The sequence below is a fragment of the Macaca mulatta genome, chromosome 1 (assembly GCF_049350105.2).
Source record: "Macaca mulatta isolate MMU2019108-1 chromosome 1, T2T-MMU8v2.0, whole genome shotgun sequence".
In the NCBI taxonomy this organism is placed as follows: domain Eukaryota; kingdom Metazoa; phylum Chordata; class Mammalia; order Primates; family Cercopithecidae; genus Macaca; species Macaca mulatta.
Genome location: NC_133406.1, coordinates 81819636 through 82047018, shown reverse-complemented (window position 1 = coordinate 82047018; position 227383 = coordinate 81819636). Strand labels below are relative to the sequence as shown.

At 43.3% G+C, this 227383-nt stretch overlaps 3 protein-coding genes, 8 long non-coding RNA genes and 3 other non-coding genes across 28 annotated transcripts; 5 read left to right on the top strand and 9 right to left on the bottom strand.

The window, feature by feature from the left end:
- Positions 1-4097: 4097 nt before the first annotated feature.
- CNIH4 (cornichon family AMPA receptor auxiliary protein 4) lies at positions 4098-61324 on the bottom strand. Of its 7 annotated transcripts, XM_077959211.1 has the most exons (6): positions 27729-27835; positions 24119-24187; positions 22244-22336; positions 17683-17795; positions 12240-12380; positions 4098-7754 (listed from the first exon to the last, which is right to left on the bottom strand). In XM_077959211.1, the coding sequence occupies exons 4-6, from the start codon at positions 17748-17750 to the stop codon at positions 7727-7729; spliced, it is 237 nt and encodes a 78-aa protein (XP_077815337.1). In that variant the 5' UTR covers positions 17751-17795; positions 22244-22336; positions 24119-24187; positions 27729-27835; the 3' UTR covers positions 4098-7726.
- LOC144329653 (uncharacterized) lies at positions 16685-22019 on the top strand. Its single transcript, XR_013395263.1, has 3 exons — positions 16685-17245; positions 19374-20527; positions 21768-22019. It is a non-coding gene; the product is annotated as an uncharacterized LOC144329653 (long non-coding RNA).
- Positions 55475-55573, bottom strand: LOC114675396 (small nucleolar RNA U13). Its single transcript, XR_003726430.1, has one exon. It is a non-coding gene; the product is annotated as a small nucleolar RNA U13 (small nucleolar RNA).
- A 260-nt stretch (positions 61325-61584) lies between the features above and the next one.
- On the top strand, positions 61585-166134 carry NVL (nuclear VCP like). 7 transcript variants are annotated; one of them, XM_015115467.3, is made up of 24 exons: positions 61585-61673; positions 65613-65686; positions 74532-74584; positions 74671-74770; positions 80799-80856; positions 84266-84538; positions 87325-87454; positions 87676-87752; positions 88700-88834; positions 90751-90831; positions 91874-91975; positions 95940-96057; positions 97871-98015; positions 102167-102416; positions 103886-104104; positions 106084-106188; positions 111398-111460; positions 117036-117155; positions 124048-124147; positions 142055-142161; positions 156729-156805; positions 160879-160967; positions 162832-162902; positions 165836-166134. In XM_015115467.3, the coding sequence occupies exons 1-24, from the start codon at positions 61617-61619 to the stop codon at positions 165878-165880; spliced, it is 2649 nt and encodes an 882-aa protein (XP_014970953.3). In that variant the 5' UTR covers positions 61585-61616; the 3' UTR covers positions 165881-166134. The 7 variants fall into 7 exon arrangements, 6 of the variants coding, with proteins under 6 accessions (XP_014970953.3, XP_077794543.1, XP_001096627.3 ...); XM_077938417.1 differs by lacking the exon at positions 65613-65686; XM_001096627.5 differs by lacking the exon at positions 90751-90831.
- On the bottom strand, positions 86158-91264 carry LOC144329665 (uncharacterized). Its single transcript, XR_013395278.1, has 4 exons — positions 91206-91264; positions 90215-90863; positions 88362-89229; positions 86158-86231 (listed from the first exon to the last, which is right to left on the bottom strand). It is a non-coding gene; the product is annotated as an uncharacterized LOC144329665 (long non-coding RNA).
- LOC114674907 (U6 spliceosomal RNA) lies at positions 87005-87111 on the bottom strand. The gene has a single exon (XR_003726002.1). It is a non-coding gene; the product is annotated as a U6 spliceosomal RNA (small nuclear RNA).
- On the bottom strand, positions 129680-134325 carry LOC144329646 (uncharacterized). Its single transcript, XR_013395256.1, has 2 exons — positions 132890-134325; positions 129680-129801 (listed from the first exon to the last, which is right to left on the bottom strand). It is a non-coding gene; the product is annotated as an uncharacterized LOC144329646 (long non-coding RNA).
- Positions 137007-137116, top strand: MIR320B (microRNA mir-320b). The gene is given in 1 exon segment (NR_128278.1): positions 137007-137116. It is a non-coding gene; the product is annotated as a microRNA mir-320b (primary transcript).
- Positions 145007-149348, bottom strand: LOC144329637 (uncharacterized). Its single transcript, XR_013395246.1, has 2 exons — positions 148843-149348; positions 145007-145156 (listed from the first exon to the last, which is right to left on the bottom strand). It is a non-coding gene; the product is annotated as an uncharacterized LOC144329637 (long non-coding RNA).
- On the bottom strand, positions 146190-147782 carry LOC144329660 (uncharacterized). Its single transcript, XR_013395273.1, has 2 exons — positions 147526-147782; positions 146190-146845 (listed from the first exon to the last, which is right to left on the bottom strand). It is a non-coding gene; the product is annotated as an uncharacterized LOC144329660 (long non-coding RNA).
- Positions 166135-168715: 2581 nt separating the features above from the next.
- LOC144329667 (uncharacterized) lies at positions 168716-173058 on the bottom strand. The gene is made up of 3 exons (XR_013395281.1): positions 171983-173058; positions 170951-171017; positions 168716-168748 (listed from the first exon to the last, which is right to left on the bottom strand). It is a non-coding gene; the product is annotated as an uncharacterized LOC144329667 (long non-coding RNA).
- LOC144329662 (uncharacterized) lies at positions 170271-184087 on the top strand. Its single transcript, XR_013395274.1, has 2 exons — positions 170271-170323; positions 181976-184087. It is a non-coding gene; the product is annotated as an uncharacterized LOC144329662 (long non-coding RNA).
- Positions 184088-200386: 16299 nt separating this feature from the next.
- LOC144329663 (uncharacterized) lies at positions 200387-211968 on the top strand. Its single transcript, XR_013395275.1, has 2 exons — positions 200387-200450; positions 210708-211968. It is a non-coding gene; the product is annotated as an uncharacterized LOC144329663 (long non-coding RNA).
- Positions 201811-211969, bottom strand: DEGS1 (delta 4-desaturase, sphingolipid 1). Of its 3 annotated transcripts, XM_077959910.1 has the most exons (4): positions 211786-211969; positions 204902-205644; positions 204094-204158; positions 201811-202932 (listed from the first exon to the last, which is right to left on the bottom strand). In XM_077959910.1, exons 1-3 carry the CDS (start codon positions 211865-211867, stop codon positions 204117-204119), a joined length of 867 nt encoding a protein of 288 aa, XP_077816036.1. In that variant the 5' UTR covers positions 211868-211969; the 3' UTR covers positions 201811-202932; positions 204094-204116.
- Between the last annotated feature and the right edge of the window lie 15414 nt (positions 211970-227383).

Sequence of the window (227383 nt, the reverse complement as noted above, 5' to 3'; positions counted from 1 at the left end):
AAGTTTTAACTTCCCTTTCTGATATAAGGAGTAGTGGCTTCCTTGGTCATGATATTAAAGTTGGTGCAATTTTATGTACATTAGTCCCTCCTATATGATTTAAGACTTTAGAATTCTTTCATACGCTCAGGAAAGACATTTAAAACAATTAGCCATGGTGATAGAACATATCTAGAATAAAAGTGATTCACTGCAACTTTAGCTTTTTTAAAAAAACAGAAGAAAATGAATATGCTAAATGTTCACAGAATATGCTAAATGTTCATTTAGCATATTCATTTATTTAGAAAAAAAGCCTGTGTGGCTTTTTTCCCTACTGTTTTTTGAATATAATTAAGAAGTAGAGCTACACATTGGATTGGAAATTGTATTCCAAATAGTTTCCAAATGTTGAATAATTTTCCCTCATCCCCCATAGCTGAAGAATATCAGTTTGTGTCCTAAGCATTCAGAAAAGGGATCCATGATTTTATTAACATCAACAAAACTTTCTAAAAATCATTTTTAAAGAACAGGCAGATGCACTTCTGATAGGAAACAAAATATATTTTGGATCTGTATGCTATATTCTGAAAAGGAACATAAACTTTAGATGAACATGCCTGAACCTTTCACAGGTATGTATGTTTTAAGTGGGCTTTTTTGTCCCATTAATGGATTTGCATGAAAAGACCTTTTCAGTAAGTTGCTGTTAACTTGTACACAAAAAAACTAAACTAACTTGGTTTTCCTTTTTCTTTCTATACTTCCTCTTAGCAAAAGTAAACAATTGGAGTGCCTGTTAGATGCCAGGCACTAAGCTAAGCATTTCACATACATTATTTAACTGTCTACTGTATACAAGTATTACTGCTCACTATTTTCCAGGTGATAAACTCAAGGTTGAAGATATAACCTGTTATTCCAAAGCCTGCAATTTAAATCCAAATGCATGTGAGACTCAGTTGGGGGCTTTTCTAAGTTTCAGATTTCTGAGGCACCTGTCAGATCTCAAATCAAAAGGGAGATCTGGAGTGTGTGTGTGTGTGTGTGTGTGTGTGTGTGTGTGTGTGTTAACACTCCAGGTAATTTCATTTTTAAATTTTTTTATATAGAGATGGAGGTCTCACTTTGTTGCCCAGGCTGGTCTCGAACTCCTGGCCTTAAGCAGTCCTACCACCTTGGCCTCCCAGAGTGCTGGGATTATAGGTGTGAGTCACTGCTCAAGACAAGGTAATTTTATGCTGTCAGCCTGGTACCAATTCAGTTGTTGGTGTTTGAAAACCACAAGACCATTATGCTACGTTACATCAGTGAAAAGAACAAAAAGCAGGAGCAAGAGGGGCATTCAGAGGAACTAACCACAACATTAATTATACACATACACCTATTTGGTTATTGAGCAGCAAGTATTCATTTGGGTGCTTACTGTAGGCCAGTCACTATGAGTGTGAGCCATTTATATGTATCCTCATTTAAATACCAAGGTAGCTTTGTGGGGCAGATATGCTAATTCTCATTTTACAAATGAGGGAAATAGGCTTTAAAAGGTATACGTATGAAGGAGCTGGGACTCAAACCTAGGTGCCTCTGAGTTCATGTTTTTAGTCACTACACCATATAATATTTATTTGGTGTCTATAGATGGCCACTTACCTTGGAAAAATTGACTGTTAAGACTTGTCAAAGATAAATGAAAAGTTTAAGGCCCCACTTTGATTCTAGTGAACTGCTTAACTGACAGAAGTAAATGACACTTGAAATTAGGAGACTCCTTCACATTGATTGCTTCGGGGTTTTTTTGTTTTTTTGTTTTTAAACAGTCTCGCTCTGTCACCCAGGCTGGAGTGCAGTGGCAGGTCTCAGCTCACTGCAACCTCTACCTCCCAGGTTCAAGCGATTATATCATGTCTCAGTCTCCAAGTAGCTGGGACTAGACACGCACCACCATGTCTGGCTAATTTTTATTTTTTATTTTTATTTTTATTTTTTTTGAGATGGAGTCTCGCTGTGTTGCCCAGGCTGGAGTGCAGTGGTGCAATCTTGGCTCACTGCAACCTCTGCCTGCCAGGTTCAAGCGATTCTCCTGCCTCAGCCTCCCGAGTAGCTGGGATTACAGGCACCTGCCATCACACCCAGCTAATTTTTATATTTTTAGTAGAGACGGGGTTTCACCATGTTGGTTAAGCTGGTCTGGAACTGCTGACCTTGCCGCCCGCCTTGGCCTTCCGAAGCCCTGGGATTACAGGCATGAGCCACCGTGCCCCATTTTTGTATTTTTAGTAGAGACAAAGTTTCACCATGTTGGCCAGGCTGGTCTTGAACTCCTGCCCTCAAGTGATATGCCCACCTCGGCCTCCTAAAGTGCTGGGATTACAGGCATGAGTCACTGCACCTGGCCTGATTGCTTTAATTGTAAAACAGACTCAAGTTTTGTAGAGGGAAATCTCAACAAATTTTAATTTTTTTTCAAGAGACAGGGTCTTGCTCTGTTGCCCAGGCTAGAGTACAGAGATGTGATCATAGCTCTCTGTAACCTTGAACTCCTGGGCTCAAGCCATCACTCCACCTCAGCCTCCCAAGTAGCTAGGACTGTATAGGTGCCTATATCGGCTGAATTTTTTTTTTTAAGAGATGGGGTCTCACTATGTTGCCCAGGGGTGTCTCGAACTCCTGGCCTCAAGTGATCCTTCCACCTTGGCTTTCCAAAGTGCTGGGATTACAGGCATGAGCCACTGTGCCTGGCCTAGATACTTAATACTAAGGAATTGACAGTTTATATGTGACACTGCTACTATAGTCACGTGTGTTTTAAGAACCCTTATCTTACAAAGAAACATACTAAAATATTACAGATGTAATGAGGTCTGGGGTTTGCTTCAAAACGGAGGGCGGTGGAGGGCAAGGTAGGTGGTAGTTAATGGATAAAATAAGAATGACTGTAAGTTTATTTTTTTCTCTGCTGTTTGAATCAGCAAGTATGGCCATAAGTTGATTATTGTACCTGGTAAAATAGAAAATTACCAGCTAACATGGGTAAATCCTATTACTCTCTCCCAGAAAATTGGCAAATTTATATAAAGCTACCCCAGAGGATTCACCCTGCCCCACAGGTCTCTTCAGTCCTGACAGATATCAGTGGCAGTCAAATGTGTCACTTTTAACTGAGCAACACAAGAGGTTCACCTCTCACCCAGTTTGCATCCAACCTGTGAAATAAGATCTAGAAAACAGGAATTAAAGTGTATGTTCAACTAACTCACATTCTGACTAGATGCTAACGTTTAATGGGAACTGATATAGATGAAACCAAGATTGCTCCATAACGGATGTAGCAAACCAAACATACAGCAGAGGAAGCCACAGGCAAACCACTGAGTTCTCTCTCAGCCTGCCGATTCCGACCACCCACCCACCCACTCTTCTCCACCCAGCTTCAGAGGGAAGCAATTAAAAATAAAAGCAGCCTTTACCCAAGAACTTAGTAAAGAGCACCTGAGCTCAAAACCAAGTTAGCTCAGTGAACAGTCCCTTTAACATGTCCAGACCATGATTACTGTGATTACTGTAGTGAAGAATGATAAGCCGGAAGCTTTGAATGACCTTTGGTCATTAGACTGTATTTAGCTGAAGCAAAAAAAAGTTACTACCTTTTCAAACATTCATGAAAAATATGGCTTACATCCAAAAGGCTTCATTTACCAAGAATATTTCAATCTTTGCTATACTACACAGTAAAATAGTATATTTGCTTTAAAGTACATAAACTCAGGTGACAAAGATCCAGATATTGTAGAATTTCAAACCTTCTCTATCTTGCTGCCTTTTTACATATATTAGAATGTTTATTTAGATTTTGAGGACAACTAATTATACCTAGTATATATTTTTCACAACTACTTGACAAAGTATTACCTGTTAGCAAAGCTGATTTCTCCAGTCTCAAGCAAACCAATTATAGCCATTTCCTAGCCTAGCATGTCAGAATATTTCATAACGTGACTGCCTTGAAAACAAAGATGGTGAACTTTGATTATGTTGCTCCATTGCTGCTTCTCTGACTTAAAGGCCATCAGTTTGACTTCTTGCTGAAAAAGCAATAGAACACCACAATCAGGTTTACTTATTCACTCAACAATCATTTATTGTTTCTGTGTGCAAGGCACTGTGTTAGGTGCCAAGAACAGAAGAAGATACAAATATGAATAGGCATACTCTGCCCTCCAGCAACGTACAATCTAAAGAGAGATTAATTGCATACAAATAACTATAATACCAGCTAGAATGTGGTAAGTGCCACGGGAAATACTACTATGGGAAGCTTTCTTAGCTCTTAGCTTCAAAGACCAGGTCAGGTTTTGTTCTACTGTAGTCTGTGTCGCAGGCATGAAAAGGCAGCTGAGGGGACCTGCTAGGCTTTGATGAACTGAGCTGCATCTTGGATTTCGCTTCCTCTGCTCTCTCAGCTGAGGTTACGGTGATTAGCAAGGGCGGTTGCTACCACTGACAGGATAGAAGGAAAAAGGCAAGGGAAAATGATACGTACTAAAAAGATGCACATAGGAGTACTCGATACTAGTCTATGGACTGGGCCCTGGGTACTGCCATGGGGAAGAGGAGTGGTAAGGGAGAAAGAACACTGGACTAAGCATCAGGATTCAGATGTTCATAGTCACAACACCTTGAGCAATCTCTAGACCTCAGTTTGTCTTTCGGAGGAGGGAGTTAGGCAAAATGATCTCTAAGGTCCTCCACAACTCTCCAATCAATGAAAAGGGGAGAAAATTGATAGCATCTTAACCATGGCTTTTTTAAGTCAGTGCTTTTATCCCCCTTTCATTATTTGTAGAAGCGCCCCTAAAAAAATTTTTTTTAGCTGGGCGTGGTGGCTCACACCAGTAATCCCAACACTTTGGGAGGCTGAGGCAGGAGAATCGCTTGAGGCCAGTAATTTGATAGCAGCCTAGGCAACATAGCAAGACCTCTGTCTCTACAAAAAATGTTTTAAATATTCGCTGGGCACGGTGGTGTGCACCTAGTCCCAGCTACTTGGGAGGCTGAGGCAGAAGGATTGCTTGAGTCCAGGAGTTCAAGGCTGCAGTGTGCCATGATTGCGCCAGTGCACTCTAGCCTGGGGGACAGGGCAAGACCCTGTCTCTAATTTAAGAAAAAAAAAAAAAATTTAACTACAGTAATCCCCCACTTTCCTGGCTTTGATAGACAAGCAATACAAGAAGGGTTTTTGGGCCGGGCGTGGTGGCTCAAGCCTGTAATCCCAGCACTTTGGGAGGCCGAGACGGGCAGATCACTAGGTCAGGAGATCGAGATCATCCTGGCTAACACGGTGAAACCCCATCTCTACTAAAAAAAACACAAAAAACTAGCCAGGCGAGGTGGCGGGCGCCTGTAGTCCCAGCTACTCAGGAGGCTGAGGCAGGAGAATGGCGTAAACCCGGGAGGTGGAGCTTGCAGTGAGCTGAGATCCGGCCACTCTGCACTCCAAGCCTGGGCGACAGAGCCAGACTCCGTCTCAAAAAAAAAAAAAAAAAAAAAAGGGTTTTTGTTTTTAACCACAGTTAATGTTTCAGAAGTAAGGAGCTTCTGACTTTTGTTATAAACATGGCACCTTTCTGATTTGCTTAGCCTCAGCAACCTATGCCTGACGTACTGTAAACTGACAGCCAAAGGCTCTCTCAACTGCATGGGTCACTATTTTGATAACTGAGAATATCTGAATGAGAAGGTGAAACATTTTGGTCAAAAGTCCTCTACATGGCCGGGTGCAGTGGCTCACGCCTGTAATCCCAGCACTTTGGGAGACCAAGGCAGGCAGATCATTTGAGGTTGGGAGTTTGAGACCAGCCTGGCCAACATGGTGAAACCCCGTCTCTACTAAAAATACAAAAATTAGCCAGGAGTAGCTAGCTGCAATTCCAGCTACTTGGGAGGCTGAGGCAGGAGAATCGCTTGAACCCAGAAAGCAGAGGTTGCAGTGAGCTGAGATCACACCACTGCACTCCAGCCTGGGCGACACAGCGGGACCCCATCTCAAAAAAAAAAAAAAAAGATCTCTACCACCTTTGAGTTTAAGTAGTTTGTCTCTCAGTTGCGAGGATTTAAGTTCTCCAGCAGCTTCGTTGCTTTAAAAAGCTTGAGCAGAACATGAAGAGGCACAGGAAGTTAGGAGGAAAGGCAGAGTGAAGGGACTATTTTCTAAGCAAAAGCTGCCTCAGAGGGAAAAGGTATGAAAAAGAGATGCAAGAAAAGTAATGTCTGTTACACACCTTCTTGGCCCTGTGCCTGACAGAGACAGAAATATAAGATTACCACAAGGAGCAATTTCTGTGACCCCCAAAGAGCCCAACAGAGCCAAGTTCACTTTGCCTACCATTTCACCGTTACTTTTGTGTATTGCCATGGCACTACTTCCAGCCTTGAAACATGGTCTGTCTGTACAGGGAGTTTGGCTTAGTGGCTCCTTTGCTTCTGCCAAGGCTAGACCTAGTCCAGGACTAAAGGGACATGCAACCTTTAATCTTTTGGGGACCACACGCCCTGTTTAGCTACCCAATTATATCTCAACTAGAGTGAATAATACCTTTGGATTCTCCCACTGAACAGTCATGTTTTGCCCAAATGCCAGTGCTTAAGATAGCAACATTAAAGCACAAACTAGGACTGAGGATAAATTGCCAGGTTTATTTTACCCTGTAAGAGCTGGCAAACAGCTGAGGAGGTGAACTCCTCTCCCAACTGCAAGAGTTTACAATATAGCTCCAAGGAACAGAGTTTTGTTGTGTATTGCTATGTCCATGAAATGGCTTGTATTTGGTCTCCCAACTCACAACGTGGTCAGTGCAGAAGGATAGAAGGGTTAATCTGGCACCACGTGGCGCACCAAAAGGCTCAATTTCACGAACAGTGAATGACTACTCCTGCTTCCAACCTGATTGGCATCTTCTATCCAAACACATTAAAATACATTATCAGGGAGATCAAATACAATTGGAAAAACTACAATACGAAAACCAGACTGGCAAGAGCCAGTGGGGATTTTCTAGGTTTGGGGGTGATTATGGAGGTAGTGGCTTTTAAATGAAAGCTCTTGACAAAATATTTCCTTTCTATCAGCAGGAACTACATTGTACCTGGAGAAAATGGCTTATAAGGTTTCACAAATTGTACAAAGAAATATATATATTTTGAAATGCCATTTTCTGTTGACATTCTTGTGAAAAGACTTTTAGCTGACAGTCTCATAAATCTTTAAACCATATTAAATGAAGTTGCCACAACACAGGCAAAAAGGGTAATTAAATTTTTCTTCTTCTGTCCAGACCAACAGTGTTCTTTGTACTCTAACTTTTCAGTAGACCTGAAGGGCACCTTTCTTTGCTCGCTCATCTCTTCAGTTTGCCCTTTAAAGTGTGTTCTTTATTTCTTTGGCATGCAAAGCTGGGATGGCAGTCCCATTCCTACATACAAATAACCACCTTCGACATACAGATGATGAAAAACACCTTCAAGTGTTGGCATTCAGGCTAAAGTTGAGAACTAGAAATCTACAGAAACTCAATTCATAGTTTTCAAATACTTTATATGGTAAAAATACAGCAAAAATAGTTTTTTGTTCAAAGAGGAAAATAGATACTGCTATGGTCACGGTTCTAAGGATGGTTTAAGAAGCCTCTGGCTCCTCAGCTGTGCACTGTAGTGTGGGCTGACTCCAACCACGGCTTCTCCAGCTTCAGTCGTTTATCAAAGCTAAGATCATACTGTGGAAAGAAGAAATTAATGTTACTAATGTTTGCACAGGAACGTTCCTCCAGAGCCTGGTTTGTCCAGACTTGCGTCCCTAAGGTCCATGAAGGAACAATCATTTGAGTAAAAGACAATCATTCATACCCAAAGGAAAGAATATATCAGGATCTTTCATGTCCAAACTTTTTCACTAAAAAAGAGTGACTGGGGGTGGGGAGTTGGGGGAAGTATAACTTAAAACCTATGTTAGGCTATAGTTTAAAAAAAAACAAAAAACAAACAAACAAAAACCTAGTTCAGTCAGTTAAAAAAAACAACAAAACAAAACAAAAAAAAACACCTATGTCCAGAAAAAAAATTCTAAATTCTCTAGCCAGATACATACTGTTCTATGCCAACGCCTGGAACCTCTTCTCCCCATCCCAACACTCCATCAAAGCAGTAACTTCTTACTCAGGTTTTGTGACTAGCTCTACGGCACCTCGCTAGGGAAGCTGGCCTCTCAGCCCAGGGCAGTTGCACAGCCTCCTTCCACAGCTCTTCTTCCTGCTGCTATGGCTTACATGTTGTCTCTACCACTGGACTGTGAGCAACTCTGAGATGAGAGCAGGGCCCAAGCATCACCACTTTCATGTTCTACTAGCACCTGAGCCTGCAATGACCAAGCTCCAAGCTTTTACTGTAGGGATTCTGTGCTGCTCCTTTGTGTCGCTTGCAATGCTGTACGCAATGTCTGACACACAGCAGCCACCTAATAAATGCTATGCCACTAACACTGACAGTTAACAATAACAAAACCATCCTTTCCTTTGAAATACTGGGATCAGCCTTGCTCTGCTGAAATCAAAATACACAGAAATATCCTTACATCACTAATGGTATAAACAATTGTCCAAACTCAACCATACTAAATGTACTCAATGCACGGTAAAAATTAATGATAGTAGCTAATATTTTTAAAAGATTTTTGAGAGTTTACTATGGGTCAGCATAAACCTAAGTGTCTCACATGTATTATCTCACTTAGTCCACGTTAAAATGTGACTTTTTTTTTTTTTTTTTTTGAGACGGAGTCTTGCTCCCAGCTAATTTTTGTATTTTTAGTAGAGACGGGGTTTCACCGTGTTAGCAGGATGGTTTTGATCTCCTGACCTTGTGATCCGCCCGCCTTGGCCTCTCAAAGTGCTGGGATTATAGGCATGAGCCACCGTACCCAGCTTTTTTTTTTTTTTTTTTTTGGAGACGGAGTCTCGCTCTGTCGCCCAGGCTGGAGTACAGTGGCGTGATCTTGGCTCACTGCAAGTTCCGCCTCCTGGGTTCATGCCATTCTCCTGCCTCAGCCTCCTGAGTAACTGGAGCTACAGGCACCTGCCACCACTTGCATCTAATTTTTTTATTTTTTGTAGAGATGGGATTTCACTGTGTTAGCCAGGATGGTCTCAATCTCCTGACCTCGTGATCCACCCTCCTCGGCCTCCCAAAGAGCTGGGATTACAGGCATGAGCCACCGCGCCCGGCCCTGTGATGAGGTAGGTACTATTAATATCATTAATATCCCCCTTTCAGATCAGAAACTGAGGCTCAGAGAGGTTAAGAAACTTGCCCCAGGCCAGGTGTGGTGGCCCAGGCCTGTAATCCTAGCATTTTGGGAGGCCAAGGCAGGTGGATCACCTGACCAACATGGTGAAACCCCAGATCTACTAAAGATACAAAAATTAGCTGGACATGGTGGAGTGCACCTATAACCCCAGTTATGCAGGAGGCTGAAGCAGGAGAATCCCTGGAATCCGGGAGGTGGAGGCTGCAGTGAGCTGAGATGTGCCACTGCACTCCAGCCTGGGGGACAGAGTGAGACTCCGCCCCAAAAGAAAAAAAAAAAGAAAGAAACGAAACTGGCCCCAGGCCACAATGTAAGTGATGGAGCCCACATTCCACTAGGCTAGCACCCAACCAAAAAACCAAAAGCATGGATTCCCCTATTCTCTAAAGAAGATGAGCATTTTTTCAAAACTTTAATTGTATTCAACAAGCCCTGAAATGTCTACTAGGCGTAAGGAATTAGGCAGAGTGTGGTAGGTGTTAGATACAAAGACAAGTAGAATAAAATCTCTGCAATCAAAAGCTAATGACTTGGTATTAACAGCAAAACCACTGTTTAAAAACAGCAACCAAAAACCAAGAGAAAAGTGCTACAAGGATACCTTCTGACCCTTTGAACTATATGTAACATCAAAGGGTAAGGTAATAGCAATGTGGCTGAAAATAACAGGCTAATAGGGAAAGGAAAGGAAGGGAAGAGAGAAAAGAAAACGGTACAGCCAGTGAAGTACACACCTGCCCAGGCAAAACAGTTACATGAGTTGCCTATCTTTTATTTAGTTATAAAGAACAGTATCTTAAACCTGCCCCAAAATTACATCTTAATTCCTCCAGTCCAACTCTCCACTACTTTAAATTCAATGACTAAGAGTTCAGAAACTCATATACATTTTTAAATCCTAAGACTTTTGAGTCTACAAAGCAAGATACTGCTCTCCAAGCCTAAATTTCCTCCCCAGAGTATGACTACATGGGCTGTACCTACAGCACCGCCCCCAGGGGATGCCTTTTCTAGTTTACTTTCCAACAGCATGAAACCGCAGAGGTGGGGAGGATGAAAAAAGGATAACCTTAGCTAAGCCAATACCAGCTTGCTTTTTGTCTCTTCAGAAACAAATATAAGAGAACATATATGACAGTAAAGATACAAAAGTATTAAAAACAAGAACAGGTGCCTCATTATGTTCTCATAAAACTTTTTTTGCTCCTTATTCATCATCTTTGATACTTGGATTAAAAACTAAGCATATTAGTAATGAGGTAGGGTATGAGAACCAGAAACTGATACCAGTGTGCTTTTTCTGATCTAGTTTTTAAAATACAGAAAAGCAAATAAGATGAATGGTGAAAAGAAAACTATCTAAACTCCAATTTTAATCTAATCCACTAATGGGTGGATTTAGCACAGTGAAGGGCTTTGTCAGGAAGAGGCTAAAATGGTTCTGACTTCTAAACTATTTCAAACAAAATAGCAATTTTTAAAAACTGCTATCTCAGCCAGGCACGGTGGCTCATGTCCTGAAACCCCGTCTCTACTAAAAATACAAAAAAAAAAATTAGCCAGGTATGGTGGCACATATCTGTAGTCCCAGCTACTTGGGAGGCTGAGGCAGGAGAATCGCTTGAACCTGGGGGGCAGAGGTTACAGTGAGCTGAGATTGTACCACTGCACTCCAGCCTGAGTGACACAGCGAGACTCTGCCTCGAAAAACAAAACAAAACAAAGAAAACAAATGAAAAAATTGCTATCTCTATGCAGTTTCTAATCAAGAATTTTCTGAGTGGTAGAAGTTTACTTCAACATTAAATTTTTCCTAATAGTCCTTATGCCTGTGTGAAAAATTAAACTCTACCAAGGGGGAAAAACAAAAATTATCTAATTAAAGCTTTCATACAAAGGTTAAGCCTGACTTCTAGCTTTTCAAAGGTTTAATCAAATCATATACACAGGAATTTTGTTTCTCCTTTGCTCTGTTCTAGGCATCTATGATGGATAAAGGAAAAGGTGGCATGTTCACCTCTAAAACATACAGAAATAATTTAAAACAGGACTATACAAGGTTTCCAGTGTCTGACAGCCAATCTTTCATATTAATTCTTACTTCCAGTGTGTTATAACTAGAAGACTATAAAACTTTACCGTAACAGACCATTTAGCATGCTGGAGAATGAGCATCACACCTAAATTACTTATTGCCAAGACAGATCAGCACAATTTGGATAAAAGTTGCTGAGAGCTGCTGCTAGTGGTATGATTCCCCAAAGACCACGAGTGGGATGGTCACTGAGGCACATATATTAATGCTTATAACAGGCAGTGGAACTTCACAGCTGTATTCTACTAGGGCAGGAAAAAAATATCAAAGACAGTTTTTTTTTTGAGATGGAGTTTCACTCTTGTTGCCTAGGTTTGAGTGCAATGGTGCATTCTCGGCTCACCACAACCTTTGCTTCCCAGGTTGAACTGAGTCTCCTGCCTCAGTCTCCCGAGTAGCTGGGATTACAGGCACCCGCCACAACGCTCAGCTAATTTTGTATTTTTAGTAGAGACAGGCTTCTCCATGTTGGTCAGGCTGGTCTCGAACTCCCGACTTCAGGTGATCTGCCCGCCTGGGCCTCCCAAAGTGCTGGGATTACAGGCGTGAGCCACCGTGCCCAGTTTTAAGCATACTGATAGCCTCAACAGCTAAGGCATAACTAAGATGCCACAGGGCAGATCTACTGTAGTTCAGACAGAAAGCTGATTCAATGACATACATAAATAATCTACACAGCCACAAGGAATTTACATAATCCCCAAAAGTTCCACAATGTCAATGCACAATCCTACAGTATAGTAATATCTCACCTTTCAAAAGCAAATGTTGCATCTAGGAAAAATACTAGGATTTTAAACTCACCTATAAAGATACATGAAGAAGCAGAGCAAGTGGAATCCAAGCTTGATCATGGCTTCCTTCATGTGTGACTTCAGCTGCCCTCGATTGTGTATTTCTGTTGGATCAAACACTCCCATGTTACCACTCGGCACCATAATGTATCTGATAAATTAAAGGACACACACATTAGAAGGAAAATCAAATCATAGGCATAAGTATTCAAATATAAGTAGCCAATAATAATCGACTTTTAAAAGTGAACCAGTCAGGCCCGGTACTGTGGCTCATGCCTGTAATCCCAGCAATTTGGGAGGCCGAGGCAGGTGGATCACTTGAGCTCAGGAGTTCAAGACCAGCCTGGCCAACATGGTGAAACCCTGTCTCTACTAAAAATACAAAAATTAGCTGGGCATGGTGGTGGGCACCTGAAATCCCAGCTATTGGAGAAGCTGAGGCAGGAGAATCACCTGAACCCGGAAGGCAGAGGTTGCAGTGAGCCAAGATTGCACCACTGAGCCCCAGCCTGGGTGACAGAGCAAAACTCCATCTAAAAAAAAAAAAAAAGTGAGCCAATCATAGCAACCTTACATTCATACCACATATGGACAGAGTAGTATGAAAATGTCATGGGCTGCCACTCAGCTTCCTTTTGAAAGTTACAATACTGCTAATTTTCTGCCCTCTAAAATAAAATACAGTAACATTCCAGATAAGGGTATTTTATGCACTGAAACCCTTTTACTCATCTGTAGAAAACTACCATACCAGTCATATCTACAGCCCTTTTCCATTAGACAAAGGTTAAAGGAGGCTCCAAACCCAAACCAATTTTATTAAGTTCTTAGAAACTTCATTATGGAAATAGGGAAATTAAGGAAGTTAGGTTACTTTGAGAGGATCAATCAGTTTAAGTGTCTGGGCTTCAACATCCAGACTGTGTCATCTGTGTAACATATATGTCCTAACCTAGCACTGTCCATGAATTCTTCCTGCTCTCACGTCTAAGCTTCTTCTAGTACAACCTTAGATATCTCACTTGTCACATAGCTTCTCAATTATCACTTCTTTGAAATGCAAAGGATTCTCTGAGTTCCACAAATCTGAAATTCTCCTTAAAACCCCAGTAGCCCAACTATAGCTGAATAGAAGGTACTTGCATTTGAATATCCAGATAACATCTCATCCTTGTCTAATTTCTAGGTTATCTAATAAGAGTGTCACCATTTTCTTGGTGGTCCTTAAAAACTTCCTCTTACCCAACTGGGACTTCTCTCTTCATCTTTCACAGCCAGTCCATCAAACCCTTGTCCAGTCTTTCTTCCTACCACCACTTACTTAGCTGTCTCCTTTTTTTTCCTTTTTAGATTTTTATTTTTAATTTTTGGGGGTACACAGTAGGTACATATATTTATGGGTTACATGAGATATTTTGATACAGACACGCAATGTGTAATAATACCATCAGGGTAAGGCCAGGCACAGTGGCTCATGACTGCAATCCCAGCACTTTGGGAGGCCAAGGTGGGAGGATCGCCTGAGGTTGAGAGTTCGAGACCAACCTGACCAACATGGAGAAATCCCATCTCTACTAAAAATACAAAATTAGCCAGGCGTGGTGGCGCATGCCTGTAATCCCACAACCTCTGCAACCCGGAAGGCAGAGGTTGCAATGAGCCAAGATTGCAGCATCGCACTCCAGCCTGGGCAACAAGAGTGAAACTCCGTCTCAAAAAAAAAAAAAAAAAAATCACATTAGGGTAAATGGGGTATCCATTACCTCAAGCATTTATCCTTGTGTTACAAACAATCCAATTATACTTTTTTCAGTTTACTATTATTATTATTTTTAGACATAATCTCACTCTATTGCCCAGGCTGGAGTGCAGTGGCACGATCTCGGCTCACCGCAACCTCCTCCTCCTGGATTCAAGCAATTCTCCTGCCTCAGCCTCCTGAGTAGCTGGGATTACAGGTGCCCAACACCACCACACCCGGCTAATTTTTGTATTTTTAGTAGAGATGGGGTCTCCCCATGTTGGCCAAGATGGTCCTGAACTCCTGACCTCAGGTGATCCTCCCACCTTGGCCTCCCAAAGTGCTGGGATTACAGGAGTGAGCCACTGTGCTCACCTCTAAAACACACAGGAATAATCTAAAATAGGACTATATAAGGTTTCCAGTGTCTGACAGCCAATCTTTCATATTAATTCTTACTTCCAGTGTGTTATAACTAGAAGACTGATAAAACTTTACCGTAACAGACCATTTAGCATGCTGGAGAATGAGCATCACACCTAAATTACTTATTGCCATGACAGATCAGCACAATTTGGATAAAAGTTGCTGAGAGCTGCTGCTAGTGGTATGATTCCCCAAAGACCACGAGTGGGATGGTCACTGAGGCACATATATTAATGCTTATAACAGGCAGTGGAACTTCACAGCTGTATTCTACTAGGGCAGGAAAAAAATATCAAAGACAGTTTTTGATTTTTTTTATATCCATCAAAAAAAAAAAAAAAGACACACACAATAAAAAGTGTTGGCAAGGATGTAGAGAAAATGGAACCCCCAATACACAGTTCGTGGGAATGTCAAATAGTGCAGCTATGGCTGGGCACAGTGGCTCATGCCTGTAATCCCAACACTTTGGGTGGCTGAGGTGGGAGGATCGCTTGAGCCCAGGAGGTTGAGGCTGTAGTAATCCAAGATCACGCCACTGCACTCCAGCCTGGGCAATAGAGTAAGACTTTGTCTCAAAAAAAAAAAAAAGAAAAAAAGTGCAGCTGCTTCTGAAAACACTCAGGCAGTTCTTCAAAAGGGTAAATATAGAGTTACTATATGACTCAAGTGATTCCACTTCCTAGGTATTTTGCCTCTTTGTCCTGTGGACTACTGTACTTTATCTCCAACAGCATAAAGTACAGTGGTCTGAAAATAGCAAATAATCAATCTGTTGATTTTTTAAATCTTTTTAAATAGAGGTAAACTTGTGACCAGCAGACAGCCAACCTGTCACTGCAGTTACCAGGGCAATAAATATACATGATCTTTGTCTTTACAATTATATCAAAAAAAGAATCTTCGGTGTTTTGTTTTTTTTTTTTTTTTTGAGACTGGATCTCGCTCTGTTGCCCAGGCTGGAGTGCAATGGTGCAATCTCGGCTCACTGCAACCTCCGCCTCCCAGGTTCAAGCAGTTCTCCTGCCTCGGCCCCCCAAGTAGCTGGGACTACAAGCACATGCCACCACACCCGGCTAATTTTTGTATTTTTAGTAGAGATGCGGTTTCACCATGTTAGCCAGGCTGGTCTTGAACTCCTGACCTCAGGTGATCCACCCACCTCAGGCTCTTAAAGTGCTGGGATTATAGGCGTAGGCCACCATGCCCGGCCTAAAAAAAGAATCTTTGGACTTGACTTCATAGAGCCTTTTACCACTATCTACAAAGAAGCCATGCCAAAGCTGGCTCTTCTAGCAGGTTTTCATTTCTAGTAGAGATGACTGACAGGATGGGCTGGTATAACATTAAGATCCACATTCTCAAAGGTTCGAGGTCCCATTCTCACTCCCAAAGTTGTGTTTCACTTAGTGAAACTACAGGGAGACTTAGCTGTGCTAAAAGTCTGCCTGGGACTAGCCCTCAGCAGAAGTGCAAGTAATCTGTGTTTCCAGCTCAGAGCTCACTTGAGGACACTGGTCTATGGAACTGATCATGGGAGAGTACTATTAAGCTTGAAAGAGGCCAGGCGCAGTGGTATGCACCTGTAGTCCCAACTACTCAGAAGGCTGACGTAGGAAGATCGCTTCAGCCCAGGAGTTCAAGGCTGTAGTGCACTATATCACGCCTGTGAACAGCCATTGCATTCCAGCCTGAGCAACATAGCAAGACTTCGTCTCTTAAAAAAAAAAAAAAAAAATTCAGAACCCATGTTCAGTATATTAAAAAAAGAAAAAGAAAACAAAAAATTCTACCCCAGGATACCCACCCTCTATAAAAGAGACACAGATACTTTAAAGCTTTTCCCTTACTCAGATTCTAGTTTAATGACCTTTATAAAATCATTCCCCCATATCCACTCCTTCCCTCATCTCTACTGCTGCCATTATCTTTTCATATGCATCCCATCTTCCTCCAAACCCTACTTTATTTTTTCCTATGTTCTTTTTATTCTAACTGCACTTTACAACATCATACTTAAAAATCAGCCAATGAATGATTCTGTCCCAAAAAACTAGACATAAATAAAAATAAATAAAACCTAAAAATGTAGTAAAGCAGCAACCCACTAATATAACAATTGCAGGCTTGTCAAGATTATCCCAGCGGTCTTCACAAGAAAGTATGCTATGTATAACAGCCCAACTATAAAATTATATACAGTCAGGGTTTCCATTGAGCTCACTTTGAACAAACTTCCTAAATTTATTAAGTCAAAAATGTTGATTAGTTACCTAATTTGCAGCTTTTTTTTTTTTTTTTTTTTTTTTTTTGAGACAGAGTCTTGCTCTGTCACCCAGGCTGGTTGCAGTGGCCTGATCTCAGCTCACTTCAAGCTCCACCTCCCGGGTTCATGCTATTCTCCTGCCTCAACATCCCAAGTAGCTGGGACTACAGGCGCACACCACCACACCCAGTTAATTTTTTTTGTTGTATTTTTAGTAGAGATGGGGTTTCACCGTGTTTGCCAGGATGGTCTCAATCTCCTGACCTCGTGATCTGCCCACCTCAGCCTCCCAAAGTAGTAGGATTACAGGCGTGAGCCACTGTGCCCAGCCCTAATTTGCAGCGTTTAAATGTACTTCCAGCCCAGCACTGTGACTCACGCCTGTAATCCCAGCACTTTGGGAGACAGAGGTGGGAGGATCACTTGAGGTCAGGCATTTGAGACCAGCCTGACCAACACAGTGAAACCCTGACTACTAAAAATACAAAAATTAGCCAGGCATTGTGGCAGGCACCTGAATCCTAGCTACTCAGGAGGCTGAGGCAGGAGAATGGCTTGAACCTGGGAGGCAGAGGTTGTAGTGAGCTGAAATCAAGCCACTGCACTCCAGCCTGGGTGACAGAGTGAGACGCCATCTCCAACAATAACAACAAGAAAGCTATTAAACACCTTTTTTTGGGACACGCCTATAAATAATCTCAGCACTTTGGGAAGCTGAGGCAGGAGGATCACTTAGGTCAGGAGTTCAAGACCAGCCTGGCCAACATGGTTAAACCCTGTCTCTAGTAAAAATACAAAAATTAGCCAGGCGTGGTGGTGCACGCCTGTAGTCCCAGCTATTCGGGAGGCTGAAGTAGGAGAATCGCTTGAACTGAGGAGGCAGAAATTGCAGTGAGCTGAGATTGCACCACTGCACTCCAGCCTGGATAATAGAGTAAGATCCTGTCTTGAAAAAAAAAAAACATCTTTTTAAAAATTTTTTTAACTGCCTTGACACCAAACTAAAATTGTACTCACCGATATATATTCCAAGTGGCAACAGGTAAGTTGAGAAGGAAAATGAACCAGTGCAATGAAATGAGCATTAATACAGTGACAATGGTATGGCCAATCAATTCTGGAATTACCCACTGCAATAGAAGAACACGGTATTACATCTCACTGCTATGTCCTTCCTGACTATACAATGTTATTTGAAACTAAATCAATGAACGTACAGAGAATTTACAAGCTACTGTTTCAAGATTATTTTTAGACTCACATGTCCCAGATTTGCATACTGCTATAACTTTGTATCCCATGCAAATACATCAGGGCACAGCTTAAAAATTAAGCACTTAAATTTCAATTACTTTTTATCCTAAGCAAAGGCTTAGGTTCATTCATTAAGCAGGTTTGAATGAGAACTAGAGAAAAAGTAGAGTATTGTTTACTTCCCATTCTAGTATCTATGCCAAAGCCCCTAGCTAATTTAGGATGGTTGATAGCCATACACATGTTGCCTTTCACGTCAGAATAGCAACATTAAACATTTTCCAATCTCCAGAATCCCAAGGAAACCATTTCATATTCAGAGAAAAAGAAAAAAAAAATGTAAAAGCTTACAATTAGAGCTCAAAGTTGACCAAATACAATAATGAACCAGCATGCCAGAATCCTGGCCTATTGGCTTTACAGAGCTCCATGCCCTTCCCTATACTCTTTGTTGACTTGTAATGTTCTAGTTCTCATGCATCAACAACTTTTGTGGCAGGGTTCTCAATTCACCAACAGCCTTCCTTTCCTATGAGTACAGATTTTTAATTAAAGTTAACTTCTTTCAGTGGAAGTTAACATTTAATGAAAGAAACTGGCATGCCTCACTTTCAGAAATGAGGAAAATAAAACTCAGAGTGGTTAGGTAAATTGCCTAAGGTTACACAGCTAAATAGTGGCAGAGCAATACAGTATAAGCCCAGGCATAATGACCTCAGACCTCTTGCATTTAGATTTTGGATAATTTTTTGGTAAATAAAGAATATTTGGTAAATAAAGGTAATATTTGGTTAAAAAAAATTGGTAAATAAAGAAGTAGAGATTTTTCTGGGCCATAAACCTAATTTGCAATCAACTTGGTTATATATATACACACACATATATATACACACACACACATATATACACACACATATATACATATATACATATATATATATATATTTTTTTTTTTTTTTTTTTGAGACGGAGTCTTGCTCTGTCACCAGGCTGGAGTGCAGTAGCACGATCTCGGCTCACTGAAACCTCTGCCTCCTGGGTTCAAGCGATTCTCCTGCCTCAGCCCCAGTAACTGGGACTACAGGCGCCCACCACTATGCCAGCTAATTTTTTTATTTTTTAGTAGAGACGGGATTTCACCATGTTGGCCAAGATGGTCTCGATCTCTCGACCTCATGATCCACCCGCCTCAGCCTCCCAAAGTGCTGGGATTACAGGCGTGAGCCACCGCATCCGGCTGGCTATACTTTTTAAAATGCTATTACATATTGGAAAGTTCTAGTTGATTGCATAATTCTCACAAGTATGAGCTACAAAGTCAAACAAATCTGGAATGGAACTCATGCTATCTCCTATTTATTAGCTGTGCAATCTTTGGAAAAGTTACCCTCTCTAAGTCACAATGTTTTCATCTGTAAAATACACATAACACCTACCTCACGAAGTTGTTGTAGAGAGTTAGATGAAATAACGTGTAAGCCACATGCAAAGTAGGCACTCAATAAAATGTCAGCTGATGTGATACTAATACTCTCTGATCCATATAAGATCCCTAAAGCTATAGCCTTCAGTCTCCGGATTTCTGACTGTAAACTGCAATCATCTTTGTTTTACACAGACACAGACCTGAAACACGTTTTTTTTTTTTTTTCTCTCTGGTTTCATTTTTGTAGAGAAGAAGTCTCCCTGTGTTACCAGAGCTGGTCTCGAACCCCTGGGGCTCAAGTGATTCTCCCTCCTTGGCCTCCCAAAGTACTGGGAACAGGTGTCAGCCACTGCACCTGGCGTGAAATATGTTTCAGGAAGCAAGACTTAACCTTACCATGCTTGGTTTACTTACTTTCAACCAAGTCCTCTGTTTTTTGTCTCTTCCCTCCTTAATGATATGCTCTTCCCTGAATTTGTTCTCAGCACACTGGCACTAGACTCATATCCTCCAAGGAGGAGCTTGGAGGATTTTTCTCTAAAGTAAATGACTCAAAAAACACCTATCAAAACACCGCCATTTCAGCTACCCCAACAAAAGTCCAGGTAGATAACAATTACCCAACAGGGAAGTCTACCGTCAACAAATCTAGACCATCCAAAGAGCTTTCAATGAGCATTTTAGTGCTTTACCCTTAAATATGAATAGGCAGTCCTATATCAGAAATTTGAAGAAAGTCTCCAAAATGAAAGACAGAGTAGGGGAAAAAAAGAAAGGAAAAGAACTTGATGGAAACAGATACAACATAAGAAGCAGAAGAAAATTTCAAAAATACTATAATCACCCAGGCACGGTAGTGCACATCTGCAGTCCCAGCTACTTGGAATGCTAAGGCGGGAGGATCGCTTGAGCCTAGAAATTCAAGGCTGCAATGAAATATGATTGTGCCACTGTACCTCAGCCTGGATGAGAGAAAAAGACCCTATCTTTAATAAAAAAAAAATAGAAAAATACTATAATCAGTATTCTCAGAGAGCTAGGAGTCAAACATGAACCAAGAGAATAAAAATCTCTTAAAAATCATCATTTTAGCATAAATGCTACATTTGTTAGAAAATTCAGAAGAAGGCTGGTTGCAGTGGCTCATGCCTGTAATCCCAGCACTTTGGGAGGCCAAGGAGAGTGGATCACCTGAGGTCGGGAGTTCGAGACCAGCCTGGCCAACACGGCGAGACTTCGTCTCTATTAAAAGTACAAAAATTAGCCGGCATGGTGGCACACCCCTATAATCCCAGCTACTTGGGAGGCTGATGCACGAGAATCATTTGAGCCCAGGAGGTAGAGGTGGCAGTGAGCCGAGATAGCGCCACTGCACTCCAGCCTAGACAACAAGAGTGAAACTCCATCTCAAAAAAAAAGAAAAGAAGAAAATTCAGAAGAAAAAGCAAGGGAAATAAAAACAGCAAAAAAAAAAAAAAATCAAAGGGAAAAAACTAAGAAAAAGGAAAAAATTGGCAGATCAATCCAGATCAATTGTCTAGTTAGTGGAAGTTGTAGGAAGAGAAGGAGGGAAAAAAGATGGGGAAGAAACATTAAAGAACGAATACAAGAAAATTTCCCATATTGAAAGAGCCTATCAGATGTCGAAAACAAACGAGAAAGGCCTTTTAAAAAGTACACAGAGGGCTGGGCGCAGTGGCTCATGCCTGTAATCCCAGCACATTGGGCAGATTACAAGGTCAGAAGATCGAGACCATCCTGGCTAACACGGTGAAACCCTGTCTCTACTAAAAATACAAAAACAAAATTAGCCAGGCATGGTGGTAGGCACCAGCTACTTGGGAAGTTGAGGCAGGAGAATGGTGTGAACCGGGGAGGCAGAGCTTGCAGTGAGATCATGCCACTGCAATCCTGCAATCCAGCCTGGGCGACAGAGCGAGACTCCGTCTCAAAAAAAAAAAGCTGGGCACGGGGGCTCATGCCTGTAATCCCAGCACTTTGGGAGGCTGAGGCAGGCAGATCACCAGGTCAGGAGATGGAGACCATCCTGGCTGACGCAGTTAAACCCCGTCTCTACTAAACATACAAGAAATTAGCTGGGTGTGGTGGTGGGTGTCTGTAGTCGCAGCTACTTGGGAGGCTGAGGCAGGAGAACAGCGTGAACCCGGGAGGCGGAGCTTGCAGTGAGCCGAGATCACGCCACTGCACTCCAGCCTGGGCAACAGAGCAAGACTCTGTCTCAAAAAAACATAAATAAAAGTATAGAGAGTTTTTACAGTACAGCACTGTAAAATTTCAAAACACCAGGGATAAAGATTCTAAAACTTCGCCAGAGGACAGGAAAAGAGAGAGACAGAGAGAGAGAGAGAGAGACAATGAATCATATTAAAAAGATAAGAAATTCTTTGGGAGGCCAAGGCAGGCGGATCATGAGATCAGGAGATCGAGACCATCCTAGCTAACACAGTGAAATGCCGTCTCCACTAAAAAATACAAAAAAATTAGCCGTGCATGGTGGCGGGTGCCTGTAGTCCCAGTTACTCAGGAGACTGAGGCAGGAGAATGGCGTGAACCTGGGAAGTGCAGCTTGCAGGGAGCCGAGATTGCGCCACTGCACTCCAGCCTGGGCAACAGAGCGAGACTCTGTCTCAAAAAAAAAAAAAAAAAAAAAAATGGCATGATACTTCCCAACTTGAACAACACTGGAAGTCGGAAGACCACCAAGGGGTGTCTTTAAATTTCTGAAAGAAAAATCTTTTCCAACCTAGAACCCTGTACTCTGACAACTATGAATCAATTGAAAAGATAAGACATTTTCAAACATGGAAGGCCTCAAAATTTAATTGCCATTTACCTTATCTCAAGAAGCTACATGAGGCTGGGTACAGTAGCTCATACCTGTAATCCTAACACTTTGGGAGGCCAAAGAGGGCAGATCGCTTGAGCCCAGGAACTTCAGACCAGCCTGGGCAACACAGTGAAACTCCATCTCTACAAAAAAATTTTAAAAATTAGCCAGGTATGATGGCACACACCTGTAGAACCCAGCTACATGGGATGCTAAGGTGGAAGGAGATTTCTTTTTTTTTTTTTTTTTTTTTTTTTTTTTTTTTTTTTTTTTTTTTTGAGACGGAGTCTCGCTCTGTCGCCCAGGCTGGAGTGCAGTGGCTGGATGGATCTCAGCTCACTGCAAGCTCCGCCTCCCGGGTTCACGCCATTCTCCTGCCTCAGCCTCCCGAGTAGCTGGGACTACAAGCGCCCACCACCTCGCCCGGCTAGTTTTTTGTATTTTTTTAGTAGAGACGGGGTTTCACCGTGTTAGCCAGGATGGTCTCGATCTCCTGACCTCGTGATCCGCCCGTCTCGGCCTCCCAAAGTGCTGGGATTACAGGCTTGAGCCACCGCGCCCGGCCTGGAAGGAGATTTCTTGAGCCTGGGAGGTCAAGGCTGCAGTGAGCCATGATCGCATCACTGCACTCCAGCCTGGGCAACAGAGTGAGACTCTGCCTCAAACAATCAAACAAAATTGATGAAAATTTTTAAAATATGGAGCTTAGGCCAGGCATGGTGGCTGACACCTGTAATCCTAGCACTTTGCCAAGACAGCAGGATTGCTTAAGGCCAGAAGTTCAAAACCAGTCTAGGTCACATAGCAAGACCGAGTCTACAAAAAAATTTAAAAATTAGCCAGGTGGCTGGGCACAGTGGCTCACGCCTATAATCCTAACACTTTGGGAAGCTGAGGCAGGCGAATCACTTGAGGTTAGGAGTTTGAAACCTGCCTGGCCAATATGGTAAAACCCTATCTGTACGAAAAATACAAAAAAAAAATAGCCAGGTGTGGTGGCAGGTGCCTGTAATCCCAGCTACTTGGGAAGGCTGAGGCAGGAGAAGCACTTGAACCTGGGAGGCAGAGGTTGCAGTAAGCCAAGATCACACCACTGTACTCCAGCCTGGGTGACACGGCAAGACTCCATCTCAAAAAAAAAAAAAAAAAAATTAGCCAGGCGTGGTGGCGTGTGCTATAGTCCCAGCTACTCAGGAGGCTGAGGCAGATCACTTGAGCCTAGGAATTCAAGAATAGCCTGATCATCACCGCAAGAAACCCTGTCTCTCAAAAAATAAATAGAGTCATATATTAAAATATATATATATTTTCTCAGTAAACTACACAAGAAAGGTCTTCTTTCATTCAACCAAAGACAGACCTGAGCTTTTTTCCATGAGTGGGAGGAGGGAGTTCCGACACAGAAGACAAAAACAATTACCCTCATAACCAACATTTCCCTACTCTGAGTAAAGATGTTATCCATGTAAACAAGAGACAAGTAACATGTAAAGAAACAAAATTTCCATCCTGGCGAACCCGGTGAAACCCCGTCTCTACTAAAAAATACAAAAAAACTAGCCGGGTGAGGTGGCGGGCGCCTGTAGTCCCAGCTACTCGGGAGGCTGAGGCAGGAGAATGGCGTAAACCCGGGAGGCGGAGCTTGCAGTGAGCTGAGATCCGGCCACTGCACTCCAGCCCGGGTGACAGAGCGAGACCCCGTCTCAAAAAAAAAAAAAAAAAAAAGAAACAAAATTTCAAGTCAGATCTTCTAGCATAATTTCATGATCTAAAATATTGTAAAACACAGCAATTCCATCAAGTTTCCAATGAATAAGAGACAACAAGTACTGTAAAATAAAAAATACATCTATTATCTATAATAATCTTAAATATGGAAAATGATCTGGCTTCAATGCCAAAAAATGAGCAAAGAAATGTCTTACCTTGTTTAATTTCGAGCAACATGATCTAGCATTAATGTAATCACATTCTAAATCAGACAATGTAATTATCTGATGATCAAGATAAGGAATTATTATATTTCTTTTATAATAACTAAGTATTTAAGTTTCAGAAAGCAATCCCAGTTACAAGGCAGAATTAAATTTGACTTGGAAAAAAATGAGTTGTTTCCTAAAGTTTGCTCATTAGACAACTCAATTTTCCCATTCATGTTCCTTCAACAAATTATTTTACAAAATAATCCCATTTTGCTCAAATCTAATCTGACCCAACCAGAACATTTAGTTTGAGTTCCTCAAAGGCAAAACAATGGCTACAAAAAAAAAAAGGAAAATATCCCAGCACTGTGGGAAGCTGAGGCATCGCCTGAAGCAGGAGTTCAAGATCAGCATAGGCAACATAGCAAGGCCTCCATCTCTGTCGCCCAGGCTGTAGTGCAGTAGCGTAATTCCAACACACTGCAACCTCCGCCTCCTGAGTTCAAGCAATTCTTGTGCCTCAGCCTCCCAAGTAGCTGGAATTATAGGTGCACGCCATCACACCCAGCTAATTTTTTGTATTTTGGGTAGACACAGGGTTTCACTATGTTAGCCAGGCTGGTCTCGAACTCCTGGCTTCAAGTGATTCACTGGCCTCACCCCCATTTCTACAAAAAAAAGTTTTTTTTTTTTTAATTAGCTGGGCAAGAGCACCTGTAATGCTAGCTATGAGTAGCAGTAGTGCTAGGGCGAGGCAGCAAAATGCTGAGAGCCCAGGATTCACGTTACACTGAACTATAATCACACCAGTGCGCTCCAGTCTGAGCAGCAGATTTGGTGGGCGCCTGTAGTCCCAGCTACTTGGGAGGCTGAGGCAGGAGAATCGCTTGAACCCAGGAGGTGGAGATAGCAGTGAGCCAAGACTGTGCCACTCCACTCCAGCCTGGGTGACACAGTGAGGCTCTGTCTCAAAAATAAACATATAAATAAAATAAAGTCAAACTCATCACTTTCTCCACAAATTGATTTTCCTCCAATTTGTTTTATTTCTGTTACTGACACAAGTATCATCTGCCCAGGATCAAAATATGGAAAGCTATCTCTGCCTTCTGTTTCATATATCATAATCAATCATTTGTAGGTCCCAGCAATCATTTCTTCCAAATACTACTCACATATTCCCCCCTTTCACCTGCCCACAACCAGCACTCTATTTGAAATCCAGACGACCCTATCCCCTGTTGGTTTATCTTCCAATCTTTCTTGTTTCCAACCCACTCTGCAAATTCATCTTCCTAATACAGAAAATAACAATTTTCAATGGCTGTCTATTGCCTGCAGGATAAAAGTGAAAGACTTCCCTCCCCCCCTTAACATTCAGGCTCTCCAAAATCTGATGTAATCCTGATGTAATCCTGCCTTTCCAATTTAGCCTTCTACTGCCACCAAAATCAACCATGTGCTCCAGATGGTCTATTTGTTAACCATCGCCCAGAAATCCACGAACTTACCTGTCTCTGCACCTTCGCTATTGCCAGTGTATGATTTGGAATACTCACCTCTATCCCTTTCTGTAGATTTTGTCCACAGTTCAAAGTCCAAGAAACCTCTTATATCCTATATGAAGTTTACCCTGACCATTTTCCACCTCCTATCCCTAATACTAAGTTAGTGCAACTATCCTAAAATACAGAATATGCTGAACTTCATCAAAACACCACCGAATGTACTTTAATGTAATGTCTAAGTCAAACATTCCACCTACCATTTGTCTACATGCATAAATTGGTGTAAACCAGGACTATTTCAAATTATCAAGCCTGGTTTTCCAAACTGCAAAAAGAAAAAACCCGGTTTCATTTCTGAGTGTAAGCTCTAGTTCAGGGGTGTCCAATCTTTTGGCTCCCCTGGGCCACACCTGAAGAAGAATTGCCTTGGGCCACATATAAAATACAGTAACACTAATGATAGCTGATAAGCTTAAAAAAAAAAAAAAGATCACCAAAAAAGAATCACAATGTTTTAAGAAAGTTTACAAATTTGTGTTGTGCCACATTCAAAGCTGTCCTGGGCCACATGCAGCCCATGCCGGGCCGTGGATTGGACAAGCTTGCTCTAGTTCCTTGTATCACAAAAGGGGCATAGAGGTCATCAAAACTTAGGCAAGTGATGCTGCCCTTTCAATCAGCTCCGCAAACGTAATAAAACTCAGAAATCTTGTCGTCAGAAATCATCAAGTAAAAACTGCTGCTCAATTGGGGAGGGTGGGGACACAAAGGCAGAGCAATATTTACTGAACATTAGCTATGGGGCAGGCACTGTGCTAGGGTGCTCAGCACCATTCTCATTGTGCATATCTAGGAAATAAACATTTCCTATTTTAAAGATCAGAAAACTGAGGCTTAGGGAAATAACGTGCACAGCAAAGAACTGGCTGAGCGGGAAACCTGATTTCCAAATTTTGTCCCCTTCCACTACAACAGGCTGCCAGTCCACAATGAAGTATGAAGCTGCACTGAACATATACTCTGTAGAACTACCCTAAAGCCCGCATGCTCTAGCAAATGGTTTAATCCGATCAGAAACGGGTACATGTGATTTTCAAGAATGCCAAGTTCCTCATACGTTTTTTCTATCTTATATTTAATTACTTAAAACTGGATTGTGCAATACAACATTGGGCAACAACTAAGCCTAGATGCTTCGTCAAGAGCTGGGAAGAGTTGTAGCCGACATGGCTACCGCAGTGCTAAATTCAACAACCATTTATTGCTCTGGAAAATACAGTTTGAATACTGCAACGTGAACAGCTACAGAAAATACTTGTTTTAACATGGATCGATAGAAAAATTTAAAAGCTGAGAAACGACTGGGAGCTGTTTCAGCAATAACAGCAGGTGTAATTATTGAATTTACAGATCTGCAACCACCGGGGACAACCAAAATAATCACTTTGTAGATAGTTGTTAAAATAACTCCTTTCCAACACTCACTACAAATCGGCACAGTGAAGGAAGCAACTTTGCTCATTTGGCGAATGAGTCAACTCCTGGATGTGAAAGGTCTCTGCAAGTACCAACACCCGCCAGAACAAAGGGGCGGGTACCGGGGGTGTTGCCCGGGGAACAGGAGGAGGCAAATCGCCCGCACTCGTCCCGGCACCCGACTGTCGCAAGCGACCCCCCTTAGGACCCTCAGTACCCGACCAAGAGCACGGCAAGGGGTCTCCCAGAGAAACGGCGACCCTTCTCTCCCGAGGGCGGCCGTGGCTCAGGCAGGGCTGGTCCCGGCGCCGCGGGGACGAGCTGAAAGCAGGCGCGCAGGCCGAACCGGGGTGCGCCCGGAGAGGCCCACGCGGACCCGGGTGAGGGGCGGCCGGCAGCCCAGGCAGGACAAGTGGGTGCAGGGCAGCAGGCGCCGTTGGGTAGGGCAGCCGGCCTTTCCTCCTCGCCCCGGGGCCCGCGCCACCGCCCCGGCCAGGCCAGCTCCCAAGGAGCGCACGCCAGTCGCCGAGCGCCTCCCTCGTCCCACACACTTGCCTGGGTGCCCAACTGGCCCACCACCCTCAGCCCTGTCCCCCGGCAAGGCTTCCGCCCGCCTCAGGCAAGGATACGAAGTAGACCGAAAGGAAGATGAGCGCGCAACAATCGAGGAGAGAGAAGACGAACACCACCGCCTCCATCCTCCTCCTCCGTCGCCGCCGCTCCTTCCGTCAAACCCGCTCGGATGCCCAGACTCGCCCCTGATAGGCCCTTGCCCCGGCTGGCTGAGGCGTGTGGTCCGCGAACCCGAGCGCAGCATGCCGGGAGTTGTAGGCCATTAAAAAAAAAAAAAATTCTACGGCGCTAATTCTGACGCATGCTGGGAATTGTAGTTCATTAGTACAAGTCCATATCAAAGAGGTGGGCAGGGCCTCTGTCATAAATCTGATCATTTCCGGAAATGGTGACAAGCAATTAGTCAACAAGTATTTACTCAACCCTTTTCTTTTAAAGAGCTGGGGTCTCGCTCTGTCGTCCAGGCTGGAGTGCAGCAGCATGATAGAGCTCACTACAACCTTGAATTCCTGGGCTCAAGCAATCCTCCCACCTCAGCCTCCCGACATGCCAGGCTAATTTTATTTTATTATTTCTTATTTTATTTTATTTTTTGAGACAGGGTCTCACTCTGTCGCCCAGGCTGGAGCACAGTGGCGTGGTCACAGTTCACTGCAGCCTCTACTTCCTGGCCTCAGGTGATCCTCCCACTTCAGCCTCCTGAGTACCTGGGATTACAGTAACATACCACCATGCCTGGCTAATTTTTTGTATTTTTAATAGAGATGGGGTTTTTGCCATGTTGGCCAGCTGGTCTCGAACTCCTGAGCTTAAGCAATCTGCCTGCCTCAGTCCACAGTGCTGGGATTACAGGCCTGAGCCACTGCACCAGTTTCTACTGAATGCTTTTAATCTGGATATCCAGTACGATGTATTTCCCATGTGTGAAATTGTATTTAGAGTTGGCTCTAGAACCACTGCATTCCCTGACTTGGGATTTGTAAGGGGTTTTCATCTCAAAGCACAGATCTAACTAACCTGATGCTCTTGGCTTGACATTTGTGATTTTCCTTTCCTTTCCTGATCTCAATTTCTCCAGAGATTTCACAGTCCTTTGTTTATTCTCTCCTACAGCAATGTTTCTCTCCTCTCTAGATTTTAAGATCTTTAAAAGTGAATACAATGTCTTACTCATCCATTCATTCATTTAACAAATACAGTAGTAAGGGAGGAGACCACCCCTCATATTGTCTTATGTCCAATTTCTTCCTCCAGAGAAAGAAGAAGTAAAAACTAAGAGGCAGAAATGAAACCCACAGGCAGACAGCCTGGTGCCATGTCCTGGGCCTAGTAGTTAAAGATCGACCCCTGACCTAACCGGTTATGTTATCTGTAGATTGCAGGCATTGTATGGAAAAGCATTGTAAAAATCCCTGACCTATTCTGTTCCGTTCTGATTACCGTTGCATGCAGCCCCCAGTCACGTACCCCCTGCTTGTTCAATCGATCACGACCCTCTCACGTGGACCCTCTTACAGTTGTGAGCCCTTAAGAGGGACAGGAATTGCTCACTTGGGGAGCTTGGCTCTTGAGACAGGAGTCTTGCCGATGCTCCCAGCTGAATAAACCCCTTCCTTCTTTAACTTGGTGTCTGAGGGGTTTTGTCTGCGGCCCGTCTTGCTACATTTCTTGGTTCCCTGACCAGGAAGCAAGGTGATTGGCAGATGGTCAAGGCAGCTCCTTAGGCAGCTTAAGTCTGCCCTGTGGAACATCTCTGCGGGGGACTCCGACCAGCACTAGCGACACGGATCCTGAGAGCGCTCCCAGATAGGCATTTGCCCCGGTGGGAGCAGTGTGTGGCAGGCCCCTGTGGAGGATCAACGCAGTGGCTGAACACCGGGAAGGAATGGGCAGTTGGAGTATGGACATCTAAAACTTGGTAAAACTGGTCTTTGGAACTTGCCTACTCCATTTGAGTGGAAGCGTGGCCTTATCACCCATGGTGTGCCTTTATTAGCACTTTGGTTTTGGTTTTGGTTTTGACTTGGTTTGAATTGCTTGATACGACTGGTCTTGGGAACTTGCCTACTCCATTTGAGTGGAAGCATGGCCTGATCACCCATGCTTCATCCACAGGCAGACAGCCCGGCACAAAGTGCCTGTACTGGCACTTTGGTTTTTGTTTTTGACTTGACTTGGATTGCTTGATACTTTGGTTTTGGTTTTGACCTGGCTTGGATTTCTTGATACTCTGATTTTGGTTTTTATTCTGGTGTGGCATAAACTAAAAGTGTGTGTGTGCCCTTCTTACCCATTCTTTGTTTTGTTGTGTGCATGTGGTGTGAGCGTGGTATTTTGTCTCAAGGAAACATGGGTGAGGCACAAAGTAAGCCCACCCCAGTGGGAACTATGTTGAAAAATTTCAAAAAGAGATTTAAGGAAGACTATGGAGTTACTATGACACCAGGAAACCTTAGAACTTTATGTAAAATAGACTGGCCAGCATTAGAGGTGGGTTGGCCATCAGAAGGAAGCCTGGACAGGTCCCTTGTTTCAAAGGTATGGCACAAGGTAACCTGTAAAGCCAGGGCACCTAGACCAGTTCTCATACACAGACACTTGGTTACAGCCTCTTTTAGATCCCTCCACAATGGTTGAGAGAACTGCAGCATAAGCGGCTGGCAGAGGCAGAGAGAGAGAGACAGAGACAGAGAGGAGAGAGAGAGAGGCAGAGAAGAGAGAGAGGGAGAGAGAGACAAAGAAGAAAGAGAGAGAGGTGGAGAGAAGAGAGAGAAAGGCAGGGAGAGAGAGAGGGGGGCAGAGAGGGGTGCAGAGGCAGAGAGGGGCTAAATGAGGCCACTGACAACCTGTAGCCTTCTATCAAAAATCCTTATTTCAGTAATCCACGGATGGCCCAAATATATTCAACCTGTAGCAGCAACTGCTTTGCTAACAGAAGAAAGTCGAAAAATAACTTTCAGAGGAAACCTCATTGTAAGCACACCTCACTAGTTCAGTTCAGAACTATCCGAAAGCAAAAAAGCAAAAAAGTAGCTTACTAACTCAAAAATCTTAAAGTAATCTTATGTTAGAAAGTAATCTTAATGTTAGAAAAAAAAAGGAGGGGAGAATTTATATAAAGAGGAATGTTATATGGTAAATTATTGTCCTAAAATAGGGGAGAATTTATATGAAAAGGAATATTATATGGTAAATTATTGTCCTAAAGTAAATTAACTGGTTGTAAAAAAAAAAAAAAAAAAAAAAAAAAAGGATGTTTGCGACAAGTCAAAAAGGTTAAGGCATGTCAAAGAATTATCTGTGAAAGTCATAAAAAAAAGGCTATAAAAGGAAATTCATGCAAGAAATGTTGTATAATTTAAAAGTAATTAGGCCTCCTAAATGTAAAACTATTAAAGAAACAGTTTATGTACAAGGTGTATAAGGAAAGTAAAATGTACTTTTGGTAGAAAAATTACAAGGAGGCATAAGAATGTAAAGTAGTACCTATATTAAAAGGTCAAAAATATGTATATTTTGTTTTAAAGGTTAAATCAAGTTTTAAAATGTTAATTAGAAAGAAAATTCTGTGTGTAAACATTGGCTAAAATTAGAGGTATCATCCAGTTTTTCTGTAAACTGGATATTAAAATAAAAGCATAACAGGTTTTTCTTAAAGCACCAGCCTGCTCTTTAGCAAAAATTATAAAAGGTTAAAAAGAGTCTATAAAATCTTACCTTATGGTCAAACATTAAAAATTGGATAAATATGTCTGTCTATAAGGTTTTATTAAAATTGGGTTTAACATTAATATCACACTAATATAAAGGTAAAATTTAGCTTATCTAGTATAAAAATCATACAGGAAGCATTGTTAAATGTAAAATGGCTTTTGGCTTTCTTTGGTTTAAAAATTAATAAAAATAGGTGCTAAAGGAAATTTCTTAGTAAAAAGGCACTAAGGACTGTAAAATCCACTGCCAAGGTCCCCACATTTAAAACAAAAGGTCAATTTCTTAAAAATTATACACTTGGTTTATCTTCCACTTTCCTTTCCCTCAAAAACTATAAGTCTTTTAGCACATGTACCACCCCTAGAACTTCTGATAAACCAGCACCAGCCTGAAGATCACATACTCATCAAAGGGTGGAAAGAAGAAAAACTCGAGCCAGCCTTAGGAGGACCCTACCTTGTGCTGCTAACCACCAAGACTGCTGTTCCTACAGCAAAAAAGGATGGACTCATCATACCCACTCAGAAAGCGCCACCCACTCCAGAGTCGTGGGCCATAGTACCAGGGGAAAACCCTACCAAACTAAAGCTAAGAAAAATTTAACTCTTTTCATCTATTCTATTACTCTCTTTTCTTTCCTCGTTCTATTGTTGACCATCTAGTTATTAACATAACCAAGTCAATTTTGCCCAAACTATTGCATTTAATGCTTGCCTTCTTATACCCTGTGGAGATTGCCAAGTCAAAGACAGCTTTCTACTTCAGAAAAGTACTTCTGTCCCTCCTGACTCTCCTCAGACTGGGCATTAGTAAACTAGGACCATTTAATCCGGGGAGATTTTGATAAAGACCCCAGTGCCAACCAGGAGTGTTGCCCCCCAATGTAGAGCTTTCATGCCATAGTTGGTCCAATGTTCTGTGGACCACTGAAGAGCAAGGATGGACTGCCCCGAACAGTTTTGGTACTTTCCTAAAACCATACATTCATTTTACTAGAGGATCATCAAAGTTAAAGACTTAAACAAAGTTAAAGACTTCAAACAAACTTTAAGTTAAAGACTTAAAACAAACAATTAAGACAGGACACCAAGATGCAAATGCCTGGTTAAAATGGATCAAATATTCCATCTGCACGTTAAACAAAAGCAATTGTTATGCTTGTATACATGGCAGGCCAGAGGCCCAGATTGTCCCCTTCCACTAAGGTGATCCTCCAGTCGACCAGACGTAGGCTGCATGGTAGCTCTTTTCCAGGATTCTACAGCCTGGAGTAATAAGTCATGCCAAGCTCTCTCCACTATTTCCCAAAGTCTGGCACCCTGTAGTTCAGCCCCCAAGGGCCATCCAGCTTCCATCTCCCAACACTAAGTTCACTTTGTCCCTCTCACGACAGGGAGGAAACTTAGCATTCCTTGGAGACCTGAAGGAATGTGATGAGCTTAAGAATTTTCAAGAGCTTATCAATCAGTCAGCCCTTGTTCATCCCCAAGCGGACATGTGGTGGTATTGTGGTGGACCTTTACTGGGCACTCTGCTGAATAACTGGCGTGGCACTTATGTTTCAGTTCATTTGGCTATCCCTTTCACCCTGGCATTTCATCAACCAAAGGGAATAAAAATAAGACATTGTAAAGCTAGAGAAGCCCCTTATGGGTCTTTTGACTCTCACATCTATTTAGATGCAATTGGAGCCCCGCAAGGAATACCAGATCAATTTAAAGCTTGAAATCAAATAGCTACAGGATTTAAGTCAATATTTTAGTGGGTGACAGTTAATAAAAATGCAGATTGGATAAACTACATCTATTACAACCAACAGCAATGAGTTTTTCATGAGTTTAAAGAAAAACTCAGGTTGGCCCCAGCCCTGGGGCTACCGGACCTGACAAATCTTTACATTCTCCTGTGTCAGAAAGAGAAAAAATGGCAGTTGGAGTTTTACCCCAGACTGTGGGGCCCTGGCCAAGGCCAGTGGCCTATCTCTCAAAACAACTAGACAGGGTTTCCAAAGCCTGGCCCCCATGTCTAAGGGCCCTGGCAGCAATGGCCCTGTTAGCACAAGAAGCAGATAAGTTAACTCTTGGGCAAAACCTAAACATAAAGTCCCCCCAGGCGGTGGTGACTTTAATAAATACCAAAGGACATTAGCTCATTAGCTAATGAGCTAACGAATGCTAGACTAACTAGATACCAAAGCTTGCTCTGTGAAAATCCCCTCATAACCATTAAAGTTTGCAACACCCTAAACCCCGCCACCTTGCTCCCGGTATTAGAGAGCCCAGTTGAACATAACTGTGTAGAGGTATTGGACTCAGTTTATTCTAGCAGGCCCAACCTCTGAGACCATCCTTAAACTTCAGTAGACTGAGAGCTGTACGTGGATAGGAGCAGCTTTGCCAACCTCTGCAAAGTGACTCTGAAGAAGACGATAAGCCCTGCTCCAGTCACACCTGGAAGCTGACTGGTCCGTGCACGGCCAAAGCATGAGGAAACTCATTGCGGGACTCATTTTCCTTAAAATTTGGACTTGTACAGTAAGGACTTCAACTGACCTTCCTCAGACTGATGACTGTTCCCAGTATATATACATCAAGTCACTGAGGTAGGATACAAGATTGCTACAGTCCTATTATTTTATGGTTATTATAAGTGTACCAGGACTCTAAAAGAAACTTGTTTGTATAATGCTATTCTATCTAAGGTATGTAGCCCAGGAAATAACCAAGCTGTGTGTTATGACCCATTTTAAGCCTCCCATGATCACAGTTTTTAAAATAAAATTAAGGACTGGTCCTTTTCTACGCAACACAAGTAAAGTAATGGCTAGGAAAGAGGAAAGAGGGGTCCCCAAGCATATAACCCTAAAATTTAATGCTTGTGCCACTATCAATAGCAATTGGCATGGAATTGGATATGGTTCTTTAATTGGAAAAAAAAAAAGTTACACAGCAGGAAATAAGTATATCTGCCATGAATTAGGCTCATGTGCAAATGTGTGTAATTACTGGTCTTGTGTCATGTTCTACACTACTTAGAAAAAAGACGAAAAAATCCTGTTTAGCTCCAGAAAGAAGGCAGCCCCTTCTGTACAAGTGGAAGCTGCAACCCCTTGAAATTAGTAATTACAAATCCCTTAAACCCAAGGTGGGAAAAAGGAGAACACGTATCTCTGGACATCGATGGAAAAGGACTAGATCCTAGAGTAAATATCTTAGTAATAGGGGAGGTTCGTAAACTCTCTCCGGAACCAGTATTTCAGACTTTCTATGATGAACTAAATGTGCCAGTACCAGAGACTCCAGGAAAAATCAGAAATTTGTTTTTGCAATTAGCCGAGCATGTAGCCCAGTCTCTAAATGTCACTTCATGTTACGTTTGTGGAGGAACTGTAATGGGAGATCAATGGCCATAGGAAGCCTGAGAATTAGTGCCTACAGACCCAGTTCCTGATGAATTCCCAGCCCAAAAGAATCACCCTGATAATTTCTGGGTTCTAAAAGTCTCAATTATTGGACAATATTGCATAGCTAGAGAAGGGAAAGAATTCACTCATCCTGCAGGACGACTTAGTTGCCTGGGACAAAAACTGTACAATGGTACCACAAAAACAGTTACATGGTGGAGTTCAAACCACACAGAGAAAAATTCATTCAGTAAATTTCCAAAGTTGCAGACCATTTGGGCCCACCCAGAATCCCACTGGGACTGGACAGCCCCCACTGGGCTATGCTGGATATATGGACATAGAACCTATGCTAAGCTGCCTGACCAGTGGACAGGTAGTTGTGTTATTGTCACTATTAAACCGTCTTTCTTCCTACGCCCATAAAAACAGGCAGACTCCTGGACTTCCCTGTCTATGCTTCCTGCGAAAAGCAAAACATAGCCATAGGTAATTGAAAAGATGATAAATGGCCTCCTGAAGAAATTAAACAATACTATGGGCCTGCCACTTAGGCACAAGATGGCTCATGGGGATACCAGACCCCTATTTACATGCTCAACTGAATCATATGGTTGCAAGCTGTCTTGGAGATCATCACTAATAAAACCAGTAAAGCCTTGACTGTTTTGGCCCGGCAAGAAACTCAGATGAGAAATGCTATCTCTCAGAATAGATTAACTCTCGACTACTTGCTAGCAGCTGAAAGAGAAGTCTGTGGAAAATTTAACCTTACCAATTGCTGCCTGCACGTAGATGATCAGGGGCAAGTAGTCGAAGATATAGTTAAAGACATGACGAAACTGAAACATGTGCCTGTACAAGTGTGGCATGGATTTGACCCTGAGGCCATGTCTGAAAATGGTTCCCAGTGGTAGGAGGATTTAAAACTCTTATAATAGAAATTATAGTAGTAACAGGAACCTGCTTACTGATCCCGTGTTTACTACCTGTACTCATTCAAATGGTAAAAGGTTTCATCACTACTCTAGTTCACCGGAATGCTTCAGTACAAGTGTACTACGTAAATCACTATCGATCTGTCATGCAGGAAGCCATAGGTAGTGAGGATGAAGGTGAGAACTCCCACTAATAAAATGAGTGAGAGTCTCAAATGGGGAGAATAAGGGAGGAGACCACCCCTCATATTGTCTTATGCCCAATTTCTGCCTCCAAAGAAAAAAGAAGTGAAAACTAAAAGGCAGAAATGAAATCCACAGGCAGACAGCCTGGTGCTGTGCCCTGGGCCTAGTAGTTAAAGATCAACCCCTGACCTAACCGGTTATGTTATCTATAGATTCCAGACATTGTATGGAAGAGCACTGTAAAAATCCCTGTCCTGTTCTGTTCCATTCTGTTACCGGTGCATACAGCCCCCAGTCACATACTCCCTGCTTGCTCAATCAATCATGACGCTCTCACATGGACCCCCTTAGAGTTGTGAGCCCTTAAAAGGAACAGGAATTGCTCACTCGGGGAACTCAGCTCTCAAGACAGGAGTCTTGCCAATGCTCCCAGCTGAATAAACCCCTTCCTTCTTTAACTTGGTGTCTGAGGGGTTTTGTCTGCGGCTCTTCCTGCTACAGTAGTACTCCTTATCTGCAGGGGCTACTTTCCAAGACCCCCAAGTGGATGCCTGACATGGTAGGTAGTACCAAACCCTACGTGTACTATGTTTTTTCCTATATATACATACCTATGATAAAGCTTAATTTATAAATCACGCATAGTAGGAGATTAACAAGTAATAATAAAATAGAACAATTATACCATAATAAAAAGTATGGAAATGTAGTCTTTCTCTCTCTGTCTCAAAATATCTTATTGTACTATACTTACCCTTATTCTTGAAATGATATATGATGATAAAATGTCTATGTGATAAGACAAAGAGACAGATGCAGCTCTCCAGTGATTTTTTATATTTTTCAGTCCAAATCTATTCTTACATTCATCTAACTATCCATTACTTGCAGTAAGTGGCTTGGTATCACTTGTTTTAGGGAGTCCCTCACTGAAGTCTTCGTATAAGCTCAATACATTCTGGCTCAACATGTTGCCATCAATTGAGACACATTTTCTGTTCATGTCTTCCACCCACATCTTTTTTGTGGTGGTTGTTTTTTGTTTTTGTTTTTCTCAGACGAAGTTTCATCCTGTCACCCAGGCTGGAGTGCAATTGGCGCCATCTCAGCTCTCTGCAACCTCCACCTCCCAAGTTCAAGCGATTCTCCTGCCTCAGCCTCTGGAGTAGCTGAGATTACAGGTGCAGGCCACTGTGCCCAGCTAATTTTTTGCATTTTTAGTAGAGATGGGGTTTCACCATGTTGGCCAGCTGGTCTCAAACCCTTGGCCTCAAGTGATCCGTCCACCTTGACCTCCCAAAGTGCCGGGATTACAGGCATGAGCCACTGTGCTCTGCCGCCTTTTCCATCTTAACTAAGCACTTATCAGGCACTGTGGCCACAACTTTTGTAGTTTGAGTTGCAACAGCAAAACTAGCACAAATTCCTTTTTCCTTTTTCAGAACTTCACGGACAAAAGATCAGTTCTTACCACAGATCTTAGCAGTCACATATGGTTTCTTTTCTTTCCTTAAGTCAAGAACTTTGACCATTTCACTTAAAGGAAGCACTTTATGGCTTCTCTTTGGCATATCTGAATTGCCAGTATCACTGCTCTTGAACTTTGGGCCATTGTTAAGTAAAATAATGGGTACTTGAACACAAGCACTGTGATACTGCTGCAGTCAATCTGACAACTGATAAGATGGCTACTACGTGACTAACAGGTAGGTGGCATAGACAGCATGGATATGCTGGACAAGGGGATAGATAATTCATGTCCCAAGCAGGATGAAGCGAGCAGCAGGAGATTTCATTACACTACTAAGAGTGGCACACAATTTAAAACTCATGAATTGTGTATTTCTGAAAGTTTCATTTAACATTTTAGGACTGTGATTGACCTCAGGTAAATGAAACCAGTGAAAGCAAAACTGTGGATGAGACTGCTGTATTTATTGACAACACCCCTGCTATAGGCCAAGAACTGCTCTAGACTCCAGAGATACAGAAATAAACAAGGCGAACAAGTTGCCGCTCTAGTAGGGTGAGTGGGAGGAACAGGCAATAAAGTATAACAAAGTACAGGAAAAAGATAACTTCAAGCAGTGATAAGCTCTATGAGCGGTTGTGTCAAAGTTATTTATTCATTCAACCAATATTTTCTGAGCAGCCAGAATATATGAGCTACTGTTCCAAACCTTGGAGATACACAGTGAACAGGAAGGGGAAAGTCCCCACAAGCCTGTGGTTTACATTACAGTGAGACAGACAACAAAATAAATATACTAATGACAGGCAGTCATAAGTACTTGGAAGGGGATGGGGAAAGACTTGGAGAGGGAGTGATCAGAGAAAGCCAAGCTGAGGAATGACACTTAAGTAGAAATTTGAACAATAGCTGTATGAAGGTCTGCGGGCAGAATGTTTCAGAAAGTAGGAACAATAATTGCAAAGGCCCAGTTGTACGTAGAGGCTTAATGTGTTAAAAGAATAGAAAAAAGACTACTGCGCTCTTGTGGCTAAAGCACAGGGGAAAAGGGCAAGAGAGTGCTGAGAGGAAGAGAAGGAGGCAAGGTAAGGTTATATGGGCCTTGTAGACCCTTGGCAAGGATTTTTGGGTTTTTTGTTTTGTTTTTTTTTTGAGATGGAGTCTCGCTTTGTCGCCCAGGCTGGAGTGCAGTGGCCGGATCTCAGCTCACTGCAAGCTCCGACTCCCGGGTTCACGCCATTCTCCTCCCTCAGCCTCCCGAGTAGCTGGGACTACAGGCGCCCGCCACCACGCCCGGCTAATATTTTGTATTTTTTAGTAAAGACGGGGTTTTACCATGTTAGCCAGGATGGTCTTGATCTCCTGACCTCGTGATCCGCCCATCTCAGCCTCCCAAAGTGCTGGGATTACAAGCTTGAGCCACCGCGCCCGGCCAAGGATTTTTATCCTAATATGACGAGAAACCACTGGAGAGTTCTAAGCAAGAAAGTAGCTTATCTGATCTACATTTTTAAAATCTCATTCTGGCTATTTAGTGCACTGAATGTGTGAAAGGGAAACAAGTTTGTCAGAAGGGAGATCACACAGAGAGTAAAACAGGAGAATTAGTATGAAGGCAAAACCAACAGGGCCGGGCGTAGTGACTCACGCCTGTAATCCTAGCACTTTGGGAGGCCGTGGAGGGCGGATCACCTGAGGTAGGGAGTTCGAGACCAGCCTGACCAACATGGAGAAACCCCATCTCTACTAAAAATACAAAATTAGCTGGGCGTGGTGGCGCATGCCTGTAATCCTAGCTACTCAGGAGGCTGAGGCAGGAGAAACACTTGAACCCGGGAGGCGGAGGCTGCAGTGAGCCGAGACTGCTCCATTGCACTCCATCCTGGGCAACAAAAGTGAAACTCCGTCTTAAACAAACAAACAAACAAAAACACAAAAACCCAACTGGATTTGCCTGATGCAGTATAGGTTCATAGATTCATAAAGGGTTCATAGGTTAAAGCTAGAGATACAATTAACAGATTATCTAATTAATTAAACCAGCTATTACCAAACTCCCAATGTACCTTGTATATATCTCTATCAGAATATTCATTACATACTCAGTCATCTTGAGGTGAGAAAAAAAATACTTATCACAGTCTTCCTTATGTGCTTAGCCAGTCACACCTTTGATCAAGCTTCTCTAGCCAGTGGCCCATAGGCCACAAGTGGTCCAGAAAGGCATTGAATGCAATCTAACACAAATTTATAAACTTTCTTAAGACATTATGAAATTGTTTTTGCAGTTTTTTTTTTTATTTCATCTCATCAGCTATCATTAGTCTTAGTGTGTTTTATATGTGGCCCAGGACAATTCTTCTTCCAATGTGGCCCAGTGAAGGCAAATGATTAGACATCCCTGCTTTAGATTATAATAAAAGTGACAGATTTTATTTATTTTTATATCCCAATACTTTCTATTCTATAAATATCTGGTGGTTAATAAATGGTTCCTGAATGAATGACCTACACTATCATGACAGATTTTATTTATATTATTCCAGATTTTACTAAAATCGTAAACCTCATCTCACACGCATTCCCCCTGAGATGGAATAGGAAATACAGGCTATTTCACACTCTTTTTCTTTTTTTTTTTTTTTGAGACAGAGTCCCACTCTGTCGCCCAGGATGGAGTGCAGTAATGCCATCTCAGCTTGCTGCAACCTCCGCCTCCCAAGTTCAAGTGGCTGGGACTACAGGCACATGCCACCATGCAACAATAGTAGCATTTTTTGTAGAAATCTTAATCATATTCCAAAATTTCTATGAAAAGACAAAGCTAATTTTTGTGTTTTCAGTAGAGATGGGGTTTTGCCATGTTGACCAGGCTGGTCTCAAACTCCTGGCCTCAAGTGATCTGCCCACCTTGGCCTGCCAAAGTGCTGGGATTACAGGTGTGAGCCATTGAGCTGGATGATATTTCACATTCTTTATCTGCTTTTTTATCCTGGGAAAATTTTAAAAGCTGGCACCATAATCAGTGGTAATGATTGAATTACCATAAAATTAAGATAGCCTCTGTCTCTTATCCTACTTAAAAACATGGTTGCAATGTCTAAACTAAAAGGAATACAGAACTTAGGAGAAAGAAATGATGAGGATAAAAAACAATAAGTGGTGTTTGTGTGTTAATATAATTCTTGTTTTAACATACATGTTCTATTAGCCAGGCATGGTGAAACATGTCTACAATCCAAGTGACTCAAGAGGCTGAGATCAGAAGATCACTTGAGACCAGGAGGTCAAAGGCTGCAGTCAGCCATGATCATACCACTGCACTTCATCCCGGGGAAGAGAGTGAGACCTTGCCTCAAAAAAATATAATATAATAAAATACATAAGTAAAATAAAATATGTGTTATATTTTAAAAGTATAAACTGAACTGTTTGGGTTTCTGGTTTAGCACGTACAGACCTAAACGTAGCAACTGTTCTTACAACAAGTAAAAACCCAAACAAACTGAAAAATCAAAAACTCTTCTTAGATCCATCAAAGAAGTGAAGTCATAGGGCAAACCCTTAATCTTCCTGTTTTCATTGTTGCACCTTGTTTTTCTTCTCTGTTATGTCTAGTCAGCACAATAAGGCAAGAAAAAAATATTTATGGACTGGAAATGAAGTAATCAATTTTGTCTACATAGACTGTATTATTAGCAAAGAGAGGACACAAGGTTAACACACAAAAATTAATTGCATTTCCATATACTAGCAATTGCCAGTTAAAAATCAAAACAGTGGGCTAGGCACGGTAGCTCATGCCTGTAATCTCAGCACTTTGGGAAGCCAAGGCAGGCAGATCACCTGAGGTCAGGAGTTTGAGACCAGCCTGGCCAACATGGTGAAAACTATCTCTACTAAAAATACAAAAATTAGCCAGGCACGGTGGGGGGCACCTGTCATCCCAACTACTAGGGAGGTTGAGGCAGGAGAATCACTTGAACCCAGGAGGTAAAGGTTGCAGTGAGACCAGATCGCACCACCACACTCCAGCCTGGGTGACAGAATGAGACCCTGTCTCAAAAAAAAAAAAAAAAAAAAAAAAAAATCCGAACAGTACCACTTAAAATATCATAAAAATCTTGAAATACTTAGGAATAAATCTAGTAAGATATCTCCAGGATCTGCATGTGATAAATACAAGATACTGATGAAATAAAAGAAAACCTAAATAGGTCAGATGCAGTGGCTCATGCCTGTAATCCCAGCACTTTGGGAGGCCAAAGTGGGTAGATCACCTGAGCCCAGAGGTTCGAGACCAGCCTGGGAAACATGGTGAAACCCCATCTCTACAAAAAATGCAAAAATTAGCCAGCGTGTGGTGTGTCTGTAGTCTCATCTACTTGGGAGGCTGAGTTGGGTGGATCACTTGAGCCTGGCAGATTGAGCTACAGTGAGCAATGACCACACTACTGCACTCCAGCCTGGGTGACAGAGCAAGACCCAGAAGAAAAAAAAAAGAAAGAAAGAAAGAAGAAGGAAGGAAGGAAGGAAGGAAGGAAGGAAGGAAGGAAGGAAGGAAGGAAGGAAGGAAGGAAGGAAAGAAGGAAGGAAGGAAAGAGAAAGAGAGAAAACCTAAATAAATAAAAAAATCATGTTCATGGATTAGAAGACTCAATATTGTTCTTTTTTTTTTTTTTTTTTTTTTTTGAGACAGAGTCTCACTCTGTCGCCCAGGCTGGAGTGCAGTGGCCGGATCTCAGCTCACTGCAAGCTCCGACTCCCGGGTTCACGCCATTCTCCTGCCTCAGCCTCCCGAGTAGCTGGGACTACAGGCGCCCGCCACCTCGCCCGGCTAGTTTTTTGTATTTTTTTTTTAGTAGATGCGGGGTTTCACCGTGTTAGCCAGGATGGTCTTGATCTTGTGACCTCGTGATCCGCCCGTCTCGGCCTCCCAAAGTGCTGGGATTACAGGCTTGAGCCACCGCGCCCGGCCAGAAGACTCAATATTGTTAAAATGTCGATTCTTCCAAACAGATCTGTAGGTTCAATGCAATCCAATTAAAACAATATTAGCATGTTTGTAGAAATCTTAACTATATTCTAAAATTTATATGGAAAGACAAAGGAATTTCAATAGCCAAGACAATTTTGAAAAAGAGCAAAGTTGAAGGGCTCACACTACCTGATTTCAAGATGTACTAAAAGCTACCACGATCAAAACACTGTGATATTCATGAAAGGAGAGACAGATGCATAGATAAATAGAACAGAATTAAGAATGTAGAAATAGACCCACAAATATATGGTTAATTAATTTTTTTGATAAATATGCAAAGACAATTTAATGGAGAAACGATATTCTTTTCCAGTACAAACTGTTCTGGAACCACTAAACAGCCACATACAACAACAACAAAAACTTTGGCTGATACCTCTCACGTTATTCGCAAATTTAAAAATAGAATCATAGTATAAAGGAAAAAAATGTTAGTTTGGCACAATCTTGGCAACCCTATGTGCAGTAAAGCAGGAAAGCAATATCTTCAATCTTCTTACATAGAAATTCAATCAATATTGATTGAATATCTGTGTCAATAAACCTAATGAACACAGAATTTACCTTCCTTCCATCTAGTGCCAAACACAAATAAATGCCACACAAAATGCAACATTAAAAAATAAACACTAGGCCAGCATGGTGGTTCACACATGTTATCCCAGTACTTTGGGAGGCCAAGGCAGAAGGATCTTGAACTCACTTGAAGCCAAGAGTTCAAAACCAGCCTAGGTAAAACCCTCTCTCTATGAAAATAAAATTTAAAAAAAACTTAGCTGAGGGTGGGGGTACTTGCCTGTATTCCCAGTAACTTGGGAGGCTGAGTCGGGAGGATCACTTGAGCCCAGGAGTTTGAGGTTATAGTGAGCTGTGATCCCACCAGTCTACACCAGCCTGAGTGATATGAGCAAGATCCCAACTCAAAAACAAAAATAAAAATAATTTTTAAAATAAACACTAAACTTATTCATTAAAAGGTGGGATTACCCTAGTTTCATAAACCCAAATTAGAGGGATCAGTGAAGCAAAGCTGAAAAGCCCTTGAGGGAATTGTAACTACTTATGGGTTAACAATTGCCAGCTGGGACTTTATTGTCCAACTAGGGAACGGAGTCAAAGACTGAAACCTCATAAGCAAGAAAAATAGGGCATTGATTACAGGAATCCTACGGATCAGTCCCATGTATAAGCAGGGTTTATGATTAATACATATAAAAAGCAAATGAACATTTCAAAAAAGCTTCACTTTGGGTAAAAAGACAAAATTCCCCAAAAGAGGCCAGGCACGGTGGCTCACACCTGTAATCCCAGCACTTTGGGAGGCGGAAGTGGGTAGATCACCTGAGGTCAAGAGTTTGAGATCGGCCTGGCCACAGGCTGAAACCCCATCTCTACTAAAAATACCAAAAAAAAAAAATTAGACAGGTGTGGTAGTGGGTGCCTGTAATCCCATCTACTCGAGAGGCTGAGGCAGGAGAATCGCTTGACCCTGGGAGGCGGGGGTTGCAGTGAGCTGAGATAATGCCACTGCACTCCAGCCTGGGTGACAAGATCAAGACTCCATCTCAAAAAAAAAAAAAAGAAAAAAGAAAAAAAGAGGCTGGGCACGCTGGCTCACACCTGTAATCCCAGAACTTTCGGAGGCTGAGGTGGGCGGATCACCTGAGGTTGAGAGTTCGAGACCAGCCTGAGCAACATGGAGAAACCCCGTCTCTACTAAAAATACAAAATTAGCTGGGCGTGGTGGTGCATACCTGTAATCCCAGCTAATCAGGAGGCTGAGGCAGGAGAATCAATTGAACCGGGGAGGCAGAGGTTGTGGTGAGCCGAGCTCACACCATTGCACTCTAGGCTGGGCAACAAGAGTAAAACTCCGTCTCAAAAAAAAAGAAATTTCCCAAAAGAAATCAGAGTTCCAGATCAGGACCATGGTTACATATATGATTTGAATTCACATTTACACTACACACATGGGATTGGTGTCTAAAGTATAAAATTAACAACAACAAAAATATTCTTGAACAAGAGAAACATCACTGAATGCAAATTACCAATTGTGCATACAGAAAAACAATTCAGATATATAAGCTAATATAATATGAATAAATATGCACTTAAAAATACTAGAGAGTTGGGCACAGTGGTGTGTATCTGTAGTCCCAGCTACCTGGGAAGCTGAGACAGGAGAATCACTTAAGCCCAGGAGTTCGAGGCTATAGTACACTATAATCGTGTTTGTGAATAGCCACTATACTCTAACCTGGGCAACATAGTGAAACTCCATCTCTAAAAAAAAAGAAAATGTAGGAAAAAAACCTGGAAATTACCCAACAATTATGAACAAGCAAATAGATAAACAAATTGTGGCATAATCATAAAATAGAATAATACCCACTAATAAAAACAATGAACTACTGATATACACAAAACATGGATATCTCAAAGACAATATATTGAGCAACAGAAGTCAAAAACAGATGAAGGGCCTGGGATCACGCCTGTAATTCCAGCACTTTGGGAGTCCAAGGCGGGAGGATCACTTGAGGCCAGCAGTTCGAGAGCAGCCTGGCCAACATGGTGACATCCCGTCTCTACTAAAAATACAATAATTAGCCAGACACAGTGACAGGCACCTGTAAACCCAGCTACTTGGGATGCTAATGCAAGAGAATCTCTTGAACCTGGGAGGCGGAGGTTGCAGAGAGCCGAGATTGCGTCACTGCATTCTGGCCTGGGCAACAGAGGGAGTCTCCATCCCCCTAACCACCCTCAAAAAAGAAACAGACCAAGGCAGTGGCTCAAGCCCATAATCCCAGCACTTTGGGAGGCTGAGGTGGCAGATCACATGAGCCAGGAGTTCGAAACCAGCCTGGGCAAGGCAAAATCCCATCTCTATAAAAAATACAGAAAAAAAAAAAAAGAAAAATTAGTCAGGCATGGTAGTGCACACCTGTAGTCCCAGTTACTTGGAAGGCTGAGGTGGGAGAATGCTGAGCCTGTCAGATCGAGGCTGCAGTGAGCTATGATCACGCCACTGCACTCCAGCCTGGGCAAAAGAGCAAGACTCCATCTCAAAAGCAAAACACAACCTTAAAATGTTCAGTTTTCAACAACAGAAAAATAGGCATGCAAAGAAACAAGAAAGTTTCTACACAACCAAGGACCTCAACAAATCCCAAGAAGGATAAGCTCAAAGAGATTCCTACTGAGACAAATCATGATCAAACTTTTTTTTGAGACAAGGTCTCATTCTGTCACCAAGCCTGGAGTGTGGTTGCATGAACATAGCTCATTGTAACCTCAAAATCCTAGGTTCAAGCAATCCTCCTGCCTTGGCCTCCCAAAGGGCTGAGAGTACAAGCATAAGCCATCACGCCAGGCCATTATCAAACTATTCAACGCTGAAGAAGGAATTCAGAAGGTAGCAAGAAAGAAGCAATTAATTATATACCAGTGATGCTCAATAAGATTAACAGCTGATTTTTCATCAGAAACCATGGAGGCCAGGTGGTACTGGAATAACATAAAGTGTAGAAAGAAGGGAAAACCTCTCTAAACCAAGAATTTTATGTCCAGCAAAATGATTCTTAAAAAGTGAAAGGAGGGCCAATCATGGTGGGTCATGCCTGTAATCCCAGAACTTTGGGACGCCAAGGCAGGCAGATCACTTGAGGTCAGGAGTTTGAGACCAGACTGGCCAACATGGTGAAACCCCATCTCTACTAAAAATACAAAAAATTAGTCGGGCATGGTGGTGGGCACTTGTAATCCCAGCTACTCAGGAGGCTGAGGCAGGAGAATCGCTTGAACCTGGGAGGCGAAGGTTGCAGTGAGCCAAGATCACGCCATTGCACTCCAGTCTGGGCAACAAGAGCGAAATCCCATCTCAAAAAAAAAAAAATTAAAAGAAAAAGTGAAAGGAAAACATAAGATCTAAAACTATAAAACTTCTAGATGAAAAACATAGGGAAAAATCTTTATGTCATTGGATTTGGCAATAATTTTTTACATATGACACCAAAAGCATATGCAACAAAAAGAAAAAATAGACAAATGGGACTACATCAGACTTAAAACTTTCTGTGCATCAAAGGACATAACCAATAATGTGAAAAGGCAAGCTACAGAATGGGAGAAAATATTTGCAAATCATATATCTGATGAGATTAATATTCAAAATATAGAGAGAACTTCTCAGCCTGGGCAACAAAGTGAGAATCCATATCTACAGAAAACAAAATAATTAGCTGGGCATACTGGCACACACCTGTAGCCCCAGATTCTCAGAAGGGTGAAGCAGGAAAATTGCTTGAGCCTAGGAGTTCAAGGCTGCAGTGAGCTATGATCATGCCACTACACTGAAGTCTAGGTGATAGAGCAGGACCCTAGCTCTTAAAAAAGAAAAAAAAAAAAAAAAAAAAACTATAATAAAACAAATCACCTGGCTGGGCACAGTGGCTCACACTTGTAACACTTTGGGAGGTGGAAGCGGGAGGATAACTTGAGGCCAGGAGTTTGAGACTAGCCTGAGTAACAAAGCAAGGCCTCATTTCCCACAACATATGCACGCACTCTTAACTTGATTTTAAAATGGTCAAAGACATGAAAACATTTTTCCCAAGAAGATACACAAATAGCCCACAAATATATGAAAAGATCCTCAATATCACTAATTATCAAAGAAAACAACAGAATGAGATATCACCTTGCACCCATTTGGTTGGCCATAATTTAAAACACACACACACTGCACACACACATAGAGATACACACAACCAAGAAATAACTTGTGTTGGTGAGGATGTGGAGAAATGGAAAGCCTTGTGCACTGTTGGTGGGAATGTAAAATGGTACAGGTGCTATGAAAAATAGTATGGTGGTTCCTCAAACAATTAAAAATAGAATTACCATAGGATCTAGCACCTATGGGAACTCACTTGTGAGTATATGTCCAAAAGAACTGAAAGCAGAATCTCAAAGAAATATTTGAACACACATGTTCATTGCACCATTATTCACAAGAGTAAAAAAAGGGAAACAGGCCAGGTGTGGTGGCTCACACCTGTAATCCCAGCACTTTGGGAGGCCAAGGCAGATGGATCAGGAGGTCAAAAGATTGAGACCATCCTGGCCAACATGGTGAAACCCCATCTCTACTAAAAATACAAAAAAATTAGCTGGGCATGGTGGTGTGCACCTGTAGTCCCAGCTACTCAAGAGGCTGAGGCAGGAGAATTCCTTGAACCCGGGAGGTGGAGGTTGCAGTGAGCCGAGATCAAGCCATTGCACTCCAGCCTGGTGACAGAGTAAGACTCTGTCTCAAAAAAAAGGAAAGAAAAGTGTCTATCCGTGGACAAATGTCCATAGATGGATGAATAGGTAAAGAAAATGTGCCACACACAAATGATGAAATATTATACAGCCTTTAAAAAGAAAACAACTCCTCTCTCATGCTATATCATAGATGAACCTTGAGGACATTATGCTAATTGAAATAAGCCAATCACAAAAGGACAAATGTTGTATGATTCCACTCATATGAATTATGTAAAGTACTCAAATTTATAGAAGCAGAAAGTAGAATGGTGGTTGCCAGAGTCTGGGGCAAGTGGGAAATAGGGAGTTATTGATCTATAGGTATAGAGTTTCAGTTTTGCAAGATAAAAAAAGTTCTGTAGATATGTTACTTACACAACAATGTGAATACAATTAACAGTACTGAACTGTACACTTAAAAATGGTTAACATAATAAATTTTATGTTATGTGTTTTTAACTATAATTTAAAATTTCTTTTTAAACAAAGGAAAAATACACATATTCCACAAACTGAGAGAGTTCTTTACTAGTAGTCCTGCTCTACACGAAAAGGTAGTACGTCAGGCTGAAATGAAAGGACACGGTCACTGCCACTGCACGAGCTGCAGGAGGAAGGTGCAAGCAGTACCAGCAGGAGCCGCTGCAGGAGCAGCAGTAGCGGCTATGGGTCCCCTGCGCCCTGCGTTCCAAAGGTAGCTAACTGTGCCACACCCAACCTTGCGCAGCCGGACAGGACCGCTCCCAGGCCTCGCGGGGAGGGAACCGGGAGGACGTGGAGCTGGGTCCAAGGCGGTGCCGCGCTCCACGGAGATGGCAGGAGCCAGGGACAAGCGGGAACCCCCAACCAAAGCCCACCGCCCTGGGGGTCTCTGCGATGGGGCAAGGCGGGGCTGACTGTCCATGGGGGAGAAGCCGTTCGGGTACAGAGGGTTGGGCAGAGAGGGGCCCAGCGAGGAGCTGGGGCCCGCCCTCTGGGCTGTGAGGAGGTGCAGCCAGGGCTGCCAGCATACTCCATGCAACGGGTGGGAGCCCCGCCCTTACAGGCACAGGACCTGGGCGTCTCTGCAGTCTGCACCATGGAGAACCAGGGAAGACCCCCTTCTCCCCACAGGTTCGGGAGTGTCTGCTCCCACTGCCTGGCTCTCCCCACCGCCTGGCTCTCCCCACTCCCGGCACTCGCTCCTATCTCAGAGTGAAATTGGAGCTGGGCCCGGGTGCTGTCACAGCCTGACCGGGTGTGCACATGCTCGGGCAGCCCTGACATGCCAGGCCCCTGTCACCTCAGCCCCCTCTGGACTGTGGGTGCCCATGAGCGTCAGGGGGAAGCCAAGAGGGAGCTGAGGGCAGTTCAGCACTGGCCTGCAGGTGTCCCTTGGTGCAAGCAGCCTGGGCGCCATGGACGGCAGCAGGAGGCAGACAGGCTCCTTGGGCAGAAAAGGGCAGGTAACTGGTGAGGCCCTACCTTCAGGCCAGGGAGGTCCTGAAGGCTGGGAGCCAAGCTGCCAATCCTGTGGACTGGAGTGGGAACTTGTGGTGCCCTTCCGGGGCCTTCCCATGGCTGCTTCTCCTCTGAGGCCGATAAAAGCCTTGGGATCAGCTAGAGTTGAACAGACCACGGGACTACCAGCTGTAGAGAGGAGCTACCTTCTCTGCTGAGAGCAGAACACTTGGGATGACCAACTGTAGAGAGGAGCTACCCTCTCTGCTGGGAGATGAACACTTGTTGGGACGATCTACCTGCAGAGAGGAGCTACCCTCTCTGCTGTGAACTGAACACTCAAATGGACACCCTGGCTATGGAAAGGAGCTGCCCCTGTGAGTCTCCTCTGACCTATTATATGGCTTAATAAAGCTTGCTCATCCTCCATTTGTCTGAGTACCTCATTCTTCCTGGTCACAGGACACGAACTTGGGGCCCACCAAATGGTGAGGCTAAAAGAGCTGTAACACAAACAGGGCTGAAACATGCTCCTTGCTCACCATGTTGTGGGTGAAGAGAAGATCTGTGCCTCTTTGGGGAGTCCCAACCTGGGAGCTCCCCAGGTCAGGGCTGTGACTCCCTCTTTGGGGCCCTGTGGTTCCTGGCATCTCCAAGCTTCCAGGCACCTGGGTTTCCCAATGCCAGCTGTGGAAGCTGCTTGCCATGCGCCTTATCCATCTGCAACCTCGCAGAGAGTTGGAGCCCATGCTGGCACCTGAAGCTGCCTGCCCCTCTGCAGCAGCCAGGATGTCTGACTGTGCAGTGGCCAGATCCCAGAGTCAGCTCCACGCCTGACTCATTCACACACACCTCACTGCCCCATGCCTGACTTGTCCTTGGCAAGCCTGGGATCCAGACCGGTAGCATGAGCCCAGCACAGCCTTCCAGGTCCAGTGGGCAGAACAAGCCCAGTGGGCACAAGCAAAACTCGGGCAAAGGCGCCACCAGCCACAGAGGTTACCAGCCAGAAAAGCAACAAAGATCCTGTAACAAAAACCATATGAGGAAATAAAGAATTCTAGTAAAGGTAACTACCTAAGTAAATATTAACGTCAGTATAGGCCGGTTGCAGTGGCTCATGCCTGTAATCCCAGCACTTTGGGAGACTGGGGCAGGCGGATCACTTAAGGTCAGGAGCTCGTGACCAGCCTGGTCAACATAGTGAAACCTCATCTGTACTAAAAATATAAAAATTAGCCGGGCGTAGTAGCGGGTGCCTGTAATTCCAACTACTCGGGAGGCTGAGGCAGGAGAATTGCTTGAGCCTGGGAGGTGGAGGTTGCAGTGAGCCGAGATCGTGCCATTGCACTCTAGCCTGGGTGACAAGAGTGAGACTTCGTCTCAAAAAAAAAAAAAAAAATTAATTAAAAATAAATAAATAAATAGGCCAGGTACAGTGGCTCACACCTGTAATCTCAGCACTTTGGGAGGCCGAGGCGGGCAGATCAGCTGAGGTCAGGAGTTCGAGATCAGCTTGGCTAACATGCTGAAAAACGTTTCTACTAAAAATACAAAAAATTAGCCGAGTATGGTGGCGTGTGCCTGTAATCCCAGCTACTTGGGAGGCTGAGGCAGGAGAAGTTCTTAAACCCGGGAGGCAGAGGTTGCAGTGAGCCGAGATTATGCCATTGCACTCCAGCTTGGGCGACAAGAGTGAAACGCCGTCTCAAAATAATAATAATAATAATAAATAAAGTCAGTATAAAATACATTTTTGGACTGGGTGGAGTGGCTCACACCTGTAACCCCAGCACTTTGGGAGGCTGAGTTGGGCGGATCACCTAAGGTCAGGAGTTAAGAGACCAGCCTGAGCAACATGGTGAAACCCCGGCTCTACTAAAAATCAAAATTAGCCAAGCATGGTGGCACATGCCTGAAATCCCAGCTACTCGGTAGGCTGAGGCAGAAGACTTGCTTGAACCTGGGAGGCAGAGGTTGTAATGAGCCGAGGTCATGCCATTGCATTCTAGCTGGGGAAACAAGAGCAAAACTCCATCTCAAAACAAAAACAAAAACATATATATATATATAAAATTTGGCTTATAACCTTCCCCTTTACATAGGCCGAGTTTGGTGGCTCATGCCTGTAATCCCAGGCATGAGCCTCCTTTGGGAGGCTGAGGCAGGTGGATCACAAGGTCAGGAATTCAAGATCAGCCTGGCCAATATGGTGAAACCCTGCCTCTACTAAAAAAATACAAAAATTAGCCGGGTGTTGTGGTGCACACCTGTAATCCTGGAACCCAGGAGGTGGAGGTTGCAGTGAGCTGAGATCGCGCCACAGCACTCCAGCCTAGGTCACAGAGCAAGACTGCATCTCAAATAAATAAATAAATAAATACAACTACATAAAACTGTAATTATAAATCTATGCTGATGGGCATAATGTATAAAGCTGAATATGTAACAATAACAATATGGGAGGGGAGATAAAGCTATATAACAGTAAGGTTTTTGTATACTATTGAAACTAAGTTGGTATTAATTCACCTAGATTGTTATAAATTAAGATGTTAATTTTACTTTCCAGGGCAATCATTAAGAAATTAACGGCCAGGCGCGGTGGCTCAAGCCTGTAATCCCAGCACTTTGGGAGGCCAAGACGGGCGGATCACGAGGTCAGGAGATCGAGACCATCCTGGCTAACACGGTGAAACCCCGTCTCTACTAAAAAATACAAAAAACTAGCTGGGCGAGGTGGCGGGCACCTGTAGTCCCAGCTACTTGGGAGGCTGAGGCAGGAGAATGGCATGAACCCGGGAGGCGGAGCTTGCAGTGAGCTGAGATCTGGCCACTGCACTCCAGCCTGGGCAACAGAGCGAGACTCCATCTCAAAAAAACAAAAAAAAAAAAAAAAGAAAGAAAGAAATTAACTTTACAAAAATGTCAATCAAAATGATAATCATTTGATTGTGGCTGAGCAAGGTGGCTCACACCTGTAATCCTAACACTTTGGGAGGCCAAGGCAGGCCTGAGCAACACAGCAAAATCCCGTGACTACAAAAAATACAAAAAATTAGCTGGGTGTGGTGGTATGCATCTGTTAGTTCCAGCTATGTGGCAGGCTGAGGTAGGAGGATCACTTGAGCCCAGGAGGTCAAGGCTGCAGTGAGCCGTGATTGGGCCACTGCACACCAGCCTGAGTGACACAGTGAGACCCTGTCTCAAAAAAAAAAAAAAAAAAAAGATATTACTTCACACCTACTAGAATGGCTGTAACTGAAAAACAAAAGAGAAATTAACTGTTGGGGAGGATATGGAGAAATCTGAACCTTGCTGGTACAAACGTACAATGTTGCAGCAGCTGGAGGGAACAGTTCAGTGATTCTTCAAAAAGTTAAAGACACTGAATTATATGACCCAGCAATTCTGTTAGCAGCATAATCAATTCAATCTGGTTCAACCTTTGTGTAACAAAGTTCTGAGTGGTTTCTCAGTGGACCCCCAGGTTGCAAGTTACATAACCTAAGCATGCCCAGATGAGCCAAATGTGCCCCATTGGACTTAGGAGCCAGGACGAATGAAAAAGTTCATCACGAGCAGAACCAAAGTGCTTGGATCAAGGAACGGGGACCAAATTCAGAAACAAGGAGTACCCTATTTTGTTGCAGTACAGACTTAAGAGCCAAGGACCCTCAGCATGACCCAATCAGATCATATCTCATTGCATTTTTCCTTTTTTTTTTTTTTTTTTGATGGAGTCTTACTTTGTCTCCCAGGCTGGAGGGCAGTGGCGCAATCTCAGCTCATTGCAACCTCCACCTCCCAAGTTCAAGTGATTCTCCTGCCTCAGCCTCCCAAGCAGCTGGGACCACAGGTGTGCACCACCATGCCTGGCTAATTTTTGTATTTTTAGTAGAGATGAGGTTTCACCATGTTTGTTAGGTTGGTCTTGAACTCCTGACCTCAAGTGATCCACCCACCTGGGCCTCCCAAAGTGTTGAGATTATAGGCGTGAGCCACCACACCTGGCCTACCTCATTGCATTTTCCTATCTTCCTCATTGTAACTATCTGCCTATAAAACCTGTCCCCATTCTCCAGCTCAGGCAGACAGATTTGAGCATGGCAAGTCAACTTTGCAATAAAGGTTTCTATTTTCTCAAAAGCAAGTGCCATGGTATTGTTACTGGTGAAGGGTCTTGACTAGGTTGTCCAGGTCTTGACGAGTTGTCCACGTTCTTGGTGTGTTGAACAAAGAATTGAACGAAACGCACAAACAAAGCAACAAAAGAATGAAGCACAGTAATAAAAAGAATGAAGCACAATAAATACTTTCGATTTATTGAAGCGAAAGTACACGCCACAGAGGGGAGCTGGCTTGAGCAAGCAGCTCAAGAGCTGGCTGCAAAACCTTCTGGAGTTTAAGTACCCTTTAGAAGTTTCCTATTGGTTACACCCTATGTAGATGAAGACTTGGCCCCTGACCAATTGGGAGCTGAAGTAAGTTACACTCTATGCAAATAAAGACTTGGCCTGCAACTAATCAGAGGCTGAAGTGAAGGCTCCCTGTCTCCACACCCTATTCTCCTGCCTCAGTATTGGCTTCTATGCCTATCAGGCAGTGAGCCCTTGCTCCATAACAATTCCACTTCTGGGTGTACTTTATACTCCACAGAACTGAAACTTAAAGTGGAAATAACCCAAATGTCTACCAGGTGATGAACTGATAACTAAAATGGGATATATCTATACCACAGAATATTACTCAGCAATGACAAGGTATGAAGTATTAATACATGCTATAACATGGAGAATCCTTGGAAACATTATGCTAAGTGAAAGAAATCAGACACAAAAGGTCACATATTGTATAATTCCATTTATATGAAATATCCAAAATAGGCAAATCCATAGAAACAAAAAGTAGATTTGTGGTTTCCAGGGGCTGGGAAGAGGGGAAAATTGAAGTGATTGCTTAATAGTTACAGGGTTCCTTTCTGGGCTAATGAAAATGTTCTGGAACTATATAGTGGTAATGTCTGTATAACCCTGTAAACATATTAAAAGCCACTGAATTGTATACTTTAAAATGAATAAAATGGTGAATTTTATGCTATGTAAATATACCTCAATTAGAAAAAAATTTGCCCAGCATGGTAGCTCAACACCTATAATCCCAGCCCTCTTGGAGGCTGAGGCAGAAGGATTGCTTGAGGCCAGGGGTTCGAAACCAGCCTGGGTAACATAGCAAGACCCAGTTAAAAAAAAAATAAGATAGCCAGCACAGTGACACATGCCTGTAATCTTAACTACTCAGGAGGCTGAGGCAGGAGGGTCACTTGAGTTCAGGAGGCTGAAGCTACAGTGAGCTATGATCAGAACTGCACTCCAGCCTGGGCCACAAGAGTGAGACTTTGGTTTTTGTTTTGTTTTTTTTGTTTTTGTTTTTGTTTTTTTTTTTGAGGTGGAGTTTCACTCTTGTGGCCCAGGATGGAGTGCAATGGTGCAATCTCAGCTCACCACAACCTCCGCCTCCCGGGTTCAAGTGATTCTCCTGCCTCAGCCTCCTGCGTAGCTGGGATTACAGGCATGCACCACCACGCCCGGCTAATTTTTGCATTTTTAGTAGAGATGGGTTTTCTCCATGTTGGTCAAGCTGGTCTCAAACTCCTGACCTCAGGTGATCCACCCGCCTAGGCCTCCCAAAGTGCTGGGATTACAGGCATGAGCCACCGCACCTGGCCTGAGACCATCTTTTTTTTTTTTTTTTTGAGACGGAGTCTCGCTTCGCACCCAGCCTGAGACCATCTTTTAAAAATAAATAAATAAATGAATAAAATAACTGAGTTACACACTTAAAATGGATCCTTTTTATTATAGGTAAATTATACCTCAATAGTGTTTTTTAAAAAATGTTAATGATACCAGGTTCTTATTCAGGAATGTTTTGGCTCTTTTCTGTCATTTTCTCTTCTGCATCAATCTTAGACTCAACTTTTAAAATTCCTCCAAATGCCTGTACTTGTTCAAATTAATGTTGGTTTTGAATGACAAAAAACCTGAAATAATGGTGGTTTAAACAACAAAGAAGCTTATTTTTCTCTGTTTCTGTTCCTGGAACAGGTCAACTTCTTTTCTGCTTAAAGTCTTGGCACACATGATTCTCTCTTTACCTGAAACTCTTCCCACTCTCCTTGTACAATTGGCTCCTCCTATACTTAAAGTCCTTACCTGTCACGTTCTTAGAAAGACCTCCCTTGACCAGGGACTGAGGTGGTCTCCCTTTTTTATTTTCTTCTTTTTTTTCCATGTCAGACAGGTCATGTGCATGGAACAATGTTTGAGGGTAGCACATCTCACCCCTGTGCATGAACACGCATTCTTCACACTTAGGAACTACAAAAGGATTTCTGTGTTATTTTCTTCCCTTTTTTTGAGACAGTTTTGCTCTCGTTGCCCAGGCTCAAGTGCAGTGGCACAATCTCGGCTCACTGCAATCTCCGCCTCCCGGGTTCAAGCAATTCTCCTGCCTCAAACTCCGGAGTAGCTGGGATTACAGGCATGCGCCAGCACCCTTGGCTAATATTGTATTTTTAGTAGAGATGGGGGTTTCTCCATGTTGGTCAGGCTGGTCTCAAACTCCCAACCTCAGGTGATTCGCCCGCCTCGGCCTCCCAAAGTGCTGGCATTACAGGTATGAGCCACCGCACCTGGCCTTGTTATTTTCTATCACAGTACTCTGATTATTTACTTCACAATTTTCATTCATTTACCTAACAATTATTTACTAAAAACATTCTGTATGAAAGATTCAGGCCGGGAGCAATGACTCATGCCTGTAATCCCAGCAATTTGGGAGGTGGAGGTGGGTGGATCACCCATCTCTACTAAAAACACAAAAAAATTAGCCAGGCATGGTGGTGCATGCCTGTAATTCCAGCTACTTGGGAGGCTGAGGTAGGAGAATTGCTTGAATTGCTTGAAACCTGGGAGAATATTATTTTCATCCTATTCAAGATTAGGGACATAAATGAGGCAATCACCTCAAAGAATGATAAACCTGATTAGAAAACGGAATTGTTAGCCATTACCAAATAAAATAAATCAAATATATTTTTTTAATCTCAAAAAGCTCAAGGCCGGGCACAGTGGTCCATGCCTGTAATCCCAGCAGTTTGGGAGGCTGAAGCGGGTGGATCACTTGAGGTCAGGAGTTTGAGACCAGCCTGGCCAAGGTGATGAAACTCCACCTCTACCAAAAAATACAAAAGTTAGTTGGGTGTGGTGGCATGCACCTGTAGTCCCAGCTACTCAGGAGGTTGGGGTGGGAGAATCACTTAAACCAGGGAAGCGGCCGGGCGCAGTGGCTCACGCCTGTAATCCCAGCACTTTGGGAGGCCAAGGAGGGTGGATCATGAGGTCAGGAGTTCAAGACCAGCCTGGCCAAGATGCTGAAACCCCATCTCTACTAAAAATACAAAAAAATTAGCTGGGTGTGATGGTGGGCACCTGCAATCCCAGCTACTTGGGAGGCTGAAGCAGAGAATTGCTTGAACGTGGGAGGTGGAGGTTGCAGTGAGCTGAGATCGTGCCACTGTACTCCAGCCTGGGCGACAGAGCAAGACTATGTCTCAAAAAAACAAAACAAAAACAAAAACAAAAATCAGGGAAGCAGAGGTTGCAGTGAGCTGAAATCATGCCACTGCACCCTAGTTTGGGCGACAGAGTGGGATGCTCTGTATTAGTCCATTTTCACACTGCTGATAAAGACACACCTGAGACTGGGTAATTTATAAAGAAAAAGAGGCTTAATGGACTCATAGTTCCTCGTGGCTGGGGAGGCCTCACAATCATGGTGGAAGATTAAAGGCACGTCTTACATGGTGGCAGATGAGACAGAATTAGAGCTAAGCGAAAGGAGAAACACCTTATAAAACCATCAGATCTCATGAGACTTATTCACTACCACGAGAACAGTATGGGGAAACCGCCCCTATGATTCATTTACCTGCCACTGGGTCCTTCCCACAATTCATAAGAATTACAGAAGCTACAATTTAAGATGAGATTTGAGTGGCGATACAGCCAAACCATATAACCCTGTCTCAAAAAAGAACAGAACAGAACAGAACAGAACTCAGTCTCCAGCTCCCAGCAAGCAGGCAGGCCTCATTTCTGCATCTCAGTAAGGATCCTCTGACATGCAAACTTCATATTTTTCTCCATGTTCCTACTACACATAGAGTGGTCCTACATTGTCCAAACTGGAACGTTTTAGAGAGATAACAGGAAGACACTGAACATGTGAATGAAAAATGGCCAGACCATATGCAAAAATAGAACTCTGACTCACAATCTGCAACAACCAGACCAGAAAACCAATCTATCATCTACAAATCAGACATGTAGGAAGTTAGATCACTGTCACTAGGAAACAATCCAGGAACCCAGCAACAACCCCTGTAACAAATGGCCCCAGATGGCAAGAACTTTATTAAAAAATGATAGCTTTTTAAATTTTTGGACCTGCTGTCAACATAGGACCAAAAGAAAACCAACTGTGCATCCCAACCAAACACATAGGATGCTCTGCTACTTCTAGTTACCCCACCTATAGCTTCCCTATGACAACAGTCTTCAGTTAGGGCACACCTGAAGCCTTCCCCTATTCCCCACTGTAAAGTTTTCCCACTTCTCTGTTTTTGAGGCTCTGACAAAACGCAAGTGATGGTGGCTGACTCCCTTGTTATAGCAAACTCTGAACAAATAGTCTTCACCTCTTCTCATGTAGTCTTCAAATAGTCTTCATGTATTTCCACAAAGGGGATACTAGTAATAATTTTGCTGAATCAACAGGCAAAAATCAGGACTGTCCTGAGCAAATCTGGACATAAATCACCCTAGTTATGAAGCACAATTAGACCAGAAGCTGTTTGCTAGTGAAATACTGTATGAGGTTTAGGAGAATGAAAGTGTGAAAGACAAAAGATAAAATATGCCACCACCACTAGGTGGGGTTACACCACCACTGAAGAATGGAGGATGTTTCAATTAAAAAGGGAAGTGCTTGAAGTGTATATGCTCTTAGGTTACTGTTCAGTAATCTTTTTGGTTTTGATGCATGATACTGTAAATCCAAACATTGGAATCAATGTAAAATGGTCTTCAGGGCAATAATTGATGAGCTAATTCCAACGGGAAATGTTTGAGCATATTATCATCTAGTATTAATTCACTTTCAATTATTGCCTTCTGCACCTGAAGCAGTAATGAGATGAACAACACATTCCCTGCCTTTAAGAAGGTGGCTGGGTGCCGTGGCTCACGCCTGTAATCCCAGCACTTTGAGAGGCCGAGGCAGGCGAATCACAAGGTCAGGAGTTCGAGACCAGCTTGGCCAATATGGTGAAACCCCGTCTTTACTAAAAATACAAAAATTAGCTGGGCATGGTGGCGTGCACCTGGAGTCCCAGCTACTTGGGAGGCTGAGGCAGAAGAACCGCTTGAACCTGGGAGGCCGAGGTTACAGTGAGGCAAGATTATACCACTGCACTCTAGTCTGGCGACAGAGTGAGACACCACCTCAAAAAAAAAAAAAAAAAAAAAAAAGGAATAAGAAGGCAGCATTCTAGAGTACTTCAAGTTTACATACGAAGGGCTGGTTACATAAGTTGTAAGACCCAGTACAAAATGAAAATAAGGGACAGCTTTTTCAGAAAGTATTTCAAGATGGCAACAGTAGAGCATTAAACCACCTGTGGGGCCCTTCTGAGGACAGGGCCATGTGACTGCACAGGTCACATACCCATGAAATCAACCCTAAGTGTAGGATAGTATTCTATGACAAATTATAGACGAATAAACTATGTTGCCTAGTACACGTTGTGATGCTACTAGGCCTTTCAATGTGGTTATTTGTTTGTTTATTTGAGATGGAGTTTTGCTCTTGTTGCCCAGGCTGGAGTGCAATGGCATGATCTCAGCTCGCTGCAGCCTCTGCCTCCCAGGTTCAAGTGATTCTCCTGCCTCAGCCTCACAAGTAGCTACAATTACAGGCATGTGCCACCACGCCCAGATAATTTTGTATTTTTAAGTAGAGACAGGGGTTCACCACATTGGTCAGGCTGGTCTTGAACTCCTGACCTCAGGTGATCCACCTGCCTCTGCCTCCCAAAATGCTCGGATTATAGGCATAAGCCACCATGCCCGGCCTCAGTGTGTTTTCATTCTATGTTGGACATTTGGCACGCAAAGAATTACATTTCATTTTAAAAATTACTAAGCATTGACTAAATTTGTACTATATGCTGTAGAGAATCTTTCCTAACATTTAATGTAATCAAGCATATAAATAACTAATCTAACTTTTAAAATGTTATAAAAAGTTACAGTTATAATTCTTCCACTTTTCCCCACAAGCCTAAAGCGCAGAGCAGAGACTGAAACTGGTAGGCACTCAATATACACTTGTCAAATGAATGCAAGGAGGCTGGAAAGTCCCATATCAAGGAGTTGTTATTTGGTGAGGGCCTTCTTGCTGTGTCATCCCATGGCAAAAGGCAGAATGGCAAAAGAGCCAAATTTTACTCACCTTAAAAGTGAAGGAAAGGCCAGGTGCAGTGGCTCATACCTGTAATTCCAGCACTTTAGGAGGCCAAGGCAGGTGGATCACCTGAGGTCAGGAGTTCGAGATCAGCCTGGCCAACATGGCAAAATGCCATTTCTACTAAAAATACAAAAAATTAGCCGGGCATGGTGGCACATACCTGTAGTCCCAACTACTCAGGAGGCTGAGGTGTTAGAATCTCTTGAATCCAGGAGGTGAAGGTTGCAGTGAGCCAAGATTGTGCCACTGCACTCCAGCCTGGGCAACAGAGCAAGACTCCTTCTAAAAAAAAAGAAGAAAAGAAGGAAATTCTAACACATGCTATATGAGGGCATTAAGCTAAGAAACAAGCCACTCACAAAAGTCAAATATGGGAAGATTCCACTTATATGAGGAAGTTAGTGTAGTCAAAATCATGAAGACAGTAAGTAGAATGGCAGTTGCCAGGGGCTGGGGGGAGGGAGGAATGGGAAGTTATTTTTTAATTAGTATAGAGTTTCAGTTTTACAAGATGAAAAGAGTTCTGGAGCTAGATGGCAGTGATGCTTGCATATTATGAATGTATTAATATCACTAAACTGCACACTTTAAAATGTTTAAGATTGTAAATGTTCTTATATTTTACCACAACTAAAAAAAATAAAAATAAAACAGTATATATAGTGAAGAAGAAATGAAGTTGCAACCAAAGGGACCAATATTTTGGGTGAGAAATCTAATACTTAATTCAGTGCTAATTTTTACATTTTTAGTAGAGACAAGGTTTCACCATCTTGGCCAGGCTGGTCGTGAACTCCTGACCTCAAGTGATCTGCCCGCCTTGGCCTCCCAAAGTGCTGTGATTACAGGTGAGAGCCACCTCGCCCGGCCTCACACCCTTGTGTGTGATTCTCTTAATTCCATTTTCTCTCTTCCCCTCTGCCCCTTAATATACTGCACTTCACCTTGTCATGAGCCAAGTAGGACCTGAAATAAGAATACTCAAAACACGGAAGAAATAAACAAGAAGACAGAAACTAAAGCCCGTTTTTTTTGTTTGTTTGTTTTTTGTTTTTGTTTTTTTTTTTTTTAGTGCTTGGTAACTATCCCTTTGTGTCTCCCTAAGTGCAGGATAAACTTCTTGGGGCAAATACAAATGTTTGATAAAATCTGGGCCAAGGAGTCTTGCACTGGATATATTCAACAAATTACCTGCCGATGATAACAGCGTAAGTAAAACGAGTTCTGAAAGTAACAAATGACTTAGTTATCCTCAGTTATAAGGATAAATCCGTCCTTTTCTTTTTCACCTAGCCCTTTTGTTGGGCCTCTAAAATGTAAGGTAACTACGTGGGAAAGCAAGCAACAGCTGGTAGTGTGTTTTTACCCTGATTTTATCACTCCAAGTATCTACCATCGCTGGCTTTGCGAAGACTAGCTTTGTATCAGAACGAGGTGCGGCCGGAACGCCTGAGGAAAGCAAACCAACTTTCCCAGCCGACGCGTTGACAGCGTGTCCCCACGCTGCGCCGGGGTAGGAACTTCCTCCAGCCTGGTTCGCCCGGCGGGGAACCAATAAAGTTGAGCGCGTTCAAAGGGGTCCTAATCTTCCAGGGCCCACTGGGCAGGCCTGCAAAATAAGGCCCCTAGAAACTCCCTGAGGTTTGCAAGTCTTCTCCCGCTCCTCGGAATTCCCCCCCGCCTCATTCGCATTACTTTTATTCTGACGGAAACGGCGCGGGCTAGGCCCCAGGAGGGGCGCTTTTCAGGTGCAACTGGCCCGGCGATCGCGGTGGGCAACCCCTACGAGGCCCCCGGTTGACTGGGAGCTGACGGTCCGAGCTGTGGCTTTGGAAGACCCAGACGATGAAGCCTAGACCCGCCCGGTTCGTGGATAATAAACTCAAGCAACGAGTCATCCAGGTGTGTATTCTGCACCGCTCGGTCTCGCCAAGGGCCCCGATCACTGCCCCAGGGTGCCACTCCCCTTTTTTTCGGGTGGCGTCCACGTGGAACTCAACTAGTCTTCTTTTCTCCAGTCTGGGTCTGGGCGTGCGTCTGTTCCTCCTTCGTTGGTGGTGCCGGGGCCTTCCCTACCCACGTTGGTGCGGAGTCTCAGCAGAAACCGGGGACAGTGGGAGGGTGCAGCTTGGTGGGGCTGCCGAGGATGTCTGGTCGTCTTCAGCGCAGATCATTCAGTAGAGTGGAGTTAGCCTTTGAATTTTAACCTCTTTGACTTGTGAAGTTAGTACAGGAATGGTCTTCAAACGCTCGCATTGTAAGAGGTCCTTGAAAAGGGGTGGCATAAATAATACGTTAATTTCCGCTGTCAAGGAACTTACACACTAAAACGAGATAACACGGTCTGGCAACAGTAACAGGCACTTTGCCTACGGTTTTCTCATTTTCATGACCATCAGTAAAAAGCAGTGTGTGGCAAATACCTTAGAATGTAAACAAGCAGTCTGAGTTAAAAGGCGGGAGAGAATTTTCTTCACTTAGGAATTGGTGAGCTACACATTCTCCTTGTTTTTCTTTCACTTCACCAGCCCCTAAACAATCTCCTTTTCGGACCCATCTTTTCCTACCAACTTGTAAATGTTGGAAGTGCTCTGAGCCACTGTTCTCTTCCCTTCCCTTCCTCCTCTTTCCTCATACACCTTTCTTATCTATCCATACTTCCTATGTGATCTCATTTAGTCTAATAACCTTTGAATAGTTCTATGTATTCTATTATCTATATATTTATTTCATTTTATTTTTATTTTTCTGAGACACAGTCTCGCTCTGTTGCCCAGGCTAGAGTTCAGTGGCTGTTCATGGGCACAATCGTAGCTCACTGCACCCCCGGCCTCCCTGGCTCAAGCAATCCTCCCTCCTCAGCCTCCCCAGTAGCTGGGACTACAGGTGTGCACCACCACATCTGGCCAATTTATTATTATTATTATTATTATTATTATTATTATTATTTGTAGAGACGGGGTTCCACTATGTTACTCTGGCTGGTCTCTAACTCCTGGGCTCAAACGATCAGTCCTCAGCCTCCGAAAGTGCTGGGATTACCGGTGCAAGCTGCTGTCCTGTCCTCTATATATTTATGACGGCTAAATTTGTATCTGCTGTCCAGATTTTATCTTGAAGTACAGATTGATATATCCAGCTGCCTAGTTAGCGTATCTCCAAATTAAAATGGCCAAGTGGAACTTGTGATTTTTTCTTCCTTCAAACCTGCCCTTTCTTAGTGTTCTGTATCTCGGTAAGTGATACCACCGTTTGTCCAGTTGTTAAGGCCAAAAGCCTTAAGGGTCATTCTGAGTCTTTCTTTCATTTCCTGTATACCATCCATCAACAGCGTGGTTTGCTTTACTTTCAAAATATATTCCAAGTACTTCTTACTGTCTTTCCCTATAACCATCTTAGTCCAAACCATCATCTCTACCTTATACTATTGCAATAGCCTCCTAACTGGTCTTTCTGAGTCTGCTTTTACCTAAAGCCTATTCCCCACAGAGCAGCCAGAGACATCTAATTTTTTTTTTTTTTTTCGTTCACTGCAACCTCTGTCTCCTGGGTTCAAGCGATTCTTCTGCCTCAGCCTCCCAAGTAGGTGGGATTACAAGTGCATGCCATCACGCCTGGCTAATTTTTCTATTTTTAGTAGAGACGAGGTTTCACCATGTTGGCCAGGCTGGTCTTGAATTCCTGACCTCAGTTGATCTGCCCGCCTCAGCCTTCCAAAGTGCTGGGATTACAGGCGTGGCCAAGACATCCTTTTAAAGGGAAAAATTAGGCTAGGGGAGGGATAGCATTAGGAGAAATACCTAATGTAAATGACGGGTTGATGGGTGCAGGAAACCACCATGGCCCTTGTATACCTGTGTAGCAACCTGCATGTTCTGCACATGTATCCCAGAACTTAAAGTATAATTTAAAAAAAAAAAAAAAAGGGAAAAATCAGAGCTTGCCATAGCCCTGCTCAAAACCTTTCAGTGGAGTCACAGACATCTAGAGTAAAACCCAGTCAGAAAAGCCCTGCATATTCTGGCCTCTGTTGTCCTAGTTTACTTTTCGTCTCCTGTTCCAACCACACAGACCTTCTCAAACATGCCAAGCACAGGACCTTTGTTCTCGTTGTTCACTCACTCTGAATTACTCTTCCTCTGGATGTTCCCGCATCCCACAACTTGCTCCTTCACTTTATTCAAGTTTCTGAGCATTGACTCCTAATTACTGCATCTAGTGGCCTCTTCTCTGTCCTCACACTTGACTGCTTTTCAACGTTTGACATTATCAGTCTTCCTCTGTAGCTTTCACTTCGGTTCATTATAAAAGTACAAATTGAATATCCCTTATTCTAAATGCTTAAGACCAAAAAATGTTTCAGATTGATTTTTTTCAGGGTTTGGAATGTTTGTGTATACATAATGAGATATTTGGGGATGGGACCCAAGTTAAACATGAAGTTTACTTATGTTTCATATACACCTTATACACATGGCCTGAAGATAGTCTTACACAAGATTTTAAATAAATTTTCACTTAGCTATATATTTAATTTAATTTAATTTTAATTTTTTATTTTTGAGACTGGGTCTCACTCTGTCACCCAGGCTGGAGTGCAGTGGTGTAAACAGTGCTCACTACCACCTCAAACTCATGGGGTCAAGTGATTCTCCCACCTCAGCCTCCCATGTAGCTGGGACCACAGGTATGCACTATCACGTCTGGCTAATTTTTAAATTTTTCATAGAGATGAGATCTTACCATCTTGGCCAGGCTGGTCTGGAACACCTGGACTCAAGCAATCCTCCCACCTTGGTCTCTCAAAGTGCTGGGATTACAGGTGCAAGCCACCACGCTCAGGCTATTTTATTTATTTATTTATTTTTGAGACAAAGTCTCGTTCTGTTATCCAGGCTGGAGTGCAGCGGCTCGATCATAGCTCACTGCAGTCTCTAAGTCTGGACTTAAGCGATCTCCCACCTTGGCCTCCCAAAATGCTGGGAGTATAAGCACAAGCCACCACACCCAACCAATTTTTAAATTTTTTTGTAGAGATGAGATCAAACTTTGTTGCCCAGGGTGGTCTCGAACTCCTGAGCTCCCAAAGTGTTGGGATTACAGGTATGAGCCACCATGCCCAGCCAAAAGGTGATTTAATATTGAAACTAGGGGCCGGGCGCGGTGGCTCAAGCCTGTAATCCCAGCACTTTGGGAGGCCGAGACGGGTGGATCACGAGGTCAGGAGATCGGGACCATCCTGGCTAACATGGTGAAACCCCGTCTCTACTAAAAAATACAAAAAACTAGCCGGGCGAGGTGGTGGGCGCCTGTAGTCCCAGCTACTTGGGAGGCTGAGGCCGGAGAATGGCGTGAACCCGGGAGGCGGAGCTTGCAGTGAGCTGAGATCCGGCCACTGCACTCCAGCCTGGGCAACAGAGCGAGACTCCGTCTCAAAAAAAAAAAAAAAAAAAATTGAAACTAAATTGCCTCAAGCTCGTAGTTCTGCAGTATCTGACAGATGTCAAATATCACTGTGTTCCTTGAAGTTTAAAATATCCCCTGCTGCCCTTATGAGTTTATTGCAGTGTTCTAGGGTGTTTGGAAACCTAGGATATTAGTAAGTAAGCCATCACTTACTGCCTTGTAACTATGCTCGTAATAATATTGTGTTATAGTGATTACTAATGTTAATTAAATTTTCTGATTTCAGACTTGACAATTATTGGTTACTTTTATTTATGTTTCTGGTATGCTTTATTAATGAAGAGTTTATCTTAAAGTATAAAGCTCAATCTGTTGATTAAAATCACTGAATTTGAAATATTGAGTGTTTTATATTTGTTATATTTTCTGTTTTAGTACCTTACCGGTAACAAATGTGGCAAATATGTAGACATTGGAGTCTTAGCATCTGATTTACAAAGAATGTACAGGTAAATAAATAGTTTCCAGATCCTTGAATTTTTATTTCCCCTTTACCATTTTGAAAGTTTATATCCTGCTTAAATTTCTAGTTGATATCAATAGCTGCTGGCATTAGTTCACCAATCCATAATCTTGGAACTCAATTTGGTTATGCATACATTTATCAAATACCTATTATGTGCAGTAAGATGTCTTTTGTACTGTGGGAAATGGTCGCTGCTTATCTTTTAGTACCTCACAGTCTGGTCAAGAGATAGAGATGTTATTATATCACTTCCTTTCCTGCTTCATTAGAAAATTAAAACCAGGCCAGGCATAATGGCTCATGCCTGTAATCTCAGCACTTTGGGAGGCTGAGGTGGGAAGATGGCTTAAGCCCAGGAGTTTGAGACCAGCCTGGGCAACATGGTGAAACTCCATCTGTACAAAAAATATACAAAAATTTGCCAGGCTTGGTGGCATGCACCTGTGGTCCCACCTACTTGGGAGACTGAGGTGGGAGAATCACTTGAGCCCAGGAGGTCAAGGCTGTAGTGAGTTGTGGTCATGCCACTGCACCCTAACCTCAGTGACAGAATGAGATCCTCTCCCAAAAAAGACAGAAAGAAAATTAAAACCATCACCAGCAGGTATGATCTCCCTGAGTTTTCTGACTCCTTTTTTTTTTTTTTTTTTTTTTTGAGACGGATTTTCGCTCTTGTTGCCCAGGCTGCTGGAGTGCAATGGTGCAACCTCAGCTAACCACAACCTCTGCTTCCCAGGTTCAAGCAATTCTCCTGCCTCAGCCTCCTAAGTAGCTGGGATTATAGGCATGTGCCATCACACCTGGGTAATTTTGTATTTTTAGTAGAGACAGGGTTTCACTATGTTGGCCAGGCTGGTCTCAAACTCCTGACCTCAGGTGACCTGCCCGCCTTGGCCTACCAAAGTGCTGGGATTGCAGGCGTGAGCCATGGCACCCGGCCTCTTTTTTTTTTAATACAATTTTTAGTTTTATTTTTTGTGGAGACAGGACCTTCTGTATTTGCCCAGGTTGGTCTTGAACACCTGACCTCAAGTGATCCTTTTACGTTGGCCTCTCTAAGTGCTAGGATGATAGGCTTGAACCAGCATGCCCAGCCAGCTTCCTGAGTTTTTTTTTTTTTCGTGACGGAGTCTTGCTCTGTTGTCCAGGCTGGAGTGCAGTGGATCTCGGCTCACTGCAAGCTCCGCCTCCTGGGTTCAAGTGATTCTCCTGCCTCAGCCTCCTGAATAGCTGGGATTACAGGCATGCACTAACCACACACACCTAATTTTTGTATTTTTAATAGAGATGGGGTTTCACCATGTTGGCCAGGCTGGTCTTGAACTCCTGACCTCAGGTGATCTTCCTGCCTCGTCCTCCCAAAGTGCTAGGGTTATAGGCGTGAGCCACCCCACCTGGCCAAGAATACCTTAATTATTTCTAAAGGCCCTATCCCCAAATATAGTCACATTCTGAGGTACTAGGGTTTAGGACATCAACATAAGAGTTTAAGGGAAACACAATTCAGCTTATTGGACTCTGTGCTGTGGGTCCCAAAATTCACGTCCTCGTATGCAGATACATTCATTCCATTCCACAAACCCCAAAAGTCTTAACTCATTTTAGCATCAACTCTTAAGTCCAAACTCTTATCTAAGTATCATCTAAATCAGGCCAGATGCAAGGACTCATACCAATAATCCCAGCATTTTGAGAGGCCAATGGCTTAAGGCCATAGAGTTCAAGACCAGCCTGGGGAACACAGTGAGACTCCGTCTTTACAAAATAAAAATAGAAATAATTAGCTGGGCATGGTGGCATGAACCTGTATTCCTTGCTATTCGAGAGGCTGAGATGAGAGGATCGCTTGGGCCCAGGAGTTCAAGGTTGCAGTGAGCTATGATTGCACCAGTGCACTCCAGCTGGGTAACAGAGCAAGACCCTGTCTCTAAATATAAAATAAATAAATAAAAATAATGTTATATAAATTAATTGGTAATGGCTGAGATTCAAGGTATGATTTATCCTGGGGCAAAATTCCTCTTCATCTATTCACCTGTGAAACCAGACAAGTTATCTGCTTCCAAAATACAGGCATGTCCTATATAACAATGTTTCAGTCAATGATGGACCTCATGTATGATGGTGATACCATAAGATTGTTACATCATATTTGTACTGTACCTTTTCTGTGTTTAGATGTGTTTAAATACACAATACCATTGTTTTACAGTTGCCTATAGTATTTAGTGCAATAATATGCTGTATAGGTTTGTAGGCAGAGTAGGCTATACCATGTAGTCTAGGTGTGTAATAGGCTAGCCCATCTAGGTTTGTGTAAGTACACTCTTACTTATTTTTGTTTTCATACAATGAGAATGCCTAATGATAAACTTCTCAGAATATGTCTCCATTGTTTAGTGATGCACGATTGTACAATGGCAGGACAGGCATAAGTGTAGGTTAGACATTCCTATTCTAAAAGAGAGCAATTGGAAAAAAGAAAGGGTCATGGGTCCCAAGCAAGTCCAAAACCAAGCAGGGCAAATGTCATTAGATTTTCAGGCTTTAGAGTAATCCTCTTTGGCTTGATGCCCTGCCCTGTGGGCTCAGTAGGGTGGTGATCCTGCCCTGTTACCTAGGAGGAGACAGCCCCACCTGCCACACCTGTGCCCTCTGGGCCTGTGTTAGCAGTGGCAGCCCTGCCTTCTTTTGAGCCTCCTTGAGGGTCATTCTTCCCTTTTCTTGAAGGATAACTTGTGTTCACAGCTGGATAGTTTTATTAGCCCTGTCCTATAGATTCCTGAAAGTCCAACAGCCTTCCTTAATTTTGTCCCCATCTCTGTCTCTTCAGTCCAAGCTGGCAGTGTTTCTGTTGCTTTAACCCCATCTCTATTCCTGGCTTCTGCTGAGATGGCTGACTGAATCCATAAGTCATATGCTGGTAATCGCTTTAGCAAATTGTTGTCCCCCTACACTCTTGATGTCCTCTTTAGATTATGCTTTTTCATTTTTTATAATGTGGATAAACTGAGAATTTTCTAATCTTCAGGTTCTGGTTTCCTTTTTGTTGAACAATTCCTTCTTTATCTCTCTTTATACTGTAAAATTTCACTATAAGCAGCAAGGAGAAATCAGGCCACACTTCAGCACTTTGCTTAGAAATCTGAGTGAAATATCCAGATTCATCACTTACAAGTTCTACTTTTAAAACAGTAAAACACAAGTCCTCTGCCACTTCATAACATGGACTGCCTTTCTTCCAATTTCCAATAACATGCTTCTCATTTCTGTCCGAGACCTCACCAGAAGCATCTTTAACATTCAAATTTCTACTAGCATTCTCTCTCTCTATATGTAACTATAGAACCTTCCTGTACAACTCTTCTCTTGTTTTTCTGAGCTCTTACCAGAGTTGCCTTCAGTGTCCTTTTTTTTTTTTTTTGAGATGAAGTCTCACTCTGTCACCCAGGCCGGAGTGCAGTGGTACAATCTCAGCTCACTGCAACCTCTGCCTCCCGGGTTCAAGCAATTTTCCTGCCTCAGCCTCCCAAGTAGCTGGGACTATGGGTGCACACCGCCATACCTGGCTAATTTTTTGTATTTTAGTAGAGACAGGGTTTCACCGTGTTGCCAAGGCTGGTCTTAAACTCCTGAGCTCAGGCAATTTGCCCACCTCAGCCTCCCGACATGCTAGGATTACAGGCGTGAGCCACCACGCCCTGCAGTGTTCATATTTCTAACAGCAGTCACTTCAGAGCCATCTAGGTTTCTTCTAACATGCACCTCAAAGCTCTCTGGCCTCTATTACCTACTTCCAAAACCATTTCTACATTTTAAGGTATTTGTCACAGTAGCACTATACTAACCAGTACCAAACTCTGTATTAGAAAGGAAGAAAAGAAGAGAAACTAAGACAGAAGGCTTTTAAAAACAGTAGTGTACCTCACTTTGGCTACCACCCAGTAGTAGTTTTCCTTCTCTTTATCAGAATTTATTTAACGAGTGGTCTAAGGCCAAGGCACAGTGGCTCACACCTATAATTTCAGTACTTAGAGAGGCTAACACAGGAGGATCGCTTGAGGCCAGGAGCCTGGGCAACATAGCAAGAATCTGTCTCTACAAAAAAAATTAAAAATTAGCCTGGCATGGTGGCATGCAGCTGTAGTCGGTGCTAGCTACTCGGGAAGTTGAGGCAGGAGATCCCTTGAGGCCAGGAATTCAAGGCTGCAGTGAGCTACGATCGCACCACTGCACTGAAGCGTGGGTGACAGAGCAATACCCTGTCTTTTAAAAAATAAAAATAAAGACTCAGCTAAGATTGTTTCTATCCCCACCACTCACTCCATTGAAATCTATGAACTGTGTTTTGTTGGTAACCTTTTTTCTTAGTTGATGGTATGACTGTTACTCAGCCAGTTACCCAGGTTAATCTATCTGTTATCTACTTCCTTCTACCTAGCCTTGAATCCCCCTGCCATGTCTATAATAAGTCACCAAGAAGCCTTGCTGTTGTCTCTTAAATAGTTCATGATGCCTGTTCTCTCTTTTCCTTACCATTACTAGCCTAATCCAGAGCCTCATTATTTCTTGTCTAGACTACAAGACTTGTTTTTTTTTGTTTGTTTGTTTTTTGAGATGGACTCTCACTCTGTCACCCAGGCTGGACTGCAGCGGCACAATCTCGGCTCACTGCAACCTCCACCTCCTGGGTTCAAGTGACTCTCCTGCCTCAGCCTCCCGAGTAGCCAGGACTACAGGTCCATGCCACCATACCCAGCTAATTTTTGTATTTTTAGTAGAGATAGGGTTTCGCCATGCTGGCCAGGCTGGTCTTGAATTCCTGACCTCAAGTGATCCTCCCGCCTTGACCTCCCAGTGTGTTGGGATTATAGGCATGAGCCACTGCACCTGGCCTGTTTCAGCTTTTAAACATTCTTCCTACATCTATCTGCCATCTTCTCTTATCCAGGTGTTGGCAAACTATGGCCCTCAAACCGGTTCCTGCCTGCCACCTTGTTTTGTATGGCCCATGAGCTAAGAATCATTTTTACATCTTTCTTTCTCTCTTTGTTTTAATTTTTAATTAATTATTATTATTATTATTTTTGGAGACACAGTCTCGCACTGTCACCCAGGTTGGAGTGCAGTGGCGCAATCTCGGCTCACTGCAGCTTCAGCCCTCTGGGCTCAAGTGATCCTCCCGCCTCAGCCCCCAGATAGCTGGCACGAAGCACATGCCACCATGCCCCGCTAATTTTTTGTATTTTTTGTAGAGACAGGGTTTTGCCATGTTGCCCAGGCTGGCCTTGAACTCTTGAGCTCAAGTGATCCTCCCGCCTCAGCCTCCCAAAGTGCTAGGATTCCAGGCATGAGCCACCGTGCCAGGCCCCAAGTTGCCTCTTTAAATGGTCATGATTTAGTACAATATTTGCCTCATCTAAAACTTTGTGTTTTGATGTAATTTCACATTTAAGAAAAGCTGACCCAGACCAGCTTAGACAACATAGTGAGACCCCCATCTCTACAAAAATAATCGAAAAATTAACTAGGTGTGCTGGCACATGTCTGTTGTCGTACCTACTCAGGAGGCTGGGGTGGGAGGATTGCTTGACACCAGGAGGTCGAGGTTGTGGCACGCTCTGGTTGCACAACTACACTTCAGCCTGACTGAGAGAATGAGACCCTGTCTCAAAAACAAAGAATTTTTTTTTTTTTTTGAGTTGGAGTCTCACTCTGTCACCCAGGCTGGAGTGTGGTGGTGTGATCTCGGCTCACTGCAACCTTCACCTCCTGGGCTCAAGCGATACTCCTGCCTCAGCTCCCAAGTAGCTGGGATTACAGGCACCCACCACCATGCCTGGCTAGTTTTTGTATTTTTAGTAGACATTGGGGTTTTACCATGTTGGCCAGGCTGGTTTTGAACTCCTGATCACAAATGATCCACCCACCTTGGCCTCCCAAAGTACTGGGATTACAGGTGTGAGCCACTGCGCCGGCAAGAATTTTTATAAAGAGGAAAATGGAAAGAATAGAACAAAGAACACCCATATACTCTACCTAGAATGTCCCTTTATCCATGCATACTATATATTCCCTAAGGACAAAGGCTTTTATTATATAACCACAGTTTATTTATTAAAACCAGAAAATGTAATCTTGATTCAATAATGTTATCGAATCCACCATTCATATTCAGAGTTTGCCTATCTCAGTAATGTTCTTTGTAGCTGTTATTTTATGGGAATTTTTTTTCCAGAACTGAAATCCAACCCCTAAATTATGCTTGTTTTGCCTTTTAGTTTCCTTTAATCTGCAACAGTTCCTCAACCTTTTTTTGTTTTTCATGATCTCTACATTTTTGAAGATTTCTGGTAGTCACTATATTAGAATATCCCTCAATTTGAATTTTTCTGCTGTTTCCACATGGTTGAAATCAGGTTATATGTTTTTGGAAGGAAAACCAAAGAAGCAATTTGACTTCAAAAGGCACAGAATATCTGTGTGGGGTGTTATTCGGTAATGTTAGTTTTGATCAATCCACTGTAAATTAATTTGAAATTAATAAATAATTTATAAGAAGATATTTTCAGATTATATAAATATCCTGTACTCATCATACTTTCACCCATATTTTTTTTTTTTTTTTTTTTTTTGAGATGGAGTCTCGCTCTGTCACCCAGGCTGGAGTGCAGTGGCCGGATCTCAGCTCACTGCAAGCTCCGCCTCCCGGGTTCACGCCATTCTCCTGCCTCAGCCTCCCGAGTAGCTGGGACTACAGGCGCGTGCCACCTCGCCCGGCTAAGTTTTTGTATTTTTAGTAGAGACGGGGTTTCACTGTGTTACCCAGGATGGTCTCGATCTCCTGACCTCGTGATCCGCCCGTCTCGGCCTCCCAAAGTGCTGGGATTACAGGCTTGAGCCACCGCGCCCGGCCTTTCACCCATATTTTTAGCAGATGGTCTTGCTAAAAATATTTAACTTGAATTTAATAATGAGGAGACATAAATTCAGATTGTGGGACATTTTATAAATTAGCTGGCCTGGATCCTTCAAAAATGTCAGTGTTATATGCACAAAGGTTACAAGTTAAAAGAGTTCAAAGAGACACAACGACCAAGTAAATGCATGAACCTTGACTAGACACTGGGTCAAAGAAAAACAACTATAAAGACCACTTTTTGGGAATAATTTGAGAAATTTTAATATGGACTGTATATTAGATAATTTACCAATATTAAATTTCTTATTTGTGCTAACTGTATTGTGGGTGTGCAGATATCTTTTTTTTTTTTTTTGAGATGGAGTCTCGCTCTGTTGCCCAGACTGGAGTGCAGTGGTGCAATCTCGGCTCACTGCAACCTCCGCCTCCCGGGTTCACGGGATTCTCCTGCCTCAGTCTCCCGAGTAGCTGGGACCACAGGTGTGCGCCACCACACCCAGCTGATTTTTTTTTGTTTTGAGACAGAGTCTCACTCTGTCACCCAGACTGGATTGCAGTGGCGTGATCTTGGCTCACTGCAAGCTCTGCCTCTCGGGTTCACGCATTCTCTTGCTTCAGGCTCCCAAGTAGCTGGGACTACAGGCGCTTGCCACCACACCTGGCTGATTTTTTTTTTTTTTTTTTTTTGTATTTTTAGAAGAGACAGGGTTTCACCATGTTAGCCAGGGTGGTCTCGATCTCCTGACCTTGTGATCCACCCACCTCGGCCTCCTGAAGTTTTGGAATTACAGGCGTGAACCACGGTGCCTGGCTGCAGATACTCTTTTTTACAGAGATACATGCTGAGAATTTTTGAGGTGAAGGGTCTGTAACTTAGTTTCTTCTTATTAGTTTTTTAATTTATTATTTTTTTTGAGATGAGATCTTGCTCTGTTGGCCAAGCCAAGTGCATTGGTGCAATCACGGCTCACGGCAGCCTTCACCTCCCAGACTCAAGCTGTCCTCCCACCTCAGCCTCCCAAGTAGCTGGGACTACAGCCATGTACTACCATACCTGGCTAATTTTTTTATATTTTGTAGGGACAGGGTTTCCCTATGTTGGCAGGGATGGTCTCAAACTCCTGGGCTCAAGTGATTCTCCCACCTCGGCCTCCCAAAGTGCTGGGATTACAGGCATGAGCCACTGTGCCTGGCCTAGAACTTATTTTCAAATGGTTCTGCCCTACCCCTCCAAAAGAAATCTCTGTATACAGACAGAAGTAAAGTAAATGTGGCAGCTTGAGAATACTATAGGTAAAGAATATATGAGTGTTGATTACATTATTTCTTTAATATTTTTAGTAAGTTTGAAATTTTCAAAATATTTGAAGCAAAGAAGGTTAGTTTAAAAAAGGGAAAAAGGCCGGGCGCGGTGGCTCAAGCCTGTAATCCCAGCACTTTGGGAGGCCGAGACGGGTGGATCACGAGGTCAGGAGATCGAGACCATTCTGGCTAACCCGGTGAAACCCCGTCTCTACTAAAAAATACAAAAAAAAAAAAAACTAGCTGGGCGAGGTAGTGGGCGCCTGTAGTCCCAGCTACTCGGGAGGCTGAGGCAGGAGAATGGCGTAAACCCGGGAGGCGGAGCTTGCAGTGAGCTGAGATCCGGCCACTGTACTCCAGCCTGGGCGACAGAGCGAGACTCCGTCTCAAAAAAAAAAAAAAACAAATAAAAAAGGGAAAAAATGGAGAAGGGTCACAATAGTAAATATATAAACTTAGAAGTTTGAAAATAGGTTTATGGCAAGTGTCTATACTGTAACATAATGAAATATTCATGCAAATTTATTTGATCCATGTAGATTGAACTTAATGGAAAAATACTGGTGGAAACTACTATGCTAAACTTCATGTTTTCTTTTTTCAGTATAGACTATGGTCGAAGAAAAAGAAATGCTTTTAGGATTCAGGTAGAAAAAGGTGAGTCTTTTATTTTTAGAGCTAAATTATCGATAAAGTTATATAAACAATTGTTTGAGCTCATAGCATTTTTCTTTTTGTTTCAGTATTTAGCATAATTAGTAGTGAGAAGGAACTTAAGAATTTAACAGAATTAGAAGATGAACATTTAGCAAAAAGAGCAAGACAAGGTGAAGAGGACAATGAGTAAGTATACAAAATGCAGCGTTTTTTTAAACCATGAACCTTTTCACGTTACATTCCTGCTTGTAAAACTTTCAATGGCTCTTCCTTGCCAACAAAGCCCTGCGTAGTATTTACCTAACCTCTTCAGCCATATTGAATGTTCTTTATTCCCCAAAGAGATCAAATTCTCTGTGGCTGTGGTTTTGTTGAGTTAGAGCATCATTTCCCTTTCACAAACTCCCACTCAGCCCTCAAGAATCAATTGAAATGTTGCTGCCTTTATTAGGCCTAAGACCCCTTTTTAAATGTTTCCTTAGCTTCTAGTTACAGATATTTGTTATAATCCTTATGATATCATATGGCATTGAAATTATTTGCTTACTTGTTTGCATTACCAACAGTACTATCTCATTACCTTCTTCTTCTGCCCTAACACAACATCAGATATATAAAAAGGTGCCAATTAATTTTGTTTAAGAAATAGTATTGAGAGTTTTAAAAATATCTTTAATGAGGTATAATTGACATCAGTAAGCTCTACTTTTTTTTTTTTTTTTTTTTTTTTTTTGAGATTAAGTCTCACTCTGTCACCCAGGCTGGAGTGCAGTGGCACGATCTCAGCTCACTGCAACCTCCGCCTCCTGGATTCAAGTGATTCTCCTGCCTTAACCGCCCAAGTAGCTAGGGTTACAGTCATGTGCCACCACACCCGGCTACTTTTTTATATTTTTGGTAGAGACGGGGTTTCACCATGTTGGCCAGGCTGGTCTCAAACTCCTAACATCTAGTGATCAACCCACCTAGGACTCCCAAAGTGCTGGGATTACAGGCATGAGCCATTGCGCCCACCCGGCCAAGCTCTACGTTTTTAAAGTGTACAATTTGTTAAGTTTTGACGTAGGTATATACTCATTGAACTATCACCATAAGCAAGATACTGAACCTTTCCATAAATATCAAAAGTCTTCTTGTTCCCCTTTGCAATTCATTTCTCCCTCCACCCCTGTTTCTAGGCAAACTTTTTTCTTTTTTTTTTTTTTTTTTTTTTTTTGAGATAGTGTTTTACTCTGTCACCCAGGCTGGAGTTCGATCACAGCTCATTGCAGCCTTGACTTCCCAGGTTACTTGATTCTTCTACTTCAGCCTCCGAAGTAGCTGTAGGCACATGCTACCACACCTAGCTAATTTTTTGTAGAAACAGGGTTTTGCCATGTTGCCCAGGTTGGTCTTGAACTTCTGGGCTCAAGCAGTCTGCCTGCTTCAGCCTCCCAAAGTGTCGGGATTATAGATGTGAGCCATAGCACCCAGCTTTAGGCAAGCATTGATTTGCTTTCTGTCACTGTGTGTTACGTTGCATTTTGTAGAATTTTATTTGGAATCATACTTTTAAAGTCTGGATTCTTTCATTCTTTCACTTAGCATAATGATTTTGAGGTTTATCAATGTTGTGTGTATCAATAGTTCATTGCTTTTTATTGATGAGTATGTGTGGACACGCCACAATTATTTTATCTGTTTATCTGTTTTTTTTGTTTTTGTTTTTTTTGAGACAGGGTCTCACTTTGTTGCCCAGGCTGGAATGTAGTGGAGTGGCATATCACAACTCACTGCAGCCTCTACCTCCTGGGCTTAAGCGATTCTCCCATACAGGTGCATGCTACCATGCCCAGTTAATTTTCTAATTTTTTGTAGAAACAGGGGTCTCACTATGTTTCCAGGCTGCTCTCATACCACTGGGCTCAAGCAGTTCTCTTGCCTCAGACACCCAGAGTGCTGGGATTACAGGTGTGAACCACCTTGCCTGACCTATCTGTTTATCTCTTGTTGGTCAGTTGGTTTGTTTCCAGTTTCTGGCTATTACAAATTAAGCTGCGATGAACATTTATGTCCAGGTCTTTATGTGGACAGTATTTTCATTTCCTTTATTAAATATGTAAGATTGGAATAGCTGGGTCATGTGATAGATGCATATTTAAGAAATTGCCAAACTATTTTCCAATGTATTTGTACCATTTTACTTTTACATTAGCAGTTTATGAGAATTCTACTCTTTCCACAAATTGCTAATATTTGGTATGGTCAGTGTTTAATTTTCAGTAGTATTTCACTGTAAATATGACATTAGCTTTAGGTTTTTTTGTAGATGTCCTTTGTCAGATTGAGGAAGTTTCCTAATATTCCTAGATTGCTGAGAATTTTTGTCATGAATAGATACTGCATTTGTCAAATGCTTTTCTGTATCTGTTGAAACATCATTATGGCCTTTCCCCTTTAGTCTATTAATTTGGTGAATTACATTGGTTCCCAGTATTAAGCCAATCTTGCATTCCGGGGATAAACACTACTTGGTCCTGATATGTTATCTTTTTAATGTATTGTTGGCAGCCTGAGCAACATAGCGAGACTCTGTCTACAGAAAATTTAAAAATTAGCCAGGCATGGCGGTGCATGATTCTATCCCAGCTTCTTTGGTAGCTGAGGTAGGAGGATTGCTTGAGACCCGGAGTTGAAGGTTACAATGAGCTATAATTATGCCACTGCACTCCAGCCTGGGTGACAGAATGAGATCTAGTCTCTGAAGAAAAAAAAAAAAAGAAAAAGAGTATTTGTTTGATGTTGTTTTCTTGAGATGGAGTCTCGCTCTTGTTGCCCAGGCTGGAGTGCAATAGCGTGATCTTGGCTCACTGCAACCACTGCCTCTCGGGTTTAAGCCATTCTCCTGCCTCAGCCTCCTGAGTAGCTGGGATTACAGGCACCTGCCACCATGCCCGGCTAATTTTCGGAAAAAAAGGGTATTAATTGGATTCAGTTTACTAATCTTTTTCTACAGATGTTTGCATTTGTATGTCATATTGGTCCGAATTTTCTTTTGCTCATTTTTGGAATGTCTGTCATGTTTTGGTGTTAGGGTTACACCGGCCTCATGATATTAGTGGGAAAATATTCTTTTGTTCTCTATTTTATGAAAACAAATTATGGAAATTCTTTTTTGAATATTTATTAGTGTTCACCCACAGTTTTTCTAGGCCTAGAATCAACTTCCCCAGAGTCTTCTTTTTCTGAAGGATTTTGATAAATTGTAATTTTGCTAGATATACGGCTCTTCTTTACATCTCTCCTTATGTCAATTGTGATAAATTGTATTTTTAAATCATTTGTTCATTTTCTCTCAGGTGTGGAATTTGTTGGCATAATGCTTCTGCAATATTCTCTTGTCATCCTTTTAATGTCTATAGGATTTGGGGTGATAGCCCCATTTTACTGTTTGTAGCTCAGCCTTTTTCATTTAGATTTAGCATAATTTTCTTCAGTTCCATATTCATGAGTATTTGTTTGTGTTACACTGTTGCATAATAAATAACTCTTTACTGCGTATCTCTTTGTACACATCACTTTTTGTTTTTTGTTTTTTTTTTTTTTGAGATGGAGTCTGGTTCTGTGGCCCAGGCTGGAGTGCAGTGGTGTGATCTCGGCTTACTGCAAGCTCCGCTTCCCGGGCTCACGCCATTCTCCTGACTCAGCCTCCCGAATAGCTGGGACTACAGGCGCCCGCCATCACTCCCTGCTAATTTTTCTATTTTTAGTAGAGTCGGGGTTTCACTGTGTTAGCCAGGATGATCTCGATCTCCTGACCTTGTGATCCGCCCGCCTCGGCCTCCCAAAGTGCTGGGATTACAGGCGTGAGCTGCCGCGCCCGGCCCACATCACTTTTTTATGTTGAATTTTTGAGGTGGAATTTCTCAAAGATTGATATTTTTGAGATTTCTCATGCATTTGGACTTACCTTCCTAAAAATGTTGCCTCAGTTTATGTTCCCAACAACTTTGTATAAAGGGCACATTTCTCTGCATCCCTGCAATCTTAATTATACTATAATTTATCTTTGCTGTTTTTATAGGCCAAATATTGATCTTTTTTTTTTTCTTTTTTTGAGACGGAGTCTAGCTCTGTCACCCAGGCTGGAGTCCAGTGGTGCGATCTCGGCTCACTGCATCCTCTGCCTCCCAAGTTCAAGCAATTCTCCTGCCTCAGCCTCCTGAGTAGTTGGGACTACAGGCGTCCACCACCACTCCTGGCCAATTTTTGTATTTTTAGTGGAGAGAGGGTTTCATCATGTTGGCCAGGCTGGTCTCGAACTCCTGACGTCAGGCAATCCGCCCACCTCGGCCTTCCAAAGTTCTGGGATCGCAGGCTTGAGCCACTGCTCCTGGCCTTGATCATATTTTTCTTTGTAATTTTATAATTACTGAGGTTAGGTTTTTTGTTATTTCATATTTGTTTTGTGAATGGCTTGCTTTATGGGTTTTTTTCTATTTCATTTGAGAGGTATTTGAATTTTCCTTATTAGTTGTTGGAGTGTTTTGCATAAAATATACTTCTTTTTATATGTATTACAACTGCTTTCCCCATGTTGCCACTTCCCTTTTAATTTTTGTTTGCACCGTCTTTTGATTAGAGAAGTTTTGCATTTTTACATAGTCAAATCTCTCAGTCTTTTTCGTTTTGGTTTATGCTGATATGCTTAGAAAGACCTCTCTCACAAGAGTGTGTAAAATAATTACTTACACTTTTTTCTTCTTTCTTTATGATGTTTAACTCTTTAATCCACTTGGAATTTTTTTTCTTTTTTTAGGGCATAAGTTGTAAGGCAAAACTTTTTTTTTTTTTCCCAAATAGTTGAATGATATACCTTATTTACATTGATTAGAATTGCTCCCAAGTAATACTGATTAATTTTAATGAACATAGAATTTGCTGGGTTGTTTTTTTTGTTTTTTTTTTTTTTGAGACAGGGTCTTGCTCTGTCACCCAGGCTTCAGTGCACTGGCACAATCATGGCTCACCGCAGTCTTGATGTCCCAGGCCCAAATGATCCTCCCACCTCAGCCTCGTAAGTAGCTGGGACTACAGGTGTGCACCAGCATGCCCAGCTAATTTTTTAATTTTTTTGTAGAGACACAGTCTCCCTTGGTTGCCCAGGCTATAATTTGTGTCTTAATGTCTTAATTATAACAGCATTTCATTGCATTCATATGAAGCTTTCTACAAAAAAAAAAAAAAAAGTCCTTTTCTTATTTAAATAATTTTTTTTTTTTTTTGAGACAGAGTATCATACTGTCAGGCAGGCTGGAGCACAGTGGCACGATCTTGGCTCACTGCAACCTCCATACCCTGGGCTCAAGCAATTCTCCTGCCTCAGCCTCCCAAGTAGCTGGGATGTGCCACCACACCTGGCTGAGTTTTGTATTTTTAGTAGAGACAGGGTTTCACCATGTTGACCAGACTGCTCTCTGTGAACTCCTGACCTCAGGTAATCCACCCGCCTCGGCCTCCCAAAGTGCTGGGATTACAGGCGTGAGCCACTGCACCGGGCCTATTTAAATAATTTCCGAAGAAGTTTTAAATACTAGTAGAGTCCTAAAGTTACTTGAAGCTATTAGATAACAACTTTCAGTTATAATTAATTAAGACTATATTCTCAGCTTGTAGTTTATTAGGATTTATACTTCTTTTTTGATACAGGAAATTTATTTGCTCCTTCATCCCTGATGAACAGTCTTGGAGAAGTTGTATTTGGTTACATGGTTTGGTTATGTTGACTTTGTGAATTTGTTACTCAGAGTGCTTAATTATAGGTTGCTGAAGTATTTCCTCTACCTGAATCTGATATCCCCAAATGAGACCCTTGGGCCTGATGGAATTTGTATCTTTTATTTATTGCTAGGATAAATATAACTAATTTATTTTGCATTTATTATATATTGTAAATGCATAAGGACTTTGCAAGCATTTATTTAATCCTTTGATAACTCTAGGAGATAGACATTACTTATTAAATCTCCGTTTTATAGATAAGGAAGCTGATGCTTAGAGAGGTTAAGTAATAACTGGTTAAGTTGGATTTTGAATCCTAGTTTCTCTGATTCCAGAGTTTGGACTCTTAACCACCATAATCGTTTGCCTGAATATATTTACTTGTTTTGGGTAATCATTTTTTTAGGATATGGGAGAGAAAGTCTTTAAAACATTTTTCCCTCTTTTTACTGAGGTATACTGAAAGCTATTCTGATGATGATTCAAGTATGGAAGACTACCCAGATCCACAGGTAAGCCAAACATTTAGTGGGTCCACTTTGATTTTTTCTTTTTTAGTCGTTATGATACCTCCTTTGAAAAACTCAGTAAGAGCTGGGCATGGTGACTCACACCTCTAATCCCAGCACTTTTGGAGGCTGAGGCATGCAGATCACTTGAACCCAGGAGTTTGATACCATCCTGGCCTACATGGCAAAACCCTGTCTGTATAAAAAGTACCAAAAAATAAGCCTGGCCAACATGGTGAAACCTTGTCTCCATAAAAAATACAAAAATTTGCCGGGCATGGTGGCATGCACCTGTGATCCCAGCTACCTGGAGGGGCTGAAATGGGAGAATCACTTGAGCCCAGGAGGTTGAGGCTGCAGTGAGCTGTGATTGTGCCACTTTACTCCAGCCTGGGTGACAGAGTGAGACCCTGTCTTTTAAAAGGTTAGCTGTCATGGCTCACACCTGTAATCCTAGCACTTTGAAAGGCCAAGGAGGGTGGATCACTTGAGCTGAGGAGTTCGAGACCAGCCATGGCAGAACCCCATCTCTCCCAAAAAAACCTCCCGAAATTAGCCAGGTGTAATGCCTTCAGTCCCAGCTCCTCAGGAAGCTGAGGTGGGAGGATCACTTAAGCCCAGGAGGCAGAGGTTGCAGTGAGCTGGGATTGCACCACTGCACTCCAGCCTGAGCAACAAAACCAGATCCTGTCTCAAAAAAAAAAAAAAAAATTGCCGGGCGCGGTGGCTCAAGCCTGTAATCCCAGCACTTTGGGAGGCCGAGACGGGTGGATCACGAGGTCAGGAGATCGAGACCATCCTGGCTAACACGGTGAAACCCCGTCTCTACTAAAAATACAAAAAAAAAACTAGCCGGGCGAGGTGGCGGGCGCCTGTAGTCCCAGCTACTCAGGAGGCTGAGCCAGGAGAATGGCGTGAACCCGGGAGGCGGAGCTTGCAGTGAGCTGAGATCCGGCCACTGCACTCCAGCCTGGGCGACAGAGCGAGACTCCGTCTCAAAAAAAAAAAAAAAAAAAAAAAAAAAAATTAGTAAGAAATAGAATAAAAGGCCAGGTGCTATGGCTCACATCTGTAATCCCAGCACTTTGGGAGGCTGAGGCAGGAAAATCACTTGAAACCAGGGGTTCAAGACCAGCTTGGGCAACACAGCAAGACTCTGTCTCTACAAAATACAAACAAAAATTAGCTGGGTCTGGTGGCATACACCCATAGTCCCAGCTACTCAGGAGGCTGATGCTGGAGGATCGCTTGAGCCCAGGAGTTTGAGGCTACAGTGAGCTATGATTGTGCCATTCTACTTCAGCCTGGGTGACAGACCTTATGGCAAAAGAGAGAGAGAGAAGAGAAGGGAAGAAAGAGGGAGAGAAAGAAAAGGATTAGGGCTAAAGGGAAGGAGAGAGGAAGGACAGGGAATAGAATAAGAGACTTTAGACATCTTCATCAATAAATAATTGAACACTTTCTGTGTTCAATATTGGTGATGGATTAACCATCCTTCCAGTATTTGTGTTATAAGTCAGTTATACAAGGAAAAAGAAGGGAAGAGGATAGCTAGAAATAAGGGCAGACAAGAATAGAGTAATTAATAGTAAAAATGGAAAAAGGGATATACTTTTTGTCAAGGAGATGGCATTACTAATGAAGAGGCTTGATTAAAGGAGAATATGGAGATAATATAGTCAGCCCTCACCCTCCATGGGGGATTGGCCCTAGGGCCCCACATGAATACCTGCAAATGTTCAGGTCCCTTATGTAAAATGGCATCATGTTTGCATATAACCTTATATACATCCTCTTGTATACTTTAAATTATCTCTGGATTACTTATAATGCCTAATACAATGTAAATAAGATGTAAGTAGTTTTTACACTATTTCTTTCTTTTTTTTTTTTTGAAAGGGAGTATCACTCTGTTGCCCAAGCTGGAGTGCAGTGGTGCAATCTCAGCTCACTGCAACCTCTGCCTCCCAGGCTCAAGCAATTCTCCTGACTCAGCCTCCTGAGTAGCTGGGATTACAGGCAGGGTCTCACTTTGTCGCCCAAACTGGAGTGGAGTGGCGTCATCTTGGCTCACTGCACTCTCTGCCTCCCAAGTTCAAGTGATTCTCATGCCTCAGCCTCCTGAGTAGCTGAGATTACAGGCATGCACCACCACACCTAGCTAATTTTTGGTGTTTTTAGTAGAGATGGGGTTTCACCATGTTGACCAGGCTGGTCTTGAACTCCTGGCCTTGAGTGATCCACCCACCTTGGCCTCCCAAAGTGCTGGGATTACAAACGTGAGCCACCATGCCCAGCCTAAACTGTATTTCTTAATATTTGTATTATTTTTACTGGTGTATTTTTTTATTGCTTTTTATTTCCCAAATATTTTCGATTGAGGTTCATTGAATCCCTGGATGCAGAACGCTTGGATATAGAGGGCCAACTGTTTGTCAAATTATTTATAATTTGCTTTTTATTTTTTCCCTTGGTATATCAGTTTTGAATTTATTATCAAAATATTTGATCCAATTTTTGTGGGGACAGGGTCTTGCTCTGTCACCCAGGCTGGAGTACAGTGGCATGGTCCTAGCTCACTGCAACCTCAAACTCTTGGACTCAAGTTGTCCTCCTACCTCAGCCTCCCAAGTAGCTAGGATAACAGACATGTGCCACCATGTCTGGGTAAATTTTAAATTTTTTGTAGAGACAGGGTCTCGCTATGTTGCCCAGGATAGTCTCGAACTCCAGGCCTCAAGCAGTTTTCCCAGTTTGGCCTCCCAAAGTGTTGGGATTACAGGGCATGAGCCACCACGCCCAGCCCCAATTTTGATTTAATATAATAATAGTGACTCTCATTGGCAACCAGCTCATTTTCATACTTCTCTAGTGTATTTTTTTAGAAGCAACCATGCTTACTTATTTTATTTAACCACCAATTATGAATTGGTTTTCCATTGGAATGAAGTCTTTTTGAATAGTAAATGCTTGTTTGCAAGTCATCTTATTGAGGTGGAGTCTCACTCTGTCACCCAGGCTGGAGTGCAGTGGCGCAATCTCGGCTCACCGCAACTTCTGCCTGCCAGGTTCAAGTGATTCTCCTGCCTTAGCCTCCCAAGTAGCTGGGATTACAGGTGCCTGCCACTGCGCCCAGCTAATTTTTGTATTTCTAGTAGAGACGGTGTTTCACCATGTTGGCTAGGCTGATCTTGAACTCCTGACCTCAAGTGATCTGCCCACCTCGGCCTCCCAAAGTGCTGGGATTACAGGCATGAGCCACTGTGCCCAGCCTAACACCTATATATTCTGATTATAAATGTTCTGAGAGAAGTTGTTAAAAAAATAAAGAAAACATTACTATAGGCAGTACAACTTTTATGAGTACCTGTTGAGTAATTTATGCTAAACTTTTGTTTTATGTTTCTGCCAGTCAGCAAATCACATGAACAGTTCCCTGTTGTCTTTGTATCGAAAAGGAAATCCTGATTCTGTTTCAAATACTCCTGAGATGGAGCAAAGAGAAACCACCTCTTCAACACCACAGATAAGTTCCAAAACAGGCTCCGTTCCCTTGAAGACCCCTGCCAAAGATTCTGAGGGAGGATGGTTTATTGACAAAACCCCAAGTGGAAAGAAGGACAGTTTTTTCTTGGACCTATCAGATGAGAAAAGTGATCCTAAGAAGTCAATAACTGAGATACAGGTATTTTTGTAATGAAATTTTAGCCCCATATCATCGAAGTACATTTTGACCTTTTAATAGAATACAGTATCGAGCAGATACTTGTGCTTTGTGGAAAACATAAGAACTTTGAAATATATGGAGAATTTGATCACATCGCACTACTTGCCATTCTTTCTATCCTAGTCTAAGCCTTTTCTTGTTCTTGACTTAATTATTGAAACAGCCTTCCAGCTGGAGTCTGTGTCCTTTCTTGTTCCCCTAGTTTATTCTTCACACTGAGATAGCTTTATTTTTTTTGAGACTGGATCTGGCTCTGTCACCAAGACTGGAGTGCAGTGATGTGATCTTGGCTTACTGTAACCTCTGCCTTCTGGGCTCAAGCCGTCCGCGACCTCAGCCTCCTATGTAACTAGGACTACCGGCGTGCGCCACCACACCTAGCTCACTTTTATATCTTTTCTAGAGATGGAGTTTTGCTGTGTTGCCCAGGCTGGTCTTGAACTCTTGGGGTCAAGTGATCTACCCACCTCAGACTCCCAAAGTTCTGGGATTATAGGCATGAGCCATCACATATTATCATTCTTTATTTAAAACCCTCCAGTGGCTTCATTCAGTCTCAAATCCAAAGGCCTGTGACAGCCACTAAAGTCTTTCATGATTTGGCTGCCTGGCTTTCTCTTCAGTTTCGTCTCCTACCACCCTGTTAGGTATGTGAATCTATTTCCTCAGCTGTAAATTTTACAAACTCTAAGTACAAATCAAGTGTTTCCCGTGAAAATTTAGTGTCCAAATTGAGATGTGCTATTAACTTAAAGTGTACATTAGACTTTGAAGACTTATTAAAAAATATAGAATGTAAAACATCTCATTAATAATTTTTTATATTGACTGTTGAGATGATAATATTTTGGATATACTGGGTTAAGTAAAATAGATTATTAAATGAATTTCATATGTGGCTCACATATTCCTCATGGACAATGATGCTTCAACTGGTTTCTAAGAACCAAGCCCTTTGATTTGGCAGAACCTTTCCCCTTTTGATTTATTAATAGGCCTGTCCAAATCTCTTTGCTTTAATTATCTGTGTCATCCATCTATAGAGAACATTGTTATGGTGGGCAAGAACTCGAGTCTTAATGCTGAATTACTTTTTTTGGTTTGAGACGTGGTCTGCCTTGTCACCCAGGCTGACATGGTACAGTGGCATGATCACAAATCACTGTAACCTCCACCTCCTGGGCATAAGCCATCCTCCCACCTCAGCCTTCCAAGTAGCTGGGACTACAGGTGCCCACCACCACACCTGGCTAAGTTTTGTATTTTTTGTAGAGATGGGGTTTGGCCATGTTGCTCAGGCTGGTCTTGAACTTCTGAGCTCAAGTGATCCACCCACCTCAGCCTGAATTATACTTTAAAAAAATTTTTTTGGCTGGGTGTGGTGGCTCACACCTGTAATCCCAGCACTTTGGAAAGCCAAGGCGGGCGGATCACAAGGTCTGGAGATTGAGACTATCCTGGCTAACATGGTGAAACCCCATCTCTACTAAAAATACAAAAAGTATTAGGAGGCTGAGGCAGGAGAATGGCGTAAACCCGAGAGGCGGAGCTTGCAGTGAGCTGAGTTCGTGCCACTGCACTCCAGCCTGGGCGACAGAACAAGACCCCGTCTCAAAAAAAAAAAAAATTTTTTTTAAGAGTTGGAATATTGCTGCATTGCCCAGGCTGGAGTGCAGTCACTTTTCGCAGGCATGATCACAGAACATTATAGCCTCGAAACCCTGAACTCAAGTGGTCCTTCTGCCTCTGAAGTAGCTGGGGCTACAGGTGTGTCCCAGTGTGCTTGGCTGAATTTGTTATGACTGTCAAAGCAGCTCTATAGTCATATTTAATTTAGTGAATCATCAGCTGTCAGATGAAGACAACTATGTAGAAGACTCAGTGAGAAATAAAAGGCAAATATCAGTGTCCTTAATCAAGGAGCTCACAATTCAGAGAGAGAGACCGAGATAAGTAAATCACTCATACAAGGCAGATTATGCTAACTGATAATAGTTGCAAATGCAGTGTCCTGGGAATGTGAGGACGAGGTTAAATGTAACTGAAAGAGGGCCTTGCAGTGTGTCTCACGCCTATAATCCCAGCACTTTGGGAGGCTGAGATGGGCAGATCACCTGAGGTCAGGAGTTGGATACCAGCCTGGCCAACATGGCAAAACCCCATCTCTACTAATAATATAAAAATTAACTGGGCGTGGTGGTGGGCATTTGTAGTCCCAGCTACTTTTGGGAGGCTGAGGCAGGAGAAACGTTTGAATCTAGGAGGCAGAGGTTACAGTGAGCTGAGATCACGCCGTTGCACTCCAGCCTGGGTGACAAGGGCGAAACTCTGTCTCAAAAAACAAAACAAAACAAAAACCTCTAACTGAAAAAATCTGGAAAAGAAGTGGCATTCAAATGTTAAGATTTCTTTTTTCTTTTTTTCCCCCATATGGAATGCTTCACAAATTTCCATGTCATCCTTGCACAGGGACCATGCTAATCTTCTTTGTGTCATTCCAATTTTAGTGTATGTTCTGCCAAGGCCAGCACCAAATGTTAAGATTTAAATTGAGCTTTAAGGGCATGAGGAGAAGGACATTACCAATAGACAGCATCTTTGAGCAAAGAGATTGGGAATAGTTAACAGAGGTGAAAGTGCTAGGGCAGGAATTAATTTTCTTTACAATGCCCCTCTTTAAAAAATAAAACAATTATTGGCATAGAATTTGAAGCATGGCATATTTAAATTTATTTTCTTTTCAGGGTTCAAAAGATTCTTCTCTTTTGGAGAGTGATATGAAACGGAAAGGCAGGCTAAAGAATAAAGGAAGCAAAAGGAAGAAAGATCTTCAGGAAGTAGATGGAGAAATTGAAGCTGTCCTGCAAAAGAAAGGTAAGGTGTGAGTCTTGTTGGTGGCAGTGGTCGTGTTTGCTGTGAGAGAAACATCATTCTGTTCCAAGCTGTTTTGCTTGAGGGACCTTCTATGTGCAGAAATGTTTATCAGAAAATGTTTCTATATTTAATGGACCTTTGTTTACTTAAAGACTATTCACTATAATTATGAGTTACTACTGAACCATTAATCTTTTCATCTCCTCATTTTTGTTTACCAGCTAAAGCCAGGGGGTTAGAATTCCAGATCTCCAATGTGAAGTTTGAAGATGTGGGAGGCAATGATATGACGTTAAAAGTTAGTGCAAATTTCTAAATTTTACCTCAAATGGATATATTACTAATCAGTTATGAAAAAAAAGCCTACCTCTTTGTTTCTAATATGATCTGAGTATAGAAAAGGAAACTGGGAAGATTGAGAAGGGCAAACCTGACCTGTACCCTTTAGGGCGTTGCAGGAAAAAAGATGCATACTATTTTGAACTTTTCTATTATTTTGATTATAGTATATATATATATATATATATATATAAAAAGATCCATGTTTTTTAAAGATCCATGCTTTATAAGTAATATTGTCTTAATAGTACTAATAGTAATGGTAACTGTATTTATTTTTTATTTTATTTTTTTTGTTTTTGTTTTTTTTTTTTGCTTTGTTTTGTTTTGTTTTGTTTTTGAGAAGGAGTGTAGCTCTGTCACCAGGCTGGAATGCAGTGGCGTGATCTCAGCTCACTGCAACCTCCGCCTTCCAGGTTCAAGCATTTCTCTTGCCTCAGCCTCCTGAGTAGCTGGGATTACAGGCACGTGCCGCCATGCCCAGCTAATTTTTGTATTTTTAGTAGAGACAGGGCTTCACCATGTTGGCCAGGATGGTGTCGATCTCCTGACTTCGTGATCTGCCCACCTTGGCCTCCCAAAGTGCTGGGATTACAGGCATGAGCCACCACGCCCGGCCGTAATGGTAACTTTATTTTTAATGCCTATTCTTTTTCATTGGCCATGCTCTTTAACTTTGCATTGCATCCTCAAGGTACATAATGTTACAGTTTAGGAAATAGCTCCTCAGAGAGGTTATTGCTGAAATCACACAGTAGGTACCAGAGCCAGGATTCAAACTCTGATCTAAATCTAAATTGTATATTCTACCTATCTGTTCCATTTTGCTGCTCCAAAAAATAGGACATTTCATTCTACTTTGATTCTTCTGTCTTGAAAGACGTCTTTGTGCTTATCCTCTGCTAGGAGGTCTGCAAGATGCTCATACACATGCGTCACCCGGAGGTGTACCACCACCTGGGCGTCGTGCCCCCTCGTGGAGTTCTCCTTCATGGGCCACCAGGCTGTGGGAAGACTTTACTTGCACATGCAATTGCTGGGGTGAGGCTTACTGACACTTATTTGCTTTTGCTGTTTTTGTTGTTATTATTTGTTTTTGTTTTTTCTCTTTGGTCAACGTAAACCAGACATGGCATTCTTCAGGAAGAGAACATAGTTATTGGAACTGATCCCTTTGTTATCATGCTGATATTATTTGTGGTATTTATTCATTTAGTTTATTGTTTCTCAGAGCAACTTGAGGGTTTTTTGTTGTTTTTTTTTAATGTATGTAATTGTTTATATGGCAAGAGTTAGGTAGAAAGTAAACTAATACAGTTCTTTTTTTTTTTTTGGAGACGGACTCTCACTCTGTTGCCCAGGCTGGAATGCAGTGGCATGATCTTGGCTCACTGCAACCTCCGCCTCCCAGGTTCAAGCAATTCTCCTGTCTCAGCCTCCCCAGTAGCTGGGATTACAGGCACACGCCGCCACGCCCGGCTAATTTATTACATTTTACTAGAGACAGGGTTTCACCCTGTTGCCCAGGCTGGTCTCAAACTCCTGAGCTCAGGCAATCCGCTCATCTCAGCCTCCCAAAGTGCTAGGGTTACAGGTGTGAGCCACCGCGCCCAGCCATAATAATACAGTTTTAAACAAACCTTTTTATTAACACATAGCTTACATTTTAGTTACTTTGCTTTCCCTTTAACCCAATACTTACTTTATTTTACTTATTTTTTTGAGACAGAGTTTCACTGTCGCCCAGGCTGGAGTGCAGTGGTGCAGTCGTGACTCACTACAGCCTCAACCTCCCAGGCTCAAGTTGTCCTCCCACCTCAGCCTCCCAAGTAACTGGAACCACAGACACACACCACCACGCCCAGCTAATGTTTTTGTTTTTTTTATAGAGACGGAATCCCACTATGTTGCCCAGGCTGGTCTTAAACTCCTGGCCTCAAGCAGTCCTCCTGACTCAGTCTTCCAAAGTGCTGGGATTACAGGCATGGGCCACAGCACCTGCCCTCCCAGTGGTTCTTAGGAGCAGTAAAATAAGAAAATTAGGGTTATATTATTTTTCATAGAGCTAAATTTATTCAAAATTTCTATTTAGAGTCATGTTCTTATACTTCTTAGTTTTAAAATAATTATTTCTAAAATGGTAATAATAGACACTTACTTTGTGAAATTAAAAGTTAGCAATCTTATTTTAACCCTCTCAGATTTTTCAGAAACTGTAGGGGGCAGTAATGTAAAATATCCGAGTAACTTCAATTAGAAAAATAGCATGCTTGCCAGGCGCAGTGGCGCATGCCTGTAATCCCAGCACTTTGGGAGGCTGAGGCGTGTGGATCATCTGAGGTCGGGAATTTGAGACCGGTCTGACCAACATGGAGAAACCCCATCTCTACTAAAAATACAAAATTAGCCTGTAATCCCAGCTACTCGGAGACTAAGGCAGGAGAATCACTTGAACCAGGGAGGCGGAGGTTGCGTTGAGCCAGCACTCCAGCCTGGGCAACAAGAGTGAGACTCCATCTCAAAAAAAAAAAGAAAAAGAAAAATAGCATGTTATACCAAGCACTAATACAATAATGTTCTGTAAAAGAAAATCATTTGTAAAGGGGGACTTGATTGGTTTGCTTCATTTTTGTTGAATAATTCCATTACATGACTACTGCATGCCAGACTTTGGAATATAGTGTTAAGTACCACAATCCTAGTTCTAATATGAGAGAGACATTAAACAGTCGTTCATATAAATAAATGCTGTACGTAATAACAACTATAATAAGTGGAAGACAAGAAGTGCAAAATGCTATGTGGTATGTTGGGATTCCCAAATTAGAGTTGGGTTCAAGGAAGGTGTGGTTGAGGAAGTGAAGTTTTAAGATAAGCACAAGAATGAGAGAACAGTAGTATCTCTTCTCTCTCTTTTTTTTTTTTCCCTTGAGACAGATTTTCACTCTGTTGCCCAGGCTGAGTGCAGTGGCACGATCACAGCTCATTGCAGCCTTGACTTCTCAGGCTCAAGTGATCCTCCTGCCTCAACCTCGCAGGTAACTGGGACTGCAGGTATGCATCAGCATGCCTGGCTAATTTATTATTTTTGTAGAGGTGGGGTCTCACTGTGTTGCCCAGGCTGGTCTCAAACTCCTCTCAATGTGCTGGGATTACAGGCATGGGCCCCCACACCTAGCTTCTTCTTAAAGAGTCTCACTCCTCTGACTAGCAACTGGCTACTCTCTGGGTTAGGATTTGGAGAAATACTGGCAGGATGTGTGGGAAACATCTGTGTCACAACCCTTGTATTATCTCCTCAGCAGATGGGTAGGAATTGTTTTGATAGGCCAGGAATGGTCACTCCTGTAACCCCAGCACTTTGGGAGGCTGAAGTGGGAGGATTGCTTGAGGCTAGGAGTTTGAGACCAGCCTGGGCAACATAGTGAGACACAGTCTCTCAAAAAAAAAAAAAAAAAAAAAAACCAAGAATTGCTTTGGGTCAGCCATAAGTGGGGGTAACATATCTCTTGAGAGTCAAGACCCTTTATTCAGAAAAGAGAACATAATTTTATAGTGACATGTATAAAATAAAAACAAGTTAAATGTGTTTGCATTAAACCATTGATTTTTTTTTTTTTTTTTTTTTTTTTTTTGAGACGGAGTTTCGCTCTTGTTGCACAGGCTGGAGTGCAATGGCGCGATCTTGGCTCACCGCAACCTCTGCCTCCCGGGTTCATGTAATTCTCCTGCCTCAGGCTTCCTGAGTAGCTGGGATTACAGGCATGCGCCACCATGCCTGGCTAATTTTTGTATTTTTAGTATTAAGATGTGGTTTCTCCATGTTGGTCAGGCTGGTCTCGAACTCCCAACCTCAGGTGATCCGCCTACCTTGCCTCCCAAAGTAGTGGGATTATAGGCCTGAGCCACCGTGCCCGGCCAGAACCATTGATTTTCAAATAGTGTTTTTCACTGAGCCAACGTAAAAAGATGAAGTTCCTCAGGAAACTAGCCATTTCAAAAATTTGAGGGGACTGGATAAAGAAAAAGTAGGGCCATTAAAATTGGAATATTTGGTTATTCTTTTATGTGTCTGCATAGGAACTTGACCTGCCAATTTTGAAAGTGGCTGCTCCAGAGATTGTGTCTGGAGTATCCGGAGAGTCTGAGCAGAAGCTGAGAGAACTATTTGAGCAAGCTGTGGTGAGTCAGTTAATGACTAATGCCAGGTGGTCAGACGCTACCAGCTTATATTAAAGATCCTGCGTTTTCTGATGCTAGTATTTGTTAAGCCACTCACTGGCCATTCTTTTATTAATATAAACATGGTAATTTGCTATGCATGATGGCTAAATATTTAAAGTAGATTTAGTGATACCCACTGTTGGATAAATAACCCTTTTCATTTGAAATCAAACATAAATATAATTGGTGAGAAATTCTGGGCTGTCATACTGTAGTTATATGTTGAAAATATATTATCCTTATGATATTTTCCACTCACTTTTACTTTCCTCAACTTAAGTTTGGCCAAAAACGAAAACTTGTAAGCAATGTAAAAATTGTTATTTAGGATATTATAAAAGCAACCATAAAAATGCCAGAGTAAATTCTGTCATTCCTGACTAGTAAACTAGGGCAATAGTAATATCCAAATCTCATGTGGCTATTGAGAGTATTAAATGAGAGAATTCTTATAAAACCTTCGATATGGTGCCTTGCACACAGCACAAGCCCTGTAAATATTAGCTGTAATATTATTCACACTTGAACAAATATCACTGTGTTTAAAATTTAAAAATGGGGAAAAGTTTAATTTTATGTCATTATTAGCACTGACAATATATAGTAGCTGATGAATATCCAATACAACTGCTGGAAGCCTGTGTGAAATTAGAAGAGAAATTATATTTAAGCAGGAATTGAGAAAAAAAAACATTTTAAATAGCAAGAATGGGTAGGCCATCTACTTAGTTATTGTGTGGGCTGACATTGAAAAAGCTGTGGGCAACACTAGGAGGATAAAGAGAAAAGGGTGGAAAGGGCAGGGTGCAGAACAAAGCTGAACTTTTTCAGGTGCTACCTGTTTCCCAAAACGCAGTGGATTCCATTGTTAAATTGGCATGCATAGCTAGAGACAAGTAGTAAATTTTGTGTGTATGGTAAACATGATAAATAAGGATAAGAGACAAATGGCATCTTTAGGTTGTTAGTTCTGTGTTTAAACCTCTCACTAAACCAGTACTGAGCCAGTACAGTACCTTACAGTAGATGCTCAGTAAATATGTGGCCTAGCACCCTGCTTTTCCTGGTCCCCTCTTCCCTAATGAGAATGAGTACAGTAAAGCATGTGGATCAGAGAACAAAAAGGTAAAATCTAATCAAGTGATACTTGCTTGAAAACTATGCTTTCTTTAGGCCACATTCTGATGACCATCATTTATTCTTTTTTTTTCCCCCATTCAGCTTTCCAGGTCACTGACAAGTACTGATGTGCTTGTTTTCTGATGCTTTTGGCCCCTGTAATTTTACTCCTTTGTAACTGGGTAATATATCTAGCAGTCATAGGCATCTTTTGCAAACATTGTCATAAGGATGATTAGGGAAGACAGCCAGCTAGTGATAGGCTAAATATCTTTCCCTTTAAGATGTGGTGGTTCCCATGGTTTTGAGATGCCTTAAGCGACGCTGACAGCCTTAATTAGCATAATCACTGTCACTCCTAACCATTGAGTAACTGAGTAAAATGATTTAGATTGTACATAATTTTCTTCAATTTTTTTCATTTTAACTGATCCTTATCTCTTTTTTGTGGTAAAATATATATAACAGAATTTACCATATTAAACATTTTTTTAAGTTTTTGTAAATTATTTTATTTCTTCCATGATGATTTAGAGGGACTATCTTCAAACCAGTACAGATACTTCATAAATCATACCTGGCTGTTTTCTAACCAGTTGAGTAATCTGTTGCACAATAAGCCACCTCACATCTTTCAGCAAGAAATACATTAAATTTTAATAGTAAAGCCATTACACAACGAATTAAGACAACAGTTTAAATTTGCTTTAAGTGTTTCTTTGTGGGAGAGGACACTACACTTCTACTCAATGAAGAGAAACATTTTTACAGTCCAGAGGTCTTTTATTTTTTTAACACCTATTATGCCATGAATTCACAGGGAAGAGGTTCCAGCAGCTCAGGCTCCTTCCTATTGATTCTCAGAGTGCACTTCTCTGGGTGGAGCACGCTGATCATTTCCCTTTTGTTTCTTTTTTCTGATCATTTTCCTCCACACGTTTCGGAAAGCTATCTCGGCTCTTAGAAAGAGTGCTTAATGTGCTCAGTACGCACATTGATTCTCATACATTGATTATTTTCTTGGCAAGAATCTTGCCCTTGACTTGCTTCTTTACAACAATGCCAGCAGCATGCTGGATAACGTTATAAACTCTTCCAGTTTTGCGTTGGTAACACTTGTGGGACATTCCTTTTTGAACAGTACCCATTCCCTTGATGTCTACAGTATCACATTTCTTCCTTTTCTTTTCCTTTTCCTTTTCTTTCTGACAGAGTCTTGTTCTGTCGCCCAGGCTGGAGTGCAGTGGCACAGTCTCGGCTCACTGCAATCTCCGCTTCCTGGGTTCAAGCAATTCTCTTGCCTCAGCCTCCCAAGTAGCTGGGATTGCAGGCATGCACTACCCACCAGCTAATTTTTTTTTTTTTTTTTTTTGAGATGGAGTCTCTCTCTGTTGCCCAGGCTGGAGTGCAGTGGCGTGATCTCAGCCCACTGTAACCTCCGCCTTCCGGGCTCAAATAATTCTCCTGCCTCCACCTCCCGAGTAGCTGGGATTACAGACATGCACCACCACGCCCGGCTAATTTTTGTATGTTTAGTAGAGATGGGGTTTCACCATGTTGGCCAGGCTGGTCTTGAACTCCTGACCTCTGGTAATCTATACACCTTGGCCTCCCAAAGTGCTGGGATTACAGGAGTGAGCCATGGCGCCCGGCCTACAATATCACATTTCTTATAGATTTGCATATATATAGCCAAAGGAACAGCTCCATGTTTTCTGAAAGGCTTAGAGAACAACTATCAGGTGCCTCTCCTCTTTCCCTTTGTGTTCATCATTTTGGTTAATGACTGGCAGATGGCAGTTCCAACTGAAAAGGCTATTTTAAACATTTTTAAGTGTACAGTTCTGTGGCATTAAGTACATTCATATTGTTGTGTAATCATTACCCACATCCATTTCCAGAACGTCTTCATGTTCCCACACAGTAACTCCCCATTCCTCTCTCCCACCAGTCCCTGGCCACCACCACCATTCTACTTTTTGTCTCAATGAATTTGACTACTCTCGGTAGCTGATCCTTACCTCTTAACTTATTCTTTCTGAACCGTATCTAGTTTATTTCTTAAAAACAAAACAAAAAACTGGAGGTGATCTTTACACTGATGTATTAGAACTTTACCATCCTTCCTTATTCAGTGTAGCCTTTAAAATAAGCGTCTGGTACTTTTCAGTGTGGATGCTGGGAAAGTTCTGGAGATGGATAGTGGTGACATTTACACAACAGTCTGGAAATATTTAATGCCACTAAACTATATACCCAAAGTGGTTAGAATGGTAAATTTTATGTGTATTTTTCACAGATTTTTTTAAAAGCTTCTGGTGCTTCTCCAATTTCCTCTTATAGCAAATTATAGAGAAAGGCTTGGAGATTCTTATGTTGGTAGAAACCCTCAAAAAGTTTCTAGTAAGCTTGGTTTTGCTAATTTAAAGTTTAGAAACTTCTTGTCTTAATTTTTTTTTCTGTGCATATACTTATCCAAAATCATTGTTTCTGTTTCATAGCGTAGCAAATGTATCTAATTTACAAAAGAATTTCAATAGATTTATCACAAAACATGCATTGATGGAGAGACTGTAAATGTGTAACCCTATCTGCGGTCCCTTACTGTGTACTTTTAATCATCTTGGTTCTCTTAAGTCAGATAAAAATCAGAAGTAATACATGTGAACTGCCTTTTTTAGGGTTATTCTTTTGGCAAATGATCCTTGACCTTTAAGATTTTTTTAAAACTGTTTATGCTTAACTGTGCTTCAGTATAGGGGATGTATTTATGGTTGTCTTTTTGTGATATTTTTATTTCTAGTCAAATGCACCATGTATCATTTTCATTGATGAAATTGATGCTATTACCCCCAAAAGAGAAGTTGCTTCAAAAGATATGGAACGAAGAATTGTAGCCCAACTCCTAACCTGCATGGATGGTTAGTTTAAAATAATAAATTCATTTTAAGAGAATAAATTTTTAAAAATAGTGTAATTAATACATGAAGATATAAAATAATATTCAAATAATAAATATCAAATAGTGTAAAAAAAAAAAGTCATACTGGGCACAGTGGCTCATGCCTGTAATCCTAACACTTTGGGAGGCTAAGGTAGGAGGACTGCTTGAGCCTAGTAGTTTGAGGCCAGCCTGGGCAACATAGCAAGATGCTACCTCTAAAAATAAATAAAAAGAAATAGCACTTGTTTTGTGTATACAAGAAAATTTGAAGTATATATTTTATGTTCCTTGCATTACCAAGTTGCAGGTTGCTGCTTCTTCTGATTAGTGGATTGATTGATTGATGAGATAGAGTATTGCTCTGTCACCCAGGTTGGAATGCAGTGGCACAATCACAGCTCACTGCAGCCTTGACCTCCTGGGCTGAAGTGATCCTCCCATTTAAGCCTCCCAAGTAGCTAGGACCACAGGTGTGCACCACCATGCCTGGCTTTTTTTTTTTTTTTTTTTTTTTGAGACAGAGTCTCTCTCTGTTGCCCAGGCTTGAGTGCAGTGGCACGATCTCAACTCGCTGCAACCTCTGCTTCCTGGGTTCAAGCTATTAGCCTGCCTCAGCCTCCTGAGTAACTGGGATTACAAGTGCGTGCCACCACACCTGGCTGATTTTTGAGACGGGGTGTTGCCATGTTGGCCAGGCTGGTCTTTTTGTGATATTTTTATTTCTAGTCAAATGAGGCAGGTTGATCACCGGCCTCAGCTTCCTAAAGTGCTGGGATTACAGGTGTGAGCCACTGTGCCTGGGATTTTTTTTTTTTTTAAAGACAGTCTCACTATGTTGCCCAGGCTGGTCTTGAACTCCTGAGCTTAGTCTTTCTGCTTCAGCCTCCCAAAGTGCCAGGATTCTGTTTCATTTTTATCTAAAATTTTCTTGTCATGTCTTTGAGGCCTGTATTCTGAGAAAAAGCTTTCATGGCTTCCTGCTGGCTAAAGAACACACTGTATAAATTTATACATGATTTCATGATTTCCTTATGATTTCATCTTATTACTTTCTTGTTACCTGTGAGGGAAAATAACCTCAGACCCCCTGCTATTCAATCCTGGTTCAGTTGAGAGAAATAATACTTAGGAAAGATAAGATTTAAGCCCTCAGTTTTGTCTGTTCCTAGAAATACATTCCTAGATTAAGCCCGAACAGCTGAAGACTATTTTATATTCCCCTGCTCGAATTAATTTTATCAGTCTATTCTGAGCCACACACTTCAGCATCCTCCCCAGCCTCCCTGTTGTCCTGCTCACCTTGCATGGATTTGCCATGCATGCTCAACCCTCTGTGCTTTCACTCATGCTCTTTCTTCTACATAGAATTCCATTAACCTATATATCTGCTTGTTAAAATTCTATTTACCCTTCAAGCCTTTTCTGAAATGTTACCGCCTCCATGAACCCTCCCTTATTCCTCAGTTGGAATTCATGATGTCTTTTCTTGTATTACCATGGTGCTTTGTTTATATCTGTTATTAAACTTCACAAAATTTGTCTGATGCCATTTTTTTATTTATACACTCGATGTTTCTCAATAGATTGTGAACTGCTGAGGACAGAGTTTGTATTGTATTTATCCTCCTCATACCTTTTACATATTTGACATTTAATAAATGTTGATTTTATATGTACGTCACTGTCAAAATCTGTAATACTTTCTCTTTAACCATGAAATGATTTCTGTAACTATTATTGCCCTCAATGTCAAGTGCTTTGTTCACCACTCTTTCTCTGTCTCTTACTAGATCTGAATAATGTGGCTGCTACAGCCCGGGTGCTAGTTATTGGAGCTACTAATCGACCAGACTCATTAGATCCTGCTTTGAGACGTGCAGGAAGGTTCGACCGAGAAATATGCCTAGGTATCCCAGGTGAAGCATCCAGAGAAAGGTATATTCTTATAGAATGAAGTTTGTATGCCACTAAGTCATCTTAACTGAATGGTTTGAAAGTAAGAGGTGAGAAATACCATGTAGCCTTTTCTTTCTCTCTCACTTTCTTTTTGTACCAATTAAGTTGATTTGGAAAAGGATAAGCCCACATTAAGAAAATGATTTATGCTTGGGTGCAGTGGCTCAGGCCTGTAATCCCAACACTTTGGGAGACTGAGGCAGGAGGATCACTTGAGACCAGGAGTTTGAGCCTGGGCAACATAGTGCGACACTGTCTGTACAAAAAATCAAATTAGCTGTGCACATACCTGTAGTCCTAGCTAGTCAGGAGGCTGAAGCACAGGAGGATTGCTTGAGCCCAGGAGTTCGAGGCTGCAGTAAGTCATGATTGTGCCTCTGCACTCCAACCTGGGTGACAAAGGGAGGACCCACCTCTGTAAAAAACGGGAAGAAAACAATTTACTCATTGGTAGGATAATTGTTTTTCAGAAGTAATAATGGACTTATGTGTCCCTACTCATTTGTCTGGTCTTACTAACAATGGCTTGCATTCTTTAGTTGGCTGACCAGATTAGTGGCAATGTCTGGAGCTATAGAATACAGCAGAGCCATTTGGTCCACATACAGGTTAAATCTGAGTACCATACTTTCACCTATTGCACTAACCTGTCTGAGACCACAGGTCCTGTTATCAGTAATGAGATGGCGGCCAGACAGTTGAAAGCTGTTTGCTGCAGCACCAGCCTTTCCTAGTAATTGAGCAAATGAATAATGTCCATAGAGCAAATAAACATCCACCAATAACCAGAAATATAACTTCATAAGCAAGACTATCTCAGGAAGCACTGTTGAGGTGGTAGAGTGGAAATCGAGGTAAGAAATGTTCTGAAATATTAGGCCAGGTGTGGTGGCTCACACCTATAATCCTAGCACTTTGGGAGGCTGAGGCGGATGGATCACCTGAGGTCAGGAGTTCGAGACCAGCCTGGCCGACATGGTGAAACCCCGTCTCTACTAAAAATACACAAAAATTAGCTGGGCGTGGTGGTGCACGCCCGTAATCCCAGCTACTCAGGAGACTGAGGCAGGGGAATTGCCTGGGAGGTGGAGGTTGCAGTGAGCTGATGTCACGCCACTGCACTCCATCCAGCCTGGGTGACACAGCAAAACCCTGTCTCAAAAAAAAAAAAAGAGTATTTAATGAGGAAGGGGTGAACTGAAGATGAAGATCTTGGTGAGGTCCAGGAACAGTGCGGGAGTAATAGCACATATAAGCTCAGACATGTGAGACTGGGCAGAATGCCGCGTGTGAGATTGTGATCTCAGACAGGGGCCAGATCCAGGTGATGATGAGGTCCAGGGTGTGAGTAAGTAAGTGAGGGAAAAAGGCCAGACCTGGGCGGGATTGGGGTGCAGAGGCAATGAATAGATGCCCAAACTTTGAGTCAGCGAAGGAAAATTATTCCACCTCTGCCTCCTGTTATCCTTGGTCCTTGTCCAATGTTTTTAACATTTCCAAGCTTTAGTTTATTTATCTATAATGCAGTAATATTTATCTATAATGCAGTAATAATAACAGTAATAACTTTATCTGTAAAGTGATTAAAGGCTTCCTGTGAGTATTGAATTAACATAACCTAGCACAATATCTGACACATAGAATTTTTTGCACAATATCTGACACACAGAATTTTTTAAAATAAGGTAGCTATTGATATCTGTCTCTTTCATTATTTTTATATATAGAGAGAGAGGGTCTCACTATGTTGCTCAGGTTCATCTTGAACTCCTGCCCTCAAATGATCCTCCCAATATCATCCTGTACTTCAAAAGCATAAAATTATGGAAAAGTTTCAGCATACATCAAAGGAGACCCATATAACTGTTCAGTTTCTATTGGTGTAAAACAGACCACACCAAAATTTAGTGTCTTACAACACTACTCATTTTATTGTGTCACAGTTTCTGAGGATCAAGAATTTGGAAAGGCCTCAGCTAGATGGTTCTGCCTCATGGTCTCACGTGGCTGCAGTAGCTGGAGCTAGTACAGTGGTAGCTTTCCCCTCTTTTGGAGTTTCTACAGTATAATGACTAGAAATATCCACTTATTTTTAGGGATAGAGTACAACTATGAAAAGGATGTTATTATTTTCTGTTAGCCATTTTCATAACATCCAAAATGTTCTTAGTACAGATAGTCCCCAACTGACAGTGGTTTGGCTTATAGTTTTTTCAACTTTACAAAGGGTTTATCATGATGTTTTTGACTTAGAATGGGTTTATCAGGATGTAAACTCATGGTAAGTCGAAGAGTATTTTGTATTCTTATGCATAGTAGCAAACTGGATCTGTGTCTTTTGGAAATAGTTCTTTAGTGGAAAGTTTTCTTGATTCCCATTATTCAGAGTATCCAAGTGAAATTTTAAAAAATTTGTCAGTAATGTTTATCTGCTTCTATTCTGCTCACTTACATGATCCCATATGATTTTTCTATAATCTTTATTAGCGTGACATTTGAAAATATTAGTCTTCTTTACACATTTATTAATTTTAAAATATATTTGCTTGTCCAAGTTAGTTTATAATATCAAAATATGTAAATAAGAATTAACATTAATTGGTGCATGCCTATAATCCCAGCTACTTCAAAGGCTGAGGCAGGAGAATCACTAGAACCTGGGAGGCAGAGGTTGCGGTGAGCCGAGATTGCGCCATTGCACTCCAGCCTGGGCAACAAGAGCAAAACTCCGTCTCAGAAAGAAAAAAAAAAAAAAGAATTAACATTCATTGGTCACTAACTATGGATCAGCCACTGTTTTATGTGCTTTGCGTGTATTCATTTGTAGCAACCGCCCTCTGAATAAGTGCTACTATAATATAGATTGAATAAATGAAGAAACTGAAGCACAAAGGTTAAGTAACTGGCCCAGATTACAAAGGGTAACAGAGCTGGGATTCAAACTCTTGCAGTTTGGCTTCAGACCTTTTATCCTGAATATCTTTTTTTATTATTATTCGAGACAGAGTCTTGCTCTGTCATTCAGGCTGGAGTGCAGAGACACAATCTTGGCTCACTGCAACTTCCACCTCCCGGTTCTGTCGCCCAGGCTGGAGTGCAATGGCGTGATCTCGGCTCACTGCAAGCTCCGCCTCCCAGGTTCACACCATTCTTCTGCCTCCGCCTCCCGAGTAGCTGGGACTACAGGCACCTGCCACCACGCCTGGCTAATTTTTTGTATTTTTAGTAGAGACGGGGTTTCACTGTGTTAGTCAGGATGGTCTCGATATCCTGACCTCGTGATCCGCCCACCTTGGCCTCCCAAAGTGCTGCGATTACAGGCGTGAGCCACTGCACCCGGCCACTCCCAGCTAATTTTTGTATGTTTAGTAGAGATGGGATTTTGCCATGTTGACCAGGCTAATCTCAAACTCTTGACCTCAAGTGATCTGCCTGCCTCAGCCTCCCAGAGTAATTGCAGGTGTGGGATTACGGGCGTGAGCCACTGCACCTGGTCTCATCTTGAATATCTTTACTGCTTTTAAGTTTTTATTTAGGTCTTATCAGAAATTGTTCAAGATATTCCTTTAACAACAATTATCTAGAAGTCCAGATTTTTATAGATACCATGTTGCCAGTTAGGTTGAACAAGATTTTTCACACGTGTAGTACAGGGGATGAACAATAAGTAAAGTTAAAGTTGGAGATTTAACTGTCCTCATATAAAATGGGAAGTATATGGCAAGATAATTTTCAATGATGAAGATAATTAATGGTTTGTGTGAATGTGGGGGCTTTTATTTCTGGTAGACATCCATTTAATCTACTGTAAAAGTACCCTCATAAGTTATTTATCTTATTTCCCCTGTAATGTTATAAATTCTTAAAGGCAAAATATTTTTTAAAAATTCTATGTATTCCTCACAGCATTTAGCATGGTTCCTAACAAAGCAGATATTTACCATAATCCTTTCTGGAATAAGATGGAACATGTAACTTAGCATTTGTTGAGTGAATGAACTATTTGATCTTATATAGTATCCATTTTGATACCTTTGGCAGATGTGAAGGACTTCGAATAAATATAGTTGATGACTTGTTTTTACTATTAAATTGGGAATCGGAAATTTTTTCCCCTGTCTTTTCTACAGAATACTTCAGACGTTGTGCAGAAAACTTAGGCTTCCTCAAGCTTTTGATTTCTGTCACTTAGCACACCTAACTCCAGGCTTTGTTGGTGCTGATCTGATGGCACTGTGCCGAGAGGCAGCAATGTGTGCAGTCAACAGAGTCTTAATGAAGCTACAGGAACAGGAGAAGAAAGATCCTGAAATGGAAGATTTGCCATCTAAAGGAGTCCAGGAGGAAAGTCTGGGAACTGAATCCACTTCTGAAACACAGGTGCTTTCTCTAAAGGCACTTTAAATTGTCCTTTTAATGTTCTTTGTGTTATTTTACATTGAAGCAAGGGTCAGTATAGTTGAGGTTTATTACTTTCTGTTTTATTGGCATTTAATCTATAGAATAATTATCATTTATACCCATAATGTGTATCATTTCAAAAATACGAGTTGTTTTATGTTTATTCTGAATAAATTCATTTTACAATAATGATCATGAGATTCTGGAATGGGGTTGGCAGACTGTGGCCTACCCACCCACCACCTGTTTTTGTAAATTAAAGTTATATTGGAACACAGCCATGTTCATTTGTATACATGTTGCCTCTTTCTGCTTTCGTACTTCACGGCAGAATTCACATAGGAGTCTGCAGCAGATACCATAGCCCACAAAGCCTACAGTGTTTACTGTCTAGACCTTTACAGAAAAAGGTTGTCAACCCCTATTTCAGCATTGGCATTTAATTATATCTCCTGATTAACTTTTGGTTAGGTAGATTACAGTGGTCTGTTGACACAACTGTATCCACGTCGGTAGCTGCAAACAGCTCTGGAGGACAGTCATATGAATAATAGGGGACATTTATCAATCTAAGATCAGTATTAAATTTTTTAGTTTTGTGAGTCATGAAAATTCAATATATATAGCATTTTATGTAGCATTTTATAGCTTGCACAGATGGCTTCTGTATGTTATATAATTTGATCCCTGTAACCTTATATAAATATCATTATTTTCCCCATTTTATAATCAAAGGCACTAAGCTTAAGAGGTTGTGATTTGCCCAAGCCCATACAGCCTCCACTTTATAGAGCAAGGGCTTAAATCCAGATCTTTTGTTCTCACATAATTTATTTTTTTCTTAGACATTTGAAACTTTACTTCTGTAAAAAATAACAAACTCATTTGTTTTATAATATTGCATATAAATTAATATTTTATAAATTGAATTAATCGGTTACCTATTTTTTAGACTTATCCTTTCATCTTCACAAAGCAAGAAATCTGCCTTTTAAGATTTGATAGTAATAGGAAAATTGCCTTCCCTCTACTTAGTTGATAAACCGTTAAGGAACCATATTAATGAATTATACTACCTCCAGTGTAACTTTTTTAAATTTCAGCAGGATTCAGCTGTTTCTTGAATATTCATAAATGAAATATGGGAAATATCATGGTTGCTGAAATGAATATTTGCCAACTGCTTATATTTGCTATACCTAGCCCTAGTATATAGAAATCATTCTTATATATTTAATTATAGTTGGTGTATCTTTACTTGACCAGAGCATATGATCCTTTAGAATAAAATGAGCTTGTCTCATGTCAGAAAGAAAATTATTAAACTACATAGAAGTTCAGGATAGCTTACGGAAATACTACAGTAATAATTTTTATAAGTAGAAAATGTAACTTTTCTATAGCTGTTGTGGTGTTTTTTTATCTTCCCCTCAATTGTTCCCTTCAAGGATGAATTACAAAGGCTGCTGGGGTTGCTAAGAGACCAAGATCCCCTCTCAGAGGAGCAGATGCAAGGCCTGTGCATTGAACTGAATGATTTCATTGTTGCTCTATCCTCAGTCCAACCCTCTGCCAAAAGGGAAGGCTTTGTCACTGTCCCTAACGTGACATGGGCAGATATTGGTGCCCTGGAAGACATTAGAGAGGAGCTCACCATGGCAATATTGGTAGGTATATCAGCTGCCAAATATTATTGGCATGTCATGGATTAAGGATCAGAGATAAAGCTCCATGCACGTGTACTAGGTTCTGTGGCTAAACTGACTTAATCACTGTGTCTAAATTGACTTGAATGTAGCACTTCTTTCAAGTGCTAAGCCCCCAACAATGGTTTTTCTTTTGTTTGAGATCTGATTTATTTGTTTATTTTTTTAATTGATATATCACAGTTGTAAATATTTTGGGGGTACATGTGATATTTTGATACATGTATTAAATGTGTAATGATGAAGTCAGAGTAATTGGGATATTCATCACCTCTAATGTTTATGTTTTGTGTTGGGAACATTATACTTTTTTTCTTCTAGCTATTTTGAAATATACTTTTTTTCTTCTAGCTATTTTGAAATGTAATTTCCCTACTGGGCTATCAAATACCAGAACTTATTACTCCTATCTATATTTTTTTACCCGTTAACCAACTTCTCTTCGTCATACTCCTCTCCGCTTTGCCTTTCCAGCCTCTGATAACCATCAGTTTGCTCTCCATTTCCATGAGATCCACTTTATTAGCTACCACTATGAGTGAGAATGTGCAATATTTGCCTTTCTGTGCCTGGTTTATTTTACTGACATAATGACCTCTAGTTCCATCTATGTTGCTGCAAATGACAGGATTTCCTTCATTTTTGTGGCTGAATAATACTCCACTGAGACCTATTTTGTGCTGATCCTTTTGGTTGTGCTTCATTTCTATAGCAGTGAGTTTAAACAAGCACAAAAACCTTCAGGTTTGATTCAGTCAAGACCAAATCGTTTGACAAAGACTTTCTGAACCTGATTTTATGGGTCAAGGCAATTTTAATGCACGTAAAACTTCGGATTAATTTTTATTTACTTTACTTTTCTACTTATCGTTCCGTGATTCATTAATTGAAATATGATCGATTTAGAGGTATGTACTACTGAAAGAGAAAATACACTGGAATTATAGTCAACAGGTATCTCTGACAAAATTTTAACTATGCAAAAGTTACTGCTGCGTCTGATTTCTTAGAGGAGACCATTGTCTAAACATTTTATAACCTAGATATTTAAATGGTTTTCTAAAAAATATTTGTCGAAATATTCTATTGTTATGTCTAAAATGTTCTTAGATGTTACGTTCAAGTATACATTCCTCAAGCGCGGGGACTTTTCTCTTTATCACCACAGGGCATGAACAGGTAAACAGGTACTGTTCATATCTTTAGGCCTCACAGTCATGTTGAAATTAAGCCTGAGAGGCCGGGCACAGTGGCTCCTGTCTGTAATCCCAGCACTTTGGAAGGCTGAGGCAGGTGGATCACCTGAGGTCAGGAGTTCGAGACCAGCCTGGCCAACGTGGTGAAACCCCAACTCTACTAAAAATGCAAAAATTGGCCAGGCGCGGTGGCTCAATCCTGTAATCCCAGCACTTTGGGAGGCCGAGATGGGTGGATCACGAGGTCAGGAGATCGAGACCATCCTGGCTACCACGGTGAAACCCCGTCTCTACTAAAAAAAATACAAAAAAAACTAGCCGGGCGAGGTGGCAGGCGCCTGTAGTTCCAGCTACTCGGGAGGCTGAGACAGGAGAATGGCGTGAACCCGGGAGGCGGAGCTTGCAGTGAGCTGAGATCCGGCCACTGCACTCCAGCTTGGGCGACAGAGCGAGACTCCGTCTCAAAAAAATAAAATAAAATAAAAAATACAAAAATTAGCCAGGCGTGGTGGCATGTGCCTGTAGTCCCAGCTACTCACAAGGCTAAGGTAGGAGGATCGCTTGAACCCAGGAGGCAGAAGTTGCAGTGAGCCAAAGTAATGCCACTGCACTCTATCCTGGGTGATAGAGGCACGCTCAAAAAATAAAAAAATAAAAAAACATAAAATATATATCTGAAGATAATTTGAACCTGCAGTATAAAATAGGTATGTAATGGATCACCGTTGGTATCATTCTTTCCAGGCACCAGTACGCAACCCAGACCAGTTCAAAGCTCTTGGATTGGTGACTCCAGCTGGGGTCCTCCTTGCTGGTCCGCCTGGCTGTGGGAAGACTCTGCTGGCAAAGGTATATATGTTCAATTGCATGTAATTGATTTCTTACTATCAGATATGAATTTAACTTTAAATATTACAGTTAGGTAAGTCTTATGCATAATTTTTATCAGAAGTTTATTTTAGCAAAACTGACAACTTTCTTCATGAAAATTTCCTACTTTTTTAAATTACAAAGGCACATGATTGAAAAATGTTTATATCAACCATAATCCTATCAATTTTAACATACAATTATATATTTTCTGTGTATTATAGTTTAGCTTTTTAGTGAGTATTATTCCATAGTTTAAGTTTTTACTTGACTTGGTTTCCTGCTTTGGTATTGTTATTGTTTATAACTTAAATATTTCTTGTAATTATTTTCTAAAATTGTTTTTTCATAATAGAAAATAAAAATAAGCAAAAAGGAAAAGCATTGTGTGTAATTCACTACTATGTACTACTATTATTTCATTTCATTGTCAATCCTTCAGATTTTTTCTATGCATACATATCAAAATAATATCTAACTTTTACATTTTTACATGCATGTTTACAAACATAAGCTTTTTTTTCCCCCCCTTTTTGAGACAGAGTCTCATTCTGTTGCCCAGGCTGGAGTGCAGTGGCATGATCTTGGCTCACTGCAACCTCCGCCTCCCGTGTTCAATCAATGATCTTGCCTCAGCCTCCCGAGTGGCTAGGATTACAGGCACACGCCACCACGCCTGGCTAATTTTTGTATTTTTAGTAGAGATGGGGTTTCACCATGTTGGTCAGGCTGGTCTCAAACTTCTGACCTCGTGACCTGCCTGCCTCAGCCTCCCAAAGTGCTGGGATTACAGGCATGAGCCACTACACCCAGCCACAGATATAAGCTTTTTTAAACATATTTTTCTCACTTAGTTATATTTCCTGAGCATCGTCACATGTCAGTATATATTGATAAACATCAATATTTTTAATGCCTGCATAATATTCTACCATAAAGATAGATGTTCTATAATTTATGGAAATGATCCCATATTGAAACAACACTACTTTAAATGGTCTTGCACTTATATGTTTGTAGCTTGACTAATAATTATATTAGAATGCATATCTAAGTAATTTTCCAGTCAAAGGAATGTATGTTTTTAAAGCTTTTGAGCCATATTATTAAAATGCCTTCCTAAAGGTTTTCAGCAGTTTTTACCTTTGTATCAATAGGATATGAGTATCAATTTTCCCACACCTTAAACTAGTGATGGCCATGAACGTTGCTTTTAATAGTGGACAATCTAATAGGTAAAAATGCTATCTTGCAGTTTAAGTCGCATTTTTAAAATTACTAGTGTTTTTTTGGCCAGGCGTGGTAGCTCATGCCTATAACCCCAGCACTTTGGGAGGCCGAGGCAGGTGGATCACTTGAGGGCAGGATTTCGAGACCAGCGTGGGCAACATGGTAAAACCCTGTCTCTACTAAAGTAAATTACAAAATTCGCCAGGTGCAGTGCTGCATGCCTGTAATCCCAGCTACTGGGGAGGCTGAGGCACAAGAATTGCCTGACGCAAGGAGGCAGAGGCTGCAGTGAGCCAAGATCATGCCACTGCATGCCAGCCTAGGCAACAGAGTGAGACTCTCAAAAAAGAAAAAAGAAAACAAAAACTAATGTTTTTTTAATTTAAATATGTTTATTGGCTATTTTTCTTTGTGAATTGTCTATTCATATCCTTTCCTGTTTTTCTAATGGCATACATGTGATTTTCTTTCTTATTTATAATCACTTCATATATTAAGATTTGTTATTTATAAATGTTGATCAGTTTATCTTGACTGTAATCATGTTTGACACCTTGAGCTTTTTTGGTTTTATTTTTATGTGGGCAAATTTCTGTCTTTTTGTGCTTTTTTTTTCCCTTTGGACTGATGCTTATTAGAACTGTCTTCCCTACTATGCAGCCATAAAAAAGGATGAGTTTGTGTCCTTTGTAGGGACATGGATGCAGCTGGAAACCATCATTCTTAGCAAACTATCACAAGAACAGAAAACCAAACACCGCGTGTTCTCACTCATAGGTGGGAACTGAACAATGAGATCACTTGGACTCAGGAAGGGGGACATCACACACTGGGGCCTATTATGGGGAGGGGGGAGGGGGGAGGGATTGCATTGGGAGTTATACCTGATGTAAATGACGAGTTGATGGGTGCAGCACAGCAACATGGCACAAGTATACATATGTAACAAACCTGCACATTATGCACATGTACCCTAGAACTTAAAGTATAATAATAATAATAAAAAAAAGTCAAAAAAAAAAAAAAAAGAACTGTCTTCCCTATGTGTAAAGTATGTTATCCATCATTTTCAGTGTCTGTATAATATTACATCCATAACTAACCCTTATCAACTTTTAAAAATATTTTGAATTACTTGTAAGAAATTGAAATAATAACATGTTTAATAAGTACCACAGCAACCAAATTATAACTCCTCAGTAAATATCAAATGTCCATAGTGCTGTGTGTAAAACTTACGTTTATTTATACTACTAATTTTCCTTGCTTAATGTGTTCAGTACTCTTACAAGGCATTGCTTTCAGGGAGCTGGATATGGAGTTAGAAGAGAACGACACAGTCATTGATCTACATTTTTTTCACAATAGTTTTGGAAAAATATAGCCAGAAAGAAGGTTCTGCATGCTGGTGTGTGAATTCTCCAGGTCAATGCGTTCCCTTTCGTGTGTGTCTTATAGTGTTTATTATTTAATTAGTTACATCTGCCTTTGAGTAGTCCTGTTCACAGCAGAGAGGAGGTAGCTTGGATAACTTGAAAAGCATATATGGTACTAAAACATCATAGATCCACATTTCTCCTCTTCTTCTCCCCCCTACTGAACTGCCAACAATTGAGGACCACTCTGTTTAGTCAGATTTATTTTTGTGTGTGTGTGTGTGTGTCTGTGACAGAGTCTTGCTCTGTCGCCCAGGCTGGAGTGCAGTGGCACAACCTTGGCTCACTGCAAGCTTCACCTCCCGGGTTCACGCCATTCTCCTGCCTCAGCCTCCCGAGTAGCTGGGACTACAGGTGCCCACCACCATGCCCGGGTAATTTTTTGTATTTTTAGTAGAGACAGGGTTTCACCGCGTTAGCCAGGCTGGTCTCGATCTCCTAACCTCGTGATCCGCCCATCTCGGCCTCCCAAAGTGCTGGGATTACAGGCGTGAGCCACTGTGCTGGCTTTAGATTTCTTATATCTGACCTTTGGGAGCGGGGACTCTTACCTAGGACTCCATGGATGGACTTCACAGCTTCACTGAATCTATGAGCCGAGGCCATGTATTGTGTGTATATGTATTGTTTCTGGGGAAGAGTGTTCACAACAACTTTCATCAGGTTCTCCGAAGGGTGCAAGACTACGTGCCCAAGAATCCAGAAATAGAAAATGTCCTTGAATGGCAGAGGCAAAGTGTGGCCTAGGATAAACTTATGGAACAAATTATAGGTCAGAACCTAGAAACCTAGAGATGCATATAAAATTAGGTATTTGGCTGATCTTGATTGTTTTATTTACTCAGGATAACCAAATAATACAATTTTTGTTGGCACCTGCACATACTAAGTATGTAACTAGCATAAAGTCAGGGCATGCAGTTGCTGGAGTTGGAGAGGTTTGGGAGAGTAAGAATTGGGAGTCTAGTTTTGGAAGTGATAGTTTTGAAATGCTTGTGTGATCCAAGTGGTGATGCTGAGGAGTAGTAAGTGGAACATTGATCGGGAGCTCAGATACCAGGTTCTAAGAATAGGAAAGGACTCTCTTCCATGATCATTTTGAAGTTCTGATTGATTTTATTCAGATTTCACCTCTGCGTTCAGATTGTAATTCTTAGACTCTTCTACACATACAACTATGTGTTTCTCAACATTGACCCTTCGTAAAGACTGATAACTGATGTTGTTAAATTTTCATTTGTAAATGAATGAATACTTTCACCCCATGAGGTATTTCTTGAGTACAGAGACTAGCATTTTCACTGGAATCCCAAATTAGGGCTATAAATGTATTTGTATTTACATAATAAGCATGTTTATGTAAACAAATGTTCACATAAATATTTTGTGTCATTTCCATTTGATTTATAGCCTTAGTAATTCTTAGAAAGTCCTAGGTTTCAGCCTGGGCATTGTGGCAAAACCCTGCCTCTACCAAAAAAATACAAAAATTAACTGAGTGTGGTGGCAGACTCCTGTAGTCCCAGCTCCTCGGAAGGCTGAGGTGAGAGGATTGCCTGAACCTGGGAAGTCAAGACTGCAGTGAGCTGTGATCTCATCACCGCACTCCAGCCTGGGCGACAGTAAGATTCTGTCTCAAAAAAACAAAAAAAAAATTAAAGTGAAATTAAAAAAAAAAAGAAAGTTGTAGGTTATCCTTTGATTTTACCTTTATGTATTCCCCTTTTCCCATTTGTCTTTTTTTCTTTTTCTTTTTCTTTTTTTTTTTGAGACAGAGTCTTGCTCTGTTACCCAGGCTAGAGTGCTATGGCGCAATCTTGACTCACTGCAACCTCTGCCTCCTGGGTACGAGCAGTTCTCCTGTCTCAGCCTCTCGAGTAGCTGAGACTATAGGCACATGCCACCACGTCCGGCTAATTTTTGTATTTTTAGTAGAGATGGGGGTTTCACCATATTGGTCAGGCTGGTCTTGAACTCCTGACCTCAGGTGATCCACCCGCCTCAGCCTCCCAAAGTACTAGGATTACAGGCGTGAGCCACCGCACCCAGCCCTTTTTTCCTTTTAATAAGAAACAAGTCACTATTAATATAGGAAGGGAGACACAGACTTAAGACTACAAAAAGGGCTGGGCGCCACTCATGCCTGTAATCCTACCATTTGGGAGGCCGAGGTGTGCAGATCACGAGGTCAGGAGATTGAGACCATCCTGGCTAACATGGTGAAACCCCATCTCTACTAAAAATACAAAAAATTAGCCGGGCTTGGTGGCGAGCACCTGTAGTCCCAGCTACTCAGGAGGCTGAGGCAGGAGAATGGCATGAACCTGGGAGGCAGAGCTTACAGTGAGCCGAGATTGCACCACTGCCCTCCAGCCTAGGCGACCGAGCGAGACTCCGTCTCAAAAAAAAAAAAAGAAAAGAAAAAAAACACAAGAAGTCCTTTGTCACACATCATCATTATTATTGTTGTTATTATTACTGTGTATTGGCCTTACTTGTGTCTTTTTGTTTCCTCTTGCTAGGCTGTTGCAAATGAGTCTGGACTAAATTTTATATCTGTCAAGGGCCCTGAATTACTAAACATGGTAAGTTATTGAGCATGAGTCATTATTTTAGATTAGAAAAAGTAATGGTCATGCAAGCTATGGGGTAAAATGTTCTCAAATCTTTCAGCAGTTGTGGTATTTTGGTATTTAAAATCAGTGCCATAGGAGTGAGGAGGTTGAGCTTTGCTCTCCTCTGCTACTTTGGGTGTATAAATGCTTTCTCAATTAAGTCTGTTAACCTCTGAGCCTGAATTTTCCCACAGCTAGAAGCAGTAGAGCAAAGATTTCAGTCTGAGTTGTCTGACTCCTGATCTACTTTTTATCCTGTTGTCGTGTGGCTTAGATGAGTTCTGTATTAATAAATAAAAATACTTCTGGAGATAGAAGTCACTCAAGTGCTGTATCTTCCTTCTGCATTTAAGCAATTTATTATCTAAATTTAAGACACTTTGAATTTCTTATTTTTTGTCCTTCTCTATGAAAAGTAAAAATGCCATTCTATGATATATTCCAACAAAGAAGAAATGAGGGTAACATTTGTTTTAAAAGGTTTTTAAAATTTATCTCTACCCCAACTTTTAAATCTTTCCTATTGTGTATTACTTTCTCCCTAAAATAAGGGAGTTATACTTAAGTATTTCCTATGGACTTTTTACATACCTCGTAACTTTTCTTGTACTTCGTTTTCCAGCAGAGGTGGTATTAGATGTGAACCTTGAAGCAGAGGGCGTTGGTGGGAACTGGGATTGGAAAAGAAGGTTATAGCCAGACGCTGAAGGGCCTTTATACCAAGCTAGAATTTGGATGTTAACTTCAGACTATCAGAGAGCTAATAGAGGCTTTAAATAAAGCAAGAGTGTAACATATTTTTAAAGATTGTAATTAGTAAAAATTTTATTATAAAAGTTTCCACATATAAGGAATTCCAAAGAGTAATATAATGTACCCCTATGTATCTATCACCCAGCAAAAAAAAAAAAAAAAAAATGCACTTAAAGCTTTTGCAAACCCTTCCTCGTGATGTTCCCTGTTCTGTCTCCCATGGAACTTACCACAAGGCTGAATTTGGTGCTTATTAGTTCCATGCACTTCTTTCTATATTTACTATGTATGTATGTATCCCTAAACAATATATAGTATTATTTTATATGTTTCAGAAGTATGAGGCCAGGCACAGTGGCTGACACCTGTGATCCCCAGCACTTTGGGAGACTGAGGCAAGAGGATCACTTGAGGCCAGGCATTTAAGACAGACCAACGTACCAAAACCCTGTCTCTACCAAAAAAAATTTTTAATGTAATTTTGTTTTTAAGTATGAGGTTTATGAGATAATTGGAAATGTTAGTGCTTACTGAATATTTGATATTAAGGAAATACTAATTTTTAAGTGTAATAATGACATGTTAAAATCATTATATTTTGGAGATACTGAAATATTTATAAATAAAATAGGACATCTAGGATTTTCTTCAATAAAACAAGGAAAGTGGACAGGAGTATAGATGAAGCAAGATTGGTCATACATTGAGTTGATAATAATTGAAGGTCAGTGATGGATACATTTGAAGTTTATAACTGTTATATCTACTTTAGTTATACTTTTGGACTCTCCTTATACACTCTCCATGGTATAAAGCAAAACAAACAAAAAAGCCCTTTAAATAGTGTGTATTCTTTTGCAACTTGGTTTGGTTGGGTTTTTTGGTTTTTGTTTTGTTTTGTTTTGTTTTTTGAGAGAGAGACAGGATCTCTGAAAGCAGAGGTTTTGCTGTGTTGCCTGGGCTGGTCTCAAACTCCTGGCCTCAGGTGATCCTCCTATCTCAGCCTCCCAAAATGCTAGGATTACAGGCGTGAGTGACTACACCTATTCTTGGTTGTTATTTTTGTTCAATATTTACTTATAATACTTATCTCTGTTGATGTATTTTTAGTTTATTAACTTTTTGTGTGGCATTTCATTGAATGAATATAACCATACTTTAAAAATTAGGGTTTTTTTCCTGATGAATTTTTAGGTTGAATATTATATATGTATATCTTTGCATATATTTGTGAGATTTTTTTCTGCCTAGGGTATATACCCAGAAGGAGAATTGCTGAATCTTAGAGTATGTGCACTTTCAAAAATATTAGGTATTGGCTGGGCATAGTGCCTCACATCTGTAATCCCAGCACTTTGAGAGGTCAAGGCAGGAGGATTGCTTGAGGCCAGTTTGAGACCAGCATGGGCAACATAGTGAGACCCTGTCTCTACAAAAAAAAAAACCATAAAATTAGCCAGATGCACACCTGTAGTCCCATCTCCTTGGGAGGCTGAGGTAGGAGGATTGCTTGAGCCTAAAAGGTCGAGGCTGCAGTGAGCTATGATCGCGCCACTGCTCTCCAGCCTAGACAACACAGCAACATCCTGTCTCTCAAAAAAAAAAAAAAAAAAATTGGATATTGCTAACTGTTTTAATAAAGTAATTGTATCAGATTGTCCCACATTCGCAACAGCAGTGTTGGTATCAGATATTTTCATTTTTGCCAGTCTGGTGAACATGACATTTTGCCTCATTGTGGTCTGATTTGTTTTTTATGGGTGGGTAGGGGGAAGAGGTCTATGGAAGAGTGCAGAATGTCTCTGAAAGATTAGATGATCTGGGCTGGGCACAGTGGCTCACGCCTATAATCCCTGCACTTTGGGAGGCCAAGGTGGGTGGATCACTTGAGGTCAGGAATCCAAGACCAGTGTGGCCAATGTGGTGAAACCCCATTGTAAAAATACAAAAAAATTAGCCAAGCATAGTGGTGGGTGTCTGTAATCTCATCTACTCAGGAGACTGAGGCAGAAGAATCGTTTGAACTCGGGAGGTGGAGGTTACGGTGAGTAGAGATCACACCACTGCACTCCAGCCTGGGCAACAGAGTGAGACTGTCTCAAAAAGAAAGATTAGATGATCTAGTGAGGAAGATGGGCATCCTGGGATTGGAAAATGAGTTCACTCTAGGACATTTTAGATTAAACAGCCATCTGGAGATGTCTAGCAGGCGGTAGGAAATGTGAATCTGAAGCTCTGAAGAGATTTGAAAGTCACTATCATCCAAGTGGTACCTAAAACCATGGGAATGGGTTCAGTCTGGTAGGACAAGTTTATTAAGTAAAAGAACAATTACATTAAGGGTCTCTGACTGAACCCTGAAAGATTCAAGCAATTAAGGGATAAAGAAGCAAGATCTGGCAAAGGAGACTGAAAGTACTTGGTCATAAGATGCAGGACACCCCAGACCAGCTAAGCCTGAAAACCAAGGGAAGATGAGTTTTTCAGCCTTGTCAGTGTGACCAAACAGTATAAAAGATATTGAGAGTGGGACTTGGGATTTAGTTATTAGAAGGTCATTGGTGGCTTTAGGGAAAATATGTTTAATAATGATGTTTGCAAAAGCCAGACTAAAATGGTTGAAAATTTGATGGCCAATAAAGATTTTGAGATAATAAATGTAGGATCTTTACTTGAAATGTGGCATGTTTCAAATAAAGGATAAAATGGGCTTTTCTTTCATTTACTTATTTTTAATCACTGTTGCCTTGTTAAGATTAAATAGGTTTTAATATGTCCTTGTTGAAACTTTAGGTTTACTTTTCCCTAAATTAAATTTCCTTTTACCTAGCTACCTTGGTTTGCCATTTCCAAAGTCACTTTGCCAACAGTATTGATTGTTCTCTTCTATTCCTGTCTGAAACTTTATGTCTCCCAGCCCCCTGAGATGCCTTCTTTTACAACAGTTCTGAATATTTTGCTTCAGCATTACAAGTGTAGTTTTTGCTGAATTAGATTTTCCAGGAAAGTCTACTATATTTGTACACTATTGTATTTGCACACTGTGTGTTATATTTGTACACTGTGCACTATATTTGTATACTGTGCAGGATATTAGGACAGAAAAATTTGAATGGGACTCCTGCTTTCCAAGGGCTATGTAATATAATATAGTGAGGGTAGGAGAGCTCAAATGTTATAATAAGGATAAAATCTGAATATCTGAATAGGACTCCTGCTTTCTAAGGGCTTTGTAATATAATATAGTGAAGGCAGAAGAGCTCAAATGTTGTAATAATACAAAGTACTCGAAGAGCAAAGAAATACTTTGGGTTTGGTTTGGGTCAAATGATAGTAAAACAGTTTTATATATCAAATTCCAGAAAGTATCAGGATGAGCCATATACATTTGCTGATATTTAACCATTTTTGACCTGTAATAGCCAACTGCATATAGTTCAACTTAATCAAATTTGCTATTATGGGAAGAATGATTAATGAGGATCTTTTAGAATGTAAGAAGAAATGTTCGGAGGTAGGTTAGAAAGCAGTTCAAGTAAGGGAAGCAGAATGAGCAAAAGTTTAACGAAAAATACCAAAAGGATGTGAGGGAAAGAAATTTCTAGTCAAAGGAAAAAATAGCACTTGAATCGCTGTCATCTGCGGTGTATTCTTTGCCTTGATTATTTATTCTGGCCATAGAGTCATTATAGCAGAGGTGATATGAAATAGTTGGCACTGTAGGCCGGGGGCAGTGGCTCATGCCTGTAATCCCAGCATTTTAGGAGGCTGAGGCGGATGGATCATTTGAGGTTGGGAGTTTGAGACTAGCCTGGCCAACATGGTGAAACCTCGTCTCTACTAAAAAGACAAAAATTAGCCAGGTGGTAGTGGCAGCATGCCTGTAATCCCAGCTCCTCGGGAGGCTGAGGCAGGATAATTGCTTGAACCTGCAGGGCAGAGGTTGCAGCGACCGAGATCGCTCCACTGCACTCCGGTCTGGGTGACAGAGAGACCCTGTCTTAAAAATAATAATAATGATTGGCACTGTAAAGATGTTTTTTGGATTCCATCTTATTTAGCAGTTTCATTAAGAAAAAACTCTTTCTTAGTCATCTGGTTTGACATTTTACGAGAAAAATTTCTTATGCCTAAGCTAAAAGCGAAATCATCCTTACATGTGGCTTTTCATATTACTTAGTCCTAATGTTATAGTTGCTTGTGAATTGCTATATTTCTTGACTTATCTTAATGTTTTATGTTTTGATTTAGATTTCAACATAGAGTAAGCCATTATGAAACCTGTTAAATGCCTAGTTGGCTCACTTTGCCTCCTCTGATGCTGTATGACAAAATAGTTATTCCTTTATTTAGTAAGATGACTTTTGTAGAAATAACAATAAAATAGTAATTTGACTTATGTGCACGTAAAATACTGTTGAATTAATGAAAATTACTGCTGGATATTTTATATGCACAAGGCTTACAAGATTAGTTCTAAAATACAATTGAATTTTGGTGATTTTTTTGAGCTAGAGAAGACCTTACGTTTCACTTAAGTCTTCATTTTATAAATAAGGAAATTTATAGAAGGCTTAAATAGTTGCTACTTTTATTAAGTTGAACTATATGCAGTTGACTATTACAGGTCAAAAATGGTTAAATATCAGCAATTGTATATGGTTCATCCTGATACTTTCTGGACTTTGGCACATAAACTAGTTTTATGTCACATAAAACTGTTTTACTGTCATTTGACCCAAACCACAAAGTTGAACCGTTGGTATTTTATTTCCTTTCTGTGTATGTTTAGTATGTTGGTGAGAGTGAACGTGCTGTGCGACAAGTTTTTCAACGAGCCAAGAACTCAGCACCCTGTGTGATATTCTTTGATGAAGTGGATGCTTTATGTCCTCGAAGATCAGACCGAGAGGTAATTATCATGGACTAGTGGTTTACAGATTCTTTTAGCACAATAAACCTTTTCTATGTTCTAAGCCAGGTATTTCTTATGAAGTCATACCTTAGGAGCATTGAGACTCTTAGTGAAGACACCTAGTAATTTGAAATCAAATCTTAGAGATAGCAGTTGTATTCTGTATCTGCCTCTGCATCCATTTTTTTTCCTGTTTATTATTTTGGTTGCACAATCTGTAGGTCATCCTAATTCACACAAATGAGTAGGTGAGTATGGAAATGATATTAGTTTGAAATAGCTTGCCTTATAATCTTGTTATCCTACAACATTCTTGAGCTAAAAGAGTTCTTGAGACAGGAAAAAAAACAATTTAAGATATCATGCACTCAAAATAGGGTCAGGTTATTAACTTTAAGACCCCAAACATTTTCTCTTAAGTAAGACATTAAAATGAAGAAGATAAAAAAAGACCCAACACCCATTTATATCTGGAGAAGATATAAAATTGATCTGCATTGAATACCACTTGCATCAGCCACACTGAGTCACAGTCCTTAGAGATTTCAGTACAGAGTACCAGAAACAGTTGTTATTAGGAGTGCTATTATATAACAATTTGAAGCTTAGTGAAGCATAACATAAACCATAAATATATAACCTTTTTGAAGCAGACAGCAGCTACTTTATTTATTTATTTATTTATTTATTTATTTACTTATTTATTTATTTATTTTTGAGACAGAGTTTCACTCTTGTCTCCCAGGTGGGAGTGCAATGGTGCGAACTCGGTTCACTGCAACTTCCGCCTCCTGGGTTCAAGCGATTCTCCTCCCTCAGCCTCCTGAGTAGCTGGAATTACAGGCACCCGCCACCATGCCTGGCTCATTTTTGTATTTTTAGTAGAGACAGGGTTTCCCCATGTTGGTCAGGCTGGCCTTGAACTCCTGACCTCAGGTGATCCATCCGCCTCGGCCTCCCAAAGTACTGGGATTACAGGGTTGAGCCACCACGCCCGGCCACAGGTACATTTCTTGTAAGATGACTGAGGAAATGGTTACATTTCTTTTGTTGTTGTTGTTGTTGTTTTGTTGTTGAAACGGAGACTCACTCTGTCACCCAGGCTGGAGTGCAATGGTGCGATCTCGGCTTACTGCAACCTCTGGCACCCAGGTTCAAGCGATTCTCCTGCCTCAGCCTCCAGAGTAGCTGGGATTACAAGCGCCCGCCACTACTTGGCTAATTTTTGTAGTTTTTAGTAGAGATGGGGTTTTACATCATTTCTGAAACCTAGGAAATCTTTTGTGATTTATTTTAAATAAGTGTGTGTGTGTGTGTCTTGGGTCATAAAACATTACATGCCTCATTTTGCTAAAAATCTCCAAAAACATTCAAAAGTCACAAAAAAAAGCTGACTGATACAAATAAATAAATAAATGTGACTCACATTTTAGTGGTTTTGTTTCTTCATCCAGTAGTCATTGATACCATCATAGAAAATTCTTATTACAGGCTTGTCTTTGATAGTGATGTCAGTGACTGAGGCAGAGATCCTTCCCAGGTTCCCCAGTCATATTCCAAAGTCTACTGTGGGCTATGGAGCAAAACACAGTACTTTGATACCTCCAGTTGGTTAGGGCACGGCATGCTCTGGATTTTATTCTTTTCCTTTTTATTCCCATCTCTTCTGCCATGAATAAACCCTTCATTTGTCCACAGCCCCTTCAATTGGTTTGCAGCTCTCTACTGTTAGCTGGTAAATCTAAATTTGGAGAGGTTCATTGTCAACTGTTGCCCTCAAAGAAGTCTGTAGCCGTATGAAGTACATGTCTGACTTCTGGTTTATCTCTCTCTTTTTTTTTTAAAGAATAAAGAATGGCTGCTCCATAGGCAGAGCGGCCTTATTTGTTTCTTGGATGTCTACTGCCATGCATTTCTTTCTTTTCCTTTCCTTTCCCTTTCCCTTTCCTTTCCTTTTTTTTTTTTTCTTGAGAAAGAGTCTTGCTCTATCACCCAGGCTGGAGGCTAGAGTGCAATGGCACTATCTCAGCTCACTGCAACCTCTGCCTCCCAGGTTCAAGCGATTTTCCTGACTCAACCTCCCTAGTAACTGGGATTACAGGCACCTGCTACCATGCCCGACTAATATTTGTGTTTTCAGTAGAGGTGGGGTTTCACCATGATGGCTGGGCTGGTCTCGAACACCTGGTCTCAAGTGATCCACCAGCCTCGGCCTCCCAACGTATTGGGATTAGAGGCATGAGCCACCACACCCAGCCTACTGCCATACATTTCTATACTCTGATATATATGGGTTTCTTTTCTTGTGGTTTTTTTGTTTGTTTGTTTGTTTGTTTTTGAGACGGAGTCTTGCTCTGTCACCCAAGCTGGAGTGCAGTGGCATAATCTCAGCTCACTGCAGCCTCCGCCTCCCAGGGTCAAGTGATTCTCCTGTCTCTGTCTCCCAGGTAACTGGCACTACAGATGTGTGCTACCACACCTGGCTAATTTTGCATTTTTAGTAGAAACGGGTTTTACCATGTTGGCCAGGCTGGTCTCGAACTCCTGACCTCAGGTGATCCACTCGCCTCGGCCTCCCAAAGTGCTGGAATTACAGGTGTGAGCCACTATGCCCAGCTATAGTTTGCTTTTCTACATTTTCACCTAAAGCAGATTCTGAAAACATTTTATTTTTATTTTTTGTTTGTTTCTTTTTATTTGATCTTCTTTTTTTTTTTTAAACAGAGTCTCACTCTCACCCAGGCTGGAGTGCAGTGGCACGATCTCAGCTCTCCGCAGCCTTTGCCTCCTGGGTTCAAGTGATTCTCATGCCTAAGCCTGCTGAGTAGCTGGGACTATAGGTACATGCCACCATGCCCAGCTGATTTTTCATATTTTTTTTTTTCTTTAGTAGAGACAGGGTTTCACCATGTTGGCCAGGCTAGTCTCGAACTTCCAACCTCAGGTGATCCACCTGCCTCAGCCTTCCAAAGTGCTAGGATTACAGACATGAGCCACCATGTCCAGCCTCTAAAAATCTTTTAAATTTGAATGTATTCTTTTTGAATTACACTAGTTATACATGAATACATGCTTGTGAAAAATTCAAATAAAGCACAAGTATAAAGAGTAAATTTCTTTCCATTCTCCTCCGTATTACTCTTCTTAGAGGTTATTATGACACTACTAATAGTTTATCATTTAGTATGCATCATTCTAGAACTTTTTCCAGAAGCAAAAAAATGTATATTTTACACTTCTGTTTTGTTATTGTTGCTGTTGAGACAGGGTCTTACCCTGTCACCCAGGCTGGAGTGCAGTGGTGTGATTGTAGCTCACTGCCTGCCACCTTGAGCTCCTGGACTCAAGCAGTGATCCCACCTTAGCTGCCTGAGTAGCTAGTAGTACAGTTGTGCACTGCCACACCCAGCTAAGTTTTTGTTTTTAGAGGTGGGATCTTGCTATGTTGCCCAGGCTGGTCTTGAACTTCTGGCCTCAAGTGATCCTCCTGCCTCTGCCTCCCAAAGTGCTGAGATTACATCATGCCTGGACCTAGGCTTCTATTTTTTATATTAATGTGGTCATTCTGTCTTGATGACTTTCTCATGTACGTAATGACTTAAAAATATATATAGTATTATCCTCAGTCTGGATACAGCAGAATTTACTTAATAATTCTCCTGTTTTGGGCATTTAGATTGTTTCCAGTTGTAAACAGAACTCTACTTGTATCACGCATTTTTGTGCACCTGTGGTGGGACTATGTGAGACAGAATTTTGGAAGTGAAAATCAGGGTGGAAGATTGCTATATATTAGATTTTGAAAGATAATGCTGTATCATCCTTCACAAAAACTATCAGTTACATGTGCCCACCAGCAGTGTGTGAAAATATCCATTTCTTATCAACAATGGATTATACCCATCTTTTTATTTTTTGGCAGTTTTATTGGCAAATCATATTACATTTTAGTATACATGTCCCTGATTACCATGAGGTAGACTCTCCAGTGATTTGAAATTATTTGATCATATGTTTCAGCCCTTTTGCTATTGCCGTCTTTTTTTGTGTTAATTGGTACTCTATGATGGAAAGAAGTCTTTTATTTAATTATGTGTTGATACTATTTTTCCCAGTCTTACGACTTATATTTAATTTTATTATATAGAATATTATAGGTTTGGTTTGTTTGTTTGTTTTCTGTTTTGAGAGAGTCTCACTCTGTCGCCCAGGCTGGAGTGCAGTGGCGTGATCTCAGCTCACTGCAGCCTCCGCCTCCCAGGTTCAAGCAATTCTTCTGCTTCAGCCTCCCATGCAGCTGAGATTACAGGTTCCTGCCACCATACCCAGCTAATTTTTTGTATTTTTATTTTTATTTATTTATTTTTTTTATTTTTTTTTTTTTTTTTGAGACGGAGTCTCGCTGTGTCACCCAGGCTGGAGTGCAGTGGCCGGATCTCAGCTCACTGCAAGCTCTGCCTCCCGGGTTTTTACGCCATTCTCCTGCCTCAGCCTCCCGAGTAGCCGGGACTACAGGCGCCCGCCACCTCGCCCAGCTAGTTTTTTGTATTTTTTAGTAGAGACGGGGTTTCACCGTGTTAGCCAGGATGGTCTCGAACTCCTGACCTCGTGATCCGCCCGTCTCGGCCTCCCAAAGTGCTGGGATTACAGGCTTGAGCCACCGCGCCCGGCCAATTTTTTGTATTTTTAGTAGAAACGGGGTTTCACCATGTTGGCCAGACTGGTCTTGCACTTCTGACCTCAGGTGATCCACACGTCTCGCCTCCCAAAGTGCTAGGATTACAGGTGTGAGTCACCATGCCCGGCCAGAATATTATGGCTTTAATACAGAAAAATCTATCAGTCATTCTTGTATTGACTCTCGTCTTGCTTATGTAGAACAATATTTTTTACCCTTCCTTATATTTTTGAGTATGGATTATGATTCTGTTAGTGTTATGTTCCCCAGGAGTGACAATAAGGAACACCAAATTTTTTTTTCTAGAGAAATCAGTGGGGTAAGCTGGGCGTGGTAGCTTATACCTGTAATCCCAGCAGTTTGGGTGGCCAAGGCAGGCAGATTGCTTGAGTCCAGGAGTTCAAGACCAGCATGGGCAACATGGTGAAATCCTGACTCTACACAAAAAAGAAAAATTAGCCAGGTGTGGTGGTGCATACCTGTAGTCCCAGCCACTCGGGAGGCTGAGGTAGGAGGATTGCTTGAGCCCGGAAGGTAGAGGTTGCAGTGAGCTGAGATCTCACCACTGCACTTCCAGCCTGGGCAACAGAGCAAGACCCCTGTCTCAAAAAAAAAAAAAAAAAAAAAAAGGAAAGAAATGAGGTAAGCCCATTACCACCTCTGTATGTAAAATTTATGGTGAAGAAAAACAATTAATGACCAAAAACACAGCACCACTTTTCTCATTCCCTTCATTTAAAACTTTTTTGTTGTTTCTGTATCTAAGTGATTTATCCCTCTCCCTGAATTTATACCAACTCCCTGGATGTTTCCTTTCACCTAGATATTGCTGAGGTAACTTTACTTTGTATTATTTGCTTCAAGGAAAAGAGAAAATACCTCATCAGTGTCCCAGATACTCCCGTATGTGTTGCACTAAAAAGATCTGGAACACCTGGCTTGTCTGATGGTGGTGGGTTATCAGAATTTATTAACATTAGTGTCATCCGGGTGCAGTGGCACAAGCCTGTAATCCCAGCACTTTGGGAGGCCGAGGTGGAAGGATCAGTTGAGCTCAGGAGTTCGAGACTAGCCTGGGCAATATAGCAAGAGGATCTCTAGAAAAAAATATGAAAATTAGCTAGGCGTGGTGGCACACCAGTAGTACCAGCTGCTTGGGAGGCTGAGGTGGCAGGATTGCTTGAGCCCAGGAGGGGAAGGCTGCAGTGAGCTGAGATCACACCGCTACACTCTAGCCTGGGCTACAGAGTAAAACCCTGCCTCAAAAAAAAAATTAGTCTCACCAAAGGTGGTATACAACCTCCCACTGTTAAATTTGACTGACTTTAAAAATAAAATGAGATCTAGAATGCCTGATATACTGGGAAATTTGGGGTTCAAAAGCTTAGTCTAGGGCTGGGCGTGGTGGCTCACTCCTGTAATCCAAGCGCTTTGGGAGGCCAAGGTGGGCTGATCACCTGAGGTCAGGAGTTTCAAGACCAGCCTGACCAACATGGTGAAACCCCATCTCTACTGAAATTACAAAATTATCCTAGCATTGTGGCACATGCCTGTAATCCCAGCTACTTGGGAGGCTGAGGCAGGAGAATTGCTTGAACCAGGAGATGGAGGTTGCAGTGAGCCGAGATCACACCATTGCACTCCAGTCTGGGCAACAAGAGCGAAACTTCATCTCAAAAAAAAAAAAAAAAGAAGAAGCTTAGTCTGGGTGGGGTGCAGCTCTCACACCTATAATCCCGGCACTTTGGGAAGCTGAGGCAAGAGGATTGCTTGAGGCCAGGAGTTCAAGACTAGCCTGGACAGCATAGCAAGACCCATCTCTAGCAAAGAAACAAAAGCTAGCTGTAGATTCGCTCCAAGGGAAGTGTATTGTGACGGTTAGATGTTTGAGTAACTCAGAAACATTAGACCTTGGGATCCATTCAGCCTGAGATTGAGTCTCATCTCTTCCTTTACCTAGTGATGAGAACTTGGACAAGTAACCCCTCTGAGCCTCACTTTCCTCATTTAGACTGTGGATAATAATAGGATTGCTGGGGAGGTCCCCTGATGAGAACACATTTTGCACAGTGTGTGCATATAGTGGCTCCTTGGAAAATGATCACTGTGATCTCTTTTGCATGGGGAAATGTATTATTTTCATAGGGAAGAAAAATTTTTTTTTTTTCCTTTATATTGAGAGCTGATGGAACCAGATTTATGTCTTTTTAGACAGGGGCAAGTGTCCGAGTGGTGAATCAGCTACTTACAGAGATGGATGGTCTGGAAGCACGCCAGCAGGTTTTTATTATGGCAGCCACTAACAGGCCAGGTAAGAAATAAAAATATTGTAACGCAGATGAATCTAAAAACTTACAGCATTTCCATAGAAGAGATTCAGATAATTAAAAGTAAAAACTTGTAGCATTTATAAACAATATAATTCACACGCATCCTAGGAAAGGAAGATTAAATTTGGACAATCCCTTTCTGGTTCTGTGAAAGGAAACTTCGTAGTTGAAATAAAGGCTTAGAAAGCTTTTGCATAAGCTATAGTAAAAAGCATAGTATTACTGCTTGGATCCCATGAGATTGCTTTTCTGTGTTTGTGCTTAGAAAGCTCTTTTTTGGCTGAGAACAGTTGCAGCATACACTCTTTTTTTTTTGGAGACAGAATCTCACTTTGTCACCCAGGCTGGCATGCGGTGGCATAACCTTGGCTCACTGCAACCTCTGCCTCCTGGGTTCAAGTGATTCTCCTGCCTCAGCCTCCTGAGTAGCTGGGATTACCGGTGCTGCCACCATGCCCAGCTATTTTTTGTATTTTTAGTAGAGATGGGGTTTCGCCATGTTGGCCAGGCTGGTCTTGAACTCCTGAACCTCAGGTGATCCGCCCAACTCGGCCTCCCAAAGTGCTGGGATTACAGACGTGAGCCATTGCACCCGACCGGCATACACTTTTGACCACAAAAGTATTTTAAGAATTTGTGTTTTATGGTTTCTCGCTAGCTTATAGGAAATAAAAACCATACTCTTCACTCTACTAGAAGTTAAAGATAGATTTTTAAGGTTTTATGCTGGAGCCATGCCCTCATATCTGCCCTTAATGATTACTGAAAATTGTTTTCCAGGTTAAGCATTCTTTGAGAGATTCAGAAAAGGGCTCAAGACTATAGAAGTGCAGAAGGTGGCTCAGAGTTACAACTCTAATCACATGCTTGATCTTTCTGGTGATCAGTCCCCTGCCTGAAGCTATCTGTGGGGCCACTATGTGTCACCATATTAGCTCAACAAAGATATTCCTGGCATTCAGGAAATTGCAAGGATTTTTGAAGGTCTATGCCAGGAACGGTGGGCAAAGACCAATTATGTTCTGTATTATACCATAGTAACCTTGGGACTATATTACTTCATCTTGCTGACCATCGTTTTGGCACTTTTAAAATGAGGATGATAATACTTAATTGGCAGGATTGCCACAAAGGTTAAATGATGTTGGTAATGTATCTACCACAGTGGTAGTAAACAGCAGGTAGCTATTTAGTAAGTATTATCATGTTCATAAGCAGTTTGGTAATAGTAGTGGGAACAGTCATTAGGTCATAAAATCACAGAGTCATCCTAGAAGAAAGTCCCTCAGAGTTGAACAGAATCACATTTTCCCTTTCATAAGAAGATACAGATCTTTTCTCACATATTTCAAAAAGATGCTTGTCTTAGTCTGTTTTGTGTTGCTATAATAGAATACCTGAAACTGGGTAATTAGTGTTAAAAAGAAGAGATTCAGTTCTTCTAGTTCAGGAAGCTGGGAAGGTCAAGATTGAGTGGCCTGCATCTGTCAAGGGCCCTCTTGCTGCATCATCCCAAGGTGAAAGGGTGGAAGAGCACAAGAGCATGCATGAGAGAGCAAAAGGAAAGTGGCCTGGACAGGAAGAAACCATGGTCCCATGAATAAGGGTGGACAAATAAAGTTTAATTAATTTTACCCTATCTTTGGACATTTATCTCAACTGCCTGAGCTGAACAACTGACTGTTTTCCTCAGCCTACCAAAAAGCATTTTGTATAGCAAAAGATTGGTTTCATTAGAGGAAACCTGGAGAAGAGAGAAGCAGAGAGAGGGGGATCCTGGGGAGTAGGAAATGAGGGCCGTGTTTCTCTCAAAAAAGCCTCTTGGAAGAAATACAATTGATCTAGTTTTTTCTGGTGTGTGATCATCCTTTTTAAAGTGAGGAGCATAAATTAGTAAGGATGGGCTTAATATCTGTTGGTGGTGAGACAAGAAAATGCTAAAATTATTATCTGTTACTTTATTTAATTGTACTATCTGGTTTTGATGTATGGCTTGTCATGTATGCAGTGCATTAATAATATCATACAGAAACATAGTTAATAAATGATTAGACATTAAAAAAAGGAAGAAAGTGGCCAAGCTGGGCATGGTGGCTTATGCCTGTAATCCTAGCACTTTACAAGGTCGAGACAGGAGAATCGCTTGAGCTTGGGAGTTTAAGACCAGCCTGGGCAACATAGTGAGACCTTGTCTCTATTATTTAAAAAATAGAGAGAGTGGCTAAACATATCCTTTGATCAAGAGTCCACTCCTGCAATAACTTACCCACTCCCTTGGAACCAGCATTATTCATGAGTCAGAGCCCTCATGACCTCATCACTTTTTAAAGGCCCCACCTCTCAACACTGTTTTATTGGGGATTGAGTTTCCAGCACGTGAACTTTGGGGAATACGTTCAAACCACAGCATCAGTCTTTCGTTTCCTGTATAACATATTCTATCGTTAACAGCCCTTACCATATTTTAAGTTTGTTTATTTTATTATTTATTTATTTATTTTGAGACAGAGTCTTGGTCTGCTGCCCAGACTGGAGTGCAGTGGCGTGATCTCAGCTCACTGCAACCTCTGCCTCCCGGGTTCAAAGGTTTCTTCTGCCTCAGCCTCCCAAGTAGCTGGGATTACAGGCACGTGCCTCCACGCCCAGCTAATTTTTGTATTTTTAGTAGAGATAGGGTTTCACCGTGCTGACCAGGCTGGTCTCAAACTTCTGACCTCAGGTGATCTGCCTGCCTCGGCCTCCCAAAGTGCTGGGATTACAGGCATGAGCCACTGCGCCTGGCCTGTTTATTTTAAAACCTGTGTTAAGAATGGCAGATGAATCATAATGTGGTACCGGTGTTTTGTTTTTTTCCCTATGTATGTATATTGTCTTCCCCTAAAACTCTTCCATCCTTTTTTCCCCTTTAACAAATCTGTTGCATTAATGACCTACATTTAAAAATAAATGATCTGGCTGGACACGGTGGCTCATGCCTGTAATCCCAACACTTTGGGAGGCCGAGGCCGGCGGATCATAAGGTCAGGAGATTGAGACCATCGGCTAACACGGTGAAACCCCATCTCTACTAAAAATACAAAAAAATTAGCTGGGCATGGTGGCATGCGCCTGTAGTCCCAGCTACTTGGGAGGCTGAGGCTGAGGCAGGAGAATTGCTTGAACCCAGGAGGTGAAGGTTGCCATGAGCCAAGATTGCACCACTGCACTCCAGCCTGGGCGGCAAAGCGAAACTGTCTCAAAAAATAATAATAGTAATAATAAATGTTCTAGATCTTCTTCACTTGTTTTCATGCTTATTTGGCAGTTCTGCTCCATTGTATACTATCATGTGACATTGTTTTGATTGCTTATAACTTCTTGTCTGCTTAGCTTTAAGAATTTCCTCCTTGGTCGGGTGCGGTGGCTCAAGCCTGTAATCCCAGCACTTTGGGAGGCCGAGACGGGCAGATCACGAGGTCAGGAGATCGAGACCATCCCGGCTAACACGGTGAAACCCCGTCTATACTAAAAAAATACAAAAAACTAGCCGGGCGTGGTGGCGGCACCTGTAGTCCCAGCTACTCAGGAGGCTGAGGCAGGAGAATGGCGGGAACCCAGGAGGCGGAGCTTGCAGAGAGCTGAGATCCGGCCACTGCACTCCAGCCTGGGTGACAGAGCGAGACTCCGTCTCAAAAAAAAAAAAAAAAAAAAAAAAAAATTCCCTCCTTGTTTGATATTCTGGTTAGCCATTGCTGCATAACAAACTACTGTAAAGCTTAGTGCTTTAAAACCACCATTTGTGGCTGGGTGCAGTGACTCACACCTGTAATCCCAGCACTGTGGGAAGCCAAGGATCACTTGAGGTAAAGAGTTCAAGACCAGCCTACTCAACATGGTGAAACTCCATCCCTACTAAAAATATAAAAATTAATTGGGTGTGGTGGTGGGCACCTGCAATCCCAGCTACTCAGGAGGCTGAGGCAGGAGAATCACGTGAACCCAGGAGGCGGAGGTTGCAGTGATCCCAGATCGCACCACTGCATTCCAGCCTGGGCAACAGATTGAGACTCCATCTTAAAAAAAAAAAAAAAAAAATCACCATTTTTGCTTGGCTCACAATTTTTAGGTCAGGAATTTGGGATGGGCTTGTCTGGGTGGTTCATCTTGGATCCACATGCTATCAGCTGGAGTGGCTGGACCAGAGAATCCATTTCCACAGTGGCCTCTTTACTCACAATGTCTTCACAATCCTTGGTCTCTCTCCCAACCGAGCCCCCAAATAATTATCTTTTTGGGGTTTGTTTGTTTTGAGGTGGAGTCTCACTCTGTTGCCCAGACTGGAGTGCAGTGGTGTGATCTCGGCTCACTGCAACCTCTGCCTCCTAGGCTTAAGTGATTCTCCTGCCTCAGCCTCCCGAGTAGCTGGGATTACAGGCATGCACACCACGCCCAGCTGATTTTGTATTTTTTAGTAGAGATGGGGTTTCGCCGTGTTGGTCAGGCTGGTCTTGAACTCCTGACCTCAGGTGATCCGCCTGCCTCAGCCTCCCAAAGTGCTGGAATTACAGATGTAAGCCACCGTACCTGGCCCCAGTTATCATCTTTTAATGCCTCTTCATGTGGCTTGGGCTTCCAGTAGCGTGCTTCTCTCAGGGTGTTTGCACTTCTTACATGGTAGGCAGATTCTAAGCGTTGAAAATGGAAGCTGCCATTCTTCTTAAAGGCAAAGTCCAGACTAGGTAAACTCTATTGTTCAGGGTACTGACAGAAAGGCCCAGCTTCTAAAAGGAGAGAAAATGGAAGTGTAAATATATTTGCAGTCGGCTGGGTGCGGTGGCTCACACCTGTGATCCCAGCACTTTGAGACGCTGAGGCAGGAGGATCACCTGAGGTCAGGAGTTCGAAACCAGCCTGGCCAACATGACAAAACCCTGTCTCTATTAAAAGTACAAAAATTAGCCGGGCGTGATGGCGGGCACCTGTAATCCCAGCTACCCAGGAGGCTGAGGCAGGAGAATAGCTTGAACCTGGGAGGCGGAGGTTGCAGTGAGCCGAGATTGTGCCACTGCACTCCAGCCTGGGCGACAAGAGCGAGACTCCGTCTCAAAAATAAATAAATAAATAAATAAATAAATAAATAAATAAATAAATAAAATTAATATTTTATATATATTTGTGGTCAGCTTTAATCCTTAGTACCTATATTTCTCTTTTTAACACATTCTACCTTTATTGTGCAAGTTGTTTAGTCATCTTAAGGTTTGGTGTTGTGGATCAGTCATATTAATACAATTTTCTTCAATCTGTAAGGAGATTTGCTCTTTCATTCATCAAATAATTACTGAGTTTTTACTGTATACTTCATCCTGCTTAGCTTTGGGAATTCGAAGATGAAAAATCACAAAATTCCTTGCCGGCATATATTCTGCTTTGGAGCTGGGGAACAGGGTGGGGTGGGGTGGGAGTAATAAATAAATAAAATGAGGCTGGGCGCGGTGGCTCACGCCTGTAATCCCAGCGCTTTGGGAGGCCGAGGAGGATGGATCACCTGGGGTCAGGAGTTCAAGACCAGCCTGACCAACATCGTGAAACACTGTCTCTACTACAAATACAAAAATTAGCTGGGTGTGGTGGTGGGCACCAGTAATCCCAGCTACTTGGGAAGCTGAGGCAGGAGAATCTCTTGAAAATCCAGGAGGTGGAGATTGCAGTGAGCTGAGATTGTGCCTTTGCACTCCAGCCTGGGCGACAGAGCGAGCCTCTGTCTCAAAAAAAAAGAAAAGAGAAACAGCGTGAGAGGATAGAGAGTGACTAGTGGTTGGGGGGGGAGGCTGATTTAGGTGCTGTTGCCTGGGAAGACTTCTTCAGAAAATGGCATGTGTACATGAACCCAAAGGATGCGAACCAAGCCATGCAGAAATCTGGGAGATGAGAGTATTCCAGATAGAGAACAAATGATATACAGGCCCTGAGAGGAAAACAAGCTTGGCGTGTTGGAAAACCAGCAAGACAACCTGTGTGCCTAAAGCGAAATGAGTAAGGGGGACAGTGATAGAGAGGTGCAAGGGGCCTTTTAAGCCACAGTAAGGGGTGTGGATTTTATTCTGATGTGATGGGGAGCTATTGGAGGGTAATGAGCAGTTTTCCTAACAGTTTGGTAGGTTTTAATACCCTTGACTTCCTTGTAATCTTTCTGATGTATTTTACTTTATACATTGAAAAACGTTTAAGAAGCAATCCATAAACTTTCTGTATTCCAAAAAAGTCCTTGACACAAAAGATACTCTGAACTAGAAGATCTACGGTCAGTCCATGGAGAATTTGTGTGAGCTTAATGGGAGAAGTAAGAAGTGGTAAAATTTGAGACATATTTTGAAAGTAAAACCAATAGGATTTTCTGGAATTAGATGTGAGATAAGAGAAAGAAAATAAATAAGGGCTATTCTTATTCTTATTGTTAGATTGTTTTATCTATACTGGGTAAAAGGTTTTGCCACTTCTGAGATAGGGGACACTTAGATAAAAGTTAGTCTATTTTCAGTTCTAAAATGTCTGTTCAAGGAGATGAAAATAAGTTTATTTCATTTTCTTTACAAGTCCCTATTATTTTAAAACAATCACCAGTAATAACAACTAGGTTTTGGAGCACCTACTACGTGTCAGGCCCTCTGTTGGATGCTTTACCATGTTAAACCTCACAACAGCCCTAAACGTGTGCAAAAGTTGAACCTTGGTGAGTGATATGGTTTGGCTCTGTGTCCCCACCCAAATCTCATCTTCAGTTGTAATTTTCACATGTAGAGGGAGGGACCCCAGTTTCAAATCAAATGTCAGGAAAAGCTTATAACAAAAACTGTAGTTTTCTGTCCCATCCCTTCTAATCCCCTGAGAGGCAACCACTTGAGCTGTTTTTTTTTCATATTTTCAAATATGCTCATATAGCTATTTCTTATCAATTTTAAACACTGCCCATTAACCTCATTTTAAGGTAGATGAAGATTTAGTTATCTTACATTCACCCTTTCTCCATACCCTCCACTCCCACCATCACTGCCACATCATCTGTCCTCTCCCCTATCCTCCCAATATTGTAATATAGTTTGATCACAACTCTTGGTTAAGTCACTAGTGTTTACATTACTATGGCTGTGTCAATATTTCTCTCTGCTGAGCCAAGCATGACACTGATTAGGTTTCCTTTCTCATATAACTCTTGTTCTTGGATTCAGTGGCCCTCGTTCTTTTCTTTTGCTTTGTTTCCTGTTCATCACATATTTTATACAGCTGTCGATGTTATTTATTCAAATGATGTACCAGTTCCATTTGTTTGTTTGTTTGTTTGTTTGTTTGTTTCTGGAGCCCTCCCTCTAGAGCTTTCCACCTTCCTGCTTTAATCTGGACTGATTGCTTTATGCCTGTGGTCTAAACAGCTGTTATTTCAGTACTTCCTTGACTGTTTTCCTTTATTTGCCCTTTGTTTCTGATCTCATGGGTTTTTTGTGTGTAGTTTTTTTACCTTGCTCACACCCTCATTTTGCTGGCGCTTATCTTTCAGTGGCTTTTCTAAGAAAGATTATGTAGGAAGTAGATTTTTTTTGACTGCTTGTATATTTGATTTGTTTTTCCAAATGTGAGACCATCCCCTATAGTTCTTTTATATTTGAAAATATCTTTATTTCACCCTAATTTTGATTGGTAACCTAGCTGGGATATAATTTTGAGTTTAAAATTATTTTTCTTCATAATTTATAGACATTGCTTTTTTTCTTTTAAAGGTTCCATGTCATTCTCATTCTCTCTATGTGACTTTTTGTTTGTTTGTTTAATTTGTGTACTTAGCACTTGGATGTTAAACCCTCCTGGACTGATATCCTAAATGTCTTCTTTTTTCTTATTTTTCATCTTCTTGCCTTTAACTTTTTTCTCAATTATTGAAGTATTAATGCTTAGAAAGTAAATGAAAATACTGTCCTCTCACCATTCCACCTTTGGTTATTCCGAAGAACTGGGACAGACCTCTTCTTTTATTTAATTTATTTATTTGTATTTTTGAGACAGGGTGTCACTCTGCAGCCTAGGCTAGAGTACAGTAGTGCAGTCACAGCTCACTGCAGCCTTGACCTCCTAGGCTCAGGAGATCATCCCACCTCAGCTGGGACTACAGGCACATACCACCACACCCAGCTAATTTAAAAAAAAAAAAAAAAAAAAAGTCTTTTTTGTAGAGATGACGTCTCACTATGTCGCCCAGGCTGGTCTTAAACTCCTGGCTCAAGCGATCCTCCTGCCTCAGCCTCCCAAATGTGCTGGGATTACAGGCGTGAACCACTGCGCACAGCCCTAGCCCTCTTCTAATGTGTGCTGTATCAAAGTCCACATTCTCTTCTGGAAATAAGCGACTGCCTTGTGCTTAACCAGAGGAAATGCAGTTCCTTGTACCCTAGCCTTAGTCTCTCCTACGCACATCTTTGCATTCCCTTCTTCACATACCAACTCCTGTAAAGGATGTTCTCAGTTAGGAAACTGCCTGTTCCCCCTTAATCTATTATCTAGCTGTTTAAAAAAGATACTCCTGCACAATTATGAAACCCAAGTATCTTAGTACTTTCTCTTCTACTCAATAATTATCTATTTTCTACCAGTAGCAGTATACAATCCAGAAAGAATTTCTGCCTTCTATGCATGGCTTAGTTGAAAAATAAATAAGGGCTGAGTGTGTTAGCTCACATCTGTAATCCCAGCACTTTGGGAGGCTGAGGCAAGAGGATCTCTTGATGTTAGGAGTTCAAGATTAGCCTGGGCAACAAAGTAAGACCCCATCTCTACAAAATAAAATAAAAAATTAGGCCAAGTGCAGTGGCTCACGCCTGTAATCCCAACACTTTGGCAGGCCAAGGCAGGCAGATCATGAGGTCAGGAGTTCGAGACTAGCCTGGCCAACATTGTGAAACCCCGTCTCTACTAAAAATAAAAATTAGCCAGGCATGGTAGCAGCACGTGCCCGTAGTCCCAGCTACTCAGGAGACTGAGGCAGAAGAATCGCGGGGGTTGCAGTGAGCCGAGATCACGCCACTGCACTCCAGCCTGAGCAACAGAGCAAGACTCCATCTCAAAAAAAATAAAAATAAAAATTAGCCATATGCACTGGTGTGTACCTGTAATCCCAGCTACTTGAGAAGCTGAGGCAGGAGGATCACTTGAAACCAGAAGTTTGAGGCCGCAGTGAGCTGTGATTGCACCACTGCACTCCAGCCTAGATGACAGAGCAAGACCCTGTCTCAAAAAAAAAAAGAAAAGAAGAAATAAGTAAATTATGATTATGATGTGCAACCTTCTGCAGGGCAGGGATTTATTCTGCACTTTTATATGTGAGAGGTAGGTTCTAGTTAGAGTCTCTGTCCATTCTAAGCCCTTAATAATTATCAGATGAAGGCCGGGTGCGGTGGCTCACGCCTGTAATCCCAACACTTTGGGAGGCTGAGGCGGGCAGATCACAAGGTCAAGAGATCGAGACCATCCTGGCCAACGTGGTGAAACCCGTCTCTACTAAAAATACAAAAATTAGCTGGATATGGTGACACGCGCCTGTAGTCCCAGCTACTCGGGAGACTGAGGCAGGAGAATAGCTTGAACTTGGGAGGTAGAGGTTTCAGTGAGCCAAGATCGCGCCACTGCACTCCAGCCTTGCGACAGAGCAAGACTCTGTCTCAAAAAATAATAATAATCAGATGAAAGAGTGGATAGCTCACAGAGAAGGTATTTATTTCATTGTACGAAGATATTTACCACTGAAGTTCCAAGCTAAATGGAGTGTTTCCTTACACATCTAGTCTGGATGCTTTGGGTCATTGTTGAATGCATTTGAAGGTAATTGAACAATGACTTGGTGCCATGGTCAACCCTGTATGTTTTGTCCTTTGGCACAGTACTTCCCTTTTAAAATTAGGTTATGCCCAGCCAGAACTTCGGCTGAGATAGCTGCCATGGTATGTAGTAGAGCTCAATAATTATTTGTTTACAGCTAGGTGCAATGGCTCATGCCTGTAATCCCAGTACTTTGGGAGGCCGAGGTGAGCAGATCACTTGAGGCCAGGAGTTCAGGACCAACCTTAGCTAACATGGGAAAATCTCGTCTGTACTAAAAATACAAAAATAAATAAATAAATAAACAAATTAGCTGGTATGGTGGCACACACCTCTAATCCCAGCTACTTGGGAGGCTGAGGCACAAGAATTGGTTGAACTTGGGAAGAGAAGGTTGTAGTGAGCTGAGATTGTGCCACTGCACTCCAGCCTGGGCAACAGAACAAGACTCTGTCTCAAAGCAAACAAACAAAAAACATCATTCTTCTTATTTGTTTAATGAATCATGAGTAGAAACCTATTTCATGAAGGTTGTCTGATCTTGTAATTATTTTCAGCGTATATATTTATAGTGTTGCTAGTCTGAGGATTCATTTCTTTAAAAAGCTTTACTGAGATATAAGTGACATATCATAAAATTTACCCATTTTAAGTATACCATTCAATGGTTTTGGTATATTTACATACCTTTACAGCCATCCCAACAATCTAATCTTAGAATATTTGCATCACCTGGGCCGGGTGTGGCTCATGCCTATAATCCCAGCACTTTGGGAGGCTGAGGTGAGTGGATCACTTGAGGCCAGTTTGAGACCAGCCTGGCCAACACAGTGAAGCCTCGTCTCTACCAAAAACATATAAAATTTAGCCAGGCATGGTGGTACGCACCTATAGTCCCAGTTACTTAGGAGGCTGAGGCAGGAGAATCGCTTGAAGCCAGAAGGCAGAGGTTGCAGTGGGCGGAGATTGCGCCACTACACTCCAGCTGGGGCAACAGAGTGAGACCCTATCTCAAAAAAAAAAAAAAATGTTCGTCACCTTTAAAAAATCTCATGCCTGTTAGCATTCCCTTTAACTTTTCTCATCTCCAGCCTTAGACAACCACTAATCTACTTTGGTTTTTTTTTTTTTTTTTTGGAGAGACAGGGTCTCATTATGTTAGCCAGATTGGTCTCGAACTCCTGGCCTGCAGCATGCCCCCTGCCTTGGACTCTCAAAGTACTGAGATTTTAGGCCTGAGCCACTACTGGCCATCATGAATTTTCTGTCTATATAAATTTGTCTATTCTGGATATTTTATGTAAATAGCATTATACAATATGAGGGCTCTTGAGTCTGGCTTCTTTAGCATAATGTTTTCAAGATTCATATAGAATGTATCAGTACTTCATTCCTTTTTATTATGAAATAATATTCCATTGTATGGATATACCACATTTTGTTTATTCACCATTTGGACATCTGGGCTGTTTCTGCTTTTTGGCTCTTATGAATAATGTTGCTATGAGCATTCATGTATACATTTTTGTATGGACATATGTTTTAATTTCTCCTGAGTTTATACCTAGGAGTGGAATTGCTGGATCATGTGGTAACTCCATGTTTAACATTTTGAGAAACTGCTAAACTCTTTTCCAAAGTGGCTGCTTCATTTTTATATTCCCACATTCTGACATTATATTATATTCCCACATTCTGACAGAATTCCCACAGTAATTCTGACATTAAAAGATATGAGAATTCTAATTTATTCACATTCTTACTAATACCTGTTGTTGTCTTTATTATAGCTATTCTAGTGGATGTGAGGTGGTATTTCATTCTGATTTGATTTGCATTTCCCTGATAACTGATAGTGTTGAGCATCTTTTATTGTGCTTGTTGGTCATTTGTGTGTCTTCCTTGGAGAGATGTCTGTTTGAATCATTTTTCAGTTAGGTTATTTGCCTTGTCATTGAGTAGCTTCTTTGTTCTAGGTACAAATCTAAAATCAGATATGTGATTTACATATATTTTCACTCAATCTGTGGATTGTCTTTTCACTTTTTTGATGTCATTTGAAACACAAGTTTTTAATTTTGATAAATTCCAATTTATATGTTTTTTCTTTTACCGCCTGCAATTTTGATGGTGTATCAATGGTATAAACATCACTGCCTAACTGAAGGTCACTAAAATTAACTCCCACATTTTCTTCTCATAAAATTTTAGCTGTTACATTTAGGTCTTTGATCCATTTTGAGTTAATTTGTGTGCGTATTGTGAGGAAAGTGTGCAAATTGATTCTTTGGGGTGTCAATATCCCTTTCAGGCCCAGTGCAGTGACTTATGCCTATAATCCCAGCACTTTGGGAGGCCAACGCCAGAGGATTATTTGAGCTTAGGAGTTCAGGACCAGCCTGGGCAACATAGTGAGACCTCACCTCTACAAAAAATACACAAAAACAAAACAAAATTAAATGGGCATGGTGGTGCATGCCTGTAGTGTTAGCTACTTGGGAGGCTGAGGCGGGAAGATTGCTTGAGCCCCAGAGATCAAGCCTGCAGTGAGCTATGATATACCACTGCACTCCAGCCTGGGCTACAGAGTGAGACCCTGTCTCCAAAAACAGAAACAAACAAACAAACAAAAAACCACTTGTCCTAGCACCTTTGTGGCAAAGATTAATTACTCCCTCATTGAATTGTCTTGTTACCTTTGTTAAAAATTGAGGGTCCATTTGTAACAAAATTAATATTTTCCTAAAGTTAAAAGTTGCTACTGTTACCTCTCAATTTTAACTTTTTTTCTTTTTTAATTAATGTTTTTTTACCCATGGCAAGCTGTGATAGCTTTTTTGAGGGGAGGGAGGAGCTTGATATAGAACAGTAGGTGCTGCTTATCAACAGATGAAAGGAGGGTTCTTTTTCAGGCAGCCATTTCATTTGTGAGTGAATGGACTTTCTCTTTAAAGTGTTGGGATTGTTAGTGCCATTTTTATTGTAAATATCAGAATTGTTATTTTTAGTCTTCTACCTAAGAATTCTGTCTCTTAGGCTTTCTCTTCCCAGTTTTCCCAAAGTTGGGAAAAGCTGGGTTGAGAGGGTAAAAGGAAAAAGAAAAAAAAAAATTCTGTCTCTGACACAATTAAATAGGGAACCAGTTGGGAAGCTGTGAGAATAATGCAGGTGCAAGATGGTGGTGGTTTGAGCTGGGTGATAGCTATGGTTGTAGAAAGAATCTGAATATATTGTGTCATAGGGTTGACCTGATTTGCTAATGGAGTAGTTAAGGATGTGGGAAAGTGGAATCAAGCATGGCTCCAAGGTCTGGGCTTGAAAAACTGGGAGAATGAGTTCACATTAACTAAGATGGGAAAGACAATGGTAGGGGCCTGTTTAGGGAAGAGATTAGCATCTCATTTCTAATGTTGTAATACATAGCATCTTGCAACAGCCTTTGGTGAAGTGTAGTTTAAGTCCTCTAATACTAAGATGTATATAAAGTGTCCAGAATGTCTTTTACTGTAAATAACTTATTAAAATAATAAACTACATAATATTAAGTGTGATATTTGTCAGAGATGTTAAGTGATTATAGGACTCCCAAACTTAGAATGCTTTATTATCATCAGTATACCCCTTTACCTTGGGGCATATAGAACTGGCTTTAAGATTTGTTTTTGTGGTGGGGAGTTTTTTGTGGGTTTTTTTTTTTTTTTTAGATGGAGCCTCGCTCTGTTGCCCAGGCTGGAGTGCAGTAGCATGATCTGGGCTCACCGCAACCTTGCTTCCCAGGTTCAAGCGATTCTCCCGCCTCAGCTTCCCGAGTAGCTGGGATTGCAGGCACGTGCAACACCATGCTCAGCTAGGTTTTTAATTTTTAATAGAGACAGGGTTTCACCATGTTGGCCAGGCTAGTCTTGAATTCCTGACCTCAAGCGATCCACCTGCCTCAGCCTCCCAAAGTGCTAGGATTACAGGTGTGAGCCACCATTCCTGGCGTGTATTTATATGTTTAAATTAAAAGATGTTTCGACAGCATGGTAATTGGCATAGAACTGAGACAGATAGATCAAAGGAACAGAAAAAAAATCCAGAAACATTGCTATGCATATCTAGATAGTTGATGTTTTCAAAAAGCACAAAGGCAATGCAGTGGAGAATGTATAGTCTTTTCAACAATGGTACTGGAGCAGTTGAATATCCTCCATATGCAAAAAGAAAAATTGAACCTTAATACCTTTTACCACATACAAAAAATAACTAAAAATGGATCAAAGACCATTGAAAATAACATTATAAAACTCTTGGAAGAAAACATTGGAGAAATTTGATTTAAGCAAAGATTTCCTATATGACATTAAAAGCACAAACCATAAAAGAGCAAATAGATAAACTGAACTGCTCTTCAAAAACTGCCAATAAACCAGGTACAGTGGTACACACCTGTAAACCCAGCTACTCAGGATACTGAGGTGAGAGGATCCCTTGAGCTCAGCAGTTCGAGGCCAGCCTGGGCAGCGTAGTGAGACCCAGTCTCTTAAAAAAATGCAAATAAGAGAATATAAAGATAAACCAAAGACTAGGAGAAAATATTTGCAAAGCATATATCTGATAAAGGATTAAAAACTACACCATTTTAGGCTGGGAGTGGTGGCTCACGCCTGTAATCCCAGCACTTTGGGAGGCCGAGGCAGGCGGATCATAAGGTCAAGAGATCTAGACCAACCTGGCTAACACGGTAAAACCCAGTCTCTACTAAAAATACAAAAAAAAGTTAGCCAGGTGTGGTGGTGGACACCTGTAGTGCCAGCTACTCGGGAGGCTGAGGCAGGAGAATGGCGAGAACCTGGGAAGCGGAGCTTGCCATAAGCCAAGATCGCACCACTGCACTCCAGCCTGGGAGGCAGAGCGAGACTCCATCTAAAAATAAAAATAAAAAATAAAAAACCTATACCATTTTGGGCCAGACTCAGTGGCTCACGCCTGTAATCCCAGCACTTTGGGAGGCCAAGGCATGCAGATCACGAGGTCAGGAAATCAAGACCATCCTGGCCAGCATGGTGAAACCCTGTCTCTACTAAAAATACAAAAAGTAACTGAACATGGGCGGTGCCTGTAATCCCAGCTACTCAGGAGGCTGAGACAGGAGAATCACTTGAACCCGAGGTTGCAGTGAGCTGAGATCATGCCATTGCACTCCAGCTGGTGACAGAGTGAGACTCCATCTCAAAAAAAAAAACTACACCATTTTAAAAGTGGCCAAAAGGTACTTGAAAATTGCCAAGAAAGTAGATTTTAAGTGATCTCACCACAAAAAAAGTAGTAAGAATATGAGGTAATGCCTGCGTCAGTTGTCTCAACTTGGCCATTCCATAGTGTATACACATTTTAAAAACACATGTTGGCCGGGCTCGGTGGCTGACGCCTGTAATCCCAGCACATTGGGAGGCCGAGATGAGCGGATCACCTGAGGTTGGGAGTTCGAGACCAGCCTGACCAACATGGAGAAATCCCGTTTCTACTAAAAATACAAAAAAAAATTAGCCAGGTGTGGTGGTGCATGCCTGTAATCCCAGCTACTTGGGAGGCTGAGGCAGGAGAATTGCTTGAATCCGGGAGGCAGAGGTTGTGGTGAGCCGAGATTGCACCATTGTACTCCAGCCTGGGCAACAAGAGCAAAACTCCGTCTCAAAAAAAAGGCCGGGCGCTGTGGCTCATGCCTGTAATCCCAGCACTCTTTGGGAGGCCAAGGCAGGTGGATCACGAGGTCAGGAGTTCACGACCAGCCTGACCAACATGATGAAACCCCATCTCTACTAAAAATATAAAAGTTAGCCGGGCATGCTGGTGGTTGCCTGTAATCCCAGCTGCTCGGGAGGCTGAGGCAGGAGAATTGCTTGAACCCGGGAGGCAGAGGTTGCAGTGAGCTGAGATTGTGCCACTGCACTCCAGCCTGGGCAACAGAGTGAGACTCTGTCTGAAAACAAAAACAACAACATGTTGCACAACCTAAATATATACCATTTTTCTGTGTCAGTTTACAAAATTATTTAATCAACATTAAAAAATAAAAGTGGCCAAAAGATTTGTACAGTTACTTCACCATAGGAGTTGTACAAATGGCAAATAAACTCATGAAAAATGCTTCACACCATTGGTCACTAGAGGAAGTCTAGAGGCAGAACCAGTTAGGAGGACTTACATTTTGCCTTGACTGAGGGTTGACGTAATCAGAGGAATGCTTGATGGAAATTGGTTAGAGGGAAGGGAGAAACCTGCCTGGTATTTGGGAGGTAGGGTGGGGTGGAGTGGTGTGGTGATCATTATCTGAGATAGGGAATCCTGGAGGAAGAGCAGTTTGGGGCCAGAAGGTGAGGTGGACTTTTCATTTTCTTAAGGAGATGTTTTATTTTTTTGTTTTTGTTTTTGAGACAGAGTCTCGCTCTGTCACCCAGGCTGGAGTGCACTGGTATGATCTCAGCTCGTTGCAACCTCCGCCTCCCAGGTTCAAGAGATTCTCCTGCCTCAGCCTCCCAAGTAGCTGGGATTACAGGTGTGTGCTACCACACCCAGCTAATTTGTGGGGTTATTTTTAGTAGAGACAGGGTTTCGCTATGTTGGCCAGGTTGGTTTCAAACTCCTGACCTCAGGTGATCTGCCGCCATGCGTGGCCAAAGAGATGTATTTTGATGAGCGGAAGTTTTTCATTTAAATAAAATGCAATTTATTAATTTTTTATTTTTTAAAAAGAGGTTCTTCTCATCTCATTTTAATTGCTTTTTTTGCTTTTTTTTTTTTTTTTTTTTTTTTTGAGACAGTATCACTCTGTTGGCCGGGCTGGAGTGCAGTGGCATGATCTCAGTTCACTGTGACCTCCGTCTCCCGGGCTCAAGCTGGCTCAAGCAATCAAGCAATTCTCCTGCCTCAGCCTCCCGAATAGGTGGGATTACAGGTGTGCACCACCATACCCGGCTAATTTTTGTATTTTTAGTAGAGACAGGGTTTCACCATAGTGGCCAGGCTGGTCTCAAACTCCTGACCTCGGGTGATCCACCCGCCTTGGCCTCCCAAAGTGCTGGGATTACTGGTGTGAGCCACCCTGCCCAGCCATTAATTGCTTTTTTTTTTTTTTGAGACGGAGCCTTGCTCTGTCGCCCAGGCTGGAGTGCAGTGGTGCAATCTCGGCTCCCTGCAACCTCCGCCTCCCGGGTTCACATCATTCTCCTGCCTCAGCCTCCCAAGTAGCTGGGACTACAGTCGCCCGCCATCACGCCTGGCTAATTTTTTGTATTTTTAGTAGAGACGGGTTTCACCGTGTTAGCCAGGATGGTCTCTATCTCCTGACATCGTGATCCGCCTACTTGGCCTCCCAAAGTGCTGGGATCACAGGCATGAGCCTCCGTACCCGGCCTAATTGCATTTTTAAAAGATTTTATTTGTTTGGTCTGAGCACAGTGGCTCACGTCTGTAATCACAGCACTTTGGGAGGCGGAGAAGGGTGGATTGCACTCGGGAGTTCAAGACTACCCTGGGCAACATGGCGAAATCCTGTCTCCACTAAAAGTACAAAAATTAGCCAGCCAAACATCGTATGTGCTCACTCATAAGTGGGAGCTAAGCTATCAGGACACAAAGCATAAGAATGATACAATGGACTTTTGCGGACTCGAGGGAAAGGGTGAGAGTGGTTGAGGGACAAAAGACTGCACACTGAGTACAGTGTGTGCTGCTCCAGTGATGGGTGCACCAAAATCTCAAAAATCACCAAATAACTTACTCATGTAGCCAAACACCACCTGTTCCCCAAAAACCTATTGAAATAAAAAATTAATTAATTAAATTAAGTAAAAGAAAAAAAATTAGCCAGGCATGGTAGCATGCATCTGTAGTCTTAGCTACTCAGGAGGCTGAGATGGTAGAATCACCGGAGTCTGGGAGGTTGAGGCTGCAGTGAGCTGAGATCATGCCACTGCACTCCAGCCTGGGAGATGGAACAAGACCCTGTCTCTAAAAAATAAAAATAAAAGGTTTTATTTAAGACTTTTTTCTCCCTTCTCTAGATATAATTGACCCTGCAATCCTGCGCCCGGGCCGCCTGGACAAAACACTGTTTGTGGGTTTACCACCCCCTACAGATCGCCTTGCCATCTTAAAAACTATCACAAAAGTGAGTAAAGGAAATGGTACATTTTTATATGTGTTTCTCTTGTTTTAAATAGAGACAGTTATAACAGGTAGTAATTTAGTTGACTGATTACTTTTCTTTTCTGTTACTGTGTTTGGCCAGCCTGTATCTCCCAAAGGGAAGGTGAACTGATCTTCAATTATTACTTTAAAATAATTTACATCAGATCATATTTGAAATGGAGTAGAAACTTTTAGAGAAACTCTAGCACTTTGGGAGGGTGAGCTGGACAGATCTGAGCCCAGGAGTTCAGTACCAGCCTGGGCAATATAGTGAGACTCTGTCTCACTATAGATAGAAAAAATTAACCAGATATGGTGGCATCCCCCTGTAGTACCATGTACTCAGAAGGCTTAGGTGGAAGGATTGCTTGAGACCAGGAGGTCAAGTCTCCAGGGAGTTGTGATCACACCACTGCACTCCAGCCTGGGCAACAGAGCAAGACCCTATCTTTTTTTTTTTTTTTTCTGAGGCAGAGTCTCACTCTGTTGCCCAGGCTGGAGTGCAATGGCGAGAGCTCAGCTCACTGCATGCTCCGCCTCCCAGGTTCACGCCATTCTCCTGCCTCAGCCTCCCGAGTAGCTGGGACTACAGGCTCCCACCACCACACCTGGCTAATTTTTTGTATTTTTTAGTAGAGATGGCGTTTCACCATGTTAGCCAAGATGGTCTCAATCTCCTGACCTCGTGACCTGCCCGCCTCGGCCTCCCAGAGTGCTGGGATGACAGGCGTGAGCCACCGTGCCCGGCCCTGCAAGACCCTATCTTTAAAAATAAGTAAGTAAGTGGGCCAAACACGTTGGCTCACATCTGTCATCTCAGCACTTTGGGAAGCCAAGGCAGGTGGATTGCTTTGACCTCAGGAGTTCAAGATCAGCCTGGGAAACATGGGGAAACCCCATCTGTACAAAAAATACAAAAATTAGCTGGACCTCAATGGCTCATGCCTGGCTGAGGCTGGAAAATCGCTTGAGCCCAAGAAGTGGAGGTTGCAGTCAGCCAAGATCGCACTACTGCTCTCAAGCCTGGGTGACAGACCAAGACCCTCTCTCAAAAAAAAGAAGTGAATGAGTTCGTCATCCCACTTCTCACTACCTGGAACTAGTTTTTCTGCCCTTGACACATCACATTTTGAGGTCTGTAGCAGGGCTTTGTGTCTGTATTTCTATAGCCTTGGGATGGGAGAGGGAGCTAAGCTGGTGATGTTAACCCTTCTGGGGATGAAATCACTTGTACCTGGACCCACTCTGTCCATCCAGTTGGAGATACCTCCCCCATGGGAGCTGTCCCACTCCCATGGGGTTGTACCCAGTGCTGTCCAGCTCCCTGGAAAGTGGCATACCTTGGCAGTTCTTCCTGATTCTGCTGAAATCCCTTGATTATGTGTGTCTAACTTTTTCTAGAGCTATCTATCTATCTTAAACTTTTTTTAGTATTCTTTTGATGCTGACAAAGGAAGATTCTGTGATCCTGCTTCACTGGGCCATCGTTACTTAAAATTGCCTTTAGCAGTGTTCCTTAAAAATCACCCAGAGGAGGGAGAACAGGAAAGATGAAAACAGAAGGATGATCATCTTTGTGGGGTAGAAAGATTCTATTGATGCACAGTGTGGAAAACAGTTTGGAAGCTAGTGAAACTAAAAGCTATGAAATTAAGCATTTTAGAACTAAGGCAATATGACTCAGAAACATCAATGAAAAAGAAAAAATAACAAACTAAGGCGTTATCACGGGAATAATAAAGAAGATACAGATAGGAGAACTGTTTAAAGGTTTTAATTAGTAGGACATTGGATTAACTGTACAGTTGGGAGTTAAAGGAAAAGGTAGATGAATTTGCAGCTTGTGCAGCTGGTGGCATCCACCAGGATTAGAGATCTGGGAGATGAGCTATCTGACTTTCAGGTGCCTGGGCACTATCAAGTGGAAAAGTCCAGCAGGATGTTGGGTCTGTGGTTGGGAGTTTAGGAGAGTCCTCTGGCTGAGCTATAGTTTTGTCTGTCATCAGGACATAGCTGGGGGTCAAAGCCATGAAAACATACTGCTTTAGTTCAGTAGTTCTCTACCTAAGGCAGTTTTCCCACCACCCCACCTCACATCCCCAGAGAACATTTGGCAATGTCTAGGGACATTTGTTTACCACTATGCAGAGGAGTGATAATGCTGCTAAATATTCTACAGTGCACAGGACAGCCAACAACAAAGAATTATCCAAGGCCAGGCATGGTGGCTCAGGCCTGTAATCCCAGCAATTTAGGAGGCTGAGGCAGGAGGATCACTTGAGCCAGGAGTTGGAGACCAGCCTGGACAACATAGTGAGACCCTGTCTCTACAAGAAAAAAAAAAAAAAATATATATATATATATATATATATATACACACACACACATATATATATTTTTTTTCTTTCTTTCAAGATGGAATCTCACTCTATTGCCCAGACTGGAGTGCAGTGGTGCCATCTCAGCTCACTGCAACCTCCACCTCCCATGTTCAAGTGATTCTCCTGCCTCAGCCTCCTGAGTAGCTAGGATTACAGGTGTGCACCACCAAACCCAGCTAATTTTTGTATTTTTAGTAGAAACAGGGTTTCACCACATTGGCCAGGCTGGTCTCGAGCTCCTGACCTTGTGATCCACCTGCCTCAAGTCTCCCAAAGTGCTGGGATTACAAACGTGAGCCACCGCACCTTGCCAAGAAAATGTTTTTATTTAATTAGCTAGGCATAGTGGCATGCACCCGTAGTCCCAGCTACTTGGTAGGCTGAGGTGGGAGGATGACTTGACCCCAAGAGGTCAAGGGTGCAGTGTGCCATGATCACACCACTGCACTCCAGCCTGAGCAGCAGAGCTGAGACCCTGTCTCAAGGGAAAGAAAAAAGAATTATCCAACTCAAAATATCAATAATGCCAAAGTTAAGAAACCCTGCTTTGGTGCCATATACTTATTTCTTTGCATCAGACAAATTTGATGATGACTGCATCATAGCATCTTCTCTCCCTTTTGTTGGCTCTGTTTTTTTTTGTTTTTTGTTTTTTGTTTTGACACAGTGTTTCAAAAAAAGAGACCCTGTTTGTCGCCCAGGCTGGAGTGCAATGGCGTGATCTCAGCTCACTGCAACCTCCACCTCCCGGGTTCAAGCAAATCGGCTTCAGCCTCCCTGCATAGCTGGGGCCACAGGTGGATGCCACCACACCCGGCTAATTTTTTTTTTTTTTTTTTTTTTGTATTTTTAGTAGAGATGGGGTTTCACCATGTTAGCCAGGCTGGTCTCAAACTCCTGACTTCAAGTGATCCGCCCACCTCGGCCTCCCAAAGTGCTGGGATTACAGGCGTGAACCACCATTCCTGGCCTCCTTGGCTCTGTCATTAGGAACTATGATAGTGAGATTTTGTTTGCTTTGGTCAATGTATGTGGGTGTGTATGTATATACAAATAAGCACACACATATCCAATTATAAGAATTTCCTGTAGTCATGGTGACATAATGATAATGCTTTCACACTTGTCCTTGGGATTTCATGAACTAAAGAGAAAAGTTGGATTGGTATTTATTTCTAGACGTGCCAGAGATGAGGCATGTGGTATTCAGAGCCTTACAGATTTTGAACCAGAAGAATGATTGGCTCATTCTTCCTGCTGTGTTTCATTCAATGTATGGTACTCACACCAGAACAACTTTACACTTCATTAATCTAGAATTTCAGTGCTATTGGCCAAAATCATTAGGCCTCAGACCAAGGGGTGAATATTCAAAGTACCCCACTCATGCCTGTAATCCCAGCACTTTGGGAGACCGAGGCAGGTGGATCACTTGAGGTCAGGAGTTCAAGACCAGCCTGGCCAACATGGCAAAACAGTGTCTCTACAAAAATACAAAAATTAGCTGGGCGTGATGGTGTGCTCCTATAATCCCAGCTACTCAGGAGGCTGAGGCACAAGAAGCACTTGAACCTGGGAGGTGGAGGTTGCAGTGAGCCAAGATTGTACTCCAACCTGGGCGACAGAGTGAGACTCCATCTCAAAATAAAATAAAAAAAAGTATCCCACTTCATTGATAAGTATTTGTTATAAACTAAATACATCCTTGATTGTGTAGAGACTGAGAAACGTAAGACATTGTCTTACCTATCAGGAGCTTGCCTTCTAGATGATAATAGGAATGTTTATGAAACAATGACAAATGTATTAATTCATTCCTGAGGAGGGGAAGTAAATAAAGGTGACTGAATAGTGTGGCGATTTCAACTATATTTATAAAGACATACAGTGAAAAACATCAAGAAGGAAATATGCCAACATACAGTGCTTGCCTCTGGGAGATGGCATTATGCGTCATTTTTCCACTTTGTTAGTGCTCTTCAACCAAACCCCACCAAGAGCACACATGTAGTTGAACAAGTTGGGCTTATTACTCTTTGCAGTGCAGGAGAATGTACTCCATGGGGAACTGGGGGCATATCTCAGTAAGAGGGTATTAGGACTTAATTGATTTGGGATTTGTGTTATATTTGGGAAGGATTTAATAACAGCCTTTGCCCTGAATGGCTGTTAAAAAGCAAGCATAATTCTATATTTGGGTGACTTAATAAATCTTGCCTAAACGGAAGGAAGATTAGACCAAGGCTAAAACTGTGATTGGCAAAGAAACAGTAGTTATATTAGCTAAGATGGCGGATGTTTGGTCATGTTTGTGTCTTGGACAGTGTTTATGCTTTGTCCATGTTCAGACTTCATTACAGAGTGTTCTCATTTCTGTCTTGATCCTTCACGGTCACAGAGTGGCCTTGTCTAATGTCCGTATTCTGTGGAATTATTTATGTGTAATAGGAGAGCACCACAGCTTCACTGTAAGGGCCCAGCCAGCTTGGAGCAACAACAAGACCTACCTGATAATATCAGCCTACATGTCAGATGTTACTCTACTCACTGTAACCTCTGCCTCCCAGGTTCAAGTGATTCTCCTGCCTCAGCCTCCCAAGTAGCTGGAACTACAGGCATGGGCCACCATACCTAGCTAATTTTTGTAGTTTTAGTAGAGTCGGGGTTTCCCCATGTTGGTCAATCTGGTCTCGATCTCCTGGTCTCATCTGCCTGCCTTGGCCTCCCAGAGTGCTCATTTGCTTTGTATTTTCAGATTTTCTCTCACGACCATATATGTATGTATGTATTTGGTTTGTCTGTCTGTATAGAATGGTCATCTGGCCGGGCGTGGTGGCTCATGCTTGTAATCCCAGCACTTTGGGAGGCTGAGGCAGGCGGACCACCTGAGGTCAGGAGTTCAAGGCCAGCCTGACCAACATGGAGAAACCCCATCTCTACTAAAAATACAAAATTAGCTGGGCATGGTGGCGCATGCCTATAATCCTAGCTACTCAGCAGGCTGAGGCAGGAGAATAGCTTGAACCCGGGAAGCAGAGGTTGTGGTGAGTTGAGATCATACTATTGCACTCCAACCTGGGCAACAAGAGCAAAACTCTGTCTCCAAAAAAAAAAAAAAAAATAGTCATCTGGTATAAATGGGGTGGGTAACAGAGAGGAGTCCTGCAGCTTCCAAGCACAAAGTTGTGAATATGGAAGAAGAAAAAAAAAAACAGAAAAGACATTTCAATAGAGGTCAACTTTGGCCGAGCATGGTGGTTCACACCTGTAATCCCAGCACTTTGGGATGCCAAGGTGGACGAACAGGTTCAAGCAATTCTCCTCCCTCAGCCTCCCGAGTAGCTGGGATTATAGACACGTGCCACCACACCTGGCTAATTTTTGTATTTTTAGGGAAATGAGGTTTCACCATGTTGGCCAGGCTGGTCTGGAACTCCTGACTTTGTGATCTGCCCACCTCGGCCTCTCAAAGTGTTGGGATTACAGGCGTGAGCCACCTTGCCTGTCCAAAAGCAACTTTTGTAGATTGTGGTTTAGACTGCTGCATAGTCAGTCCTCAGCCTCTGTCTGTGCCAACGGCAGAAGGGCTTTTGTTAGTTTATTCTCTTTGTCTTGAGAGTGCATTTTTGCTTCAATTCTTACTGTGTCCTGTTCTAAGACTTGGAACCTTATTGGGCAGAGCTGTCCAGGAGCAGGACCCACATGCAGCCTCCCTGTGCCCTGTCTGCCTGCGTCGGCCTGGTGCCCTCTCAAGAGGGCTATTAGCACTGCAATTTCACATCCTTATCTTAACCTCATCCTTCAGAGGTCATGAGTGTTTTTGTTTAAAAAACTTTGTTGATGGCTAAAGCAGGGCAGAGTGAGAGGAAGAGGAAGCACAATATCTAATCTCAGAGGGAAGAAGTCACAAGGTAGACTTCCTGCCCATGTATGTTGTTTGTAAGTCAACAAAGTGAGGAAAATTGGCATTTTTAATGTTTACCCTTTCTATTTCAGTTTGCTGGCTTTTGACTTTAATTTCCCAGATTGTTTTATATACAGTTTTCTCTTTCTCCTATTAACATCTGAAATATTATAAAGAGATTAGAATAAAGATGTTTAGTCCTGTTCTTAAAAGTCTGAAAAAAATTTGTGGGTCAAAGCAACTTCTTCGTATCTTTTGGGATCTAAGTTTCATAAAAGAAGAGTGAGTGGGCCAGGTACAGTGGCTCACGCCTATAATCCCAGCACTTTGGGAGGCTAAGGTGGGTGGATCATGAGGTCAGGAGTTCGAGACCAGCCTGGCCAACATGGTGAAACCCCATTTCTACTAAAAATACCAAAAAAAATTAGCCAGGCATGGTGGTGGGTACTAAGCTACTCAGGAGGCTGAGACAGGAGAATCGCTTGAACCCAGGAGGCAGAGGTTGCAGTGAGCCGAGATTGCACCATTGCACTCTAGCCTAGGCAAGAAGAGCGAAACTCCGTCTCAAAACAAAACAAAACAAGAAAGCATTAATGATTCTAAACTCTGATATGTAATTAAAAATAGATTTAAGAATAAAGTTGGTTGGGCATGGTGGCTCACGCCTGTAATCCCAGCACTTTGGGAGGCCGAGGTGGGTGGATCACCTGAGGTCAGGAGTTTGAGACCAGCTTGACCAGTATGGTGAAACCCCATCTCTACTGAAAATACCAAAATTGACCAGGCATGGTGGCGTGTGCCTATAGTCCCAGCTACTCGGAAGGCTGAGGCAGGAGGATGGTGTAAATCCAGTGAAGTGAGATCATGCCATTGCATTCCAACCTGGACACAGAGTGAGACTCCATCTCCAAAAAAAAAAAATAGATTTGTATGACCAAATGAAAATATTTGTTAAAATAAAAGTAGTAGCATGTCTTGAATTACTTTTTGAACCTGAGTATTTCATAACATATAATGCTTAATAAGAATTATAGGAAAATATCGGCCGGGCACAGTGGCTCACGCTTGTAATCCCAGCACTTTGGGAGGCCGAGGCAGGAGGATCACGAGGTCAGGAGATCGAGACCATCCTGGCAAACACGGTGAAACCCCGTCTCTACTAAAAATACAAAAAAATCAGCCGGGCGTGGTGGCAGGCGCCTGTAGTCCCAACTGCTCGGGAGGCTGAGGCAGGAGAATGGCGTGAGCCCGGGAGGCAGAGGTTGCAGTGAGCAGAGATCGCGCCACTGCACTCCAGCCTGGGCGACAGAGCGAGACTCCGTCTCAAAGAAAAAAAAAAGATTTATAGGAAAATATCAGTGTAAATAAGCCATAACTTTTTTCAAATTTTAGTAAAATGCTATAGATATATAACATAAAATTTATCATTTTCGCCATTTTTAAGTGTATATTTCTGTGGCAGTAAGTACATTCACATTGTTGTGCAACCATCACCACTATTCATCTCCAGAACTTTTTCAGCTTCCCAAACTGAAACTCCGTCCCCATTAAACATAAACTGCCCATTCCTTCTTCCTTAGCCCCTGGCAACCACCATTCTACTTTCTGTCTCTATACTTTGCCTATTACTAGGTACCTCATACAAGTAGAATCATACAATATTTGTGGGATAACTCTTTTTTTTTTCCTTTGAGACGGAGTTTTGCTCTTGATGCCCAGGCTAGAGTGCAATGGTGTGATCTTGGCTCACTGCAACCTCTGCCTCCCAGGTTCAAGTGATTCTCCTGCCTCAGCCTCCTAAATAGCTGGGGTTATAGGCACCTGCCACCACACCTGTTTTTTTTTGTTTTTGTTTTTGTTTTTTGAGACAATGTCTCACTCTTGTTCCGTAGGCTGGAGTGCAGTGGTGTGATCTCGGCTCACTGCAACCTCTGCCTCCTGGGTTCAAGCAATTCTCCTGCCTCAGTGTCCTGAGTAGCTGGGATTATGGGCACCTGCCACCACACCCGGCTAAGTTTTGTATTTTAGTAGAGATGGTGTTTCACCATGTTGGCTAGGCTAGTCTCAAACTCCTGAACTCAGGTGATCCGCCTGCCTTGACCTCCCAAAGTGCTGGGATTACAGGCATGAGCCACCGCACCCAGCCTACACCAGTATTTTTAGTAGACACAGGGTTTCACCATGTTGCCTAGGCTGGTCTCGAACTCTTGACCTCAGGTGATCTGCCCGCCTTGGCCTCCCAGAGTGCTGGGATTACAGGCATGAGTCACCACGCCTGGCCTATAATTTCCTTAAGAGACTGTTTTCCTTCTTTTTCTAATAATTCCTTTAGCTTAGCTTTCTGTAGTTACCAAATTATTTGAGATTTCCATTAAGGCCTTTATTAAAAAATAATATAGTATTATTGTAATATAACATTATTAAGAGAAAATGGCATAAAGAAAAAACAAATTAGTTTAAGCTTCTAAATACTTGATATCCTAGTACCATTTCAATAAATGGTTTTCTGAAATACTCATATTTTGTTTTATAAGCTCTTTATTATGCCATTTAAAATTCTTCTCGCCGGGCGTGGTGGCTCACGCCTGTAATCCCAGCACTTTGGGAGGCCGAGGTGGGCGGATCACAAGGTCAGGAGATCAAGACCATCCTGGCTAACACGGTGAAACCCCTTCTCTACTAAAAAATACAAACAGTTAACCGGGCATGGTGACGGGCGCCTGTTGTCCCAGCTACTCGGGAGGCTGAGGCAGGAGAATGGCGTGAACCCGGGAGGTGGAGCTCGCAGTGAGCTGATATCACACCACTGCACTCCAGCCTGGGCGACGAGCAAGACTCCATCTCAAAAAAAATAATAATAAAATAAAATAAAATTCTTCTCATTTGCTCTCACTTGAGAATAAATAGAATTCATTTTAGTTCTTACTATAAGTCGGAAAGATTACCATATTTCAATGAAAGAATAGTTAGATTTCAATGATCCAAAGATTCCTTAGCCCTTATTTCTACTAATTAGAAAGTAATGTTGCTATAGAAACTTTTGGAGGTATCCTAGGTAGAGTACACCTCATGCCCTCAAAAAAAGGAGAGTTTGGCTGAGCGTGGTGGCTCGTGCCTGTAATCCCAGCACTTTGGAAGGCCGAGGTGGGTGGGTCACAAGATCAGAGACCAGCCTGGCCAACATGGTGAAACCCATCTCTACTAAACATACAAAAAATTAGCTGGGCATGGTAGTGCACATCTGTAATCCCAGCTACTTGGTAGGCTGAGGGAGAAGAATCTCTTGAACCCGGGAGGGGGAGCTTGCAGTGAGCCGAGATCACTCCATCGCACTTTAGCCTGGGCCACAGGGTGAGACTCTGTCTCAAAAAAAAAAAAAAAAAAAAAGGCCGGGCGCGGTGGCTCAAGCCTGTAATCCCAGCACTTTGGGAGGCCGAGACGGGCGGATCACAAGGTCAGGAGATCGAGACCATCCTGGCTAACACGGTGAAACCCCGTCTCTACTAAAAATACAAAAAACTAGCCAGGCGAGGTGGCGGGCACCTGTAGTCCCAGCTGCTCGGGAGGCTGAGGCGGGAGAATGACATGAACCCGGGAGGCGGAGCTTGCAGTGAGCTGAGATCCAGCCACTGCACTCCAGCCTGGGCGACAGAGCGAGACTCCGTCTCAAAAAAAAAAAAAGGAGGACAGTTTGTTACTTTCTTTCGAGGGTATTTGAAATTATTTTTCTAAAGGTTTAATCTTCTAAGAATTAGGAAACTTCTGAGAGTATCTAAATGTATAACAATGAATTCATTTTCTTAAGCTCATACCCCACCTCATTTATTTATTGTGTTCCTTTATATACTGAGCTTTCTTTCACAAAAGATTTTTCTTAAACAAAGGGTATGCTAAGAATAGAAAGCTGACAATTGCTCCCACTATGCAAATGTGAGAAAAATTCCTCCTCTGCTGGGCACTGTGGCTCACACCTGTAATCCCAGCACTTTGGGAAGCTGAGGCAGGTGGATCACGAGGCAGGCAGATCACGAGGTCAGGAGTTTCAGACCAGCCTGACCAATATGGTGAAACCCCATCTCTACTAAAATACAAAAATTATCCAGTGTGGTGGCGCATGCCTGTAATCTCAGCTACTCAGGGGGCTGAGGCAGGAGAATCACTTGAACCTGGGAGGCGGAGGTTGCAGTGAACCGAGATTGCACCACTGCACTCCAGCCTGGCAACAGAGCGAGACACAAAAAAGAAAAATTCCTCTGGGTCCTCACAAAGAGAACACTAAGATGTGATGCACAATGTCTTTAATAATATTTCTGACATAAACACAATAAGCCTCTTGGGACTGAGGCTTGTCGTTTTCTTAATATAAACTGAGGGTATTACTCAAAGCCAGTTCATTAAACACAATTTGATGAAGGTCCAAGAAATGCACTCTGAGAGTGCACAGGACCTTGTGGAGGTCCGGCTTAATCCAAGGGTAGAATTTAGATATTGAGAAGTATAAAATAATTGTCTTCCTATAATTGAGCTTTTGATTAAAACAGGACACTAGATAGTTTGAGATTAGATTGTCTAACAGCACGTGGAGTGTCCTTAGGGAAGATCCGTACAGCTAATGTGACAGTGTGACAGTTGAGGTAAGTTGACAGATTCTTAAAATCACAGAAAGCACCTAATAAGGGCTCCTACCTAATGTGGCAGCGCACCACCATAGCAAGAAAGTCTATGCTAGTCTTCATTTTAAGAAATCACTATTATATGTTCACTGATGCCCCCCTTCCCTCTCAAATATAGCACAAAATTGTATATACTCATCTGGAGATAAGATACTGGTTTCTTATTATCAAAAATATTAAATAAATAATAAAGTTAACAAACTTCCATAAAGGCCATTCAGTTGCAAATCTGAACTTTAAAACTCAGGTTTTCCAATTCCTCGTCCAGTGTTATTTCCACTTTTTAGCTCTTTTTACTGAAGTGTGATACACCTACAGAAAAGTGGTAAATGTAAAGTAGATTTAGAGAGTCAAGAAAAAAAATTAAAAAGTCGTAAATGTCCAGCTCCATGAATTGTTACAAACGAAGTCTCTAGATCAAGAAAGAGAACACTCCAAGTCTAATTCATAGAATTATGAAGTAGAATGGTGACTGCCAGGGATTGGGAGGCGGGGGCAGGAGGAATGAGGAGTTACTGTTTAATGGATGCATTGTTTTCTTTTGGGAAGATAGAAAAGTTCTGGAGCTGGATAGGGATGATACAACAATGCGGATGGACTTAATGCCACTGACCTGTACACTGAAAAATGGTTGAAATGGTCAGTTTTTTGTATGTTTTGCCACAATAAAATAGAACATTCCCACACCTACAAAAGCTGCCCTTCTGCTTCCAGTCACTACCCACTCCTACCTGCCCCCAGGATTGACCACTATCCTGACTCAGTTGAAAATTGTTCACACTAAAAGATGCTTAGCAATCCTACATTCTGACCCTTTAGTTTTACTACTCAGAGGAAAAAGCACAAGGCTGTTTGCCTAAGATCATAGTTTGGGTCCCAGGTCAAAATGGATTGAATGGGAAATTAACTGTTTCTTGAACCTGTGGTAGATAACATGTCCATTTTATTTAGTGATAGCAACTAACAGATGTATAATTTATGCAGTTCTTGAATATGCCCTGCAGGGATGCAGTAAGAGGCTGGTATGTGAGTGTGGGCAGAGCAACAGGTAACTAGTGCACAAGGCCGGCAACTCCAGTCCTCTCAGCCAGGTCACCGAACCCTGTGCCTGGAGCACTTTGCCAGGCTGACGCTTTACACTAAGAAAAGCTTACTGGGCAGGTGCTGTGGCCCACACCTGTAATCCCAGCACTTTGGGAGGCCAAGGTGGGCAGATCACTTGAGCTGAGGAGTTTGAGATCAGTCTGGGCAACATCGTGAAACCCCATCTCTACAAAAAATACAAAAATTAGCCAGGTGTGGTAGTGGGTGCCTGTAGTCCCAGCTACCCAAGAGGCTGAGGTGGGAGGATCGCTTGAGCCCAGGAGGTGGAGGTTGCAGTAAGCCAGGATTGCGCCACTGCACTTCAACCTGGGTGACAGAGCCAGACTCTATCTCAAAGAAAAAAAAAGAGAAAAGCTTAATGGCTTGTGTTTATTCACTTTTGTGTGTGTTTCTTCTTTTCTTTTTTTTTTTTGTTTTGAGACCAAGTCTCCATCACCCAGGCTGGAGTGCAGTGGTACGATCTCAGCTCACGGCAGCCTCCACCTCCCGGGTTCCAGTGATTCTCCTGTCTCAGCCTTCTGAGTAGCTGTGATTACAGGCACACGCCACCATGCCCAGCTAATTTTTGTTTTAGTAGAGACAGGGTTTCACCACGTTGGCCAGGCTGGTCTCAAACTCCTGACCTCAGGTGATTCGCCCTCCTCGGCCTCTCAAAGTGCTGGGATTACAGGTGCGAGCTGCCGCGCCCGGCAATGTTTCTTCTTAAAATAGTTATTTAATAATATAATATTTGCTACACAGGAAAGAACATATGCAATGTATATGTAAGTTATGAATCAGAATAATAAGCAAATACTCATAAGCTTACCATCTAACTGTCACACATTTTAAATAATTAAAAACTGTTTTGATTGGGTGCAGTGGCTTATGTCTGTAATCCCAGCATTTTGGGAGGCTGGGGCAGGAGAATTGCTTGAGGCCAGGAGTTTGAGACAAGCCTAGGCAACATAGCAAGACCCCATCTCCAAAAAAAAGCAGACCTGGTAGCTCACACCGGTAATCCCAGCACTTCAGGAGGCTGAGGTGAGCAGATCACCTGAGGCTAGGAGTTTGAGACCAGCCTGGCCAAACCCCGTTTCTACTAAAAATACAAAAAATTAGCCAGGCATGGTGGCATGCGCCTGTAGTCCTAGCTACTCAGGAGTGCAGTGGTGCGATCTTGGCTCAGGCCTAGCCAGGCATGGTGGCATGTAGTTCCAGCTCCTCCAGAGGCTAAGGTAGAAGGATCTCTTGTGCCCAGGAGGTCAAGTCTGTTGTGGTTGTTCCACTGCACTCCTGCCTGGGCGACAGAGCAAGACCCTGGGGGAAAGACAAAGCTCGTTTTGTTTGCCTCTGCAGTTTGTCACTAAAAATATTATTAAACATAATGTATGCAAGCAAGGTACTGGGTTAAGTGTTAAAACTCTGGGTTGGTTTGTTTTCTCTACATCCAGTCTCATGAGAAATTCTGAGTTCTAAGTTGCAACATACTTGTCATTGCTAATGTCTCTTGAAATGAGCTGAAGGGGAATTGGCACCAAAATCAGGATTGAGTGTTAGATAAATGATTAAGAAAGAATATACTGAGCTTAGAGGACTTTGTGCTTTTATTATAGAGCAAATACTGCTCCTTCTCTCCTGGCCAGGTTCAGTATTATTTCTCCCGTCCTAGCCAGCCTCACACCAACACTAAGCATTGCTTAAGTATTTGCCATATTTAAGCTGGAAAGGAAATGTGTTTCTTCACCTTGGGAAAGATCGAGGTGCTGGCTTTCATTCTTGTTGATGTTTAGTATTTGCTGCAACTGTACACAAATTCCTCAAACTTCAGGAGCATAAATTGTTTGCCTTTAGCTTTCTCAAGTTTGGAATCTGCTTCTTAGCCTCATTTCTCAACATTGAAATTTGTATAAATCTTAACAGCACTGGTCTGGAAGTCAGTTATACTCATTTAGTCAAACAGCCGTTATTAAGAAGCTATTATGTAGATGAATATGGTCTTTATCTTTATTTTGAGACTCAGTCTCACTCTGTCGCCCAGGCTGGAGTGCAGTGGCGTGATCTCTGCTCACTATAACCTCCACCTCCAGGGCTTAAGCAGTTCTCATGCCTCAGCCTCCTGAGTAGCTGGGACTACAGGTGTGTACCATAACGCCCGGCTAATTTTTTTTTTTTTTTTTTGAGACGGAGTCTCGCTCTGTCGCCCAGGCTGGAGTGCAGTGGCCGGATCTCAGCAAAGCTCCGCCTCCCGGGTTCACGCCATTCTCCTGCCTCAGCCTCCTGAGTAGCTGGGACTACAGGCGCCCGCCACCTTGCCCGGCTAGTTTTTTGTATTTTTTTTTAGTAGAGACGGGGTTTCACCGTGTTAGCGAGGATGGTCTCGATCTCCTGACCTCGTGATCCGCCCATCTCGGCCTCCCAAAGTGCTGGGATTACAAGCATGAGCCACCACGCCTGGCATGGTCTTTAAAACTTCAATGAAAAATCATTTTTCTCTCTTACTTAGAATGGTACCAAACCACCACTGGATGCAGATGTAAATTTGGAAGCAATTGCTGGTGACCTTCGCTGTGATTGCTATACGTAAGTGTTTAAATCTTAAGTCAATTCACTCTCTGGGGTTCAATTTCCTCATCTATAAAATGAGGTGTGATGATGCTCACCTCAGCAGATTGTTGGGAGGATTAAATGAGGTATCCCATGAAGTATATAAAGTGTCTGGCATCTCCCTTCTTAGAGAAGAGACTGCACATTTGGAGGCTCTGAAGGAATTCCCGGGAACAGGGGAGTCCTTTCATATGTTGACTCTTGGTACTTAACCTACCCTAACCAGCATTGCTGTCCTTTACAAATCGTACTGGTGCGTCAGCATTTAAAAGAGACTAATCTACAATTGCCACATTTTCCAGCCCTCAGGATGCATTTTCACTGCACACCTTTTTACCTCCACATAGCCTGTAGTAACATCAGGAAATCTGACATTTCTGCCTTCTTCCTTCCTATGTTTGTGGTTGTTACAGTTGTTAGTTTTTCTTCATGTGTTTTGAAGTAAATTTGTTTGTTAATTTTCCCAACTTGGGTACACAGAGTTTAACTAACAGAGACACTACCCCCTATGGCTTTTTGTTTTGTTTCTTTCTTTTTTTTTTTTCCAGACAGGGTTTCCCTCTTTCACCCAGGCTGGAGTACAGTGGCATGATCATGGCTCACTGTAGCCTTTACTTCCTTTACTTCCTTGGTTTTTTTTTTTTTTGAGACGGAGTCTCGCTCTGTCGCCCAGGCTGGAGTGCAGTGGCCAGATCTCAGCTCACTGCAAGCTCCACCTCCCGGGTTCACGCCATTCTCCGGCCTCAGCCTCCCAAGTAGCTGGGACTACAGGCGCCCACCACCTTGCCCGGCTAGTTTTTTGTACTTTTTAGTAGAGACGGGGTTTCACCGTATTAACCAGGATGGTCTCGATCTCCTGACCTCGTGATCCGCCCGTCTCGGCCTCCCAAAGTGCTGGGATTACAGGCTTGAGCCACCGCGCCCGGCCCCTTTACTTCCTTTGTTGAGAAACAATCCTCTGACCTCAGCCTCCCGGATAGCTGGGACTACAGGTGCACGCCACCATGCCCAGCTAATTTTTTAAAAAAATTTTTGTAGTTATGGGGTCTTGCCATATTGCCCAGGCTTGTCATGAACTCTGAGCTTAAGTAGTCCCTCACGCCTCAGCCTCCCAAACTGCTGGGATCACAGGTGTGAGCCACCATGCCCGGCCCTTTTTTCCCCTATTATGTCCTTCTAATGTAGCAGTGATTCTCAATGAAGAGAAATTCATCACCCTTCATCAGGAGGGGTGGTGAGATACAGATGTAAATGCCCCTACCTTCCGTTAAATAGGATGTGCCTCACCCCCTAGTTGGGAATCAAATCCATACCAGTCTTTATTTAAATGATGTGGCCAGGCACGGTGACTCAACGCCTGTAATCCAAGCACTTTGGGAGGCCGAGGTGGGTAGATCACGTGAGTTCAGGAATTGGAGACAAGCCTGGCCAACATGGTGAAACCTTGTCTCCACTAAAAATACAAAAATTAGCCGGGCATGGTAGCGCATGCCTGTAATCCCAGCTACTATGGAGGCCAAGACAGGAGAATTGCTTGAACCCAGGGGGTGGAGGTTGCAGTGAGCTGAGATCGTGTCAGTGCACTCCAGCCTGGGCAACAGAGCAAGACTCCATCTCAAAAATAAATAAATAAATAAAATTAAAAATAACGAAATGACCTTACTGCTTAGGGGACTACTTCTTGAGTAGTTTACTGCTTTAAGGGTGGGAGCAGTGGCTCACAGCTGTAATCCTAGCCCTTTGGGAGGCCAAGGCGGGCAGACTGTTTGAGGCCAGAAGTTCGAGACCAGCCTGGGCAACATAGTAAGACCCCGTCTCTACAAAAAATAATAATAATAACAGCTTTAAGTGCTCAAATCTGAAAAGATTTTCAGTAACAGAGGTGGTTTTGGTGGTAGAACTTGCCCTGGTCTAAATCTTTTGGATATACCAAATAGGCTGTCAGTCTGTGAAGGGGTTAGGGCTAAAGTTGAATGGTGTACATTTTGGATTTTCTTGCCACTATAATCACAGTTTGAGAGATACTACACCACTACAGTCTTTAGCTGTTAGTTTGCGTTAGTTAATGATGTCTCCACCAATGTTAGATTTCATACTGGGGGAAGGAATGAATACCCCAGCGGGCATGTGATTATTAAATAATGTTATAACCCTAACATTTAGCCAACAAAACACCAGATTCAGTTAAAAATTTAAGCTCTTGAGATCCGGCCACTGCACTCCAGCCTGGGCGGCAAAGCGAGACTCCGTCTCAAAAAAAAAATAAAAATAAAAATAAAAATTTAAGCTCTGTGGGTCTTTACTTTTATATAGTATGTGTCTGAGGCAAGAGAATCACTCAAACCCGGGACACGGAGGTTGCATTGAGCCAAGATTGTGCCACTGCACTCCAGCCTAGGTAACAGAGCGAGACTCCATCTCAAAAAAAAAAAAAAAAAATTTATATAGTATGGGGATTATCAACATTATATAATAAGTTTGATGTCCAGAGATGAGGTTTTTTTAAAAAAATTCATTTTTTGTTTTCATCTTTTCTTTCCAAGACTTCTGAATAATAGAAGTGAGGTTTTTATCCCCAAATTCAAACTCTTTCTCAAAGAATCTCTAAGAATCCTGTTTCAGCTGTAAAGTAGTGAAACTCCAGTCAGCATGAGTGTCTTTCATTTAACTCAGAACTGTGCTGACTCAGCATATTATTACATGAAATAATTAAATAAGTGAAGGCCTGTTTGTATTTGTCATATTTTAAGTAACTTATGATGTGTTCATTCAGTTTTAACTTGAGTCAGCTGCATTAAAGACTTTCCAGGGTTTGTATTTTTCCCTTCTGAACTTGGAGCCGTAAGTGACTTTTTTGGGGTTTTTTTGAGACAGGGTCTCACTCTGTCACCCAGGCTCACTATAGCCTATGCCTCCCAGGCTCAAGCAATTCTGCCATCTCCACCTCCCAAAGTGCTGGAATTACAGGCAGGACCGACTGCGCTCAGCCCATAAATGACTTTTTAATAAGCTTACTTTAGACCTTATGTAATACATGAATATGCTAGTCAGCACTTTAGCCTTTTATGCATTGTATTGTTTCCTCCATCATTTCCTTTCCTCTTGAGTTTAGTTTTTTGTTTTTGTTTTTGTTTTTTAATTGGGACAGAGTCTCACTCTGTCGCCCAGGCTGCAGTGCAGTGGTGCGATCTTGGCTCACTGCAACCTCCACCTCTCGGGCTCAAGTGATTCTCCCACCTAAGTGGCGTGAGCCACTGCACCTGGCCTAGAAATATCTTACGTAAAAGCTAAGAACAGGCTGGACGCGGTGGTTCACGCCTGTAATCCCAGCACTTTGGGAGGCTGAGGCGGGCAGATCACGAGGTCAGGAGATCGAGACCATCCTGGGTAACACGGTGAAACCCTGTCTCTACTAAAACTACAAAAAGTTAGCCAGGCGTGGTGGCGGGCGCCTGTAGTCCCAGCTACTCGGGAGGCTGAAGCAGGAGAATGGCATGAACCCGGAAGGCGGTGCTTGCAGGGAGCCGAGATCACGCCACCGCACTCCAGCCTGGGCTGCAGAGCGAGACTCCGTCTCCCCCCCCCAAAAAAAAGGCGGGCCGGGCGCGGTGGCTCAAGCCCGTAATCCCAGCACTTTGGGAGGCCGAGACGGGCGGATCACGAGGTCAGGAGATCGAGACTAGCCTGGCTAACACGGTGAAACCCCGTCTCTACTAAAAAAATACAAAAAACTAGCCGGGCGAGGTGGCGGGCGCCTGTAGTCCCAGCTACTCGGGAGGCTGAGGCAGGAGAATGGCGTAGACCCGGGAGGCGGAGCTTGCAGTGAGCTGAGATCCGGCCACTGCACTCCAGCCTGGGCGACAGAGCGAGACTCCGTCTCAAAAAAAAAAAAAAAAAAGCTAAGAGCTCTTTCCTACTGATTCATAATCAATTTATTTCTCATCTTTATTGGTCGCTTTCTTTCCTCATTATTTAATATATGACTTATATGGGTTTTTTCTGGGATTTTGCAGTATCTAGGAATATAAATCACTATTATTTTATTGTAGGGGCGCAGATCTCTCTGCTTTGGTAAGAGAAGCTTCTATCTGTGCCCTGAGACAGGAAATGGCAAGACAGAAGAGTGGAAATGAAAAAGGTACGATTCTCTCCAGAATCTCTCAATTCTGATTATGATACTGTTGCCCTGGAAAATGACCATTTTCTAGTGTCTATTATCTATGATACTAAAGCTAACGTTTTTCTAATGAGACTGTTAGAATCTGTTCTAAAATATTAGGTAACCTCTGTTGCTGACAATTATAATAATAGCAAAGTTATTTAGTACTGCTCTAATAAAGAGTACTGTCCCTATAGGCAAATGGATCTATTCACTGTCTTCATCATGAGTTTGGGCTGCTTATCAATTCTGGAAAACCTTATTCTTTTGCTAAGGTGATATCTACTTACCTGTTAAAATGCGGCCTAAATTGGAGATCTTAGAAAATACAGAAGATAAGTGAAATTTGGAATAACTTTCCATATATTGAGACTTTCCTTTCAAAATACAAACTCTGTGTATTGTATTATGTGATGCTTTGGGGTCATCTCAACAGCTTTGCACCATCCTTCACATTTGACAGTGTCTTTAATTTTGCTATTTGAGTGCATATGCGGAAAAAAAATTGTCTGCTGGGTGTGGTGACTCACATCTGTAATCCCAGCACTTTGGGAAGCTGAGGCAGGAGGATTGCTTGAGCCCAGGAGTTTGAGAGCAGCCTGCATGAAAAACCAAGACGCCATCTCTATAAAAAATTTAAAAAATTAAACTGGCATGGTGGTACATGCCTATAGTCCTAACTACTTGGGAGAGTGAGGCCCAGGAGTTTGAGGCTGCAATGAGCTATGATTGCACCACTGCACTCCAGCCTGAGTGACAGAGCAAAACCCTGTCTCTTTTTTTTTTTTTTCCAGACATGGAGTCTTGCTCTGTCGCCCAGGCTGGAGTGCAGTGCCACGATCTGGCTCACTGCAACCTCCACCTCCTGGTTCAAGCGATTCTCCTGCCTCAGTCTCTCGAGTAACTGGGATTGCAGGCGTGTGCCACCACACCCAGTTAATTTTTTTTTATATTTTTAGTAGAAACGGGGTTTCACCATATTGGTCAGGCTGGTCTCAAACTCATCTCATGATCCACCCACCTCGGCCTCCCAAAGTGCTGGGATTATAAGCCTGAGCCACCACGCCCGACCTAAAACTCCCTTCTAATCCAGTGCTGAGATATTTTATATATAAAATATTCTATGATATTATGGTTCCATAAGATCTCATTGTGTGTTGCATACTCTTAAATATTAATACTATGGAATCCTACATTCTATTCCCAGTTAAATTTATTTGAATTATCTGAGTAATTCTGGTTCTTCTTCATAAACATCACCATTAAGTTAAACAATGCAAAGAGGCCTACAAAACGTACCAACTTATGAGTGGCAGGTCTCTTTGGGTGGTTTTGGATTAAAATCTGATGAGCAGAATATATCTGGCTAGAATACTGTTCTGAAAAAAATAGAGCCCATCTCAACACTGATCTCTTTAGTGGACCCCTTGAAAGCTTCGAAGTCTTTCTTTTTTTTTTATTTTTTTTTGAGACGGAGTCTCGCTCTGTCGCCCAAGCTGGAGTGCAGTGGCCGGATCTCAGCTCACTGCAAGCTCCGCCTCCCAGGTTCACGCCATTCTCCTGCCTCAGCCTCCCAAGTAGCTGGGACTACAGGCGCCCACCACCTCGCCTGGCTAGTTTTTTGTATTTTCTTTTTTAGTAGAGATGGGGGTTTCACTGGGTTAGCCAGGATGGTCTCGATCTCCTGACCTCGTGATCCGCCCGTCTCGGCCTCCCAAAGTGCTGGGATTACAGGCTTGAGCCACCGCGCCCGGCCAACTTCGAAGTCTTTCAGAGGAAGTTAAGTTCTAAGTCGGTTAGCATACCATACTGAGATGTGTATATTTGTGCATTTGCTCCATAGGTGAACTCAAGATTAGTCATAAGCATTTTGAAGAAGCTTTCAAGAAAGTAAGATCATCTATATCAAAAAAGGTAAGCAATGCTGTTAAATGTATAAAAGAAACTAGAATTTTAGACCAGTAGATATGACCTCATGAATTAAACTCTTTTACAGATTGTTTTGTATACTACTTCTACTTCCTAAAAAAAGAAATTACATGGTTCATTTTGATCTGAAAACAAGCAAAATAATTGCCTTTGTGAGAATGTTCTTGAGAGATTTTAATTTTATATGTTTCTTAGGGACTGGAGCACAGTTTTCCTAACTAGATTCTCTAACAACTATTTATTCAGAGAGAGAATGACCTCTTATGCCTCCACAATCTCAGAATTTTTAATCATCTAATTCAAGTATCATTTGACCTACTCTACCCTTTTTGACAAATGGCTTTGTATTTCTTGGAGCTAGACTGTACCCAAACTAAGCCACAGGGACTTACCCATACATTTCAGGGAAATAAAAACATCTTCACCATAGGTGGGAGAAGGGTTAAAAAAAATCACTCTGGAGCTGGGCACAGTGGCCCATGCTTGTTATCTCAGCTACTCAGGAGGCAGAGGTGGGAGAATGGCTGGAGCCTAGGAGTTCAAGATCAGCCTGGGAAACATGGTGAGACCCTGTCTCTACAAAAAAAATTAAAACTTAGCCAGACATGGTGGCATGCCCCTATAGTCCCAGCTACTTAGGAGGTTGAGGCAGAAGGATTACTTGAGCCCAGGAGGTTGAGGCTACATTGAGCCACGATCACACCATTGTACTCCAGCCTCAGTTACAGAACAAAGCCTTGTCTCAAAAACAAACAAATAAACACAGAAGAAAAACACACTTCAAGTATTTCTTTGGGATAAATACACAGGAGTGGAATTGCCACCCAATATTTAAAATGTTAATTTGCCAGGCATGGTGGCTCACACCTGTAATCCTGGCACTTTGGGAGGCTGATGTGGGCAGATCACGAAGTCAGGAGTTCGAGACCAACCTGGCCAATATAGTGAAATCCCATCTCTACTAAAAATACAAAAATTAGCTGGGTGTGGTGGTGCACACCTGTAGTCCTAGCTACTTGGGAGGCTGAGGCAGAAGAATCACTTGAACCTGGGAGGCAGAGGTTGCAATGAGCCAAGATCGTACCACTGCATGCCAGCCTAGGCGACAGATCAAGACTCAGTCTCAAAAAAAAAAAAAAAAAAATTTAATTTGACCACAGTGAGATTCTACTACACACCTACCACAATGACTAAAATTTAAAAGACTGGCAACACTAAATAGTGGCAAGGATATGAAACAGCTGGAACTTTTTTTTTTTGTTTTTGAGACAAGAGTTTTGCTCTTGTTGCCCAGGCTGGAGTGCAATGGCATGATCGCAACTCACCACAACCTCCGCCTCCTGGGTTCAAGCTATTCTCCTGCCTCAGCCTCCTGAGTAGCTGGGATTACAGGCATGCGCCACCATGCCCGGCTGATTTTTTGTATTTTTAGTAGAGAAAGGGTTTCTTCATGTTGTTCAGGCCGGTCTCCAACTCCCAACCTCAGGTGATTCACCTGCCTCAGCCTCCCAAAGTACTGGGTTACAGGTGTGAGCCACCAAGCCTGGCCTGGAACTCTTACACATTGTTGCTGAAAATGTAGATAAACCACACTGGAAAACATTCTGGCAATTTCTTTTTTTTTTTTTTTTTTTGAGACGGTGTCTCGCTCTGTCGCCCAGGCTGGAGTGCAGTGGTGCGATCTCTGCTCACTGCCAGCTCTGCCTCCCAGGTTCACACCACTCTCCTGCCTCAGCCTCCTGAGTAGCTGGGACTACAGACGCCCGCCACCATGCCTGGCTAATTTTTTTGTATTTTTAGTAGAGACGGGGTTTCACCGTGTTAGCCAGGATGGTCTCAATCTCCTGACCTCATGATCCGCCCATCTCGGCCTCCAAAAGTGCAGGGATTACAGGCCTGAGCCACCGCGCCCGGCCCATTCTGGCAATTTCTTATGAACAGTAATATAGTGTAAGAAGCTTCTACTTTCCCGGCCTGGCACAGTGGCTCATGTTGCAGCACACCAACATTTTACATGTATATATATGTAACAAACCTGCATGTTGTGCACATGTACCCTAGAACTTAAAGTATAAAAAAAAAAAAGAAAAGAAACCCCATCTCTACTAAAATACAAAAACTTTGCCAGGCATGGTGGTGCACACCTGTAGTCCCAGCTACTCAGGAGACTGAGGCAGTGGAATCCCTTGAACCTGGGAGGCAGAGATTGCAGTGAGCCGAGATTGCGCCACTGCACTCCAGCCTGGACAACAGAGACTCTGTCTCAAAGAAAAAGAGAAGCTTCTGCTTTTGCCTCCTTTCCATCTGGATTCAGTGTAGTTTAGAATTGTGCTTTCTTCACTAATTAGATAGACATAAGAATCTTTTGACCTGATATTTTAGGAAAACTTCAGTCAACAATTGTGAGAGTCATGGGAGTCCCCTGTGGAAAGAAGCATGTATAGGACTTAGATTAGGATTTAGATGCAGGAAAGTAAAATGTCACCTCTCTTTAATAGTAAATTAGTCAGCAAGAGCTACTATGACAAAGTACCACAGACTGGGTGGCTTAAAAAATGGAAAATTTATTTTCTCACAGTTCTGGAGAGTATTGGGCAGGGTTGGTTCTTCTGGAGCCTTTGTCCTCACTGACGGCTGTCTCCTCCCAGCGTGTGCACGTGCTCTTCCCTCTGTGCACATGCTCTTCCCTCCTGTGCCCTAATCCCCTCTTTTTGTAAGGACACCAGTCATATTGGATAAGAGTCCACCTGTATGACCTCATTTTAATCCAGTCTCCTCTACCAAGACCCTCTCTCTCCAGTTAGAATCACATTCTGAGGTCCTGCGGTGAGGACTGCAGCATGTGAATTTTGGGGGGCACCATTCAGCCCATAGCAAGCAGTGATGGGCTCTGTATTCTGTGTTCTCCCTCCTTACAGGATCAAATCATGTATGAACGTTTGCAGGAGTCCCTCAGCCGGTGACGTCTCCAGCAGCTGGCTTAGAGGAGCCCATCAAGCTGGCAGAGAATCCCCCACACGCTCTGAAGGACCTGCTTTCAGCTGGACACAGGTGCGGCCTCATGTAAATGCTTTATTTTCAAGTGAATGAGGCCAAGCTGAAGCTGAAGAATCTTCCCATCTGGCCAGCCTTGTGTGAAAATGCCTTCTTCCTCTTTAAGAAAAGGAAAATTTTTAAACTGCTGAAATAAAATGACTGTTACATTTTTCAAATAAAACTTTTACTTTGAACTATTTTGACTATACAGAAAAGGTACACAGAACTCCTTCCCCGCCCTCCGCAACCATCTCCTACATAACCCTTCATCAAAGTCAGGAAATTAATACATGGAAACATCGCTGCCATCTCCATTCAGTCCTTCTCCATTCAAGTTTCTCTAGTTGTCCTGATAATGGCCTTTAAAACAGGTCCCTATCCCCAGGTTGGAGACCGGTACCTATCTGTCTCCTGTTAGGAACCAGGACGTACAGTGGGAGGTTAGTGGTGGGCAAGCGAGCATTACTGCCTTAGCTCCACCTCCTGGTAGATCAGCGGCAGCATTAGACTTTCATAGAAGCCTGAACCCTATTGTGAACTGTGCACTTGAGGGACCTAGGCTGTACGCTCCTTATGGAATCTTATGCCTGATGATCTGAGGTGGAACAGTTTCTTTCTGAAACCACCTCCCCCAGCCCCATCTGAGGGAAAATTATCTTCCATGAAACCAGTGCCTGGTGCCAAAAAGGTTGGGGACCGCTGCTTTAAAAGGAGGCCACTGCAGTTAGTTGCTACGTTCTTTAATCTCTTTTTTTTTTTTTTTTTTTTGAGACAGAGTCTCGCTCTGCTGCCCAGGCTGGAGTGCAGTGGCCGGATCTCAGCTCACTGCAAGCTCCGCCTCCCGGGTTCACGCCATTCTCCTGCCTCAGCCTCCCGAGTAGCTGGGACTACAGGCGCCCGCCACCTCGCCGGGCTAGTTTTCTGTATTTTTTAGTAGAGACGGGGTTTCACGGTATCAGCCAGGATGGTCTCGATCTCCTGACCTCGTGATCCACCCGTCTCGGCCTCCCAAAGTGCTGGGATTACAGGCTTGAGCCACCGCGCCTGGCGAATCTCTTTTAAGTGTGGAACAGTTCTTCAGGTTTGACTTTTGACACTTGTGAAGGTTTCAGGCCAGTTACTTTGTCAAATGCCTTCAGTGAGAATGTGTCTGATGTTTTCCTTGTGATTACACTCAAGTTATGCATCTTTGGCAGATTACAAAGTGACACTGTGCACTCCTCATGTGGCATGCGATTTCAGTTTGTCGTTACTCATGATGTTCACTGTGATCACTTAAGGTAGTTCTACCAGGCTTCTCACACTATAAAGTTACTCCTCACTCTTTTTTTTCACTTTGTAATGTATGTGTATTTTATGGGAAGTTACTTTGAAACTCTATATAGTCCATTCCTCATCAAACTCAAGTATTACTATTTTTTAATATATTATCTTTTATTATCATTATGATATTCAAACTATCCCAGATTTGACTCTCCTTTGCCCTCTATATATGTCTGATGAGTCCCTAGGCAATACTTTGTAAAGGGCTTGATTTTTGCTGTGTTTAATCTCAACTTGTCATTTACGGTGTTGCTCACAATATATCCTGAAGCTATATATAGATGGGTCTGGTTACCTACTTTTCTTTCTTCTTAAATTTTTACTTCACTTCATTCTACAGAAATTTTTAGGCTGCTTTTAAGAATGTGGGCCAGGCACAGTGGCACATGCCTGTAATCCTAGCATTTTCGGGAGGCCTAAGTGGGAGGATCACTTGAGTTCAGGAGTTTGAGACCAGCCTGGGCAACATAGTAAGACCCCCATCTCTACAAAAAAAAAAAAAAATTTTTTTTACAAGGCCAGGCACGGTGGCTTATGCCTGTAATCCCAGCACTAGGCCAAGGCAGGCAGATCGCCTGAGGTCAGAGTTCTTGACCAACCTGGCCAACTTGGTGAAACCCCATCTCTACTAAAAATATGAAATTTAGCCGGGTTTGGTGGCAGGCACCTGTAATCACAGCTACTCAGGAAGCTGAGGCAGGAGAATCGCATGAACCTAGGAGGCAGAGGTTGCAGTGAGCCAAGATGGCACCATTGCACTCTAGCCTGGGCAACAGAGCGAGACTTGGTCTCAAAAAAAAGGAAAAAAAAAAGTTTACAAAAATGTGATGAAAAAATGTTACTAAACGCAAATCAGAGTTGCAAAGGTCAATAAAACACAGTCCTTTTTTTTTTTGAGGCAGAGTCTAGCTCTGTAGCCCGGGCTGGAGTACAGTGGCGCAATCTCAGCTCACTGCAAGCTCTACCTCCCAGGTTCAGGCCATTCTCCTGCCTCAGCGTCCTGAGTAGCTGGGACTACAGGTGCCCACCACCACGCCTGGCTAATTGTTTGTATTTTTAGTAGAGACGGGGTTTCACCATGTTAGCTAATATGGTCTCGATCTCCTGACCACGTGATCTGCCTGCCTTGGCCTCCCAAAGTGCTGGGATTACAGGCCTGAGCCACTGTGCCCGGCTGACACAGTCCTTTTTTTGAGGAGTTTGCAGAAGGATTCAGACATCTCAGCAGAGTATGACCATGCCCAGTGAAAGAGCATGAAGAAGAGGGTACCTTAGGAGACCAGAAGAAGGAGCACCAAAAAAGAAAACAAAGGCAAATCAGGATCACATACTAAAGGTAGGTGATTAAGAATGAAGGGAAGCTGGGTGCGATGGCTTAGGCCTGTAATCCCAACACTTCAGGAGGCCGAGGCAGATGGATCACAAGGTCAAGAAATCAAGACCATCCTGATCAACATGGTGAAACCCCGTCTCTACTAAGAATACGAAAATTAGCTGGGTGTGGTGGCACGCACCTGTAGTCCCAGCTACTCGGGAGGCTGAGGCAGGAGAATTGCTTGAACTGTACTCCACTGTACTCCAGCCTGGTGACAGAGTGAGACTCTGTCTCAAAAAAAAAAAAATGAAGGGAAAATTGGAATATGCACCAGCAGGTCTTAAATTTGAGGAGTAGATTGGACTCTGCTTGACATCCACCCAATCCTGAGAAACACAGGTATATCATAGATGTGGGTTATGAGAAAAAGCAAAAATCTTCTTGACAATTAAATGTTAGGTCTAAGTATCCAACTTGCTGGTAGTTTAGCTTAACCTCGACATAAAATTTAGAGTGCATAAGAGAGCAGACTGGCTGTGTGTTCGTTGGCTTTGCCAGTCAGGTATGGTACAGGTTGAACAGCAGGCAGCTACTGCGACAGCTAGTGTGACAGCGGATGTTGCCAGCACTTCTGCAAATGGAAGGGAAGATCATATTTTTCAGCATGATCTGTGTACTACACACTGCCAAATGTTATCTTCTTTAACACTCCCAACTCGTACTAGGGATCAAAGAGCATTATCCCCATTTCATCAAAAAGAAAAAGGTTCAGAGCTTGTTCAAGGGGACTCGCGGAACAGTCAATTCTGGTCTACGGTGGTCTAACTTTTATTTCTTTTATTGAAAAAGATCCAGTCCTCTGTTCAGAAACTCCCGGAATTATATCCTCTGTTCTAGCACTGTCAAAGATTTAGCCATTTCATTAAACACTTTGTACTGAGCATTACTGACATAATGGTGAACAAACTCAGAACTTAATGCCCAGTGTGGTGTGTGTGGCAGAGAGCTTATCGCCCCATAATGTCCATTCTTTCCTTCTACCTTTTAGTAAGAAGGGCTCTTGCTGCCAGGAAAGTGACTAACGAAACATCTGGCTAGTATAATATAAACAGAAGTGATGGGAACAGCTTCTGGTTACATCCTTATAAGGAAGTGACTTGGGTTGCATTAACCCATCATTAACTCAGGGCAGCCTACATTAAACTCACACACCTTCTCCCAGAAGTGAAGACCCTGGCTCTGTCCTTGAAAAGTCATAATTTGTTTAAAAAAGAAGGTGCTGCCTGTCATTTTAACTCCATGCTGCCCTTCCCGGGGCTAGAGAGTGATGAGCTGATGATGAACCTGTTTTGGCCTTGTAAATGGAGACAACATCCTAGGGAATGACAAAGTAATAAAACACAAGGAACCAGGATCGTGGGCAATCCTTGTGACAGTTTCCTCACCCCTCAGATGGTCGATTTGCCTGACTTGTGTGTGTGATCTTTACGTTGCTTAAGCCATTTATATTTTGGTCTCTGTGAAAGGAGCCAAATATCCAAATTAATACAGCATTCAGACAGGTAAAGAGACAGTCACAAAACAGTGTGACAAGGGTTGAAAAGGGATAAGAATAGTCACCAAGCGAAGAGCACAGGGCAGGAGCAGCTAGTCCATAATTGGAATTGGAAAGTTCTCCCAAGAATGCAATGTGTCAGCGGAATCCTGAAGGCCAAGAAGCCGAAGGAAGGAGGTAAATGACCTGAGCAGAGAACAAAGGCCTTGACGAGGGAGGGGCTGGTGTCAGTGGGAAGAAGCAGGTGGCCTCTCACGTTTGTATGTAGGTTATTGCTGAAAACATGCTCAAGTAGTAGTTACAGGAGGATCTTATTTCCAAAAGCTAAAAATGTAAAATGCCTTATTACCCTAAAAAGTATAAGTAGATATGATTTAGGTAAAAGTATAGTACCCTATACTTTTTTTCTGTCACTATTCAAGATCTCACTGTTTGAACTCAGGAACTGAATAGATTTGGATACATTTTTTTGATAAATCCCTCACTATTTGAAATTGAACTACTCACATTCCAAAGCTGAGAAGCCAAATAGATTTGGGTGAGATGGTATTGCTTATGATTCAGACTCTAGCCTTATCGCTTTTGCTTTGGATCATGAGACTTACGCTTGTCACTATTATCAACATTCGTTTTTCATTTTCTTTTCTTTTCTTTTTTTTTTGTGAGACAGAGTCTTACTCTGTTGCCCAGGCTGGAGTACAGTGGTGCGATCTTGGCTCACTGCAACCTCTGCCTCCGAGGTTCAAGGGATTCTACTGCCTCAGCCTCCCGAGTAGCTAGGATTGCAGCCACGTGCTACCACACCCGGCTAATTTTTGTATTTTTACTAGAGACGAGGTTTCACCATGTTGACCAGGCAAATCTTGAACTCCTGGACTTAAGTGATTCCCCGACCTCAGCCTCCCAAAGTGCTGGGATTACAGGTGGGAGCCACTGTGCCCGGCCAACGGTAAGGGTTCTGTCAGTCAGTGTCTCTGTAGCACCCAGTCCAGATTCTGGCACACAGAAAGCATTGAATCAAAGTGAAGTGATTGAACTGTTCCTCAACAACATATTTGTCCAAATTAGACTGCTGGGACACAGCTCCTCCAGGTAAGAATTTTTAATGTTTGCTCACCAGGTAATAGAAGTTTGACTTTGTCGTATGAGCCAGACACAGTGGCTCACTCCTGTAATCCCAACACTTTGGGAGGCCGAGGCAGGCAGATCACCTGAGGTCAGGAGTTCGAGTCTAGCCAGGCCAACATGGTGAATCCCCATCCCTACTACAAATACAAAAATTAGCCAGGCATGTTGGTGTGCACCTGTAATCCCAGCTACTCAGGAGGCTGAGGCAGGAGGATCGCTTGAACCTAGGAGGCAGAGGCTGCAGTGAGCTGAGATCGTGCCATTGCACTCCAGCCTGGGCAATAAGAGCGAAACTCCATCTCAAAAAGGAAAAAGAAGTTTGACTTTGTCATATGAAGAATGATGAAGAGCTGGGTGCAGTGGCTCACGCCTGTAATCCCAACACTTTGGGAGCCAAGGCGGGTGGATCACCTGAGCTCAGGAATTCCAGACTAGCCTGGGCAACATGATGAAAAACCCTGTTTGTACAGAAAATGCAAAACTTAGCTGGGTGTGGTTGTGACTGCCTGTAGTCCCAGCTACTTGGGAGGCTGAGGTGGGAGGATCACTTGAGCACAGAAGGTTGAGGCTGCAGTGAGCCATATTTGTGCCACTGCACTCCAGCCTGGGTGACAAAGCAAGGCCCCAAAAATAAAAACGATAAAGAGACGTGTTGGCCGGGCGCAATGGCTGGCCAAGTGCAGTGGCTCACACCTGAAATCCCAGCACTTTGGGAGGCTGAGGTGGGTGGATCACAAGATCAGGAGTTTGAGACCAGCCTGACCAACATGGTGAAACCTCGTCTCTACTAAAAATACAGAAATTAGCCAGGTGTGGTGGTGTGCATCTGTAATCCCAGCTACTTGGGAGGCTGAGGCAGGAGAATTGCTTGAACCTGGGAGGCGGAGGTTGCAGTGAACTGAGATGGTGCCACTGCACTCCAGGCTGGGCAACAGAGCAAGACTCCGTCTCAAAAAAAAGAGAGATGTGAATAGCTAAACATTCCACTCCTACATACATATAAATGAATATGCATACATATGTTCACCAAAATAGCAGCATAATTCATAATAGATCAAAACTAGAAACAATCCAAATGTTCATCAGCAGTAGAACAGATAAATGTGGTGTTTTCACACACTAGAATGCAGTATGACCCAGCAGTGACAAACTGGCTGCAACAACATGGGTGACTCTCATAGATGTTGATTGAAAGAAGCCAGTTCTTGTGTGATTCTACTGATTAATATATATAAAGTTCAAAGACAAAGCCAATTGATTCCATTAGTAGGCTGATACTTAGCGAGAGGTGGTGGCTGGAAGGAAGCATGAATAAGGGCTGCCCCTGGTGTGCCAGCCATGCCCTCCTTGATCCAGGTGATGCTTATGTGGTCGTGTTTCCTTTGTGAAGATCCATCATGTTATGTGCTTATCTGGGCTCTTTTCTGCAAGTTTGTTTACTTGTGTTAAAAAGTTAACAAACTTAGCCAAGCTTGGTGGCACATGCCTGTAATCCCAGCACTTTGGGAGGACGAGGCAGGAGGATCGCTTGAGCTCAGGAGTTGGAGACCAGCCTGGGCAACATGGCGAGACCCTGTCTCTGCTAAAAATACAAAAATCAGCCAGGTGTGGTGACGTATGCCTGTAACCCCAGCTATTAGGGAGGCTGAGGCAGGAGAATCACTTGAACTGGGGAGGTGGAGGTTGCTGTGAGCCAAGATCATGCCACTGCACTCCAACCTGGGCAACAGAGCAAGACTCTGTCTCAAAAAAAAAAAAAAAAAAAAAAAAAAAAAAAAAAGTTAACAAACTTAAGGTAAAAATTTGTATATACAGCCAGGCCCGGTGACTCACACCTGTAATCCCAGCACTCTGGGAGGCTAAGGCGGGTGGATCACGAGGTCAGGAGATCAAGACTATCCTAGCTAACATGGTGAAACCCCGTCTCCACTAAAAATACAAAAAATTAGCCGGGCGTGGTGGCAAGTGCCTGTAGTCCCAGCTACTCAAGAGGCTGAGGCAGGAGAATGGCATGAACCCGGGAGGCGGAGGTTGCAGTGAGCCAAGATCCTGCCACTGCACTCCAACCTGGGCGACAGAGCAAGAGTCTGCCTCAAAAAACACATTTGTATATACATAATTCATGATTCTTCATCTGATTCTGAAGAAGTACTATAAATACATATTCTGAAAATTAAAAAAAATAGGGATATCAATGTTGAATATGTGGGCTGCTTAAAAGTAAAGAACCACATATAGTTTAGTATGCCTGGTGGATAAGTTAGCCACCCTTTCCTCCCTCTTTTTACCCTAAAACACCAGATACTTTGTTCATGCTGTTCTGTCTGTTTATGGTGAGAAACTGAGGTTGGAAAAAACAGAAGCTGAATTTATTGATTAACCCTCCACAAATGCCATTCTCTTTCTGGAAGAACTCCATTTGTGCACATAAGCTTCAAATATGTATGCAGCCAGCAAGGTTATCTGGATGAATGCCGCCTTCCGGGATTTTCCTTAGAAAGTATGTTGACACTGTGCAATCTGGTCCCACTACCACGTAAGCCTTACCCTTGAGCAGAGGAAAGAGAGACTCAGCAAAAGTGTTCCAAAGAACGCTTTCTTAGATGCAGAAGTAAAAAGTCCACATTATGTTGCAGCCATTCTGTCTTCCAAGGCCAAAGTCTCCAGATGGGAAAACTGCGGGGAAATTCCTGAGCTGCCCTTCCATCTCTGTCCTCATCGCTGCTCTTCCCGCCTTGTTCCTCAGCACCCAAGCAAGAAATCTGACATCAGCTTCAGTTCTTCTGGTTCAGTCATTTATGATTTAGAAATGTTTCGGAAATCCATCCCCTTTGTTCTCATAGACACTGACCTAATTTCAGGCTGTCGTCACCTTTCATAACTATTACTATAGCTTCCTAGTTAATCTCCTGTTCAAATCTCTTATACACTGAAACCAGAGCTGCCTTTCCAAAATGCAAATTAATCCAGCCTAGCCAACATGGCGAAACCCCATCTCTACTAAAAATGCAAAAAATTAGCTGGGCATGTTGGTGCACGCCTGAATCCCAGCTACTTGGGAGGCTGAGGCACACGAATCACTTGAACCTGAGAGGCAGAGGTTGCAGTGAGCTGAGATTGTGCCATTGCACTCCAGCATCTGTCTCAAAAAAATAAAATAAATCCTGTCACTTCTCTAAGGAACATTCTTCAGGGGCATGAATTCATTAGTCTAATTACACACGGACTTTGTAATCTGACATCAACCCACCTTTGGTACCTGTCCCTCCTCTTTCCATGATTGGATTGATTGCCATTCCATTCCAGTGCTATGTTCTCTCACACCTCTGAGTTTGTGGTCATGATGTTCCCCCTTCCCAGAATGCCTCCTCCCTGCCGCCCACAGGGACTGCTTTGGGATTTCAATACCATTTCCTGAGCAGCGTTGCCTCCTCGCTCTGCTTTCGGCTCAGACTGCCTTCTGTGCTGACCTGGACTGACCAGCACTGATACTAGATCTGCTATTTAAGTGCTAGGTTAAAATTGACAATAGCATGTCCTCTCCTCATTTTGGCATGTATAGCACTTGACACACAATAAGAACCAAGTTACTTTTTTTTTTTTTTTTTTTGGAGATGGAGTTGCTCTGTCACCCAGGCTGGAGTGCAGTGGTGCGATCTCGGCTCACTGCAACCTTCGCCTGCCAGGTTCAAGCAATTCTAATGCCTCGTTCTCCTGAGTAGCTGGGACTACAGGCTTGCACTGCTACGCCCGGCTAATTTTTGTATTTTTAGTAGAGACAGCGTTTCACCATGTTGACCAGGATGGTCTTGAATTCCTGACCTCAGGGGATCTACTTGCCTCGGCCTGCAAAAGTGCTGGGATTACAGGCGTGAGGCACTGTGCCTGGCCAGCAAGTGACTTTTTATAATAATTGAACAACTGAATCACTTTATTCTATGACACAAAGCACAGTTAATAGTGAAGAGATCTGACGTCATTTCCACCAAACTGAGACTTCATGGCTGGCTGAAGACAAGCCGTAAGGCTTTGGAGGTGGGGCTTCCTCTGGCATTTAGTTACTGCTGGTCAGAAGCCGTTTTAGCAATACTTGTTTCGTCTCATGCTGGGGAGCCCAGGAGCCCTGAATATGGTCAAGGCATTCAAAAGAAACTTTCTAAGACCCTGGCCTACAGGAGCATTCTCTAAAACAGCTTCAAAGAAGAGATTATAGATAATTTATTACAACCAAAATTCTAATTACCTTCTTTTGTAGAGACAGGAAAATCTGCTTCCCCTTCTGGCTGATTGTGAGCCTGGTACGCAGACAATGGGTCTTCTTTTCAGATTCCAGGAAGTTTCGCTCTCTTCAACTTTCCTAAAATTAATGTTGCAGAAAGATAAATGAGTTTCACAGTAACCGAGGACTTTAGAAGTGGAGACAGTGGGTGAGGGAACTAGCATAGTCCAGGGAGCTATAGAAATGCTGTTTCACGGTGTGTAAGGAAATCAATTTTTCAAATTAAAAAGCCATATATTAGAAAAGGGGATCAGGGCCAGGCGCCATGGCTCAGCCTGTAATTCCAGCACTTTGGAAGGCCAAGGTGGGAAGATCCCTTGAGGCCAGGAATTCAAGACTAGCTTGGGCAACATAGCAAGACCCCATCTCTAAAAAAAAGAAAAAAAGAGGCCAGGTGCGGTGGCTCACACCTGTAATTCCAGCACTTTGGGAGGCTGAGGCAGGCGGATCACCTGAGGTCAGGAGTTAGAGACCAGCCTGACCAACATGGTGAAACCCATCTCTACTAAAAATACAAAAATTAGCTGGGTGTGGTGGCATGCGCCTGTAATCCCAACTACTCAGGAGGCTGAGGCAGGAGAATCACTTGAACCCAGGAGGCGGAGGTTGCAGTGAGCTGAGGTCGTGCCACTGCACTCCAGCCTGGGCAACAGAGCGAGACTCTGCCTCAAAAAAAAAAAAATACATACATACATAAAATAAAATTTAAATTTAAATTTATAAAATTTAAATTTTACTTTTAAAAATTTAAAAGGGCCGGGCGCGGTGGCTCACGCCTGTAATCCCAGCACTTTGGGAGGCCGAGGCGGGCGGATCACAAGGTCAGGAGATCGAGACCACGGTGAAACCCCGTCTCTAATAAAAATACAAAAAATTAGCCGGGCGCGGTTGTGGGCGCCTGTAGTCCCAGCTACTCGGGAGGCTGAGGCAGGAGAATGGCGTGAACCCGGGAGGCGGAGCTTGCAGTGAGCCGAGATCACGCCACTGCACTCCAGCCTGGGCGACAGAGCGAGACTCCGTCTCAAAAAAAAAAAAAAAAAAAAATTTAAAAGAAAAAGAAAAAGAATTAGCCAGTATGGTGGTGTCCCAGCTACTTGGGAGGCTGAGGCAAGAGGATTGCTTGAGCCCAGGAGATCAAGGTTGTAGTGAGCTGTGATCGTGCCACTGTTCTCCAACCTGTGTGACAGAGCGAGGCCCTGTTTCTAAAAAAATTAAAATAGGAGGTGGAGAAAAATAAAGAAAAGGAGATGAAAAGCTAATTAATTCAACAACACTTTTTGAAGACCTACCTCATGTCTGATTTGGCCAGGTGCAGTGGATCATGCCTCTAATCCCAGCACTTTAGGAGGCCAAAACAGGAGGATCACTTGAGTCAGGAGTTTGAGACCAGCCTGAAGAACATAGTGAAACCCACATCTGTACACAAAATAAAATTAACTGGGCATCGTGGCATGTGCCATTAGTCCCAGCTGCTCAGGAGGCTGAGGTGGAAGGATTGCTTGAGCCTGGCAGGTTCAGGTTGCAGTAACCCAAGATCCCATCACTGCACTCAGGCCTGGGCAACAAGCAAGACACTTTCTTTTTTTGTTTGTTTTGTATTTTTTTGAGATGAATCTCACCCTGTCACCCAGGCAGTGGCGTGATCTCGGCTCACTGCAAACTCTGCCTCCCGGTTTCAGGCAATTCTTCTGCCTCAGCTTCCTGAGTAGCTGGGATTACAGGCACGTGCCACCACACCCAGCTAATTTTTTATATTTTTGGTAAAGATGGGGTTTCACCATGTTGACCAGGCTGGTCTCAGACTCCTGACCTCAAGTGATCCGCCTGCCTTGGCCTCCCAAAGTACTGAGATTACGGGCATGAGCCACCACACCTGGCCACAGAGCAAGACACTTTCTCAAAAAAAAATTGCTTTATTTTTCTCAGCCCACTAAGAACTTGAACATTGAAGTAACAATCTCAATGAAAGATTCTTAAATTCTTTATTGCCAGCCTCAGTTTAGTCTACTCTAGATTCATTTGTGAAGAATGAAATTATTTGTATCCACTTTAATTTGGCACCTTACATGGCACGGGTTTGGAGATTCTGTGCTTTAGCAGCCAAAATGTCACAGGCCTTGTTATTAATAGTTCCTGGTGGCATGGGATAGAGGAAAAAGACAGGTGGACTTGGAAACATTAGCTTGGCCGGGCACTGTGACTCACATCTGTAATCCCAGCACTTTGGGAGGCCAAGGCAGGCAGATCACTTGAGTACATGTGTTTGAGACCAGCCTGGGTAACATGGCAGAACCCTATCTCTACAAAAAATACAAAAAATTAGCCAGGTGTGATGGCCTGTGCCTGTAATACCAGCTACTCGGGAGGCTGAGGCAGGAGGATTACTTGAGCCCAGGAAGCAGAGGTTGCAATGACCCAAGATCGTGCCACTGCACTCCAGTCTGGGCAACACAGTAAGACTCTGTCTTGAAAATAAATAAATAGGCCAGGTGAGGTGGCTCATGCCTGTAATCCCAGCACTTTGGGAGGCCGAGGTGGGTGGATCACCTGAGGTCAGGAGTTCGAGACTAGCCTGGCCAACATGGTGAAACCCCGTCTCTACTAAAAATACAAAAATTAGCCAGGCATGGTGGTGCATGCCTGTAATCCCAGCTACTCAGGAGGCAGAGGCAGAATTGCTTGAACCCAGCAGGCAGAGGTTGCAGTGAGCTGAAGTCGTGCCATTGCACTCCAGCCTGGGCAACAAGAGTGAAACTCTGTCTCAAAAATAAATAAATAAATAAATAAATAAATAAATAAGTGGCCGGGCGCAGTGGCTCATGCCTGTAATCCCAGTACTTTGGGAGGCCGAGGCGGGTGGATCACCAGGTTAGGAGTTCGAGACCAGCCTGGCCAACATGGTGAAACTCTGTCTCTACTGAAAATATAAAAATTAGCCAGGCACGGTGGCGGGCGCCTGTACTCCCAGCTACTCAGGAGGCTGAGGCGGGAGAATCGCTTGAACCTGGGAGGCAGAGATTTCAGTGAGCCAAGATCGCGCCACTGCACTCCAGTCTGGGCAACAGAACGAGACTCTGTCTCAAAAATAAATAAATAAATAAGTGATTTTTAAATGGATAGGACGGAAGTGAAGAAATACCCATCCTCTTGTCTAGTCTGGGGAGTAACACACTTAAGAAAATGGACAGATGTTTAACTCTAGAGACATTAAAGAGCACTAACATCTCTCCTTAGGCATATAATTAGAAGCCAGTGCTTGCGGCCGGGCGCGGTGGCTCAAGCCTGTAATCCCAGCACTTTGGGAGGCCGAGACGGGTGGATCACAAGGTCAGGAGATCGAGACCATCCTGGCTAACACGGTGAAACCCCGTCTCTACTAAAAACACAAAAAATTAGCCGGGCGAGGTGGCGGCGCCTGTGGTCCCAGCTACTCGGGAGGCTGAGGCAGGAGAATGGCGGGAACCCGGGAGGCGGAGCTTGCAGTGAGCTGAGATCTGGCCACTGCACTCCAGCCTGGGCGACAGAGCGAGACTCCGTCTCAAAAAAAAAGAAAAAAAAAAAAAAAAAAGAAGCCAGTGCTTGCGTTGTAGTTTTTAAGTCCTATTGAATACTAGATAACAATGGATATTTCTTTTTCAAGACTACCTGTCAGGAGATCTGAGGTTACCCTTTGATTTGTTGTTGTTGTTGTTGTTGTTGTTTTGAGACGGACTCTCACTTTGTTGCCCAGACTGGAGTGCAGCGACGTGATCTCGACTTACTGCAACCTCTGCCTCCCAGGTTCAAGCGATTCTTCTGCCTCAGCCTCCCGAGTAACTGGGAGTACAAGTGTGCGCCACCACAGCCAGCTAATTTTTATATTTTTAGTAGAGATGGGGTTTCACCAGGGTGGCCAGGCTGGTCTCAAACTCCTGACCCGTGATCCGCCTGCCTCAGCCTCCCAAAGGTGCTGGGATTACAGATGTGAGCCACCACACCTGGCCTGTGTTTTTTTTTTTTTTTTTGAGACAGGGCCTCACCCTGTCACCCAGGTCGGAGTGCAATGGTGTGATATCTCAGCTCACTGCAGCGTTGACCTTCCCAGGCTCAGGTGATCCTCCCACCTCAGCCTCCCAAATAGCTGGGACCATGGGTGTGCACCACCATGCCCAGCTAATTTTTGTGTTTTTAGTAGCAACAGGGTTTCCTTGTGTTGCCCAGGCTGGCCTCGAACTCCTAAGCTCAAGCAATCCACCCACCTCAGCCTCCCAAGGTGCTGGGATTACAGGCATGAGCCACTGCTTCTGGCCTACTCTTGGATTTTATGTTGCAAAATATTACCTACGGCCGGGCACGGTGGTTCACGCCTGTAATCCCAGCACTTTGGGAGGCCAAGGCAGGCGGATCAGGAGGTCAGGAGATCCAGAGCATCCTGGCCAACATGGTGAAACCCAGGCTGTATTAAAAATACAAAAATTAGCAGGACGTGGTGGCGTATGCCTGTAATCCTAGCTACTCCGGAGGCTGAGGCAGGAGAATCACTTGAACGGGGGAGTCAGAGGTTGTAGTGAGCCGGGATCGTGCCACTGCACTCCAGCCTGGTGACAGAGAGAGATTCCATCTCAAAAAAAAAAAAAAAATTACCTACGTTAGCCACACATGGTGGCGCTTGCCTGTAATCTAAGCTACTCTGTGGCTGAGACACGAGAACCACTTGAGCCCGGGAGGCAGAGGTTGCGGTGAGCCGAGATTGCACCTCTGCACTCCAGCCTGGGTGACAGAGCGAGACTCTTTTTTTTTTTTTTTTTTTGAGATGAAGTCTCGCTCAGTTGCCCAGGCTGGAGGCCCCAGCGCAATCTTGGCTCACTGCAAACCCTGCCTCCCAGGTTCACGCCATTCTTCTGCCTCAGCCTCCCAAGTAGCTGGGACTACAGGTGCCTGCCAACACACCCGGCTAATTTTTTTGTATTTTTTTTTTAGTAGAGACGGTGTTTCACCGTGTTAGCCAGGATGGTCTGGATATCCTGACCTCGTGATCCGCCTGCTTCGGCCTCCCAAAGTGCTGGGATTACAGGTGTAAGCCACCACGCCTGGCCTGAGACTCTAAAAAATAAAAAAATTACCTACAGTTTCTTATCAGAATTACTGAATCATAACGCTACAAAAGTCCTTAGAGTCATCTGTGAGTGTTTCTCAGCTTGATGATGCAATAATAACTAAGAGTTTTCAAAAATATGTTACCTGGGCCTCCCTACAGACCAGTTGTATCAGAGTCTCCAGGTGGGACCTGGGCGGCTGCAGCTAGTTAAATCTCTCCAGGTGATTCCTATGTTCCATGAGAGCAGAACCCCTGACATCCAACCTCCAGTTTAAAGAAGAGGAACTAATCCAGGGCCCAGATAATGACTGTCCAGGAGCATGCACTAGTGGCTCCCGGGGTGGGGCCCACGTCCCCTGCCCCCAGGTCAGCACGCTTTGACTAAGACCACAAAGTCTCACCCAGATTCCAGATAGGAGAGAATGGTGACTTGGTTCCATTTCAGAGTGCTTTTGCTTTGGTTTACTCCCAGCAGCAAATGGGCCGGGCTGGGGATGGAAGCCAAACACATAGGGTGTGTCTCCTGATACCTCTCTTAAATCTCAGGGAGACACAGTCAGGACTGCAATATCTTATCAGTGCCTGGATGGGGTGGGGACTGCCAGGTAGGGGAGGAGAGATGTGGACTCGCTGCCTCCTGTATCCCCAGCCTCCTCAGCACCTAGAAACAACTTACGCTGCCTTTAAGGCTCAAATGCTGCTGCCAGGGAGCTGTGGGGCCCAGGCCTTGAATTTTTGGTGCACCAGTGCTTGACAGGCTCCCCTTATCTCTGCTTGCACCGCTGGGCCTAGGGGTTTTTCTATTGTTTTTCTAAAGGCATTCCAAGGCAAGGACAATGCTAATTTAAGTTCCTCCAGGCTCCATTTGTTTTTGTGTGTGTTGTTGTTGTTGTTTTTTTTTTTTTTTTTTTTTTTTGAGACGGAGTCTTGCTCTGTCGCCGAGACTGGAGTGCAGTGGCCGGATCTCGGCTCACTGCAAGCTCCGCCTTCCGGGTTTACGCCATTCTCCTGCCTCAGCCTCCCGAGTAGCTGGGACTACAGGCACCCGCCACCTCGCCCGGCTAGTTTTTTGTATTTTTTACTAGAGACGGGGTTTCACCGGGTTAGCTAGGATGGTCTCGATCTCCTGACCTCGTGATCCGCCCGTCTCGGCCTCCCAAAGTGCTGGGATTACAGGCTTGAGCCACCGCGCCCGGCCTGTTTTTGTGTTTTTTTAATTACAGCGGGGTCTCACTATGTTGACCAGGCTGGAATGCAGTGGCTGGAATGCTGTGCACTACAACAGGCTCAATTCTCTCTCTCTCTCTCTCTCTTTCTCTCTTTTTTTTTTTTTTTTTTTTGTCAGAGATGGGATCAGCCAAGAACAGACTCAATTCTTGACCCTCCTAGTTTTCTGAGACTGCATCCACTTTGATAGTTTCTACTGAGTCCAAATTAGAACATCCCAGCTGGTCGACTGTCTCCCAGGAAGCCCTCGGAGAGGAGCGGTGCATAGGGGGGCACCTGGACACCCCTCCCCCCGCCCCGAGTAGTGTCAGGCAGCCTTGTCTATTTACATCCTTTCACCCTTTCTCGGGAAGCTATCAGACGATGTGCTCCCCCAGATGAAGAAGTAGTCCCAGGAAAAAGGAGACATGGGATACAGGGATCCTGAACCCAGGGGAGGACAAGGGAGTTCCTGGGAGGACAGCTGTGCTCCCGCCTAGCAATAGCGAGCAGCCGGTCCAGACTGCAGCTATGACTCAGAAGACAGACTTGCGGAGGGTTGTGATCACAGAGTAACGATGGTCCTTGTACATGAAGATAAAAATGCTCAGGTGTGCCCAGGTTAAAGAAGATGAAAGGCCCCGCTTCCCAGAGCGCCCGGGGGCACTGATGATCTCTTCCAGGTCTGTTTCCACCCACTGCAGCCGTGGTGAATCTAGAGGCAGAAAATCCAGAGCAGCCCATGCCCTTTGCCCATGTTTCTGCTGGTCAGCCAGCACCTCACTGACACTACGCCCTGTGACACAACCCCAGAGGGACTCTGGAGAACTCGAGGGGACGTGGAAGCCAGCCTCTGCCCGGAAGCTCCACTCAGGTCATCTTCAGGGAGCTTGCAAGCCGTGGGAGCATCGTTGCCCTCCTCTTACAAAGCTAGGTCTGTGCTTACTGCTCAGTTTTTTTCCAACTCAACAATGTTTTTGAGAGATTCACAGAGAGATAAAAACAATTAAGAATAAATGCCAGGGGGTTTTTATTAACAATTAAGAACAAATGCCAGACACAAAGGTCTGGATATTGGTTACCTCTGGAGAGGAAAGGGGACGGAATGGCAGAGTGCTCAGGGGTCTCTGGAGGTGCTTGTGTCTCCAGTGTAGTCACATGAGGTTCACTTTATTCTTTGCACATACATTTTTTTTTTTTCTGAGACGTAGTCTCACTCTGTCACCCAGGCTGGAGTGCAGTGGCGCAATCTCAGCTCACTGCAACCTCCACCTCCCATGTTCAGGCAATTCTCCTGCCTCAGTCTCCTGAGTAGCTGGGACTACAGACATGTGCCACCACGTCCAGCTAATTTTTGTATTTTTAGTACAGACGGGGTTTCACCATATTGGCCAGGCTGGTCTCGAACTCCTGACCTCAGGTGATCCGCCTGCCTCAGCCTCCCAAAGTGCTGGGATTACAGGTGTGAGCCACTGTGCCCGGCCTGTATATACACATTCTAAACCCCGTTATCTATAAAATATTTTGAAATAAGCACTTTTAATGAATTAAGGATTGTTTTGGAAAAGAAAGAAAAAAACTTTTTTTTTTGTGAGACGGAGTCTCGCTCTGTCGCCCAGGCTGAAATGCAGTGGCGCGATCTCAGCTCACTGCAAGCTCCGCCTCCTGGGTTCACACCATTCTCCTGCCTCAGCCTCCCGTGTAGCTAGGACTACAGGCGCCTGCCACCACGCCCAGCTAATTTTTTTGTTTTGTTTTGTTTTTTTTGTTTTGTATTTTTAGTAGAGCCGGTTTCACCGTGTTAGCTAGGATGATCTCGATCTCCTGACCTCATGATCTGCCCGTCTTGGCCTCCCAAAGTGCTGGGATTACAGGCATGAGCCACTGGACCCAGCCAAGAAAAAAACTTTCTACTGAAATAATTGGCTGAGATAGAAGTAATTATGTCTTAAATGATCTAGATAATTTTATGACTGACTGAAGCCTTAGCATCAGAAGCAAGGTCTGTACATTTCCTGCCAACCTTGACTCACTGAGCAAATGAATTTACCTTCAACAGTATGTACAGTCCAGACGTGCATTTGTGCCTGTCTCATTCTCAATATGAAATATGTTTTGAGAATTATTTGAGGTAAAAACAACAAATGATCTCTTTTGTCCACATACTTTTCACCATTCCTTCCTTGGCAGCCAAGTCAAATCAGCTGGCTCTTTGGTGACTTGGCACATTAAAATTAAAATTTGCTCCAGTGGACCTCACAGTGCTTTTTTTTTTTTTTTTTTTTTTTTTTTTTTTTACCAGCACAGTAGCTGGAGAAGGGTATTTTGAAGTCAGGAGGTAATGCTGATTGGCCTGGGCAAGGAACACTGTGTGATTAAGCAGCGAAGGGGATAAGGGACAAATTCCAGGAACCCTGCTTATCTCTGCTGGAATTACTGTACTGCAGGTCTCAAATCCTGAAGGATCCTGTATTTGTTTTCACCTGGAACCTGGACCACATTCAGGTGGCAGATTAAAATTAAGCCAAATTCATTTCAGGCCATCCTAATGAATTTTTAATTAGCATCAGTGCATAGTGTAGGAATTTGCAGTTCATAGTCCACTTGTAAGTTGAAATTAGAAACTGCAAGGACAGTAATATAAGTGGGAGGAGAGATTACATTAATCCCTTCAACAAATATTTGTTGGCTGGCAGCTGTGCTAGTGGGTAATAATAACACAGCGAAGAGCCAAACCAAAGTTCCTCCCCTATAGGCCTTTCTTTCCAGTGGGAAGAGGGTAGAGGGTACAGTCAATAAATCCAAATATATATATTTATGTGTACACACACACACATATATATATAAAACAAGTGGTATGTGCTGTGAAGAAAAAGTAGGGTAAGGCTCTGGAGAGGGCCAAGGGTGTGCGTGAGTGGGATGGTTATTGTATAGAGATTGGCCAAGAAAGGCCTCTGGTAAGATGATCTCTGAAGGAAGTGGGATTAAGTGGTCCAGCTTTTGGAAAGACAATTGTGCTGGGCAGAGGGAAGAGCAGGGGCTACGTCTCTGCATTCCACGGTTACAAATAGAGGGTAACATTCGCCGTCCACCCCTCAATGCCTCTTTACTGTGACCTTTAGGAGATGCAGAACTTCAGTGTCCATCAGTCAGAGGCAATGCCCCTGACCCACACGCCTCTAGTTGAGAGATAGACAGAGTTGGAATTACAGGACCACAGACCTGACCTGGAACAAGACTTGCAAGTATGTCAGGGAGCTGCACCCTAACCTAGCAAGAGACTGGCCAGGTACCATTTTCTGTATGGTTATGATGAAGCAGCTGGTACAAATGTTAGGGGACAGTTGCACATGGTGTGGGAAAAGCCCAGCACTTGGCCTCTGGTCTGGCTTTTCTACCTTTGGAACTTTTACTGTTGTCTGTGGGTCCTGGGGTCTGTGATTGGACAAATGAAGGTAGGTAAACTGGGAAGGACAGGACAAGGAACACAATAAGATCTGCTTTGGCCAGGCATGGGTGGCTCAAGCCTGTAATCCCAGCACTCATAATTACTTACAAAAGCATTCATTCATAACTTACAAAAGCGTTCATAATGGTGGCCTTTGAGAGCTGGGATTATGGACAAATTTTATACCTTTTTGCTACCTTTATGTGAATTTCTACAAATTACTTTTTTTTTCCTTTTTGAGACAGAGTCTAGCTCTGTCGACCAGGCTGGAGTACGGGGCACAATCTCAGTTCACTGAACCCTCCCGGGTTCAAGCAATCCTCCTGCCTCAGCCTCCCGAGTAACCGGGACAACAGGCATGCTCTACCACACCCGGCTAGTTTTTGTATTTTTAGTAGAGATGGGGTTTCGCTATGTTGGCCAGGCTCGTCTCGAACTCCTGACTGCAAGTGATCCACCTGCCTCAGCCTCCCAAAGTGCTGCGATAACAGGTATGAGCCACTGGACCTGGCCTACAAATTACTTTAGCAACAGAGAAAGAAAGTGAGCAAAGTTATGCACAAGTGTATTAACAAATTGCTCTCCTGTACCTAAATCAGTCATTCCTTTTTTTGAGACAGAGCTTCACTCTTGTTGCCCAGGCTGGAGTGCAATGGCACGATCTCTGCACACCACAACTTCTCCCTCCTGGGTTCAAGTGATTCTCCTGCCATGCTTGACTAATTTTGTATTTTTAGTAGAGACAGGGTTTCTCCATGTTGGTCAGGCTGGTCTCGAACTCCCAACCTCAGGTGATGCACCCGCCTCAGCCTCCCAAAGTGCTGGGATTACAGGCGCGAGCCACTGCACCCAGCCACTAAATCAGTCATTCTATCCAGTTCCTTGCATTTACTCCTTTCTTGTGCTAACCCACAGCCAGTACTTAAGAGTATTTAAGTCCTCTCTCCTTTCATGAGTCACTCTTTTTTGTCTTGTGACTATACTTGGAAATTATTTATTTATTTATTTATTTATTTATTTTAGACGGAGTCTTGCTCTGTTGCCCAGGCTAGAATGCAATGGCGTGATCTTGGCTCACCACAACTTCCACCTCCCAGGTTCAAGTGATTATCCTGCCACACCCAGCTAATTTTGTATTTTTAGTAGAGACAAGAGTTCACCATGTTGGCCAGGCTGGTCTCGAACTCCTGACATTGTGATCAGCCCACCTCAGCCTCCCAAAGTTCTAGGATTACAGGCGTGAGCCACCGTGCCCGGCCTACCTAGAGCATTATTTAAACCTTAAACCTCTAAACTTTTCATCATTGTGCTTTGATTCCTTAAAGATTAGGAAAGGAATTGTCAGCGGATAAGACTTGCCCTCTTCTGCTGCTCTCAAGCCGTGGGCAAGTTCCTTCCATTCACTGTGTGTCATTTTCTTCATCTGTAAACACAGGATAATAGTCACAACACCTCTCTCCTAGGGCCTGGACGGGGCATGCCAGTGAGGGGTCCTGAAGCTTAGGCCCCTGGGATTTGGATAGAGAAAGTCATGGTGAAGGTGGGTGTGACATTGGTGAGGTGGCATTGGACACCCGTCAGGGCCTCTCCTGTCCTCTCCGTCCACTCCAGACAGTGCCCACTTGTGCACAGGCTTTCCTGGGTCTCTGCCTGAGGGCTTTCTCTGCTCCTCTACCCCAGATGACCCGAAGTGTCCCCACGAGCAGCCTTCAACCAAAGAGGGACAGGAGTCGGTGAACATGCACCTCAGCCTCCTCACCTCTCTGAGGAACTTTTTTTTTTTTTTTTTTTTTTGAGACGGAGTCTCGCTGTGTTGCCCAGGCTGGAGTGCTGTGGCGCTATCTTGGCTCACTGCAAGCTGTGCCTCCCAGGTTCCCACCATTCTCCTGCCTCAGCCTCCCTAGTAGCTGGGACTACAGGCGCCCACCACCACGCCCGGCTAATTTTTGTATTTTTAGTAGAGATGGGGTTTCACCATGTTGGCCAGGATTGTCTCCATCTCCTGACCTCGTGATCCGCCCGCCTCGGCCTCCCAAAGTGCTGGGATTACAGGCGTGAGCCACCGCGCCCGGCCTCTCTGAGGAACTTTTAAAAAAATCTTGTATTGGCCGCATAGCAGAGATGGGGGCATTGCTTGAGCCTATGAGTTCACAACCAGGCCTAGGAACATAGTGAGACCTCCCCCTTCCCTCAGCCCACCCCCACAACACCCCCATCCCTACAGAAAATGTTAAGATTAACCAGGCTTGGTGGTGGGAACCCTGAAAATCTGAGAAAGGTCTCAGTTAATTTAGAAAGTTTATTTTTGGCCAGGAGCGGCGGCCCACGCCTGTAATCCCAACACTTTGGGAGACCAAGGTGGGTGGATCACTTGAGACCAAGAGTTCGTGACAGCCTCAGGAGGTGTTGATGACACGTGCCCAGGTAGTGGGGGCACAGCTTGGTTTTATTTTTATTTTTACTTTATTTATTTTTTTGAGACGGAGGCTTGCTCTGTCATCCAGGCTGGAGTGTAGTGGCATGATCACAGCTTATGGCAACCTCCGCTTCCCGGGTTCAAGCTATTCTCCTGCCTCAGCCTCCCAGGTAGCTGGGATTACAGGCACACCACACCACACCTCTCTAATTTTTGTATTTTTTAGTAGAGATGGGTTTTCACAACGTTGGTCAGGCTAGTCTCAGACTCCTGACCTCAGGTGATCGCCTGCCTTGGTCTTCCAAAGTGCTGGGATTACAGGCGTGAGCCACCACGCCTGGCCACACAGCTTTTTTGGTTTTTTGAGACGGAGTTTCGCTCTTTCACCCAGGCTGGAATGAAGTGGCATGATCTCAGCTCACTGCAACCTCCGCCCCCCAGGCTCAAGCAATTCTCCTCCCTCAGCCTCCCGAGTAGCTGTGATTACAGGCGCCTGCCACCACGCCCAGCTAATTTTTGTATTTTTAGTACAGACAGGGTTTTGCCACATTGGCCAGGCTGGTCTTGAACTCCTGACCTCAGGTGATCCATCCGCCTCGGTCTCCCAAAGTGCTAGGATTATAGGCGTGAGCCACCACGCCGGCTGCCAGCTTGGTTTTATACATTTTAGGGAGACATGAGACATCAATCAATGTAAAATGTACACTGGTTCTGTCCGGAAAGGCGGGACAACTCAAGAAGGGAGAGGGTTTCCAGGTCACAGGTAGGTGAGAGACAAAGAGTTGCATTCTTTTGACTTTCTGATTAGCCTTTCCAAAGGAGGCAATCAGAGATGCATCTATCTCAGTGAGCAGAGGAATGACTTTCTTTTTTTTTTTTTTTTTTTTTGAGACGGAGTCTCACTCTGTCACCTAGACTGGAGTGCAGTGGCGCTATCTCGGCTCACTGCAAGCTCTGCCTCCCAGGTTCACGCCATTTTCCTGCCTCAGCCTCCTGAGTAGCTGGGAGGTGCTCGCCACCGTGCCCAGTTAAGTTTTTGTATTTTTAGTAGAGACAGGGTTTCACCGTGTCAGCCAGGATGGTCTCGATCTCCTGACCTCGTGATCTGCCCGCCTTGGCCTCCCAAAGTGCTAGGATTACAGGCGTGAGCCACCGCGTTTGTCCTAGCAACGCAGGTTTGTCCTAGCAGTTCCCATCTTGACTTTTCCCTTTAGCTTAGTGATTTTAGGGTTCCAAGGTTTATTTTCCTTTCACAGTGGTATATGCCTGTAGTATCAGCTGAGGTGGGAGGGTCCTTTGAGCCTGGGAGGTCAAGGCTACACTGAGCCATGGTTGCACTACTGCACACCAGCCTGGGTGACAGAGTGATACCCTGTCTCAAAAAACAGAAAATGGCCAGGCATGGTGGCTCACACCTGTAATCTCAGTATTTTAGGAGGCCAAGACAGGCAGATCACCTCGGGTTGGGAGTTCGAGACCAGCCTGGCCAACATGGTAAAACCCTGTCTCTACTAAAAATACCAGAATTAGTCGGGCATGGTGGCAGGTGCCTATAATCCCAGCTACTCAGGAGGCTGAGGCGGGAGAATCGCTGGAACCTGGGAGGCAGATGTTGCAGTGAGCCAAGATCGTACCATTGCACTCCAGCCTGGGTGGCAGAGTGAGACTCTATCGCAAAAAAAAAAAAAAAAAAAAAAAAATCTTGTATTGTAAAATCCAGATACAGAAAAATACACAGAGCAAACATGCAGCTTAATGAAATACTCCAAGGCAAATACATCTGTAACCATTGGTGGGACGCTGCGAGGGCTCTCAGGAGTCCTGGGGGATGAACCCCAGTTGCCTACAGTGGTTACCTGCTCCTTAAGTGACACACGCTTTACTGGCCTGCTTTTTCGGATTTCCTTTTCTCACTCATTTCAGGATCACCTTCCAAATAAGCCATATACCCAAATTCTCATCTCAGGGTCAGTTTTTGGTGAAACTAGAAATCAGGCCGTTTCTAAGGAAGTCTTCTTTAAAGAGGTGGCATTTGAGCTGAGAGCTGATTATTGAGAGGGAGGCGGCTCTGTGAGCTCTGGTCTAGTGTCTATGCAGAGGACACCAAGCAGGCCCTGGGACACAGCAATCCTGAGTGTGTGTGGAGCAGAAAACAGCCCACGGTGGCTGGACCACAGAGAGAGATGGCCTGGGAGAGGCAGGCAGGAGCCAAGTCATACAGTTTACAGCCGTGCATGTGTGTGTTGGGGTTGGGGTGCGGGGGCTGGGTGTGAGTACGTGAGCAATGTGTGAGTCGTGTGGAATGGGAGGCCCCACTTGGCGCTTTCTTTCTCAGCCCCGCCACCTGACATCCATACTCACACACACCCTCACGGGCAGTTCCGTTTTGAAAACCCGATTTCATGTGACTAGTCTTTTATTCAGTCTTAGGATAAATATCTATTCAGAGAAGGCAATTTAAAAAGCCAAGTAATCTCAACCCGAGCTACACTAGATGCACAGCTGTGTCAGTTACCAGGGTCCGGCTCAGTGTTGGCTAATAGTGGAAGCACAACTTCCATTGCCAAAGCTTGGAGCCATAAACTCCAGAGATGGAGCAGGCAGATAAGTGTGTGGCGGCGCAGAGCCAGGCCCTCAGAAGTAATGAGCACGTCTGTCACCACCCCTTCTGCAGTGAGTGGCTGTCCCACCGGTCTCTCCAGCTGCCAGGGGAGAATGAATTAGGGTGTTGAGAATTACCCAGACCCAAGGTTGGGGATGGTGTGACTCCATCTAGGCCAATCCTTGTCTTTATTAATCCAGCGTGACCCAGGCCTGCCGTGGAATATTTTGGAATATACTGGAATATTTTGAATATATTGACAGTGCAAGTTAAGAGTTTTGTTGATTTAAAAAAAAAAAATACTCGGCCGGGCGCGGTGGCTCAAGCCTGTAATCCCAGCAATTTGGGAGGCCGAGACGGGCGGATCACGAGGTCAGGAGATCGAGACCATCCTGGCTGACACAGTGAAACCCCGTCTCTACTAAAAAATACAAAAAAACTAGCCGGGCGAGGTGGCGGGCGCCTGTAGTCCCAGCTACTCGGGAGGCTGAGGCAGGAGAATGGCGTGAACCCGGGAGGCGGAGCTTGCAGTGAGCTGAGATCCGGCCACTGCACTCCAGCCTGGGCGACAGAGCGAGACTCTGTCTCAAAAAAAAAAAAAAAAAAAAATACTCAAGTCAAATTTATAGAAACAGAAAGTAAAGTGCTAGTTGCCAGGGGTTGGGGGAGGGAAAACAGGGAGCTGTTTAATGAGCATGGAGTTTCGGTTTTTCTTTTTTCTTCTTCTTATTTTTTTTTTTCTTTTTCTTTCATTTTTTATTTTTTATTTTTTTTGAATTTCAATTTTTCAAGATGAAAAGTTCTGGAGATAGGTTGCATAGCAATGTGAATGTATGCAATACTCCTGAACTGGACACTTAAAAATGGTAACAATGGGCTGGGCGCAGTGGCTCATGCCTGTAATCCCAGCACTTTGGGAGGCCAAGGTGGGCAGACTGCCTGAGGTCAGGAGTTCAAGACCAGCCTGGCCAATATGGTGAAACCCCTGTCTCTACTAAGAATACAAAAATTAGCCAGAAGTGGTGGCGGGTGCCTGTAATCCCATCTATTTGGGAAGCTGAGGCAGGAGAATTGCTTGAACCCGGGAGGCAAAGGTTGCAGTGAGCTGAGATTGCACCATTGCACTCCAGCCTGGGCGACAGAGTGAGACTCTGTTTCAAAAAAAGAAAAAAAAATGGTAACAATGGTATATTTTATGTTCTTTGTATTCTATAATTTTTTTTAATTTCTTTTTTTTTTTCTTTTTCTTTGAGACAGAGTCATGCTCTGTTGCCCAGGATGGAGTACAGTGGTGCAATCTGGGCTCATTGCAAGGGCCGCCTCCTGGGTTCAGCCACTGTCCTGACTCAGCCTCCCGAGTAGCTGGGATTATAGGTGCCCGCCACCACGCCCAGCTAATTTCTTTTTGTATTTTTTAGTAGAGACGGGGTTTCACCGGGTTAGCCAGGATGGTCTCGATCTCCTGACCTCATGATCCACCTGTCTTGGTTTCCCAAAATGCTGGGATTACAGGTGTAAGTAACTGTGCCTGGCCTAAATTTCTTAAAAACTAAACTCAGACAATAGTTTGGGCAGCAAGCACCGACTGCCATGGTTTGGAACAATTGTGACCCATGCTCTGACTGCTGACACTGTCCCAAATGACTCACTGCAGTAGCTTGGTGTTCACATTGGCATCAGTAACCAGCATAACTACAACCCCTGCAGTGAGTGACAGTGCTTTTCCCATCTGATTTCCAAGGCATCTCAGGGTCCCCGGAGGGAGGTGAGAAGCGATGGAAAAAGGAAAGCAGCCCAGGGAAGGTAATTTGCTTCAGTCACACTGACAACGCAACCTGATTTTCTTTCTTGTCCCTGGCTCTGAGATGCCTAAGGGGCTACACTCCCAAGTTAGGGTTCTTCCTGGGCCCCCGGCCACCGGGTTTGCCACTGGGGGCTTAGTAAACAGCTGCCCATCATCCCCTTGGTCATGAGGAGCGGGAGTCAGTGACTTGAGGCACTCACAACATCCAGATGTCCACTGTCCCTTCCTGTTGGCAAACAGGACCCCAGGCCCAGGAGTTCGGCTTGCTTGTCCTACGATGGCGATCGCATGATCTCAGGTGGGCTTTGCAGAGTGCTGTGGTTTGGAGAACTGTGTTTCTGAGCCAGCTCTGAAAACTATTTCTCTGAAAACTATTTGGTTAAATGTGAGCTCCAGGCCACAGACTCCTGTTCCTGCTTTCAATTCTGTGTTCTCCTGACCACTGGAGTGTGGAAGTAGCCTGGGGTGTTCATGGGCTGCCCATCCCCCAACCCCACACCCACACCCTCGCTGAGAGCCACTGCTTGGCCTGCGCCTGTGTTCCTGGCAGTGGGAGAGTTCATGTTATCATTAGAAAAACCCATCGGTTAGACTTAGTAGAAAGGGGGCTCTGAATTTGAGGAAAATTATCATTGAAAAATCCTTTTTAAGAAATACAAATTTGGGGCCGGGCATAGTGGTTCATGCCTGTAATCCCAGCACTTTGGGAGGCTGAGGTGGGCAGATCACCTGAGGTCAGGAGTTCAAGACCAACCTGGCCAACGTCATGAATCCCCATCTCTAGCCAGGCGTGGTGGTGTGCACCTGTAGCCCCAGCTACTCAGGAGGCTGAGGTGGGAGAATCACTTGAACCCAGGAGGTGGAGGCTGCAATGAGCAGAGATCACGCCATTGCACTCCAGCCTGGGCTACTGAGTGAGTCTCCATCTCAAAAAAAAAAAAAAGAAAAGAAAAAAAAGAAATACAAATATTGGCCAGGTGTAGTGGCTCACTCCTGTAATCCCAGCACTTTGAGAGACTGAGATGGGAGGATTGCTTGAGGTGAGGAATTTAAGAGTTCAAGGCCTTTCTCTTGGCTGGGCGTGGTGGCTCACACCTGTAATCCCAGCACTTTGGGAGGCCAAGGTGGGTAGATCACTTGAGGTCAGGAGTTCGAGACCAGCCTAATCAACATGGTGAAACCCCATCTCTACTAAAAATATAAAAATTAGCCAGGTGTGGTGGCGCATGCCTGTAATCCCAGCTACTCGGGAGGCTGAGGGAGGAGAATTGCTTGAACCTGGGAGGCAGAGGTTGCAGTGAGCCAAGATCGTACCACTGCCCTCCAGCCTGGGCAATGAGAGCTAAAGGAAACTCTGTCTCAATAACAACAACAAGAGCTCAAGAACAGTCTGGGCAACATAGTGAGACCTGGACCCAGTCTCTTTTTGTTTGTTTGTCTGAGACCGAGTCTCCCTCTGTCGCCCAGGCTGGAGTGCGGTGGCGCAATCTCGGCTCCCTGCAACCTCCTCCTACCAGGTTCAAGTAATTCTCCTGCCTCAGCCTCCTGAGTAGCTGGGATTACAGGTGCGGTCTACCACACCCAGCTAATTTTTTGTATTTTTACTAGAGACGGGGTTTCACCGTGTTGGCCAGGCTGGTCTTGAACTCCTGACCTCAAGCGATCCACTCACCTTGGCCTCCCAAAGTGCTGGGATTGCAGGCATGAGCCACCATGCCTGGCCCAGCCTCTTTTTAATTTAAAAAAAAAAAAAGAAAAATGAAATGTCATGGACTTTGAATGTAGACACTGGGTTAAAATTTTGGCTGTATGACTTTAGACGAGTTACTTATTCCTTCCTACTAGTTTATTTTCTTGACTGCAAAATGAGGATAATACCAATGTAAGGATTAAACAGTCCATAAAGAGATGAACACAGGCCCTGGCACTTGGCAGGAGCCCCATCAATCTCGTCAGCCCCCAGTTAGGATTCTGTAGGAATAAGCAGGCTCGTTGTACACATTGTCCTTTGGTTCTCAAAAACAGTTTGGCCTCTTAGTATAGAATTCTGTGAGGCAGGTGAAAGTTCTTCCTACAGCCTTGCTTATGTTATTAATTTACTCAACGAAGTTTTCCAGAGCCAAGGTAACCTTTAGAGCAGTCAGGTACAAATGGGTCTGGAGCAATGTTACTCTCTTCCCTGGCAGAGAAGAGCTCACTGCATCTCCCTGGAATGTGGGGAGATGACTGGGGAGTGGATGGGGCCTAGCCCTCCCCAGAGAAGAGTCTCTTTCTGATCACTGCTGTCTGTGGTGGGGCATTCAGACTCCAGGAGTCCCAACTGGATGGCTCCAATCCCTCATTTCATACGTGACCAGACAGGTTTTTTGTGGATATGTAATTGATGGGTGGTGGGGTTGTGGCAAGGGCTGGGGCTTAGAGTGAGGCTGGCTCAGATCGGGTTCTGGTTCTGCCACTACTCAGAGATCGAGCTGGCCAACTTGATGCAAGTTACCTAACATCTGTGATTCTCAGTTTCCTCGTCCCTAAAATGAGGATAAGATTATCTACTTTACACTGTGTGCATTACAAGGAGATCATGTTTTGATTAAAATGGGGAGTGTCATTTTCCTAATATTTGCTTACACTTGTCTCTGATCCTTTTTGTTGTTGTTGTTGTGGGGGATGGAGTCTCACTGTCACCCAGGCTGGGGTGTAGTAGTGGCGCAATCTCTGCTCACTGCAACCTCTGCCTCCCGGGTTCAAGCGATTCTTGCACTTCAGCCTCCCGAGTAGCTGGGATGACAGGTGCACACCACCAAGACAGGTCTCAAAAAAAAAAAACAACCTTTCTTTTTTTTTTTTTTGAGACAGAATTTTTCTCTTGTCACCCAAGCTGTAGTGCAATGGTGTGATCTTGGCTCACTGCAACCTCTGCCTCCCGGGTTCAAGTGATTCTCCTGTCTCAGCCTCCCGAGTAGCTGGGATTACATGCTCCCACCACCACATCTGTCTAATTTTTGTATTTTTAGTAGAGACAGGGTTTCACCATGTTGACCAGGCTAGTCTCGAACTCCTGGGCTTAAGTGATCCACCTGCCTCGGCGTCCCAAAGTGCTGGGATTATAAGCGTGAGCCACCACGCCTGGCCTTTAAAGAACCCACTTTCTACACTTTCTAGCCTATTTGACAGCAAGCATAGAGGGGAAAAGCAGATTTTTTAACCTGTGTTTATGGTGGCTAAGGAGTGGAGACTACAGTTCAAAGTGAGAAGGGAATGGGACAACCCCTTGTGCCAAAAAAATATATCTCTCTCAGCTACCTAATGGGAGGGAATGTAAGGCTTAAACCACCAAGTAGAGAAACGAATGGCTATTCTGGGTGTCACTGGCCCCTCCCTGAAGACTGTGAGAGCAGCCCTTGGTAATAGGGGAGGGAAATTATACAGGCCTTCCTTGGGTTAGCAAATTGCTAACCTGCAAGGATTTAGAATGCAACATTGAGGGCAGCTCAATTCCTCCAGGCCTTTTCCACAAGGTATCTATTGTATTTCTTTCCCAGGGATTACTAATACAGGGATGTGTACCTAGTAACCGGGAGATCCACTCTTGACTCCATAAAAAAGCAGCTTATGTTTCTTTGGGTTTCACCTTTCTTCCCAGAGGGTGCTGTCTGTTCAAACACTCCCACGCAGCCAGTGTTACAGAGAACTCCCCAGGACACTGTCCTCACCCTTGCTTTTTATTTTTGTTTTTGAGACAAGGTCTTGCTCTATCAACCAGACTGGAGGGCAGTGGCATCATCTCAGCTCACTGCAGTCTGTATCTCTTGGTCTCAAGGGACCCTCCCACCTCAGCCTCCCAAGTAGCTGGAATCACAGGTGCATGCCACCACACCTGGCTAATTTTTTTTTTCTTGTTGCCCAGGCTAGAGTGCAGTGGCATGATCTTTGCTCACTACAACCTCCACCTCCCAGGTTCAAGTGATTCTCCTGCCTCAGCCTCCCAAGTAGCTGAGATTACAGGTGTGCGCCATCACACTTACCTAATTTTTGTATTTTTGGTAGAGATGGGGTTTCGCCATGTTGGCTAGGCTTGTCTCAAACTCCTGACCTCAGGTGATCCACCTGCCTCAGCCTCCAAAAGTGCTGAGATTACAGGCTTGAGCCACCGTGTGTGGCCAATTTTTGTATTTTTTAGAGAGGTGGGTTTTCGCCATTTTGCCCAGGCTTGTCCCAAACCCCTGGGCTCAAGCAATCCTCCTACCTGTTTCCCAAATAGCTGAGACTACAGATGTGAGCCTCCGCACCTGGCCTGCTTTTGGACTGGTGTGCCAGTTCACACATGCCAGAAACTGTGTTCTGAACTGCAGGGATGCATTTACCTGTCAGCACCTGAAAACTTCTTCCTCAGTTGAGTCCAATTATCAGCTTCATGTGCCATCTGCCAATCCAGATGAAACTTGGCAAATACAAAGCTGTCCTTTTCCAGGTGACGCTCCGCACCTTCTTTTTCCTCCACCATGTTGTTAACAACTGAAAAGCTCCTGCATGATCAGACCTGTGTATCTATCCATCATCAAATCCTACTCCTTTTTCCACACTGGGACCCTCCCGAGGCTGTCCCAGCCCCGCATTTGCTAGCATGCCCTGCAGACATGACCCTTGCTGGGCTCTGATGAGCCTTTAGGCCTCCACTCCAGGTGTCACTGTTTTGTCTCCCCTCTGCTCTCAGAGCCTCCTCTGCCAGGTGCCTCGGTCATGCTGGCCCTCTGTCTCAGAAGTGAATGTACTGAGCAGGTCTTAGGGATTTATGAATGATGCTCCTGGGGCTGGAGGCAGTGGCTCACGCCTGTGATCCCAACACATTGGGAGGCCGAAACAGGAGGACCACTTGAGTTTAAGACCAGCCTGGGGAACATAGTGAGACTCTGTCCCTATACAAAATAAAAATAGGGGCCGGGTGTGGTGGCTTACGCCTGTAATCCCAGCACTTTGGGAGGCCAAGGCAGGTGGATCACAAGGTCAGGAGTTCGAGAACAGCCTGACCAACATGGTGAAACCCTATCTCTACTAAAAATACAAAAAAATAAAAAATTAGCTGGGCATAGTGGTGAGTGCCTGTAGTCCCAGCTACTGGGAAGGCTGAGGCAGGAGAATCGCTTGAACCCGGGAGGTGGAGGTTGCAGTGAGCCGAGATCACACCACTGCACTCCAGCCTGGGTGACAGAAGCAGACTCTATCTCAGAAAAAAAAAGAAAAAGAAAAGTCAGGTGTGGTGGTGCACGCCTGTGGTCCAAGCTACTCGAGGCTGAAATGGGGGGATCGCTTGAGCCTAGGCAGTCAACGCTGCAGTGAGACGTGATCTCACCACAGCACTTCAGCCTGGGTGACAAAGCCAGACCCTGTTTCAAAATAATAATAATAATAATAATAATAATAATAATGTTCTTGGATTTCCAAGGGTACAGTTTTTCAGAGCCTTCCTAGCCCTAGGTCATCAAACTATTCTTGCTTCCTTCCAAATGGCTAAGGTTTCTGGAAGATTTTCCTAACAAGAAACACACGAACTTGTCCAAAGAGCTTCCAAGAGGAATAGCAGAAAGCATTGGCTTTAACACACATAGCTTCAGGCCCTGGCCCATGTTGTGTGACCTCAGGTTAGTTACTTGGCTAACCCTGTTTCTTCATGCGGAAAGTGTAGGAGACAATACCTACCTTCCCAGGCTGCCCTGGATTAGCACAATATGTGCACGTACAGCCTGGCAGAGCACTCACCCAGATCAGCAATAGCAATGTGTGCCCTCCACTCAGTCCCAGCCACATCCTGATTCTCCTGTTTTATGTTAAGTCCTTTCTTAACATGTACCTCCCAGCACTAGAGCATTAGCTCCTTAATTTGGGGGCACATTTTATCTTTGTATCCTCACTGCCTACTGCAGGCCTGCCAAAAGCATCTGTAGAATGAATAAATGAATACATAAATGCATTTTTTGTTATGGATTTAAATATTAATGTTTCATACTTGAATTTTAGATTCAAGAGTTGGAAAAAAACGGAGATCTAGCCAAAATGCTGGCAAACAGGAAATGGTTAATGAAGCAGTAGAGTATGTGTGTAGTAGTAGAAACATGTGTTTTTCATTCTCATTACTGTTTCAGGACTAGGCTAATAATGTAAGCCAAATGGAGTGTGGTTAAGGGTTTTGGGTCTGGAGTCCACACAGTCTGCCTTTCAGGTTCAGTTTCTGCAGTTTACTAAGTGTGACCTTCGGCCAGTTACTTAATCTCTCTAAGCCTTTTCTGTCATCTACAAAATGAAGATATTAATAGTACTACTTATAGCATATAAATGTTGAGACTTAAATAAATTGTGGTTCATACCTGTAATCCTGGCACTTTGGGAGGCTGAGGCGGTTGGATCACTTGAGCTCAGGAGTTTGAGACCAGCCTGGCCAACATAGCAAAACCCTATCTCTACAAAAAATACAAAAATTAGCTACGTGTGGTGGTGTACACCTATAGTGAGTCCCAGCTCCTTGGGAGGCTGACGTGAGAGGATTGCTTGACCCTGGGAGGTGGAGGTTGCAGTGAGCTGAGATTACATCACTGCACTCCAGCCTGGGCCACAGAGTAAGACTGTCTCAAAAAAACAACAAAAAAGAAACAACAAAAAAGTACAATAGTTCACGTAAAACACTTGGTACAAGGCTCAGGGAAAAGGAAGGATTCTCACCGAATGTCCATTATGTTTAGTAAAACATACTTTCACCTAAAGATTATACAAGTGCCCTCTGTCTTTGGCTGTGTTTTTGTTTTAGAAAAACCTTCTCAAGTTCAAGGACCTGGTCTCTCTCCATTTATCAAGCACTTACTTTAAGTCAAACAGCCTGCTAGGTTTGGAAAACAGAAATAAAAGATGTGTCCTGCCCTTAAGGAGTTACAACTTATGGAGAAACAGTGTCTACTTACACAATGGTATGGTTAGGGCCATGAATCATTGGTTCTCAAAGTCAAAAACATTGACACTTGACCGCTGGGGACGGGGGTGGGTAACAGAAGGCTGGTGTGAGCCTTGAAGGTGTGAAGCTTTGAACCAAACGAGAAACGGAGAAAGGAGTTTACACAGAAGGGAGAACTCATGCAAAGCTACTGAGTGATTTTTCAGGACTGTCTGAGACAGGGTCTCGCTCTGCCACCCAGGCTGGAGTGCAAGGGCGCGCAATTTCAGTTCACTGCAACCTCCCCTTCCTGGGTTTAAGAAGCGAAACTCTGGCCGGGCACGGTGGCTCACCCCTCTAATCCCAGCACTTTGGGAGGCCAACGCGGACGGATCACGAGGTCAGGAGATAGAGACCATCCTGGCTAACACGGTGAAACCCCGTCTGTACTAAAAATACAAAAAATTAGCCAGGTGTGGTGGCGGCGCCTGTAGTCCCAGCTACTCGGGAGGCTGAGGCAGGAGAATGGCGTGAACCCGGGAGGTGGAGCTTGCAGTGAGCCGAGATCGCGCCACTGCACTCCAGCCTGGGTGACAGAGCGAGACTCTATCTCAAAAAAAAAAAAAAAAAAAAAAAAAAAAAAAAAAAAGAGGTGAAACTCCAGCCGTGCGCGGTGGCTCACACCTGTAATCCCAGCACTTCGGGAGGCCGAGGCAGGCGGATCATGAGGTCAGGTGATCAACACCATCCTGGCTAACACGGTGAAACCCCATCTCTACTAAAAATACAAAAAATTAGCCAGGTATCGTGACGGGCGCCTGTAGTACATATAACCACTTCTTTCCTGAATGGAAGTTTCAGTCTTTGTAGCAGGCGTCCCAATTATTCTGGCTCCCATCTGCCAACTCGATCCATTGTTTTTTTTTTTTGAGACAGTGTCTTGCTCTGTAGCCCAGGCTGGAGTGCAGTGGGCGATCTCGGCTCACTACAAGCCCCGCCTCCTGGGTTCACGCCATTCTCCTGCCTCAGCCTCCCAAAGTAGCTGGGACTACAGGCGCCCGCCACCACGCCCGGCGAGTGTTTTTTTTTTTTTTTGTATTTTTAGTAGAGACGGGGTTTCACCGTGTTAGCCAGGATGGTCTTGATCTCCTGACCTTGTGATCCGCCCATCTCGGCCTCCCAAAGTGCTGGGATTACAGGCTTGAGCCACCGTGCCCGGCCCAGGATCCATTCTTAAAGAGATCTACCAATCTGGGCAGTAAGAAGGCTGGGCCCCATAACCTCTAAAGTCCAAAATTAGCCAGGCCTGGTGGTGTGTGCATCTGTGGTCCTAAGCTACTCAGGAGGCTGAGGTAGGAGTTTTGCTTCTTGTTTATCTTTTTTTTTTTTTTTTGAGACGGAGGCTCGCTGTTGCCCAGGCGGAGTGCAGTGGCACGATCTCCGCTCACTGCAAGCTCTGCCTCCTGGGTTCACACCATTCTCCTGCTTCAGCCTCCCTAGTAGCTGGGACTACAGGCGCGCGCCACCATGCGCAGTTATTTTGTATTTTTTTTTTTTTTTTTTTTTTTAGTAGAAACGGGGTTTCACTATATTGGTCAGGCTAGTCTTGAACTCCTGACCTCGTGATCCACCTGCCTCAGCCTCCCAAAGTGCTGGGATTACAGCCACCACAAGCGGCGCCATTGGCTAGAGTTCTATAGGCTTGATGGGAGTACATGATCTCTATGATCCAGCATCAAATCCAGGGGTATGTTTTGCAGATACTTTTTTAGTGACTGAATAAAATCTTAATTGTAAAGTTGGTTCTACTGTCACTCTTTGATTGTTCTTTGGGCAACAGATTAGAAGATACTATGAATTTTCCTAGGCAAGAGGGTCAGAAAGGGAAAGCAAAGTATTTTGGGGATGAAATGAGGTCTGTGAGGCAGGTCTGGCAGTCCCACAGAGGATTCTACTCCTCACCCCACCCTCAGCAGTCTAGGTGTTGTTTTATTCTTTATGAAACTGCAACACAGTCAACTTTTTTTTTTTTTTTAAAGAGGGTGTTTGTCACCCAAGCTGGAGTGTAGCAGTGGGATCATGGCTCACTGTAGTCTCAATCTCAGCCTCCCGAGTAGCTGGGACTACAGGTGCATACCACCACACTACTCTAATTTTTTGAAAATCAGATGCAGTGGCTCATGCCTGTAATCCCAGCATTTTGGAAGGCCAAGGCAGGCAGATCACCTGAGATCAGGAGTTTGAGACCAGGCTGGCCAACACAGTGAAAACCTGTCTCTACTAAAAATAACAAAACAAAACAAAAAAAAATTAGCTGGGCATGGTTGTGCACGCCTGTGATCCCAGCTACTTGGGAGGCTGAGTCAGGAAAATCGCTTGAACCCACAAGGCAGAGGTTGTGGTGAGCCATGATCATGCCACTGCACTCCAGCCTGGGCAATACAGCAAGATTCCATCTCCAAAAAAAAAAAAGGGGTCTCACTATATTGCCCAGGCTGGTCTCAAACGATCGATCCTCCTGCCTCAGCTTTCCAAAGTATGGAATACAGGTGTGAACCACCACACCCAGATGTATTTTTAAAATAATTCAACGTATTACACTAAATTTATCCAAGTGACATATTTGAGGCAAGCAAGACTGCTGACCTAACAGCCCATGCTACCAGCTACCTGAGACCCACGATCTACCATCAGACCACAGCCAGTTCCCACTGCAGTGAAATAACATGAAAGTCTTTATCAATTGAGCAGTTTCTAATGTGAGAGTCAACACATCTGAAACACGAAGTTGAACGGTGGAAATTCAGTAAGTACTTTATTTATGAGTAAGGCTGTACAGGATTCAACAGTGTCTAATTCGAGTCTCATATATGATAGCTAAAATTTTTAAACGAGCAATTCAGCTTACGGTGAAATATATTTTCATCCAATCTTTTATGCTATATCATACCTCAGGCTTTTTAAAAATTATTTTTGAGATGAAATTTTAAAGTTCCCCCAGTACCCTGGTTACCATATTATAAAGATAGTGAAATACAAAAATGTAATAAAGATAGTGAAATACAAAAATGTAACAAATACAAACACACTGTGATTAATAGCTGTTTATTAGCTTTTTAATAAAGCAAAACTTTATAGTGAAATAAACTAGAAATAGCTTTTTATTTTATATATTTATTTTTGAGATGGGGTCTTGCTCTGTTGCCCAGGCTGGAGTGCAGTGGCACGATCTTGGCTCACTGCAGCCTCTGCCTTCACCTCCTGGGTTCAAGGAATTCTCCCACCTCAGCCTCCCATGTAGCTGGGATTACAGGCATGTGCTGCCATGCCCGGCTAATTTTTGCATTTTTAGTAGAGACGGGGTTTCACCATGTTGGCCAGGCTGGTCTCGAACTCCTGACCTCAGGTAATCCACCCACCTTGGCCTCCCAAAGTGCTGGGATTACAGGCATGAGCCACCATGCCCGGCAAAATACCTTTTTAAAAGCTTTTAAAATGATATGCTTATAAAATGACAGACATGAGTGAAACATTCTCAATGACGATAATACACAAGTCACAAGTTTTCTGTGAGTGAAGCCGAGCAGTACAGAGTCAGGCTGACTGTTGAAAAGCCAGATTTACTTCTTGATATCACTGACCTCTTACTCTGAAATTGTGCCAGAGGAGCTTCTAAGTATCCCTGGTCTCAAGTTTAATAATGCAAAACTTCCACTTTATCATCTAAAGTTTTGGAGAGGAATCCCTTTGGCACTAATGATATCTACTCCAGCACCATCTCTCCTTTTTGGTGCCTCTTCATTCTTGAGTAGGGACTTATTGTATCATCCATCACAAAATCATACAGTACTTTTATCCAGGAATTGTAGTGGGGGAGGTTGTCATAGTATTCAGCTGCTATTTTCCTCACCTAGAAGGGAAAAAAATACAGCAAGATGAAAAATGAGTATTACTGGGTTCTTTCAAAGATGACTGATGAATGGTTGATACAAACACTGAGAAGGGAAACCATGAGACCTGCCTCCCTCCTCTCTCTTAAAAAATAAAAGCAGCAGCAGCAGCAGCAGCAGAGGCAATTCTAAACAAAAAGCAGTCTACATTTCAGTAGCAGTTGAATACACTCGACCCTCTAGGACTCTCTTCCATCACGTTCCAAGGGACTAAATTCCTGGCTTATTTGTAAAATTAACAACGAATACATGCAATTAGATTAACTTGATATTATTAAAGAATGTACTGCATGGATGACACCGTAGAATATAAAGGCAACATCTGATCCCTGCCATCCAGGAACTTACAAATACTTATAAATAAATTGTGGCATGCTAATTAGATACAAATTAAGCAGTTGGCTGGGTGTGGTGGCTCACAACTGTAATCCCAGGACTTTGGGAAGCCAAGGCGGGTGAATCACCTGAGGTCAAGAGATCAAGACCAGCCTGACCAATATGGTGAAACCCCCATCTCTACTAAAAATAACAAAAAAATTAGCCAGACATGGTGGCATGCGCCTGCAGTCCCAGCAACTCAGGAGGCTGAGACAGGAGAATTGCATGAACCCGGGAGGTCGAGGCTGCAGTGAGCTGAGATTATGCCACTGCACTCCAGCCTGGGTGACAGACTCCACCTCAAAAAAAAAAAAAAAAGGCAAGCTTTATCAAGTATGCAATTCTGCCATCTCAAGTTAAAAATGTCTCTACATCTCAAGTTAAATAACTATCTGGATGGGCACAGTGGCTCGTACGTATAATCCCAGCATTTTGGAAGGCAGGAGAATCACTTGAGCCCAGGAATTTGAGACCAGCCTGGGCAACACAGGGAAACCCCATCTCTCTTTTTTTTTTGAGATGGAGTTTCGCTCTGTCACCCAGGCTGGAGCGCAGTGGCACGATCTTGGCTCACTGCAACCTCTGCTGCCTGGGTTCAAGCGATTCTCCCGCCTCAGCCTCCCAATTATATATAGGCGCCCGCCACCATGCCCAACTGATTTTTTTGTATTTTTAGTAGAGACGGGGTTTCACTATGTTGACCAGGTTGGTCTCGAACTCCTGACCTCAGATGATCCACTCACCAAGGCCTCCCAAAGTGCTGGGATTACAGGTGTGAGCCACTGCACCCATCCAGGAAACCCCATCTCTACAAAAACATTTAAAAATTTAAATAAACCATTTGGAAGATTAAAAGAAATTATTTTAAAAATTAGCCTGTCATAGCATGTGCCTGTAGTCCTAGCTACTTGGGAGGCTGAGGCAGGAGGATCACTTGAATCCAGGAGTTTGAGACCAGCCTGAGCAACATAGCAAGACTCTGCCTCTACAAAAAATAAAAAAATTAGCCAGGCACAGTGGCACGTGCCTATAGTCCTGCCTACTCAGGAGGCTGAGGTGGGAGGATCGCTTGAACCCAGGAGTTGAGGCTGCAGTGAGCTATCGCACCACTGCACTCTAGCCTAGGTGACAGGGCAAGACCCTGTCTCTAAAAAAAAAAAATTAAAAATAAATCCTAAGTGTAACCACTAAGCTTAAGGACCCAAGAGTGAACCCTTTGTAAAATTAGGCTGGAAGATGCAGTATTTATATTCTTGCTTTTTTTTTTTTTTTTTTAATGAGCAGCTTGGACTGACAAAATACTAGCCTGGCCAACATGATGAAACCCCATCTCTACTAAAAATACAAAAATCAGCTGGGCACGGTGGCATGCGCCTGTAATCCCAACTACCTGGGAGACTGAGGCATGAGAATCACTTGAACCTGGGAGGTGGAGGTTACAGTAAGCCGAGACCGTGCCACTGCACTCCAGCCTGGGTGACTGAGTGAGACACAGTCTCAAAAAACAAACAAAAAAACGAAATTAGAATATGTATCAAATCCTTTACTTACCAGTGGAAGGCTTTTTCCAGGAATGTTGGGGAAGTCATGATGTTCATTATGATAACCTACATTGAAGGTAAATAAATTCAGAGGCCCATAATATGAGTAAGTTTCGTGACCCTTTAAGAACATGTAATGCTCAGCTATAAAATGTCCAGAAATCGGGTGCAAACCCAGGCCAAGTAAAGATGCTGCCAACATGTAGACTAAGGATTTAATTCCCAAAAAGTAATAAATTAAAATGTCAAATGTGACCTGGGCCACGATATTGATAACTTCCAAATAAGTAATTGGTTTGGGGTTGATGAATAGAGGTCGAAAGGCATAGAAGAGAGGCTGAAGAATAACCCATATAAACTTTCTGAAAGTGGTACAGAAGAACCAGCCCTCAAAATCGGTAGGAATATCTACATCGACACCATCAGCTCCAAGGTACCGGTGATGATCCATGTGATATCTCTTAAAGGAAATTGAATATGGAACCCCAATAGGAAGATTAGCAAACATTCCAAACCAGCGATTCCACATTGCTTTGCAGTTGCCAAAGGCAGCATTGTGGGAAATCTCATGAATAGCCAGAGTCATTGAGTGGTTAATGCAACTGCCAAACACATAGGCCCCAAATATGACCCATTTCCAGTCCAAGTCTTTTACTATGTAAAATGCAGCCAACTGGGTGAGAAACATCATAATTATAATCCATATCAAATTGGGATCAGGTTTCATCAAGGACTTTATCTCTGGATACTTTGCTGTAAAGAAAAAACAAAAAAACAGGAACTAAGAAAAGTATATAATAGTTCAGCAATTATAATTAAATTAACACCCATTAAACTAACACATTAAATTTGTTCTGCAAATAATATTCCCTTTACTAGATACTTTAGTTAATACTAATAACACAGGGAAGGATTCTTCTACTAGTAAAGTTACGAAATATGTCACAAACATTTGCAAATTTATGCAGGAAAAATTAGCCTCAAACTTTTAGAAGTTCCACATTTTTTGTATTAAAATGTGTGTTATTTCTGTGTTTAGACAGAGGTACAGCATTCTTACCTTATATAAAACAATTAAATTAACACATCTGACAAAGGATAGAATATAATATGCATTTTGTAGTTACCCTAAAATCATGAAACTCGTATTCACAGTTCTCTCAGACAAATCAACATGCTCCAAGTAATTCTGTACTGAATTTTCCAAAGTTGTAATAGTATATAAAAACCAATACTACAGGCTGCCAATATAATCAGGGAAAGAACAGTCCTTTCAACAAATGGTGCCACAACAACTTGTTAGCAACAGGCAAAAGAATGGATTCGGACCCCTACCTCACACCACACACAAAAATGAACTCAAAACAGATCACAGACCCAAATTTATAAGAAAACTATAAAACTCTGATAAGAAAACAGAAATAAATCTTCATGGCCTTTGTGGTTCCTTAGATACTATAACAAGTACAAGTGACAAAAGAAAACAGAGAAATTGGACTGCATCAAAAACTCTTCTGTTGCAAATGATACTGTCAAGAAAGTGAAAAGATATCCACAGAAGCGGGGTTATGTTTGCAAATCATGTATCTCATAAGGGACCTATATCCAGAATATATGAAGAACTCTTACAACTAATAATCCAATTAAAAAATGGGCAAAGGATCTCAAAAGACATTTCTCCAAAAGATATGAAAACAGTCAAGAAACACATGAAAGATGCTCAACATCGTTAGTCATTAGGAAAGTGCAAACTGAAACCACAGATACCACTTCACACTCACTAGGATGACTATAATAAAAAAAAAAGTAGGTAAAAACAAGGATGTGGAGAAATTAGAACCCTCATACTTTGCTGGTGGGAATGTAAAATGGTGCAGCTGCTTTGGAAAACTGTAGAGCAGTTCCTCAAAATGTTGAACACCTGGTATATCCATACAAAGGAATATTATTCAGCCACAAAAAGGAATGACACACTGACACGTGCTACAACATGAATGAACCTTAAAATATTTATATTTAGAAACAGGGTCTACCTCTGTCACTCAGGCTGAAGTACAGTGGTGCCATCATAGCTCACTACAGCCTCAAACTCCTGGACTCAAGTGATCCTCCTACCTTAGTCACCATAGTAGCTGGGACTACAGGAGCATGTCACTGTGCCCAGCTAAAATCTTATGCTAATGGCTGGGTGCAGTGGCTCACACCTATAATGCCAGCACTCTGAGAGGCCAAGGCAGGAGGATCGGTTGAGCCCAGGAATTCAAGATCAGCCTGGGCAACATAACAGGACCCTGTCTCTACAAAAAAAAAAAAAAAAAAATTAAAAATTAAAAAATTTTATATTATGCTAAGTGAAAGCCAATCATAAAAGATCATATATTTTATGATTTCATGTATATGAAATGTCCAGAATCAGCAAATCTATAGACCACAAAGTAAATTAGTGGTTATCTAGGTAGAAGTAGGGGATATGAGGGACTGCTAATGAGTATAGGGTTTCTTTTGTGATGATGAAATGTTCTAAAGTTACATGGTGGTGACAGCTGCATAACTCTGTGAATATACTAAAAAAATACTGAACTGTACACTTTAAATGAATAAATCATGATAGTTGAATTATAATCTCAACAAAGCTATTGGCCAGCTGCTGTGGCTCACACCATTAATCCCAGCACTTTGGGAGGCTGAGGCATGAAGACTGCCTGAGGCCTGGTGTTCGAGACCAGCGTGGGCAACAGAGACTATTTCTACCAAAAATAAAAAAACATTAGCTGAGGTGAGGTGGCACAAGCCTGTAGTCCCAGCTACTTGGGCGCTGAAGTGGGAGCATCACTTGAGCCCAAGAATTTAGGCTGTACTCCAGCCTGGGCAACACAGTGAGACTCTGTCTCAAAAAATAAAACATTAAAAAACTGTATCACTGAGAAAGTACAGCAGTGAAGGAAGCATTTCTTGTGATTTATTCTTTTTTTTCAGACGGAGTCTCACTCTGTTGCCCAGGCTGGAGTGCAATGGTGCAATCTCAGCTCACTGCAACCTCTGCCTCCTGGGTTCAAGCAATTCTCCTGCCTCAGCCTTCCCAGTAGCTGGGATTATAGGCGCCCGCCACCAGGCCCAGCTAATTTTTGTATTTTTAGTAGAGACGGGGTTTCACCATGTTGGCCGGGCTGGTTTTGAACTCCTTACCACAGGTGACCTGCCCACCTCAGCCACCCAAGGACTGGGATTACAGCCATGAGCCACCCAGTCCAGCTCATCCTCACTAATTTCAAAGAGATACCTTACAAATGAACTTTTAATGTGAACTCTAAATGTAAACTTAAAGTGTACAAATGTTGGTTGTTCTATCAGGCCCCTTCCCTCCCCTGCCAAAAAACTGAACACTTTCAGAAAGATCTCTTATCATTTGTGTATAATTTAAACAAATCTAAAGATTCTTCTCTTTCTACAGATTATTCCATCTCCCACCCTGAAAGAGAACACTGGTATTTACACCTGCATGGAAAACGTACTTTCATTGAGAAATAAGTAGTCCTTTTACTTTCCAAGTGAAATGGTTCAGTGATAAGTTTGTGGAGGAAAAAAGGCTCAGTGTGAGGTATTAATCAGCACCTTCTTACTTCCTTCATTTCTTTTTTTTTTTTTTTTTTTTTTTTTTTTGAGACAGTCTCACTCTTTTGCCCAGGCTGGAATGCAGTGAGGCAATCACGGCTCACTGCAGCCTCTACTTCCCCAGCTCAAGTGATCCTCCCACCTCAGCCTTTTGAGTAGCTGGGACCACAGGCACATGCCACCATGCCCCACTAATTAATTTTTTTTTTTTTTTTTAGAGAGAGGGAAAGGTTTCACCATGTTGCCCAGGTTGGTCTCAAACTCCTGAGTTCAAGTGTTCCTCTCGCCTCAGCCTTCTGAGTAGCACGACACAGGCATCACGCCTAGCTAATTTTTTAATTTTTCATGGAGATGGGGCTGTTCTGAACTGGCCTCAAGAGATCATCTTGCCTCAGTTTCTCAAAGCGCTGGGATTACAGGCAAAAGCCACCACACCTGTCCTGATTTTCAGAATATTAAATAGCTCAGCTTCAGTATTCCAGAGTTGGTTTTTACACAGGTAGGCACCAGATTATTCCTATGTAACATGTAGATAAGGCATTGATAAAATGTATCATATGTGGCCTGGCAGGGTGGCTCATGCCTGTAATCCCAGCACTTTGGGAGGCCATGGCAGGCAGATCATCACAGGTCAGGAGTTCCGAGACCAGCCTGGCCAATGTGGCAAAACCGTGTCTCTACTAAAAATAAAAATAGAAAAACTTAGCCAGGTGTGGTGGCGGGCATCTGTAATTCCAGCTACTCGTGAGGCTGGGGCAGGCAGAACTGCTTCAACCCGGGAGGCAGAGTTTGCAGTGAGCCGAGATTGGGTCACTGCACTCCAGCCTGGGTGACAAAATGAGACTCCGTCTCAAAAAAAAAAAAAAAAGTATCATGCTATCTCATATCAAGTATGTGTAAATGATTTGCCAAACAAATTACTACTAGCAGGCTGAGGTATGCCCATCACTTGAGCCCAGGCTGCCGTGATCATCATGCCTGTGAACAGCCACTGCACTCCAGCTTAAGCAACAAAGCAAGACCCTGTCTCTAATGGAGTGTAGGGGAGGAGGAAGGGAATTCAAGAACCGAAATTTACCGGGTGCAGGGGCTTACGCCTTTAAAATCTCAGCACTTTGGGAGGCCAAAGCGGACGGACTGCTTGAGCCCAGGAGTTCAAGACCAGCCTGGGCAACACGGAGAAACCCATCTCTACAAAAAAACAGAAAAATCAATCGGGCATAGTGGTATGTGCTTGTGGTCCCAGCCACTCGCTTTTTCTTTTCACTGGGCAAATGAATGTTGAGAAGAAAATCTAATGAAATACTGTATATAAGGAATAATGTCTCATGTTCAACTCACCGTTTCCTCGATTTAAAAAAATTTTGCGCGTGCGTGTAAATGGGGGTCTCACTGTGTTACTCAGGATGGTCTCAACTCCTGGGCTGAAGCGATCCTCCCGCCTCGGCCTCCCAAAGTGCTGGGATTACAGGCCTGAGCTACCGTGACCATGGTCTCAACTCCTGGGCTGAAGCAACCCTCCCACCTCGGCCTCCCAAAGTACTGGGATTACAGGCCTGAGCTACCGTTTCCTCAATTTTTGAAGAAACAGTATAGGTTAAAAAGCTCGTGATCGGCCGGGCACGGTGGCTCACGCCTATAATCCCAGTACTTTGGGAGGCTGAGGTGGGCGGATCACAAGGTTAGGAGCTCGAGACCATCCTGGCTAAAACGGTGAAACCCTGTCTCTACTAAAAATACAAAAAATTAGCCGGGCGTGGCTGTGTGCGCCTGTAGTCCCAGTTACTCGGGAGGCTGAGGCAGGAGGATGGCGTGAACCCGGGAGGCGGAGATTGCAGTGAGCCGAGATCGCGCCACTGCACTCCAGCCTGGGTGACACAGCGAGACTCTGTATCAAAAAAAAAAAAAAAAAAAAAAAAAGAAAGCTCATGCTCTGGCCGAGCACAGTGGTTCACGCCTGTAATCCCAGCACTTTGGGAGGCCAGGTCGATCACCTGAGGTCAGGAGTTCGAGACAAGACTGGTCAACACGGTGAAACCCTGTCTCTACTAAAAAAAAAAAAAAAAAAAAGTTAGCCAGGCGTGGTGGTGGGCGCCTGTAATCCCAGCTACTCAGGAGGCTGAGGCAGGAGAATCTCTTGAACCCAGGAGGCAGATGTTGCAGCGAGGAGAGATCGCGCCACTGCACTCCAGCCTGAGCAACAGAGTGAGACTTGTCTCAAAGAAATAAACAAAAACCAAACACATGCTCTGGAAGAGGCAACTGAATGCGCATTAGAATCTCTTTAGCATTCAGTCAGGCGTTCTTATTTCATTTTTTAAAACAGCGATAATACCAACCTAGTAGAATTACCAGGAGGATGAAATTGGGTAATGTTTGTAAAGCATTCCACGCAATCCCTGGTATATTAGGAGTAACCTGGGAGAGATGAGCATTCTCTATATAACACAGAAGGCCCGAATCCTCTGGAGAGTTAAGTGCTCTCAATAAGCTGTCAGGGGACCAGCGGGCCACGCCACGTATTTTCCCTATTTGGCAAGTCTTCCATTTTCAGTCTTTTCATCCACAAAACCGAGATGGATGAAATATGTCTACGAATCCGCCGTTCTTACGTCCCAGGCTTGCCGTGAGGATCAATAGGACAAGCGGCGTAAACTGACCAGGACCCATCCAGTCCGAGAAGCCCCAGGGGGCATAGGGAGGGTCGCCGGCCCCCCTCCCCGGGCCCGAGGCCGGGACTGCGGCCGCCCCCGCCAGTACTGCCCGCTAGCGCCCGACACCATGAGCCAGGCTCACGGGTAGGCCCCGGGATGCCCAGGACCACACCCTGCCCCGCACTCTGGCAGCCCCGGCGCCAGCACACGCTCACCTCGGCCCGCTCCGGAGGAGGGGGAGGAGGGAGAGGAAAGGGCGCCCATCTGAGGGCACAGGAATCTTCCAGCGCGAGGATCTAACCCAAGGCTGGCGCAGCCGGGGTCACCCTTCGCCCCAACCGGCCGGCGTGGGCCTGACGGGGACTCCCGCGCTCGGGGACGCGCCTGCGCCTCTTCGCGGAAGGGTCGGAGCTGCGCGGCCCCAAGGACCCGTCCCTCCCCCGTGCCTCGCCCAGCCTCTCCCGCGCTGACCCGCGGGCTGGCGGCCCCAGCGGCGGCGGGACGCGGCGGGGAGCGGGCTGCTAACTGGCCTCCGGCGCCCACGGCCACGCAGGGCCCGCGAGGGGAGAGCGCGCCCCGGCGCCGGGAGGCCGCGCACGCACATAACGGGGCGCCCGCTGGCCCTCACCCAGGATCTCCCGGCGCCGGTCGGCGTGGGGCTGGTCGGTGTAGACCCACTCGAAGTCTTCCCGCGACACGCGGCTCCCCATGGCGGCGGAGGTGGCTCGCAGGCTCGCTGTCGGCTCTCGCTCCTGGCCGTCTCCTCAGAGGTGGCTGCGGCGGCTTCCCGACTCGTGTGGTGTCGGCCGACTGCGGCGGAGCGCGGAGGAGACGGAGGCGTGGGCGGAGTCCCGAGGCCCCGCCCCTCGCGGCCCGCCCGCCTCCCTGGGTGTAGGGCGCGTGGCGCTCCCGGGTGTCAGTGCGGTGCTGGCTCTCAGCAATTCTGGGAGGCTGGGTTCTGAGTTTTGGTGACTTGGCCACCAGCCAGGATGCCGCGTTCTTGCGAGTGCCCGCCCCTGAGGCCTGCTGCCCCGGAGCCCGGAGAAGATGCAAAAGGGAGGAAAGGTCTCAAGTGAGATAAACCTGCCGCCTTAGCGCCTCCGCGAGTGGAGCACCGGGCACAGCTGCGATCACACCGAGTCTGGAGGTGCCGGAGCCCTTCTTAAATGGCAGCTGGCCTAAGTTTTGTTTAATTTTTAAAAGCAAATTAGCCATTGGGTCATATTTCGCTGCCTTCTAGAAATAATGCCTCAGGGAAAAAATGCAGAGTGCGTGACAATTAAAAGCTAATCAAGTAAAACACCATTGTTAAGAGGGGGAGATGATATGGGATTTGTTGTTGTGCTTGAATTATTGTAGAGTGACCATGTTTGTGAAGAGATGATTGCTCAACCTTTCATCTATCTGTCGCAGAAGTAATCAACCACAACCTCTTCCTGAAAGAAATGTTTTGAAACCAAACTAATTTTGTTTCAACATTAGCTACCACGTCTACATCAAAGAGCAACTTAAGGATTACAAAAAGAAGATAACCAAAGCGGGTGTGCCTCCTAATCAACATGCTGTTCACGCACACATGGCACACACACACACACACACACACACACACACACACACAAATCTGATCAAGCCCCTAGATCTGACTGCTAATTTATTGAAAATAGAAAGGACATTTGGCCGGGTGCGTTGGCTCACGCCTGTAATCCCAGCACTCTGAGAGGCCGAGGCGGGTCCATCACCTGAGGTCGGAAGTTCGAGAGCAGCCTGAGCAGTAGGGTGAAACCCCGTCTCTACTAAAAATATAAAAATTAGCTGGGCATGGTGGCAGGCGCCTGTAATCCCAGCTACTCAGGAGGCTGAGGCAGGAGAATCGCTGGAACTGGGAGGCAGAGGTTGCAGTGAGCTGAGATGGAGCCACTGCACTCCAGCCTGGGCAACAGACTGAGACTCCTTCTCAAGAATAAAAAGAAGGCCGGGCGCGGTGGCTCAAGCCTGTAATCCCAGCACTTTGGGAGGCCGAGGCGGGCGGATCACGAGGTCAGGAGATCGAGACCATCCTGGCTAACACGGTGAAACCCCGTCTCTACTAAAAATACAAAAAGAAATTAGCCGGGCGTGGTGGCGGGCGCCTGTAGTCCCAGCTACTCGGGAGGCTGAGGCAGGAGAATGGCGTGAACCCGGGAGGCGGAGCTTGCAGTGAGCCGAGATCGCGCCACTGCACTCCAGTCTGGGCGACAGAGCGAGACTCCGTCTCAAAAAAAAAAAAAAAAAAAAAAGAATAAAAAGGAAATAAAATAGAAAGGACAGAGAAATGTGTTAAACTGGGCCACGGGGATGAAACTAGCAAGATCCAACTCTGGGAGGCTCTATATAGGACAATGTCTGGGTTCTGTAATAAATAAAATTCAAGGAAAAAAAAAGAGAAGAGAAACCTATAGATTAAAAGGAGTTTAAAAGACATACAAACCCATTGCATGTGTTGACCTTATTTAGATTCGGATTGAAATAGTTTTTTTTTTTTTTTTTTTTTTGAGACGGAGTCTCGCTCTGTCGCCCAGGCTGGAGTGCAGTGGCCGGATCTCAGCTCACTGCAAGCTCCGCCTCCCAGGTTCACGCCATTCTCCTGGCTCAGCCTCCCGCGTAGCTGGGACTACAGGCGCCCGCCACCTCGCCCGGCTAGTTTTTTGTATGTTTTAGTATAGACGGGGTTTCACCATGTTAGCCAGGATGGTCTCGATCTCCTGACCTCGTGATCCTCCCGTCTCGGCCTCCCAAAGTGCTGAGATTACAGGCTTGAGCCACCGCGCCCGGCCTGGAATTATCAGTTTCTTAAGTGTGATAATAATATTATGTTTATAGTGGGTTTTATTTTTTTGAGATAGAGTCTTGCTCTGTTGCCCAGGCTGGAGTGCAGTGGTGGCCTCATGTCTCACTTCAGCCTTGACCTGAGCTTAAGCCATCCTCCCACCTCAGCCTCCCGAGGAGCTGGGATCACAGGCGTGCACCACCATCCCTGGAATTTTTTGGCAGAGTCGGGGTCTCACCTTGTTGCCCAGGTTGGTCTCAAACTCTTGGGCTCAAGTGATCTCAAAGTATTGGGATCACAGGCATGAGCTACCACATCCGACCCCAGGAGCATTATTAGTAAATCCCTAAGACCTGCTCAGTACATTCACTTCTAAGACAGAGGGCCAGCACGGCTGAGGCGTCTAGCAGAGAAGGCTCTGAGAGCAGAGGGAAGACAAAACAATGACACCTGGAGTGGAGGCCTGAAGGCTCATCAGAGCCCAGCAAGGGTTATGTCTGCAGGGCATGCTAGCAAATGCGGGGCTGGGACAGCCTCGGGAGGGTCCCAGTGTGGAAAAAGGAGTAGGATTTGATGATGGATAGATACACAGGTCTGATCATGCAGGAGCTTTTCAGTTGTTAACAACATGGTGGAGGAAAAAGAAGGTGGGGAGCGTCACCTGGAAAAGGACAGCTTTGTATTTGCCAAGTTTCATCTGGATTGGCAGATGGCACATGAAGCTGATAATTGGACTCAACTGAGGAGGAAGTTTTCAGGTGCTGACAAGTAAATGCATCCTTGCAGTTCAGAACGCAGTTTCTATCACAGGCATGTGTGAACTGGCACACCAGTCCAAAAGCAGGCCAGGTGCTCGTGTCTGTATTCTGAGCACTTTGGGAGGCCGAGGTAGGGGGATCACTTGAGGGCAGGGGTTTGGGACAAACCTGGGCAAAATGGCGAAAACCCACCTCTGTACAAAAATACAAAAATTAGGCCAGGTACGGTGGCTCACGCCTATAATCCCAGCACTTTGGGAGGCCAAGGTGGGCGGATCACAGGGTCATGAGATCCAGACTATCCTGGCTAAAACGGTGAAACCCTGTCTCTACTAAAAATACAAATAATTAGCCAGGCGTGGTGGCGGATGCCTGTAGTCCCAGCTACTTGGGGGGCTGAGACAGGAGAATGGCGTGAACCCAGGAGACAGAGCTTGCAGTGAGCCAAGATTGCGCCACTGAATTCCAGCCTGAGCGACAGAGCCAAACTCCCTCTCAAAAAAAAAAATTAACTGGGCGTCGTGGCCCATGCTTGTGGTCCCACCTATTGGTGAGGCTGAGGTGGGAAGATTGCTTGAGCCCAGGAGGTCGAAGCTTCAGGGAGCTGAGAAATGAGCTGAGACTGTGGCACTGCACTCTAGCCTGTGTGACAGAGTGAGGCTTTGTCTCAAAAACATTAAAAAATAAATAAATAAAAGGAAAAAGAAAGAAAAATGCAGAGTTTGAAAAAAAAATGTGGATTTGGACATACCTTTTTTTTTCTTTTGAGACAGAGTTGCGCTCTGTTGCCCAGGCTGGAGTGCAGTGTCGCGATCTTGGCTTACTGCAACCTCTGCCTCCTGGGTTCAAGCGATTCTCCTACCTCACCCTCCCGAGTAGCGGGATTACAGTCGTGTGCCACCACATCCAGTTACTTTTTGTTTTTTTAGTAGAGACAGGATTTCACCATGTTGGCCAGGTTGGTCTTGAACTCCTGACCTCAAGTGATCTGCCCACCTTGGCCTCCCAAAGTGCTGGGATTACAGGCATGAGCACCACACCTGGCTTGGACATTCTTTTTTTTAAAAAAAGTTACAATTCATTTAATAGCAACTGGTAATCATGAAATTTTCTTATTTTGTTTATACCTTCTTTAAACAGGAGTCTGCAAATTAGCACTGATCTTTTGCAAAACTCATTACATGTACTGCCATTTTTCTTTTTTTTTTTTTTTTTTGAGACCGAGTCTCGCTCTGCTGCCCAGGCTGGAGTGCAGTGGCCGGATCTCAGCTCACTGCAAGCTCCGCCTTCCGGGTTTACGCCATTCTCCTGCCTCAGCCTCCCGAGTAGCCGGGACTACAGGCGCCCGCCACCACGCCCGGCTAGTTTTTTGTATTTTTTTTTTAGTATAGACGGGGTTTCACCATGTTAGCCAGGATGGTCTCGATCTCCTGACCTCGTGATCCGCCTGTCTCAGCCTCCCAAAGTGCTGGGATTACAGGCATGAGCCACCGCGCCTGACCCAGAACTCTTTTAACCATCTTTACAGCAAACTGCAGATTTAAATGGTAGTTCCTTAAAAGCCCAAACTTTGAGGTCCAAAATCTTTGGGAATACCAGTATATTCAGGCATCATTCCCTTTTCCAAACCTGCCCTTGCAATCATATTCATCTCTGAGGCATGCCCAAATTAGGGAATCCACTAGTTTCATGATTTTATCCTTTGCTAATTAAGCTGAGATTTGTCCTCTTGACAAATCTGTGAAAGCCAATGAATAGTCAACAACTTTCGGGAGTTTTGTCAGGGTAGAAAAAATGATGAATTATCCCCATTCCCATCTCGACCTGTGGTCAGTGGTTTTCATACCTTTCTTTTTCCCTCCCTTCTTCCCTCTCTATTTTCCTCCCTCCTTCTTTCTTCCTTTTCCTTCCTTCCTTCCTTCCTCCCTTCCTCCCTCCCGCCTGCCTTTCTCTCTTTCTTTCTTTTTCTTTCTTTCTTTCTCCTTTCTTTCTCTCTCTTCCTTTCTTTCTTCTTTCTTTCCTTCTTCTTCTTCTTCTTCCTTCCTTCCTTTCTCCCTTCTTCTTTCTTTCTTTCTTTCTTTCTTTCTTTCTTTCTTTCTTTCTTTCTTTCTTTTCTTTCTTTCTTTCTTTCTTTCTCTTTCTTTCTTTCTTTCTTTCTTTCTTTCTTTCTTTCTTTCTTTCTTTCTTTCTTTCCTTCTCCTTCTCCTCCTCCTCCTTCTTCTTCTTCTTTTTCTTCTTCTTCTTCATTTCTTTCTTCTTTCTTTTCTCTCTCTATCTCACTATCTTTCTCTCTCTCTCTCCTAAGCAGTCATTTTCTTCAAATTATATTTTTAAGTCAAAGAATTACGCCTCCTACCCTTCATGAAAACCTGATGAAAGGGGATTGTTATGATCACACTATAAAAGTTGGCCAGATTTAGAGACAGAAAGAATAATAGAGATTAACAGGGGGTGGGGAAGAGGGGAGTGGGGAGCTAGTCTTTAATGGGTATGGAGTTTCTCTTTGGCTGATGAAAAATTTCTGTAAATGGATAGTGGTGATGATTGAACAAATTTGTGAATATACTTAATGCTACTGAATTGTACATGTAAAAGTGGTTAAAATGGTAAATTTTGTTATGCATATTTACCATGATAAAAAATGAACAGAGCCTCAGAGAAATTTCGGACATCATTGAGCTCATCAAAATACAGCTGATGGGAATACCAGAGGAGAGGAGAGAAAAGGGCAAGAAAAAAAAATCAAAGGAAAAATGTATCTAAAATGATCTAAATTTGATGGAAAACATTGATCTACACATCCAAGAGATGCAGTGAACCCAAGTAGAGGCCAGGCGCAGTGAACGCCTGTAATCCCAGCACTTTGGGAGGCCGAGTCAGGCGGATCATGAGGTCAGGAGATCGAGAACATCCTGGTTAACACGGTGAAACCCCGCCTCTACTAAAAATATAAAAAATTAGCCAGGCGTGGTGGCGGGCGTCTGTAGTCCCAGCTACTCAGGAGGCTGAGGCAGGAGAATGGCGTGAACCCGGGAGGTGGAGCTTGCAGTGAGCCGAGATCGCGCCACTGCACTCCAGCCTGGGTGACAGAGCGAGACTCTGTCTCAAAAACAAAACAAAACAAACAAAACAAAATGAACCCAAGTATAATGAACACAAAACAGAGATCCCCTCAGATGCATTATGATAAAATCCTGAAAGCCAAAGAGAAAATCTTGAAACAGCAGGAGAAGAATGACTCATCACCGAAAAGGAGACCCTGATATGATGAATAGGTGACTCCTCATGAGAAACAGTGGAGGCCAGAAGGCAGTGGGATGGCATATTCAGAGTGCTGAAAGAAAAAACTTATCAACCAAGGATCTGTGTCTAGCAAACTATCTGTCAAAAATGAGGGCAAGGGGTCCGAGTGTTATGGCTCATGCCTGTAATCCCAGCACTTTGGGAGGTTGAGGAGGGCCGATCATGAGATCAGGAGTTTGAGACCAGCCTGACCAACATAGTGAAACCCTGTCTCTTAAAAAAGTACAAAAATTAGCCAGGCGCAGTGGTGCGCCCCTGTAGTCCCAGTTACTCGGTAGACAGAGGCAAGAGAATCGCTTGAACTTGGGAGGTGGAGGTTGCAGTGAGCCGAGATCATGCCATTGCACACCAGCCTGGGCATCAAGAGTGAAACTCTATCTCAAAAAAAAAAAAAAAAAAAGAGAGAGAAGAGAATTTCTTTAGAGAGAGTTGGTACCAGGTTGCGCTGCCCATCCTTGCTGCACACCCTCTGGTGGCAGAAGGAACTGTTTGCTTTAATTACAGCCAAGTGAAGAGAGTTTCTCAGAACCATTCCTCGAACTTGACTTTTGTGTTTGGAGAGACAGAGGGGCTGGTACCTGACTTGGACTTGAGCATGCCTAAAGGTGAGGGGCAATCAGAAGCTGTCCATGGTCACTGAGTATGGACAGAGGGTCTCTGCTGATAGCAGCTTTTCTACCAGGTTGATCAGGTGTAGGTGGACCAGATGTGTAACCATCTGACAAGGGCTAGATTTGGTTGCTGTCTATGGCCTCATAGGTCATGCATCCTAATGCTTCGTCTTGAAGGAACATTTACCACCAGATGCCTAGGGCTAAGGAGGGGTTCCTGTGAGTCAGCTGTACGGTAACTCGGAAGAAAAATTCATGGTGAAGGTAACCCATGAGGAGATTATTTAAAAACCAATGGAGGGATGAGAGCAGTGGCTCATGCCTGTAATTTCAGCACCTTGGGAGGCTGAGATGGGAAGATCACTTGTGGCCAGGAGTTTGAGGCCAGCCTGGGCAATGGAGCAAGACTCTGCATCTATCAAAAATAAAAATAATTAGCCGGGCATGGTAGTCCCAGCTACTCAGGAAGTTGATGCGGGAGGATCACTTGAGCTCAGGAGTTCAAGACTGCAGTGAGTGATAAAGCAAGATCTTGTCTCTTAAAAAAAAGAAAACAACAGCAACAACAACAACAGTGGGAAATGCCTTGGGGTAAACAATCTCAAAGTGTGATCTCTGCCTCAACCAAGAGACACACATGACAGATTCTAAACATACCAGTAATGCAGATTTTTTTTCTTTTTTCTATCTCTCCTCCCCACTGGGTTAGACAGCAGAGAGTCTGGCAGGAGAGGGAGGAGGAAAAGCAAAGAGAAGAAATGGAAGACATCCTCCTTCCTGCCCTTCTCCACTGAAAAGGAGAAGCCCAACTCAAAGCTTCTCTGAAGTTGAACTCAGGCCTGACTTACAGAAAGAGGAAAGAAGCGGGTGGGCACAGTGGCTCATGCCTGTAATCCCGGCACTTTGGGAAGCCAACGCGGGCAGATCACCTGACTTCAGGAGTTCAAGACCAGCCTGCCCAACGTGGTGAAACTCCGTCTATACTAAAAATGCAAAAATTAGCTGGGCCTGGTGGCAGGCACCTGTAATCCTAACTACTTGGGAGGCTGAGGCAGGAAAATCGCTTGAACCTGGGAGGTGGAGGTTGCAGTGAGCCGAGATCGAGCCACTGCACTCCAGCCTGTGCGACAGAGCAAGACTCCGTCTCAAAAAAAGAGAAAAGAAAGAGGAAAGAAGCTTTAATCAATTGAGACAATAAAGTCTTTCTTCGGATCAGGCTGGATTTTTAAATAACCGGATAAAGGTGAGTAATTTGTTAGTGACCAAGAGAGTCTCCGGGACCTGCCCGAGATTCCTTCTGGGATCAGGGCAGAACAATGCAACAGGACAGTCTAAAAGAGCAGTTACTGAGAAGAAATGAATCTGCTTCCATTTGCACCCTTCCAAGTCTAGCTCATGCAAAAGCAGTTGTACTCAGATGACTCTCACCAGCAGCCATAAGCTGTGGCTACTCACCAGCAGCCACAGCTTATGAAAAAGGAAATTGACAACGGAAGAGGGTGAAGGGGCATAGGCAAGAAGAAAAGTCTTGAACTAGTGAGCACTGAAATCAAAACCACAGGATTAGAGAGATTTCCCCCATTTCATGTATGAGGAAGCAAATACTTCCAGAATGTGAGTGACATGTCTTAGATCACACAGCTTAGAGCACATTAGAGGCTAAAAAGGGAAAAGGTTGTCTGGGTTCCAAATCCCAAATAGAAGATGGACTTGATCCAGAGGTGACTCATGGTGGGGAAGGCGGGGGTCCAGGATCCAGGAAAACACCATGAACTGATAGAGCAGTTCTGTAGGATGAAGCAGCTTTATCTATCTGTGTGAAACCAACAATATGAATGAGTGGAGAAAATAGCGCATAGCTTTCATTCTTCCAGAGTCTGAATTTTGCAGGGGATTGACTGGGATTGAGAATACATTTGTAAGAGATTTTGTTTTTTTCCCAAGTTTTTGGTTTTTAAGAAAACAAGGTCAGGCCAGACGCGATGGCTCACGCCTGTAATCCCAGCACTTTGGGAGGCCAAAGCGGATGGATCACGAGGTCAAGAGTTCGAAACCAGCCTGGTCAACATGGTGAAACTCTGTCTCTACTAAGAATACAAAAATTAGGCCAGGCGCTATGGCTCACCCCTGTAATCCCAGCACTCTGGGAGCCTGAGGCGGGCAGATCATCTGAGGTCGGGAGTTTGAGACTAACCTGAGCAACGTGGAGAAACCTCATCTCTACTAAAAATACAAAATTAGCCAGGTGTGGTGGCACACACCTGTAATCCCAGCTACTAGGGAGGCTGAGATGGGAGAATCGCTTGAACTCGGGAGCTGGAGGTTGCAGTGAGCTGAGATCGTGCCATTGCACTCCAGCCTGGGTGACAGAGTGAGACTCCGTCTCAAAACAAAAACAAAAACCAAAAACCAAAAAACCAAAAAACAAAAAAACAAAAAACAATTCTGGGGCCTGGGAAGTCCAAGATAAAAGCACTGGCGTATTCAGTATCTGGTGAGGGGCTGCTGCTTTGTTCATGGATGGCCGTCTTCTGGCTATAACCTTACATGGCAGAAGAGTGAAGGAGTTTTGTGGGGTCTCTTTTATTTTTTTAATTAATTAATTAATTAATTAATTTTTTTGAGATGGAGTCTCGCTCTGTCTGTCACCCAGGCTGGAGTGCAATGGTATGCTCTCAGCTCACTGCAACCTCCACTTCCTGGGTTCAAGAAATTCTCCTGCCTCAGCCTCCCAAGTAGCTGGGACTACAGGCACCCGCCACCACCATGCCTGGCTAATTTTTGTATTTTCAGTAGAGATGGGGTTTCACATGTTGGCCAGGCTGGTCTCAAACTGCTGACCTCAGGTAATCTGCCTGCTTCGGCCTCCCAAAGTGCTGGGATTACAGGCGTGAGCCACCATGCCTAGCCTGGGGTCTCTTTTAAAAGAACATTAACCTCATTCATGAAGGCTTCACCCTCATGACATAATCACCTCCTCAAAGCCCAACCTCCTGGTCTCCTCCCCTTGAGGATTAGGCTTCAAGGCATACATTTTGTGGGGACACAAACTTTCAGTCTATAGGAGCTGGTTTAATTGTTGAATAGGTAATACACTTCCATGGTTTAAAAATAGAAAAACATATAGAAGGTGTCTAGTGATAAGCTCCTCCCAGCTCCTGTTTCTGTTGTTATGTTGTCAAACCCCAAAATATAACCACTGTTATTGATTCCCTGTGCATTTTTCTAGATTTTCTTTCCTTCTTTCTTCCTTCCTTCCTTCCTTTCTTTCTTTCTTTCTTTCTTTCTTTCTTTCTTTCTTTCTTTCTTTCTTTCTTTCTTTCTTTCTTTCTTTCTTTTTCTTTCTTTTTCTTTCTTTCTCCCTCCCTCTCTTTCTTTCTTTCTTTCTTTCTTTCTTTCTTTCTTTCTTTCTTTCTTTCTTTCTTTCTTTCTTTCTTTCTTTCTTTCTCTCTCTCTCTCTCTCTCTCTTCCTTCCTTTCTTTCTTTCTTTCTTTCTTTCTTTCTTTCTTTCTTTCTTTCTTTCTTTCTTTCTTTCTTTCTTTCTTTCTTTTCTTTCTCCTTCCTTCCTTCCTTTTTTTTTTTTTGAGATGGAGTCTCTCTCTGTCTCCCAGCCTGGAGTGCGTGCAGTGGTGTAATCTCAGCTCACTGCAACCTCCGACTCCTAGATTCAAGTGATTCTCCTGCCTCAGCCTCCTAAGTATCTGGGACTACAGGCGCAGACTACCATGCCTGCCTAAGTTTTGTATTTTTAGTAGAGGTGGGATTTCACCTTGTTGGGCAGGCTGGTCTCAAACTCCTGACCTCAAGTGATCTGCCCCCCTCAGCCTTCCAAATTGCTGGGATTACAGGCATGAGCCACCGTGCCGGCCTAGAGTTTCTTTATGCATATGCATGCCACTACTTAGCACTACAGTCATGAACTGCTTAAATATGGGGATGTGCTCTCAGAAATGCATCATTAAGTCATTTTGTTGTATGAATATCATAGAGTTTACTTACACAAACCTAGATGGTTTAGCTTACTATACACCCAGGCTATATGGTACAGCTTATTGATCCTAGACTACAAAACTGTATCGCATGTTCCTGTTCTGAATACTGTAGGCACTTATAGCACAGTGGTATTTGTGTATCTAAACACATAAACATAGAAAAGAAGCAGTAAAAATATGGTAGTATAAGCTGGGCGTGGTGGCTCATGCCTGTAATCCCAGCACTTTGGGAGGCTGAGGCAGGTGGATTACTTGAGGTCAGGAGTTCGAGACCAGCCTGACTAACATGGAGAAACCCCGTCTCTACTAAAAAATATAAAATTAGCCTGGCGTGGTGGCACATGCCTCTAATCCTAGCTACTCGGGAGGCTGAGGCAGGAGTATCACTTGAACCTGGGAGGCAGGGGTTGTGGTAAACTGAGATTGCACCATTGCACTCTAGCCTGGGCAACAAGAGTGAAACTCTGTCTCAAAAAAAAAAAAAAAAAAAAATATATATATATATATATATATATATATATATATATATATGGGACTGTCATAGAATATGCTGCTGCTTGTTGACTGAAATGTTGTTATTCAGCATGACTCTATATTATTTCCCTCTTTATTTTTCACAAAAGTTAGTATACTGTAATACTATTCTGTATTTTGTTATTTCCCTTAGCAGTCTTGGAAATATATATATATATATATTTTTCTTTTTGAGACAGAGTCTCACTCTGTCTTCCAAACTGGCGTGCAGTGGCACAATCTCAGCTCACCGCAACCTCCACCTCCTGGGTTCAAGTGATTCTCCTGCATAGCTGGGATTACAGACACATGCCACCATGCCTGGCTACTTTTTGGATTTTTTTTAGTAGAGACAGGGTTTCACCACATTGGCCAGGCTGGTCTCGAACTCTTGATCTCAGGTGATCCACCCACCTTGGCCTCCCAGAGTGCTGGGATTACAGGCATGAGGCACCATGCCGGCCTTTTTGTTTTTTTTTTTCTCTGTTTGAGACATAGTCTCACTCTGTCTCCCAGGCTGGAGTACAGTGGCACGATCTCAGCTCACTGCAACCTTTGCCTCCCAGGTTCAAGTGATTCTCCTGCATCAGCCTCCCAGGTAGCTGGAATTACTACAGGTGCCCACCACCATGCCCAGCTACTTTTTGTATTTTTAGTAGAGATGGGGTTTCACCATGTTGGTCAGGCTGGTCTTGAAAACTTGACCTCAAGTGATCTGCCTACGCTGGCCTCCCAAAGTGCTGGGATTGCAGGCATGAGCCACTGCACCTGGCCAGAAATATTTCTGAGCATATAGATAATTTTCTTATTTTTACAGGTGCCTAGTATTATATTGTAAGGATATATCCCAATTTATGAAACCTGTCTCCTATTGATGGATATTTTACTATTATTTTTTGAGACAAGGTCTTGCTGTCACTCAGGCTGAGTGCAGTGGCAGCTCACTGCAGACTTGACCTCTTGGGCTCAAGCCATCCTCCTGTCTCAGCCTCCCAAGTAGTTGGGACTACAGGTATATGCCACCAAGCCTGGCTAATTTTTTTTTTTTTTTTTTAATTTTAAATTTTAAATTTTTGGTTTTGGTAGAGACAAAGTCTTGGTATATTGCCCAGGCTGGTCATGAACTCCTAGATGCAAGCAATCCTCCCACCCTGGCCTCCCAAAGTGTATTTTTTTTAATAGTTTCTTTATTCTCAAATGGTAGTGACTGTTTTGATATTGGTGGGAATTTTAATATAAATTTCTTTTATGACACCAAAAGTGATGAAACTGTTTTCTGTTTGGGATGGCTGATGGTCATGACCCCTACTGGTTTCAAGAACTGTCCCTGACCAATACTAACTTTCGTATTTTCTTCCTACTTTCTCCTCCCTTTTACTCTTCTTCCTCTCTTCTCTCGCTCCATTTTCTTTGTTATTGCTAAATATGGGGAGCTAAGGGTTGTTTAGCATTTAGATTCAAAATGACAAATGTGCTTTACAGTGGTATTTCTCAAATTTTAATGTGCAAACTAATCACCAGGCGATCTTGTTAAAATGCAGATTTGGTTCTGGAATGGGGCCTGAGATTCTACATTTCACAGAAGCTCCTATGTGATTCAGAGGCTGTTGATCCATGGGCCACACTGTAAGAGGCAGTGTCCTCTTACAGTAGGGTTACAGGAACTGTTTATCTTTAGCACTTTCTTGTAAGCTTGCTCCAACTCTCCAAAGAAAGAACAAGCAGTTTAGCCCTCTTTTCTCTCTCTCTCTTTTTTTTTTTTTTGAGACGGAGTCTTGCTCTATTGCCAGGCTGGAGTGCAGTGGTGCGATCTCAGCTCACTGCAGCCTCTGCCTCCCGGGTTCGAGCTATTCTTCTGCCTCAGCCTCCCAAGTAGCTAGGACTACAGGCACACACCACTACGCCCAGCTAATTTTTGTATATTTAGTAGAGATAGGGTTTCACCATGTTGGCCAGGATGGTCTCAATCTCTTGACCTCGTGATCTGCCTGCCTTGGCATCCCAAAGTGCTGGGATTACAGGCGTGAGCCAACGCGCCTGGCCTAGCCCTCTCTTCTCTACCCCACCCCAAGTAATTCTCTTTGGCTTGGCCTTGAGAAGGGAGGGGTGTTCCCCTTGTCTTATCACAGAAAAGTACATCTTAGGTGTTGCATTCTGGAGTCAGTTTTGCTATTTACATCGCTGCTTCACAGATTCTTAACAAATCAGTTAATTTGAATTAGACTTTTGTTCAAACCAAAGGAGAGGAGGAAAAAGGTTTAAAAACATAAAAGCTGAGAAAGTTGACAGCTATTTAGTTGCGTCTCCTTGAACAGAATTTATTGAATTAGGGGAAGTTTGTCCTTGATTTGTATTTCCTTTATAGTTATCAGTTGTACATTTTGGCCAAACACCCAACTGCTCACATTTCTTGTGTGTATGATTTACTCTAATTTTGCTTTGAGGAAATGATCAATCAGAAAACAGAGGGATGTAGGCCGGGTGCGGTGGCTCATGCCTGTAATTCCAGCACTTTGGGAGGCCGAGGCGGGCATATCACCTGAGGTCGGGAGTTTGAGACCACCTGACCAACATAGCGAAACCCCCCATCTCTACCAAAAATACATAAATTAGGTGGGTGTGGTGGCACACACCTGTAATACCAGCTACTTAGGAAGCTGAGGCGGGAGAATCCCTTGAACCCAGGAGGCGGAGGTTGCAGTGAGCCGAGATCGCACCACTGCACTCCAGCCTGGGCAACAGAGACTCCATAAAAACAAACAAACAAACAAAAAAACAGAGGAATGTATACCAGTGAGTTGAGATACATCTTTTTGGAAAGAACATCATCTTTAATGAATTCTGTAAGAATTGGTTCAGCAATTAACATGGGGAAGTTCATACAGGTGAGATCTTTTAAAAAGTTTTTTAAAGAAAAGCAAAAAAGCAAGAATACTGGTGAAGATCCTTGGTTTCTAACAATGTCAATCTATTACACAGCAATTGAGCCACCTGGAGAATATGAAAATTCAAATTTCCACCCTCATCTGCCTTCTGAAGACTGGGGATACACAGCGGCCACCTTTATCTTTCTAGGCTATCTGGATGACTAGAACGCAGTAATGGTGCTAGGACAATTGACACCACTGCTGTCACCCTCACCCACAGTATAAAGTTACCTGTGATCTCTTTTCTGAAAATCTAAGCTGTCTACAGGCTGGGGTTAAAGCACTTAGAGAAGTTTTATCTTCTTCAGAGAACTGTTTTCAGCAATTCCCTACCAGTTATACCTTTAAGAAACAGGTTAAATGGATGTATATGATTTTATTTTGTTGTTAAGCATTTAGTTTTGGAACTGGAAGTAGTCTTGAAAAGAGAACTAGTACCCTGCCCTTGCAGGGCAAAAGAATTGGTAGTTGCTACTTTTCTACTGACCAGCAGCATATATTATAGGAATGTGACATTTTTGGAAACAGAGTCTTGCTCTGTTGCCCAGGCTGGAGTGCAGTGGCGTGACCTCGGCTCGCTGTAACCTCCACCTCCCCAGCTCAAGCAGTTCTCATGCCTCGGCCTCCCTAGTAGCTGAGACTACAGATGTGCGTCACCATGCCTGGCTAATTTTTGTATTTTTAGTAGAGATGGGGTTTTGCCACATGGGCCAGTCTGGTCTCAAACTCCTGGCCTCAAATGACCCACCCATCTTGGCCTCCCACAATGCTGGGGTAGCAGGTGTGAGCCACCGCACCGGGCTGGAAGGGGACTTTACACGTCAGTAGCCTCAGAGCACATCTACTGCCAGGACTTCCTCTGAGTTTAGATTACAGGTTCTGGAAGCCTTAAAAACATTCTCTTTCACTTGCACACCTAGGTGCAAGTTTAAGGTTACTTGCATAACCTTAAAAGTTGCCTCCACCAAGCCCAACTTTTTTTTTTTTGAGATGGAGTCTCGCTCTGTCACCCAGGCTGGAGTACAATGGCATGATCTTGGCTCACGGCAACCTCCGCTTCCTGGGTTCAAGCAATTCTCCTGCCTCAACCTCCGGAGGAGCTGGGATTAGAGGTACCTGCCACCACGCCCGGCTAATTGTTGTATTTTTAGTAGAGATGAGGTTTCACCATGTTGGCCAGGCTGGTCTCGAACTCCTGACCTCATGATCTGCCCACCTTGGCCTCCCAAAGTGCTAGGATTACAGGTGTGAGCCACCGTGCCCGGCCTAGCCCAGCTTTTTCTTTATCTCAGTTCTACATACTACCGTTAGCATTA

What these genes read in the sequence shown, in the direction of transcription:
- DEGS1 (XM_028837501.2), bottom strand. Translation starts at nt 211,421, where the DNA reads ATGGGCGCCCTTTCCTCTCCCTCCTCCCCCTCCTCCGGAGCGGGCCGA. An exon ending in CTCCTCCGGAGCGGGCCGAG is followed by an intron (nt 205,645 to 211,372) that starts GTGAGCGTGTGC and finishes TTTTCTTTACAG; the next exon opens with CAAAGTATCCAGAGATAAAG. An exon ending in CTGGAAAAAGCCTTCCACTG is followed by an intron (nt 202,933 to 204,901) that starts GTAAGTAAAGGA and finishes TTTCCCTTCTAG; the next exon opens with GTGAGGAAAATAGCAGCTGA.
- NVL (XM_015115467.3), top strand. Translation starts at nt 61,617, where the DNA reads ATGAAGCCTAGACCCGCCCGGTTCGTGGATAATAAACTCAAGCAACGA. An exon ending in TAGGATTCAGGTAGAAAAAG is followed by an intron (nt 74,585 to 74,670) that starts GTGAGTCTTTTA and finishes TTTTTGTTTCAG; the next exon opens with TATTTAGCATAATTAGTAGT. An exon ending in TCTTAAAAACTATCACAAAA is followed by an intron (nt 142,162 to 156,728) that starts GTGAGTAAAGGA and finishes TCTCTTACTTAG; the next exon opens with AATGGTACCAAACCACCACT.
- CNIH4 (XM_077959033.1), bottom strand. Translation starts at nt 27,797, where the DNA reads ATGGAGGCGGTGGTGTTCGTCTTCTCTCTCCTCGATTGTTGCGCGCTC. An exon ending in TCTTCCTTTCGGTCTACTTC is followed by an intron (nt 24,188 to 27,728) that starts GTATCCTTGCCT and finishes CTTGATCATCAG; the next exon opens with ATAATTACATTGTCTGATTT. An exon ending in TTCTTCATGTATCTTTATAG is followed by an intron (nt 4,483 to 12,239) that starts GTGAGTTTAAAA and finishes CTATCCTGTCAG; the next exon opens with TGGTAGCAACCGCCCTTGCT.